Source organism: Lissotriton helveticus, chromosome 10 (genome assembly GCF_964261635.1).
Source record: "Lissotriton helveticus chromosome 10, aLisHel1.1, whole genome shotgun sequence".
In the NCBI taxonomy this organism is placed as follows: domain Eukaryota; kingdom Metazoa; phylum Chordata; class Amphibia; order Caudata; family Salamandridae; genus Lissotriton; species Lissotriton helveticus.
The window spans coordinates 198,499,231-198,767,516 of NC_136071.1; the positions used below are offsets into that span (position 1 = coordinate 198,499,231).

The window sequence follows — 268,286 nt, forward strand, 5'->3', positions numbered from 1 at the left end:
ATTCCCCTTTCAGAGAGGTAAATAGAGATTCAAGGAAGCCGTGCGTGACGGGGCCTTCAGCGTCACCCTTCTCGTGGTCTACTGAGTGTCTACTAAGGGCGGGTCTGCTTCGGGCCCACCAGCGCTGGTTTTAAGGAGGTGATCCTTTACTGAATGCTTCTTCTTCGCTTTGTTGACCGCCATGGCTAAGAGTCACTCCTCCTCCTCTTGTGTCCGAACTCTGGGCTTTGGTTTCAGGTCTCGTGATCAAGAGCAGCTGGGGAGCCCGAGGATCCTCTAAGTTCCTCAGAGCCGTCCCCACAGCACCATCCAACTCTGCCCTCCACCGAAACCAGGCCGCAAAAGTCTCAGGGCCTGCTAACAACCATAGTCACGATATTGCAATGTGTCAATAAATCACTATAATGATAAATTCTGATTACGTATCAAGTCACTTTTATCTATTATTTCAGAATATGAATGGTCATTACACAAACACAATAATAAACATCAACAGATTCTTCATTAGTACAATGTTACAGGTAATAATCGCAAATAAGAAATACAGTTTATAATGAATTCATCTAAAAAACAGTCATGAGTGGAGTGAAGTGACTCACTGCTGCTGCCTCGTGAGTAGCCACTTCATGAAAGATGTAAGGGGGTCTTTCTGCACTTTCCCGTACCCCTGGATGCATCACCCAATGCCGGATCTGTAAGCAGCGATAACGTTCCGTCTTCGGAAGGTCATGTTCCCTACGAAAGTCTGAAAAAGTCATAGGGCCTGTCATGTCGAAGAGATGTCCTATTGAGCGCTGGCCTTTCCTAGTCCAGTGTATAAACCCTGATGAGTCCAGCCCTGGTGCAAAGTCTGGATTTTTCACTATAGGTGTAATTGTGGGTGGAAAGGTCTTAAGACCCCGGGAGCCGGCCACCCTGTCCCAAGCTAGGAGCGTGGAGCGAGTCACCTTAGAAAGGTATAAGTTCCGGGGTCTGGCAGCTTTAGTAAGGAAGGGGACCCCCCACAGGGGCTGCATGGCTAAAGCCCTGTCCATAAATAGCCAGTGTTTCTCGGACTCCGGGCAAGACCACTCTACCTGTGGTCTCAGCTGAACCGCTCACCAATACGCTTTCAGGTTGTAGACTCCCAGTCCTCCCTCAGCAGGGTCTCTGTAACTTAACTTCCTACGCAATCTAGGCCGCTGGTCTCACCATATAAAGCGCTCTAATTCTCTCTGTAACGAGTGTAGTATGCCAGAAAGGGGAACTTGTGGGAGTGTCTGAAATAGGTATATTATCTTAGGGAGTATGGTCATTTTTATTGCCACAATACAGCCCAACCACGACAGCGAGTGGGGCCTCCACTTACGAAGGCAGTCTCTCACGTGCCGCAGCAGCGTTGTGTAATTCAGCAAATTTGTTTTCTGGACACTGCCCGTGAGCTGCAAACCCAGGTAGGGAATTGTGTCAGCGCTCAGTGAGTTTGGTGTGACCGGTGAAGCACTCCCAGGTTATCCGGGCCAAGAGATAAGTTGAGGGCTTGGGACTTATGCACGTTGAACTTGAAGCCTGATGCTTGGGCGAAGCATTCAAGCTCCACCAGTAGGGCTGGAAGAGATTCCCTAGGTTTCTCCAAGGTGGCCACCACATCATCGGCATAGAGGCTAATTTTATGCCCTTCGCCCCCTAATTACACCCCAGAAATTAAGGGGTCGTCCCGTACGCGCTGAGCCATGGGCTCCATGTACAAGGCGAACAAGAATGGTGACAATGGGCACCCCTATCTTGTACCTTGTTGGATAGGGAAGGTGTTTGAAATTAGACCATTCACCTGCACTGAGGCAGAGGGATTAGTGTAGCTGCCTAGCACCCATTTAATAAAACGCTCTGGCAGAACAAAATGAATTAGGGCTGCCTTGAGATATGGGCAGTGATGATTAGAGGGCCAGCTGCATGTGTCCAGAGCTTACACCATTAGTGATGAAAAAGGCCATTATTGCAGTTGCGAAGTGTGCCCATTAAGGGAAGAGAAGCGGAGTCATCAGTCCCAACAGGCAGTGGCTTCCAGAGGCGGGTGGTACATCTGCTCATGAGACGACACCATGGCTATCTCATGTTTTCATCTCATTCTTTGGGAGGAAAGCTAAAACGGTGGGCATATGCAGGACTGGGTAGAGCCTTCTCTTTTAGTAGGCTCCGTCTGGTGGCCGATGTACTCCTCATGGCTCGGGCGACGAGCCGCGTGCTGTAGGCCACTGGGATGGCCTCTCTTGCAGACACGATTGCATACCGGGTCGTCTGCTGTTTCTGGAGCTTTGCAGCTCTGCTCACAAGGGCCCAGGTGTGCTCGGCCAGGCCCGCCCGTCGCTCCTCGCTCCCTCCTCCGGGCCGGGATATTAGTACTGCAAAAAGGGGGGGCCTCAATCCACTCTCCCCCCCCCATCCCCACCGGCTCCACAGCCAACTCCGAGGGGAGCTCCCTCTCTCTGGGTATGCTTGCTTTTTTTTTTCTAAATGTATAGAGGTTTATATAGCGCGAACTAGACCCAAGACATCGGGTATCAGATCACTTTACATGAGCAGCAGTTCCGTTACAGATGGATACATTCATTTTTGTTAGGCACGGGGAGATTAAGTGATTTGCCCAGAATCACAGGACATTGAGCATTGTTGCCGAGGCTCGAACCCAGTTCCCCAGCTTCTTCGTCGGGTGCCGGGCAGCAAGCAGCAGGCCTCAGCCGCGCCGCGCCGTTCGTTACTCCTCTCGGCCTCTCAGGTCGGTGCGCTCCGGGGCCTAGAAACGCTCCCGGCGGGTCCCACACTTACCTCACGCCCTCCGGAGCCAGTACAGACCTCCACGCCCTCCAGAGCCAGTACAGACCTCCGGGGGGGCACGGGCAGGGTACTGGCAGGCTCAATGCTGAAATTAGGCGGAGGCTCAGAGCGCTCTAGAAGTGCGGCCTAGCCATCCGCCATCTTGGCCACGCCCCCTAAATACAATACTTTTGAGCCTGGCCTCCTGTAACTTTGCTCCAGGCTCTACCATCTGCCTCACCCAGTCCGAAGCTAATGCCTGCTCACACATACTAATCACAGTTTCTTTCCTGTGCCTTTTCAAAGTTTTCTTCCCTCAAACCCATGCTTTGGTCCTCTTCTTAAGGTGTCTTCTGCGTACACAGGTCCACCCTCTTTATGCGTCTGTGGGCTTACTTCCCCTTTCTCACAACCTTTCTGCGCCTTTGTCTTGATCCAGCGGAAGCAATGAAAAATGTTATATAACCATTATAATATCACTATTTTCAATGTACTGGATCTCTTTATAACCAGGTGTTCGGGCCCATGAGAACACAATAACCACTTACAATATAAGGTCCTCCAATTAACCTTTTTGTGGAGCTTATAGGGACTCAATAATGAAAAGACGGATAAGGACCTATAATGAAGGAAATACCCACTAATAACCATAGTCACGATATTGCAATGTGTCAATAAATCACTAATAGTGACAAACTCTGATTACGTATCAAATTACTTTTATCTATTATTTCAGAATATGAATGGCCATTACACAAACACAATAATAAACATCAATAGATTCTTCATTAGTACAATGTTACGGGTAATAAACACAAATAAGAATTACAGTTTATAATGAATTCATCTAAAAAACAGGCATGAGTGGAGTGAAGAAGAGACAAAAGAAATAGTTAATTGCAAAATTTCAATATGCAATACGATTTTCATACAAACCTAGAATCAATGAGAACTAATGCACTCCTTGCAATAGTTAGGAAGAGCTAACCCTATGGCCGAAAAAGGTATAGCTTAAGGCAACATTACCAGCAGATGAAGTGCACAGTAATCAGGACAGCCTCAGTCGGGTATGGCAAAGACAGCAGCCAGCCAGATTAGCACAGAGAAAACAGCAGCAGGGCTCTCCTCCCATAAAAGCAGCTACTCCCAAGTCCAACCCTTTCTAATGTAACTTTTTTACTAAACTCTCATGTCTTATTGGCTAAATATTATAGGGTGATAATCATTCTATTCAGTTCGTCAGAGTCTTTCCACAGCTCTTTGTTAAAACTATTGGCGTCATCGTTCTTCAGAAGTAGGAGTAAATTATTGCATTTCTTTCTGATGTCAGCACGTGCTTCCTCAACTACTTGCAACATTTGTCGACACGGTTCATCCACGAAAGTGAATACATTTCTCGTACGGAAAGGGTGTCCTGAAGATACGCTTTACACAACTAAACAAACAATTCAGCTTTTCTAGAATCATGAAGCACAGAATACATTTTTCTGGGCCTACGTTAGCAAAGAAAATAACTTCAGTTCAGTTCAGTTCAACTTTATTCGGATACGAAAGTACCCATAAAAGCACAAAAAAACACAAATTCATGACAATGATTAATACAAAAGATTAAAATTACGTACACATATAACCAAAGTGCCTTGTGCAAAAATAACCATCAGTTATTAAACAATTCACAGATTATGACATACAGAAATTAACTATTAGCAGCATTTGAGGCCTTTCTATAGAAACAGTAAAATCATCATTTCTCTTCTAAAGAAATAAAACACATTTCAGTTAAATGATCACAGAGAAGAAGCTAAAAAATCATTATTTTAGTTTTTCATCATTCTAATTAATCCTATGTGTAATTATTCCTAGATATTAACTACGATGATTAATGCTTTCTCATGGTTAAGCAGAGAAATCGACATCCACGCAAACATTTTCTAAGAATTTCTATTATTTTGCACTTAATTTTCTACTTGTGAAAATGTTAGTACACGTAAAAAGTCTCTTCTCTCATTTATACATAAAACCTCCTGTTTTCAATCTTTCTGCAAAGAAACCATGGAAGCTTTTAACTATTGAATGTGCTGTATCTCTCTTGCATATTTTCCACGTTATTCTTCCCAAGACCCCGTTTCATTAATCTTTCACACTATTAGTCATTTGTTTTGTTATTAATACACCTATGAGCAGATTTGATCAAGCGAGATTATTTTGCAAACATCATGCTTCATCAGTCTTGAGTTCATTCACCACTTCCTGCTCAAACTACCTATCCCTCTCTATCTTCCTTTCTATCTATTATGTGCAGCTCTACTCCGATCTATTCATCATGCCACATAATTCCACTACACCACACAGTTTCACTACTAACAATTCCAATACAACCCAAACCAATTTTGCACAACACTGCTCGAAAATTACACATGCCAAGGGCTCAATTCTGGACCTTGTGATTTCCAAATCAGACCAGATTACCACTGCTTCACCCATCCTTGTGGACTGGTCTGACCATTTCCTCATTCCCTTCTGTTTTCACCTCTCTCACATTTTAACTCTCGGCCAACCCAAAAGAGCCTCTACGTGGTTCCGCAACACAAAAAACATTGATCTAGACACTCTATGTGATTCTGCTATGCAGTCTCTTCCTAGTCTAGACCCCAATATGGATGTCAACGATCTCACTCCCCTTTGCCTCTCAATCCTCTCAGTCGAAATCGACAAGGTTGCTCCACTCCAAAGCAAAAGGAAAAGACCCACCCCATCAGCTCCTTGGTTCAACAAAGTTCTCTATGATGAAAGGAAAAACCTCAGAATCTTAGAGAAGCACTGGAGACATTCTCCATCCACCCCCAACCTCTCTCTTTTACGTTCAGCAAGATCCATATACCACAAACACATCTTCCAGGAAAAAACATCACATTTCAGATCCCTCATCGATTCAACTAAAAACAGACCCAAAAAACTTTTCGACCTCATCAAAAACCCAAAATGTTCTCCCCAAACCATCAAGCCTGAGGATGCATCAAAGAAAGCAACTGAGTTCGCTATATTCTTCGACCAAAAGGTAAAATCTCTGGTGGAACAGGTTACCCACCCCACCCCCATCGAGGAGCGAAAATCCTTAGTCACTTGGCAGAACTTTGCCGCCATCTCGGAGGTTGATCTCCTCAAATGCATCCGCAAAACCAAACCCTCCAACCATTCCTCTGACCCCATTCCCAGTGGCATCGCCATTGATTTCTATACTAACACTCTCTCCTACTGGACCAGGCTAGTCAATCTCTTCCTCAGTCAAGGATCCCTCCCAAGTTTCCTCAAAACAGGACAGGTTACCCCCCTTCTAAAAAAAACCTCTGCAGATGCAAATGACCTCAATAACGTCCGCCCCATTACCAATCTCCCTTTTCTTTCAAAGATCACAGAAAAATGTGTTGCAAAACAACTGTCCCAACACATTATGGACAATAATCTCCTCGACATGTTCCAGTCAGGCTTTATTCAACACTGCAGCACTGAAACAACCCTGCTGCAAGTGATCGATGATGCGCTGCATATTCTCGATTCAGGGGAATCGTGCCTTCTGATTCTTCTTGACCTCTCTGCAGCTTTTGACACTGTTAATCACACCACCCTCCTTAACATTCTTCAACAGAGAATGGGCGTGGAAGGCACAGTACTCAAATGGTTTGCCTCTTTCCTCACAGACAGATCCCAAAGGATCAAGATTGCAAATAGTCTCTCGTCTCCACTGGTGGGTGGTCAAGGCGTCCCTCAAGGTTCTATTCTTGCTCCCACTCTGTTCAATCTCTATCTGGAACCATTAGGGAACCTTCTAAGCAAACCTGGAATCCTCTACCATCTCTACGCGGATGACACCCAAATCTACCTCAAGGTGTCTTCCCCTTATGATCTCTCACTACTCAGCTCTACTCTCAACACTATTCACAACTGGATGCTAGTTCACCAACTCATTCTCAATCCCTCCAAAACGGAATTCCTCCTCATTTTTAAAAAATTTTTGTAAACGTTTTTTATTGCAGAACTAGATGCACAGTACATTCAACATTACGGGATCGTATCAGTGCACCTGTTCAGTATACACAGCCATTCAGCCCACATCCCGAAGGCCGGGCGGCGTCAATTATGTTCTCAGTGCATGTTACATTTTCTACCATATATAGTCCTCGTATGAGGCAATCTGCTGTCTGCTTTTCAATTTATTCTCCCCATCCCCCTCTATCACCAAGCAATATTCCTCCAGCTTCATCAGTTTTGTACCCCTGAACTTACCCTCCCCTCAGTGTCTTCGCCTTCGCCTAGCTCTGAGTAGCACGAACCTGTGGTGGTGGACAGAAGCATTTTACTGTTTACTGGGTGTGTGCGTCTGGTGAGGGTACCGGCACCGTGGCAATCCCAGTTGGGTCCTCAGGTTCCACCTCCCCTTCCTCCTCCACTGAACTATCTCGCAGTGCCTGCACCAACATTTCCCATGCCATCGCTGCCTCCTGGGCTCTCTCATCCGATCTACGACGGGCTAGTTGGTACTCGCCCGCCGCCCATTTTAGAAATTCGTTCAGCCATCTCCAGTGCGTCGGCCCCGTTTTGATTTCCATCCCTTGGTCAACACTCCCTTTTAGCTAAGATTAGGCCCATGTCAATGAATTTGCTCGATATTTTATTTTTGGGTGTGTGTGGGAACCAATGTAGTATGCTGACCGCTCCATCGTACTGCGGGTCCCTATCCGCCACCTCATTCAACGTGTTGCCAATGTCCCTCCAATAATCCTGCAGGTGAGGGCAGTCCCTCAGCATATGCACTAAATCCGCTCCTATCTTATTGCATCTGGGGCACGCCGCGTCCTCTGCTCCGAAGTATTTTGCAATTTTGCTCGGGGTGAGGTAGGCCCTATGAATAATATAGAAGTGTATTAGCTGGAAACGCGCATTTCTAGTGCTCTTTCTAGCCCTCCGTACTAGTTGGGACCACGTAGTGTCCGGGATTTCCATCTGCAGGTCAGTTTCCCATTTGGCCTTCAACGCCGCAAGCGGCTGCAAGGACTCACTCAGCATTCTTGAATAGAGGCACGTTACTGCTTTGAAGGTGCCCGCCGTCATCATTGTGTACTGGCAAGCCAGTGTCGTCGGTGGTTCGATCAGTCCTTCCCCCCAATGTGCCTGAACGGCCTTCACCACAGCCGCGTGTAGTAGGTAATCCCCCCTCGGGAGATCGTAGCGCTCCTGCAATGTCTGGTAAGGGGTTATCACGCCATCATCGTAGAGATCCCCCACCATCTGCAACCCTGCTTCCTCCCATAGCTGGAGCCTCAACCAATCTCCACCGTGTGGGAGTGCTATCACCATGCCCAGTGGTATTTCGGGCGCATATAGGTGCTTGACTCCCGCTCGTTTCTGCGAGCGGTTCCAACATAATCGGAACGTCCGTTCCTCTTGGGACAGGTCTCTGAGCACCAGCTTTTGCTGCAGGGCAATATAAGCCAACACTTGGCGGGGGGGCTGTCGTCCCTTTCCTGTTCCGGTCCGCGATAAGCTCTCGCAATTTCTTGCGTAAAGGTTTGCAGTTGGGCAGCCAAATAGTAGAGTTCGAGATCCGGGACTGCTAGGCCTCCTTCGTCTTTGGGGCGGGTCAGCGTTGCTAACGCAATTCTGCGTCTGCCCTTTCCCCATAAGAATGATATAATCGCCGATCTTAACTGCCAAAAAAACGCTCTAGGCACCCAAATGGGGAGAGTCCTGAAGTAGTACAGCAAGCGCGGCAAGGCTACCATTTTTAAAAGAGATACCCGACCGGCTACTGACAGAGGCAGGGTGGCCCAAAAGGACATGCTGTTCCGCAGAGCGCGGACACATCGTCCCACATTGCCGTCCAGCATGTCCGTCGGCTCGTGGTATATGTGTACTCCCAGGTAGGTCAGGCAGTCAGGTTCCCATCTAAGCAGTGGGCGGGCTGGGGGTTGCTCCTCCTCCTTCCGTAGGGGGAAGAGACAGGTTTTAGCCCAATTCACTTTTAGGCCTGACAAGGCGCCGAAGCGCGCCAGCAGTCTCTCTGCGCCCTCCACAGCTCCCTGGGCATCCTTCAAATAGAGGAGGATGTCGTCTGCATATAGTGAGATGAAGTGCTGTGCTCCTCTGAATTCCAACCCTTTATAATAGTCACCCCGCCTGGCCATCGCTGCAAGAGGTTCCACCGCTAGCGCAAATAGTAGGGGAGAAAGTGCACATCCCTGTCTGGTACCCCGATTCACCTCGTACTGGTGTGAGACCAGAGTGCCAACTCTAACTCTTGCTGCCGCGTATAATACTTTCGTCCAATTTATGTACCCCTCCCCGAGGCCGAAACTCTGCATCACTCTATATAGATACTCCCATTCTAGGCTGTCAAAGGCCTTCTCTATGTCAACAGCTAACACGAGGGGAGTCCCTGCTCCCGGGGGTGGGTCGTCCACTAATCTGAGCAGTCTTCGGATGTTGTGCGTCGTGTTACGGGTGGGTATAAATCTGGATTGGTCCTTATGGACTAGGTCTTGCATGTGGGTTAATAATCTGGAGGCCAGCACTGTGCTCAGGATCTTGTAATCTGTCGTTAACATGGACAGTGGCCTATAGGATGCTGGGTCCGTGCTCTCCCTGCGTGGCTTTAGCAGAGGAATCATTATGGCTTCACACATTGATTGGGGGAGCCGGCCTTTATCCTTGGCTTCATTGTATATTATTTGGAGCTTTGGGGCCAATTGTTCCAGATATCGTCTGTAGAACTCAACGGGCAGTCCGTCTATACCCGGAGTTTTGTTACGTGCCATCAGCTTCACTGCTCCCCTTATTTCTGTTAACTCTATTTGGCCCCCTAGGGCGTCTGCCTGTTCCTGTTCGAGCCGCGGTAACTGTAGCTCACTTAATAAAGCGTCTATCGCCTCTCCCTGGTCCCCTAGCGCACTCTTATATAATTCCTCATAATACGACCAAAAGCTGTCTAATATATCTGGTTGCGTGCTACAGATGCGGCCCCCTTCCCCTTCAAGGCTAAGATCGGGTGACTGCTCCTAGTGGGGTTCGCCAACCAGGCTAGGAGTGTTCCAGTTTTATCCCCTTCCGCGTGTGATTTTGTTAGATACGTTCTATAATCAAAACTGCGAAGGCGCTCCACCTCCACTGCCACCGCTTCCCTCGCTTGGCTAACCTTCCCCTGAAGCTCGGGCCGGTTGGGGCGCGTTCGTTTGACCTCCCTCAGCATGCGCTCAGCTTTTTCTAGGTCGTCCAGCAGGGTCCTGCGCACCCCCGCATACTTCCCTATGCAGTGGCCTCTTACTATAGTTTTGAAGGCGTCCCATTCCACTGCTCTGGTTGTAGCGGAACCCTCATTCTCTACAAAGTATTGTGAAATCCTCCCTTCCAGCTCCTCTCGGAAAGGTGGGTCATCTAGCGTGTCCGGCCGCAGCCGCCACGTCGGAATCCGCGATATCTCAGTCATCCAGTTCAGTGTCAGGAGTAGCGGGTTATGGTCGGATATTGTGCGCACCAGATACTCAGTCCTGGCTACTGCAGGAAGCACCGACTGGGAGCACAGGAAAGTGTCAATGCGGATATGGAGGTCATGCGGGCTGGAGTAAAACGAGTAGTCTCGCTCCGCTGGGTGTTGTGTGCGCCAAGCGTCTGTCAGTTCCCATTTTCCCTGCCAGTCTGACCTGCATCTCGCTAGCCTATGTACTGGGGATGAATGCAGTGGTGGGTGTGACCCACCTAGTACCGTGTCTTCTATGGAATTGAAGTCCCCCCCCATCAAAACAGGACTTGTGAGATAATTAGCAAGTTCCCCGGACAGCTTTGCAAAGTAGTTTGCCTGGTCTACATTGGGTGCGTAGACACTGCTGAGTACGATGTGTCGGCCTCTAAGTTTGCCCTCAACTACCACAAACCTCCCTTCAGGGTCCACTATGTGTCTGGTTACTTGAAAAGGAGTACCCGCCCGTATCCATATTAATACCCCCCTAGCAAAGGCAGAATACGTGGTGTTGAATAAGTGCCCTCTCCATCTACGCTGCAGCGCGATTCCCTCTTTCTTTGTCAGGTGGGTTTCCTGTAGAAACACTATGTGTACCCCTCTTCGAACCAGATAAGCATGAATCTTGTGCCTCCTTGCCATAGTATGCAGCCCCCTCACATTCCAAGACACACATTTTATCGATCCCGCATTAGCCATTGTCCCACAGTGTTCGGTTCAGTTCAATGATGTATCGCCTCCTGGCATCAGGCGTGACACTGTTCCCGCCCCCCCTCAGAACTTCCCCTTCCCCCCTCCCCTTCACTACGCCTTGAGTCACCCCAACTTCTCTAGGGCCCGCCCCCCCAAGAACAGGACCTAACCCCAAAAGAGCAGTCCCCATCCAAACTGTGTACGAATAAACGTGCTCACAAGTTCTTCTATTCCGCAGTCTGCACTACGGAGGCCTTACGGGCCCTAAGGAGCGTGAACTAGGCTCAAGCACTTTAATCACAGTTCCCACTCCCCCCGCCCCTCAATACGCAGTGGAACTCACGATGATCCAGTCTTACAGCTGCCTGCTCAGGTGTCCAAGGCGGTAGCCCCAATAGCCTCTATTCCAGTAAGAGCGCCACTGCTCTCTCTCAGCTCCCAATTATTTCCTCCGACGTCTGTGGCGGGACCGCTGGTCCCTTCATGCCGCCAATCTCCGATAGTTCCGTCTCTGAGCCCGTTCCCTGTTCATCCGAGCCCGAAACTCTCCCCGATTGGGCGAGCGCCGAGCCCGAGACGTCCATTACTGCCTGCAACACCGCTCTCCTCTCGTCCTCCGTCTGGGATTCCGTAGGCCCCCTGGATCTCCGTCTGCGCCCCCGGAGCCTCCACGATTTCCTCACCGGTTGCCTCTGCCATTCCTCCTCCGCTCTAAACCAGGCCCCGTCCGTGCCCGCTTTGTAGGTGTCCCACCAGGCCCATGCTTCCGCCGCCGTGGGGAAGAACAGCGATTTCTCGTCCACTACTATTCGGAGTCTGGCCGGGAAAAGGAGAGAATACTGTATGCCTTCATTTCGCAGTTCTTTCTTGATGGAAAGGAAGGAGGCCCGCAGCTTTTGAGTCTCGAATGTATAGTCTGGGAACAGCGTGACTTTACTATTGTCCACTTGGAAGGGGCCCGCTTCACGGGCTCTTTGCAGAAGCCAGTCCCTGTCCTTATAGTGTAGCAATTTGATGACCACTGGGCGAGGTGGTAGGCCCGGTTTCGGGGGTTTGGCCGGTACTCGGTGCGCACGCTCCAGTGTGAAAAAGGGCGAAAGGCCCTCCGGGGCTACTGCCGTCTTCAGCCATTCGCTCAGGTAACCAACCATGTCCGAGCCCTCTTTTTTCTCTGGAAGGCCCACTAGGCGCACATTGTTCCGCCGACTGCGGTTTTCGGCATCCTCCGCCCGTCTCTCCAGGGTTTGTATGCGTTCCAGAGCCTCTGTGAGTCGCCCCTCCATGATCTTGTGTGCTGGCACCATGTCCTTCAGAGTATCGTCCGCAGATTTGACCCTGTCCGCTAGCTTCCCGTGATCTTCCCGTAGGAGCCCCAGTCCCGTCGACACCTGCACAATGTCTTGATGTAGAGCGTCTTTCGTGGCTGCGATAGCCTCCAGGATGCGGTTCTGCATCTGTTGTAGTTCCATCGGGGTCTGCGGAATGTCTTCAGGTGTGTCCGTGGCTGGGTTTCCGTCTCCCTTCGCCCCCCTGGGCTTCCCCATCTTGTAGCGGGGTGGTTGTGCCGGAGCCCCAACGAGGTTCGCTGGTGTCAGGCACACCCCACAACGGGCAATCAGGAGGGCAACGGTCAGGCAGGCCTCCGTCCGAGCCTGACCTCGGGTCACTTCGGGTCTCACAGCCCCTTCATGCTCCTGCTCCCCCTCGGGGCGCGGTCAGGCTGGCGTGGTGTCGGCCCTAAGCGCAGGCCCTCCTTACCATAGCGGGCGATCTTCGTTTCCTCGCCTGTGGTCCGGTTCAGTTTTCCCCTGCTGGCGCAGCCCAGGCAGGCACTCAGGGTCCAGGGCCAGTGACGGGACTCAGGGACGGAGGCGTGCCGGGCACCCAGCGGACCCACCGCTCCCAAGGACCCACCGTAGTCATGAGGCACTCCCGGATCCACAGGGAGACAGCTAGCGCCAGCGCCGAGGGGGCCCAAGTGCCGCGCAGGCCGGGGGGACCACGTGGCAGTCCAGGCCCACAAGGCTCGACCAGCATAAATGTCCAGGCGGCGAGTGAGTGCCGCCGTGTGCAGTAGCCCCTCCGAGCACTAAGTTCACCTCAGGTCACCGCCACACCGCAGCCCCCGGCCTCCTCCAATCTGCTTGGGAGGGAGGCAGGTCCGCCGCTACCGCGGAGCGCCTCCAAGCTCCTTAATTGCCGGCAGTGATCAAGGCCAGTGGGGCAGAGAGCCGGGGTTCGAGGTAAGGCCCCAGATTGGGTTTAGGGCTCCAATGGCGGCTCTCCGGTCCCAGCAGGAGGCGTATCCGGGACCCCACAGACCTCCGGTAGCCGGCAGGGCCCGGGTCCGCCGTAGGCCCCAAGCCGGGGGGTCGCGTGGTTAGGCGTCCCGATGGTGGGGTACCCAGCCGGGTCAGGGCGTCACTCGCCAGTTGGTCCCCCGCGCAGCTCCCTCTCCAATGCTGCCCGCAGGGTGAGCTCCAGCAGCGACAGGGCGCAGCCCGCCGAGGTCCCGCTGGATACTCGGGGGGGCGGCCGTCTCCTAGGTTCAGGTTCTGCCAGGGCCCAGAAGCCGGGGAGTCCCGTAGGTCTTCCGGTCAGGTGAGGGGTCGCACAGAGACTCGCCCGGAGCAGGGAGCCGGATCCGTGGCTCCTGGGCCGGGATGTGCCTCCGCCGAATTGAGCCGCACCGGGCAGGGGTAGGCTCTACCGCAATACCGCCTCTGTGTCCTCAGGCTGCAGGCACCGTCGGTCGCGCAGTCAGGGCCTCGATGCAGTCGCCATTTTGCTCGCCTCCGGACGCTCTTCTTATCGCAGGTTTCCAGCCGTTTCTCAGCGGCCAACAGGGCGCCGTCGCCCCCAAAGCAGGCACTGGGGTCCGCTGTCGGATCTCCCCCCGGGTTTCAGGGGGTATGTCCACGTGTAGAGTGGATTGTATGCAGGATTAGCGGGCGGATGTCGGGAGCCGCTTTAGGCAGCAACCATCTCCGTCGGCTGCTCCGGAATTCCTCCTCATATCTAGCTCTCTCTCTCCACCTCCTGTTCAAGCCTGGATGGATCAATCAAATCTACTCAACAGTAAACCCATTATTGTGGACTGCGCTAAATTCTTAGGTGTCATACTTGACAAAAGACTCAACCTACTCTCACACATCAACTCCATGGCCAAGAGTGCACGTTATCAACTGCGACTCTTATGGGGGATTCGTCGGTTCTTCCTGGAGAATGATCTAAAAACCTTGGTCCAATCGCTAGTTCTCTCTAGACTTGACTATTGTAATTCTCTTCTGACTGGCCTTCCCAAATCTCACCTCTCCCCTGTTCAAATCCGTCCTCCATTCAGCAGCTCGCTTCATTTCAGGGTCCAAACGAAGTGACCACATCACTCCTATCCTGTCTTCTCTCGGAAGGCTTCCCATTGAGGCTAGAGCTATCTACAAAACAGCGTGCATCACCCACAAAGCTTTGCACTCTTCCTCCCCTCGCTATCTGGCGAATAAACTCAAAATGTCTGGAGGCTCAAGACCTTCTGGGAATGCGGAAAAGTTCCTTCTTGAACCCCCCTCCTTCAAAAGAGAAAAACTGTTGGCACAATCGTTCTCAGGTAATGCGGTGAGAACCTGGAACTCGCTTCCTCCTTCGCTCCGTGCCATCACCTCAATCCAGATCTTCAAAGCGGACCTCAAATCTCTTTTATTCCAAAGACACTTTCAGAACTAATTCCCTCCTTCTCAGACCCTGCCAGGAAGTTCTTTAGTCTTTGTAAATTTGTCACATATGTTTATATTTTTGCTGTACATCCTGTGTTTGCTGTGTTTGAAATTGTTTTCCTTTTGCCTGCGTTGTTTTGATTCTATGGCCTGCTATTGTTCGCCAGGAAGTTCTTTAGTTATTGTGAAATTTGTCATATTTATTCTTACTTTTGCTTGTACACTCTGTTCATGCTATTTTTGTTTGTTCTATTCCTGCAACAGTTCTCTCATGTAACGTAACTGGTTCTATTGTACAGTGCTCTGACACCTCCGGGTAAAGTCTGCGCTTTATAAAAATGCATTAAATAAATAAAATATAAAATAAATTTTCAAGACCAATACCTCTACTTGGACATAAGCATGAACCACCGATCAGGCAACCACATCTTGAACATCACATACATGGAACAATACTTGAGTGATCTGAAGAGAATGTCATCTAAACAGTTGTAAATATAAGATGGAATTCCTAATGGTAAAATATGATTTGCGAATTTGTCACGATTTCAGATTATTCAACGATGGTATGCGATTCCTAATATATTAATGTTTTAAAGAAGCGAAGGTTTCTCATTCCAAGATGGCCACTACGTTTTCGAAAACAAAATTATAGCGGTCCCATAGAGCTTTAAATACCAAATTGGAAACGCATCTGCCTATCGTCTATGAGCAAAAGAAAAATGTTACCGTTTCTCAGAGTTTCTCTGAGTACGTAAGCTGTGACTCTCGATCTTCCTCAAGGCATTAATTACCGGACAAAAGTTTCAACAAATAAGTAAAATCTATGCATTTTGTTTTAAATGCCTCCATTTTCTTTAAATTCATAAAGGTGTGTCATTTTGAATAATAATAAAGAATTAGAACGTCTGACAATTAGAAGGTTCAAATGTAGGAAAACCTGTAGAGCGCCCATAAGCCTTTGAAAGTGACCAATTCAAAATGGTCGCCGCGTCCGTCTAATCATAGGTTTAATGCTTATTGGTTTGGCAATTGGGAGTGGCAGCAAATCTTTAGTCTACTCTCTCTGTCGATTATGCCATTGTGCTGTTTGACGTAGGCGCGCGAACACGCACTCACGCACGCAGCGTCCTCTCGCCTGTGATGAAACTCCCCAGGCCCCTTCCCGCGGGCCATCCCTCAGCCCCTTCACTGCTTCCCACAGCTACTACAGGCTTGAAGTGGGCACCATGCTGTGGCACGAGGGGTTGTTGGCCTCATTCACCTCAATTTTCTTGCTGCTGTTGTTGCTCAGTCGTGACCTCTTCAATTCCTCCGTGATTACCGGCGTTCTCTACTTCCTACTGGTAACCTTTAGGTTCCCTCCTGTGCCCGAATCTCGGGCGCAGCTGGTGCTGAAGCCCCAGGGAATGGTGTCTGTGATCGCTCACCGCGGAGGAGCTCACGATGCGCCTGAGAACACTTTGGCGGCCATCAGACAGGTGTGCATATTACCCTAGAACGCTGCCCGTGAGTGACATAAATATCTGTGTCAAAGTTGAGGCCCTGTAAACAGCAAGTGCTTGTGTATTTACAGCGTGAACTTGGTTTATTGTGTTCACGCCGTAATTAAACAATTCTGCACGAGGCTTTATCCAGAGCTTTGCCTCCTGTGAGGTCATGTGGAATACTTGTTCTTTCGGGCCCTTCCAAAACGGTGGCCAGATCCAAACTTCTAGTTCATAGCTGTCAAATATCCCTTGTTAAAGTCAAGCTCATTTTTACAAGCCACATGTGTCAAATCGAACGCTATGAATAGATCAGTTGCGGGAAATATTTCCCCACTTCAGGTGAAACACATTTAATGACCGCTCAAAGATAGGCTTTCGAAATGCCGTTTGTTCCTTGAGGGTTAAGCTTTGCAGACAAATGAGACCTGTTTAACAGCAGTTGGCACTGAGATGCATTAAAAAGGAAAATCAGTTTTATTTAAGGGCATGTGTCAAAATTAGAGACGTATGTTCTGATTCTTGGATGTAGTCGGTCTGATTTAAAGACTTGTTGATTTAAGGATATCTTGGATTTGGTTAAAGGGACTTGTTTTGTCTTGATTCGGTGCATGGCCAGTCTTTTGAGGAACAAGTTGTAGTAAGGAATGGGAGCAGGGTGTCATTTGAAGGGGCGATAATCGTTGTCACTCCACCCCCTATGGTGCAGCCAGTCCCCAGTTTGGCTTTCTCAGTCCTGCAACAACTACACAACCGCGGGGTCGGCGGCACTGAACGTTTTGAAATGTTACATTTGACACGGACTCCGGCAGCGATGCTGAATCGATGTTAGTAAAACATACATTGCGGAGAAATCCTTGTAGCACTAAAACCAAAAAAAATCCACAATCCCCAACCTCCTTTCCCCATGACGAGAGGTGACCAGTATTGTCAATGTACTGATTGTGGACTTTAACATCAGACACACTTTCATTACCAACTGCCTCCAGTGACTACAACCCCTTTCTTTTGCCTGTGTTAGCGTAAATATTCAATAAAAAAAACGTTAAGTTATGGCTAACTTTGGTTAGAACACCTTAAAAATATGCGGGGGAAAAAACCTTAATCAACTGAAAAAAACACAGTTAAGCACAGTAATGATTGTGATATTTCAATTTTGAGTCACAAAGTCACCCAAAAATAAATGCACCACAAAGCCCCGAGTTCTGGGTAAGACCTCAATACTTGATTTACACAACACCAATACACACTACAAATGCAACACTCGGATGCTGCAAACCCAGCCTCGGGGCTCCTGAACTCCTCAGAATTTTTATTTTATAACCAGGGAGTTTGGGGCCCATCCACCTGAGCCAGGGGGTCAGAGGGTGCTATGCTAGGGCCCTTTTGGCAGCTTTATGTTTTACAGGGCACGGGACGGCGCCTGAGTCTTCTTGTCCTGTAATGGCAGCTGCAACATTTTTGAACAAGTTGCATGTACCCAATTGGAGTGCTTTGGATCTGTGGTCTGAGCCTCGGTACCATGGAACCAACATGAACAATAGAAGAAAAATATCTCTCCATTCAAATGTAAATGTAAATGTGTTGGACTTGTAAAGCGCACAGCTGCCCGTGAGCGTCCCGGCGTGAGCGTCCCGGCGCTTGCTTAGGGAACCCGTCCTGGTATTCCCCTGTGAGAAACCCCGGCAGGGTGTCCACAAGGTGAAAGCCAGGCATCCTGCCGCGAGGGGCCGTAGTGGAGATTAAGCAAGCTATTGCCCAGAGTCGCAGAGTGTGACCCCGTGAGTTGAGTAGGCACCAGAGCGAGAATTGTCGAGTCCGTGGAATTTTGAGCCTGAGACCCGCCGAGGCGGGGAATCGATTCAGATTTGTCTATTTTTGGATATGTAAGTTCAAAGGTGGTGCACAAACTATCAGTCCATATATCCAACTTTCTGAATTTGACTGACAAGTTTGCGGAGTTTTAGGCATACAAAAAACAGTTCTCGATCTGTGAATTGGTATGTGCGAATAAGAAGCATCCTCCAAGTCTATGGAAGTTCGAAAATCATTCTTTTCCTCCATAGATACTATCTGAATCCCGTTCATAAAGGGGTTCACTTCCTTAAGATTGATTATTATTAGCTGAAATGCTCTCTCAGGCTTGGAACTAGAAACAGATGGAAGTAAATTTCCGGCACCAATCCACTGGTACAGGAACGATTGCTTTCTTGCTTGAAAGGTCCAACAAATCTTTTTGGTAGAATTCCTTCTGCACAGGGTCAGAAGGATTGTCACAAGGGGGCAGATTTATGAAGGCCTTGCGCCGCCGGTGCGTCATTTTTAACATGGGAAAAAGTGACGCACCGGCGGCGCAAGGCCTTCATAAATCTGCCCCAAGGTCTTTAAGGTAGCCTTTGCAGACCAATTACCTCACCTAAGCTTTGGAAACCAAATTATCCCAACCCTGAGTGAAAGCAGGATGGAGAACCTGTATATAATTTGGCAATGGAAGGTATTTAAAGTCATGCTGGCTTTTGCTTGGATGTATCTGGAGACAGACATTAGGTGTCTGATAGGAACCTCCACCATGACTTCAGCCAGCTTTTGACCCAGAAATTTTTATTTCAAGTCAAAAAGGGAATTTAAGCAGCAAAGTTTTTTTTAGATGCTTCCCCTTTCCATAATTTCATTCGACATTGCTTACTTCCTGCTAGAACTGACCCTACGGTCATTTCTGCAGCTTTCAAAACATCCACAGCTACATCAGATGACAGCTGCTTTCTCCATCAATTCCAGAAGAAGGCCACAGTCCTTCCCTTCATAGCCACAATCAAGGATTGAAGGAGCAATCCGACAGTACACTCAGCAAACTATGAGCTCTTATTGAGAACTCATCAGAAGAATGAATCCTTGTTGCAGCAGACTCGTCTTTCTTAATAGGATCAAAGCAGAAAAAAATACAATTGCTACATCCATGCACCATGACTAATCAAATAAAGTCACTTTTTAAGGTATTTAGAAATTGTTCCATAAAACCTAGGAGAGGATACAACCATCTCGGGTTCCACACATTCTATGCAGAATAGTGGAATCAATGCTGCTTAAGAATAGGAGACCAGGACTATAGAGTGGCTTGTGCGACTGACAGCATTGTCTGCCTGTTGGACATAAGCCTCCAAAGCATAGGCTGCAGGAACCTCTAGAAGTGTCTTGAATGTGGACTATCACCTTTGCAAACACCTTTCTTCTCAGATATTTACACAAAGTCTCAAATTCCACATTGTCATCATCATCCTCCTCAATTTGAGCAGCAGGACCCCTACCCCTCTTGTGTCCTAAGGCAGAGAAGAATGTGGCAGAGAAGGGGCCATGATAGGCTATCGCATATCCAGAATTTCTTGCACAGTGGCCTCAATCAGAGTCTTAAGCTGCAAGCAAATCATTGGGTAATTGGCTGATCAAGGAGACCCAAAGGAGTCCCAGACTGAGAATGTTCCAGAGAATTGTCAAAACAATACCTTGGAGGGGACACTGAAAGAGAGAAACATGAAAGGCCTCCTCATGATCTCTGTCTCCCAGTCCAATAAAATGAGTAAGAGATACGAAATATCCACTTCAGAAATGGAAAGAGCCTATACCATAGGCAGCAACAGTTAAACCCAATTTATGCTCAGCAAATTTTCCAGACAAAGCAAGTGTCCAACAATATACAATGATGCCACTTCAGAGAGGCAGAGCAACAGCAAGAAGCCAACAGCAATAAAAAGTGGAACTAGACTCGCCTTTCCTCCCAATGGTCTGTCTTAAGAAGCAACCAGTGATTTCACCTCTTCAGTTAAGGAGAGTCGATGTCACTGAAAAATTATATGCTTCAACTGCTGTATATTTTCAAATATTTATCACAGCTGCTGTAAATACCGTAAAGCGACAGCCAACATCTTAATCAATAACAAATAAGCTAGTTCACAGTAAGAAGTTGTTGCCATCTTCTCCAAAAGCCGCCAGACTATGCAGCATACGACTGCTCACAATTGGGAGGGAGGTAGGTAAGGGGATTCTTTGGGCTGAGTAGTGCTGGAATCTGAAAGTCTGGTGCTCACAAAACTCAATACAGACAGTGGATGAAGGCAGCACTTGCGCTTCCACAACCAAAAACCAGAGGTGCAAGCTAATCTACTCCGCTCAAAACACAAGGCTGATCTATATCTTTGATCACAACACAATTGTATTTCTCAGCAGAGGAGAAGAACCAACATTAGTCATTAAACCTACCTGCCTGACAATAGCTTAAGTGCAAAGAGAATAAAAGCAGCTATTGTTGGGCATAAAGGTTCCTTTTAATGATCGGCTCCTGGTGTGGTGAAGGTAGATTTTTGGGTCGAGCCTTGCTCGACTTTTAGTAAGGGGCTTTTCAAAGTGCTACCCACAAGCTTTTCCTGGCCTAAAGCTTGCGTGCATGTGCGGGTGAACGTGCAGCCGCCATCTGCCTTTCTTATCTCATTAAGCCTTGTTCTAATGGCTCCTCTGCTCGCACCCCCCCTCCCTCCTTGTCAGCTTTATTCAGGCTCCCCTGCTTGCACTACCCCCACCCTTCTCCCCCCGCCCTTCTCGTCACCTCTGCTTGTTTTTAGGTCGAGCCTAGACGTGCATGCAATGCGAAGCATTGCTTGCTGTCTGCTCGACAACTATTGTTGTCCGTTTCTGGGAATGTAGACACGAGTCGGACGCGCGCTTCTCCAGTGTCAGTTTTGTCCGTGTGAGCGCGCCTCTGAGCCGCGCTTGCGCAGACGCACACACAGCCCCTGCTTTCGCTTGGCTCGCATGCACTAACGGCGCGCACACACACACACACAGGCGCGCGCACACATACACACGCTGCCGCCCCCCACCCCCTCTGCACACACACACACATACAGACACGCACACACACAGACACGCACGCATACACCCGCCGCTGCCCCCTACCCCCCCTGCACACACACAGACACACACCCCCTCCCCCCTTACAACTAAGCCCCACTCACCGCATCGCCGCCGCTCCTGACTTCTGCAGCCACCGCGGGGCTCTCCCTCGGGCATGGGAGCCCCGCGTCACCAATGCTGCTCTCTGACACTCCGTGGATGCGGGGTTCACGCAGAAGGCGGATGTCCCGCCCCACGACCGGCTTCACGCTGCCGAACTTCCGGTTGCTAGGCCAGGTTACAATCCATGTCTATTTTGGTATACAGAGGCTAGAAAAGGATCAACATGTCCAATGAGCCTCGAAGGACACGTAGCAGCAACTTCCAACCGAAGCAGTCAACAAAGCCGATTTGCTCGTAGGCGGCCACTAGCATGAAGCGAGTGCACCGGCCATCTTAGAATAACCAGTGTTCGTGGGTCGCCTATTGAAGGTCAGCGAACGATCTCTCGTTTTGGTCGTTTTTGTAAGTGTGTATTGTTATTACGTTCAAAACATTCTAGACTGCGTTGTAGAATTTTGAATACTGATTTGCTGGCAGACAATATTGTTTATGTTTTAATCAAGAAACTCATAAAAGAGATACGTAATATTCGTGTTTTGTTTCTATAAATAAAAAGGCGTGTTTTACGTTATATTGGTGGTAAACGTGTGTCCGCAAAGGCAAAATCTTTCGGTATTAAGGGGGCCGAGTTGTTCGCATAGCGAAATGTAGTCTCTTTTCTCTCTCTATCAGAGGCAGGGGTGTGTGTGCTGGTAGGTGGCACTGACGCTTCTTTCATGTTCCCGGTTCTGTGAGTCTCTGGAATTGAGCGGTATGGAGTCGCTTTACCGAATCCCGTTTGCGGTGCTAGAATGCACCAACATCAAGCTCAAAAAGCCGTCCTGGTTACATATGCCCTCTGCCATGACAGTATATGCTCCGGTGGTCGTGTCCTATTTCCTCATCACGGGGTGAGTGCTGCGCGAAAGACTGTTCTGTTTACACAAGACATAAAATACCTAGTCGCCTTGTCAGGCGAATGCTAAACAGGGAAATAATAGACTCTGCCTTTGCATGAATCTCTCTGGGCATATATGAACGAGCTGTAAGCCACAGCACAGATGGCTACATCTCTGTACATTAGGAAACTTTTTGCATGTTTTAAGTAGGGCAAACCGGCATATGTAGATTACACGATTTGTCCGGAAACTCAGGTGTTTGAGCCGAAGCTGGGACTCTGACTTAGTTCTAAAGTTTGCAGCTCTGGCAGGCTACGTGGACAGAACTGCCAAATCACACCGCGTGCATGGACCAGCCCCTACTTTCCTCTTTCACATCATTGTTATTAGGTAGATTTATCTCAATATTTGGATTCGAGCAAATTACTACAATTCTCATAACATACTATTTTTTAAATACAGGCCCAGGACTTGAAATGCGGGCACTACCAACAAAGGTTTATCTGGCAACAAGGGGTAATCTTTAACCCTATTCCTCAGGATGTGCCTCGGACTACTAGGGACCTTGTGTCCAATCTCTGAATTAAGTTTATTTTCACTGGAAAATCCACCTGTTTCACTGCGTCGCCGATCTGAATAATAGATTTTTTGTGCCTCAGATTCTCATTTGCTAATCTGTAACTCTTAAAGTGTTCACCAAAACAACCGAATCTTTAAATGCGATATATTGTGCAAATAAATGCTGCCCCCCAATGCACTCCTCACCTCATCCTCCTAGCAGAAACAAATTTAACTAGTATCTATCACCATCTTTATCCAACCGGCAAGCAAACCAGCAAACCACACTTCTTTTATACACTCCCAACCAAAAGAGTGCTTCAAAACTCTTTTTACTCTCACTACAAATATGGCAACACAGCTTACAATGAGCTGTCCATCAACTCATTGTACATTTTATCGAGAACAACAGTTCACACTGAAGCACTCATTCTACAGTCCTGCAATACACGTGTGTAAGTAGGCTTCTTATAGAATGCAAATGATGCAAAGGAGCAGTGAGCATTTAAGGTGTGCAGAGTAGGGATTCACAAGGCAGTGAAGAGAAGGGAACTCCATTAAGTAAGGAATAACAGAAATACGTTCAGGTGTACAGCGTGTGAAAGAAAAGCGAGCCACACGCGGGGCACAACTCTTCATTAGATGTGAGATAACAGAAGAAGTTACACAGGCATGGGGTGTTGCTTCAGTAGTTGTTCTTTATTTCTCTTCGGAAGTGGAGGTAGAACAGAGAGGTAGCCAGAACAAAATTGGAATGTAGTACCAGATTCTCAATTCACTGCCGAACAACTGTAATCTTTTCTTCTCCTTCTTGCACTTTCTTGTCTGCATCATGGCAATGCTACTGCCAGTGATATGAAGCTGGAGACCTTGATCTTTTCAGTTGCGGTGTAGTGCTTAATCTTACCTCCTGAAAATTGGTGCAATACACTCTGAAAGTGATGCTTGGTTTTAGAGGTGTGTGATGGTGGGTCGGTCGCAGGCCGGAAAAGCAGGCAAGGAGGCCGTATATAGTGGGCTATACTGTTCGTTTATTGCACCAAGACAGAAAACAAAGTCCCAAATAGATGTAAGGAGGTCCAGGGGAGGATGTCGCTGTTCTTTCCGGTTCTTGGGATCGGGTCCGGATCTTCGGGACGTCCGACGACGGCTCCGGTAGTGGGGAGGATCCACGGAGGGCGGCAAGAGGAGAAAAAACAAGGGACCGTTAGTCCTGTCTTGAGCCTTTGGGCATGAAGGTGCCAAAACTCCGTCACCCGGGCAGTGAGGGGGACAGAAAAGAACCAGTGAGGGAAGGAAGGGCTCGGGGTGGAGGAAAGACAGGACGGCAGATAGAAAAGGGTGTTACTCGGTCGGGCGTGGAAGGCTTTGTACACGGTGATAGTGCTTTACAATTATACTACAGTGCAAGGGATGTGAGACTACAGGGAAAGGAGATATTTACAGGGGCTATACAACGGGCTCCTAATGAGCTATGGAAAGAAGACTCTAGGGTACTCGCGCGGTCCGCCGTTACTCTCCAGTGAGTCACGGCCGCTCTTCAGCCACCTCCTGAGGGCTCCACCACTCTTCGGTCCACACCTCTTCCTCGCACGCCTCCTCTCCTTCTCCAGCTCCAGTCCGAGTCTCCTGCCACGATGCTCCGACGGCGTTCTGCTTCCTGGGCTCGGCTTTTCCCTGTTCTGGCGCTGCTGCGGGGGCGGGACTTCTGGGGTTGACGGGATGTGCTTCCTCCGGTATCAGGGCTCTGGTTGGTCCCTGCAATAGAGAGAAGGGCAGGGGTCCGTGGGTTATGGCTGCTGCTTCGAGTCCCGTCGCCGGAGCGGGACTGTGTCTTTGGGGTTGCCGTCGTGGCGAAAAGGAAGGAGGTACGTGTGGGGGAGGGCGACTTCCCTTCAGTGGGGCCCGGGGCACCGTCTCACAGGTGGAATACCGCTCTTTGACCAGAAGGTGATACTATTGAACCTCTATAGCCCTTTGATTAGGTGGGCCACATCATTAAGAATATCTTAGTTTATTCAGTTTGGACTGTGGGACTTGGGCGAGGAAGGGACTGCCTCAGTCGAGATGTAACTAGACCAATGCTTGGATCACTTTTCTGGAGTCAGATTTCAAGAGTAAAAGTGTCACTTTGCAGAGTATGAAGAGTTGATGACGTTTTCAGCATTCTTTGCAATGTTGCACCACTCCACTTTATACCAATTCACTCTACCCCACTCTGCTCTCCAACGCCGCAAGCTGCCACTGAATTCTCTGCCACTCTGCTATGCGCCACTCTACTGCACTCTACCCCAATGCACTGTATGTCACTACTCCCTACGCCACTCTGCCCTGCATCGCTCCACTATACGCCATTACACTTATTTAAGTATTAATTATTAAAAAAAATTAAAAGCCATTGTTATTTGTAATATCAATACATCTAAGTCACGTACATACAAAAATTTTGCATTACAAATGCTATAGGTGTCACATTTGCGAAAGTTATAACTATTGGCATTGTAAATGACAAAGCTATTAATTTAGCTATTTTCAAAACCAACACATAAATAAAAAAAATTGTCATTTACAAGACCAATAGCTCAAACTTTCATAATGCGAGACCTATTGCATTGCAAATGCTTGTTCTTTCTGCACGGGGTTGTATTTGCCACTCAAAGCAAAGACTCGTCTACTGAGAGTAGCAGGCAACAATGACTACCGATTACAAATGACAGACACCCATTGCCCGAGCTGTGAACTCCCGCTCTTTTAAACGTCCTGTTTTTTCCTTAAAGCGTACAAACTGTGCTGTAAATGCCCCCTCCCTTGTGCGAAGGAGGATTTCATCCCGATGGGTAGATTAAAACAACGGAACACCAGCTCTTTCAGTCTCCATTTTCTCAGGTGCAAATATCCTCTACCTGCTCTTTCACATATTTCCACAGTGATCTCCCTCATCACTTTGGTGCGCTTTCATTCAGTCCTATGCTCAGTGTCTTTTGTCTGCTCAGGTTCAGTGTACGTACTTTCTCGCTAAGCCATTCCAGATGCTGCTTCGGTATCATTACTAAGTGATATTTCATGGTCCCCCATCTACTCTTTATTTGAAGACGTTCGCTTTCATTTCATGTCACTCTTCTGCTTGCTCTCTTACTTTCACATGCAAAGTATTTCCTTCAGTGCCAGGGACTAGTATGGTAATGGGTGCTATGTGAAACAATACTTTTGCTTTCAGCCAATGTTATTAGGTCTCGCCTGTCGATGCGCATGCGCATCGAGCTTGCGAGCCTATTGCGGCCTAAACAAGCTTTAACTAAGAAGCAAGGAATCGTGGCGATTCCTTGCAGTGCCCGTGACTTTTAAGCTCAATGCGCATGTGCATTGAGCTTAAAAGCGCGTGCACAGCCGCCCGCATTCCTCCGACACCTTTGAAGTGAAGCTTAGCTTCACTTCAAAGGCCCGGCTTCTTCACACCCACATGCCGCTCTGCCCCGCTCCGCCCCCTCCCCTGAGTCATCCTGCCTGCCCAGACTTCTCCTCCCCCCTAATTACATCCCGCTTTCACTTGTTTTTTGTTCCGACTCGACGTGCACAGCTACCCTCCCCCCGCCCCCTCCCGCCACGCAATGCCGAGAGCTTGTTTGGAGCTGCAAACAATCTTGTCATCTGTTTTGTTTTTATGGGTCCCCGTCTAGGCTGGCGTTTCTAAAAGGCTGACTTGGTTTGTTTTCCTTCGGTTAATAAACAAAATAAAAGTAGAACTACCTCCATGCTGCTTATGCTGCCTCTTAAATAAGGTCTAGCTGCTAGGGCTTCTGCTTTCAGCCTCTACCCTCTTCTAAATAGTGCCTCTTAGAGCGTGTCATACGGGCTCGCTCCCTCTGACAGCATTCCTTGCATCTCTTAAAGGGGCAGAGACAGCTAGCGTCTTGCAACCCGATTCGTTCCGCGGACGGGACTCCAGCGGAGCTAAATAACTCCCTAGTGCCAGTTCAATTCACAGTTGCGTCACATCATTCATCACATCATTCATAGAAAGACTTGTCTTGGAAAACAAATGCGTCATATCATTCACAGAAAGACATGTTTGGGAGAAAAAAATGAACCATTTCTAAAAGTTTACCAACTGCTTTGCTTGTGGCATGCCCAGTTAAGTTTCAACGGAAAAGAGAGCGAGTGCGTGTGAACTGAGCTTCCGAACGCGCGCTAGTGATCGTATTCTCGAGTCATTTATTTATTTATTTTTGCGGCTTTATGAAGCGTGAGCATTGCCAAAAGGCGTTAACATGCTTTACAAAGAAGAGAAATAAATTATAATGAGTGATAATAGATGAGCGATAAGGAGGTGTCGAAAATGAATCTAAGGCAATAATCAGTTTTACATTTAAAAGTAGTTAAATATATGGGTGCAGATTTCATTGAAACTTAAATGAACTGTTGGTTCTAATCGCAATTCACATATCAACAAAACAATAAATGGTAGATGGCGATAACAAGATGACAATTTGAGGGAAGTTAAGCATTTTAATGTAATCTCTTCAATCAAGCCACTTCGTCTAATTCATGACATTGCTGATTTAGGTCAATGACGACTTAACGTCATTTTTTTTTTCTCCCCCAAAAGATATTTCACAAATCAGCAGCGAGTTGTTAGGGGTACAAAGGAAATCTTCACACTCTTTTTATACACTTCACTTTTGTGCTAGAAATGCCTGGATTTGACAGACACCTTCCATGGTTTCGTGTAGTGTTTGCTGTAGTGTTATATTATGTTGTTATATATTTATACAGCGGGATCACCAATTCCTTGGCGTCTTGGCGCTCTGTTCAAACCCCAGTCTGCAGCTGTGATTCATCCATCACAGTTTCTGCATTGCAGATTTTGTTGCACGGCCACATTGCTGTGGATAGGTGATTTGGCATAATAAAATCATGTTTTAAAAATATTATTTTATTCTGTGCCAATTGATTGTAGTTTGCACTCGCCACAGGCAGCACAGTCACACACCCAATGCCACTCACACATGCAACGCCACTCACACACGCAACGCCACTCACACACGCAACGCCACTCACACACGCAACGCCACTCACACACGCAACTCATCCACGCAACCCCACTCATCCACGCAACCCCACTCATCCACGCAACCCCACTCATCCACGCAACCCCACTCATCCACGCAACCCCACTCACACACGCAACGCCACTCACACACGCAACGCCACTCACACACGCAACGCCACTCACACACGCAACGCCACTCACACACGCAACGCCACTCACACACGCAACGCCACTCATCCACGCAACGCCACTCATCCACGCAACGCCACTCATCCACGCAACGCCACTCATCCACGCAACGCCACTCATCCACGCAACGCCACTCATCCACGCAACGCCACTCATCCACGCAACGCCACTCATCCACGCAACGCCACTCATCCACGCAACGCCACTCATCCACGCAACGCCACTCATCCACGCAACGCCACTCACACACGCAACGCCACTCACACACGCAACGCCACTCACACACGCAACGCCACTCATCGACGCAACGCCACTCACACATGCAACGCCACTCACCGACGCAACGCCACTCATCGACGCAACGCCACTCATCGACGCAACGCCACTCACACACGCAACGGCACTCACACACGCAACGCCACTCACACACGCAACGCCACTCACACACGCAACGCCACTCATCCACGCAACGCCACTCATCCACGCAACGCCACTCATCCACGCAACGCCACTCATCCACGCAACGCCACTCATCCACGCAACGCCACTCATCCACGCAACGCCACTCATCCACGCAACGCCACTCATCCACGTAACGCCACTCATCCACGCAACGCCACTCATCCATTTGCAAAACGAAAAAAGTTAAACTCTTCTATTGCGAGACCTATTGCATTTTCAATGCTTGTTTTTAAATTGTGGACGGCCTGCATCTCCCCCCCCATCCCCCACCCGCCCCCCCCGGCCAGTCCATCCAAAAATGTTCTATGAAAACCTTAATGGTTATAAAATTGGCACTAACAGTAAACAAGCATTGGCATCGCCAATAGGTAGCGCTTTCGGGACCTTATAAGTATTTAGTTATGCAGCATAATATCCTTGGTGCAACAACAGCAACTGTTGCATGGCTAAACACTTATAAGGTCCCAAAGGCGAGATCTATTGGCTATGCCAATGCTTGTTTACATGGTGACTGCTTGTTAGCAGGTTTGTTCATGGTGGTAAAACCTCTGTACTGAGCACTAGGATGAGAGAGAAAGGTCTTTTAAAGTTCATTGATTGTATAATTTGCACAGTACCATGATTGTGCTGAAAATGGTTATTACATACTTGTCAACTAAAACACAAATCTCTGCGTGAGGAGGGGCTGGGGCCTTCGAGGGGGGTTGTCCTCCTACCTATGAGGCACTTGAGTGGTGAATGGATGATTGGGTGCATGTGTATGGCTAATTGAATAAAGAGCATGGGTGATTGAATGAGTGCACAAGTGGTGCATGGATCATTGGATGAGTGCATGAGTTGTGAGTGGTGCATGCGTTATTGAATGAGTACATGTGTGCTGCATGGATGACTGTGTGCATGAGTGGTGTATGGATGATTGAGTGTATAAGTGGTGTATGGATGATTGAATGAGTGCATTAGTAATATTTGGATGATTGACAAGACTCTACGCACAGTTTTGTAAATGGTCCGTCTCTGGATCATGAAAGTCACTCCTGACGGAGAAAAAATCCTGTCGGTGATGTCTGGGGCTCCGACGTCCAATACTCGTCTACAGGATATCAGGCAAAGAAGCATGGCTAGCTTCGCCGCAAGCTCCTTTCTGGACAGGAACTTGTTTGGTTGCCAAGGCAGGAAGAGGTTTGCACATCCCAGAGGGCTGAATATCTGGGCTCCGGATACTGGGACACCCTGATCCCGCTCGGGAGACAAACATATGGGTGTTACCCTTCCGAGGAGCCATCCGCCATGGGGTGTCCTGCAGATCTAGCCGAGCAAAAGGTATTAATAGACCTGTATGCCAAACCTTCCTCTGCCAGAGAGGCCAGAAAATTCAAGATGTGGATCACATCTGCAGCCACTGGTTCAAGGTCCCGTCGCAGACACCAACGGCACCACCTTCTCCAGGTAGACCTATAGCGTTTGACTGTGCTGACAGCGCAGGCTTGGACATGAACTTCTCAGCCGCGCCCGAACGGCCTGGGACCGCTCATTGTCCCCTGTAATCCAGCCGGGCAGGAGGGCTAGCGACCCCTGCAGGCTGTTGTGCTGGACTGAGAAGCAGGGTTGGAAACAGAGGGAGAAAGATTGAAGAATCCCAGGAAAGTTCCAGAAGATCTGGAAACCAGACTTGCGATCTCCCAGTTGGTATGATGATCACCGCCATAGCTGACTGACTCTGAACCTGGGCTGAGACCTGGGTGATCATGGCGAACGGGGGAAGGCATATCCCTGCTCCCCCGTCCAGTCCTGGAGGAAGGCACCCGTGGTCGCCGCCAAGGGAACCAGTCACCAACTGAAGAACATGGGTAATTGGTGATCCAGGCGTGGGGCAAAAAAAACACAGAAAAAGGACCCCATTTTACCAGGAGGTCCGGGAATACCCTTGCCTGAAGTTTCCACAGGCTCGCATCCCAAAAGTGGCGGGACTGAAAATCCCCTGCCTGATTGTCCTGACCCGGCAGGTATTCCGCCGTATTTGAGATCTCTTGGGCCAGGTAGCGTGGCCAGAAGTTGGCCGCGAGGTCGGAGAGAGCCTTCGACCGAGTGTCCCCTAAGTGGGTGATATACCAGACTGCCGATATGTTGTCCATCTTTGAGAGAACACAAGATTAGACTAAGACTTTGGTCCAACAGCGGCATGCAAAGGAACCTGCCAGGAGCTCTAAACTGTTGATATGCAATCATTGTTCGAGTGGAGTTCACACTCCTCTTGTGGTGAAATCGCCACATCTGACGCCCCAGGTTGACCTGCTGGGGTCAAACTCAATGACTATATCTGACACAGAGCCAAATAATGCCCACCCATTCTATGCTTCCTTGTTTGTAAGCCACCAAGTGATTCCCTCATTGGCTTCTGTGAAAGAGTCACCTGCTGATTATAAGAGCATGACCTTCAAGCGTTGGAGGGCGCGGTAGTGAAGAGGCCCTGGCATGGTGGCCTGGATGGAGGAGGAGATTAGGCCTACAAGGCGTGCCACCTGCTTTAGTGAGATGCGAGGCTTTGTGGGTGCCCGCCGCAATTCGTGGCTGAGAGAAGACTCTACGGAGTCGATCTAGAAACCCAGAAAAATCAACTTCTGAGAGAGGGCTAGGAGAGATTTGGAATCGTTGATTACGAATCTCAAGCTCTGTAAGAGACTGACCGATGTACGGAGTTGCAGCTCCAGTTTGTGGGGCACTGTGCCATTATCAGGAGATCGTCGAGATAGACTATGAGTCACCTCCCCTCCGCCCTCAGGTGTTCCACTACTTGTCTGAGGACCTTTGTAAAGCACCAGAGTGCCGAAGAGAGACCGAAGGGCAGGGTGATGAACTTGTTCGTGTCTCCTCCCCAGAAAAACTGGAAGAACCTTCTGTGAGGGGGAAAAATGAGGATCGAGAGGTAGGGGTCCTTGAGGTCCAGACGTACCATCCAATCTCAAGGGCGGATGATGTCCCGAAGCAAATGTATCCCCTCCATTTTGAAGTGGCGATAGATCAGCCACTCGTTGAACTCACGCAGGTTGATGACCGGACGTTGACCTCCGTCCGCTTTGTCCACCAGGAAGAGGTTGCTGATGAATCCCATGGGATGAAGAGTCACCGGGGAGAAAGCTCCTTTGGTCAGAAGGGATCTCACCTCCTGGTCCTCCAGGGCCAAAAACCTGATGGGGCGCAGAAGTTCAGCTTGATTGGAAGTACCATAAAATCTATTTAGAACCCTTGAATGGTCCGGAGTACCCAGGTATTTCCTGTGATTGAAGTCCAGGCCTGGAAAAAATTTGCCAGTCGGCCCCCCACCTTTACAAGGGAAGAAGGGGGTACACTCACCGGGACTGTTGGTGGTCCCAGTCCCTCTGGCTCCTCTTCCTCTGCTTTTTCTCCCTCTGGTGGAGTAGAAGTTTGGAAAACTGGCCTGATCTTGATACTGGCCTTGTCATCTGGAGTTGTACTGGTGGTTTGGGCGGCTAGCCAAGCGCCCCCTGCCTCAACCGGCCCCGCGGAAAATCCGGGAGTGGAAAACCTTTTTAATAGAGGACTGTGCTGTGTCCAATGAGGTTAAGATATTTACAAACCTCCCCAATGCCTTGATAAAAAGTCCTCCTGCGCAATAAGACCCGCTTCAGATTCAGCAAGATCCCCAAGTTTGGGGTCCACCTTGATAAGCAGGGAACGGTGTCTCTCCGTCGACTACGCACTGTTCGCTTTGCCGAGGAAGACTGCGGCGCGCTGCCCCCAGGCCCAAGGGGTATTGGGTTAAATGAGTGAACCCGAGAAACCTGGCCTCCTCCGCAAAGTTGAGTATGTTAGTTAGCGGCCCCAGAGTGTCCAGCAACTTGTCCTGGCAAGCCCGCCAGGGCCTGTCTATCCCTTTTTAGCATCCTTCATAAACTTTTGTAGGAAGATGGCCATTCGTGGGTAAATATTGGGAGTTAACGTCAACCTGCCCTCTAGGGAGGGGCGGGTACACTCAGCGTTCAAACAGTTTTGGGATTCCATTTCCAGAGTTTTCCGAATGCGACCTGCCATGTACTCTGCGACCTTCTCTGACTGGGCCCATTTGGAAGACCTCGGGTGAAGAATCTCATCTGGGTCCAGCATGTCGGACCATAGCCCCTGGTCATCGGGAACAGGGGCGGGGGGGAGGGAGCCAGGGTCGGGATGGTCCTGCATCATCAGTGTCCCTATGATTGTCGTCAGTCGCAGCAGCGGGAGCCACTGGAGCCACAGTACTGGCCAAGAATGCCTGTTTAGGCCTAAAGAATACATCTAGGTCTACTCTTGTCACGAAAGGGGCAATTTGCTGGTGGCGGGTTCAAATATGTGGGCTGGGGAAGTGGATTTGCAGTCATGGGACCCAGGGCAGTCCCTACTATCTTTTCGCAGGCTTGCGCTATTTGGAGCGAAAATCTTTCCTCCAATGCCCCATGGCCTCTGAAACCGCCCTGTAGATTGATGCATCAACAGCATCATAAAAATCATTGTCAAAAGGGAGTCTGCTCAGTGGGACCTTCTTCCCCTGGGTGTCATCAAAGGAGTTAATACTTGCGGATGTCCACCAAGCTCTACTTTGTAAGTATACGGGCACTGTAATATATTATGGCAGAAGGCATATACGGGCACTGTAATATATTGGGGCAGAAGGCACTGAAGAGAGAGAGTGCTAATTATTGGTGCACAATATAATGGATTACCAGGTCTGGTACACTGTCCCCACAGGCTAGAACCTGCTCAATGATACATGCTCCCTCTCAGGGGAGTGTCTGGTCCTAAGGCGGTACAGACTCTGAAAAGGGTGTATCAGTAATTGCTGCGGATGGGCAGTACAGACCTGTTTTCTTTTGACTGGGTGTCACGCTCCAGACGGACAAGGTTCCAACCGTGGTGCACTGTTCCAAATCCTGAGGTATGCGCGGAGTGTGAAGAATGTGCCGCGGTTGAACGGTATCAAGCAGACGCCCTCTGGTGGGAGGACCACACAGCGGAGCCTCACCAGTTGACAGTGGCTGCGAAGGGGTGAAAAAAAAATGCTACAGCTTCGAAGCAATTCCCGCCCTGCAGCAGGTCGCAAACAATTAATCAAGCATTGGTGACAATACCGTGAGAATGCTGGTGGCAAAAAAGAACGAATGGGACAAGAAAGCAATCAACTACTTTAGCAAACTGCACCGCGAAGTAGCGGGTGACCACTAACAGGCAAATAGAAAGCAGTTCGTAAAAGTTATATAAGGAATAAAAGTTAAGTAATAACAGTAATAACAGGCATGAAAGAAAAAGACACCACTTATCTTTGGCTGCGAGCAGCGAAGAAAGAGGAGGAACGGCTATGAATGATGGACAATGACCTGGATTGCCAACACCTGATTGTCTGGGATTGAGAGACTGTTGCTCTGATGAACTCTATTGTGTGTTTCTATTCCCTAGGCCTCATGGGAATTGTAGTTGTTGAAGTTAAAGTTTTAAAATGGCTGCTGTTCAATAAAGTAGAGAATGTGAAGCATAATCCTCGCCTCCGGTCCTGACATAGAATTAGTAGGGAACCGTGATTTTGTTTCCCCACTTCTAGTTTTGTATACTTTAATCTTTGAGGTACAATGACATGTAAAAGCCAATAAAAATTACAGCATTCGAGAAACATTCTAGTGCCTGAGTTTTTTTTGTTGTTTAAATTCTTATTTATTGGGTACATAATATATAACCATATCACATTAATCAGAGTACTTCCATCTTACATATGCTCACATAACATTCGTAACATATATGCATATAGTTAGTACACAGTACTGTTGGCTCTGCATTAACATTGTTACAGCTTAGTCCTAACTACTGATACAGGTCCGTCAGATGGCACCTCACAGATATTCCCTCGAAAGGTATGAGTTTTTCTTTTTTACTTAATTTTTCTCTCGCAGGAGGTATGGGGTTTTCTGTTACATCTATGACCTGGTCGAGAAAAATACCTATAGGAGGATCACTGACTAATCTTGCTATAACAAGCCCACAAAAGTAACCATTAAAACTTGCTGACTCTGAGAAATAGGGCATGGTCAACAGACAAGTAAGTCACTTGAGGACAGGTGGATTTGGTAAAAGAAATGAAACGGGACCAGAAAGGAAGACATCAGAAGGGAAATACTGCTGGGGAACTTAGTCAGAAATAGGAAGTTATGCAATGAATATTCCTGGTGCACAGGGCTCAAGTACTAAAAAAAGAAGTGTCTGGACTCACAAAGTTAGGCAGAATGGGTGTAACATCACTGAGCGTGGCATCACAGAAAGTGACATCATGGCGTGTTACAAAGCATGTGGCATCACAACCCATGACCTCACAGGAAGTGATATCAGAACTTAAGACCTCACGTATGTTTAGCAGGTCTTCCATGAGTACTTTTGAGCGCATTACAATATTTAACAAAATAGATCTTGAATTGCAGTTGTGCCAAAATATTGACGCAACCCTGACATAAAAACTGGGCCTCAACTTATAGATTTATTTCTTAAACTTTTTCACAATGAAATTGGAGAAATGTGGTAGTAAATAAATCTGTACTGCTTAATTGGTTGCAATGTCTATCATTTAAAATATCTTGTGGGGTTAAGACACCTGCTGCAGAGATCTTTGTGTGCCAGATAAATCTCAGGGGATAATAATGGTAATGTGGTGGATTTATTTGCTGGAGAGATCTGTGTTTTGCTTAGTTCTAGTTTTGAATGAAAACTAGAGCAGGAGGTTAAGATGCCTCCTGCAAAGCACATTAAATGACACACAGATGACAGATTTTCTTTTTAGGTAAATCGGTAAGTGAGTTAATGCTTTTAGGATGGATATCCTTTTGTTATTTGTAGTTCATAAATTGTAATCTTTTTAACGTAGAACAGTGAGGAATGAAGGACATGTGGATCTTACACCTGATAACACTCACTGTCTTATGTAATACATCCTTTATATCAATGTACACACATGATTTATTGCCAATGTATAATCTGTATGTGTGATGTAAAGTGCTCTGACACCCTGCATTGGGATGAGTAGTGCTGAAACACTATAAAAGAAATCATACAAAATAGTGGTATTTAACATGTTATTTGTGTAATTACTGGGGTGACCAGCACATCTGACATTCTTACAGTGTATGCATATCTCTAATATACAGGGACTGAACAAAGCAAAAGCATTTAGCTATTAAGTATCTGTGAAGTGATAAGATGTGAGCCTTTGATTCCCCTCCATTGCGTTTAGGTGTGAGGCTCCCGATAGCTCCCAGCCACGATACCCCAAGAAAAAGAGTCCTAATGGTCCCTTAAATCCGGCTTTTGTTATAGGTGAAGATGGAATCTGATGAACCCCTTCACTACTTGCACTTTGATGCTTGGAACAAAAGCAGACAACATGTCAGAAAATGTCACCAGGACTAGTTCAGCATATTTCTGTGAATTCCGGGAGAAGTAGGAAAGAAACGTGGCTCACTGCTGAAAGCGAACAGCTTTGCAGCAATATAGAAAATAGTGGGTAGACGGGGTCTACACGCGTCTATCCTCTACTCGACCCCTGCTAGTGCACTTACCTGTGTTCCAGCTTCTTCCTCTGAGGAACTCCAGTTGGACCACCAGGACACCTGTAGAAAAAACAGAGAACAGTCAGGACCTTGAAACACCTAGGCAATCTGCATCACATACTAAATCCATTCCAAAACCTAAAAAATAAATCAGTAGAAGTGTAAAAGCATGAATTGTTGGGTCTTTCCAAGTTCCCATCCGATTGAACCCAAAACCCATACTCGGGCTCCAAGAACACTTCGAGGAAAGTTTAAATCTGCATTTAACTGATGAGTGCAAAACCTCTCGCATTGGTGTGCATAGATCAGGCGCATGCAGTTTTAGTCTGTATAATCTTGGGCAGTATGCATGAATCGGGTAGGTTATATATATGGGGTTATTGGGAATAGCATAAGTATTTGCCATTTTCTTAGGATGAAACATTTGAAGTTAAAAAAATACTTTCGGTGAGTATGTTTAGATAAGACTTATAATTTAATTTGTGTTTACATCTATACCAATGTTACATAGAGCACTTGTGTCTGTATCCTAAAACTTGGACAATTGTATTTTCTTTTTTCTCCTTGTTAAATATATTATATAAAAAAATACAACTAAGAAGGAATCACATTTGATACTGTCTGCAGTAATAAAGTATGGACAGTGAGATTCTTCATAACTAAAGCACTTGTATACTAATGTGAGGATGAGATGGCTATTGGAGGAGAAAGCATTTAGTTTTGAATTGTTATGACTGTTATACTGTCTTTGTGGCACTCGGTCAAGTGAGGTCCAAAGCGTAACTGTTAAATTGGAACATTTGGGGCCCTCTTTTTGGACTTACCTTGCCTTCAGAGATTCTGTTGTTTAAACTCATGTTTACATTGTTACTGCTCCCCATAGGCAGCCAAGAATGGTGCAACAGGTGTGGAGCTTGACCTTGAATTCAGTGCTGATGGAGTACCTATACTAATGCACGATAATACAGTGGACAGGACGACTGATGGAATTGGTAAATTGGAAGAATATAATTACAGCGAACTTAGGAAACTCGACCCGGCTGCAAAGCATAGATTAAGGTAAGTGGCTAAGGAACACAACCTTTTTCGTGCTATCTACGATCACATAATGTCCACTTACATGTCCCCTCCCAACACCTTCGTCAAATCAATTGACCAAGCACCAATTTGAAGTGTATAAATTGATTCCCTTTTTTAATTAAAGGACGGGTACTGACTTTCACAGCCTGTGCACTTCTTTTGTCTTATTCATAAGTTCTCCAGTCTGAAGTTCACACTTTCCATGGGATATATCCCTCAGTTATCTAACCTAAATTCTGTATTTATTCAACATTATTTAGTCGTTCTTCTTTTTTCTCCTGTGGCCCAAAGTAGGTCACGCATATGTATGAATCAGAGGAAAATTTAAATATCTACTAAGTTAACACATATTTATTGTTAAAGCTTTATCTCAACCTATTGACTAAAGGACATCCTTCGACAAATCACATTTAAATACCTCCATTCTTCCTCACCGCTCTTCCACCAGTGTTCAGACGCCAAACCGTCAGTGAACACATGGGGGCATATTTAAAAGAAGTTAACGCCACCAGAACGTCCCTTTTTCAGACATTCTGGTGGTGGTAAGTCCTTCACTTTATTTACGAGGCAGCGTTAAGCCACTTAACATGACTTAACTTGTAAATAATGCCCCTATTCAAGCAGCACTTAGCTTGAAAGGGGTGTGCAATGGGCGTTGCAGAGGGCCTTCCGCTGCAGCACCTGTTGCTTTCTGACGCTGCCCCATATTTACAAGGTAGGGGGCAGCACCAAAAATATTGCCCGGGAATACCTGGTCTTAAACAGGCAATTCGAGGAGAAATGGGTCATGTATTATGCTCTTTCCGTGTGTGCTGCTTTATGCAGCACAGATATAAACAGCAAATCGCCTGTAAAGATTGTTTATGTGCAGGAAGAAAAACCTTCCTGCACATAAACAATCACCCCTGCAGCGCCGGCACCCTTGCAATATGGCGCGAGGGTGCCCGTGCTGGCGCCAGGCAGATTGTTTAGCGCGCTTTACAAATGCTTTGATTGATTGATTGATTTAGCGCCAGCGCAAGGGGTAACTCAGGGGTGCACCGCATTCTTGTAAATATGGCACAACCCTGCGTTTTGAAATTGACGGAGTGTGGCATTACCAATTTTACCGTAACATCGCTCTCCGCTAGTTTCTAGTAAATATGCCCCATGGTTTCATCTGACTCTATTCTAGGTTCATATCCACCCCTTGTGGCATTTGTGTGTGTTTCTGTTCTTCGGCCCAACGCTGACAGCAGAAATTAAATGTATTGCATAAAGTGCTATAGTTAGGCAAAACAACTAGACCAATTAATCAGGGTTAGACTAAATATAAATGTTGGTTTAGGAGCCATCTATCACAATATGTTATTACACAGAAACCTAATGTAATATACATTTCATGTGCTGGATGGGATGTAGTTTTAAAATAAAGGAGGTATTGGCACTGAGAGGCATGTTTTGAAACAAGACATATGGAGGAGTTAGGCACTGTTCACTCAAAGGGATTTTATCAGAAATTTGATAGGGCATGTGTAGGAAAGTAGGATCTGCTTTCATGGTTACCCCCACTTTTTGCCTGGTGCTATGCTGTTTCTGATTTGCATGACTGGATCCTGCTAAACAGTACCCCAGTCTCTGTACTTTCTCCCCTAAATTGGTATGGTAAGTACTTAGGTACATCCAAGATTGGATACTGGTGTACCCTTATAAGTCCCTAGTATATGGTACTGAGGTACCGAGGGCATAGGTACACCAGGGATCCCCCCATGAGCTGAAGCATGTATTATGCCACCCATGGGGGACCACTCAAACTGTAACTAAAGGCCTACCATGGCTGCCTGTGTAAGCTGGTGCTAGCACCACTATGACAGCTGTAAGTTTCCCTATATCTAAGGTCACTGCACTTAAAACCTATAAGTCACCCCTAAAGCAGGCCTTTCAATCCTGAAGGCAGGGTGCTCGGTTCTAAGTGTGAGGGTGCCCCTGCATGAGCAGGTCAGCAGGACACCCCTACAACCTTCGGAGTCCATTCTCCCGGCTTGTAAGTGCCTCAGCCCTTACGATACATAAAGTGGTCATGCGTCCTTACACGATGACCATCTCTAAACTGGCAGTAACGAACCCTACCATGTTTAGTATCAAACATGTTGGAATAATACCTGCACACCGTAAATAGTGTGAGAGGTATGAATCCATGCACTGTAAAGCTCCTCCAGGAGGCCCTCCGAGCTCCCGGTACCAGTCTTCTAAACCCGGAAAGCACAACATGGCTGCTGCCAACTAGAGACATGATTCTGCCCTCCTGCTGCGGAGCCAAGCCTGGGCAGGGGAATGCAGAACAATAGGTATCCTGTCACAGGAAGGTCACAGGGAGGTGTGACGACTTCCCAGAAAGGGTTTAGTGAATTGGGGCCGGGTGGTAGCGCCTGCCAGCGCCACTCAGTCTGCTTGAGGGGCACATTTGGTGCCCTCCTTGCATAGTCCAGATCAAACTAGATCAGGCTCTCTGGCGCGAAACTGCACCAACCCCTCCCATGGGAGGGAACCCTGAATCGTCCCAACCCTTCCCTTAGGATACTTAAGGGCTTACCTGTAGGTGGGTTCGTAGAATAGTTGTCGGACAACATTAAATTCAAGACACCACTTCTTCGACCATCTGGGTACTCTGGGCATCAAGACTGCAACTAGGAAGACTACTGCTGCTCCTGGTTTCATCACCCTGCTCGTCTGCTGCAACGTATGTGCCTGTGCTCCATACAGGAACCATCCAAGGCCTGCGGACATCCAAGGCACCTGAAGGAATCTGCCTTGAAGTGAAGGAGTCACTACCCTACATCTGCAGGCAACGCAACAAAGCTGACCGGTCTGCTGATCCTGGGCTCCCACCGACTCCGAAAGGCTCAGTAGCACAGGTGGTGGTTCTTCACATCCCTCGAGATCTACCCTGTCCTCTCACCAAGATTGAGGCCAGTATCCCTCGTCGAAGCCGCAGGAACTGAACCCTTGTGCACCGCGTCAACTTGCCATTGCATAGGCTTGTTGGCTTCCTTCCTCTAAGATCTTCGGGCTCCAAGTAGCCCCAACCTCCAGCATCTCCTGTAAGCAAAATCTTCGTCCTCACTGCATCCCTTTCATCTTGGGCCTGCATCTTTGGTGAGCTGCTTAAGGTTCACTTGCGACTCCAGAGCCTCCGGCTGTGTGTCCTCTTGAGGGTCTTTTTTTATTTCTTTGGGCTCCCCTGATTGCTTGGGGTTTGCCCTGACTTCCCTGCTTGTGGTGAGTCACCTGGACCTTACTGGTCCGACACTGCACCTTGTTCGATTTCCACATTGTTTGCAGTTGCCAAGGCTTGTTGGTGTTCCCGATGGACACAGACCCCTCAACTCTCAAAATCCGACATGGGACAGCTTGTGAACTGCTCCTGGTCTTCCATAGCGTCGCCTGATTCTCACAGCTGCAGCTCCAAGGTCACGTCATCTCTCCTGCAACACCCGACATCGGTGGGCATTCATCTTCCGTTCCTCCTGGTCACTCCTGAGTGGCATCTGCTTGCAGGTATCGCTCATCTTGGATCCACCTTTGGGTTCCACCGGACACTTCCACATTCTCCAGCAGCTTCATCTTCCTGAAGTCTCCCATTGAGTTTGACGGCGGATTCCGACGCCACTATACACCTATGCACCCGGCTTCCCTGATGGAGGTATCCTGTGAATCCACGGGTGGGGTGGCTCTCCAACCTTCTTTCTTCTACGGGGTTTCTTCAGGGTCCACTGGGAAGGGTCCTTCTTCTTTAGAATTGCAACGCGGCTTACCAGTTGACTTGTATTGAGAACACGGTCAAGTTCCCACATTGCACACAACCTCCATGGGGTTCCTAGATGCTCACCTTGGATGGTACCTTGGGACCCCGGCACTTCGATGTCTTCTGGGTACAGTCTTGACTCGAATCGTGGTTTGCATACCACTATTTTAGTCTATGGTTTTGTCTCCCCCTAGGGACCAAGTGTCTAATAATAATAGATATTTTTATAAATACACTATCGTTCTTTTTCACGTAATCTATACCAATGAGATTATGTTCTAGTAATTCAAGCTGCTTTACACTCCTTCTGGACTAAGCCTGAAGGCTGCTCTCAACAGTTACCATTTAGAGAGCTTTCTAAGGTTGTTTATGACCAATAAAATCACAGTAACAGTTGTCTGGTTTAGTGCAGGGTGCGCACTTATACTAGTGTGCACCATATTCTAGGCCAGCTTCTCACATTGATGTGCAGCGGTTGTGATTTAAGCCTGCATTATTTTACCAGAAAATCTTGGTGTGTATTAATTGAAAAACCATTGCTAATATTAGGCACATATAATATAGCTTAGAATAAGTAAGTTCTACTGAACGCAGGGTTGGGTAGTTAAGGGTCTAGCATAACCCTTTCTCCAACCTAAGAGATGAGTTTCCACTAGGGCAGGTAGGTGCAACACCACACTACACCTAGAACCATGTCTTTAGTTTGGGATACTAGTGTACCCAGTCTGCTAAGTACAGTGGTCTAAAGTTCTAGGAACTAAGGACCCTGTGTAGCCTTAGAAAGATCAAGACAGGTGGCAACCCCACAATTAAGCTGCTCTTAGGGCTTATACATAACAATGATAGTCATCCTGTAGAGGCAAGAGAGCAGGAAAAAGTGGGTGGGCATACTCCTGAAGAGGGAGCATCAGGGGCTCTCCCTGATGATGTCAATTCTGAGTATGGACAGGAGCACTCAAATTATTCTAACCTGCCAAACACTGACCCCCCAGGAAATAGTGCAGATAGCACAGAGGAGATAAACTTTATTCCTCTTGGGAGGGTCCAGAGTAGACCAAGGAAGTCTAGATCCTCTTTTAGAGAATCCCGTACTTCAGACACTTCCATAGGGAACTCCATATCTAATAAGAGGCACTACTCTTTTGACATGGAATGCCAATTAGGCAAACTTGAGAAAGTCATACTTAGTCTCAGAAATGATCAGTTGGCCCTTTACCAAGACTCCCTGGAAGGACAGAAGACTAGGATGAGACTGGGACTACAGTCCCATGGTGGCAGCTACAGTGTCCCGAGAATCAGAGAAACTTCTTTTGACAATAGGAACCTGAGCAGGATAGTCACTCCTTGCCAGGAGGGGGATGACGTCCATAAATGAATCACAGCTTTGGAGAGGGCCTGCAAAGTTCAGAGACCCCTCAAGAGCAGTGGGCAGCTATCCTGTTGCTCTTCTTTGCAAACAAAGGTAGTGATCAGCCCCTCGCTGACAGAGAAGAGGATGCTGACAATTTCTCACTACTGAAGAGTGCTCCCATAGATCGGTTTGGCTTAACCACTGAACAGTATAGGGTTAAGTTATGAGACACCCAGAAGGCACACACCTAGGACTGGGTAGATTTTGTAGACTGTGCTATTAAGGCTCTGGAGGGCTGGCTTCATGGAAGCAAGGTACAGGACTATGAAGGCTTGTACAATTTGATTATGAGGGAGCCAATCCTTAATAAACTGTCAGAACCAACTTTTCCAACAGTCCACGTTGGACTCTGATTTGACCTCTCCCCAAAAATTGGGAAAGAATGCAGACAAATATGTCCACATCAGGGTTCAGCAGCAAAACCATGGTAATGAAGGTAACCAGAAGAAGCAAGATTCTTCTAAATCTCAGGATAAGGGCGGGGACAAAGCTAAAGATAAAAAAAGAGTCTTCACAAGGGCCCCAAAAACCTGCATCTGGGGGTGAGTCCCAAAATTCTAAGAAAGGAAAAAAGAAACCTTGGTGTTAGATTCGTACGGTAAAAATCCATTGGACAAGCGATGTTGATTGTCTAAAGGCAAGGAAACTCCGACTAGCACTACCCCTAAGGCACCTGCTCCCCCTAGCACAAGTACAAGTGGTAGAACAGCAACCAAGGGGTTAGTGGGGTTAACCGTGGGTTCTGAGATGGGTTCTGACTTAGTCAGAGCTCCAGCTCAGGTTGTTTTAGTCTGTGATGGAGTCATAGACCTTGCCACCTTACTGATAAGTTTCACTAACTCAGACAAGTACAGACAACAGCCTTTGATAAATGGAAATGCAGCAATGGCTTATAGAGACACGGGCCAGTGTCACTATGGTAACAGAAAACCTTGTGTCTCCTGATCAGATCATACTTGGACAAATGTACCAAGTACCAAACGCTAGCAATGTCAGGACTGACTATTCCTTGGCAGTTCAGTTGTGCACCTCAGCTGGGGAGGGGTAGCTGGACCTAAACAGTTTGTGGTATCTCCAGACCTACCTGTAGATTGTTTGTTGGGCAATGATCCAAAAACCTCAGCTTGGGCTGAAGTGGAGCTGAGTTCAGGACTCATGGAGAGATTATGGCCATCTCTGCCAGTTTGCTGTCACCATTGCTCAGGCCAAGCAGCTCAGCACTGACAAAGTAATGGATCCTGAAAAAATGGAGGAGAAGGAGCTAGAAGGGTAAAGCTTTATCCTCCTCACAAACTCTCAGTGAATATCAGCCTTCTGAGAGAGATGATCTCAGCCCCAGAGGAACATGGGCCGACCAGGCAGAGTTCTTGGGGGCAGGGGGCCCTTCTAGGTCAGACTTGAGTTTGGAGCATCATATCTGCCCTTTTCATGAACCCCTCAGACAGCAAGCTGCTGCTGAGGAAGCAGGGAATATCAGTGGGTCCCGTAGGATCTATTGCAGAGATGTGCTTCTGTACTCTGAAGGTAGAGACCCCAAGCCTAGTGTCGCCAAGAGGTTGGTAATACCCCAGAGGTTAAGAGGTTTCCTTCTCTCCCTTGCACATGATTTTCCTCTTGCCGGACACTTGGGGCAAACTAATACTTGGGACAGGCTTGTCCTTCACTTTCACTGGTCTCATTTGTCTGAAGCCCCAAATGAGTTTTGTTGCTCATGTGCCACTTGCCAAGCCAGTGGTAAGTCAGGTGGCACCACAAAGGCCCCCTTAATTCAACTTCCAGTGGTTGGGGTTCCCTTTAAAAGGGTGAGGATTTACATTGTTGGTCCCTTGAACCCTCCAACTGCGTCTGGGCACAGTTACATACTAGTGGTGATCCATGCACATAGATATCCAGAAGCCATACCCCTTAGAACCACTAAAGATCCTGTAGTGGCCAGGGTCCTCCTGGGAATCTTTTCCAGAGTGGGCGTCCTGTTGTGTTTCGATTTAGATACCCTAACATAGGTTTCCTGAATCATGTCCTTATATAGGCTCAACTCAGATTGCCCTTATTTAGGCATAGAATCCCAGTCCTTATTTAGGCATTAGCCATGCTATCCAAATACAGGCGTGGTCACCTACATCCGTCCATCGCACGTCACAACGAGTTCTTAGAAACCAGACCCATAAGCCTTTGGGACTTTCCCTGCTTGGATTATTGATTTCTCCAAGAACTCATTTATTATGCATGAACTACTATTCCTTAGGGGTTCATTCATGATGTCTTCCTCTGCCCGACTTTACGTCAATGCTAACATTCCTAGCCACCTACCAGGTATAAATATACCTTCCCTTACCAAGGCAAACCACAGCTTGATTCGGCTCACCTTGGCAAGTTCGGAAGAAACCACGTCTCCAGGAGAAGTCGTATCCTAGCCTGACGCACTGACCAGACAATGTCGTCCCTGCTCGCAGAGAAACCAGCTTCCAGTGTTCTGCCTCGCTTCGCGGGGTGTTAGAGTTGGAGTTCCGGAAAGAGATTCCACCTCTCTCATTCTAAGGTATGGAGCCGACTAGAACCTAGAGGGACTCTTGGCCCATAGCAAAACTATAGCTTACCATACTATAGAAAACATCACCTACTTCTTACTTCATACTACACTTAGGTTAGGTACACTGGGGTAGACCTATTTAGAAGCATCAGACGAGTATCCACATTTTAGCCTGTTATTTATGTATGTTTATATGAATATATGTCATAGCTAAAAGACAATGCTATTGCAGTATTATTTCTACCTACTGCCTACACTGTCCGTATATCTCGCATACTGTCTTGCGATTGTAACCGCTCATATCTCTTACACGAGAAATAAGACTGTTCAATAAATCCTTTTATTGAAAGACCTGCCTATCTATTTCTGTGTAACTCTGAAGAAACTAAGCATGCACAATTGACTCAGTGAAACTGTTACCTTTTGTTTCCACTATTCTGAGACTGTTCCGATTCTAAGGGAAACAAAGTTGTCATGTTTATGCAGTTGTCAGAAACTACTCCCTTCTTGTTTATTCAAGAAGTTTCTAGTGACTTCTGAGTTAGCTGGCACACAAAGTAATTAAGTTTAATATACCCGATAGCGGCATACTAACCTCAGTCCTATGCATAAATTATAGTGTATAATATTCCAAAGCGCAGAGCCAATAAGGGAAATAGGAACTACACTAACAGACAGAGGTACAACCTTCATGTCTATTTATATCACTGCCATGTGGAAAGAGTGCGGCTTTAACTATAAGTTTACCACACTCTACCATCTACAGTGCAATAGGCTTCCTTAAAGGGTATGATCATTTGACTCCCAGAAAAGCTTAGGCGAAAATGGGATGTCTTACTACCCTGCCTTCTCTTTGCCTGAAGAGAGGTTCCTCAGAAGGGGGTTGGCTACAGCCCATTCGAATTTCTGTTTTGACATACAGTTAGGGGTCCATTGGGTATGTCAAGGAAGGCTGGGAGCAACCTCTCAAGCCTCCTAACCAGGACGTTGTGGACTATGTCCTTGGCCTGCGTTCACGTATAGCTGAGTACATGAAGAAGGCCAGCAAAAACCTGGAGGCCAGCCAAGAACTTCAAAAGGTTTGGCATGACCAAAAGGTGTTTTGACTGTTTCCCAGCCACCCCAGAAAGTGTGGGTGTTGGAGCTTGTGGCCCCAGCAGCTCTCCAAGACATAGGAGTGCCCCCCACACTATCTTTGAACAAAAAGGTGATGTCATCTACTTGGTGGGCATAGGTACTCGAAGAAGTCCCCATAGGGTACTTCATGTAAACCTCCTGAAAACGTTTGTGGACAGGGCTGATATGAGCTTGCTTATGGCAACTGATGAGGGACAGAAGGAAAAGAGTGACCCTCTCCCTGATCTCCTCTCTCAAAACCCTGATGATGGGTCAGTGGATGGAGTAACCTTGGCAGGCAGCCTCACTGACCAATAGCAAGCTGATTGTAGGCAAGTCCTCAATCAGTACAGACATATGTTCTCGCTGACACCCAGTCAGACCACCTGGTGTACCCATGAAGTGGACACAGGTGACAGTCTGCCTGTGAATAGTAAAATCTACAAATAGCCTGATGTCGGGGATTGCATCAGGACAGAGGTCCAAAAGATGATGGAATTGGGGGTCATTGAGCCTTCAGATGGCTCATGGGCTAGTCCAGTAGTCATTGTGCCAAAACCTCACACCAAGGGTGGAAAAAGAGAGATGAGGTTTTGTGTGGACTACAGAGGCCTCAATGCAGTGACTAGGACTGATGCCCATCCTATGCTAAGAGCAGATGAACTTATAGATACTTTGGCCTCAGCCAAGTTTCTGAGTACATTTGACCTGACTGCTGACAAATCAGACTAGCTGAGGATGCAAAGCCAAAAATGGGGGGGGGGGGGGGGGGGGGGACGGGACGGCACCACGTGACTCCGTCCAGATGTCGTCCGCGTTCGTGACGTCAGTGAGGATACATAAGTCCCACCCCGGGGCGCCTACGTCAGTTTTTCTCTTTTCCGCGTGCAGCGCGGATCCGGATTGTGTCCTGGCCTGTTTTCAGGCCTTCCCTTCTTTTTCACAGTTTGGCGTTAGTGGAACAGTGTGCGAATGCCTTCGGGCTTCAAGACGTGTACCTCTTGTGCGCGTCCCATGTCGGCGACGGACCCTCACCCGATTTGCATGTGATGCCTGGGCGAGTACCACGACTCGATGGATTGCGACGCCTGTCAGCACCTTAAGCCTAAATCACGGTGGGAGCGCTGGATGAAATTGCTGTTGGCACGCTTGTCCAGGTCGGTGTCATCCCAGCGTCCTTCAGTGGTGGGCTCCGACTCCCCTCGGGACGTGCGCCCCCGCCTGTCGCCTCACCACCCGCCGTTTCCTGGCATTGGGGCATCTAGGGCCCAAATGACAGCCTACAGTGCAGCTCTGCATGCTTCTTTGGCCCCTCCTCCACTTCCTGAGACGTGCGCGGATCCCTTGCCTCGCGCGGGGACTTCTGCGGAGTCGCCGGTGGCTCCGATGCCGAAAGTTTCGGCTTCAGGTTGCAGGAGGGTAATGTAGTCGAGGTTTGGTCCTTCTAGGCTCCCCTCTTCGGCGCCTGGCGTGCCTGCCTCGCCGCAAATCCCTACCGGGCTCCCTGTGGTGTCGCAGGAGATCGCCGGGACTCTGGGCTTGCCCCCAAGTCCCCCTCGGTCCTCGGAGCAGGCGGCTGCCTCGTCAGAGGCCGGGCCGGCGCCGTGAGCCTTCCTCCCCGGCTCCAGTGGAGGCTGGGACCTGGGGTTCTTTCCCGGGTCCCTCTCGATCCTCGACGTGGGCAGCTGCCCCGTCTGAGGCCGAGCCGGCGCTGCTCCTTCACCGTACCAGGGCTGCCCCCCCCCCCCCCCCCCCATTCTCCTCGGGAGCACGTGGTGGCAGAGGTCGACCCGGCACTGCAAATGTCCACTCTGGCGCCGATCGACTTCGGTCAGGTGCCGGTGGCGGACTCCGCGGAGCCACGCCGGCGCCGGGTTCTGGATTCGTCTCCTGAGGTTCCATCCTCTCCAGAGGTCTGTCATCTGTTGGTGTCTTCCTCCCCGGAGACAGGGCGCTGTATTGTTGCCTTTTCGCCGGTATCTTCCAGGGAGGGATCCTCGCCGTCCCCACGGCCTAAATCCTCGAACCCTTCTTTCCGTGGCTCGTGGCTGGCTTTTCCACCGGCCTCTCCGCCTTCCCCTGGGGCCCCTCAGGTTCCCCATTCATTTGTGGATCCCCCACTATTCCGGGGCCGGCCACTTCCCCCTGGACTCGCCCAAGGAGAAATTACTTTCTCCTCTGCTGCGCCCTACTGGGCCAGTGTAGCCTTTGTTCGGGCTGTTTGCCCAGCCGATGGTATTCTGCGGATGGGTGAACGTGTCACTCTATTTCCTACGGACAACCTTTTGGAAGTTCTCCACCAGGGCTCTGGTGGACGGGAGCTGTTCCTTCCTTTTGAAGCGTCTCTCCATAATTCTCTTCTGGGGGTTTGGGGGCTCCCTGCTACGGGTGTTCCGGTGCCTCATACGCTCCTGCATCGCCACCATCCGGCTCCACATAACCCAATCTGCCTTTCCTTCCACCCTCCTACTCAAGGCTCTCTTCTAAGGACGGCTTTTCCGTCCTTGCCTGTGGTGTTGTTCCCTCCATCTCGGGAGGCCCGGTGGTTGGATTCATGGGGGCGTAATGTCTTCGCTTCTTCCAGTGCTGCCTTGCGGGCGCTTAACAATCTGTGTATGTTGACTAGGGCTACTTCCAGCCTGTGGGACTCTGTGGAGTCCCTTCTTTCTCATGTGTCCCTTGAGGGTGCCCGTGCTGATCTGCGGTGCCATATGTTGGATGGTAGGGAGTTGGCCGTGTTTATTCTTCATGCGGCCTTGGATGTCGCCGATGCCCTCGGCCGTGCTATGGCCACTTCTGTGGCTCTCCGTCGCCATGCTTGGCTACGTGATGCTGTTTTTCCTGAAAATATTATAGAGAGTCTGGTTGACCTGCCCTTTGACGGGGTCCCTCTGTTTAACACTCATGCGGACTCTACCATTCAGCGTCTACTTGAGGTGCTCCGTCCCCCTCCTCCATAGGTTGGTTGTTGATCCACCGGGTTTTGGTGGGAGGTGTTATCCCACTTGCTCCTGGAATTTGGTGTTGGAGGGATCGTTACACTTTCTGTGTGGTTTGCTGTGCCCTGGGGTCCTTTGGTTGGCCCACCTCTTCAGTTGGCTGCTGATTCAGCCCCTTTTTGGCAAGTGTACCTTTTGGCTGATTACTAAGCATTCTGTGGTTTCTGCCACATGTTTTATAGGTTTGTTCTCTGATGCGAGATTTTCTTCCCTAAGAGTGGTTCCCATAATTTCTTTGGGATGTGTCATACCTTAAGTGGGGTACTTGTAGCTATTGTATAGCTCTGTCTTTCGCTGTGAGGGTGTGGACTCCCCCTTTTTTAAACTCTTTATTCGTGACTGCATTCAGATATTACAGTGTACAATCATCCATCATTGTCCTTGTACAATCTTTTCTCGTTTTCTCCCACTAAACGTTAGGCAACTGACCTATTGTCTTTTATAGCTGTGTTCATGCAAAATTTCAGGACATCACGTTCAAATCAATGAAAAGGTAATAAGTACTCTCATGTGGGTCCTAGTCAGGAATATCATGCATCACATCAGCATTTGTGCAACATTGGTCCCATATAGCCAAGTCGTAACCAGCCCCCATCCCTCCCAACTCCCACCCCATCCCGTACGTCTCCTTGCTTCTCCACCCGTCGTGCACCGTGACCATCGGCCTAAATTCCTCGGAAAATAATCACGTCCAGATAAGTATACTCGTCTTCTTCTGGCTAACCTGTGCGTACCTTGGGCGAGGCCCACTCACTCAGCCCCACCCTCTTCCGTCTGACAATCTCAGTTATGAGGTATCCGCCTGTGAGGGCATCAGGTCTATTTCCTCTAACTCCAGCAGCATCCGCTCCCAATCTTGTGCAATTGGATGTTTCCGTAGCCCCTTCTCCTCTTCCCTACGCAGTAATACACCCTCAGCCCTGCCCCACTTTAATAGATCAGATCGCCATGTCTCTACAGCTGGGGGTCTTGCAGCCTTCCATCTCATGGTCAACGCTCAGATTGCCAGCAACAGTGCCAAGTCCAGGAGCTTCAGCTGAGCTTTATGCCCCTTGGGTCGTTTCCTGTGCCCTATCAGACTAGGCAGCGCTCCCTCCGGTATCTGCATGTTCGTGACAGTGTGGAGTGTATGTCGGACCTGTTCCCAATAATCGCTCAGGTGTAGGCAAGACCACATCATGTGGAGAAGGCCAGCCTCATCCATCTGACATCGGGGACAGCAATGGGGAGAGGCAGGGAACATCCTATGTAGCCTTTGGGGGGTAAGATATGCCCTATGCAGCACCATAGCCTGTATAAATTTGAACTTAACATTCCTGGACACCCTTCTGGGGTGCTCAAGAACAATTTTCCAGGCCCCATCCGTCATAGCCTCTCCTGTGTCCAGTGGTCTCTGAGTGCGTTAAGAGGCATAGCAGCATGTTCCCTAATCCCAGTGTATAACCACCGCACTAAGTGTCCCCCTGTCCCCATGTAGTGGAGGAGGTGCACTAGTTCATGCTGTGTGGGTCTACTACGCTGCGGAGCCCATGTATGTTGCACGTAGTGTACCACTGTGGCATGTAGAGGTATAGTCGTGGTGGAGCCCCTGTGGCTTGTACAAAGGAAGCGTGGTCTAACAATGTGTCGTCTCCAAACAGGTCACCTACTCTATCCACTCCCGGTGTGAACTCCCCTTTGCGGGTTCCTCGCCTTTCCTAGTGTTGCTGTATTCCGCTGGTGCGGCTTCTTGGTCTTGCCTGGCCGTGGCTTTGCCATCTACGGCATTGTGATGCGGTGTTTTTGCCCTTTTGCCTGCTGTTTGGTCCTCTGTCTGGTGTTCCAGAAGGGATGCTTGGTCCTTCCTGCTTGTTTTTCCACTTATTTTCCGGATGGTCGCACTTATGCGTGGATCGGTTCTGTCCGGAGCGGTCTCCTTCTAGGGGTCGCTTGGGATTTTTTCTGACCTTGCCTTTGTCTGAGTCCGGGGTAGTCCGGGTGTCAGTTGGTGGCGCTTGTCAGCAGCAGGCTGCATCTGCCTGCTCTTCTGGTCTATAGCCGGGGGCCTTGGTGTGGGCCCGGGCGCTCCTGCTTCTTGTTCTGCTGGAGCCTTGTGAGACTACGCTGTTCTTTCGCACCTGCCCCTATTGCCTGTGGCACCGTTCTGTCTTGACTGTCTACTTCAAGCTTTGATAGGTTCAGCTGCCCTTTTCACTGTATGTGTTTCCGGCGGTGGCTTTTGTCTTCGTTTCTCCTCTTCTCCTTGGAGTCTTGGGGTAGTTCTCTTCCCCGGTACTCCTCTGCGCTGCCTGTACCTCTGGGGCTTCTGACGGGGGTCTCTAGTACCTTGATTGGGACTGGGGTGCACTAACACCCCTTTTCGCCTTGTCCATGCCCCCTCCTGCGTGGTGGGGGCTGGGCGGCCTCTCTTGTCTTATTAACACAAGAGGGGGTGGGGTTGGTTTTCCTCCAAGATGGCGAGATCTCTTCTGTTTGGGGGGGACTGGGCTTTCTCCCTGTCCCTGTGACTCATCCCCTATTGGGGCCCTGTGGTGTTCAGGCTGGGGGGGGGGGTCCTCTCGCAGACCCTCCTTCCCCTTGGGTATGGCTAGGGTATCTATTCTACATTAAAGAATCTGCGGCTAGTAGTCTCTATCAGATGTACAAGCTACTTACCTTCGGTAGCGAAGTATCTGGTAGAGACGATTCTAGCCGCAGATTCCTTCACGACCCGCCCTTCCTCCCCGTTCTGCGAGGACCCTTCTTGGTCTTCTGCTCTCGCCTGCCTCCGGGTGGTTGTCATCTGCGAGTGCCTTTTCTTACTCTCTCCCTAGGGGGATGCTCGCCTTGTTGTTTGCTCCATTCCTTCCTTTCTGGTGCTTGGTTGATGAATTCATGGGTACTAGTGCGCCCCTGCATTCTGGTCACCAGTGTGGGGTTCGCTCGTGCTCTTCTTCCTTTTGTTGCTTGCACTTCTGACTCTTTTTCAGTCCTTTGGGTTGAGGTCCCTTGGCTGGGTCTCGACCCTTACTTCTTTTCAGGAGACTTTCTCCCTGCTGGTGTTGTCTGGGGATGAATGGTCATTGCTCTTCCGTTCTGGCCTTGGTGCCCTTCTCTGTTCCGGGCTGCAGACTTTTAGTGTGCTGTGCAATTTTTTCACATGCTTTCCGCCCCCGGGGAGGCTGTTGTATTGGTTTGCCAGGTTGCTTTCCAGTAGCTGTACTATGTTCTTTCATTCCATGACTTTTGGTGCCATAGTACCTGGCACTATTCGGGATGGTGCTGTTCCTCACCATTCGTTTCTTCCCTTTCTGTTTAGCTGTTTTTTTCGCACACTGTTCCAGTATTCTCACAGTTTTGTTTGTGATGGCTCCGCGTTGTGGCGCGGAAAAGTTCTCAGAAGAAAACTGACATAGGTGCGCCGGGGTGGGACTTATGTATCCTCGCTGACGCCACGAACGCGGACAACGTCAGGGCGGAGTCACGTGGTGCCGTCCCCGCGGCGCGCAGGAATGCTGTGGCAAAAAGTTTTCCGGATCCAGTCTCACGCCTGGGGATTATTCTACGTTAAGGAATATGTGGCTAGAATCGTCTCTACCAGATACATCGTTACCAAAGGTAAGTAACTCGTACTTTAACTCCACCTGAAGGGTCACCTGGCCAACCTCAGAAATGTTCTGGGGGCCCTGCAAAAGGCAGGCTTCACTATCAAGGCCACTAAGTGCCATATAGGGCAGAGTAATCCAAGGTTGTGTACCTGGGCCACCTGGTAGGTGGAGGCCAGGTTCAACCATTGGAGAGCAAAATCCAGACCATTGTGAACTTGATTGCACCTACTACCAAAACTCAGGTCAGAGCTTTCTTAGGCCTGACTGGGTACTACAGAAGATTTGTAAAGGAACCATATGTACTCCCCTGAATAATCTTACATCTAAGAAAATGCCTAAGAAAGTTCGGCGGACAGTAAGGTGTCAAAAGACATTTGATGACCTGAAGGCGGCCTTGTAACGCTCCCATTCTGCAAAGTCATAACTTCTCCAAAACCTTTATTGTCCAGATACATGCATCTTAGATAGGAGTAGGGGCTGTGTTATCACAACTAAATGCAGAGGGCCATGATCAACCAGTAGCTTTATTCAGCAGAAGATTGACCCTCAGGGAGAAACGTTGGTCAGCCATTGAGAGGGAAGCCTTTGCTGTGGTCTGAGCATTGAAGAAGCTGAGGCCATATCTGTTTGCACTCATTTCATTGTTAAGATAGACCACAAGCCCCTTTTATGGCTTAAACAGATGAAGGGTGAAACCCCCAAGCTTTTAAGGTTGTTTATTTCCCTACAGGGGATGGACTATACAGTGGAACATAAACCTGGGAGTTGCCATGTCAATGCAGATGGACTCTCCAGATATTTCCACAGAGAAAATTAAGTCTCAACTGGGGAAGGTTAATCTCACGTCCTTACGTTTTGGGGGTGTTTTTCACTATTCTGACTGTGATCTTGCTAATCAGGACCCCAGTCTCTGTTCCTTCTTCCCTAAATTGGAATGTAAGTACTTTGGTACATCCTAGATTGGATACTGGTGTAGCCTTGTAAGTCCCTAGTATATGATACTGAGTAACCCAGGGCATATGTACACCAGGTGTCCCACATGGGCTGAATCATGTATTATGCCGCAGATGGGAGACCACTCAAACTGTAACTTAAGGCCTGCCATTGCAGCCTGTGGAAGCTGATGCTAGCACCACTTGCGATAAAATGTGTTTTCCCTATATCTAAGGCCACTGCACTTTAAAATGTCACCCTTAAAGCATGCTTTTCAATCCTGAAGGCAGGTTGCTCGGTTCTAAGTGTGATGGTGCCCCTGCATGAGCACGACACCCCTACAGCCTTCGTAGTCCATTCTCCCGGGTTGTAAGTGCATCAGCCCTTACGATACATAGTGGCCATGCATCCTTACGCGATGACCATCTCTAAACTGGCTATAACGAACATTATCATGTTTGGAATCAAACATGTTGGAATCATACCCCACACCCTAGGCCCACTTACATAAGTATACAGTGTATAATACACCAGCTTCTCACAGCATGTATTGTATGAAAAATATTGACGATGCAAATAATTGACAACTGCCATAAATATAAAAAATAGACTTTGAGGGAGGTGAACGACTAGTGATAAAGAAAATCAAGTGTATAGTTGCAACCCATGTGCGCTCCAGAAATTTCATTAATTTAAAACCAAATTCCTCAGATTTTAGCTGTTCTACCTGGATGTGTTCTCCAACCAACACACCTTCTAGAAATCTGCTATCACTGTCCTCACTATGAGAACAGTCCCCAGTTGCACTGGCAAATAATGCTATCAGCAAACAAATTACCTGAAAATGCTCAAACTTAACTCCAAAAGTATACAAATTCTAAATGTCATTTAATGTTTTTAGGGTTTTGTTCACCTTGGAATTCTTCTTATCTGTTTTGTACTCATTTCATGATCATGCCGCCATAAGATTGATAATGACTGTTAAATTAAAAATGTTCCATTAATGTTTGAATTACCCAATGCATTTCGGTATTAGCTTCCAACAAGTATATACAGTTATTAATCTGTTTGAGAATTATAAGAACTTTTCAATTATGTAGCCTAATGCAGTTTTTTAACATGGACTCAGTTTAGCTGAGCTGAGTTGATTTATTCTTTTCTGTTTACACAGAACATTAATAGTCACACACATGTACAAGACTGTGGTAATTTTTTCTTGTGTTTTTACTGAAAACAAGTGATTAATAAATATACCACAAGACGAAAGTAATAGGAGTAATGAGACAAATTTTTGGTCTCCATCCAGCACCGTACTGTGTTTCTACCTCTTTCATTGTGGAACTCTTAAAGATTGCCCTAACTACAAACTATTTCATGTTTAACTGTACATCCTGCCAACTGTGCCCAGGCTCTTCAATTGGAGAAATGTTCGTTCACAACTTACCAAATCTCTGTGTAGGCCAAATAGAACTGGAATTTGTCATACATAAATTTTGGAAATGTTATATAGACAATATATTCATGATCTGGATGGCCACATGACACACTATGCTAGTTTACACATTATCTCAATACCTGCCACCTATACTTGAAATTTACACACAACCCTGACAGAGAAAGCATATAATTTTTGGATTTGAGAATTAGGAACCAAGACCACCATCTAATTATAGCCCTCACCAGAAAACCCTCAGAACGCAACACACTATTGCAATACAGCAGCTTTCACCCACGTTCTTTGAAAGATGGGTTTCTGTATGGTCAATTCCTCAGATTATTGTACCCAAAAGGATGATATCTTTAAGGGAGGTGCTATCCTTAGTTGCAAGTTGAGAGAGAGGGTATATCCAAAGCGACTAATAAAGACCGCCATGAAGAGAGCCTGAAGCGCCCAAGAAAACAAAACTAAAAACTACATGTGATAAGCAGTCACGGCTCACCTAACTTGCAAGTGGGTGGGACGCGAGGGGATTCAAGCCTTGGGGGGGTTAAAAAAACAACAACTTACCTTACCGGGTCCTGCGTCCGCGTTTTCCTGGAACAGGAAGCATGCATCCTCCCTCCTCTCCCATAAGTCAATCACAACGCTGCAATAGCAGCATTGGGATTGGCGAGGACAGCCCCCAGCCGGGTTCCTGTAGGGAGGCCATTTTCTCTTGTAGACTGCATGCATCCTACATTGAGAAAATGTAGGGTGCCCATGACTGGTTTGGTCGGCCTGACCAAACAGCCAGGGCCCACTTCCGTGGGCAAGACACTCCTCCCAGACCCGCCCGCCACTAACCAGGCATAGCCTCCCGCCCGCCCCCAACCAGGCATACCCTGCCTTCCTTCTGCTTTCTTGCAATGTGAGATGGCAGGTCAATGAGAAAGGCAATCTGCCACTGAGAGAAGCGGAAATGTACCTTCGATTTTACAGAGGCTAGAATGCATGTGGATCGATAGGTGCAATTCGCTCAGACAAGGCCTAAATACGTTGGAGGAATGGGGCACCTTCGTAACCTTGGCTAACTAACTCGCTATTCACCTTCCTCCCTACCATGCACACTTGTTCCCTTTCATGTAAATAAATTATGTTAAACAAAATACGAGAAACTGTGACTGGATTTATTGTAATATGCAATGCATACTTTTCCGGATACATTGTGAAAAAGCCATCCTAAAAATCCGTTCTGGTTTCTGTGTAATTATATGTACCTTATATGTTTACACTATATGTTTGGTTCATGTTACACATGCCTTCCCTTAAAATATAACTTATGTTTACCAGCAAAAATGCTATGTTCATTATGTTACCACAATATATATCCTTAGTCTATAAATGTTTTTCTGTCATGTGTTAGGACAGCAAACGTATCCACACAAGATAAAAATGAGAAATTACATTTGAAAGGAAGAAGTATTTCCTCGTAGAATTAATAATTCACTGTATAATTTAGGCTAAACGCTCATTCCGTTTTATTCAAACGTCAGCAGTCCTTGCTGATCTAGTGTTGCATCTCCTGTAGAATCACTTCTGGGAATATTCCGGTTGTGGCGTCACCTTACACTATACAATCCCTGAAAGTGGTCAGTTGCTGTAAACCTCTGACGAATCTCCGATCGGGAGTTCGCCACCCCTTCGTATCCATTGTTTTGCACAACTTGGGCGCAATAAGACAAATTCCGAGGTAGGGCTTGGCCTGACGCCGATGGAGCAGGGATCTTAAATCGGAGCTCCCGTAGGTGATCCCCTCCCTGGCATCATCCTGACTGCTACGGGGGAGCCCCGACAGAGGAGACCGGCCCGGAGGTGTCAGAAGCACTGGAGTGGCGGGGGCAGTTGCCGTGGGGGGTTGCTAGCCCCCCACGGATGATTCAGAGCAGAGGATCTGGCGAGGTTGCGGCCCGCGAAAGATGGCGGCGGTCGGCAGTGACGAGTCCTGGGGCATAGAGGAGTTACATGCCTGCTTGGGGGTCGTCCTGAGCTGCGTACTTGGAGGCTGGAACGGTGAACAGGCTGGCGGCGGACACCGGGATGGTCACTGGTGTGGAAGGGACACGCAAAGGAGCCCAGGTGGGCCCGTAGACTTGCGGTGGCGGGTTATACAAAATGGCGGCCGCGCGGTCCTAACGGCTCCTGGACCACAGAGGTGCTCGAGACCTGTCGAGTGAGTGCCCTGCGCTGTTGCCCTGAGAGCGGGCTGTGTACGATCGGCGGCAGCAGGAACCTGAGCTACCACCGTAAGGAGGAGGCGCAGGGAGGAGCTGCGGTGGACCCCTGGGACCAGGCGAGTGCACAGCCGCGGGAGCGCGGCTTGAGGGACAGTGGCGAAGACTCAGACCCCCTATACGACTGGTGCCGCCTGCAGAACGTGTCGTTGAGTGCCCTCGCATGGTGGAGGGAGCGGGGGAGAAGCGACCTGCTGTACTGTGGGAAAGGAGGCAGCGCGGCGGGGCAGAAGCTAAAGAGCGCGAGGAGCAAGGGCCAGGTGGCCCTGGTGCTGGGTGAGGACTGTGGTCGGACCGCGCCGAAGGCAACGGCTCCTGACTGCGGGAGGCATTGATGGGGCACAGAGACTGGCGGTGAGCTACCCTGCGAGGCCCCCCCTGCTAAACTGAACGCGGCGAGATCAAGGTGTAGGGGGCAGAGCTCCGGGAGATGGCTGAGCTGGCCATTGCGGGAGATCCAGACAGACTCACTGTGGGGCTTGATGGCGATGGCCAGGTGTCTCATGGGGATCCTGGACGCCTAGGGCCAGTGAAGCGACAGGCCGGTGTGGAGGGGCGCTTGCTGGGCTGTGCAGTGGAACACCAGCTACTGTGGAGGGGACAAGCGCCGGGCAGGAGAAGGGCCCAGAGAACAGCCTCGGCGGCTGAAACTGCAGTGAGCAGGTGGTGGAGCGGGGGCGCTGGCCACATGACTACATGGACTTGGTAAAGCGGAGCTTGAGTTGCAGATAATGCCCTGCGGCAACAGGCAGCAAGCTGAGCATGGGAGGCGGAAGGTGTGGCTGCCGGGACTGTTAACACTGGTCGGAGGAGCTGGGGCAGCATGAGTGTGCGGCCTGAACCGTGGGCCAACTATATGTGGATCTTCTGAGCTGTAGGCGCCCCAGTGGTGGTGGCGGGGCCTTCACGCCGGTCAGAGACAAGGGGAAGACAGGGTCAGAGGCGGAGGTCCCAAAGAGAAGGACCTGGGAGCGGCTGTGGCAAAAACATTGTTTATGTACTAGCACTACAATCTGCTGAGGTCGGGACTGAGGTGTGCATATCGCAGGACGGCGGGAACGTGCCTCAAAGTGGCCAGGCACCACTCACCCTGCAGGGACGGCAAGTGGAGCAGCAACCTCCTTCACCCTGTCATAGCCCTAGCCGGGAGTGAGATTTACTGACCTGAGAGCGACATGGGTCGAAACACTAAGAGGCGGGACACTGAACAGCAGGAGGGGGCGAGCGAGGACCGCAGAGACTCTAATTCACCGCTGGGGTCCAGGACAGAAGAGGGGATGCCCCAGAAAGAACCCTCCCTTCATGATATTCTGCAGGCCATAGAACGCTCCCGGCTAGCGGTGGAAGCCAAAATAGACGCCATCAGGGAGGACGTGGGCCTCCTCCGAGTGGACCATAGAAAACTGGTCGACCGTGTCACGGTCACAGAAGCGGAGATAGAGAGCTTCTGGCCACCAGTCACGGAGACAACATGCAAACTTGCGACCATAGAGAAAAGAGTGCAGATACTGGAGCAGCGGGCCGAGGATGCGGAAAATAGAGCCCGCCGGAATAACATTAGAATCACGGCTTCCCGAAAAGGTCGAAGGGAACAATATGGTGGCGTACCTTGAGCACTGGCTGCGCACGGAGATGGCAGAGGAGGGGTTGTCCACATTCTTTGCCCTAGAACAGGTGCATAGGGTTCCGGCTCAGGCCCCGCAGCCTGGCAGGCCGCCAAGACCAGTGGTGGCCGCCTCTTGTTCTACAAGGACAGAGATCATGTGTTGAGGCAGGCGCGCCTTAAGAGGCAGCTTAAAATAGACAACAGTGTGGTAAGGATCTTCCCAGACTTTTCACGGGAGGTGCATCAGCAAAGAGCATCCTTTATGGCGGTCAAGCGGAAACTGCGTCTGATGGGGGTGTCCTACTCTATGGTCTTCCCGGCTAAGCTCCGCATAGTGCATAATGGAGGGACTACCTTCTTTAACACCCCCCAGGACGTTTGGGGCTGGATTGAGGAGCAAGATTCCCGAGGACAACAGCGAGGAGGAAACGGCGCAGCGGACAAAGCCTTGCAGCTCTCCCCTGACAGAGGGACAGCGTCAAAGACCACCCAACGGCGGAGGAGGCGAACCGAGCTAGGGCCAGTACAATCGCCACAGTCGCCTTGTTGAGTGCGGCTGGCACCCGGGAATCACTTTCGTCACCCGGGGAAGAACAGAGGGACTCTGACTCAGAAACCAGTTTTGAGTTTGGATGGGGACGTCAGCCAGATCCTGCCACATGTGACTCCCAGATCAGCAGATGACCTGATGTGAGATGGGCCGCACGTGCAAATATACCTAGGACTATGTTCGGGGGAGATAGAGGGGAATGTCGGTACTATAGCCCTGAGCCTCACTTGGGGGGCTCCCTGATGCCTACCTGAGTTATGTAAGCCGTGGGGGGGATCCGGAGGGGCGGAGAGGACGGCAATCCTCCAGGTGGACTTTGGCCTAATCACTGCCTGTGAACTCTGTTTGTTTGAGCACGGAATTGTGCAGTTTGGATGGGGGAGATGTTCTCACTTGTGCTGGGGAGGGGGAGTTGTGATGGTTCTTTTAGTAGTAAGAAGGGGTTGGTATTATGGTTAACGTGGAGGGATGATGCTGCCAACGGGGGGAGAAGCCAAGACAGGCCATTCTGTTAGAGGTGCTTGCATGTCATGTATGGAGGTTCTGGGTCTTTGCTCATGCCAGGGGGTAAACATGAGTACTCATGCAGCAGACACAGACCACTTATAATATAATGTCTTGGAATGTTAGGGGCATGCACACCATAAGTGAACAGTATAAAATATTCTCACAACCAAATAGGAGAGGAGTGCAGATAGCGATGCTCCAGGAGACACACACATTGGACAAGGAGGGTGAGGCACTGCGCAGGCGCTGGAGAGGGCAGGTGTTCTGCACGTCATACTCATCATTTGCCCGGGGAGTCCTGATCTGGGTGCGGGCGGGAGTCCTCTTCCAATCTATTGAGCATAAAATAGACCCAGAAGGAAGGTACGTGATTGTAGCCGGGAGGCTAGACGGGCAGGATGCCATCCTGGTTAATATATATGGCCCGAATGTGGATCACATTAGGTTTCTGGAGCAGATGTCGGGGATACTGGCGCCATACATGACTGGGGCGGTCTTAATAGGGGGAGATTTCAATTGTGTAGCAGATCCTGAGATGGACCGGTCACACCCACCTCTTCGGGAATCTCCAGTACATGCGGTAGCTCGGGCTTTTAGGGACTGGCAGGCTCGCTGGGGGCTCGTGGATGCCTGGCGCAGAGCACATCCGACAGATAGGGACTACTCGCACTTATCCCACACACATGACTTACATGTCCGACTAGACACCTTCTTAAGCACACCGGGCCTCTACACTCAGCTGGGGGGGACAGAATATCTGACCAAAACGGTCTCGGATCATAACTCACTCATGATTCGATACAGGGGGGAGGAGTCTGCAACCCATCCCTACATGGCGCCTCAAACCGGAGGCACTTGAAGACCAGGTCTTTCAGCAGGAGACTAGAGAACACATCATACAATATTCTGCTGACAATGTGGGCACCACTGACTCCAGAATCATGGAATGGGAGGCCTTCAAGGCTGTGATTAGGGGGAGATGCATGGCTACATAAATTGGGGCGCGTAGGAAGCTCACAATAGAATTTGAGAGAGCAGATGAGACACTCAGGGACTTAGAGAAGAGGCGTCCGGAACACCCGGAACTGAGGCAGGAACTCCTGGCGGCTAAGGAGGAGGTGGCAGTGCAGGTAGAGCGTCTGCAATGCTTTGATTTCCAGAAATACATGGATAGGACACATGATGAGCGGGATAAAGCTGGGCGATTACTGGCATGGCTCGCTAACCCGTCCAGGCGGGAAAGTCCTATACTGACAATACAGGACCAGGGGGAGCGTCCGTTACATACGCAAGAGGAGATTAGCGGCAGGTTCAGGGAGTACTACGCTCGTTTGTACAGAAGCACAGGCAGTCGCGACATAGACAGAATCGTACACTACTTGGCACCTCTTCCGCTCCATACACTGGAGGCAGAGGAGGCGGAGTTACTAGGAGTAGCGATCAGGGGGGCAGTCAAAGCTATGGCAAGAGAGAAAACTCCGGGCACAGACGGACTGCCCCATGAGTTCTATGCCACATACTTGGTGGAGCTGGCGCCCAGGTTAGTGGAACTATACGCGGACACGTGGGAGAATGGGAGGTTACCACAAACAACGAGAGAGGCGGTAATGGTTCCCCTGCTCAAGCCTGACAAGAACCCCACAGAGTACTCTGCATATCGACCACTATCGATGCAAAATCTCGATTTTAAAATTCTCAGTAAGATAATGGCCACCAGGCTGCTGCCTCATATGACCTCCTTGGTACACGCTGACCAAGCAGGCTTCATCCCTAGCAGAAACACCACCCTGAACATTAGGCGGCTGTTCACGGTGCTACAGCAGGGTGCAGTGGAGGTGCAGGAGGGGGCGATTTTCGCCATAGATATCGAGAAAGCGTTTGATAGTCTTGAGTGGGACTTCTTATATGCAGTCCTTGTGAGGATGGGGTTGTGACAGGGATTTATCCAATTGGTCAAGTTACTCTATAAGGACCCAGTGGCGCGGGTACGTATGGGCCGCACCATTTCCATGTAGTACAGGGTGGAGAGGGGCACAAGACAGGGGTGTCCCCTCTCCCCCCTGCTCTTTGCACTGGCGATGGAGCCGTTTGCGTGTGTGGCAAGATCAGGGACACCATATGAGGGTATTAGGCTGGCTGAGCAGGCACACCATATCGCATTATATGCGGATGACTTACTGCTTTTCCTGAAGGACTCAGTCACCGCGTTATAGGGAGCCCGGCACATGCTGGACGAGTTCGGAACACTCTCAGGCCTCTGCGTCAACTGGCAGAAGTCATGACTCTTCCCGATCGCAAGGGAGGCTCTGCCACCTGAGCGCCTGGGAGACCTCCAATGGGAAGCACGTTGTTTTAGATACCTGGAGGTTCGGGTGTATCATGATCTCTCTGATGTCCAGGAGGGAAATATAGGGGAGACTCTCAGATCTTTAAAAGGCAGTATGGCGTTCTAGGGGACGTTGCCCCGGTCAGTGGCAGGGCGCATATCCTTGCTGAAAATGGTAGTGCTCCCCTGATTGTTATATTTTTTTACCACGCTCCCCGTGTGGATCCCCAGGACATGGTTCCAATCCCTAGACTCACTTCTGGCCACTTTTGTTTGGGGTCGCAGCAGGCACAGAGTGGCGTTGGCTACGTTGCGCAGATCGCAAGCATAGGGGGGCCTAGCAGTGCCAGATATGGAAAGTTATTATCTAGCGGGATAGCTCCAACGCTTCACGCAGTGGGTAACAGGAAGTATAGATCCGGACAGGAGGACACCCCCATTCACCCCGAATAGAACCGATGTCCTGAGGACTCTCATGGGCACCATTAAGCAGCGCACAATTAAATCCTCTGAACATAGAAATTGCTGGGTCAGGTGTCTTCAGAAAACCAAAACTAAACGTCCTTACTCCCCAGAGATGTCCGTGGCGCTATTGGAGGTGCTCCCACATGGGGGTCAATGGAGAGGGTTGGAGGACTGGGCGCAAGCGGGAGTCACTAAGGTAGGAGACTTATACGGTGACGGAGAGCTTCTCACATTCGCAGCCTTCCAAGCAAATTGGGATATTCCGCAGGGCCATTTTCTGTTATATGGGGCAGTCACTGGGGCTATGCGCAGGCACTGGGGCCAGGGGACGACGGAACCCCCTACACACTCTACATGCGAATACATCAGTCTGGCAGGGGGTGTCATCAAAGCGGTCCCATTTATCTATAGAGCCATTTCGGAGGGACTCCAAGGGACCACTGGAGAGCCTGAAGGATAAATGGGAGGCAGACATTGGGAGTCCTATAACAGATGAGGACTGGGAGAACACGCTGATCCGAGCCACAAAGGTGTCCCGCAACGCGAGATTTCAATTAATCAGTTTTTACACTCTGCATAGGGCATATATTACACCTGACAGAATTAACCGCTATTTCAAAAGGGTGGATGCGAGCTGCCCCCGCTGCCAGGAGGTAGGGGCTAGTTATATTCACATGATGTGGACTTGCCCACGGATAGAGGGATATTGGCAAGAAGTGGTTCGGGAGACAGCACGCGTCACTGAGAAGGAGATCCCATGCAACCTCAGTCATGTGCTGCTCAACCTATTTCCCCACTCCGCTGAAACCAAGGTCACGGCCAGGTTTCAAGATCTGGCGTATATACTGGCAAAGCGCGAACTCACTAGCAAGTGGAAGGCCTCAGCACGGCTGGGAGTAGGCAGCTGGAAGAGGGAGCTAGTGAAGTGGGCGAGTTGTGAACATAGAATACTGCTTCGGAATGCAAAGAGGGGAATAGGGCGACTGGAGAGGGCGCAGGCCTGGAGAGTGTTGGTGGACGGCCTGAAGAATGAGAATCGGGAGTCTGCGCCTAGCACGCCACAGGCAGGATCTCAACCGGCTAGCCCTAGGGGATTGAATCAAGGAGAGATTGAGGGGAGGCATCGCATCCTAACATCCACGTGCATGGTGGGATATATGCGCACGACACACATCACATACAACTCTGACTGTGTCCCGGAGCATCTATACAGTGAGAGACAACTTGGCGGGTTGGTCGGGAGCAGCAGGGGAGGGGGGTAGTTGGGGGGTCATGGAGGGGGGGGAATGTTAGGTTGTCAAAGTTGATGGCACTTACATACCGCTAGCACTGTATAGTGCTGTAGGCAGTCATAGAGAGGAAGGAGATAAGGAGGGGAGACATGATGCCCGGCTGGGCTGGACACTATGGAGGACCCTGCAGACATTCTATCATTGAATAATATTTTCTTTGTATACTGCTGATTTCAAAAATGGCAATAAAGTTTGTTTAAAAAAAATAAATTAGATAAATTCCGAGCAGCGACCAGAAATTCTGCAATCGCTCTGCTTAGGTTTTGGAAATGGCCCTTTTTGCAGGGTTAACCCCAATTTATTTTCTTCTCCCTCCTATTTCTTTCTTGCCCTGTTGTTGTTGGCTTTAGGACTCTGGGCACGTTACCACTGCTAATCAGTGCTGAAGTGCATATGCTCTCTGTGTAAGTTGTTATTATGATTGGTTATCCATGATTGGCATATTTGAGTTACTGATAAGCCTCTAGTAAAGTGCACTGAGTGTGTCAGGGCCTGTAAATCGAATGCTACTTGTGGGCCTGCAGCACTATTTGTGCCACTCACATGAGTAGCCCTGAAAAGATCTCTCAGGCCTGCCACTGTGTGCCTTTGTGCTGTTTAACTGCCATGTCTACCTGGCAAGTGCACCCACTTGCCAGGCCCTAACCTTCCCTTTTCTTACATGTTAGTCACCCCTAAGGTAGGCCCAAGGTACCCCTGTGGGTAGGGTGCAGTGCATGTGAAAGGTAGGACATGCCCTGATGTGTGTGGCATGTCCTGATAGTTAAAATACTGCCAGTTTTTCACTTTAGATAGGAAAATAAAGTTTAGTATGCCTGAACTCAGAATGTTAAAATGCATCTTTTAGTGAGGGTGGTTTTTACATTCTGTTTTTGAAAATACCACTTTTAGAAAGTAGATATTTTCTTGCTTAGCCATCCAGTGTGCCTCTGCTAGGATGAGTATTGACTGGCAGGCTTTGGAGTGACAGGGGCTGGGGATGTGCAGTGGCTCCAGAGAGTCTGGATGAGTCAGCTCTAGGCTGAATAGGCCTGGTCTGCATTTGGAGTAGTGGGAAGAGTAGCACCTGCACCTGAATAGCGCTCTGCCTGCCTTGCACAATGATGGCCTCGCCCCTCTGCGGTGTGTCTGGAGCCAGGACTCACGCTGACAATGGAGGTTGTTGTTCACTTGCAAAGGGCCCCCAGAACTGGTTTGGACTGGGCTCAGAGCCCTAGGCCAGGAGAGAACAAAGAGATTTACTGTATAAAAAGAAGGGCCCAGACCCCAGACTTTTAGATCATTCCTGGAATTCAAGAGGATCCTTTGCCAAGGAGAAGAGCTGGAGAGACTGAAGAGGAGTGCTGTCCTTTTGCTGTGTGGGCTTGGCCTGCAGTTGCTGTTTCTGCCAAGGAAAGGAGAAGGAATTTGCTGTGTGCTGTGTCCCCTGCTTGAAGGAGATCTCCAAGGGCCTGCGTGTGCTGGCCTCCTGTTCTGAAGTCTCAGGGACTCTTAAAACTTCACCCTCAGTTCCCCTGAACTTACTTGTTGGGAGTTCTGACTTGGTTAATTTGTACAGTTATTTTATAAGTGAGATCACAGGATACCTACCAAAGGGCATGTACGGATATGCAATGACGTGTGTATTTGCAAAGCGCACCTTCACCCAGAAGTGTATCTTGGCCCAGAATAACAGATGCCTATTGTTACTCAACTCAGTGGTAACTCATTTTATCGACCTCAGAAGGATGAAATGCTGAGTGAACCTGGGACAATGAGGCCAAACACAGCACCCTACAGTGGACACAATTTTTTACTAAGCCACCAGACCAGGCATATCCATATTTGTTCTTTACTCACCCATTACCTTCCATTTTTTCTCTGTATATTTGGTGTTTTTGAACGTCTGCCTGTGGCATCTTAAACAGGCATCAGCCATGTGCCAAATAGCCACAACTGTGTCAAACTGAGAAGATGACTGCGTGAGCACCTGCACAGTTGTACGAATACGTGGTGCTAGAACAAGTAAATATTTTCCGACCTGCATATAATTAATAACATGAGCTTCAATTATGTTTTGCAGCCTGTGCTTATTTCTAATGTGTAAGAAGCATTTAGTCTCTATAACAGTACATTTTGATAAAGTGTTATAAATACCAAATTCACAGTGTAATGGAATTCAGAGACATGCACCCTGTGCTTGGGAGGCGTTTTTATAAAAAATAACCCATCGTACCTTCCATGGTATCTTTTGGGGTTTCCCCTGTCCCTGATCTGTCCAGAGGGAGAGATAAAGTTGCTTACTTCTGGGTTATTGGGGGTAGTTTGCAGCTGGAGTATTGGATGGAAATCAGACCCTATGCCACGACCACACTTTCCTCAGGTGTTAAGTGGTCTAATGGGTTTTCACTTTCCTTGATGACTTAGGGGAGCAATGGGGTAAGGTGAAAGGGTGCCTTTTGATGGTCAATTCGAGCTTTTTCCTTTTCCAACTGTTTGTTAGGATAATCATTACATTTGCCTCAGATTGGTGGAAAGGCATATAACATATTGAGGTCTTGTAAGGGCATGGAGACGTGGTCCCACATTTTTACATACCATGTGTCAAAATAGTTGGATTTCTGGTCAGGAATCGCATCTCTTACGCTATCTCCATGCAAGAATCTATTCAGGAAAGGCACCGTTGAAATGGTGGGAGCCTGCATTCCAGCAGCGTCTCTCCTATCTTAAAGTTTTCCCTGTAAGCAGCGTTTTGTTGACCAAGTGTGCTGCTGCGCTGGTATGCTGTTGCTGAAGTACAGTAGCAAGTTTGTCCAACAAAATTGACAACAGTGGTCGGACGTGTGGTACACATAAGTCATCAATCTGCCAGTGAAGCGACCCATGTGGAAATGATTCCATTAATGGCTCCTTAGGGTGGGGACCAATGATGGTAGCAACCACTAAACCAGTCACCCCCACATGGGGAGGTGAAATAACAGGTAGGCCATCTATCCAGGGAGCAGCACTCCACCCGGGGGTGGTTAGGCCATCTATCCAGGGAGCTGCACCCCACCCATGGGTGGTTAGGCCATTTATTCAAGGATCCGCACCCCACCCGGGGGTGGTTAGGCCATCTATACAGGGAGCCGCACCCCACTCAGACGGTTGGCGCTACAAAATATTTTTTTCCTAAATTGGAATCATAGTAAAAATGAAACAGTTACGTGTTTTGAATATAAAGCAGTATTTTTATATGTGTTTTGAATATAAATCAAAAACATTTTCAGTAGAAAGAATGTATGTTTACTTGATGTTTGATTGATTTATGAGAACGTTTCAAGTAGACAAAGATTATTTTATTGAGCTCTGAAGTGGAAAGGGTCCCAGGAGAGTTTAGTCACCATTTCTCACAGGGTAGCTGCTAGCATGCTGTTGAGGGAGGATGATCCTGCAGTTGAAGTAGCAGAGTTGTTGTCTTAGTAAACAAGCATTGGCATAGCCAATAGGTCTCGCCTTTGGGACCTTATATGGGTTTAGTCATGCAGCACATTATTCTGGGTGCTGTGCCCTGTACGTTATCTCAGGACGAGTGCAGCCTGGGAGTGGGGTACAGATCTGTATCAATGGGAAAACAGCAGGGATGGTGTGGGGGCAGGCTACTTCAGTAGGAAAGCAATGATGGTTGGGAAACAAGCAGCAATGATGGGGAATCAACAAGCGAGGAGAGATAATGAGGAGCAGGGAGTATTGAGGTGTGTTGAAAAAAGAAGGGCAGAGAACCCAGGCAACACGCAACAACATGTAAATACTTGTAAATGAACTGTATTCGTTCAGCAGTTACGAAAAGCAAAATTAAAGCACAATTTTGAGAAATTCTGAAGTGTGCTGGAAACAAAACCAAATGAAGACACTCTTGTTTTTTTTTTGGTTTTTTTTCAAATCTGTTTATTGGCATTTTAGGGTATCATAATACAGTACGAACATCAACCATTTCAGCACAGCTATCTGGGCATGTCAATTAAGCATTCACATACAGAGTAACGTTATATTTTGGGGTCACGATGACACAGTTGTGGTATCTCAGAGACAGAGGATAATCGCCCGAAGCTGGCTATATCGTGGAGTGCCTAAGCAGGCAAAACTCCAGAATTGTCCTTGACTGTCCTCGCGCTGGGCCGTGTACAAGTAGCAAGGGTTTGGGTGGGCCCCCCAACTTGGACTTGCATACAGAAGTAATATTTATACAACAACAGTAAAGAAACTGAAACAACAGCGGCAAATCTACAGTCACATACTAACCCCCCCTACCCCTCCCCTTCCCCCTCGGCCCCCGCCCCCGGGGCGCGCGCGCACCCCCAGTTGCGCCTGCACTTTAAACCTGTGTGCCCCGGTGGAGCAATAGTTGTACCTAACAAACTATCAGGACAGGAGAACAGCCCACTGTACGCTCCAACCCCCAAGGGCGCCTGCCTAAACCTCTACATCGCTCGCACCGCCTTCCCCATCCGGCAACTGTAAGGTATTCAGCATGTGCTCCCAGCGCTCCGCTATGGGTTCTTTTCGGAGCCCCAGCGTTTCCTCTCTGCGTATGGCAGTCCACTCCGCCCGTGCCCATGCCTGAAGGTAGGAAGTCCACGCCTGTACACCAGGCGGGTCACGCGCCTTCCATCGCCTCGTGAGGAGGTGCTTTGCCACCACCATCCCCAGGTCTATGAAAAAAAGAATGACACCTTATTCTTGGGGGTTCTCCTGAAATGGTGTAAAATGTACTCAGGCCAATCAAAAGGTATAGTACTACCAGTGCATTTCCTGAGCAGCTCACTGATTGCACTCCAGTAAGTGCCTAGCCCAGGGCAGCTCCACAGAAGGTGGAGGAGGCCCGCACCCATCTCACCGCACCTGGGGCAGGACGCATCTGAGCGATGGAAATACTTGTTGATTAACTCAGGTGTGAGATAGGCTCTGTAAACAACGTAAAGTTGTATCTGGCGAAAGCGCATGTTTCTGGGAATGCGTACCGGACTTTTAAGGATTCTCTCCCACTCCTTGTCAGAAAGCAACCTTCCCAGGTCACGCTCCCATTTACCTCTGAGAGGGGCCAAACTGGGTGCCGTGTGCGTCCGTAGCGACGCAGCAAACCAGCGTACCAGGTGTTTTTCCCCTTCCCATGACGTGGAGGTACTGCACGGTTAAATGCTGTTCAGGTTCCGTCGCCACATCTCCCCACCTGGCTGTCAGCTACGCTACTAGGGAGTGATGTAGTAAGAACCCCCCGGGGGGGGGAGCCCGTCCTCAGAGACCAGCGTCTCATATGCCACTAGCGCTCCATCTCTGTAAAGATCACCAAGCGTCTGGACGTCAGCCTCCCTTCACTACTCTATCATGGGGCGCGTGAGGACCCCCTCGCCGCCTGGGGATCCCTCCAGAGGTATAGCAGGCACGTACGGAAGCACCCTACGTGTGAGGAACATGGCTCTACGGAAGCATTTATACGCCACTGCCAGTAGTAGCGGAGTGGGTCGCTCAGGTGCTGCCAGTGGGTGAAAGAGTTTGGTGACACTCTCTAGAGAATATGGCGGCAGGTCTGAGGCTGTATCGTCTCTGCCCCTATCCGCCAACCAGCGGGCGACCCATTGGAGCTGCGCGGCCAGATAATGTCGAAACAGGGTGCGGCCAGTTCCCCCTATCCGTTGGCAGGAATAATTTCACCAGTGCCAGTCGGTGCCGGGACGTACCCCAGATAAAGTCCCACAGGACCGCATTAAGCATAGAAAAGAAAGAGACCGGGATAAATAGAGGCAGATTAACAAAATAGTACAGGAGTTGGGGCAGCATGACCATTTTGGCAAGGGCCACTCTGCCTGTGATCGTCAGCGGGAGCGTGGACCAAAAGCATATCTGAGACCTGAGCGCTGCAATCGGCCTTCCAAGATTTCCGTCAAATAGGTCAGCCGGCTGACGGTAGATCTGGATCCCCAGGTACTTAAAGGTGGCAGCCTTCCAATGGACTCTTGTGCTTTCGAGGCAATACCCCGGATCTTCTACCCCTCTGCCAAACGCATAAAGGCAGGATTTACCTGCATTCACCTGGAGCCCCGAAACATCTGCGAATTTACACAGCAACTGGGCTAATCGTACCGGTGTGCATCCCACATCCCTCACAAACACCAACAGGTCATCCGCATAAAGCGATACCTGATGGCTTGCATCGCCCAAAGGGATTCCGTCGTCTAGAGTCTGCCGCATGGCTGCCGCCAGAGGTTCAATAGGCAGCGCGAACAGTAACAGGGACAGGGGGGATCCCTGCCGGGTGCCCTGGCCCACTGCCACCGCCTCTGAGATGTAGGGGCCCAGCCGCACTCGGACTACCGGGTTTTTGTAGAGGAGATTCACCATCTGCAGGAATTCTATGTCAAGCTCATAGCGCGTTAGTACCGCGGACAGGTAACCCCACTCCAGGCAATCAAAGACCTTCTCTAGGTCTAATATCAGGCACCCCGCCCTGGGCCACTCCAGCATTGCCTCAGCCGCCACCCTGAGGTACCTCCTGAGGTTCAAGGACGTGGATCTCGCTGGCACAAACCCATTTTGGTCGGAGTGTATTAAGTGGGGGACCACCGGCGCTTGCCGTTCCGCGAGTATTTTTGCGAAGACCTTATAGTCCACGTTAAGCATTGCCAATGGTCTATATGAACCCAAGGCTGTGGGGTCCCTGTACAGCTTGGGCAAGGAGACCAGCAAAGCAGTTCAGTTCAAATTAGCTTTATTCGAGATGTACTCATAAAAGCTTAAATAGACATTCCGCAGTATTACAAATATGTGCACAATGAAAGTTTAGCGATTATATACATATAAGTGATCCTCATAAAACAATTAAAAACTATTAAAAAAATAAAATTCATCTCAAAGGCTGTATGGAAAAAAGCTATTGTGGCAGATTTACTTATAACATAATCATGCTGAGTAATTTTTCTTAAAAACAAAACAGACACATGTTCGATAATCACTGCCTAAGATTTGTGTCTAAGCACCCACGCCCATCCCAAGTATTTAGCAGTTGATAATGAGATGACTGGTAAAGTACTAGTACATATAAGTCTTAGTGCTTCAGTACTACTGTTTGTACCCAGTAACTTGCACATCGGGGTTAACCAGACACGTCTTGGGATTGCATAAACGGGACAGACAAAGAGAAAATGAACAGTGGTTTCCTTGCCAGACCCACAGGAAGGACAGATGTTACTACTACTTGCCCGTGCCCACCTACCAGCTAGTGACTTGAGGGGCAAGGATCCTACTCTGAGCTGGAAGTAGAGCTTCCTTTCCCCAGGTTTAGTGATGGTATCGCAATATGGTTCAAACCTGGGGATAAGCTTTGCCTCAAGAAATCTCCCAGCCATAGTGGATGAACCAGAACCACTCCAAATGCGTAATGCAACCCGCTCCCAATAGATCTCCTTCAGGACACATTTGGATGGAAAAGATTCTGACGTAGGATTTTCCCACAGCATTTCCATTACCAGGTCCACCAGACAATTTCTAAGTTCACTTAGCCACCTGATCTTGTGGAAGAAATCTGATTTTACAACATCCATGAACCCTTCATCAAAATGGGAGAGCTCGGGTGTAGTCCAAAGCCGACGCCAGTATAGAATAGGTCGGAGCTTTGCTACATCCGCGATGGCCTTCCTACCAAGATCATATCTAAGTGGCTGTAACGGGGTGCTCTGTGGAAGGCCTGCGATGCTGCGAAAGAATTTGTTTTCAGAAAGTATTAGTGGCCTCAGTTCCTCAAACCCCCATAGCTCTGCACCATAAAGCGCATAACTGAGAGCTTTGGCTTCATAGACTTGGAGTACATACTTTATCGGCTTTGTTAATGATTTTTTGTGCTCCAAGTTTAGAGCCCCGGCGTATTGCCGGTGTCTATATCAATGTGTTGGTCCCATTTAGTGTCTTTTGCTATGTGGATCCCTAGGTAAGTAAAAGACTTAACCATTTCCAGTGATTGCCCATTCATAAAAAATTTCCCGCTAAAACTACAATGCGGATTAAAAGCCATGAGTTTGGTTTTTGCCAGGTTAACTTCCAAACCATGGTCAGAGCAGAACTCCTCAAAAATTGCTAAGGCCCGCTGTAGGCCACTTGGGGTTTTAGATAAAATCAGCATGTCATCAGCAAACATTAAAATAGGGATCTTTACGCCAGCTAAAGTGGGAGCATCTGTATTTACTGATGACATGCGGGAAACTACTCCGTTGATATACAATGTAAAAAGCGTGGGGGCCATTGAGCAGCCTTGGCGCACACCACACTCCACCGGGAAGTCAGGGGTTACTCTTCCCTGTCCGCCCCACTGTATCTTGGCGTAATTGGCCGCATGTAGCCTCATAACCAGAGTTAAAATATCATCAGATAGACCTAATTTTTTTTAAACTGCCCATAGTTGAGATCGGGGGACAAGGTCGAAAGCTGCATGTAAATTGACAAAGGCAGCATAAAGGCTGCCCTTGGAATGCTTCCCGCATGGAGGGAGGTAGCGAGCCCTCGTCTATTGCTGTGTTATATAGCTGAAGGAGTATGGGCGTAAGGGTGTCTCTGTTTGCCTTGTAGTATTCGGCGGGCAGGCCATCCGGCCCTGGAGTTTTTCCCGACGCCATAGCCTGAATCGCTTCTCCCGCTTTCTCCAGCGTGAGGGGGCCACTAAGCGCATCCCTTTGTTCCTCAGAGCCCACAGGCAAGGTAACAGGATCTAGGAACCCTTCCAGCATGTGCCTGGGGCCAGTACCTCGAGCTTTGTATAGCTGCATGTAGTGGCCGGTCAGAGCACGATGTATTTTGCCCTGCGTGTACACCATCCCCCCTTCTGATGCGCAAAGAGCTCCTATCGGGACTCCTCGCCCTTCTCTCTGTATCAACCAGGCTAACAGCCGGGCCGAGCTCTGTCCGCCCTGGTGTGTGTTATAGCCGTGTGCGCCGCATAATTATGGCACCTCAGTTGCTCCAGAAGAACCGCATGCTTAGCGCGGAGGTTGCTCAGTGTGCGTGAGTGCTCACCTGTCCCCTCACCCTCCTGCTCATACCGCAGAATTTCAGCCTCCAGGCGCGTCAGGGAAGCAGAAAGTGTTTTGCGTACATTCCATGTGGCCCCCATACAGTGCCCCCGGATGGCTACTTTGTGTGCGTCCCACTCTACCATGGCGTTACTCGCAGTCCCTTCTTTGACCTCGAAGTAGTCAAGGATGGCCGCGCCCAACGAGGAGCAGAACTCTGCATCCTTCAGTGCGGCAGGCTGTAGCCTCCACGTTGATACAGGTGGGCGGTCCGCCTCCCAACTAATCTGGAACCATAGGGGGTTATGATCAGAATGTGTTCTCCCCAGATACTCTGTTTTGGCAAGGAGTGGGAGCAGAGACTGGGTGCCGACCATCCTATCTAACCGGACATGCAAGTCGTGAACTGATGAGTTACGGATAGGGTATACTCCTATAAGTATACCCTATCCGTTGGATGCTGCGCATGACATAGGTCATGTATCTCCCAGTGTGAGAGCCAGTCCCGAAACGCTTGCGCATTGGACATCACCGCTGCAGCTCAGAGGGGAGGGAAAGAGCGATCCAGGCGCACGTCCAGCACCATATTGAAGTCCCCGCCAAGCAGCCAGGGGAGGTCAGTGTATGGATGAAGGACCTGATTCAAGCTCGCTAGAAAGGAGGGTTGGTCCGTGTTCGGGGCAGAAAGGGATCCTAAGAGGACTTCCTGACCATTCAATTGCCCTCGCACTAGGGAGTACCTCCCCTCCTGATCCACCTTTGCTTCTTCTAGCTGAGGTGAGGGGGGGGGGAGGGAGGGGTGCTCTTCCACTGTACTGTTGCTGAAATCTGGGCGACTTTGTACAGTTGCGCTGATGCTGCCAGTTGGCTGTGAGGAGCGCTTCTTTTCGAGGCCGTTTTTCATCCCCTCGACGTTCTCCTCGGGGATGGTGCCTGACCCAAAAATGGCGGCGAAACGAGGACTACTCAGAGCATCTCATCCTCTCCTGGGGGCTGTGCGAGGAGACCTGGGCACGCTGGATGAACGTTGCTGTACCTGTGCCCACTGTTTGGGAGATGCCTATCATTGTGGGGCCGCTTTTGTTCTCCAAGACGATCTCTATATAGCAAATGGCTCTAATTGTCTCTGCCGCAGCGTTTTCGACCGAATCTTAAGATGGCTGCCCTAACACTTCCCCTCTGGGACATAGAGATCCATGGGGACTGACTGTATCTGAACTTGCAATGTCACGTACCTCCTGCCTAAGTTCTAGATGGATGACTCAGTGAGACCCTCCGCGATGTTCCCCCCCCCCCGCCCCCCCTGGTCTTCATTCACTGATCCCTGTTGGGACCTCAACCAGCCTTCGCCCATCCCTGTCCCGCCAACCAACCAGGACCTTTACCCTGCTTACTTCCCTAGACAGCTGTGACCTAGTTACTTTTGTCTGATGCCCGGTGGAGCAACCTCGCTAGCTAAAGGAGATCTGGACTTTGGACTCCCTCCTTGACCATCACCTACCCAGCCGGACTTTGGGCAAACGCTCCTGCGTCTCTCCTGACCTTATCTCCCCCCCACCCTCTCCCTTCCCTCACCCCTCTCCGCTCCTTCTCTTTCCAACTTCTGTCCTTTGCCCTCACCTGCCCATGGCCTTTGTCCCCACCCTGTTTGTTTTTTTGTGAACTTCTTCCCTCGCCACTTGAAACCGAACTATTTTGTCTGATGCCCGATGGAGCTACCTGGTTTAGCTATAGGGGAGATGGGCTGTGGATTCCTTCCTTGGTCGTCACCTACCTAGTCGGTCTTTAGACAGACTTCCTTTCGTCTCTCCTTGTTGTCTCTTCCCTTATCCTCCCTTTCTCACCTCCCCTTCCCCCCTCCACTACTTTTCTCTCTTCTTTCTCTCCTCTTCTAATGTATTGCCTATTTTTTTTTATGTAATGATGTGTAATTGTTGATCTTTTTCTGTTACATTGTTGAATCTCATGTAAAGCGCTCTGATACCTCCAGGTCTAACCAGCGCTATATAAATAAATAAATAAATAAACCCGCCCTCACCCATACCAGTGTGCCGCGTGCATGCGCAGAAAAGGCTGTACCATAAATGTGACCCCTCGAGCGCCTGCGGAGTCTGCCTAGCTCTATCTGGGTCATGTGGGTCTCCTGGAGCAGGGCAATCCCCACCGCATGCCGCTGCAGATAGGAGAAGACAGAGTAACGGCGTGACGGGGTGTGCATACCGCGGATATTCCTGGTCGATATGTTAGTGTGTGTCATGTGTCTGGACGCGCCGCACCCGCACAGGACCGGGGGAGCACCTCGAAGAGGGGCTACGGGCACCATCAGGAAAGAGGTATCAGTGTACCGCAACTGAAACATGAGAACAATTACAAACAGTGTAACTAAAAGGGCCAGTCCCCAATGGGGCATATGTCCAAACCTCAAGAAGATCCTCCTCCTAGAAAGTGTTAGTTCAGAGCAGGAGCTGTCTGGGTGAGTGAGTGGGCTGTCAGCAACCAAGCTGCATTACTCCCCTGTCACAGATCTCCCGGGCGTTCAAGAGGTGCACGGGGAAGTACAGGCTGTTTGAACGTGTAGGGCCGGTGTGGGCCACTAGCGGGAGAGACCGCTAATGCAGTGACTGCGAAGCGCATTGTAACCGCGGATCAGCAGGCACGGCCGCATGTGTTTAACTGTATGTCATTGCATCACTGCGCAAACGCATTTGGCATAGAACACATTGCAGCAGCGCGCCCATCAACATTTCTAGAAGGATACAAAAAGTAGAATGTTCAGAGACAGAGGCCCTGCATGGCCGCCATAGTCCACTGTTCAGTCACATAAGCTTGTCTTCCGTCTTGGGTGTCACCACAGGCATGTTCATGTCTTCAGAAATCACCGTGGATGGGGACGAGGAGCCACTCGTTTCCAGGTCGCTGTGTGGCTGGGAGTCCAGGTGGGTCGCACTGTTCACTGCTCCCAAGGTCGCAACCGCCTCAAGTGCTTCCTGCCGTTCCAGTAGCATCTTCTCCGGACTGGGTGCAACTGGGCCAAGGCCCATGCCCCAGCGGGCCCCTCTCCTCCTGCGCTTCCTCAATTGCTGCTCCTGCCACCCACCCTCCTCCGGGCCTGCAGGTCTTGCTCCTTTCCATTGCCCCGTCTCCTTCAGCCAGTCCCAGATGTCCGATGGGGCATAAAAAAAGCGGGCACCCTCCTTCGAGACCACACGAAGGCGAGAGGGGAACAACAAGGAGTAGGGCAGCTCTAGTTCCCTCAGTTGCCGCTTCACAGCCATGTACGTGCTCCTCCTTCTTTGTACTGCTGCCGTGTAATCAGGGAAGAACATCACACAGCTGTTCCCCACTGTGAGATCACCCAGTTTCCTGGTTTCGCGGAGCACCATGTCCCGATCTCCATAATTGAGGAGTTTGAAGAGGAACGGACTAGGCCGAGCTCCCGGCCGAGGCTTCTGCGCTGGCACTCTGTGCGCCCTTTCTACCACAAAATGCGGGGACAACATCCCCCGGGGTAGGAGTTCCCGCAACCAGTTCTCAGCGTACTGCTCCGGGTCCTTCCCTTCTTCTCCCTCCGGAAGTCACCTCCAGAGTAGTGCCAATGCGCTCCACCGCCGCCAACACAGAGTCCATCTCAACCGCGAGGGCTGCCGCCGGCTCCATGCTACCACTCTGGTGCCCGTGTGAGGAGCCAAGACCGTCAGCTGCCTGCAGTTTAGTTTGCGACTTATCCCTGAGCCTGCCCAATACCGGCCGCTGCGCGGTATACATCCACCAACCCGGTCACGCACAGTCAATCGCGAACTCCTCGTTCCCAATCCTCCACTTAGGTGTTTGGGGCACACCGGTCCTTCGACAGCGTCAACAGGGTAAGGGCTGCACACACTCCAGGGCAAGTGCCTCCGTTGGCAGGGGTTACGGCCCCGGTCAATGGGACAGAGTCTGAAGGTGGCAAGTGTGACGGACTCGCTTCCCCCTGGTTCGCCGGGGAACTGCCGCCTCCCCTGTCCCCGGGTACCACCTCTCCGCGGCCCCTTCACTAGCAGGCGTCAGTCAGGACTCCAACGATGGTGTGCTCTTCTGCGCCGTAGGAAGTGGTTCAGCACACCCAGAACATCGCAGAACACTTGGTGCGCCACACGCCCCAGTCACCTCCGACCTCTCTGGGCCTCCTCTCCTCGCACTGTGTCCCCTTTGCCGTGGGTGCGCCACCGCTTTATTTGCACCTGGTAAGTCTCTGGCCCCAAAATGGCGCACGGGGCGCAAAATGGCGGGCCACCACCGCCTGAGCCTCACCAGTCGGGTTCTGCACAGCGCCTTCAGACGCCTTCAACCCACCAGGAGCGCTGTTTTCCTTACTCGCAGACTGCCCCTCAGCTGCCGCAGCCAACATAACGCCGTGTTCGCTGTCTCGCCAATGGGGCAGGTCTTCCAGAACCTGCAGGCCGGGTCCCCGTCGGACTACACTGCACCTTCCACCTGCTGTTGTGGACCCCCCAGACTTTACTGCGCTGCCAGCCACGGGGGGAATCGCAGGCCCTCCCCTCCTCGCCACAACGGGCCAAATCAGGAGCCATGCCCAGTCCTCCTCTTAGTTGGCCGGCACCCGGCTGCAGGTCGCTGTTACTGCCAGCACCCCCAGGCTCCTAGGGACATCTCCAAATGGCCGCCACAATTCTTAAACATCTTGCCAGGCGCCTTTGTCCCCCTCAGGATAGGCATCACCAAGTCCTCCCGGGTCCTCTATCCGCTCCCAGGGCCGCTCTCCTCACCTGGGGCGCTATGCCGAGTACCAGCCGGGCCGGCCCGCAGCCCACCGCAGGGGTCCGCCCCAATGGCGCAAGGCCTAGTTCACTGCTCCTTTCGCCTAGAATGCGGGAAGTCGCGGGGGGCCTCACCAGCCGGCCCTCTCACCAGCGGCAGCCGCCGCGATAGTTCCCTGCTCCGTCACTCTGCTCGGGCCCTCACAACAGGTCTCAGCAGTTCCAGGCCTGGGCACCTCGGCCGCAGTCTCGATGCCCTCACGCGCCCGCCAGCCGCACGGGGCTGCGCCTCCACCGCAACCCCGGGCTACAGGCACAGCCGGTCCCACCTGTCGCTCCACCAAGCGTTTATGCCGGGGGCGTCAGGCCCGGGATCCGCTCGGCAGCAGTCAAGCCTTGGGCGCCTCCGCAGTGCTCTCCAGGTGAGGGCCTCCTGGTCTCGCAGGCTCCCCTCTGTGTCCGCACACCGGTTCCCGCACTCGGGGAACACCAGAGCACCTCTAACGGGTAATTTGCAGGATAATTAGGGGGTCAGTGTCAGAGGGCTAGTGAAAGACGACCGCCATATTGGCTGGCTAGCCACGCCCCCTCCCAAATGAAGACACTCTTGTTGATAAACAAATGAAATATTCACAGGAACCAGATGTGCACTTTATACCTAATGGTAAAATTGTATGTCTGTGTAAAGTTAGTGACCAGTTCAATTGAAAATGCACTGCCTGTAAATAACATTGCAGTACCACATAATCTCCAGTTGCATTCAAAAATCGCCCCTCCTCGTGTTGATTAATGTTAGGTGGAGTGCAAAACTTTGTTGTTTGAAAACGCGAGTCATGGTTCTAAAAAGATGGCGAACCACTGATCTACCTACACCCCTTTGAGGAAGACTGGTAAACTGTAGATAATATTCGTACCATTTCCCCTTTCTTTGCAAGTTTTAGAATATTGGATTCCCAGTGGGCTAACATACAAAGCCACCATGGCTACACAACTAGTTTGTAGCTTTGGAGTAATTTGGATTCATGAAAACAATAGGCCACCTCGAGGACTCCTACCTCTGTCTGAATCTAAGATGAAGGTGTGCTCTTCGCGTGGTTTTTTGGAATCGGAGTTGGTTTCCCTTGCCTTCAAAAAGAAACATGGAGACAAGAACTGTCAACTAATGAGAAGCCCGCTAAGGAATGCACTTCAAGGAGATAAGCATATGATTTATGAGGTATTTGTCTTCATCATGCCATTTCATGATGTTTGCAATCCTTTGTTTGAAGCTTCAGATGTGTAGAGCTCCTCATGTATGTTTGCCCTGAAAGGGAGTTTTATGATCTTCACAGGCCTCTGCCAGAAGCCTCACAGATCTGAGCTACATATGGGTCCCTATTGAAAATGTGTTGTGCTTACATGTTTAATGTCTGTGAAAAAGGACTTGTTTTGCAGTCAGACATCTGCCATATTTGGTGAATTATTTAAGTGTTTCTTGCATCATGCACGTTACATACTTGGGAAATAACCCCCAGCTGGGCGGAACATTGTTAACGAGATCCCTAAAATCTCCTTTTAAGCAAAACCAGCTATTCTTCTTTTTATTTTTTGTGTGGCACCTTTTTAAGCATAGCGCATATTTGGACTAAGATTTCAGTGATGTTTGTTTGAAAACAAAAGAAAGACTGGGAAATCAGTAAATCCCCAGCGGCGCCGTAGTGTATGGGAAAAGCACTTTTTTATCGGTGTGTTTCAAATGCACTTCTAAAGCTCGTAATTTGGCTCCACTCGGGGGGAGGGGCGGGGGTAGGTGGCTGGTGTGTAGTAGGCCGTGCTTAGAGCTTGGAAGTTCTCAGGTATTAAATAAACAAGCACAGCAAACCTTTCATGAAGCCAGTAAAAACACGAGCAGAGGCAGGCAGACTAAAAAAAAAAGAGTGCTCACAGAGTATCATAAATAACAGAAAGAGTAAGGTCACATGTAACAGGGGAAGTCCTCCTCATGGGGGGGGGGGGGGGGGGGGGGGTAGTTTACAAAAGTAGGGACCATCAAGCATATTCACCAAACAAAAGCAGGCATATATGAAGGGTGGTAACAGGAATCAATGAAAAAGAAGGCAGGTGCTTCAATACCACATTGTAGAAGCATACGCTGCCTAGGCGAGACCTAAAAAGGACCCTTGGCACTGTTAACTGTTTTAACCTAAGCCTATAGTCTAAAAACTTCTAATACTTGTTTAATATCCACAAGTGCTTCCTACACCAGAGGGTTGGGGTGCAAGAACGCACAACTGTAGATGTGTCAGTCTAAATTGTGTGAAAGCCTCCACAGACACTTAACAAATACTTAAATGCAGCTGCGAAGATGTAGATAGCTCTGGCCTGCACTCTGGGCTGACACGTCTACATCTACGGTTGTGGGTCGTTGCACCCAAATCCTCTGGTATCGCCTGTCCTTACTTTTGTCCTGATGATGACCCTGCTCTAAGTAACTGTGCTAAAGGGTTGAAACATCGACAGCAACATATGTGGACTCATTGTAAATCCTAATTGAGGTTTCTGACACTCATAGTATGAGTGCCATCTATAACAACATATCATCCCAATCAGGCACATGCTTATTATTTGTATTTAGTACAAGCGCACTCGTCTTAGCACCTTAGTCCATCTCACTGCGTTGTCACTTTGTAGGAGCACCATCTCTTTTGATTCCTTCCACACTTGGCCGCATATCGGGAAAGGACGGATTGCTGTTGCCTGTTAGCGGGAGCCCTCTGAGCCAGCTGTCACCTTCACGCCTCGCCGGACCCGCTTCGCGGGTCCCGCTTCGAGGTTAGCAGCGGCAGGATTTACTGCACAAGGGGCAAATCTCGTTCCTGGCTTCAGGGTCGACCGGCAGGGCTGCGAGCGAGTGGCGTGGGGACTCCAAGGTCCAGGAGCCCACGCGCGCCCGCCTCCATCTGGGCTGCTCTCCCTGCCGGCCCCACCCCCACCTGAGCACTTTAAAGCTCCAACGCGTTCTTCAACTCGTTGGATTCCTTCCACACTTGGCCGCATATCGGGAAAGGACGGATTGCTGTTGCCTGTTAGCGGGAGCCCTCTGAGCCAGCTGTCACCTTCACGCCTCGCCGGACCCGCTTCGCGGGTCCCGCTTCGAGGTTAGCAGCGGCAGGATTTACTGCACAAGGGGCAAATCTCGTTCCTGGCTTCAGGGTCGACCGGCAGGGCTGCGAGCGAGTGGCGTGGGGACTCCAAGGTCCAGGAGCCCACGCGCGCCCGCCTCCATCTGGGCTGCTCTCCCTGCCGGCCCCACCCCCACCTGAGCACTTTAAAGCTCCAACGCGTTCTTCAACTCGTTGGATTCCTTCCACACTTGGCCGCATATCGGGAAAGGACGGATTGCTGTTGCCTGTTAGCGGGAGCCCTCTGAGCCAGCTGTCACCTTCACGCCTCGCCGGACCCGCTTCGCGGGTCCCGCTTCGAGGTTAGCAGCGGCAGGATTTACTGCACAAGGGGCAAATCTCGTTCCTGGCTTCAGGGTCGACCGGCAGGGCTGCGAGCGAGTGGCGTGGGGACTCCAAGGTCCAGGAGCCCACGCGCGCCCGCCTCCATCTGGGCTGCTCTCCCTGCCGGCCCCACCCCCACCTGAGCACTTTAAAGCTCCAACGCGTTCTTCAACTCGTTGGATTCCTTCCACACTTGGCCGCATATCGGGAAAGGACGGATTGCTGTTGCCTGTTAGCGGGAGCCCTCTGAGCCAGCTGTCACCTTCACGCCTCGCCGGACCCGCTTCGCGGGTCCCGCTTCGAGGTTAGCAGCGGCAGGATTTACTGCACAAGGGGCAAATCTCGTTCCTGGCTTCAGGGTCGACCGGCAGGGCTGCGAGCGAGTGGCGTGGGGACTCCAAGGTCCAGGAGCCCACGCGCGCCCGCCTCCATCTGGGCTGCTCTCCCTGCCGGCCCCACCCCCACCTGAGCACTTTAAAGCTCCAACGCGTTCTTCAACTCGTTGGATTCCTTCCACACTTGGCCGCATATCGGGAAAGGACGGATTGCTGTTGCCTGTTAGCGGGAGCCCTCTGAGCCAGCTGTCACCTTCACGCCTCGCCGGACCCGCTTCGCGGGTCCCGCTTCGAGGTTAGCAGCGGCAGGATTTACTGCACAAGGGGCAAATCTCGTTCCTGGCTTCAGGGTCGACCGGCAGGGCTGCGAGCGAGTGGCGTGGGGACTCCAAGGTCCAGGAGCCCACGCGCGCCCGCCTCCATCTGGGCTGCTCTCCCTGCCGGCCCCACCCCCACCTGAGCACTTTAAAGCTCCAACGCGTTCTTCAACTCGTTGGATTCCTTCCACACTTGGCCGCATATCGGGAAAGGACGGATTGCTGTTGCCTGTTAGCGGGAGCCCTCTGAGCCAGCTGTCACCTTCACGCCTCGCCGGACCCGCTTCGCGGGTCCCGCTTCGAGGTTAGCAGCGGCAGGATTTACTGCACAAGGGGCAAATCTCGTTCCTGGCTTCAGGGTCGACCGGCAGGGCTGCGAGCGAGTGGCGTGGGGACTCCAAGGTCCAGGAGCCCACGCGCGCCCGCCTCCATCTGGGCTGCTCTCCCTGCCGGCCCCACCCCCACCTGAGCACTTTAAAGCTCCAACGCGTTCTTCAACTCGTTGGATTCCTTCCACACTTGGCCGCATATCGGGAAAGGACGGATTGCTGTTGCCTGTTAGCGGGAGCCCTCTGAGCCAGCTGTCACCTTCACGCCTCGCCGGACCCGCTTCGCGGGTCCCGCTTCGAGGTTAGCAGCGGCAGGATTTACTGCACAAGGGGCAAATCTCGTTCCTGGCTTCAGGGTCGACCGGCAGGGCTGCGAGCGAGTGGCGTGGGGACTCCAAGGTCCAGGAGCCCACGCGCGCCCGCCTCCATCTGGGCTGCTCTCCCTGCCGGCCCCACCCCCACCTGAGCACTTTAAAGCTCCAACGCGTTCTTCAACTCGTTGGATTCCTTCCACACTTGGCCGCATATCGGGAAAGGACGGATTGCTGTTGCCTGTTAGCGGGAGCCCTCTGAGCCAGCTGTCACCTTCACGCCTCGCCGGACCCGCTTCGCGGGTCCCGCTTCGAGGTTAGCAGCGGCAGGATTTACTGCACAAGGGGCAAATCTCGTTCCTGGCTTCAGGGTCGACCGGCAGGGCTGCGAGCGAGTGGCGTGGGGACTCCAAGGTCCAGGAGCCCACGCGCGCCCGCCTCCATCTGGGCTGCTCTCCCTGCCGGCCCCACCCCCACCTGAGCACTTTAAAGCTCCAACGCGTTCTTCAACTCGTTGGATTCCTTCCACACTTGGCCGCATATCGGGAAAGGACGGATTGCTGTTGCCTGTTAGCGGGAGCCCTCTGAGCCAGCTGTCACCTTCACGCCTCGCCGGACCCGCTTCGCGGGTCCCGCTTCGAGGTTAGCAGCGGCAGGATTTACTGCACAAGGGGCAAATCTCGTTCCTGGCTTCAGGGTCGACCGGCAGGGCTGCGAGCGAGTGGCGTGGGGACTCCAAGGTCCAGGAGCCCACGCGCGCCCGCCTCCATCTGGGCTGCTCTCCCTGCCGGCCCCACCCCCTCGGCCTCCTCCAATCTAAGTAACTATAAAAGTCGGACAGCCTCCCCGCTGCGCGGGAGCGCGCGGGAGGGCGCCGGGAGAAGCCCGGGACAAGGGCGGGACCGTCTGTGGCCGTCCGTGGTCGGACAAGGTTGGGTTGGGCCAGGGGTCCTGGTTTGTCTTATATCCTGTATATCCCTTCCCCACCTAGTTTCACCTAGAGGTCCATTCATTAGTATTAACTTCATCCCTCTTTTAAACATGCCTTTAAGATCGGGGAAACAGCGCCTTGTGCACATACAAACTTCTAAGGGTGTTGTCTCAGGTCCCCTCGATGCATTTATTTCTAGAGCGACGGGAATTTTAGAAAAGGAAATTGAACAGGTAGAACACAGACTGTCCTTGGACTTAGTTACAGGGAAACGCTCCTCTATAGGCGCCCTGGCCCATGTAAAAAGTCCCATAACGAACGCAGCGTTCAACTGTATTACAACTTTAGAAACAGAAGCAATTGTACACGCAGACGGGGATGGTGTCAGAACACATACGGCCAAAGTAACTATGGACTCGAACACTGATTCTATCCTGTCTAGCTTTGAAGTTGATAGTAATGATTCTGAGGATGACGTGAGTAGCACGGGCGGTTCTCCTCCATCAAAGGCCCCTATTTCATTCAGTGTGCCAGCCCCGCAACCAGTCACTATTAAACAGACCTCTCGGAAAAGAAAACACGCCTCAAGCCCACAGAGTGACAAGGAACAAAAACATCTTAAAATAGATCATGCGAACAGCGCTAGTCACTCCCCCTTACAGATCACCCCCGAACCACCCGTAGTATACTGCCCCTCACTGGTTCACCCTGGGTCCTCTAATCCATGTCCTACATGTCTTAGCAGTGACGAGGTCCTGCTAGCCAAATTGGAAACAATGTTTCAATCTTTATTGCTCCCGGTCCTAGATTTAACAAGGATATTGTCCGCTAAAATTGATGTCCTGGAAGCGGCTGCTAACATTAATATGGACCTTTTGAATAAACTCACATCTTCTAGTTCTAGGATGGGGGGTCCCAATTCCGGAGGGAGGGCAATCCAAAAAGGTGGGACAGACACTATACCAACCGTAGGGTCATCAAATAATCATAACAACAAGAAGTCAAACTCGGGGGTAAAGCCCGCAGCTTCGACATCGCTTACTACAAGTAGAGCTAGCGGTCAAGCAATGTCGAAAGCCAACCACCCTCTGGTACCCAATAACGCGCCAGTAAAACAACATATAGCGAATGGTCAGTTACAACACACCAATAACATCACAGCGCCAACCCCTTTATTGGGTAAAGAGAAGAAAACCCCCCACCCTGACAGACATTATAGGCCAGTTAACAAGAAAACATTACTTCCTCCGAGAGCTAATTTACCCCCAGAAGCGGCACAATACACCATCGTCCTAACCGGGGTAACGCCGCTAAGAGAGGGCACTAAAGAGTCACATGAGGAACTACGGAACAAGGTCACCTTTTGGCTAAATAAACATCGCCCACTCCCCCCATCCTCTCCCACCGAAATCCTCTACGTAAGGAGAGTTGATTGGGTAGGAAAGGGGGATAAAGATCTAGAAGGGGACTGTATTCTGATCTCTTTTAGAGACCCATGGGTGGTGGAAAAAATCCAGAGGAAAGCTAGATTCGCCCGTGTAGGTGACATTCAGACCCTGCATTTAGATTATTTCTACCCTCACTCACGTCATAATTATCCAATGGATTCCAATCATTGGAACCTTCGTGGGGGGAGGCCACGAGAGCACCTAATCCCTCACCGCCCGTATTACCCCCCACTCTCTAACCATTTCGAGGCACTGTCAGACTTGGAATGGGTTGACTGACTACATATACCGCCATTGTCGCCAACCATAGCTAGAAGGAACGGGGAAGTAATGCCCATTACATCTAGCCCCACCCTGGACATCTTAAGGGAGCAGGAGTCTTCGCCCCATAACAGATTTAGAACACAGGGGGAACAAACGGGGGAGAAGATCCCCGCTTCTATCGAAGAAGAAACTAGGCTAGTAAGGGATATTCCATCGAGTCCCCTTCCCATCCCGACAGTTAGTGATATCCCAGAGGTCTGGGACATGCTAACTTCTCGCATGGTGTCCTGGAATGTAGCTGGAGTCAAGACACGTCTGGTATCCGAGGACTGGTTGGAGTTCATAGGCAACTATCAGGTCGTCCTCCTGCAAGAAACATGGGCTACTGCCCCGTTTTTTAAGGTTGGTTACGTAAACTTTTTTAAACCTGCTATCAAAGGTCCTAAAGGACGGGCGTCAGGGGGGTTATCAATATGGGTTAAACAGGCCTGGTCTTATTCCGTCTCTGAAATTTCAGTGGACAACCCAGATATACTGGCCATACGGTTGAGTAAAGCAGGGGGGCAGGACATGCTCATTATCAATATGTATTCTAGAGGCCTTCCAGGTGGCCGTCGTCCCAAGCTGATAGGGGCTTTAGACACTCTACTTTCGGGTTGGAACAAAGGGTCTTTTATAATGTTAGCAGGAGACATTAATTGTACCTTTGAGCCATTGTATCTGCCTGAGGATAACTGGGGGTCCGCAGAAGATGCGACCTGGAAAATTCCGGATCTTTCAAATAAAAATCTAGCCAAAGCAACGGAGGCCGCCCTGAATTGGTCCGCTTTTTGCCTCTCTTGGGGTTTAAGGGCGGTAAATGGTCGCACCAAATCGGATCAAGGAGCCAATTTCACCTTTGATAATGGCGTTAGAAAGAGTCGTATCGACTATATTTTCCTAAATATGGAACACTGGTGTCTAATCCTTGATTTGGAAATTGTTACGCGTCCTGAAAGTGACCACAACCCACTGTCCCTAACAATTAAAATGCAGGACTTATTAAGCCCAGCGGAACTTGTTCCAAGGGGCCAGGGGGTCGTAACCGTATCAAATGACCGGAGGAGACTGAAATGGACATCTATATCCAACGATGTATTATTACAGGCTAAATTAGAAAAGGTGGTGATGAACGCACTAAACAACCTGAGGTCCCTTGATGGTGACAGGGGTAATACTCATTTAGATATGACTATGGACATACACGATAAATGCTTCGTAGAGCTCAACAATCTCCTCTCCAAACCTTGTAAGCCAAACGCTGGGATTCAACCTGCTCCTAGAGCCAAGTGGTATAACAGAGAGTGTAGAGAGGCCCATGGCCATTTAATTAAGACAGTCAAATCTAGAGATCTGAGTGAAGTAAAGGCGGCCAGGCAAAGGTACAAAAGAGTCCAATGGGAAGCGAAGAGAGAATGGGAGGATGATTTCTGGGCGGACCTCTTGGCCGCCAGTAAATCAAACAACCAGACCAAATTCTGGGACATTATTAGATGTGGAAAGGATGGTGACTTCCGCATACCATCTAATCATGTACCCCCTGAAGATTGGATAAATCACTACTCCACTCAATTTTGCCAAGATGTGGCTGACCCAACGGATTCATTTAACCTGCAACAAACCATTTTCTCTAGCAATCTGATTATGACCTTTTCCGAAAGGGAAACTGAGATTGCACTAGGGTTAACGAAGCGGGGGAAGGCCCCAGGACTGGATGAAATTCCAGCAGACCTTTTTAAAGCAAATACAGGCCTTTGGGTACCTTATTTAACTCGCATTGCAAATGCTATAGCCAGAGGTGCACGCATCCCACAGACTTGGAAGGGGGCGGAGATTCTCCCAATACATAAAAAGGGTGATAAATCTAACCCAGGGAACTACCGCCCGATCAGCTTAATTGATTGTTTCCAGAAGGTATTTGCTCGCATTCTCTTGGCAAGGGTACATGGGTGGATGGAATCGGAGGGAATACTGTCTCCACTACAGGCGGGATTCAGATATGGTACAAGCACTATTGACCAGGTTTTACGGCTTTGCATGATTTTCTGGAAAGTAGTCTTACTTGGTGGGGGCACCATCTATGCCGCTTTCATAGATTTGAAATCGGCTTTTGATCTAGTGCCGAGGGGAAAACTATGGCAGGTATTGAGGGACCTTGGTATGCCGGGGGACTTGGTCGAAATGATCATCAGACTACACCAAGATAATTTTGCGAGGGTGAGATGGGGGGCCAAGGGGCAAACCACAGACGCATTTCCGGTTTCACGAGGAGTGCGCCAGGGGTGTGTTCTCGCCCCTACCCTTTTCCTACTCTATATAGACCAGGTAGTCAAATTTTTTAAGTTGATCAACACCGATGCACCATCCCTGGCGGGAACGAAATTCCCAATGTTGATTTTCGCCGATGATACCCTCCTCTTGTCTAAGACCAGGGGAGGGTTACAGCAGGCTTTAAATCATTTTGAGGAATTCTGTAATAAAAATGGTCTCCAAATCAATGTGGGGAAAACCAAGTTCATGGTTTTTTCCAGGAAAAAACCTATACGTAGTAGTGTTCAACTAAACGGGGCTAACCTGGAACAAGTCGACAAAATGACGTACTTGGGGGTCACCTTGGATTCTCGCCTGTCTTGGAATCCACAAATAGAGACCCAACAATTAAAACTCGCCCAAATGACTGGCTGCCTTTTGCGCGAGCAAAAGAAAACCATCACAAAAAGAGTAGCCCCTGCCCTTCAAATTTATGATGTCAAAATCAACTCAGCTACACTCTACGGGGCAGAGCTCTGGGGCTACAAGGACCTCACTAGTCTATATAGAATACAGTGTAGGTTCTTACGTAATCTGGTGGGGCTGCCCCAATCAACCCCACTGATCCCACTCTGTCACGACATGGGCTGTCCACCAATAACAGACACGGCCAGATTCAGAGTAGTGTCACTGTGGAGGCGCCTATGGACATCCGAGGATTTGGTGTTTTTCGCAAAGGAGCTAGCCGAGGTGAAAGCTATGGGGGGCTCGGAACGCATCCCTTGGCTTCGCTCAGTGAAAACTAGCCTGTGTGAAATGGGGCTTAGTCATCTATGGGTTTCCCCAGGCATCAGCAACTTTCCATCAAAAAAGGAATTTAAGTGTTTATTTTGGGCCTCAATCCGCCTGTCCCTGGTCCAAGCTTCCAGTTTGGTGAACCTGACGGGCCGCTTTCTAAGTTTTAAACAGGACTCTGCCCGTGAAACATACTGGGACCTTATCACCAGACCAATGGACAAAAAGCTTTATCATCAATTTCGGGTGGGGTCCCTACCCCTGAATTCCTTTACCTCATCCTGGGATAAATCCTTTTCCAACCTATGTACATTTTGTCCAGGTTGTAGGGAAACTGAGGGTCATTTTCTGTTTGCTTGTCCCCAATATCGTGTACCCCGTTCAAAATGGTTAAAACCCATCTTTAAACATCTGTCCTGTAGGAAAGCCCCGGAAGCTATATGGGCCCTAAAAACAAACACTTCCAATTTGATTGTGATATGTTTTGCCAAGTTTTTAGGGTGGGCTTGGGCAATAAGAGCTAGAAGGATCGTAACTGTCCCCCGTCTATAACATATTATGTGTAAATTGTTTTCCCAATGTATTAGTTGTTTCTACTTTGCTGATGAATTTTTAATGAATGTCTGGTTTTTCGAACACATAGTTTAATAATGTCTTAACCGAGGGATATCTTGCTCCATTTTAACATATTCTTTTTAATATATAGATACACCTCGTTCTTAATGATTTTGTAAAACTGTGGAGATTTTCTTGAACTGTTTTTGTTGTTGTGTTTAACCTGTCTTTTATGATTTTACTATCGAAATAAAGACATTAAAATCTGAAATCTGACCAATGTAAATAATGTGTCATAATGTCATGAACCTTTTCTGCATTATTTCAACCCAGTTGTCATAAATAAAAGCATTGATTGCATAATCTAAGAAAATTTGATAAAAAGTCATGAACTTTCTCTGCATTGTTTGAATTCAATTGCCACAAATGAAAACATTGATTGCATAAAGTAAGGAAACTTAATAAAACGTTTCTTTACTATAGTTTTGTCGTGGAATTCTAAGGCTACTCTCTCCCCTCCCCCCATTGAGACCATCTTTTTTATAATAATTGTCTGACCCAGGTCCCTGGGGTACTGGGTTGCCCCATATTTTGTAGAATATTTCACCGATAGTTAAGCAACACAAGCGCTCTGGTGGCAGCATACTGCGTACTGGTCAGTAGGAGTCAACAGGTCCTTTTTAACCTGTCACTAGATTGAGGCCTACAAGCTCTCATAGTTAAATTTCTGCTGCTGTGTGCTTAACTCAACCTTGGTCTACATCTTTTTGATGTGTAGTGCTGTGCAGCGCACAAGTGGTTTATCTGTGTGGGATGTACATGTGCCTTGGAATGGTACAATATAGAGATAATGCAGTGCTGTACAGTGTGTATATGTTAAATTCACGTGCTGGAAGTATGTGTGCCTATGGGGGGTACAGTACATGAAGGATGCATACTTTGCAGGGCATTCATGTTAAATATATGTGCTGGGTTTATGTGTGTCTATAAGTGATACAATGCAGGGAGGATACCGAGCTGTGCAATGTGTGTATGCTGTATACATGCACTGGTTGTATGTGTGCCTTCAAATGATGCAATGCTTGGAGGACCCTGGGTTCCATATTGGGGAACCCAGGTTTGCATGAAGAAACATGGAGAGAGGTACAGGAATCCCACCAGACAGATCTGTGTATTGCTACATTACTAAATGCTGGGTGGGACACACACTGGGAGGGAAGATCCAGGCTTCCCCTGTACACTTTAAAGGGTGCTCTTTGACTCAGTGAGAGGTCACAAGGAAGGGGCCTGGGCAATTCTCAGAAGGATAAGGTGTGAGAAGGTGGCTCCGTATATGTTGCTCACTTATGTAAGTGTAGCACCCTGCACTAATCCAGACAACACTTATGGTGATTTTAGTGGTGTTAGACAACCTTAGAAAGCTCTGTAAGTGGTAGCCGTAGAGAGCAGCTTTCATGCTTAGTCCAGAAGGAGTGTAACACAGCTTGTTTTACCAGAACGCAATCTTATTGGTATAGATTAAGTGAAAAAGAACCCCACAGTGTATTTATAAAAATAGGAATTTATTATAAGACGCTCACTAACACATACAAATATCTCCTTGTGAGATATACGAAATGCACAAAATACTTTGCAAGGAAAGTAGGTAAGAAGCACGTATTAAGCAGTGGTCACCAGGGTGATATCAAACCATATACTAAAATAGTGGGACCCAAGGAACCACTTGAGGTAAGTAACCAGGAACCCCACGAAGGCTGTGTGCAGAGTGGGAACATGACAGCGGGCTCAATTCAAGTCAATGGTTAAGTCGCTGTTACAATTATAAAGAAGAACCCTTCTCAGTGGACCATGAAGAAACACAGTGAAAGACGGAAGGTTGGAGAGCCACCCCACTCATGGATACCCTAGGAACTGGGATACCTACACCTGGGAAGCCGGGTGCATAGGTGCGAATTGGCATCGGAAACCCTCGTCAAATTTAATGGAGCACTTTAGGAAGATGCAACTGGCGAAGAAGTGGAAAGTGTCTGGTAGAATCAGAAGGTGGATTCAAGTTGAGAAGTACCTGCAAGCAGAGGGGACAGAGTCTATGCCACTCTGGAGTGACCGGGAGCATGGAAGTCGAATGCTCACCGATGTCTGGTGTTGCAGGAGAGTTGACGGTGACCTTGAAGCTGCAGCTCTGCAGACCAGGCGACACAGTGTAAGACCAGGAGCCGTTCACAAGCTGTCCCACGTCGTATGTCGAGAGTTGAGGGGTCGGTGTCCGTCGGGAGCACCAACAAGCCATGGCAACTGCAAACAAAGTGGAAAGCGAACAAGGTGCAGTGTTGGGACCAGCAAAGTCTATGTGACTCGCCACAAGCAGGGGAGTCCGTGCAGGCCCCGAGTAATCAGAGAAGCCAGTTGAAATCAAAGAACACCCTCAAATGGACCCACAGGCCGGAGGTACTGGAATCGCGAGAGGACCTTGAGCAGCTCACCAAAGATGCAGGCCCATGGTGCAGGAGAGGCTATTTAGTGCCCGAAGATCTCTCAGGAAGAAAGCCAAAAAGCCTTTGCAACAGCAAGTCGACGCAGTGCACAGGAGTTTGGTTCCTGCGGCTCCCGACGAGGGATACAGCCCTATAAACTACGTGAGAAGACAGGGCAGGCTTCAAGGGATGTGAAGAACCACCATCTGTGTTGCTGAGCCTTTCGGAGTCCGTGGGAGCTCAGGATCAGCAGACCAGTCAGCTTTGTTGCGGTGCCTGCCGATGCAGGAAAGTGACTCGTTCGCTTCAAGGGAGATTCCTTCAGGTGTCTTGGATGCCCAGAGGTCTTGGAAGGTTCCTGTATGGAGCACAGACACAGACGTTGGATCAGACGAGCAGGGCAACTAGACCAGGAGCATCAGGAGTCTTCCCAGTTGCAGTCTTGATACCGAGAGCGAAGTCCAGAGTGCCAAGACGGTTGACGAAGAAGTGGTGTCTTGATATGAATCTTGTACCACGACAAATCTAGGGACCCACCTACAGGTATGACCTTCAGTACGCTAAGCAAAGGGTTGGGCCGATTCACGGTTCTCTCCCAGGGAAGAGGTTTGGACAGTGGGGAGGATACTCCCATTTCCTTTGTCTAGTTTCTTGCCAAAGCGGGAGCCAACGGCTCTGTGAGCTAAATTTGAACTTGACTCTGCAAGGAGTGCACCAAATGTGCCCCTCAAGCAGACTGAGTGGCGCTGGAAAGCGCGCTCACCCTATCCCAATACACTAAAACCTATCTGGGAGGTGGTCACACCTCCCTGTGACAGCATACCTATTGTTCAGCCTTCCTCTGCTCAAGCTTGGCTCAGCAGCAGGAGGGCAGAATCATGTCTCTGGTCGGCAGCAGCCATGTTGTACTGTCTGGGTCTAGAAGACTGGTACCGGGAGCATTGAGGGCCTCCCAGAGGAGCTTTACAGTGCATGGAATCATACCTCCCACACAGATTACGGTGTGGGGGTATGATTCCAACATGTTTGATGCCAAACATGACAAGGTTAGTTACAGCCACTTTAGAGATGGTAATTGTGTAATGCCACATGGCCATGCTATGTATCATAATGGCTGATGCACTTACAACCTGGGAGAATGGACTCTTACAGTTTGTAGAGGTGTTCTGCTCATGCAGAGGCACCCTCACACTTACAACAGAGCACCCTGCCATCAGAATTGAAAGGACTACTTTAGGGGTGACTTATAGGCTTTAAGTGCGGTGACGCCAGATATAGGGAAACCTAGATCTGTCGTAAGTTGTGCTAGCACCAGCTTACACAGGCTGCAATAGCAGACCCATAGTCACAATTTGAGTGGTCTCTCATGAGTGGCATAATACATGCTGCAGCCCATGGGAGTCCCCTGGTGTACCTATGCCCTGGGTACCTCAGTACCATATACTAGGGACTTATAATGGTACACCACTAGCCAGCCTGGGATGTACCCAAGTACTCAACATGTCAATTTAAGAGAGAAAGCACAGAGACTGGGGTCCTGGTTAGTAGGATCCCAGTCAGACTAGTCTGAAACAGCATAGCACCAGGCAACAAGTGGGGTTAACTGTAGTAAAGTAGGATCTGCTTTTATGGTTACTCCCAATTTTTGCCTGGTGCTATGCTGTTTCTCACTAGTGTGACTGGGATCCTGCTAATCAGGACCCCAGTCTCTGTGCTTTCTCCCCTAAATTGGTTATGGTAAGTACTTACGTACACCCCAGTTTGGATACTGGTATAGCCTTGCAAGCCCTTAGTATATGGAACGGATGTATCCAGGGCATAGGTACACCAGGGCTCCCTCATGGGCTGAAGCATGCGTTATACCACCCATGGGAGATCACTCAAATTGTGACTACAGACCTGCCATTGCAGTCTGTATAAGCTGGTGCCAGCACCACTTGCGAAAGATAATAGGTTTCCCTATATCTGAGGTCACCACACTTAAAACCTATAAGTCTCCCCCAAGGCAGGCCTTTCAATTCTGAAGGCAGTGTGTTGGGTCCTAAGTACGAGGGTGCCACGGCATGAGCAGGACACCCCTACAATCTTCGGTGTCCATTCTCCTGGGTTGTAAGTGCATCGGCCATTACGATACATTGAGTGGACATGTCATTACGCGATGACCATCTCTAAACTGGTTGTAACGAACCCTGTCATGTTTTGTATCAAACATGTTGGAATGATACCGCCACACCATAAGCAGTGTGGGAGGTATGATTCCATGCACTGTAAAGCTCCTTCGGGAGGCCCTCAGTGCTCAGGGTACCAGTCTTCTAGACCTGGACAGCACAACATGGATGCTGCCGACCAGAGACATGATTCTGCCCTCCTGCTGCTGAGCCAAGCTTGAGCAGGGTAAGGCAGAACAATAGTTATCCTGTCACAAGGGGGTTGTCCACCTCCCAGACAGGGTTTAGTGTATTGGGGCTGGGTAGGAGCCAGCGCCACTCAGTCTGTTTGAGGGGCACATTTGGTGCCCTCCATGCATATCCCAGTTCAAACCAGCTCAGTGAGCCGTTGGCTCCTGCTCTTGCGCGAAACTGGACAAAGGACATGAGAGTATCCTCCCCACTGTCTGACCCCTCCCCGGGGGGGAACCCTGAATCGTCCCAACCCTTTACTTCGGGTCCTGATGGGCTTACCTGTAGGTGGGCCCATAGATTCTTCGTGGGGCAAGATTCTTATCAAGACACCACTGTTTCTTCGATCATCTGGGCACTCTGGACTTCGCTGGACCTCGCTCTGGGTATCAGGACTGCAACTGGGAAGACTCCTGCTGTTCCTGATCTCGTCGCCCGAGTCACATCCCTGCATCTGTAGGCACCGTAATGAAGCTGACCTGTCTGCTGATCCTGGGCTCCCACGGACTCCGAAAGGGCTCAGCAACACAGTTGGTGGTTCTTCGCATCCCTTGAAGTCTGCCCTGTCTTCTTACCAAGTTTGAGACCAGTTTCCCTCGTCGTAGCCACAGGCACCAAACCCCTGTACACTGCAACGCCTTGCCGTTGCAAAGGCTTGTTGGCTTCCTTCCTCCGAGATCTTCAGGCTCCAAGTAGCCCCAACCTCAAGCATCTCCTGTGACCAAGATCTTCGTCCTCACCACATCGCTTGAAGCCATGGGCCTGCATCTTTGGTAAGCTGCTCAAGAGCCTCTTGCGACTCAAGTGCCTCTGACCTGCGGTTCCTTCTGAGGCTCTTCTTTGATTTCTGCAGGCTCCCCTGATTGCTTGGGCCCATCCCTGACTTCCCTTCTTGTGGTGAGTCACCCGGACCTTGTTGGTCCCGACACTGCACCTAATTCGCCTTCCACATTGTTTGCAGTTGCCAAGACTGGTTGGTGCTCCCGACAGACACAGGCGCCTCAACTCCTGACATCAGTCGTTGTACAGCTCGTGAACGGCTCCTGCTCTTCCACAGCATCACCTGGTCTTCACAGCTGCAGCTCCAAGGTCACTGTCATCTCTCCTGCAACACCCGACATCGGTGGGCATTCGTCTTCTGTGCCTCCTTGTCACCCCTGAGTGGCATAAACCCTGTCCCCTCTGCTTGTAGGTACCTCTCATCTTGAATCCACATTTGGGTTCCACTCTACACATTATCTTTCTCCAGCAGCGGCATCTTCCTGAAGTCCTCCATTGAGTTGGATGGTGATTTCCGACGCCACTTTACACCCGTGCAACCAGCTTCCCTGGTGTAGGTATCCTGATTGCTAGAGTATCCACGGGTGGGCTGGCTCTCCAACCTTCTGTCTTCCACTGGGTTTCTTCAGGGTCCACTGAGAAGGATCGTTCTTCTTTAAAATTGCAACCCTGACTTACCCGTTGACGTGTATTGAGTACGTGGTCGTGTTCCCACACTGCACATGACCTCCGTGGTATTCCTAGATACTCACCTTGGGTGGTTCCTTGGGTCCCCGGCACTTCTACATCTTCTGGGTATAGTCCTGACTTGAGTCGTGGAATGCATACCACTATTTTAATATATTTTTTGGTCTCCCCCTGGCGACCGATGTGTATTCGTGGTACTTGAAAAAACAGGGTTTCTGTTCACATGCGTGAACGGGGAGTACTCCTGTACCCCTGGGTATATCAAATAGAAACAGAAAAAGTAGCAGGGCGGCAGACGGAAGTAGGTTAACGGCTTCATACCTCTCACCAAAACTAATACGTTTCATAGTGAGGATAACCTTTCCCTGCCCTATGATGTCTATCAATACCCCATTGAGAGTATTTTGATAATTTTTTTACGCTTACCCACTGTAGTATAAGCTGACACCACAGGCACACTTTTGCCCTTTTGTGGTCCCAGAGAGTAGGACCGGGTGCGTCTTTTAGGGGACGCAGACCATCCACTCCCTTGGTTTTTTTGGTCCTGAAGAAAACCTGGTTAAATTATACCTTTACGGTTGAAACATGGAGACCAGACACACATAGAGATACATGGGCTCATAATTACCCTCACCTTATCTCGCCATTGTTTTTAACATTGTCCAGTTGCTTGAAAATAAGGTTTTATTTTTCCCAAGTTAAACCAGGACAATTTTTAACACACTTATTTTTTCATGCACCTTCACTCACAACCTGCTCCACTGTAAACAGGTGTTGTAGCACACCCTGATGACGCTAGGTCATTAGGGTGGACCCCGATGATGAAGCATGTCACCACTAGGTGGTGAGTGAGGGGTTTTTTAACAAAAGGAGAATTTCTCACTTTTGTACAACCACACACCCCATTAGGAATCTGTGATTCCACGTTGGTGGTACTCCTTTTTCTGTTTCTATTATTCGTGCTACTTACCTGTTTTTATTGCAAAGTTCGATGTGCATTGTATATATCTCCGGGTAGGAGATATCTGTATGTGTTAGTGAGTGTCTTATAATAAATACATATTTTTATAAATAGTGTGTGGTTCTTTTTCACTTAATCTATACCAATAAGATTATGTTCTGGTAAAGCAAGCTGCTTTACACTCCTGGACTAAGCCCGAAGGCTGCTCTCCACACCTACCACTTAGAGAGCTTTCCAAGATTGCCCAAGACCACTAAACTCCCCATATGGGTTATCTGGGTTAGTGCAGGGTGCCCCCTTACATAAGTGTGCACCATATACTAAGCCAGCTTCTCACAGTAACTATAAAAGCAGGTCCTACTTTTCAACATAAGGGGCCAATAAAAGAATCATAGAGAGTAGGGAACAGTGTGGCTGACATCCTGGTGTGAACTCTAGTCACTCCCCTGACCTGAGTTGTGGGGCTATCAGCTTTGGAGTCGCTCCTGCTGTGACAGACTGTCTTCAAGAGGGCAGAGAAGTGGTCTCTTCAGAAGAAGCAGCCTCTGCCTGCCTACATGAACTTCAAAGACTTGGACCTTAAATCACATTTAATATCTGGCAATGGACAATAAGAAGGTGCGTTTCAGACCCCAAAAATTGTCATCTGCAAAGAAGCCAGACGGGCTATGTGAGGATGGGAAGCTGTGCAACGCTTCTGTCTGTGACCAGATTTGGAGGCCAAGGCCTGCTAGTCTCCCTGCTGGGTGAGGGGACATCACCCATGGAATCCAAGACCAGGAGCCCTGATGCCCCATCGCCTGCTTGCTTGCCAAGACCAGTGTGCCCTGTGAGGAAGAGGAGAGCATTGGAGGGAGCAAGGTCCTTTGGGGAAAGCCTGTCAAGTAGACTCCCGTTGTGAGATATGAGGGAACAGCTGCTGTACAAATCGGGATGTTACCTGTGTGCAGGACCAAGTCGGCGACCCCCGTATGCCAAGATGGACTGCCATGTGGACACCTGCTTTGCCGAGCCTGTTAGGACCCATGTACAGTAGGGCTGCGGTGACACCATGTACTGGAGGGGGTCACTGGAACTTTCCAGACGATTTCACTGATCCAGAGCATCGTAGAGGAGTGAGGCTGCAGGGGAAAACCAACATGCATCTACTCCTGGACGAGTGATCAGCCCTGGGAACATCTCATTATTCCCACCCCCAACCCCATTGTGGGAGAGACCAGAAGAAATGCATGCAATGAGGAGCCACTAGGAAACTAGGTTGCTGCAGGTGCGTGACCATGTGTGAGGAGATCGAGGATCAGTGAGTGCAACCCGCCTGGGTCATGTGCAGTGAACTCACCTAGACTAGCCGCCGCTCCGACATGTGCAGCGGTGGATGACGCCCCAGTATGCTCAAACTCTGGACACTCCAGCCTGCAGGTATGGGTAAGACTGAATTCGGGCCAGTGCGCTCCAGGGAAATGTGCTGGGTGTGATAGCACATCATCACTGGAACTCTTTTGACTTAGAGGAGAATCAGAGTGGACTCTTGAGACTCGGCATACTAGTGGGACATACCTAGATGTTACCATTAGTGACTGGGGAATAGCCAGTATCGCTAGCGCGATTAAGAAGCGGGAAAGGGAACTACCAAGAAAATACTAAAGCCGGACCTCAGGGATAATGTATAGTTTGTGAATGTAGTATTTTTCCCTGTAGTGTTAGGAGTGGAAATAAAATACTTCTCTTTTTTCATAAAAGTGAGCGTTTGGCTGGACAAGAATTTTGTGCTGCTGCTGCGCACATTTTGAGATGTGAGCCTGTGTTCACTGTCTTGTACCCAACCAACCCTTACTCTGACGGAACCTTGGAGCGATCGGACCACACTATTCCTGAGAGTCTAATGGCAGTAGTGGGGTATTGCTCATTTGCTCCAAACCCATAGTAGGATGGGTACCGGCACATCCGGGGTTAAAGGCCTCAACTCCTACAGTTTGGTCGAGCCGCTTGCCTTGTGGCATCTGGAGGGGTTCTGACAGGGAGATTACTACAACCCAGTGGCAATATTGCTGCATCGATATTGGAGAAATGTCAGATAAAAAACATAACAAGGTGCCTTTGGCCCCTATACTTTACAGTTGCTCAAATATCTTGTGGTTCAGCAACGTTCCTTGGCAAAGATAAATGTTAAATCACTTCATATATTTGGTAATAGTAAACCAGTGCATGTAGCTATAGATTAATACTATTTGCGACTTCAGTTGTAGGAGAAAAATAAGCAGCAAAAGAATGCGACTATGTGGACAATAGTGAATGCAATCGTCTCCTATGACAAGGACTGGGAGTGGTGTTGTCCCAATACTGACTATGGTTTTCCACGACTGGAGCCGTTAATTAATGATATTAAGCTCGGTAGCAGCTGCTGAAGCTTTCTTGTAAGAATGACAGACAAGGATGATCGTTTCATTGCTTTAGATAATTGATTAATAGGCAAGTTACACAGGTCATGACATAAGTAAATTTAGTAGCAAAGCATAAAGGTCATAAGTATAGAGAACTGATTACAGGTCTGAATACAATCAGGCATAGATTCATAATCTCGAGGTGGGAAATAGGGTGTGCAGTACTTAAAAATCTATATGTTCTTTTGTACATTTTACATGAGTACATGGTTCTCAGAATATAAACTAATTGGAAAATAGCCAGAAGAAACATTTTACTCCCAAATACATGCAAAGTTTATCTCATGATAGTAATACATTGGGTTCGCATGCGTTCTCACAGTTTATTCAGGCATTACATTTGATACACTGTATAAAGATAGCCTGGGAAAATGTCCTTGGTTAGGTACAGCGAGGAAAGCCTCTGGGAGTGTTCTCTGGTTATTCTTGTGATTCTCACAATTTCTTATTTAGAACAGGAAGACAGCAGCAGTCATCACATGATATATTGTGATGGTGCATTATGGACGACAGTGTAAACACAACCTAGGTTAGCGTAAGCTCAATTTGTAATGCGTTTGTTATGCACAAAGAAGGGCAACTCACACAGGCGAAGCAGAATTTGGTATGTTGTCGTAATTATCACATCATAAAAGGAAGGTCGAATGATTTTTGGACGATCAGCAATATGCATGTATCCTAATGAACCTCACCCACAACTGTTCCAGCCATCATCCACCTGAACGTTCCAACCCCAACATTCCATGACAGCAAATACAAGTAAAACAGGGGAGGGAGGGGGCTAAAAATAGGGAGGGAAACATGGGTAAGTATAAAGGTCAACTTGAAAGAAACATAATAAATGGCAACATATATTTTATCACTGTGGATAGGTACGCGAAACAACCAGGTTCAAGAAAATTAATTCTTCAATAATCAATATTTTGTGTGCCCCTGGGGTATAGTTAGGCTTTCCTGTTTTCAGTGCTTTTCAGTGGTTACTCATTTTCGCGCCATAAAAAACAACTGAAACAGTGTTTTACCGGTGTTTATGGAACTCTTTGCTTTTATTATTGCTTGCTTTCTTCATTGATGCATGGTATATAGACAGTCTATGTACAGTGTATATGAGGTCCAAATACGTTTTGACAAGTCGATGGTTAAGTCAGCACTTTCAGAAATTTGCCTGAAAAGGGAGGCTTTGTGCAAGGCACACCTCTTGAACTGCGGAGTACAGAGAGAACTTTTGGGAAATGAGAGATTTCTGGCGGTGTTGGGCGTTGTAGGCAACGCAGGCAGTTCTCATAGTTCATTTAGAATCAATGTGTTGTCATTTGAAGAAAGTGAGAGCTTGACATGTGTTTGGTTTTGGGCACTCCTCACAAATCATGTAGCATGATGGCACAGCTCTGAGTAAAGCTAGGCTGGATTTCACTGCTATTTTTTCCCCCTCAGATTTATATAGTGCTAACTTGACCTGAAGGTATTGAAGCGCTTCACATGAGCACCTGTTGCGTTACACAAGGGCACATTCATTTTTGTTAGGGATGGGTGGATTACGTGATTTGCCCAGAATCACAGGATGTTGAGCGTCATTGCCGAGACTCTAACCCTGTTTGCCAGATTTGAGATCCACGGCCCTAACCATTAGACTACATCCTCTCCTTCTGTTATTTTCAAGGTTTATGGAAGAGTCTATGCTTTAAGTGTTTGAGTTTGTGAAGTTGAAATCTTGCCATTGCAGCATCACACTGATTACAAAAACATGTTTTGTAAAAGAATGATAACTGGTTTGCTCAAACAAGTCACCATTACCGAATTTTAAACTAGATAGACCTGTGGTTTTGGAGCCGTGAGAGAATGCCTTCCTGAACTAACAACATACTTTGAATGGTTACAAGTGAATTAGCTCAAGTAGTAAATAAAGATGGAAACGTACCCCTGTACTTGTTATGTAGACACAAGGCTAAAAAAAAAGATGCTCTCAAAGAGAGAGTAGGCGGTCAGCTATTTGAAGGGCAGGGTGTCTTGACGAATTCTACCAAGTAACAAGACCTGGTTTACAGTTTTATCGAATCTAGATGTCCTGCGTCTGTCGATGCACCAGTTACAGACACCGAACTGGTCTTGGGCGGTCAAAATATTGTCTTTTTTGTTTGGTTTTAACAAAACAATAATTTTTCTTTTAGCAAAACAATCATTTTCATAATAAAGTTGGTGGTGAATATACTGTAGCTTTTGGATTTGACTGAGTGTGTTATTGACAGTTACGCGGACGTTTTTGTGTAGGGACTTTTAATTGACTAATATTGGCTCTGTGTTCTTTACATGGAGAGGCGCCTATGGGCAAAAGAAAATGACGGGAGAGGGAGAAAATATGTCGTCTTATATCTTAATTAAATGTCACAGTCATTTTAGTTTAGTATGTGTATCGCAGACAGTCTTGCCGTTTTAGAGAGGAATTATTTTCTTTTTATGGGCCTGTATATTAAATGCAACTCTTTTCAACTAGGTGAAGTTTTAAGGGTTTCATTTTTTTGTGTGCATTTTCCACCATTTACTCTTATTATCAAAAATAGTTGATTCTTCTTCCAAAAACGGACAGAGGGTGTGGGTAAAGTACAGACTCAACATATACATCACATTGTTATTCTTCCTATGGCTTTAACCCTCCCTCCCACCAGAAACAAAATAAAACTACCAGACCACATTCACAGAAATGACACCAGGGTATACTACAAAACAGAAGGTGGTGCCATCCCATCTGTATCCTAATATTTCACCTGCAGTTTATAGAGGACACTAGTAACCATCCATGTACATGCTTTGTGCTAAATCAAAACACTGTTAAGTTTTCAGTGTTCCTGGGCACAGGGAAACAAGTCATTTTCAAAGAGAAAGGGTGGTGGTGCACAGACTCACACATTTTGGGTTCTTAGGTCTAGCGCACTAGAGATCCCAAAAAGACTGTCAACTGCACTTCGAATGATTGAGGCATATGAACTTACCTTTGGGCATTTGAGAAACTGCTTCCAAATGCATGCATCAAGCATGGAGACTACTGCTGCATGGGGCGTCGCTGCCGGGGCTGCCCTCGGGGCCCGGTGCTCTCCGCCTGACTGCATTTCTTCTGCCCCTGGATCCCCTCGGTGCAGCAGCGTCTGCAATGTACCCAGTTAATGCCACTGCTCTCTACATTTCCGCAAGCCACCTGGTGCTCCATTATCAGCCCGGGGACCCGAGGCACTTTTCTGACATCAACAAACTACTGCCCTTCTTCCGACTGTCTCTAGCCTGCTGTTTATAGTAGTGCTGGAGATGATATCAAAACCGAAGAGCTTTTTGGCATGCAAAGTGTCTGTAATGCAGTCTCAGCCAGTGACTTTTGCACAGAGGATATGGACATTTGTGCTTTTGATGATGATTTAAAGTCTGGCGACTTTTTGTTGATTAGTGTGGAGGAAGTGCTCCGCAGTTTGGAAAACGTTTCAAGGGTTTCTTTTAACTTTCTAAAGAAACAAAGTTTGGTTCTCTTTGGGGTTCACCGGCAGCCAGGTCACGGGGTTTCTGTTGCCCTGCCACTTATTTTGACACACACGCTGAGTTTTCTGCCTCCAGCCACCTCTTGTGGAAAGTCACTGGAGGCAGGCAGCGCGTTCCCCGTATCAAAACGGTTATGAAAAAACAAATACATTAGGTAAGCACCCAGCCGTCCATTGCTAATCACCGAGCAGCTGTGTGGAATATTCAAGGAGGGGTGATGTGGATCCGGGCACAAGCTATTTAACCCCACCTGCCCGCCGTGTCTCATAATGGGAATACTGCACGCGCCTTGGAAGTATATTTATTTTAATGTCAAACCACGTGATTGAATACACAATGGCTGTATCAACATGAGAGCATGCATCTCTCCTGTGACATGATTGTGCGTGTTCGACATTTAAATAAAGTGGGGACGTTTTGCTAATTTTGCATCCAATCTAGTGGCACACATTGAAAAATAGATTCCCTACCATCTGGTTTTTGCTCGAGATTGTTGTTGCACACCCCTATCCTTTTTATTTTTTTAAATCGTTCAACAACACTGGTTAAATAAAAGTAACGCATCAGGAAAGCTAAACGGGTCAAGGGTTTCTTTCTGTCTGAAGATTTGCGCCGTGTTTTCAAAATGCAATCTTGCTCACTATTAATGTATTACAACACATATAACTACACACAAAATAAAGTGCTTAATCAAAAAGAAGGAATTCTAGTAAAAAGTGATTATTAGACATTGGCTTTGGCGTGCCTCCAGCCATCTCTTGTAGAAAGTCACTGGAGGCTGTGAACAAAGCCTCATTAACAAGTAAGTGGTCTTAATGAGCTGTGAAGTACTCGGGTGCGGCTGGCAGACCAAAAACGTGTCTTTGTGTGTGCCCTGGAGGCTGCTCAGCCCGGGCTGACAAACTACGGGGGGAGGAGGTGGGAGGGGGGACGGGACTGAAGCCGGTTTGAGCCCAATAGGTGTCTGCTTCCCAGCTCCCTGGTGCATGGCCGGCTACCAGACATGTGACATAACCGTAAGATGTTTATGCGCTCAGCCCCACCCCCAGGGACTCTGAGAAGGGGCGACAGAACAAAGCCTCATTAAATGAATGGTCTTTTTAAAGACGTGAGAAGTACTCTGGTGCGGCTGCAGTAAAACAGACGGCAGAGCACAACAGCTGATCTCCGCCCACGCCAGCTATGAAAATCAGTGACACTCGGTTTAAACCGGGTCACCTGATTTTCATCCGGAGGTGTACTGTCGGGGAGACTCGGTTTTAACCGAATTCCGGACAGGCTAGGTATAGTCTTCCATTCAAAACGTTGTGCAATTGAATCTGATTTCAGCACTACTCGTGTCCTAAAAGTAGGCTCCTCAAGTTATGAGTCAACAAAATGAAAGAAGGTTGAGTTCATATTTTATTGAGATCCTTGTGATTCTTCTCTATTTTTCACATGCTCAATTCAAATAGCGAAGCTTGCATTATAATGACTGGATCATGGTATGTATCCAATGCATTTCGGGTATTACCCTTCATCAGGGAACAATCCTGTAATAAACATATAATACTATGAGGGGACAAAAAATGTGTATGGTGTAATCATATACATGGTTATTTTTTAAAGATCCATCTCGGAATGTTTTAGTGAGAATACGAGGTGCATATGGTTCCATAAACTGAATAGAGTGCCATCAAGTGCATCCAAAAAAGAATAAGAGCGTGTCTAAACTGCCTCGCTGGGCTATTACAAGCTCATGTCAATCAAGTGGTGCGACGTGCTATACAATGTACACCTGTGTGAACGAAAACATGATGTTACTCCTCAAGTGGATAAGGTGCTGTTGCGATGCTCACTAGGCTGTAACAAGCTTATGTCAATCGGGTAGTGCGACCGTGCTGTACAATGTATACCTGTGTGAAAGAGAAACGTTATATTGCACCTCGAGTGAATAAGGTGCCGTCATGGTGCTGTCAAGATACTCGAGCGGTTACAAAGACACACAAACCTACTCAGAACACTCTGAGCGTCACAGGCACCGAGCACACTGCCTCTATAGACCCTCTATTGAGGGCGTAAACTCTCTAGGGGGTCGCGTAGCACCAGGCAACGGCGGGCGGAAAAAAGCAATTAATGGTTTTCCGACTCCGCACGCCGTTGCCAGCGAGACTCTGACAGGCTAGATGTGCGCGACAGCGCCCCCTGGCTGCCGGAGGTCAAAGCCGCGTTCCACGGCAGGGAAGAAAGGCGGACCCACATAGTCCCACAAGCAGACCCGCCAGCCGAACGCGTGGCCACTGATGAAAACAGAACCCTCACAGGTAAGCAAAAACAGAAGCGCACGGGCGCGAATAGCTGACCCGCTGCGCGTGCCTGAAAACACAAAGAGTTAGTGCATGGCAGAGGCTAAATAATACAATGCGTGTGCAAACAATAAATGCGCATTTGAGCACATCGATAGCAACAGCACATCACTTCGCGGTTGAGGGAGGCAGCCAATGCGGTTCCGCGACTGCGACACAAGTTTACAGCTTTAGTCTGACAGAAACATAAATGGGAAATAAAAGGCACTCATCTCATGGCTGCGTAGCAACAAAGAAAGAGGATGAGCAAGGGGTCGATGAAGGACTATACAGTGATTGCAGTGTTGTGATTGGTGCATTGTACTCAGGAATATGTTGTCCCTTCTTTGTTTCCTTTATGTAACCAATTTCCCGAGGGTGTTTGGGAAATGTGGTTTTGGCTATAAGTTTTAAAATGGCTGCTATCAAAATTAAAGCAAAGAAAGTAAAGAATAATCCGAAGCCTCCAGTCCTGACATAGAATACAATAGCAACTCCGTTATGCATGCTTTGTACATTTACAGCCTTGAAAAAGTCGCTGTTGTGACGAAACACTTGTCAGCCGCCTTAATAAAGTGCAAGTGGAAATTTGGATCTATTATGGACTAGAATCCAAGTTATATTACTTACCCCTTATACACTCTTTGTGGCTATTCTGTTTTTTTAAATTGATTTTTATGTTTGTATCTTAACATTTAGTAATTTTGTTCACTAATTTGAATATAGAGTGTAATTCATGCTGTATTCATTGATACCTTTACAGAGGTTGCAATTACAGAATTGCCAGCATCTTCTATTATCATTTTATTATATTCTTGTTTTGGTGCTCATGACTAGTAGTAGTCCTCCTGGACCCAAAACATTCTGTGTGCAACACATTATCAACCATGCCTTCAGCTGCTCTTACTGCCTTGGTCATTTTATCTGTTCTTTAACTTATTAGGCACCTCTTCCGCGGTGAAAGAATACCAACTCTCAGGGAAGCTGTCATGGAATGCATACACTATAACCTCACCATCTTTTTCGATGTCAAGGGTCACGCAACTGAGGTATGCTGCAAAATAACTATTTGAAATCAATGGACATATGCTGTGATAATTTTGTATGTCTGGAAAGAATGAAGAGGAGACTGTGACTGTTTTTAAGACATATTAATTTAAATCCTTTAAACAAAAACTGTAATCTACATTTATTTCACTTCCGTTGTTACGTGAAACCTTTGAATTAGAACCTTATTTGACACCAATGACTGGAGAAAACACTGAAGTAAAGTTTACTTTGGAAGTGCATTATTCTATTATTATTTCACATTAAATAAGTAAGACAAAAGTTCAAGGCAATTCAAGACAGTTACAAATTGCAATCTTGAATTTTTCCTAATCGTGATGAATGACTCAGTAAAACCTGCCTGAACCAAAAGCGCAAACTTTAAATTGAGCATTTCTTCACAACTAAATTCCTCCGGTGTTTTCACCCCCAACTGAACCCCATATCAGTGCCATCTCTTCCTTAACCTCGCCCTACTAATTACTATGTAAGACGTCGGTTGTCACATCCACACGTTGGGAACTGATTGCAAAATCCCTTCAGCTGCACTTCTGACCCAGCCTTCCTATGTTGTTTCTGATATCTAACATATGCCTAACATAACAAATGTTTAGAGATGCTATTGGATGCCGATAGCTTCTCGGATGGTGGGTTATTTTCTTAGATTTCCTATTCGATAGATTCTGACTTGCCATCTTTTGTCGTGCTGGGCTTAACCTGTGGGAATGCAGGGGCTTGTATATGATAGCAAAGACCATTGCTTTGGTCCTGCTGGGATCACATAGATTTGTTGTTGGGCACCTCCAGCCAGGCTTCATGGTGGGAGGGATTCCTAGCTTTATTACACTCTGCCAGTGGGTTGTCCACCCAGGAGGGCAATGTGCTAGTATGCGGAGCTTGGCCATCTTTAATTGGACGGGGCAAATCCAAGCACATCATCCTGTGCCATTTTAAATGGTCTAGAAAAAGAGAGTGTGTTCTGAGCACTCCTAGTTGATTAGTTGTTAATCTGTTTTTTTACTATTATCTATCGATCTGTGTGCAGCACCTAATTGAGTATACCCAATTTACTCAAATGAAATAATCTAGACAGGTGGCTAGCTAGCTGAACCGCTAGCTAAGACTTAGATGCGCACTACTTGTTAAATTATAAAAATGTTTTACCTAAATTAAACACGTTTATTTACTGTTAACATTTGCAATTTATTCTTATTCTTTCATTGTGATTGAAATTGTGTTCAACAAACTACATTACTTTCTTAAAGGTACATATACAAGTCAATATTGGAAATCATTCAATATACAAAAACTTTTCAGCTGAAGATGTAGATAGCCCAATGCATTTCGGGACATGTAGGCAGTCCCTTCGTCAGGGGCAACACTGAAAACAAAAGATAATATTCAGGACATCAATTACGGTCCATTAGCTTTAGCAAGCATAAGTATTTAGTCATGCTCAAGGTTTATAGATTTAAGAAAATGAAGAGCTCCTTCACCAATTTAAGCCCTTCAAGTGCTGAGTGGATAGACAACTCACTCCAGTGTTAGAGGGCCTGTCCCTTCTGATTTAAGTCCGTAACAGAACATATCTCGCCGTTCAGAACAACTCAAGTCAGCTATCTGAAAAATATATTCATGATATTCTGCATTAACAACATAGCATCTGGAGACATATAATCAAACGTGAGCACAACATATAGCATCTCCATACCTTATGCGCGATGAGAACGGTGCTTGTGATTTCGATGTGGATAATAGTCCTTATGCTTTGTGGTTTAAAAAAGAGCATACTGTCATGTATGCTCTAAGTGAATTCTAGAACCACGTTATTCTGATATAAAGACGTTGGCGCTTATCGGTAAAATCATGTCTCTGATATGCAAATGCAACTGGTATCCAACACACGTAACCGTCAATCACGTTACAGCCTGCATGTATTAAGAGCACACTGTCATGCATGTTCTAAATAAATTCTATACCACGTTATTCTGATATAAAACCATTGTCGCTTACCGGTAGAATCGTGTCTCAGATATACAAATACAACTGGTATCCCAACACCGTAACCGTCAACCACGTTACGTCCTATATGTATTAAAAGCGCAGTCAGTTTAAATTGCTAACGAAACACGCTAGATGAAAGATGATAGAAAACCGCATCCTATCTTACCGGAATCCTCGCGAACCGACACTGCTAAACTCGAAGCATTCAAGTCTTGGAGTGAGATGCGAGGCGTCCAATTTAACCAGCGTTGAGCGTCCGACTTTCTCGCATTACAATTGGTTGCAACAACTTCCTTGTTAACTTAGCCTATCAGTACGCATGTATTTGAACTCGTCAAAACGTAGACGACGTTCCTGTCGTCATGGTAACACCCAAGCACAGATCGATCTCTTAGTTCAGCTCCAACTTTATTAAACGCTCAATTCTCATATGTTTAGTGCTCACATTTTATCGCCGCAGAACCGTGAGAAGTGACCAAAGAAGTATATATAAAGAGCGATGAAAGGAGAGACAGTGAAAAACGATTAGTGTTTCAAACAAATATTCAAAGGTAGTCGACTGTATGTATCAGGGAAGATAGTTCCTACTGATAACAATTTTAGTACACAGTACTAAACATCGTTCAACAAAAAATACTTGAGACATGATATATTATTTACTTGTTTGCCCTGCTCATTAATGATATTCATATTTTACAGAAAACAACTAAGTTCAATTCGGTCATTGAGCCCACCAAGGGTCAGTGTATTTAACCTTTTTATACAAAAGGTTTCTCTCTGCAGTAATTTTTTATTTATATCAGTACCTTCTTGGGTCAGCACTACCTCTATTATTTGAAATCTGATTTGTGCTATAGTGTGTTGTGTGTCTAGCCAATGCATTGCCAGTGTTGAGGTCGTGGACTTATTCATGATTCTGCTCTTGTGTTCAGATATGCGTATTTTCATTTTACGTTCAGTCTTTCCAATATATAGTAGGCCACAAGGACATTTAATGGCATATATGACGTGATTGGTATTGCAGTCTTCTTCAAACTTCAATCGAATTGTTTGTCCAGTATGCGGATGAGAAATCAAGTTGCCGACAATCGCGTTGTTGCAATGCACACAGTTTGTGCATCTTCGCTTGCCCTTGAAATCTTTCAGTTTAAATTTGTCCTTATTTAGATTAAGTAGTTCTTTGATGTTCTTTGAACGAGTATAGGCAAACAAAGGTCTTTCAGAGAAGATATTGTGGAAGTCTATTTCCGATTGCAGAAGTTCCCATCTCTTATTAATGATATTTTTAATTTTTTGAGAATTAACTGAAAACTTAGATACAAACAAGTTTCGTCTTGCTTCTAATTTGTCTTTTTTGGTTAATAAGACACGTCGTTCTTGGTTGGTTGCTTTGAGTTGTGCTTCGTTCAGCAGTTTCCTCGGATATCCTCTTTTTTCATAGTTTTCCTTGAACTCAGAAATTTACTTGATGCTTCTCTCTTTATTTGTGACAATTCGCCGTAATCTTAGGAACTGTGAGTATGGTAAATTATTCAATACATTTTGGGGATGAGTGCTTTGGTAGTGCAACAAACTGTTTTTGTCCGTAGTTTTTCGGTGTAATGTAGTGACAATTTGTTGTCCTTGTATTTCCACATTTACATCCAAGAATGCTATTTTCGATTTACTCATTGCATAAGTGACTTGAATTCTCGGATATTTTGTGTTGAGAATCAATATGTTTTTTAACAGTTGTGTTTCAGTTCCTGACCATATAAGGAACATGTCGTCTATGAAACGGCAGAAAAAATTTAGATTGTGTGTCCACTCGTTGGTTCCAAAGATATGCTCTTCCTCGTACTTGGCCATATAGGTATTTGCATCTACCGGCGCCCCGGCAAAGTCCATTGAAGTGCCGTTCAATTGCATGTAGAATTTATCAGCCCATTTGAAGTAACTGTGATGCAAACAGAAATGAGTTAATTCCAATAGAAATACTGGGTTCAGCTCAACCTCATGGTGTCGTAACAGCATACATTCTTGTGCCTCCAGGCCCTCAGAGTGTGCAATTGAAGTATACAAAGATACCATGTCTATTGTACATAAAATGTAGCTGATTTCCGGTTGTAATTCAATCGTCGGACGCTCAACGCTGGTTAAATTGGACGCCTTGCATCTCACTTCGAGACTTGAATGCTTCGAGTTTAGCAGTGTTGTATTTTACACGTCGGCTCGCGAGGATTCTGGTAAGAGAGGACACGGTTTTCCATCATATTTCATCTAGCGCAGTGTTTCCCAAACTGTGGTCCGCGGACCCCCAGAGGTCCGTGACACATTCCCAGGGGGTCTGCAGGCAGCAGTTTTAAAAGCACATGAAAGTATCTTGTATAATTAGCAGTTTTTAAACAACAATAAAAGTGTCAAGATAACACCAGTGATTAATGTAACTGCTGGAGAGAGATGAGTTTTGTCCAGTGGCAGCTTTGAATTATCTAATGTAGTACCAAGTGTTAATATGCCTACTGCAAAGAACATGTGTAATGCATTAAAAAAAAGAGAGATTATTTTGGTACTGTGCAGTTCATAAGTGACAATTGTAATCTAGCACAGTGACCTATAAACTGTCATCAAAGAGCTGCTTGCAAACTTCAAGGTACAAGTTAGTGACATGTTTTTCTCAGTCTTTCATTATCCTGATACTGCTAAAAAGGTTTATTTGGGTGGAAATACATTTTTATTGTTAAAGTCAATGCTAACCATTGTGTTATGTTCTGAATCCTGAGTTTGTGCTTTTCCAGACCAAGCACTATTTAAAAATGCCTACCAGTATGAATGACGTGAATTGTACACCTTGTGGTCCCCTTTGCCTTATGTGACATTTTCTATACACTGATTTACATGTATGATTTACTGTCTCTATATAAGTGCTCTCTCTCATAAAATGGTATGAGAAATGCTATGAAAAATGTAATACATGTGACAGAGGGTCTATGGAGAGAGGAGCGGTACTTTTGGAGGGTGATAGTGGGGGAATCATTGAAGAACCCCAAAAAAGATTGTTGTATTCTGGTGCGTAGTAAGGACTTAATTTACTCTTCTTTAAAAGCGAATGCAATTCGATATGTAATGATAACTCTGTTGTAGACTGCACCATTGTTTCCTAAATGTTTTGGAGGGGGGCATCCCAAAGCCCCCTTTGTAGTGGTCAGGCTCACTCACTGCACTTGGTGTGCACCGTATGGTGACTGGTCTGAAAACATTTGTCAGGGCTGCTTTGGGTTTCCAGTCTGGCCCTGGCAGGAGCCTCGTACTGCTAAATAAACCCAACTATTTAAAAGTTAGTCAATGAGATGCAGCACCAACCTTCCCATTCATTTTCTTAATTTTTTCCAAATTCTTTCAATATAAAATACAACAGAAGTGGCAGAGAGAGTTGTTAGCCTCCTTGACTTAACGACACACTCCGCCACTTCAGAAACTTAGGGCTGCACCTATATTTACAAGAATATGATGCAGCCCTGTGTTTCCCTGCGCTTGCACTAAACTTAACTTTGTGGCACCAACGCAGGCACCCTTGCACCATAGTGCAAGGGTGTCTGCGTGCAGGGGAAGATTGTTTATGTACAGTAAGGTCCCCCTTCCTGCACATAAACAATTTTGAAATGCCGTTTTGTCACTTCTATATGTGCTGCTTAATGCAGCACACGTGAAAGTTACAAAATGTCATTTTTTAAAAAGGTTGTTTATGTGCAGGAAGGGTCACCTTCTTGAACATAAACAATCGAAGACGTTTCGCAAAAACAAGGAGAATTAAAGCATTTCTCCTTGTTTCGCCAAGTTAAGACCAGGTTTTTTCCCTGGTCTTAATTTTGGCGCTACCCAATTACGGTGGCCTTGTTAAAAGGGGGGGAGTGTCAAAATCAATGGGTGTTGCGGTGGAACACCCACTGCCCACCCCTTTCACACTAAGTATTGGGTGAAAGGGGGTGTTATTTACAAGCCTGCGTTAAGCCATGTTAAGCGGCTTAATGCTGCCTTGTAAATAAAGCGATGCCCCTATCGCCACGGGAACGTCACAAAAAGTGACGTTCTCTTGGTGATAGGGGCTTGTAAATATGCCCTTAAAATACTTACTAGTTTGTTTTGTGTGCACACGTGTGTTTATTATTTTCGACATTCTGTTTTAATGTTTGAATTTTAAATCCTACAAATTGCTTGGGGGTCCCCGGCTTCCAGTGGTGACTCAATGGAGGTCCGCAGGAGTCAAAAGTTTGGGAACCACTGATCTAGCGTGTTTCGTTAGCAATTTAAACTGACTCCGCTTTTAATACATATAGGTTGTAACGTGGTTGACGGTTACGGTGTTGGGATACCAGTTGTATTTGTATATCTGAGACACAATTCTACTGGTAAGCGATAATGGTTGTATATCAGAATAACGTGGTATAGAATTTATTTAGAACATGCATGACAGTGTGCTCTTAATACATGCAGGCTGTAATGTGATTGACGGTTACGGTGTTGGATACCAGTTGCATTTGCATATCAGAGACATGATTTTACCGGTAAGCGCCAACGTCTTTATATCAGAATAACGTGGTTCTAGAATTCACTTAGAACATACATGACAGTATGCTCTTTTTTAAACCACAGAGCATAAGGAGTATTATCCACATCGAAATCACAAGCACCGTTCTCATCGCGCATAAGGTATGGAGATGCTATATGTTGTGCTCACGTTTGATTATATGTCTCCAGATGCTATGTTGTTAAGGCAGAATATCATGAATATATTTTTCAGATAGCAGACTTGAGTTGTTCTGAACGGCAAGATACGTTCTGTTACGGACTTAAATCAGAAGGGACAGGCCCTCTAACACTGGAGTGAGTTGTCTATCCACTCAGCACTTGACATTTGAGGTGCTTAAATTGGTGAAGGTGCTCTTCATTTGGGGGGGGCGCTAGAGGGCGCACTGCGGAATGGCTGGCTAGCGTGTCAGCTCCGCCGGACGGGCGCAGTCATAGCGGCCTTTGACCCTCTAAAGACATCGCCAATGCACTGCAAATGTTCGATCTGGACGTCGGAATAAGCAGCCAATACATTTCCGACGCTATAATGCCGTAATAGTGAACGCTGTGGCTTTTAACGGCGAACACTACCACGGAGACGAGCGACGATCTAAGATGGCCGTGCCCGGCGCTCGAGGCTGCTGGTGATTTGGACAGCTACAGGTCCGGAACTGCATTATCCCTGGCCCACTGAGCAATTTCCTAAGGTAATGCCCAACTATCAACACAGCGCGAAGGCCGTGGTCAATTGCAGGCAAGGAGAACGCGACGCAACGGGATGCGTTCCAGCGGCCACAAAATGGCGGCGGCGCTGGAACGCAAGTAAACTATACCGACGGCTGCCTGTGACAAGACCGTTAAGGGTCGCAGCGAGCGTGGAGTGACTCTGCACGACAGACGGCTGGAGCGGAAGGCCAGTGGGGGAGATGGTGAGAGGAGAAGAAGTCTCGATCTGAAGGCATGAAGCAGATCGTAGCCCCCAGCACCTCACTGCTGCACGGACCGAGTAGCATCGAGGGAGGTGGGGCGCATTGCCAACGGTACCTGCTGTGTGGATGAGAAGATGGCATGCGTCGGAAGAAGTATGCCTACAATTAATGAATGCTGGCACTCCTGACTTGAGCGGGAAAGTGGTGCGATGGGAGCTGAATGAACGTCAAGAGAATACTAGCAGGTTAGCACTATACTGAAGCGCACAAGGGTGCTGAGCTGTTGGGGAGCGAAGTGCTCGGAGGCCTGGGAAGGAGCGGATGTGGGGGCACCCTGGCATCGAGACCATAGCAGAACGTCCCAAGAAAGCGCCGAAGGCATAACTGGAGGCAAGAGAGTGCGTACTGGAGTGCGGCAGGGGTGATTTGTTGCGCAGCCAGTGGCGTCCTCGCACGAGCATTGAGCAGCCACCAGGGGATATGTACACTCCTACGACATCTGATGAATAAAACTACCTCCCTGTGGGGGACTAGAACACCAACACGCCGAAACCTGCCGACTGCGAGAACGCCAGCAGAGGTGAGCCCGGGAGCGCCAAGACGGAGCCCACCAACGTGCAACGGCAATATGGGAAAGCCGGATAAACAACAGACCAAGCTTCCATTCGAGTCCAGGAAACAGGTTAAGAATAACGCGACTACCTCAGATGTGGAGGGGGAGCAGGAGGTGGCCGACGGGACTGGCATGGAGACAGTATTGCGGGCAATTCAGCAAAGCCTACAGGAGATGAACGGCAAACTCGATAATGTGATGCTACGAGTGGACAATATGGCGGCGAAAATAGAAAAGCTCGACGAGCGGATTGTGGAGGCAGAGCAGAGGCTCCAGAACCACATCGTAAGCGTACGGTGGCATAGAAAAGACTCTGGAGGGCCTCCGTGCCAAGGTGGAGGACCAGGAAGCGAGGTCGAGGCAAAATAATGTCCGCATATCTGGCCTGCCGGAGTCCACCAACACGGGCAAAATGGAGACTTACATCGAGACGTTAATGAAAGAGATCTTTGGCGCCGAAAAACTGTCATCGGTATTCCTGGTCGAACGAGCGCACCGCTCCTTGGCACCCACACCGAAACCGGGTGCTGCCCCGCGCATGATCATTGCCCACATGCTCAACTATAGAGACCGGGATACGATCCTCAGACTTGCCAGGGAAATGGGTAAAATTGCGTATCAAGGAAATACCCTGGAATTCTATCCAGACCACACCATGGCAGTACAGTTGGCGCGCAAGGAATTTGCTCCAGTGAAAAAGAAACTGCGTGATCTAGGAATGGAATATGCCATGTTATACCCAGCGAAACTTAAAATCACGAATGCGGGTAAGCCTGTTATTCTCCCAACGGTGCAACCAGCACAGGAATATCTCAAGAAAATGGGAAAATGGCGGAAGACGCAGGACCGAGACGAACCAACGAGTGATATCGACTAAGTCGACGTGGGAATAGAGTCCACATCGCCTTGCAGGACAAGACGGGACGAGAGACACCAGGGTGCCACCACTGATTAGCACCTGTGCTAGTGAACATTGCATTAACAGGGGGCCCAGAACGGATCAGTGTGAGAAAGCGGGAACACTAATGAGCCATGCACACGGTCCACACCGACAGCCTGAGTACGTGATGGTATATTGCACAGTGAGTACGCTGCTGACACATAGCGGACCGGGGTGGTGGGAGAGTCATTATGACCGCCAACGTGCACGCAGCGACATATTGGGAAAGGTACTCTGGACCCACTTGTACTGAGGGCAGACAATACATGGGCCAAGAGTGCACGGCCGAGGAACTGCACCAAACTGCACGGTCCTACTGGACAAAACAGCAGAGATGGACTCGCACACGAGGCCCTTATTGTACCATACTACTGCGATACGGCAGACACAAACGAATGAGGTTGTATTGAATAGTATTGTTGTTAGATTATGGCGGGGGGGCAGGGGGGTAAAAGGGAATTATTGCGACTTTTGAATAGAGCACTTGCGCCTGTCCACGTCCACTATGTGGATGGAAACGTCTGTACCTGGTGACACCCCAAAGTGGGTGCGCCCCAACAAAAGTTCTACTACTGGTATAATTGTTGTGAAGGGACGGCTTTGGCAAAGTTTGGGCGCTAAAGTGGGTGGGGGGCGGGAATGGGAACTGGGAGTTGTTCGACTTGAATCACTGGGTCTGAGAAGCATGGCGACCTCCTTCATTAAATGCATTGTAAAGGATGTTATACTCCATTTCAGGTTCACAATCTTTCGACGAGGGCTAGAGCAAACTGCAAGCATGACATACTCGAGGAGGACACCTAGCAAGACACGGCAGACACTACACCTAGGGCAGTGACACGACCCAGCACACTGAAATTTATCACGTGGAATGTCAGAGGCCTAGGTAACCCGAAAAAAATTTGGCAGATATTTGCATATTTTGATCGCTTGCACATTGACATAGCCTTCCTGCAGGAAACACACATAGCTGCCAACAGCACATCTACGTTGGGCGCTAGATGGGCGGAATCAGTCACCAGCTCGAATTACTCATCTTATTCTAGAGGGGTCAGCATTTTAGTACGGAAGGGGGTGCAATTTAAGATCTCAAGCATACACAGAGACTCTGAAGGTAGAAGTGTCATGGTGGTGGGTACGGTGCGACAGCGGCAGGTGGTATTGGTGAACACTTATGGCCCTAACATAGACGACCCAGGGTTCATCAGGAAAGTATGGCACACCATAGCAGATATCCAGGCCGACAGTATAATATGGGGTGGGGATTTTAACATAGCGTTGCGGGACGGGCTAGACAGGACACTACACACGCTGGAGCCACATGTTAAAGCGAGGGAAATGCTCCGAGATGCTATGGATGACTTACAGATGGCTGATATGTGGAGGGTTCAGCACCCAGGGGAGATAATAGCAACACACATAAATGCAGCACACAACAGCTGGTCCAGATTGGACTACTGGCTAGGCACACAAGATGTGATCTCATGGGTTACCCATATTAAACATCTCCCAAGAACGCTTTCGGACCATAGCCCTGTGCTCCTAGAAGTAAATATCCCGAACTACGAGCCTCCACCTTTCACTTGGCGTTTTAATGCGGCGGCATTGCGTGACCCACTATACGTAGAAACCATACATAAGGCAATCGTGGATTACTTTGAACTGAACTGCCCCACGACTGAAGACCCTTGTTTATTATGGGAAGCTTTTAAAGCCACAATACGGGGGTATGCATAAGTACATCCACGGGCATACTGAAGGACATAAGGCAACAGCTAAAAACACGTGTGAGTGCAATACATGCTTTGGAACAGAGATATACACAAACAGGGGACACTAAAGTATTGGGAGAAATACAAGCACTACTGGTGGAACACCGACAGTTTGCAGCTGACGAGCTTAAATATGTGTTCAAACGTAGAACTGCTAGAATGTACGGAGAAGGAGGCCGACCAGGCAGGGCCCTAGCTGCTCTGGACGTGCGCCCCAACACATCACCACTATACAAACACAGACAGGAAGTGTAACGAGGGACATTAAGGGTATAACGGGTGAAGTCATGGCTTCGTATGGCAAACTGTATGAGGCACGTCCGTCGATACCACTGGAGGACCTACTGTCCTACATGGTGGATGTGGAAATTGCGTGGCTAGCAGACGGTCACAGGGAATACCTGGCTCGCCCCATAACAGTGGAAGAAGTCACGGATACTATCAAACGGCTACCAAATAGCAAAGCACCGGGGCCAGACGGCTTCGTGACGGAATTCTATAAGAGGTTCGCGGACTTGCTTGCACCACACTTAGTGAGACTGTATGGAGCAGCGCATGAGGCCCAAACTCTACCGACGTCCATGAGAGAGGCTCTGCTTATTGCGTTATTGAAACCGGGTAAAGAAGAGGATAAATGCGACTCATATCGCCCCCTCTCACTTATAAACGTAGATACGAAAATAATAGCGAGCTTATTGGCAGACAGACTTAAACCACTAATGCCCTTGCTGATACGGCCTGACCAGTCTGGCTTTATACCAGACAGATCTACTACGCACAACACGCGCACATTATTTGCTTTAGCCCACTACATGGCGCCAGATATAAAAGCAGTGGCAGTATTATTAGATGCGGCTAAAGCGTTTGACACGATAGATTGGCCCTTTCTACACGCAGTTCTGGTACGCATGGGGTTTCCGCCTATATTCATGGGGTGGATTACGATGCTTTACACGAACTTAACAGCGCGTATTAGGATAAACAAATATGTATCAGAGCCAATTCCAATCTGTCGAGGCACTAGACAGGGATGTCCACTCTCACCGATGCTTTTTGCTTTAATACTAGAACCCCTGGCTTGCAAAATTCAACAACACCACCATTATTCGGCCATACAACTCCCGACACGCCCCATACACATCTCGCTATATGCAGATGATATGGTACTGTACGTTAAGAATCCGGAACAGCACCTTAACCCATTATTAAGAGAATACCTAAAATTCGGTCAGCATTCAGGTTTACAAATAAATTGGGCCAAGTCCCTTATTCTGGCGCTGACGGATGGTACAAGCCCGACAGCCTTGGACTATCCGCTAGAATGGCAAGATGAGCCGACAAGGTACTTGGGAGTGTGGTTCCATAGGGACCCAGAACTGGTCATCCGTACTAACTACGGTAGAGTGATAGCGTCATTAGAGGACAAGGTTAAACGCTGGAATAAACTGCCACTGTCCCTGGCAGACAGAACGGCAATAGTTAAAATGGTGCTATTGCCTAAGTTCCTCTATCTATTCAATAGTATCCCCATAAAGCCACCTGCGGAGGTATTCCGAAACATTAAAAAACTGGTGATTAGTCTGCTCTGGGCGGGAAAACAAGCCAGGCTGGAATTGCACACTATGACACTGCCATATGCTAAGGGGGGTTTCAAGGTCCCAGATTTATATCTTTATTACCTCTGCGCTCAGGCGCAATTTGCGCACTACTGGTACCACGAGATACCTTTCCTGACTCACGTGGCGGTGGAGACAGGAGATGCAGACCCGATCCCACTGCCAACATATTACCACATAAACGAACTAGATTGCATGTACACGACATTAACCCGGTTAACGCTACCACGGAAGCGTGGAGACTGATGGGAAAGGCGGCAGACAGCCTACCAATATACGCTCCCGCTGGCACATCACCCAGCGCTTTCGGTCACGCAGGAACAGGTTGGAATGAATTTACTAAAGTGTGCTGGGATAGACAAGCTAGGCGATCTATACAAAGATGGAGTCTTCCAGACACTAGACAAATTGGAGTATATTAGTAATCCGACACTACTATTCAGTTTTAATTACTACAGGCTGCAAAGAGCGGTAAAAGAGCACTTTCCTACTTACCCGGAGGAACCCAAGACCCTGACACCACTGCAGTTGGTAATCACAACACCCACGGCCTCCCATTTGGTATCGAAGTTATACACAAGCATACAACTAGACATCGGAGGGAACACTGAGGGGGTGAGAGACAAATGGAGCGTAGTGTTAGAGGAGCCACTCTCAGAAGACGAATGGGCAACTACTTGCCTGCTCACTAACATGCTGACACCGAATGGTAACTTGAGGATCATACACTATAAATATCTGCACCAAATGTACTATACACCCCAGAGACTACACAGATACGGGTTAAGAGATGACTCCAACTGTGTTAGATGTAGGCAGGAGAATGCAGACTTCATGCATTTAGCGTGGCACTGTCGCCGGGTGGCGGGTTTCTGGGAGCAGGTTATACAAGCTCTAAACAAAATGCTCGGGACATTGCTTGAATGTAATGCCAAGGTTTGTTTGTTGGGTCTTGTTCCACAACTGAGAGCGCACAGGCGCAAATTTTGTGTGGTGGCGCTGCTACTGGCTAAACGGAGGGTGTCTTTGCATTGGAATAGCAGACTGGGACCGAAGGTTAAAAACTGTCTGGAAGATTTAGCATATTGCCGAGACACACTGGCCACTTATGAGGAGGACTTGCCAATCAGTTCACGTCCAAGAGACTATTGGATGTATTTAAGTACCTATTTACTAGAACATGAAACGGAGCAAGACGTCGAAAATTAATAGCAAGGACTGCGACACGGTGCGTGAAATGGAGCAATGGATTCTTAGTTTGAAGTGGGGGGGAGGATGCTGTGACACAGTGATCTAATTCTAGGAGTTCTTTGTTTTTTGTTTTTTAGCTGTTTTGCTATCTTTCCGAAAAAATATACAAAAAGTAAGAAAACAAGCAAGATTGCATGCATGTATAGCACTGTTCTTCATTGCAAATGCTTCTTCCAGCAGCGCCGCCGGTCCTACAGATGTCGGCTGATGGGCCGTGTATAACGAGAACGTAATTTACGAAATGTACAACTGTGTGGCCGGCCTGTTACGGTTGTAGGCGCAAGCATGTATATTATTAATATGAAAAGTGCAATAAACTTCTTACACTAAAAAAAAAAAAAAAAAAAAAAGGTGCTCTTCATTTTCTTAAATCTATAAACCTTTAGCATGACTAAATACTTATGTTTGCTAAAGCTAATGGACCGTAATTGATGTGCCTGTATATTATCTTTTGTTTTCAGTGTTGCCCCTGACGAAGGGACTGCCTACATGTCCCAAAATGCATTGTGCTATCTACAGCTTCAGTTGAAAAGTTTTTGTATATTGAATGATTTCCAATATTGACTTGTTGTATATGTACCTTTAAGAAAGTAATGTAGTTTGTTGAACACAATTTCAATCACAGTGAAAGAATAAGAATAAATTGCAAATGTTAACAGTAAAAAAACGTGTTTAATTTAGGTAAAACATTGTTATAATTTAACAAATAGTGCACATCTAAGTCTCAGCTAGCGGTTCAGCTAGCTAGCCACCTGTCTAGATTCTAAATGGTCCAGGCATGCTTACTGGATTAAAAGTAGAATCCCTATTGGGGTGGCTTTATAAATTGGATGACAACAGAGAGAAATGTGATGGCCTCACAATTTGGATAAAATATCAAACATGTTGTATTAGCTGAGGCCCTCCAGTAGCTTCATAACGTTGTAAGTGGGATGTTAGATCCAGTCTAACCCCAAATGACTCAAACATCCAATTGAAATCTGTTCCACCACTTGTGATCAAGGAGACAACCTCTATTGAGAAACGTAATATACCTTAAAAAGATATTTTCCACTTAAGCAATCGTTCTAGAATATCAATTTGTCTTTTACAGGTTACAATGCTGACTACCTAGCAGCTGGCAAGTTATTGCCTCATAGATATACTTCGAATACATCCTCAGATGTAGCAACTGGCATAGATCCTGCTGCCACCAGTACCCTGTATGTTAAAGATCTTGTCTTGGAATATAACAGGACTTGTATTCAAGTTTAAAGACTCCAGTTGGTTGTCTTTTGTAAGTGGTTATAATATATGTATGTTTCAGTATACTTGGACCCCACTTGTAAATTACAGTATTGAATCTGAATAGTCTAAAAACAGACCACTGTTTTGTTGGTTTAACTGTGTTAATTAAAAGTGTGTTAAGTTGTGATATAAAAGTATTTCAAATTGATAGTGCAGATCTAGAGTGCCTGGTCATTGAATTTCCAACTAGGAATAAAACTACCATATTCATCGTTTATCATCGAGGTGCTTGTAAATTGAAGGAGTCAAAAATGCTTAATAAGCTTGACAGATTGCTGAGCTCCAGGGATTCCTTAATATGGCCCTGGTTGCTAGCGATTTTAATACCAAATATAATCCAATCCCTATGTTAATGACTATCCAGAAGGATGAGGACACAGTGTGGGTATACCTCATCCTGAGAAACCTAGGTTGAAACACACCAATGTTCTATCCTTACAGGTGACTACACTGACTATCACTTATTGCCTTCAGCCCCATAATGGCTGCGCCACTTCTGACCATCCTTTTTAGTCGACCCATAAAAAGGGCTCACTGACCTCATATGTTGATTATATGTCATTGCATTTGTCAGATGGGCATAGCAATACATTTAAAAACAGTGGTAAATATTGTTTGGCACTAGATCATATTTGGACAATTTAATCTGAAATATGTTTGACAAATTGATAATAGGAGTAAATGGGGCACTGTAGTGAAGGCTGAAGTGTTACCAGAAATGTACAAAGATATAAATCTTTTTTTCGCAGAACGGTTTTCACTAGCCATTTGCAACTATTCCTTACTTAATCTTCATCTTTCGATGTCTGAAAAATTGACAACTCATTTTACAAAATACATAAGTCCTAATTTGGGATCTAAGCCTTGTATATGCCTGAGGCTTTATTAAGCTTGTCAGAATGAGAAAAGTAAATCTTTGATTGCCGTTCAGTCAATGAATAAAGTTGCTATAAGCGAAGCACACAGACATAATAAAACCACTATCAAGTAAAACAAAAAGAGCAAAGGGGAATGAGCTAATGGTCTGACCACTGCTGTAAAAGCTAAAAGGTTTAAGGAAGTTTGCCATAGGATATCACACAGTTGCCTTTCTAAAACAAGCCATCCAAGATCATCTTGCCTTAAGTAGTTTACAAATTGGTTACGTCCCTGGCCTGGATTCCAGAGAATCTTTTATAAAGGTGAACCTGCATTTTGGGGACTAAAGTAGTGGGATAAGGAGCTCCAATCCGTGATTGTGGCTTAGTGCTGAAATTGTACAACTATTCAAAAAGGAATACTAAGCGAGTCGTTAAATTTAGGTCAATTTGTGTAACTAACATCTTACAATTTTTTTAATTAAATGGTACTGGCTAAGCTGCATCAGTGGCATGAGGAGTCAAAAGCAATTTCCTGTTTGCAGATAGTAATCAGATAAAATATTAGCAGCATTGATCAAGTGTCTAGATTAATTTTCCTTGTGTGGAAGTAGACATCCCTACAAAAGCTAGTGCTATATGTTGCACTTGTAGACCTAAAGTCTGCCTTTGATACAGTGCCTCAAAATGCACTATGGAAAGTTTTGTATGACTAGAGTATGACTGTCCCCTTTTACATTTTATAATGTGTTTAAACTCCAGAAATTATGCCAGAATAGGATTGGTTTGAAATGGTGAGCTTACTAGACAAATCTGGACAACCATTGTGCTCACCAGAGGTGTGCTGTGGCTCCAACGTTTATTCATTCTTTATATTAACCGTGTGATTAATGCCCTACAAAATCGCCTGAATGATGCTCCTACCGTAGCAGCTTCGAAAATATGCACCTTACTTTTTGCAAATGACTCTCTTCATTTCCATGTTATCGATGGGACTACAGAATATTTCAATAACTTCTTTACATTCTGTGGGATTTGGGGGTTGTCTGTTAAACCATCTAAGACAAGGTTTATGGTGTTTAACTCACCAAAATCATTCAAGCATTCATTATATTTAGAAAGCAAAAGAGCTTATGACTTTGATAGTTTACCTACTAGGATTGCAGCAAATGGCATTTAGGTGAAGCAAATGCAAAAGATTATGGTTGTGTTGAGCCACAGAGCGAATACAGCAATGGGTTTACAAAGAAATTGGGTCCGTGTAGTCTCCCTAATTATTATAAAATGTAAGGCAGGAGGGTGTACGCAATTTAGATAAATTGAAAGCCATTGAAAATATGTTCATTAAACTTCTATTGCTCTTATCTTCCAGAACACCTTCTGTCCCTTTAATCCTGGTATTAGAGTTTCTGGTATTGATCAACGAGCAAACCTGAGACTGGTTTTGTATTTGGTTTTTAGGCTAACTACCTTATGAAAAAGCTATCTGTGAAATTTTGCATAGCAGTGATGCACATAATCTTCAGTGGTTTACTTATATTCGATCAATGTGTGAAAAATTAGGTATTTTCCATATCTTGTATCAGCCACATCAAATTAATTAATCAATTAAAAATATAGTGAAACTAGCCTATTAGACCTTTGTTACATCGGAAATACAAAGGAGGCCTCCATCTGGTGGTAGAATTGAGGATTTCCTTTCTATTATAATTAGACTATCGTGGAGAGGACCACGGTTCTCTTGGCTCTTAAGGTGATCAAGTTGTATGTCACCTATAAAGCTGTGTTTGTACAGCTAAGTGTAACCTTTTAGCGGTTATTAGAATTCATTATCTGTGCTCTAGATGAGGTGTATGGACACTGTGCAAGCTTTCAGATCATCCCAGTTTTTCCAGTTTCAGTAGCTGTTCTGGGACATTTCCTGGAGATTTAGAAGTCCGAAACTGGATCTTATGCCTCTCTGGATAATGAACATTTATTTCCAGGATTTCTTTCTCCTGTATTCCATTGTTGAGGACCAGGGAAATGAATGCCTTTCTCTGTCCTTGCCTTTTACTTATGTATTACAACTTTATCTATTCTTTCTATGGTTATCTCCTACTATAAGTAAACTTGTTCGAACAGTAGTAGTTTGCTTGGGGAAATTTCTTCAGCATGAAACCATGGAACAAGAGTGAAGCTTTCCTCTCCGCTTCTAAACCCTATCACATGAGGTTTTCTGGAGAGCTCCCAATTAGTATGGAAGTTTAGACATTAGAACTGGAAGTCAGGCTCTCCTTCAGATGTTGACTGTAGCTGTTCAAGTTCTTTGTGAGGTAGTTCTATAGTAGTTGCCTACAGTCCTAATTGGGCTTCATTCTAGTCTCCTAAAAAAATAAGAAGTTCTACACAAGTACACTTGATTACCATTCCTGCTGGATTAGTTTGGTTTGGGCTTGATTTTTTTAACCCTGCAGGCTAAATGGTTGTCTCTTAAAACTTTCAGAGATCCTGGTGTGGGAAATCCTATGTCAAGGAATCCTTGAAGGCGCTGCCTCTAAATTCTTATTGAGTTTTTCACTGGAATGTTTAGTGGTAAGGCCATCTGCAACTTACCTGTAGTCTTAACTTCGCTTCACGGTGCTCTCTATCTGAGAGTCTTCCACTCATCATCTAACACTAAAAGCCTTTTTCTTAACTAATATTGTTCCAGCTAGACATTTACAGGAGTTAGGCTCCTGGTAACGTGATTGCCCATAGCTTAGTAGTTTTCATGACCAAGTTATTCTTCAGCTCGGGCCAGAGAAGGGTTCTGAGATGGTGTTTAGCTCAGTTATTTAAATTGAAATGGCCTGTGAATTCGGTTGATATAAGAAACCAAACAGGTGTCCAGAAACTACGCGTCATGAACTAAGAGCAAATAGGTTCTTAGTGCCAATAAGGAGAAACTGAATGCAAGCTGGGGAATCAGCAAACCCATCTTCCGGTTAGTTCTTGAAGAGAGGATTCCTCAAGGAACTTCAATAACCTATGCTCATGAGCCCTGCAGCCAAGTGAAGGGAGGAACCTACCTGGCATAGGGATGCTGACAGAACTAACTGGACTCCATGAAAAGACATACAGCACTGAAAACAGTACCTTATGGATTGGAACAACAGAATTAGAATACAAGCACACCGGATAGCCCTTCTGCTGTAATAGCATGAAAAGATTTACCCTGAGGAAGACCTGTATCAAAGATGGTGTCCCATGTTCATGAGGTCGAAACTGTGGAGCCTGACCGAAGTGTAGTAGCTGTGGTGTAGGAATCGATAATGGATGATGCGGAGCCTGCTATTCCCACCCCCCCCCCACAAAGAGAAAACTCTATCAAGCTAACATCAGAACGTGTGTCTAGCTTTGAAGCCTCCCCCACCCACAACAGCACCCCAAACGTGCCGGCATTTTGCTGCCCACCCATTTTCTCCCAATAGTTCAACCAGCTTCCCTGAGCCCGATAAGGCCAGCGCAGCAAAAGGAAAGACCAACATAAAGCAATCCAATGACTAAAAAGGTAAAGAGGATCTCCCATGGGAAGGGGGGTGGGGGGGGGGCGAAAGGGCACTAATCCCTTCCCATGTCCCAACTCTAACTACGATGCAGTCCTCTGGGTATCAACCCATTAAGGGGAGTAGAGTGATGCAGGGGGGAAGGGGTGCTCGGCGATGCATTAGTTAAATCTACCAATTCTATACTAAGGCGAATGTAAACATGCTTGGATAATAGAGTCAATGGTCAAAGCTGCTAGGGCATATTCCATCTGGGCTTTGCACAGTTTCTGCTTGACTGCAAGGAATTTCCGGCGTGCCTCCTGAACCACCAGAGTGAAATCTGTGTAAATGTGTTGCCTTCAAATTGTAGAAACTTCAGTTCACGGGCTTTCTGAAGTGCAGGGTCACGGTCCCGATAATTAAGAAGTCTGGCAATGATGGATCTTGGGGATTTGCCCGGCGGAGATCGTGGACCCAGGGCGGGGTGTGCACGATCAACCACTAGATGTGGCTAGAAAGATTCTGCACCGAGGGAGCTTCTCAGGAGACGCTCGACGTAGTCCTCCATGCGCCCTGTGTTTGTGCTCTCCGGAATGCCTATTAAACTGATGTTGTTGCGGCGGCTTCTGGCTTCAATGTCTTCATTTTTAGCCGCAATTACTTTCAGGAGCTTGTCCATTTGCGTTACCTGGGTTTGTAGCTAAGAGGTGGTGTCTTCATTCTTGGATATACGGTGTTCAGCCTCCTTCAGTTGCCCATCATGCTTGTCCACCTTTTGTACAAGGAAGTCCAAACGATTATTCATTGTGTCCATCTTCCCCGACAGGTCCGATGGACTATGCTGTACAGCCAAGAGCAGTGTCTTAACGTCATCCGCAGCAGTGTGTGGGGGGTGCTTGCGCTTGCTCCATAGTAGTGAGTTCAGTGTCCACAGACGATGAGTGTGTCGCGGCCTTTTTGCCATCAAAGGTCAGTCTGGGTTGGCGGCTGTCAGGCTTCCCCATTGCACAGCTCCGCAAGTCCAGACTATGCAGCAGAGCAGTTGGCAGTTATCCCTCAATCTCCCACACACGCGTTGTGGAGGCGCCACACGCTTAAGCAGGAGTGCAATAGGCCTAGGGGAGAGGGGATTTCTCCAGGGGTTCTGGGGCCGTATAACAACCCAACGGCGGGAAGGCACGAGAAGGAGGGGAAGGCTTCTCCACCAGGCGGTCAGCGGCTGCGTGCAGTGTCCTGCCCAATCCACGCGTTGAAGCTAGAGCCCCAGCGTGGGTTTCTGCTGATTATAAGGTGTGGATGCAGCTGCCTCAGGTGGTATTGTGGGACCAGGAGTTACGGGCATATGCCCAGAAGTAGGCCATGCAATATACACAGTAGGAGGCAGTCATGCTGTGGCGGACAGCGCCTGCCCGCCGATGTCTGGAGATAGGCAGGGGTTAATTTGGGCTCTGTGAGGGCAGCAGCGTCAGCAGTTCCCCGCAGCAGGAGGATAACTGGCCACAGCATCACTGGAGAAGTTTGAATGGGGTATGCTGCCAGGACGTGAACTTCAGATCTTGTTAGGGGTTGTGGGAGGCAAGGTATGCCAGACACTTGTACAGAAAGTCAGATTTTGGGACAAGTCCAGCTTTGAGGTCTCACTGGATGGTGCAGTGCGTGATATGCCCCTGATGCGCTATGCAGCGCTGACCTTGGGAGGGGGGGGAGGGGTGGGCCCAGCGCAGCCGTATGAGTTGGAGAAATAGCGTGCTCGGCACCAATAAGAAACTAACTCGGCCGCCGAGGGCCTCCTCTGTCAACGGCGGATGCAGGATTCAGGCGTCCATATTAAAATGCGTAAACAGTGTGGCAAAGCGCTCGGCGGTGTAAGTGGAGCCGGCGCGCAGCGGGAAATCTTCAGCTCAAGTCCAGTAAATGTCCGGCCTAGCCCCACGTGGGATCCTCGGGACTCGAGTGGAGGTAGCGGCCGACCAGGTCTCTAGCTGCGGCACCCGCCCCTGTGCCCACAGCGCGGAAAGTCCTACCGTCGAGAAAGTGTGGGAGCTGTGATTTTTTTGCCCAGCGTGGTCGGAAGGTCTGAGCAGCAGGTAGGCAGGTTTAATTTCCAAAAATTGCTGGTAGATGTGCGGAGAAATTGTAGAGTATACCGCCGAGCTTCCATCCTGAGCCTCACTGATGTGCGGCCATCTCGGATGTGCGCCACCTAGCGCCCCGTGTATCAGACAAAGTTGCTTTGGAATCTATGGCTGGAGGGGACATCCTTTTGCTTGTGTCATTATTTGAAGACATGATGCTGGCATACATATTGAGGTAGTCATGGTCACAAGACTTCCTCCAAAGGGACTACTGGGTGCCAGGCATGGAGCCTCAAAACTACTGGTGGAACTTTCTAATCCAAGCCATATGCTGGAATTGAAATTAAGTACAATCCTGTTATGTACAGACAAGCCTATACACCACAGTAACGACAGAAAGAATGACATACTGTTTTGTTACTCAATTGAAGGAATTGGGGAGAGGAGTTGGCCTAACGGCTAGGGCTGTCGCCCTCGAATCTGGGGAACTGGGTTCGAGTCTCAGCAAAGACAGCTGAACATCCTGTGATTCTGGGGAAATCACTTAATCTCCCTGTGCCTAACAAAAATTAATGTGTCCTCATGTAATGCAACTGGTTCTATGTAAAGCGCTCTGATATCCGGTCAAGTTCGCACTATATAAAACTCTGTAAAAAAAAAAGAAAAAAGGGGGAAATAAAATCAATCCAAGCTGACTGTCCCTCAGTTGGAGAAATTGATGCTGCCACCAAGTTTCAGACAGGTGTATCAGGACCAGGTCATCCTGACCTCAGAAAGACCAAACTATTGGATCGTCTCAGTAATCCAAAGGGGACGAAAGGTTCAATGACAAGGTCAGGCAAAATAGTAGTCATCTGGTCTCAAAATGGCCTTTCCTTAGCGACTCAACTAAATTGTCATCCCGGTGTTGGAGACATTGGAATGTGTTACAGATTTTACAGCTGTATTATAAATCGGTGGGTTTAAAGACTGTAGCTACTGACTGCTGAGGACATTTAGCTTTGCTTCTCTCGCCCTTTCTATTTGTGTCCCTTTCTCTCACGTGTATCCTCTCACTCAACAAACATAAAAGAGACCTTTTGAAAAACATTTGCAATAACCCTTCTAAGTTTACAGACCATTTGTGAAAATATAGAGGTCACAGTCAATACGGTAGTGAAATTAATGGACAGTTGTTTTGCCGTGGCATACGTAGACTGTGATTAATTATGTTTTAGATCTGCAAATCATTTTAGCGAGCTCAAAATCATGTTATTTTATAGCTCAAGCGTAATGTACAGACTACTGAGTAGATTGTAACACACCTGAAAGGAATATGGAGATTGCATCAACTTTAAATTTTTCTGTGATATGGTCGGTTTGACATACTTGCAGTGGCATCTTTACAGTTTGGTCCTCAATCAAGTTGACTACCGTAAATTTGAATGAATAAAACCCGAGACACAAAAAGTTCATCAGCCACTGTGCAAGATAAGAATCACAAAAGCAGGTTCTTTAACTTATGCAATTGATTAGCTTAGAGTCAATGAATATGATTTCCCAAGTGAGAGCACATCCTTTTTGATTTCCCAAGAATATTTCAGTTTTTACTTGTTCAGTACGAGGATCACTAACCAGCTCTTTTGGTTTCCAAAAGTAGGTGGAAATGCCACTATTGTGTTAAAAAAACAAAATTTGATGTGGGATATGGTAAAGAGATTTTCTGATGTTGAAATTTTCAGGAAAAACAAAGTAATGTTAATTTCATGCTACCTTTTTAACTCAGGATGTGGAAAAACTGTCAGTCACTTGTGAGTGGTTCGACCTACTTACTAGTGAACTTGAGCAGAAGCTGAGTCCCAGGGGGCTTAAATATGGTAATGAGACTGGTCTAGGCAAGTGGCTGGCACCCACAAGCCCCTAAAGTGTGAGCCTTATGACTTTTTTTCTTCTCAAAACCAGTAACAAGGGAAGCTTTTCCTTAAAAGAAAATAGGACTAGGACCTTCCATTGTCACTTGGCCTGCCCTAGAATGAGATATTGTTGTGATTTTTTTCCTAACATTGACTACAACTTTTGGAGCAGCATCTCATGTAATAGTGATGCTGCCTGTCTCTTGCATGCATCACTGTGTGGAAAAGTCAGCCCATAACGCACCTGATGCCCAGGCTGCTGGCGCAGGACGCCTCTTAGTTCCCATCTCGAACAATTACAAAACAAAAAGAGACGGGCGCTGGAAGCAGGAAAACAAGAATAGAGTTTTATTTCTATGAGGAGAGCCTGTCATTTCGGACGCCCGCATGGGGTCTACAGGGTGTGCTCTCTCCCCCCTACCCACCACACACACACCAGTTTCTCTGAGGCTTCGTCTTTTATACACATGTTTATGATGCACAAACATTCCTTATTACAATAGAGACGCTTAGAAGTAGGAAAAGGCATGCTTGGAATCCCAGCTTCAGGCCTATTCCCATACCAGTCGCTCAGATGTCATCCTCCCCTCCTGAATGTAACAAGAGATTGTGATCTCTCAGCTGGACATTCCTACAGGACACGAGGGCAGGAGGGGATGATCAGATCAAAGGTTAGGCAGGCGATAAGATCGGGCACTTCGGCTGGTGTATCACGGTTTTGTTATGCTGGGCAGGGAGAAGGGGGATGTACATCCACGAGGCTTGGTCTTAGGACTTGGGACCGGGTCGAAAGGTCAAGTGTAGCCGGGGGGGGGGGGGGTTGTCAGCTGAGGGGAAGGGTGTTCTTGGGAGGAAATGGGGGGTGTGGGTCAAGTAGGAGGGCTACTTTTAGAGCAGGGTCACGCAGAGGGAGAGGGTCTTGTGGCCGATGCATGAGCAGTGCGCGCGGGGAGGGGTGCCGGGAATTTAACAAACGGGCAGAGAGGCCATAGTGCCTAAAATGGCTGTCGCGTACGTGTGTGCATGGGTCTATGCTGGCGGGATAACACAGTCAGTGTTTAGCGATATCCATTCTGCTTACAACAAGGGGTACAGTGAACACAAATGAACGCCGCTTATGTACATATACATTGCCATTTTCAACAGTCGCCGCTTTTTACATAAGCTAGTTCAGTTCTAAACAGTCGATACGATTGGCGGAATGCGGTACATACGATTTTACATTTGTTGGGTTATTCATACAAGTCTAGATATCGGCATAATACTTAATTCCGAAACATTATAGAATCAAGTTCAGCCTTTCTCTCCGGTGACATCAACATACAGTAAAAGTACTCTGATACCTTCGGGTCTTATCAGTGCAATAAGAGACTTTTGGAAAACTAAATACATGAGTGACCGATGAAACATTTTTGAAAGCAATACAAAATGGTTGAGGGAGGAATTCAGTTTGATACAAGCAATTAGTCAAGGGGGTGAGTAGAAAGTTCAGGAAGGGGGGGGGGGGTCTTCGTCACAATGTCTTTTTTTTTAACAGAGTCCGTCTTCTTTTGTTGGCGCTGTTGAGCACCGGCGGTGGAGCTATAGGTCCAGCTCGGATTCATCCTTACACGTTGCAGGGTGCGATCAGTCCTCTGCTGTTAGATCACAGTCCTGTTTCCTAACTGATTTTCTTAGGGGTGCCCCATGCTGGGCACCTGCGTGTCTTTCTTCTTCCGTGGCAAAACCTTATTCTATAGTCAAAAGTTATGCGAAAAGGGTGATGTTGTTGAATAATCATGGGAAGAGAGGGAGGAGTGGGATCAGATCTCTGAGCACACCAAGGGACCAAAGGAGCAAAGGACGACGAGCAGGCAGGCCCATCAGTCGGGCTCAAAAGAGACGGGGACTTCAGGCACGAGTGGGTCAGCAAATCGAGGGCTTCAAGGCAGCCCTTTATTCCTTAATCTGCCGATTTTGAGAGTGGTGCCTCGTCCCGCGTCTCGTTGCTCTGTGGCTCCACCTTTGGCTGAGGTCACACGTGCTTCATGATCTGTGGCCAGGCTGTGCGTCACGTCCAGCTCCTCTCCTCCGGTGATTGTATCTTTGAATGGGTACAAAACAGGTTTTAGAAAAACTGGCAGGGGAAGACATTTATACATCTCAATTCCGTCCCCAATCCTAAGTAGGTGGGGGATAGGTTCATCGGTCACAGTCAGAAGTCATCACTTATGGATCATGTAGGAGGGCATTTCCACTGAATTCGGAAGCCTATTTGGCGTTCATTCGTGACGTACGTGGAGAGAAATCGGACTTTTATACACAGTGTATTATATCAAACTCGAAATCGAGTCCTTAGGTAGAGACTCGCCCTTTTTCTTTTAACCCAAGTACTGACAATCTTACATTTCCCTTCGGGGTCAGCTAACTCTTGCAAGCAGGGGTTATTATCATCATGAGAGGGGGGGGTTACACATGCTTTTCTTGGGGAGCGACCGTTAATCAAAGTTATCAATTACGCTTCGGGGGTAGCTGATAGGGAGCTGGTGTTAATCGGGAGAGGCGAGGACGCTTTGGACAGGGAGCTGGGGTCAATCGGGAGAAGCGAGGACGCTTTGGACAGGGGGCTGGGGTCAATCGGGGGAAGCGAGGACGCTTTGGACATCCGCACTTAAGTGCAGAGGGGTGAGGTAATCTGGGCATTGGGAATTGCATTTCTAACGAACTGGAAAACAGAAGGCCATTGACGTTATAGTCCCCCTATAAAAAGGCCAGATTAGGGGACATCAGTCGTCTTACCTTTCCTTTCCTTCATTACCAACTCGGGTTCTATCGTTTTGCAGAAAGGAGAGGTAGTAATATGGCAAGTTACAATCGTTTTAGTTCCTGTCAATTTATGCCGAACACCTTTGTGTTCGAAGAGACCCAATTAGGTATGTGCCGGGGGGGCACAACGTTACCATACAAGGAAGGAGGGAACAGGGGGACTTTAGAGAGAGAGAGAGAGGGAGAGAGAGAGAGAGAGAGAGAGAGAGAGAGACCGCACTCTAAATGGTCCATTCGGTACACGTATGACATGGAGAGAGAAAGAGAGAGACGTGTACAATAATGGGCCATTCAGTGCGCACACAACACAGAACAGCAGGGGTTAAGCAATACAGAAACACAGGCAAAGGGATGCCGTAGATCCATACATTACGTACACACAAACTCAGGCGGGGAAGACAGTACATGTATTATATACAAAAATCCAAGACAAGACATATAACCGTTATTGGCCATAATGATCTTTTCCTGTATGCTGCGCATCCTTAGCATCCTAAGCTCTTTTTACCCTTTTCTTTTCTTTTATTGTCGGCTGCCTTTACTGGTCTTTGTGGTTGTACACACTTACGCCTTTGGCAACCGGTCAAGAACTAACCTGGTCGGGCTAATGTGTTTCCAGGCTGAGGCAACAGTGGGTGTCAGTTGGGGGAACAATAGGGCAGCTTTGAGTTTCCGGTCCATGAGGGTGCGGAAAGGATGTAGTAATTTTTAAACACTGACAACATTCCTAGTCCTCCAAGCGGGGTGTACTAGGGTAAACCTCACCTCAGAATATTCTTTAAACTTTCCCTATTCAGTTATTTGTAGGATGCTTATTTATTTAGTGCACGTCATTTTTGGTTGTATTATTCGGGGTGCCAAGCGAAGTCATATTTTGTATTTTTCGCTTCAGGCTGTCCTCCCAAGCGCTAAGTTCAGGGAGAGAAATAGCCACTGTTCGCTTGTCGTGTGTATGTATCATAATCGAACCCCTTTTCCCCATTTTTGTCCGCTAGATCACCATTTTCTTTTTCGTACCTTAGTCGACGTTCCGAGGTGACCTGCAGAAAGAGGGAAAAAGAAGGGGGGCGGGGGCAGCATTTTAAAAACACATCAGCGCGCATAAACTCGAAAAGGCTTTTACTTACTACATACTCGGGCTATCTCCACTGGACGCGGTCCTTGCCAACTTGGCGTTTGAGCCCAGGTGGACCGTTTAGTGTGGGAGAGATGATTATCGGAAGCCTGTGGATAGCATAGGTCGCCCAAGTGTGGTACTACGGATCGTATGCAGGGAGGTCAGGTGGCACTCCTTCGGGGCGACTTAGGGGCAATTTTAGCACAATTTTCCTGATACAGGTAGCATATAAAGTATAGGCTAAATACCAGGGTCTTTTAGTGGTTGCTTTAGGCTGCACAAAAATATGCAAAGTACATACAACAAAAACCTGGACCATTCATATTTGCAATATTTCTGCGTGCTATACTTTTTAACCCTTAACTAATCGAGCTGAGCCATTTCACCTGTAATTCAGTTATATCGGAAAATAGTGGTCATTTATTCGAAACTTACCAATTTACGCGTGACAACTTCGTTTGCTTTTTTCCAAAAATCTTTAATAAGAATGTCGGTGCACAAATACGGGCCTACAACCCCGTGGGCCGGCCACGGAGCAGGTTGGAACTGTACATGTGGGGATACTTATTAGTGGAAAACCTAATGGAGTCGGTGGTCGTTGATTTCATAATAAAAGTGCGACAAGTGCAACAAAATCATATCGAAACTTCAGTGTGAGCGAGTATCATAAGTGTTGAAATTCGAACTTTCAATAATCATGATGCGCCAAACTTAACAACAATTCATTGTCCGAATGTTCAATCAGCACCTATCTCACTTCAATTCATTGTCCGAACGCATAATCAGTACCCATCCCATATCAATTCATTGTGTTTAAAAACTGCATACATATTTCATGACACCAAGGCTGAGCAATCGGGGTACAGCAAGGAGTTGAAAGTTTCATTTGTACCAGCGCCATTTTGGGTGCAGCCAGGCAGATCCAGGCATAGTCAAAATCTCCACCAACTCGTGGTTGGCCCAGAGCCTCTTTCGGCAGTCCAAAAGTTCCGTTAAAGGGCAACAGAAAGGATCGGCAGTATGAACCATCAGTCAAAAAAAAAGGGGGAGGGAGGCAACATTTTTTCCTACCGGGTCATACTGGGTTTTCACCGGAACTGATCCGAACTGTAGTCTGCAGGATTTTAGTCATTCAAATTGAGGCTGGCGTCAGCATGGGAGCGCCGACGTCCCGCGGCTACTTTTTCATCGTTCCGCGGGCAATCATGGCAGTCATTCCCCATCGGGGGTGTCTGCGGGGGTCGGGGACCCCCGCGGCTCCTATAGAATCTTCAAAGTCGAGGAGAATTTTTTTATGATGGTGGGACTCGTTTCTTAATCAACAAGCAACCGGGCCATCTCTTCACGTTGGGCCCGCTCCAGCAGGATCGTCCGCCATTTTACGAGTGGGCGAACCCATGTCGGGTGAGTGGAGCGTTGGGGGTGCCGCTGGGGGCCTCCACCTGGGGAGGTGGGAGAGGCTCGTTCGCGCCGCCTCTCCCTCCCAGCGCACCCCACGCCGTTTTCCTCGGCGCTAATATACATGATGGCCGGACCAGGCGATGAGAGAGGGGGGGGGGTCGGAGGCATAGGCAAGACATCCCCCCCCCGGTGGCCTGCAAGGCGCCGCTTCAGGGCCGACCGGGGAGCTTCTACCAAGCCGTGGCTGGACCAGCAGATGCGAGGGGGGGGTCGGTGGCACGAGCAAGACATCCCCCCCCCCCAGTGTTGTCGCAGCCATTATTGAAGAAGTGGGGACGGCCGGACCCCGTCGGCCTCGGCTCTTCTTCGGGCCCACCTTACTCGATGACCTCCGGCCGACGGCTGGCAGCAGGACCCGCCCTACACGTGCCGAAGATCTCGTCTTCCGGATGGGCGTAGCCGTGATCCTGCTGCATTTCGGGAGTTTCCAGAGTGGGGGTAGGTATCTGTTGACTTGTATCTGTCTCATGTTACCGTTATTGGGGCGTGGCAGGCGGTGGGGCAGACATGTTTGGAGCAGTGAGGGGTGACGAAGCCTTGTTGCCTCGTGGCTGCCGTGATGTCAAGCTTGGCTTCTCTCACCATTTTCATGTTTCTTATTACGGGCTTATTTCTAACGTTTCTTATTTCTAGCGAAATCATGTGTTTTATCGTGAGCTATTTCTTTTTTTTCTAACGTTTTCCTATTTGCAGCGAAATCAAAAAACTCATCAGTGGCCTACTGATTTTGCTTTCTTATTTCTTTCTTCCCTTTTTATTCCTATCGTGTTTCATGCTAAAGTTTCTGTTAACAGGATACGGTGATTACTTCATTATTATTGCATATGTCCTTTTTATTAGGGGTGCCCTCTGATCAAGCCAGATGATCTACCTCTAATAAATGGTCCGGGTGGAACTAGTTTACCAATCAGTGGGGAGTAGATAGGCCCGAGAGATTACAGCGGAGGACAAAGGTCCGCATTACCTACCCTTCACTACTTGCAAAGATTAGACAAAATATTTCCTTTCTATGTTATTTGCAAACAGACAATACCTCAAAAGAACTATTCCTTGAACAATGAATGTCCAGACAATCAATCAATCAATGGGGAGAAAAACAGGCATGACGGATTACAACGGGGACAAAAGTCTGCATTACCTATCCTTCACTATCTGAAAAGGGGGGCAGAATATTTCTATTCTTCCCTGTTTGCAGACAGAGAATATCTCAAAGAGCAATAATCGATAAAAATCGATAACAAACAATCAGTGGGGTGAAAAATAGGCATGACTGATTACAATGGGGGACAAACGTCTGCATTACCTATCCTTAACTATTTGCAAAGAGAGAGGAACGTTCCTATTCATCGCTGTTTGCAAATAGAAAATGTCTCAAAGAGAACCAATACTTCAAGTACAATCAATCAATCAATCAGATGGATAAAGCCATCCTACCAATCGGACGTAGAGACGTCCTACTTAATCTTACCCGGACCTGGACCGTGTGGGCAATTCTTCGCCTTCCTTTTTCCAGCGCCCAATCGTTCTCTTTCTCCATGTTTTTACCGCAGCATTCCTGTGGGATTCCAGTCAGGACAGTAGGTCACTTGAGAGAGGTCCGTTCAGAATTGGTGAAGTTCATTCAATCGGCAGCCGGACGAGGGCCCTCTCAAGGCAGGTATACTCCAATCGTTTAGATGTTCACCCCATCGTCTGGACCTCTCTTACCGGACCTTATGTCGCTGATGGACCCCGCGTTGGGGCGCCAATTGTGGAAAAGTCAGCCCATAACGCACCTGATGCCCAGGCTGCTGGCGCAGGACGCCTCTTAGTTCCCATCTCGAACAATTACAAAACAAAAAGACGGGCGCTGGAAGCAGGAAAACAAGAATAGAGTTTTATTTCTATGAGGAAAGCCTGTCATTTCGGACGCCCGCATGGGGTCTACAGGGTGTGCTCTCTCCCCCCTACCCACCACACACACACCAGTTTCTCTGAGGCTTCGTCTTTTATACACATGTTTATGATGCACAAACATTCCTTATTACAATAGAGACGCTTAGAAGTAGGAAAAGGCATGCTTGGAATCCCAGCTTCAGGCCTATTCCCATACCAGTCGCTCAGATGTCATCCTCCCCTCCTGAATGTAACAAGAGATTGTGATCTCTCAGCTGGACATTCCTACAGGACACGAGGGCAGGAGGGGATGATCAGATCAAGGGTTAGGCAGGCGATAAGATCGGGCACTTCGGCTGGTGTATCACGGTTTTGTTATGCTGGGCAGGGAGAAGGGGGGTGTACATCCACGAGGCTTGGTCTTAGGACTTGGGACCGGGTCGAAAGGTCAAGTGTAGGGGGGGGGGGGGGTTGTCAGCTGAGGGGAAGGGTGTTCTTGGGAGGAAATGGGGGGTGTGGGTCAAGTAGGAGGGCTACTTTTAGAGCAGGGTCACGCAGAGGGAGAGGGTCTTGTGGCCGATGCATGAGCAGTGCGCGCGGGGAGGGGTGCCGGGAATTTAACAAACGGGCAGAGAGGCCATGGTGCCTAAAATGGCTGTCGCGTACGTGTGTGCATGGGTCTATGCTGGCGGGATAACACAGTCAGTGTTTAGCGATATCCATTCTGCTTGCAACAAGGGGTACAGTGAACACAAATGAACGCCGCTTATGTACATATACATTGCCATTTTCAACAACTGTATTGCCCAGTTTACTGGGACTAAAATGTGTGCCAGCTTATAAGCCTCTGCCACCATTCAACAAGACCTGATCTGCAACTTTCTTCTAGCGTGTCAACTTCACCAGCATATGGGGAAGTAGTAGAGCAGGCTTCTCCAACGAGTAGCTCGTGATCTACTGGTAGCTCTCCTCTGTTTACCACAATTAATTACATTAGAAGCTTTTGCTTGGTTGAAGAAATATCTGTTTACCAAAATTGGAAAGCTTGCATTTGAAACAAAATTGTGTGCATTTTCAGAATTCATAAACTGATGTTTGGGGAAAGAAATGCAGATTTTCCCAAAAATGTCTAAAGATGATAAATATCAAACGATGTTGGAGAGACTATTACTACCATTATTAACTTGGTGCTAGGACTACTTCAGCTATGGCTGTTATGTTTTACCCATGTAGAGGCATTACACATTGACAAAGCATTTTTTACATTACGGCTGGCAACTGTACCTGAAGCACTGCTCGTAATCTTGCATATGGTGGCCACTAATATTATCTTGTCAAATATAGTTACTACTGCATCTCTAATAACATTAGTAGCTCGGGAGGATTTCCATTTCTTACTACAGAAAAGGCTGGAGAGCACTGCAGTAGGACATTGATTGCTGACCTGTCTCCAGCAATGTGGATGGATAAAAATTGATTTGTGGGGAACTGCTTGTCCCTGAATGAGTGACTGCCGCAAAGAAGAAAAATCAGCAGTGGCCTATGTACCTCTGTGGATTATAATGGAAATAAAATTGAAAAGAGAAGATGGATTACTCAGATCATACTTTTTACATTGCACACAAACTCTATTGCTATTGCTCTATTTTAGAAGCCTGATACAATGGAGTAATGTCGGTCACTGGCATCCACAACTGTACCTCCTGTTACTATTACCTTTGATAACACATGTTTCTGTTTCAGTTCCTTTTTAAAACCAAAACTAGAGATCAGTGTCTAAAACTAAGCCACCTCCTCAGTCTAATAGGATATTTGACTTGTAGCACACAGATGATTGTATGAGAGCTCCTGAATTTAAGTGGCTTGAAACCGAAGGGCCACTGGACAGTTCTAGCTCATCAATTGTAAAGTTTGTCACTTAACCTGGGAGCATTCCTCGTCTCCGACAGTCATTTTCTGAATCTGAATGTTAGGGGTTGTCCTAATGTTTTCCTAACATCGCATTCGCTCTAAAGTAATCTGCTGCTCTTGTGTTTTTTCAGGCTGCTGATGTACTGCGAAAGGTTTATATGGAATTTCCCCGGCTCTACAACATGAGTATTGTCTGCTCCTTTGAACCTCAAGTTATTTATATGGTAAGGCATCTATTTATGATTGTTTTTGCTTTACCAGTTAGTAATTTGAAAGTAATGTACAAAAATAATTTTGAATCATTTTTTTCTCACATGGATGTAGTGCCAAGGCATCTTTGAAGAATAATTTTTTACTTAAACATGGGCGTAAAACTAATGAAATTATCCGCTACTTCAGCTTCTTCCCCTTTGTAGTGAAGACAGGGCCCTGCCTGCATACATTGTTATATTAGCATAGGCTTATTAGAAGTTTAAACGCCATTTTGCCTCTTGCAGCTTTTGCACACGACACTACATGTAACTGTTGTTGTAAGTTAGACTGCTTGGTTTCCTCGAATGAGAATGGTCTGTTTTTACATCCCTAGACTTATATTGCAACCTTAGTCTGTACACTGCATGCAGAAGCTTTCATGGTCACCATAACAATGTATGCTGGTATTCAGGTTGATCGGCCCCACTCTAGACACAACAAGCACACAGCTGCAACCAACTGAAATTCTAGTGCCTTTAATATTGCATGCATGATTTGAGCACTTGGAAGAAAAGCTTTTCCAGACACAGAGAGCTTTGCTGATCCTGAGATGTGATTCACGTCTGCTGATCTTGGAGGTATGTGGTTCCCCATTCAAGCCTAAGAGACCTTCTATTATTATAAAACATAGTTCCTAGCAGAGGAGGGTGGTTCACAAGACGCTATATGACCTGTTTCCACTATCATTATAACACGATTTCTTCCATTGTGTTTTATGGAATTGGAACAATTCCGATCGTATTATTTCTAATCATATGCCTGCTTATGTTAGCCAAAATACTGCATCTTAGAGCACGTCATTAAAATAAACAATTAAACGTTTCCGTGTCTCTGATTACTCACGTTGTGGACGGGTATGAGAATAAAACAAAAGAGTGTTCTTGATTCCCACCATTCCTGAGAGTACCCTGTGAGAAGTTGTAACCCATCAATCAGAGCACTCTTCAGGATCAGGTAGTTTCTAGAATCCCCATCACTAACTGTGAGGAGTCTGTCTCGGCCTCTACCTTCAAAGGAGAGCCACAAGATTGCTGCCCACTGATCCTGAGGGACCTGCTGTACTTTGCAAGCTCTCTCAAGTGCAGTCATCCATTTGTGGATATCATCCCCAACTTTGTAGGGGGGCACAATCTTACTCAGGTTTCTATTGTCATAGGACCTGTCTTTATCCTTAGGGATAGTGCTGCCACCAGTGGATCCTAATCCACTCTCTCTAGGCTGCCTTGCTCTAGCAAGTTTCTCTTTGGCCAGGGCAACTTCTAATTCTTGCTTCTGGATCCTAAGTTCAGCCTCTCTCATTTTGGCCTCATGTTCCCTTCTCTGAGGGCTAGTCAGCTCCCTTCTGGAGTTGCCATGAGAACCTCTAGAAACATAGGAAGTATTGGATTCACCTGAGTGATTCCTCCTCCTCCTATGCTCCTGGTTAAGTCCATTTGGGGGTCTGAAGGGGTTGGACCCACCTTCAGTCCCAAATAAGCTTAAGTTAGCCTGGTTAAGCCTGCTGACTAACACCTGGCTATTTCTCTCATCATCAGACCCACTTTCTTCCTCCTCCTCCTCTTCTTCCTCCTCATCCTCTGGCTGAGTATCTCCAGTGACCAGGTCTTCCTCATCTATGTGGATAACAGGGGCAGGGGCATCAGTGTTTTCTTCTTCAGAAGGAGAACCTCCATCACCAGTCCCTGAGGGGCCTGGTTTAGAGTTCTTTAGAGCTTCAGACTGGTCTAAAAGCTCTCTGAGGTGTCCTGCTGTAGGAGTAGGACCTGTTTTGATTCCTCTCATGGAACACAGTTGCCTCAGTTCCTTAAAAGGAAAGATAGCAAATTTGGATGGTGCCCTTGGAGGGTCACTCTCAACAGAGATGGGTCCAGTGGATCCCTCTGCTCCAGACATTGCTCTAGTGTGGTGGATGTGTTGCAATCTACCTACACTGGTGTTTTCCTACAAAACCTATCTAGTAGTTGTAGTCAGGGTGTGCTACTCCCTATCCTCTACAACCACTAAGTTCAGTAAAACTTAAGTATACTAGTCTTGTTTTAGTGTACCTATCAGGTACCTGTATGATCTTTCAAATGATACTCTCAAAGATTGTAATGGTAAAACAACAGCAAGCTCAAATCCCACCGCTGCCACCAATGTGAGAAGTTGGCCTGGTATATGATGCTCACTAGTTCTAGTGATCACCTTGTACCATGCCAAGCAACCCCCTTTGGTGCAGGTTCTAAAGTCAACCTTATAGACAAGCTATCCTAGGGGTAGCATGGACTAAGCAGTCTTAGGCTAAACTCTGTAAAGGCATGTGAAGCAAGCTGTTTTACCATACACAAACCCCTTGAATACCAAATGAAAGGACACTACAAAGATATATATTGAAAATATATATAGATTTATTTCTACAAATAACCCTGATACTCTTTATGAGCACAGAAGCAAATGCGTTAAAACAAAACACAGTTTAAATATACAAAAGTTGCACAATTATGGATGAGCCCTAGGGGCCACCTAAACCATATACTAAAATAGTGGTATAAGAACCACTATGGGGAAAGTGAAGAGGCCTAGGGCCTGGGGAATCGCTGGAGCTGTTCGGGACTAGCAGTGAAGAAGTCTGGAAAGGCCCGCGGGACTCGGGTGCAGTGCGGAAAGTGCACGCATTACCGATGCAATGTCAATGGTGCGTAAAAGTTACAAAGTTAGTTATTAAGGAACCTTCCGAGTGACCTAGAAGGATGAAACTTTAGACACAGACACTAGAGGTGTATACCAGTGTTGGAACACCGGCGTTGCTGAGTTACCTCACCCACAGGAAGCGGGTGCACAGGGTCGAAGTAGTGTCGGGTTTCGTCATGCAGGTCGATGGTGCTTGGAGCTGAAGATGCTGCAGGCGGCTCGATGTGAAGAGTTCCGGTGGATCCAAGGGTGGATCTGAAGAGGTGAAGACCTGAAAGCAGAGGGGACAATGTTCAAAGTCACTAGCCAGTGACTACCGTGGAACCAGGAAGGAACCAGGCGATGTCGGGTGCAAACAGGTGATGTCGTGAAGATTGTCTCTGCAGCCACGTGGACACGAAGAGGTCAAGGACGTCCAGGCGTTGGTCACAAGCTGTCCCACGAAGGCTCTCGCTGATGGCGGTGTCGGCAACTTGATTGGAGCAAACAGGCCTTGGCTAAAGCAAGCCACGCAGGAAGTGATTCAAGCTTCTCACTCGGACCAGCAAGGTCAGAGCGGCTGCTCCTTTTCAGGGGAGCAAGGGCCAGTCTGGAGAAACCAGACCAGCGGTGTAGTTCGTCGTTTTCGTCGCCAAGATGGCCGCTAGCCACGTGGCAAGTGGCCGGGATGGCGCGTCGAGTGGCACGGTGCAAAATGGCCCCACGCCGATCGTGGAGATGCTGGGGGGCTGATCTTCGGTGCAAGGGCTGCTCGAGGTTGGGGCTTCTCAAACCCCAAAGCACAGTGTCGAGGGTGCCTCGGATACTGCGCAGTCAGCGTTTCGGGGGTCTTCCAAGAGGTCCGGTCCCACGTCTCTCGGTGCCTCCACGGGTCCCTTCTTTGCAGGGACTGTGGATCGGGCTGTGAGAAGTCTGGGAGTCTGGGTCTTGTCAGGCTCTGGGCTCGGGCTCCGACGGGAGGCGGCGGCAAAGCAGACGTCGAGTTACTGGATGGTTCCTGTGTTCACAGGGTGGCCACTCCTAGGCCACAAGGGAGATGCTCTTCAGTCTTCTGTGCAGCAGAATGTCGAAGTCCAGTCGTCTTCTTAGTTTCAAGTTGATTCAGGATGATCTGAAGTCTCAGGACACAGCTCCCACTCTTATTCGAATCTGGGGGGCCGGATCACCTACTAGGTCCCTCCTCTGGGTGGGACCAGGAAGGGGAGTGGTTACACCCCCTTTCCTTTGTCCAGTTTCGCGCCAGGACTGGGGCTGGAAGGCCCCAGCACCGGTTTGAACTGGCCTATGCACAGGGACACCTTGTGTGCCCCAGGCCTGTCTGATTCTATTCAGCCCTGTCCTACCCAATACACAAAATCCTGTCTGGGGTGGTGCTAGCACCTCCCAAGGCAGGAAACCCTTTGTCCAAGCTGCCCTCGCTGGAAGGACTCCCAGCAACAGGAGGTCAGACTTGTGTCTGTGGTGGCAGCATCCATTTTGTGATGCTAAGGCTCAGTTTAACTTTAACCGGGGTTCAGCTTAGGTACATGTCGTGTCCCTCTAGAAGGGTGGAATGCTACCCCCGTCGCCAGAACTGGCGAGGGGGTAGTATTCCAATTCGTATGACACCTTACTCGACATGTTTTGATAAAGCCAAACCAAAGATAGCATTTAACCGCGAGGTTCATAATGCACTTAAGAGTATATGGTATGGCAGTATCATGAAACAGCTAAAGGACATGGTTCCGAAAGCTGCAGACAGGCTCAGCTCATGCCAGAGCACTATCTCACATATTCCCAAGCACTCTGCCTCCAGGATTGATGAGGCCTTCCATAGGAGTGGCTGATAGGGACATATGTGTCCATTTTAGGTTAGGTATAGGCATACTACACCTAAGTAAGGGGTGGTTACACCGACTTACCCCAGCTGAGTGATCAGCCAGTTGTGTCAAATATGGAGGCCAGGCCAGGGGTGGCACAATACATGCTGCAGCCCCTGGTAGGCCTTGGAACCACCTATGCCCTGGGCACCTAGGGTACACTGTTACAGGGGCCAATAAGGTGAACCAGTTCCAATTGGTAATGTACCTAAGGTACATGGAGTCCATTTTAAGGAGAGAGCAATTAGCCTGGGGCCCTGAATAGCAGGATCCCAGGCCAACTAAGTCAAAAACCAGCTAAACACTAGGCAAAAAGTTTGGGGGTAACCATAGTCAGATATCCACCTTCCTACATACCCTAAGTCGCGTGTTCTGGGTTGTCTAATCATTGGTAGCTTCGCTGTAGGACGGAGAGCTAATGAGACACTGATGCGAGTCGGATAGGGGTTCTGGGTACTGAGGTGAGTTTCTGGTACACCACAAGTCACTGAGGTCCTGGTTTCCTGCGCACAGTTCTGTGCCTACACAGAATCCCCGCAATTAATATGAAATACCTACTGGCAGTGCTAATCTGTGGTCTGCAAATGTGTTCTTCAGATGAAGTATGCAACTACAGCATTGAAAAGTGGCAGTTGCAGTCTGTGAGCTGCGTCTAGTGTCTTTGTTGCACGTCTTGCCCATCATATGTAAGCCAGGGGGGCCCGCCGCAGGCCTCAATCTTTCATTTATCCATTTCTGATATTTTAAAAGTAAACTGATATTTTTTTAAGCATACTCAAGTGTCATGGTATGTTCCCTTTTTATCGGATGAGAGATTTACTTGTAATTTAGACAAGGAAATACCCCCCATACCCCCATACATATCCTATTTCATTGAGTTCCGGTGGGACACAGTCACTGTAATAATTCTTGTGTGGCCTATCCCTACTGTGGTAATTTTTCTTGATTTTGTGAGGCTAAAAAATGCTTAAGATAGGGAGCCTTGTTCTAAGAATGTGTATTTGTTTGTTTACTTTGACTGCATCTTGATCTGCACGCCTAATGAAGACATAATCATGCGCTAATTCTGCATTTGTACATTTTCGACTGGTGTAACCCTTGTGTGCTCTTTAGAAAGAACTAGCTCCTGACTATGAGGTCATTTGCCTCCTCATAGTCAGGAGCTAGTTCTTTACAGCTCTTTAACCATTTCACTGCAGTTATGATGTATGAAAATGTAATAATATACTTAGGAATGTATATAAATATGTGCGTCATTGAAAAGGTTAACCTACTCAGGGTCGCAATGTCGGCTTTTTTTCTTAATATTCCTTATTGAAATTTTTTTTAGATTGTGTACAATGAAGTCGTCTAGATGTAACATGATTTTATGTTTTAAGTTCTAGTGCTGTAAAATCTTCCAGTCAGAGAGAGTTTATCCAGAAGAATGCCTTGCCTTTTATTAGTCAATACCTTATAAACAACTGCTTCAGTCAATTCTGCCGAAACAGTAGCAGCAGGAGTGTATCATTTAATCATCTACATTTCTTATTAAATAGACTCAACCCCTTTGCTATAGTTCTTGTTTTTTATTATTCTATTTTACTTGCACTGAGAAGAAGCAAGACATATGGAAATCTTAGTAACAATAATCTCTCACCACCTCTGCCAATACATTATCAATCCACCATTTAAACTAACTCTTATTAAATCTTCTCTCAAAATTCAATATTTTTTATTGTACGTTTTCAATAGTTTCTCTTGTTATATATTTTTTATTGTGGTAAGTTTTTGCAATCAATTTCTTTTTGATCGATTAACAACTGTTCAGCAGTGCACGAGACCTTGAAGGAGAAAGTAGTGTCTTGTGGTATATTCTGTCTCAGGTGGACAGGACTAGAACCAACCATGCCCGACCTGGGCTACTTAGCCACTCACCGACGGCTACCATCACAGCACAGTCTCAGACACCAACATGAAGTATCCCTGCCACCATGGCGCATATTAAGAGAGAGAGTAACAAAGGTCCGTGCTTACAACCTCTTCCTGGCACATCTATGGACAGCATTAGCAGTCAGTGACTGAATAGCAGCAGTGATTGACTTGGTGCACCCTTAGTGACACCCTCACTGAGAGTTAGGGCAGGCCTGGTGTGGCTAGCTGTGCTGAGGCAGTAGTTGACAGACGGTGGGCACCCAAGGTCAAGCTGCTCTTCCAAATGGAGCTGACAGTTCATTCTGTGCCTAAGGCTTTTTGTCATCTGTAATTATGGGCCCAGAAGAAATGTTTTATTTTCTTCTATTTCTAACTAGAATTTCGTCTTAATTTGACCTGTGTTAATCCAGAGCAAATGGCCTCCTAGGCACTAGTATGTTTAGCTTCCCCTGCACCATTCAAAATGTATCCGTGTTTAAATTCAAGCTCTGAGTGGAGTCACAGTGTTAACATTCTTTTTCCAAAACCAATCCACTTTAAGACGGATATTGACTTAAGCTGTCTCAATGGCACAGTCCTTTACATTTGGTAGTTTGGAATGTTTTGTTCTGGGATAACTGAACAAGGAGTGGTTATGTCAAGTACTAATCCCAACATCCCTAGTGTTTTTTAGTGCTTAAAATTACCATCAGGAGAGCAGGGAACGCTTTTACATATCCTGTGGGAGTGCCCATTATTATCTCAATTCTGTAACGATGGGCTATCAGAGATAGATAACCACCTGGGTACCCAGCTGCCCCGATTCCCGGGAGGTTTGGCAGCCATTTATTTTAAAAAAAAATTATTTACGAAGTTTTGTATAGAGCTAGCCTGACCGGAGGGTATCGGGAGTTTCACAACAAATGCAGAGCAGAACAAACGAGAGAAGAACATATTGATTGATTGCTTTATTTCGATATGCATATATCATAAAAGCAGTACAAAAAGATAAAAACAGCATGTCGAAATAAGTAAGACTGTACAAGTAGTATGAAAATTAAAAACACGTTAGGTCAACATAAATTAGATAAAAAAGAATTAAATTGATGTGGACAGTCTTCTAAGTCTAATCAACCAAGCCCATTTTAAAAACTTAGCAACAGCACAAACAATAGAAGGGGCTGTATTAGTTAAAAGAATCCGAAGGGCAACGGAGTGCTGACGAGTCCCCAGTTCTCTGCAGATGGGACCAAGCCAACGTGATCTGGGGCGACCATAGTCCGGGCATTCGAAAAGGAAATGTGGCACCGTCTCTGGCTTGTCCTGGCAAAGAGCACAGAAGCGTGATGTGGGCTGGGCTTTATTCCACCTCGAACAGAGGTCGGCCAAGGGCAAGGTTCCTAGCCGAAATTTGATATACAAGGACCTATCCATAGCAACTGATATAATATCCATGTATGGCTCGTACAAGACAGCGTCTTTGAACAGCAGGAAAGCTGCGGTGGTTTTGCAGTGCTGCTGACTTCTAGAGCGCTTCACACAAACCCACTCCCAGAAAAGTTTTTTTAAAATCTTCTTTGGAGGAGCGGAGTGACTATGCCAGCAAGAGTCCAAACCTAGTTCCCCTAAGAGATGTTTTATGTCCTTCAGCCATTTGATGCTACTCCAACCATCAGCGTGCATCACTTCTGCCAAGCCATTGGCATAGGATTGTAGCTCCGGGACCCTCCACAAGCGTGCCCAGAGCAGAAGGGGACGAAGCCGAGCCTGGTCCCTTATGGCTTTACAGCCAGTGTCCATGAGCACTGGGATCGTCGGGCTGCTCGATGGAATGGCAAGGAGATCCTTGATAAATTTGTTTTCGGCCTTGCTTAATGGGTCAACTTTGCCCAAGCCCCACAGTTCCGATCCATAGAGTGACGCTGGGACCGCACGTGCTTTGTAGATCTCAAGTATAGGAGCAACACAGTGTTTTGTAGAGTTATTGTACTCCTTAAGAAGGGCGCCCCCCACCCTTTTGTGGGCCAAAGTCATTTTATCAATGTGGGCAGTCCAGCTCATCGCATCATTCAGTCGGATTCCCAGATAATCAAATTCTGCCACTCTTTCTAGGGGTATAGAGTTCAGAATTGGAGGGCGGCCAAGTTTACGAGGTGGATGCATGACTAGGTACTTAGTCTTGTCTATGTTGATGACGAGGCCCTTGGTGGTACAGAAGTCCTGGAAGCGGTTCAGCAGTGTCTGTAGACCTTGGGGGGTTTTAGAGATGAGGAGGGTGTCGTCGGCGAACAACAGAGTTGGAATTTTTACTCCTCCCAAAATGGGAGCGTCTGATGGTTCGCCCAGTAGATGATCTACCACCCTGTTAATATAGAGGGAGAATAAGGTAGGGGCCAAAACACAGCCCTGTCTTACTCCCCTCTCGACCCTGATCTTATCGGTCTTTTCCCCATTCAGCCCCCATCTAACCTGGGCATAGGTGTTGGTGTGCAGGTTAATAAGGAGGTTTAGTAAGTACGGGGGCATCCCTAAACCGTGAAGCACCCTCCAAAGTTCCTCCCTTGGTACCAGGTCAAAGGCAGTCTTAAGGTCAATAAAGGCCAAGTAAAGACTGCCCTTGCCCAGTACCACCACCTTCCAGTGTAATAACAAAAGCCTAAAGACCTGTTCAATAGTTCCTGTACCCGAACGGAACCCAGCCTGCATGTCGGACAGAATGTGGTTGTCGTCCACCCATTGAGTGATTCTCCCCAAGATGGTTTTCCCAGCCAATTTCTGGCTTGAGTCTATTAGGCTTATAGGCCTATAGTTCCCGGGTAAGTCCCGACTGCCCTTTTTGAAAATGGGGACCACCTCCGCACCTCTCCAGGAGTCAGGCACAGGGCCTCCCCCCATGATTGCATTGAGGAGTGCAGAGATTAGTACCCCCCATTCTTCCGGGTAAGCACGGAGGATATCCCCCGGTAGGCCATCCGGACCAGCTGCTTTCAAAGGGACCAAGGTTTTGATCTGCTTTGTTACATCCATGGGAGAAAACAGTTCCAGGTCACGAACTAGAGTAAAGGGAGGGAGTTTAAAGGAATCATTAAGTGGGCCTACGACAGCAGAATAAAGATTTTGGAAATGGGAGAACCAAGTCTGGGCATTGATGGTACACGTCCTCCGCGAGTCGTCAGGACGATTCCTTTTGCCCACCATGTCCCAAAAACCTTTGGCATCTTTCCCACGACTGGCAGCCAGGAGGTCCTGCCAGAAATTAACCTCCCACTCCATCCTTGCATTTTTCTGGCAGAGTGCATAGTATCTCCTGGCCTCCCTAGTCCTAGACGGTAATTTGGACTTGACTGCCTCGATGAGAAGTGACTTCGCCTCCCTACACTTCTGATTGTACCAGCCCTGACCCGATCGTAAGCTTGGTTTCCTTCCACTCGGGTGAGCTGGAACTACAAAGAGGTCGCCAATGGCCTGAATTATGACACAGAACCTGGGTGCCACCTCCATCAGCCCTTCCTCTTGGCAATCAAGATTGGCTAGGGCTGAAACCAGAAGCTGCCTAATCGCAGAAGTTTTCTCCTCCGAAAGAGCTAGCTTCGCCCACTTTAACCTTCGACCACAGTTTGTAACCACTGACGGGTCCGGGGCGGGGTTACAAGGAGATCTACTCACGGTGCTATTGAAACACCTGTGGGACAGGGTGAGGGACAGGAGATTGTGGTCACTCTCTACAGAAGGTACAATTACCATGTCCTCCACCAGGCTCCACAGGTGTATGTCAAGGAGAAAATAATCAATCCGTGACATGTGCCCTGGCCTATTGTAGGTGTGCGCCCCTACTTTGTCGGACCTAGTCCTGCCGTTGGCAGCTCTAAGACCAAACTCCATAGCTAGTGAGTTGATCTGGAGGGCCACTTCTGTCCACTTTTTAATAGGACTAAGCTCGAGGGGCGGAATCCCCCACCCATTATCAAGTTCCTCTTGGTCTGCTAGGATATCCAGGTCTAGGGGCTCGAAAGTGCAGTTCAGGTCACCTGCCAGCAAGGTACAGGACCTGTGGGGAGATGAGCGGAGTTGGGCTTCCAGACGAGCTATTACTGGGGATTCTCTTCCCCCCTTAGTGCCACGGGCGTAGATGTTAAAAATGTTTAGAATAACTCTGCCCTGGGAATTTCTCAACAAAATATTTAGGAGATCAGGGCAATTAGTGTCCCTCTCCTCCACCCTACAGTTGAGTTCAGTGGCTACCCAGATTAACAGGCCACCGGAAGGGCGGCCCCTGCCAGTTGCACTTTCTACTGCCGGCAAAAAGTGGGTGGAATAGCCCGCCTTGTGTAGGGGCACCCGACTCCAGGTTTCCTGGAACAGGCATATGGAGTATTGCTCCACACGCTCGTTCCAGTCCGGCAGCGCCAGCTTCCTCTCGAGTCCCGCCACATTCCAGCTGAAAACCCTAATCTGGGGGTCCGTTACAGCCGCAATGCTACAATCCTCGACAGGGGGTGATAAGACCACATGACCCACACCAGGGGGACTAGCCAGAAGATTATAGGATGCCCCAGTCTCCCCCTTCTCCTCTACAAGCTCGGCCGTAGCCTGAATTTGCGCTGAGGAGGGGGAGCCATTGGATTTGAGGTAAGGTGATGACTCAGCAACAAAACTTGGAGCCACAGCGACCTCCCCGGGAACATAACTGAGTCAACAGCTCCAGGGTCCCCAGTTTGGTATCACTGGAGCTAGGCATAGCTGCTGGGGAAAAACTCCCGGGGTCGAAAGGCCGTGGGCGGTATTCTCCACAGAGAATTGGCCCCCAGGACTGCTGAGATAGGTGGGTTGTCCAAGGTAGAAGGTGGGAGTGGTCATAATAGACCGTGGGTAGAAGAATGTCAAGTCGACTATGTCGATACCCGTTCCAACCGTGGGTTGGCCATGAGAGCATATTAGATGGGCGACCCTAGCATCTTGGAAGTTTACCACCACACAGTCCCCTTCAAGCGATTTTTTCCCGTTTCCGATCCATCCCACCCTGCGTACACCAAGAATAATACCGTCCACTCCCGCAGGCAAGGGCCTGTTGGCTTTCAGCCAGTGGATGACCTTATTCTTGAGTGCCTGATGGTTTTCCCGCTGGGTACTCCCAATAGGGGGGACTTTGGTAAGAATAACAACGTACGGGTGACACTCAGGGGGGAGGTTAACTGGGGGGCACTTTCGTCTACTATTCTGAGGAGGACCTAAAGGGGAACGGTTTATAGGTGGGACGGGGATAGATACAACCTTAGGAGTTGATGCTACACCGCCAGTTGTAGCAGATAAAACGGCCCCAGGTTGCGAAGTAGAGCCCGTCCCTCCCTTCTGATGTTGCCTTGGGCCCTGGGTAGACACCAGGGTTGTTACTACTGGGGGAGGGGTAGCATGCACTTGAGCAGCATGAGTGGAAGGATTCAGCTTTAACTGCCTAGGACCAACCTTAGGAGCAGCCAAGATAGAATTCCCAGGGGCTGGTTGCTTGGGCGGCTGCGTCAGCTGATCTCCCGAGGGGGGTCTCACTGGAACCTCTATCCTATTGGTCTTGTCTAACCTATCTGTCCTATCCTCACTGAGCTTTGGCTGAAGCTTGAGCAGGGTTTTCAGGGCAAAAAAATTGTCCCTGGTAACCTGTTCAAAGCAGTCAAGCCTGTCCCCCAACCTCTTGACCTGGTCTATAAGTGGCAACACAAGAGACTTGACCAGCTTCTCGATCGACTCCAAGGAGGGACCCACGTTGGCCTGGTCAGGCGTTGGTGGGGCCAGCAGGGAAGGTAGTACTGTATCAATAGCAGTTGGAGCGCAGATAGATGTCCCTAAAGATACAGGTCCTGCGGCACCCAGGGGGGAAGAACCCCTCTGGGGCGGGTACCTGGGATGGTTAGTACTCTTGGATGGGCAGCCCTTTCGAGTGTAAATTGCCCTTTTCCCCTTCCTTTTGTTAGGCTCCTGGTTAGGTCGAGTTTTAGGCGGAGGTTGTGGGACAAGAGCAGAAACCTCGGGGCAGTGTTGGGACTGAATGCCAGGGGAGCCTGCTAAAGAAAACTCAGTGCATGGATCTATAAGCACGGCACAGGAGCTAGTACCGTGGTTACCGGTCAGTGAGCTTTCTACCCCTTCTATACCACCCTCTAATGGTGCAATATAAGAATCCCCAGGTAGATCCCCAGGCAAGGGTGCAGGGGAAATAGAATTTTGAGGGGACAACACTATTGCTGGAGATGGGCTTTTAATAGGAGGAAAGTCAAAAGAAAGACGCCGTTCAGATATGGCAAGTTCATTGTCGATGACAGCCGCCACCCTAGTCAGGAATTTGTCCATAGAGCCGAACATAGTGCCCCCGGGGGCACTGTCCCCGCCACCCCTCAAGGCCTTACCGGAGCGAGTTGACATGCTGAGTTGCGGCACCACAGTGAGGCACCACAAGTTGAAGCCGGTACGGTGGATGAAAGTGAGGTGGCCCTGCCCTGCCTCCTCCTGCCCCGGACGGCCACAGACGGCCCGCCCTCTGCCCGGGCTCCGCCCGACGCCGTCCGCGCGCGTCCGCGACACGGAGGGAGCTCCGCGATTTTGAGCACCTCCTGGTGCGCGGGACAGGAAGTGGTGGTGGTGTCCGGCCGCTAGGGATGCTGGGAACCGTAGTTCCTCCCGCGGCAGCCGAGGTGGTAGATGGCGCCGGGGATCACTAACGGCGTCAGGAGCCCAGCCCCAGCAGCAGCAAGCAGCAAGCAACAGCAGTGCCCAAGGGTGAGTGCAAACAACTTCTGCAAAGGTCCCCCAAGAAGAACATATTACAATGAAGCGAGCAAAAAAGAGCAGAACAAATTGCAATACAGTGAGACAATCCGGATGAGTCGTAGTGAAGAAGATGTTAAGGAGTTCCGTTACAACGACTTGTTATCCCACAACCGAGAGAGGTTTAGTGTCATTTTCAGCACTCCAACTGATCCTATCTAATCGCTAGAGATCGATCGAGGAAAAGGATGTTGAGCTGACTTTTGAATTTAGCAAAGGACGGAATAGTTCTGATGTGGGGGTGATAGAGTTCCATATTTTGGGTGCATTGCTGGCGAAGGATCTGGCGGCAGTTTTTTGTTTACATGGTTTTAGCGGGATAAGAAGTAAGGTATTGGAGCTTCTAAGGTTCCTGTTCTGACCTGCTTTTTTGAGTTTGGACACCAGATATTGGGGTTTGCCTGTGTGGAGGGCTTTGTGGGTGAGGCAGGCCGTTCTGAAGTTCGCTCGCATTTCTATTGGTAGCCACTTGAGTTCTTTGAGTGCAGAAGAGATGTGGTCAAATTTCCTTATTCCAGTGACCATTCTGGCAGCCGTATTGAGGGTTGTTTTCAGCGGAGCAAGGTGTGATTTTGCTATTCCCGAGAGGACTGCGTTTCCATAGTCCAGTCTTGACAGCACCAATGCTTGAGTGGCTTGTTTGAGATCTTTGGGTGGAATGAAAGGTTTTATTTTGTTTAGTAGCTTCAGGTTAAGGAAGGCGCTCTTAGCCGAAATCTTATTGTGTTTGGTCATGTCCAGTTTTGAGTCTAGCGGGATGCCTAATGATTTAACAGAATCGGCCAGGGTGAGGTTCCCGTTGAGCGTATCGATCTCTTTTAGCCACTCGACCACTTGTGGGTTCTCTTCTTGGTTCGAGATGAGGAGTAGTTCAGTTTTGTCCGGGTTCAGTTTTAAGTGGTTGCGTGACAGCCAACGTTGCACTTCTCTTAGTGTTTCATTGAGTCTTTGGATGTCTTTGGCAGAGGAGATTTACAGGTAGATTTGGGTGTCATCAGCATATAGGTGAAAAGGGATGTTAGCTTTTCTGAGTAAGGTGGCGAGGGGTTCCATCTAAATGTTAAAGAGTAGAGGGGAGAGCACAGATCCTTGGGGGACTTCCCTCAAAACTCGTTGAAGGTCGGATTCGAAGCATCTGATTTTGATTCTCTGGGAGCGGTTGAGTAGGAATGAGGAGAACCATTTGAGGACCACCTTGTTTAAACCAGCCCTTTCTTCGAGAGCTTTGAGGAGAAGTTTGTGGTCAACTGTGTCGAATGCTGCCGATAGGTCTAGGAGAATAAGGAGGCAGCATTGGTCTTAGTCCAGTGATTTGTGAATATCATCAATTACGTTGAGGATTGCGGTTTCTGTGCTGCATCCTTTCCTGAATCCCGACTGATGGGAGTCAAGGAGGTTGGTATTGTCCAGGTGTTGTGTTAATTGTTGGAGTACACATCTTTCTAGGATTTTGGAAAGAAGAGGAAGGTTAGAGACGGATCTGAAGTTTTTTAGGTCATTTATGTCCAGGCCTGGTTTTTTCAGCAGTGGGGTGACTTGACCCACTTTCAGACAATCAGGAACGATTCCGGTTTTTAGGGAGCTGTTTATAGTCCTACACCAGAGTGGAGCAAGGGAGAGTTTCAATTTGTTGGTGATTTGAGCAGGGAGCGGGTCTAGGGTTGAGACGAAGGTTTAGAGGTGGAGATAAGTTTGACTATCTCTTCCTCTGGAATGGGCTGGAAGAGTGACCAGGATGTAGTGTTGGGAGTGGGAGCTCAACTAAGCACCTCAGCTGGGCTGCTAAGGGGAGGGTAGGAGCAGTTGATGTCCAGAGAGCGCTCTATCTTGGAGATCTTGTCATTGAAGAAGGTGGCGAAGTTGTCGCACCGTTCTTTGGAAGCCTGACCCAAGGATCTTGCTGCTGTCACAGGAATTCATTGAACTTACGTGCCCTAGATATCTCAGACTGTTACGCTTGACCAACTCATAATTATGTCCAGCGGCTAGAGTCCCATTAGAGGTTTACAATCATGGTCACATAGCAATATATAATTATACGAGCACCCGAGGGGGGTGGGGGGGGGGGCGGGTGTAGGGTTAAGGAGAATGGGGGGAGTTTTGTTTCTGTTTTCTGTTTTATATACTAAAATCGTTGCTAACAGCATTGGCGTTAGCTGAATGTTGATGCTACGCCAGAGATTATGTTGCTTCACCTCTGCTATAAAGTGCAACGAATAAACAAATTTAAACCTAAAATTACCATCAGTTGTAATTAATTTCTATCTTGGCCCTAATGTAAGTTAATTGATGTAACTGACAGAGATGGGGCGTCCCAGAATAAATAGGAAGGCGAATCACCTGAAGGGGTAGGGCAATGCATGGTTGTTGTTTTTTATAAGTGTGCGCGCGCATATGATTGCATATCCTCAAATTAAAGGAGTGTAGGCTCTTCTGACTCTAGGTTCCCAGAAACTCACAATATAATAGAACTAAACATACCTGAATGTTTTGATTTGTTTCTGTTTTTTATGTAGCTGCTGCCGACCAGAGACCCGATTCCTGGTGCTGAGCCAAGCTCGAGCAGGGGAAGACAGAGCAATAGGTATCCTGTCACAGGGTGGTATGACCACCTCCCAGACAGGGTTTACTTTATTGGGGCCAGGTGGGAGCGCTTGCCAGCACCACTTAGTCTGCCTGATGGGCACAATTGCCCTCCTTGCATAGTCCAGTTCAAACCAGCTCAGGGAGGCGTTGGCTCCCGCTCTGGCGCAAAACTGCTCAAAGGACATGGGAGTATACTCCCCTCTGTCAGACCCCTCCCCTCGGAGGGAACCCTGAATCGTCGCAACCCCTTCCTTAGGCTTTTTAAGGGCTTCCCTGAGAGTAGGTCCCTTGATTTATTGTTGGACAAGATTAATTTCAAGACACCACTTATTCTCCAACCGTCTGGGCACTCTAGACTTCGCTCTGATCATCAAGACTGCAACTGGGAAGACTCCTGCTGCTCCTGATCTTGTCGTCCTGCTCGTCTGCTGCAACAACCGTGCCTGTGCTCCATACAGGAATCTCCCAAGGCCTGTGGGCATCCAAGACACCTGAAGGAATCTCCTTTGAAGTGGCGTCACTTCCCTTCATCTGCAGGCACTGCAACTAAACTAACAGATCTGCTGATCATGAGCTCCCAGGCACTCTCAAAGGCTCAGCAACACAGGTGGTGATTCTTCACATCCCTCGAGGACTGCCCTGTCCTCTCACCAAGTTTGAGGGCAGAATCCCTTGTCTGAGCCGCAGGAGCCGAACCCTTGTGCACCCCGTCAACTTACTGTTGCAAAGGCTTGTTGGCTTCCTACCTCCAAGATCTTCGGGCTCTAAGTAGCCTCCACCTAAAGCATTTCCTGTAACCAAGATCTTCGTCCTCACCACATCACTTGCACCGTGGGCCTCCATCTTTGGTGAGCTGCTCGAGGTCCTCTTGCGACTCCCAGTGCCTCCGGCCTGTGGGACCCCTTGAGGGTCTTCTTTGACTTCTGTGGGCTCCCCTGATTGCTTGGGGCCTGCCCTGTCTCCCTTGCTTGTGGTGAGTCACTTGGTCCTTGCAGGTCCCGGCACTGCACCGTCTACGCTTTTCAGGTTGTTTGCAGTTGCCAAGGCTTGTTGGTGCTCCTGACGGACACCTACCTCTCAACTCTCGACATCCGACTTGAGATAGCTTGTGTATGGCTCCTGGTCTTCCATAGCTTCACCTGGTCCTCATGGCTGCAGGTACAAGGTCACGGCCGTCCCTCCTGCAACATCCGACATCGGTGGGCATTAGTCTTCCATGCCTCCTTGTCACTCCTGAGTGGCATAGACTCTGTCCCCTCTGCTTGCAGGTTCTTCACACGTCAACTCCACCCTTGGGTTCCACCGGACACTTCCAACTTCTCCAGCAGCGGCATCCTCCTGAAGTCTCCCATTGAGTTTGACTGCGGTTTCCAACGCCACTTCGCACCTATGCACCTGGCTTCCCTGGTGTAGGTATCCTGGTTCCTAGGGTATACACGGGTGGGGTGGCTCTCCAACCTTCTGTCTTCTTCAGGGTCCACTGGGAAGGGCCCTTCTTCTTTAAAATTGAAACCGCGACTTATCTGTTGACTTGTACTGAGAACTCAGTTGTGTTCCCACACTGCACGCAACCTCAATGGGGGCTCCTAGATACTCACCTTGGTTGTTTCCTTATGTCTCCAGCACTTCTACGTCTTCTGGGCATATTCTTGACTCGAGTCGTGGTTCGCATGCCACAAATTTAGTACATGGGTTGGTCGCCCCCTGGTGACCAGTGTTTATTTCGTGCTACTTACCTGTGTCTGTTGAAAAGTATTGTGTGTATTGTGTATATCTCCTGCTAGGAGATATCTGTACGTGTTAGTGAGTGTCTTGTAATACATAAATATTTTTATAACTACACTGTGTGGTTCTTTTTCACTTAATCTATACCTATAAGATTACATTCTGGTACAACAAGCTACTTTACACTCCTTCTGGACTTAGCCTGAAGCCTGCTCTCCCCTACTCCCTCTTAGTGAGCTTTCTAAGGTCGTTTAAGACCACTAAAGTCACCATAAGAGTTGTCTGGATTAGTCCAGGGTGCCCACTTACATAAATGTACACTGTATACTAAGGCAGCTTCTCACAGTGACGCAAAGTGAAAGTATGAATATATTGCTGTATGTATGCGCCCTTCAAAAGGACTTTCAAGGATGCCACAACTACCATGACCTTAGCTTCTCTGTCGAGTTTTCTCCATGTCCAACAGGGGTACATTTTCGCATTGTTGTCTCTTTTAAGTAGCAGCGGCAACCATGAAATTTAATCGGGGTAGGGAAACATTGGCTAACATATATGGAAATTAATGTTGAAATGGTGTGGATGATGATGCCAACAGTCACACAAGCAATCCTGATGTTACTATCTTTAGAGTGAGGATGCATTCAGATTAATTAGGGGCTGGGGTACTGTCCGGACTAATGTGCATATCAAAAATATGTTTACATGCATTTCTGCATAACTGAAACTTGTACATATATACTTCGTGACTGATTTGTATTAATTCTACTTTTCAGATGAGAAAATATGATATTAATGTAGTAACAGCACTGACTCATCGGCCTTGGTCAATAAGCCATTTTGGTGAAGGAAAGCCTCGTTTCAATTCTATCTCAAAACATTACTTCTGCATGCTTTTGGATATCCTTTTGGATTGGAGTTTGCACAATATCCTGTGGAACTTCTGTGGGGTTTCAGCTTTTCTTATGCAAAAGAGCTACATTTCAGAGTAAGTGATTGTGTAGAGAATGTTTTTAGTTTGCTAATTTGTTGTTGCTCTGGGTAATTGCAATTTTTTATGAGTTATGCGCCTGTTTATGAAACAGCAACTAAAGTCTACTTTTCGGCTGTTAATTGGGAGCCTCAGCTTGACTCTTTTCTCATGTGTTCATTTTCAGATTTTAGAGTTGAGATTTTGTCCTTTAATGTTTTCCCCCCGCATCCCCAAACAACAGAAAACTAAATAGTTTGAAGGGATGGGACCAGAAAACTGATAATCAGTAGAATGAAACAGAAGCAATTTACCTATCTTTCCTAATGTCCAACGGGTGGGGACATGCTAGGTGTCCAATGGTAGCTCAGTCGACAGTCTGGGCTTATGCATAGTGTGCTTAAAATCACCTCTGCTTTTCCCCAACAGATGCCTGTCCATCATGGTACCTGAGATACAAGACAAACCAGTCTGTTTTATCACTCCGTTTTATTTATACATATGGTGATGATTAACTTAAAATTATTGAGAATCAATACAAGTCATTCCACACAGTCTCTTGTTATGTAGGTCTACCCCTTACAGCTTACTCTTAGTCCTCTTCCTTCTTTCTGAACCAGCACCATCAGGAAAACAAGTACAAGACCACTAGCTTTTTAGCTTTACCTCCATGTGCCCATTACCATTCGGCACCTCCTTGTATCACATAAAACATATTCACCGTATTTTGACTCTTCACCTGTCGTCAACATGCTTTTATCAAAAACTCCAGAAAAGTCAGGGAGAGAAAAGATCACTCAGTCTCTTATTGCCCACTACAGTGAGGACATGCCAAGAAACAGCGCCCAATGCCTTAAAATATGATGGTCAGAACCCCCCACAGAGACTTTATCATTGGTAGAGAGATGGCTTACTCTTGGCCATCTCCAATCCAGAGACTATGGTTAATTGTTATTTTTGTTTTGGGCTTAGTTTACGGGTGCCTGTCAGTCAGCCAGAATATCTCTACATACCTATTTCACAATGAGTCATATGAGTGAGCGAGGTGGAGAACCCATAGACGTGAACATGAGTCTGCAACACAGAACCTCTGGGTTCTGGCCCTCAATTTAAAGGGTCTGAATAACGCGATCAAGAGGAAGGTGATACTTTCTTTCCTAGAGAACTCACATGCAGATGTGTGCCTCTTACAGGAAACACATTTGCTACCCAGAGACTGGCATAGGCTCAGGTCTCGAGCTTTCCCACAACAGTTATTCTCCCCTCTGACCTAAAAACCGGCAGGAGTAGCATTACTTTTCTCACGATCTTTCCAGGGAAAGGTGGGGATGAAGGTGGCAGAAATTAAGGGCTGTTTAATGGGGTACCAAATACACTTTGGCCTACACTCTATACTTCTGGGGTCTAGCTACACCCCCAATGAGAGACGGGAGCTGTTCATACAAGAAGCAATAGGAGAAATAATGGCAACACAAGACAGATGGGTGGTATTGTGTTATGTTATTTAATCTTATACCGCGCACAGATACTCCGATGAGTGTCATGGCGCGAACCCAAAGAGATAAGCCGTAGATACAGAAAAGGGAGGATAACATTAGTCAAACAGGTAGGTCTTCAGTTTTTTTTTTTTTTAAAGACCAAAATCCTGATTACTGCGGAGAGCCAGCGGAAGTGAGTTCCAGATCGTAGCTGCTCTAACAGCAGGTGAGCTGCCCCCCATTCTCGTGAGTCGAAAACGAGGAGTATGAGCCAGGAACTGAGATGATGGTCGAAGGTGCCTGGCGGGGGTGTAAAACAGGAACCTTCTCCGGAGGTAAGAAGGGCCAAGGGCATACAGAGTGCGATTTGCCAAAGTCAATGCTTTAAACTTGACTCCATTGGCCACCGGCAGCCAATGTAGTTGACGCAGATACTGCTGAACACTGCTTCTTATAAGGATTTTAAACACAAGCCTAGCCGCAGCATTCTGGACAGTCTGCAATTTCTGAAGAAGATAGCCCGGCAGCCGGTATAGAGAGCATTCGCATAGTCGAGTCGAGAGAGTATCAAGGCACGAACCACTGTTTCCCTAGCTGCTCTAGGAAGAAGCGGGAGAAATTTATTGAGAGTTTTAAGTAGATCAAAGCAGGACCCCATCAGCTTCTTTATCTGGATAGAGAAGGATAGAATTTCCTCAAATCAGACTCTCAGATTTTTTGCAGGTTGCCCGAGGAGGCAGGCATGGGAAACTCCGCGGGTCATAGAGATTCTCGAAACTGGGGGGAAAGGTCCCATACAGGAGAATTTCAACATCTCCTCATTGCATTTAAGCTGTGCTGAGGAGAGCCTTTGAAAAACTGCTGCCAAACTGTTTTTTGCCACGGTCGTAGAGCACTCAGATTGTCCCCACGTGAACAGCAACTTGGTATCATCTGCATATGCTATGATTTTGGCCCCCAGTTCTTCAGCCAAATAGATCAAAGTGGTAACATAAAGATTAAAAAGAAGGGGACTCAAAGAGGACCCCTGCAGCGCCCCAGTGGTCACCTTCTGCAAACGGGGGAAGCCAAACCTGTTGTGTATGTCCCTCCCAAAAGATTTTAACCAGCTCAAAGCAGCACCTGAGATTCCCACTCTCGCAAGGCGAAGCAGCAAAAGGGAGAGGGAAACAGTAATGAATGCTGCCGAGAGGTCCAGGAAAACAAGAGCAGCCCTCCCGCAAGCATCCAGACACTCCCGAATAGCTTCCGAGACTTCCACCAAGGCCGACTCAGTGCTATTGGAGGCTCTGAATCTGGATTGAGCTGGATGAAGTAGGACTGCACTCTCCACAAAATACGTAACTTGTTTATTCACCACCTTTTCCCAGGCCTTAGCCATGATAGGTAGAAGTGAAATAGGGCGGTAATTAGCTGGAATCAGCGGATCCAGTGTGGGTTTCTTTAAGAGGGGCCTGCTTCCATAATGAAGAAACATAAGCCTCCTGAAGGGAGAGATTAATACCTTTGTTGACTTCCGGGTTCACCGTCTCAGCGACCGCGGCAAGAAGCTTGGCAGCACAGGTATCAGACGGGGAGCCTGACTTCAGGGCCTTGAGGGTCTTCAGTGACTCGGGGAGATCAATTAGGGAGAAATCCGACAGAGAAGGTGACTCAGCATGCAACGACACCACCGGCGGGGGCCTCGCCATAGGAAGATCACCTAGCGTAAAAGAAGCCTGGATTGAGCGAACTTTATCAATCAAAAAGTTTGACAGTTCCTCACACCAGACATTGGACGGAGGACGAATAACAGATTCCGCTCTAGGGGCCATAAAGCTCTGGACAATAGAGAAGATCTCCCTAAAATTATTCTTAGCTAGATCAATCCGATCCGCGTAATATGGACTTTTGGCCAAATCTATAGAGGAATAACAGAGCTTCTGAACCTTCCTGAGGTTCAGTTTAGCCAAAGGACAATAGCCCAGCCGCCATAGACGTTCTAAATGTTTACAGTGTTGTTTCTGCCGTCTTAGCGTGTCCGAGAACCACGGCTGACATGGAGAATCTCTCTACAGCTTGTGGCGGGCTGTAGGATGGAACCGGGCCACCGTCCTCTTAATCCAACCCGAGAAGCTATCCAGGGCATCCTCCAGATTAGCAGAAGAGCCTGGTCGAGAATCAGCTAGAGGTACACTAAAGGACATCGGATCAATTTTGGCAAAAGTCGGAGCTTGGCCTGCCCTGCTTGGGGAAATAATACCATCCGGCACCCATGAAAAATATGTTAAAAAGTGATCAGACCATGACACCGGTAGTAGATCCTCCACCCTTATGCCGAAATTAGAACAAATGGGATCAAGGATGTGACCCTCTGATGGGTCAGTACCTTGACCCATTGAGTTAACTGGGCCAGGTTAAGACAATCAAGGAATTCCCTAGTATCTCCAGTTTCATCTTTGTCTAAGTCAAAAATCAAGAGCAACATAAGGCCCATTTGTCCCTAATAATAACCGCAACACCACCACCTCTCCCGACTTTACGGTCAACTTGGAAGATCTTAAATCCAGTGGGTATTGCTAGCTCAATGACCGCATTTGAGAACTCATTGAGCCAGGACTCCGTAGTAAATAGAGAATCAACCTGATTCTCGGACAGGAGGTCAAAGATATCCTGGTGATGTCTGCCTAACGAGTGTGTGTTAATTAGGCCTGCTTTAAACATGGGCCCATTGCCATTACCACGAGAAAGACCCAGGGTGCTGACCAGCGTCCCAGCCAGGTTGAAGAGCAAAGTTGCAGCTATTGCACACAGGCGAGGAGAGATCCAACATATTGCACCTGCTAGACTGACAATGCGACAGAGGTCGAAGTTGAAGAAGTTTGCGACGGCTATATGGCCGACCGACAGTGTAATTCAATGGAAAATGGGCAGCGTGGCTGGCACTGGCCGCTTCTGGGATGCTGACGGGCGCAGATGGGCTTGCTTTAGGCCCGCCTTCTGCATGTCCGCTCAGCGTGTATGTTTATGGGCCGGCCAACAAAACAACTAGAGCACGGACTGACCAAAATGGCACCTCTAGCTGTCTGCCTCGTGTAGCAGCAAGAAGAGAAATGGACGTCGAGTCCCCCAAAAGTGAAGAGTGCCGGTAAGAGCAAGCAGCAGTAGTGCAGATTTAAATTCAACAAACAGTTTCCAATCAAAATTAGGGCAATTTCCACATTAAAACAACAAGAGTAAAAGCGCTGGGATAGCAAGGAGCGAAGTATAGCACTTTGTATTCCTCACTCCCCCAAAGGCATTGGCGTCCGCGCAGCGCGCATGTGTATGGGCCGGCCAACAAAATAACTAGAGCCACTAGAGTATTAAGGGGTGACTTACATTTAGTGTTCCATAATGACTTAGATTGCTCGACCCAACGGCGGGGCGTAACAGGGGCGATTAGCACCGGGGGTGCTCACTGGCTACGAGAGCTGGCCCTGAGGGACTTGAGAGACTATACGTTTTACTCCCATGCACACAGATATTTGCGGCTATACTATTTTCTGGGCTCCAGGCAAGTAGTAGAGGCAGTGCACTCTGGGGAAATTGAACCCAGAGCCCTGTCAGACCACTCAGCAGTACAATTGGACCTTGCCCTCCCACCCAAAACTGGGAAGCCTGTAAGTGAAGACTACGAGAGTGGGCAAAAGAACGATGGATTTAACCCAGATCTTTTGACTGGGGGAGAATGTTAGCATTCCGGCCATCATTTGTTTGCTCCATCACAGTCATAGCAAAACCAGGTAAAGATAAGAACCTATGTGGGTCCTATCGACCCATATCGCTCTTAAACGTGGGTGCAAAATTATTCATAGGGATCTTAGCGCCGTGTCTACCCTCGCACATGCCTGGGCTGGTCGCTCCCGACCAATTTGGATTCACCCCTAACAGACAATGTTCAGACAACATCGAACAACTCCTCCATCTAATAGACATGGCATCGCGCTCCCAGCGAGAGATGATGCTCTTCTCTATAGACACAGAGAATGCTTTTGACAGAGTGCATTGGCTGTACCTGGCGGAAGTACTCAGACAATTTGGACTGGGGGACAGGTTCTGCTCGTGGGTGTTGAGCGGGTATGAGAAACCGCGTGCCTCGATTAGGGTAAATGGTAGAAACTCAGAGCTTTCCAATCCGATGTGGCACGCGTCAGGGGTGTCCCCTCTATATTTGCGCTCTGTATGGAGCCATTCGGGCAGAAAGTACGGGACGATCCAGAAGTGAGAGAAACACCTTATTACACTCTATGCTGACGACATCATTGTTTCTCTAGATGACCTGCAGTTGTCACCTCAGAGTTTTTTGGGAGAGTTCAAGAGATTCGGAGCAGGCTCGAGCTTCTGAATTAATATCACCAAATTGCAGGTTCTGAACTTGACTGTACCACACGCCACATGAGAGCTCCTTACTCGGGTGCACTCGATTAGTTGGCGAACCATCATTTCATACTTGGGGATTCAACTCGCCTCAACAATCCAAGAGATTGTAATTCTTAATTACATAGAGTTAATTGACAGAGTCAAGGCGGATTTAGCCCGCTGGTAACCATACGCGCTGTTGTGGCTAGGACAAGTCACAGCACTAAAAATGAAGGCCCTCCCCAGGATTTTGTATCTATTCTTGACTCTGCCTCCTTGTCCCCCTCGAAGAACGCTCCAAACTACAGAGAGCCTTCCAGTCTTTTGTTTGGGCGAACAGGCGTCCCCGCATGAGACTGGACCAGAGTTGGCGAAATCCTAGAGAGGGAGGCGTAGGCTTTCCCTCAATCTTGTGCTATTTCCAAGCAGCACAGCTCTGGTACATGGTGAAATGGTCCCGCTCAGAATCAGAGAAGTCTTGGCTGTTTATGGAATGAACGCTGGCAGGTACATCCATGTGGAAGATCTCCTTCTCGAAAAAAGCTAGTCACCCACCTAGCCTTTACCTCTCAGCGATCACTGCGCCCACGCTCAAGGAGTGGGACGCAGTGAGAGCGAAGAGGGATCTCACATTGTTTCCTTCCCCACTGACTCCATTAGTGGAGAACCCAGATTTTACTCCGGGACTGAATCGTACCAAGTTTGGTTGCTGGCAGACGCCAGAGTGCAGATCAGTAGGCCACTTGTTTGAGGATGGTCCCATCCCATTTCATATACTGAGAGTTGATTATGCACTCCCCAAAGACGAGAGATTCCACTACACACAAATTAGATACTGGGTGACGAGTTTGGAGATCAAGGCAGCCGCATAGCGACATTTGACCACCTTCGAGAGGTGGCTCCTTGGTAGGGATTCGGGCAGACGTTTAGTCTCTGATTTATACTATGTCCTGATGGGCACTGAGCCAGAGACAAAATCCACTGTCCAGCTGTTGTGGGATCGAGAACTGGAGCGGCAACTGACACAGAAGGAATGGAGGGCCATCCACTACAGGGCATTATACTCAGTTCCCAACACATCTAGCACGGAGATAGCAGCGAAGATAATTTCTTATTGGTATTTGACTCCAACTCGCCTACACAAAATCAATCCAGACTTCTCATTTTACCTCCGCAAACATTAGGATGAAATATAACCTTCCAGATTCACTAACGAAACACATCACACAAAAATACACATCACACAAAAATTTGCAGCCAACCTCACAGAGGGGTCTCCTTTACGTGAAATAGATTGATGGTTACGGAGACCTCTCCATCAGTTACACCAGGTTCAAGTATTTGAGTCAAATGGAGAGGCCCCCGGCCGCCAACCAACCTCACGTACAAGAAGTACACTCGAACATATTACGCCTCGCATGAACATAGGCAGTAAGGATAGCAACCCTCGAGAACCAAATGGGTTCATAGAGCCACATGCCCCCGGAGTCAGCCCAGATCGCATATCTTTCATGGAACATTACGGGCCTGGGATTGAACATAGACTTCTTGGACTGGTCTGGTCTAGGAGACGCCCAGGACATTTGTCTATTCTAAGAAACCTGGTCCTTAGACTCCATCTATCGTTTAGGCTATCTTAATTTTTATAAACCAGCAACTCAAGGACAGAGGTGGAGACCATCGGGTGGTTTGACAATCTGAATTAAGCAGGACATAGGATTTAGCTGGAAAGAGTAGAAAGTGATCATAACCATTTGGTACTAACAATGAAATCACTAAGACCCTGTATGGCCCCAATGCAGCCAATGCAGAGCCTGACAAAAATGTCTTACTCTGTAATGATATGAGACAGGTTAAATCGGATCAGATCATCAAAAACCAACAAATAGTCTTATCAATTAGGGCAGATGTTAACAACACCCTGAAAGCTGCAAACTGCCTATACCCAGGTACAATTGAACAGAATAATAACTAGGGCACATGATAACCTTTTTGATCAAATAAAGACAGATTTCCTAAAGCCTCTTAGACAACCTTGCAAATCTACAGTAAACCATGATAACTGGTACAACAAGGACTGCAGACAAGTATACAAGTCCCTAGCGGCAGCATTTAAAACAAAAGATTTGGCCACTATCAAACAACCAATAAAGTTTCACAAAGCCACTCAGCCGAGAGCAAAAAAAGACTAGGACAAACAGAGATGGCAAGATCTCCATCAGGTCAGTACAGGCCAGGAAAAATCTCCAAACTTTCTGGCAGCTGGTAAAATGGTACCAAGGTGGCCAAAACCATCGACACAAAATCATGAAGCCCCAGAACCATGGGTAACACACTTTTCAAAAAGAATTGCAGCAGAAGATGATGGGGAAGCAGAATAGCCTTTCCAAATCCCACCACACAAGTCTGTCTTGCATTTCGATATATCTTATGTTGAAGCAGCACTGGGGACAGGTGGCAGAGCCTCGGGCATAGATAGTATCCCGGTAGACTTATTTTTGTATGACCGGGATATCTGGCAAAGATTTATACAGTTGCTAGCAAATACAATATTTAGTGGAGCTCTTATTCCCGAATCCTGGTGAGGTGCTGAGATGTTACCAATTTATAAAAAAGGTGACCAATCTAGTCCAAGTAAGTATATGCCAATAAGCCTAATCGATTGGATGCAAAAGGTGGTGGCAAGATTAGTGCTGGCAAGGATCCAGGCCTGGATCTCAGATAACGACATACTAACACCTTTGCAGGCAGGTTTTCGTGCCCACGTTAGCACCATCGACCAGGTATTTCTTTTTATATTAATATATTGGCACACAGTAGGGATTGCGGAAGGCACAATTTATGCTGCCTTTGAGGATTTGAAATCCGCATTTGATTTGGTCTCCCAAAAAAAACCTCTGGTTGGTCCTAATTGACCTAGGGATGCCATTAGATCTATTATCTATATCTGTAAGACTACACAAAGGCAACTTTGCATAGGTGTGATGAGGCACACAGGGTAACATCACAAACCGATTTTTCTGTATCTAATGGGGTTCACCAAGGGTGTGTAATGGCACTGACATTATTTTCATTATTTCTGAATGGGCTTGTTGGTGCATCTGTTGGGTGACAGGAGAAGAAACTAACACTTGCAGGCACCAAAATACCCATACTTATGTTCACAGATGACACGCTAGTCCTCTCAAACACAAAGGGGTTTACAGCAAGCACTCACACGCTTCGACGATTTTTGCAATTTTTTGTGATAAATGCGAGCAAAACTACATTTATGGTCCTACACAAGCAACGGGCAATCAAGGGCAGCTTATTTCTAAACAATGAGTCCCTTGAACAGACTGACGTTTTTAATTATTCCGGGGTCACCCTAGCAAAACAGCTAAAGTGGAAACCTGAGATTGATACCATGGCCTTAAAACATCGCCAACTGGCAGGAGCATTGGCGAGAGAACATAAAACATCACTAACCAAGCCATAAGCCCCGCCCTGAGATCTATAATACCAAAGTTATGGCCTCAATACTCTGTGGCTCAGAATTATGGGGCTTTGAAAACTTGACACCATTAGTTTGTGCCCATAATCGATTTTTAAGAGGCATCACTGGTCTCCTGCAAAATACCCCTTTAAGGTTCCTATACCATGATTTAGGATGTAGCCCATTGGATGAGGTTGCAAGGTTCCGCCCTATAGCATACTGACGCAGATTATGGACCACCCCCGATCTAACACATTATGCTGCAGCACTCAAGGATGTCTGGGAAGCTGACACCAATGTGTAAGATCAGTTGGTTACAAAAAGCTAATAGCCCATTCGTCAATGGGCTTGAGACACCTATGGGAAGACCCTATGGGCCAACAGTTCCCCTCTAAAACGGAAATGAAGGAGCTTTACTGGTCCATGACTGTAACCAACACCACAAGAACCACTGAGCTCTGATCACTAACAGGCAGATTCCTAGAGTTCAAGCCTTGCCCCCTGTACGAACCATATTGGGAATTTATCTCCAAGCCTATAAACAGAAGACTATACTTTCAATTTCAGGTGGGCACTCTATTACTAAAATTCTTTAATCATAAATGGTACAATACAGATGACAGTAGATGCCACCTATGTGTAGAACAAGTGGAGATCTACTCACACATCCTTTTTGTCTGTCCTGCCTACGAGGCCCCTCAGAAAAAATGGCTAAAACCTCTATGTAAAAATGTGGGCACCAGGAGCAGCACTACTGCTTTGAGAATACTGCATTCAAACACAAGCGAGTTGTGTGTAATATCAAATGCAAAACATTTGAGCTGGATGTGGATAATACATAGCAAAATGCAAATTATGCCCTTGGCTACATAAACTAGTATACAACTAAACGACCCGGGTGGTGCTCAACCAGCTGGGCTATTATTGCATGCTTAGTAATGATTAACACCTCTCCAGATTTCTTTAACAATTACGTCTGGAAGTAATGGATGTCCATAGATAATCTGCACAGTAACGCGCATCTGTGCTATTTGGTAGCCCACGATTAGTGAGAATTACACTATATAGCCCATTCTGCGCCTTATTGGACAAATCACAATCCATTACTAGTCAATTCACCGGACCTTAGCCACAGAAAGTGGTTGCTCACGCACAACTAGAACACTAGTATGTGTATCCCCAGTGCACCCATGGTTTCTGCCATCAGCCAGCAAGCGAGAACCGCCAAAGTACCATTCTTTCTGATAGATACATCTGCCTTGTGGATTCCTCACCTTGTGAATATCCCCCTTGCGTCAGCAACGTTCGGAATTTTTTCTTTGTAGCACGCCGGCGTGGACGACGTCATAGGAACGCGGCATCGCGCGTGACTCCGTCTGACGTCACCGACCCCTTATTAGGCCTACGTCTGCGTGATTACATCAGTACCCTTTTTTCCGCGTCGTCGACGCTAACGGTTACAGGGATCTTCTGTAGTTACAGATAGAGACTTTGTTACTTTTTGTCTGTTACTGTTTCTGTTCTCCGTCGAGGATGTCATAAAGGAAAACGGGATTCAAACAGTGTGGATCGTGTGCCCGGATGATGTCAATTACCGATCCACACGAAGATTGCTTATGCTGTTTAGGGTCGGATCATGACGTCAAAGGCTGTCGATCCTGTTCTAAAATGAATCCGAAGGCTCTACGTGAACGAGAGGCTAAACTTTTATTAGCCAAAATTAAAAATAAAGAAGCCGGTAGATCTTCAAGATCAAGACACTCCAGATCGAGACCGAAGTCAAGATCGAAGTCACGATCGAGGTCGCGATCGAAGTCACAATCGAGGGCGCGATCGAGGTCGAGGGTCAGATCGGAGTCGCCGTCGAAGTCAGCTTCGAGTTCCTCGAAGAGAAAGCATAAGAGGAAGAAGCATAGTTCTCACCATCATTCGGGGTCTTCGGACTCTAAGAAGAAGTCTTCTCGGAAACATCACAAAGACTTTGTTTCTCCGTCTCCTGCTGGTGGTACCACTCCGGTATGATCTCGAGAGCATACACCGGAGCCGGAACTGAATCCGAATCTGGCTTCCGGTCAGTCTTCGGAACAGGAGGAGGTCGTGGAGGTTCCTCAATCTCCGTCTCCGGAGGATGAACCGGAAAGTCAAAAGGATCAGGAGGAACCGAATCCAGTACAGCCTCCTACGAATCCACCAATGGGTTCTTACCCTTCCTTTCCTGGTCCTGGTCAGGATCCATCGCATTTCCTAAATGCTATGTATGGAGTATATGCGAGGGACCCCACTGGAGCACCTGCGGGTCCTATGGGTCCTTTGTCTTTTGACTTGGGTGTCCCCCAAGCTTATGCACCGGCGCCTTTTCTACCTTTCATGCCGACTCCATATCCTTCTTGGATCGGTTCAGCGCCGCCGAGGTCATCGACTCCGCACACGGCTTCGCTGACTCCGGAGCGACCTCGAAATTTGGATCGAGGCTCGACGCCGGTTCCTGTTTCTCTACCTCCTGTTGTTCCAGCTGCTCGGTCGACGCCGGCTCCGACTCCATCAGAGTCGTCACCGGATCCGTCGACTTCGATCCGTATGGAGTGGTCGAGACGGAGAGCCCAGCGTCTATTGGAGCAGAAAGAGTATATGGAACCTGAAGTGGAGGAAGGCGAACTTCAGGAACATGAGGATTGTTTTGAAGATCTTCATTCTGCAAGCAGTCTTGAACTTTCTCCAGAATGGGGATTACCTGTAGTTTCAGATGCACCCTCCAGGGATGTGGTACCATACCATATGGTAATTAGAAAAGCTGCTGAATTGCTAAACTTAACTTTACCAACAGTTGAGTTCAAATCTAATATCCTTACAGAAGTTTTACATTCGCCTTCTTCTGTCATTGAGCCAACTCTACCTTTCACTGAAGCTCTGACTGAGCCAATTCTGGAAGTTTGGAAAAAGCCTTTGTCTGCACCTGCAGTATCTAGATCGGTGGCGAGACGTTATAGGGTGGCTCCTGGAGATCCTGAGTTCTTGTCATCTCACCCTTCACCGGAGAGTCTGGTGGTTCAGGCTGCTTGTGCGAATAGATCAGCAGGCTCTTTTCCCCAAGTTCCTGGAGATAAAGACTCCAGAAAATTAGATCAAGCCGCTAAGAAGGTCTTCTCCTCAGGTAGCATGGCTTTAAAATCAACAAATGCTACTTGTTTGCTTGGTAGATATGTGCATGTCCTAATGGACTCGGTCAAACAATTGTCTGCTAAACTTCCGGAGGAGGACAGAAAAAACTTTAATGAAGTTGTTTTGGAAACTCAGGCAGCAGCCCGCCAAGTTATTCAGAGTGGCATGGACACTGCAGACTCTGTGGCTAGGGTAATGGGTTCTTCAGTGGCTACCAGAAGAGCTGCTTGGTTAAAGTTCTCAGAGTTTCCGCTGATGTACAGGCTACTCTTTTGGATTTACCTTTTGACGGGGTTGGTCTCTTTGGGAAGAAAGCGGATACGGCTTTGGAAAGGTTCAAAGATAGCCGAGCGACAGCTAGATCTTTGGGCTTGCAGACGAAAGGTACAGCCACCAGGAAGTTCAGGGGTTTTGGCAGATCTTCCTTTCGTCCCTTCAGACAAGGCCAGCAACAGCAGCAACAACAGAACCCTCTGTACAAGTCTTATAGAGGTAGACAGAAGGGTCGTGGACGTCAAGCCTCTTCCTCCTCTACTTCCTCCTCTAATACCCACCCCCCCACCTGCAACAGCAAAGCAGCCCTTGATCCGCCATTCCGGATCAAGTGGGTCCGGTAGGGGGTCGGCTTACTCATTTTCTACGGGATTGGGAATCGGTTACATCAGATCTTTGGGTTCTCAATCTTGTGGAAAATGGGTATGCTCTTCCTTTCCAGGAGTTCCCTCCCAATTACCCTCCTTGCCAAGGTTATTGTTCGGAGGACCACCTGCTTCTCCTGCAGGAAGAAGTCCTGCCACTGTTCAGAAAGGGTGCAATAGAGGTGGTTCCGGAGCAGGAGAGGGGTCAGGGATGCTACTCCTGGTATTTTCTGATCCCCAAGAAGGATGGCAGGCTTCGGCCAATCCTGGATCTCAGGATCTTAAACTTGTATCTGAAACAAGGAAAGTTCAAGATGCTCACTCTTGCGCAGGTTCTTCAAGCGCTGTTGGAAGAAGACTGGATGGTGTCGATCGACTTGCAGGATGCGTATTTTCACATCCCCATTCTGAAGTCGCACAGAAAGTATCTACGGTTTACGGTGGATTCGCAGCACTACCAATTTGCGGTCCTCCCGTTTGGACTTACTACTGCGCCTCGAGTTTTCACCAAGGTGATGGCAGTGGTAGCGGCACATCTCAGAAGGTCGGGAATTCCTGTATTTCCGTATCTGGACGACTTGCTCATCAAAGCAGAGTCGCCAGAGAAGGTGCTCCTTTATTTGCAAGAGACAACTCAGTTGTTACACAGGTTGGGTTTTTCGATAATTGTGCCCAAATCTCACCTGGTGCCCTCCCAGCGCAACCTGTTCATAGGTGCGGTACTGGACACTACTGTGTGTTGTGCATTCCCTCCTCCTCAAAGGATTCGCGACATACAGGAAATGATTCCTTTATTTTTCAATGGAGCGGTTGTTCCAGTCTTGAAGGTCCTTCGTCTGCTTGGTCTGGTGGCTTCTTGCATTCTGTTGGTCAACCATGCACGCTGACACATGAGGGCACTCCAGTGGTGCCTCAGCAGGCAGTGGTATCAGCACAACGGAGATCTCAGGGAGTCAGTGAGGATCTCCAGAGAAACTGCGGTGGATCTGTCTTGGTGGAGTGTGGAAATCAATCTTTCTCAAGGAAAGCCTTTCCAGCTGCCTCCATCGGTGGCCACAGTGATAACGGATGCATCCACTCTAGGGTGGGGTGCTCATCTGGGGGATATGGAGGTCAAAGGTCTTTGGTCTCCAGAGGAAAGGTTGCTTCATATCAACCTTCTAGAGTTACGGGCGAAACGTTTGGCGCTCAAGGCCTTCCTCCCTTCCCTGTCAGTCGATTCACGTCCTGACGGACAACCTGACCGCGATGTGGTATATCAAGAAGCAGGGAGGAGTGGGATCGCAGTGTCTCTGCAGAGAGGCTCTGCGTCTCTGGTCCTGGGTTCAGGACCATCAGATTTGTCTGATGGCAAATCATCTGGCTGGAGTTCTGAACGTTCGTGTAGACGTTCTCAGTCGGCAGTTCTCTGCCGACCACGAGTGGAGGCTCCATCCAGAGGTTGTTCGTTACATCTTTCAGATGTGGGAAACTCCTCGGGTGGACCTGTTCGCCACTCACGAGAATGCTCACTATGTCAGGATCTGCCTGGCCGCGCCTGCCTAGACTGTAGAGACTACAACTTCCATGAGCCTTTGCTGCAGGAAGTATATGGTGGGAAGAGACAGGGGGGAAGTTGCGCGTAATTTTGAGTCCTTCGTTGATGTCTATTGGAGAAGTGCAGGCTGTTGTCAGTGTCGCGCTGCTGAATGCGAGAGAGATTCCACGGCTGCACAAATACCTGCTCAACCTCGAGGTATTGTTTATCTTAGGAGAACCGCTGGGAGCCGTCGCTCGCGGATCCGTTCCTTTGCCTTGGCTTTGTTTTCTATGATGAGAAAAGGAAATTAAACGGCAAGTATTTGACTGTTTTGGGGGCCGTGAGATTGTCCCGCGGAACTAAGCGGCTGGCTGCTGCTAGTTGCCGTAAATGATTTATAGATACTGAAGGTACTCTTGGGGAGAAGAGCAGCGGAGCGTTGTAGGGCTCTACACGTTACCGTGTGCATATTTGAGAATACTTACCGGAACAGTGTGGTGGTCACAACTACCTGCTACCGGACACGTGGTTTGGTTGTATTGTAGGAGAAGCGGAGCGTAGTGGTGGTCGCAACCACACGCTGCCGTTTACTCTCATCTTATTTTTCTCACTAAAGGATTAGGGGTGACTACATACTTTGTTAACATCTGAGGTTGTGTATTAATTCAGGACGTCCTGCGAGTGGAACAAAACATACCTAATCTGAGTGACTATAGAGAGGAGTGTCTCTAACTCTTTTAAAGGTTATGCATATATCGGGGAATGAACAGTAAATGTCCAAGTGAAGCAACTTACAGGACAACATAAGGGTCATAACAAAGTCCAATTCCTCATCATAGGGTCTGTATAAATATATAGGTGGAGACAGAAAAGGTGTTGTGGGTAATGCAGTGGTTAATCAGTGTGTTTCTGCTTACAGGTAACTGGACTATCTCTATCTTATTTTGGTTGGAGGAATAAGTACAGCCTTATAAGGTATTACAGTTCTAGCGAGAATCATTGAGAGTAGCCTTGTTTATATTCCAATGTGTATAACGTTTTACGCTTTGTCATTCCAGATCCCTTGTCCCTGCTGACCCTTTCCCTTCCCCGGTCTTTCTAATTTATCCCTCGCCTGATGGTTCGAACCCCCTGTGTGTACATCCAGGGTGTTGGTAACATCGGGAGGTGGACCCCTTTGTTCATCATTTGAATCCTGTGAGGCGGGCCCTGACAAAATTACGCGCCCAAGTTAAAAGCCTCGCCCGGTTTAAATTGTTGAACAAACATGGCTACCCTTGAGGATGTGTTGCAGGCTCTTGTGCTAGTACAACAGGAATTGATAGCTTCTAGAGCAGAAACAACTGCATTAAGAGATAGGGTAGACAAGTTGGCTGGTAACCCTTTTGATGCAGCTACAGTAAATCCTCGCATACAGGTCACTGTACCTCCACCCATACCTCTGGCAAGTCCTGAAAGATATTCCGGGGATCCTTCAAAGACACAGGTATTTCTTACTCAAATCATGATGCACTTTTCGTGCAAACCTGCGTCTTTCCCCAATCATCATTCTAGAGTGGCGTTCGCCATCTCGTACATGATAGGAGATGCGGCGAATTGGGCGGTTCCGTTGGTGAGGAAGGACGATGCTATACTATCGGATTGGGGGGCATTTAGAGCTGAGTTTGAGAGAGTATTCGATAGACGTGCTACCACGTTTAGGGCAGATAAGGAACTGCTTGAATTGAGACAGGGGCGGAATGAGCTGGTTACTTATTTAACGACCTTCAATAGGTTAGTGGCAGAGTCCTCATGGCCTGAGGAAAAGCAAATGTCCATATATTATCAAGGTCTGAGAGAAGGACTTAAGGATATAATCGCCCAAATAGATCCCCCAACCCACTACCTGTGCAGGAATGGTCAGCCTTTCTTTAAGGTTGGATGGCCGGATGTCAGAGCGAAGTGGAGACAGGAGGAAGTGGGATAGAGGTTTATCTAGGCCAGAGTACTCGATAAGAAAAGGGCCACAGGGGGTTACCGAATCTCATGAACCTATGGAAATTGGAGCAGTGAGGGGTCCATTAACCAGAGAAGAAAGGGAAACCCGCAGAACACACGGCTTGTGTATGTACTGCGGGAAGAAAGGGCATTATGTAAGGGAATGCCCTATGAAGCCCAAAACCACAGGAAGTTGGGTTAAGAAAAGGTTGGCAGTCTCCAACACTGAGACCAACAGTGTACAGTTGGGTGAAGGAAATACACATGCCCCTTTGAAACTACCCTCCTTGGTTTGTGAGATATTACAGGATTCAGTCTCACATATTGTTTTGTCCATGTGTTTGGAGAGCCAACAAGTGACGCATCAGGTGTTGGTAATGATCGATTCCGGTGCCACAGGCAATTTCATTGATAGTGGTCTGGTGTCCTTGTTGTCGTTAAAACGCATCCCTAGAACACACCCCGAGGAAGTGTGGGCGGTGGATGGGAAACCGTTAAAGTCAGGGTTGATCACTGAACAGACAGAAGAAGTGTTGTTAACGGTTGAGGTGCCAGAAGGGGAGCATCAAGACAGTCTAATTTTGAACATAATAGAGGCTCCTCAGTATGAGGTCATCTTGGGCATGCCCTGGCTTTATCATAACCCTGAGGTAGATTGGAAAGAGAAGACGTTACGTTTCCAGTCGGAAGCTTGTAAAACACACATGATACTGCGTGAGGTTACTCAAGCGGCTGGGTTGTCTACTCCATATCTGGTGGCTACTGCGGCAGAAAAAGAGGTGGTATTGCCCTCTGAGTACCATTCCTTTGAGGACGTATTTTGTGAACAACTAGCCGATGTAATACCCCCTCATAGATCCTATGATTGCTGTATAGATCTGGTGGAAGGAGCATTCCTACCCACGTTTCGGGTGTATGCTCTATCAATCCCCGAAACAAACCACTTGAAAGAATACTTGGACCATTATCAGGCAATAGGTTTCATCAGGCCTTCTAAGTCACCCGATGCCTCTCCTTTATTTTTCATTTCTAAAGGAAATGGGGATTTACGGGCGTGTGTGGATTACAGAATGTTAAATAAAAACACTATCCGTAACAGATATCCTCTCCCCCTCATTTCGGTACTATTAGACCAAGTCAGAAGTGCTAGAGTGTACACCAAGCTTGACCTCCGAGGAGCTTACCACCTGGTGAGGATGAGAGAGGGGGATGAGTGGAAGACTGCGTTTAAAACACGTTACGATCTGTATGAATATACAGTCATGCCCTTTGGGTTATGCAACGCCCCGGCAGCGTTCCAATATTTTCTAAATGATGTATTGCGAGACTTTGTGGATACAAGTGTGGTAGTCTACATTGACGATATACTCATTTATTCCGAAAATGTTGTTATCCACCAAGAACATGTTAAACAGGTCTTACAGAGATTGAGAGTGAACAAATTGTTTTGTAAGATCAGTAAATGTGAGTTTGGTGTAGAAAACGTAGAGTTTCTAGGGGTTATGCTTTGTCCTGAGGGATTACAGATGGCTGAAAGAAAAGTGCAGGCTGTGCAAGACTGGCCTGTACCAAAGACAGTGAAAGAAGTCCAATGTTTTCTGGGCTTTGCGAACTACTATAGGAGATTCATTGATGGGTTTTCACGGATTGCTGCTCCTCTTTCTCGCCTTCTCAGAAAAGGGGTGGGGTTTTGTTGGTCGCATGAAGCTGATGTCGCTTTTGGTTGTCTGAAAAAGGCGTTTGTGTCAGCTCCCATATTGGCACATCCACAACCAAACTTACCATACATCGTGGAAGCTGATGCCTCAGATGAAGCAGTGGGGGCTATTTTGTCCCAAAGAGATTCACAGACAGGGCAACTGCATCCAGTGGCGTACCTGTCAAAAAAGTTGAGCAATGCCGAAAAGAATTATTCTATAGCAGAAAAAGAGCTACTTGCTATAAAGAAGGCTTTCCAAGAATGGAGACAACACTTGTGGGGGGCCTCTCATCCTGTGACTGTGTATTCAGACCACCGCAATTTGCAATATATGAGAACAGCCAGACATCTGTCACAGAGACAAATGAGGTGGATGCTGTTTTTTTGCTGAATATGACTTTATTATCACCTTCCGTCCTGGCATTGAGAACAGGAAAGCGGACACTTTGTCTCGATTGGGGGACACGGTGACGGAGAAGATAGACCTTCCAATGGATGCCATTGTAGAACCAAGTAAGGTGGTTTGTGCGCTTAATGCGAATTCATTCCTTGAATCAATCCAAGGCCATAAGACCGAAGCAGGATGGAAGATCTGGTGTGACAGTGACGCCAGTCATTCTCTTAAACAGGGTCTGCCTTTCGTACAAAATAAACTGTTTCTGCCGTCTGCCGAAATCAGGAAAAAGGTTTTCGAATGGTGTCATTCTTCTCCTTTGTCTGGTCATCAAGGAATTAGAAAAACAGTGTGTCTTGTGCAGAGACAGTTCTGGTGGAACTCCTTGTCTAGTGACGTGTCTTTGTGGGTGAGGAAGTGTGAGGTGTGTGCCCGGGCAAAACACTTACAGTGCCAGAGTAAGGGTAAATTAATGCCCATGCCCACACCAAAGAAGCCATGGCGAAACATCAGCTTGGACTTCATTACAGGATTGCCTTTAGATCAAGGACACACGGCTGTGCTTGTAGTGGTAGACAGCCTCACCAAAATGGGGCACTTTATCCCATGTAGGACTCTTCCCACGGCGGGTCAGACAGCCCAGTTGCTCTTGTCTAATGTCTTCCGTTACCATGGGATTCCAGAAGTTATTGTATCTGACAGGGGCCCTCAGTTTATTGCCAGTTTTTGGAAAGCATGGTGCTTGGCGTTGCACATCAAGGTTTCTTTGTCAACCAGTTTCCATCCCCAAACTGATGGTCAAACGGAACGACTCAATCAGACCTTGAAGAAATACCTGCGATGTTACGCAGCAGAGGCTCATGACTCTTGGGTATCAATGTTATGGCTGGCGGAATTGGCATATAACAATGCTTGGCACAGCTCTCTAGGGGTGTCCCCCTTTTTTGCCAATTACGGGTATGATGCCCGGGTTTTGCCCATCACCATCCCTGGGGAAGTGGGTAGTCTGCCCACTGTGCTGAATCAGGTTCGCCATTTACATTCGATCCAGAGAAAAGTGTCCAAGCAGTTGGTCCGAGCGAAAGCGACATACAAGATGTGGGCGGATAAGCATCGGGGTGTCGATCCATCGTTCCAGGTGGGGGACAGGGTGTGGCTGTCCACAAAGAACATCCACTTTAAGCTCCGTTCGGTGTTTCCATCCCAGATTCATTGGTCCGTATGTCATCATGAAACGGATAAACCCTGTGGCATATAAACTGAAGCTTCCGGCTTCGCTTCGCATCCATCCTGTGTTTCACGTTAGCCTGTTGAAGCCTGCTCTTTCTGCCAGACAGAGAACACCTCCTCCGGTGTTGTGTGATGGGGGTCTGGAGTATGTGGTTCGCTGCATTAAAGACTCTAAGCGTAGCAGGGGTGCGCTGTGGTATCTGGTGGCTTGGAAGGGGTATACAGCCGAAGATGATTCCTGGGAACCTTCCGGCAATGTCCATGCTCCTGCTGCTGTCCGGTCTTTCCATCAGCGTTTCCCTGCTATGCCTGGGCCTAGGAGGCGCTAGGGGGGAGGGCATACTGTCAGGATCTGCCTTGCCGCGCCTGCCTAGACTGTAGAGACTACAACTTCCATGAGCCTTTGCTGCAGGAAGTATATGGTGGGAAGAGACAGGGGGAAGTTGCGCGTAATTTTGAGTCCTTCGTTGATGTCTATTGGAGAAGTGCAGGCTGTTGTCCGTGTCGCGCTGCTGAATGCGAGAGAGATTCCATGGCTGCAGAAATACCTGCTCAACCTCGAGGTATTGTTTATCTTAGGAGAACCGCTGGGAGCCGTCGCTCGCGGATCCGTTCCTTTGCCTTGGCTTTGTTTTCTATGATGAGAAAAGGAAATGAAACAGCAAGTGTTTGACTGTTTTGGGGGCCGTGAGATTGTCCCGCGGAACTAAGCGGCTGGCTGCTGCTAGTTGCCGTAAATGATTTATAGATACTGAAGGTACTCTTGGGGAGAAGAGCAGCGGAGCGTTGTAGGGCTCTACACGTTACCGTGTGCATATTTGAGAATACTTACCGGAACAGTGTGGTGGTCACAACTACCTGCTACCGGACACGTGGTTTGGTTGTATTGTAGGAGAAGCGGAGCGTAGTGGTGGTCGCAACCACACGCTGCCGTTTACTCTCATCTAATTTTTCTCACTAAAGGATTAGGGGTGACTACATACTTTGTTAACATCTGAGGTTGTGTATTAATTCAGGACGTCCTGCGAGTGGAACAAAACATACCTAATCTGAGTGACTATAGAGAGGAGTGTCTCTAACTCTTTTAAAGGTTATGCATATATCGGGGAATGAACAGTAAATGTCCAAGTGAAGCAACTTACAGGACAACATAAGGGTCATAACAAAGTCCAATTCCTCATCATAGGGTGTGTATAAATATATAGGTGGAGACAGAAAAGGTGTTGTGGGTAATGCAGTGGTTAATCAGTGTGTTTCTGCTTACAGGAAACTGGACTATCTCTATCTTATTTTGGTTGGAGGAATAAGTACAGCCTTATAAGGTATTACAGTTCTAGCGAGAATCATTGAGAGTAGCCTTGTTTATATTCCAATGTGTATAACGTTTTACGCTTTGTCATTCCGGATCCCTTGTCCCTGCTGACCCTTTCCCTTCCCCGGTCTTTCTAATTTATCCCTCGCCTGATGGTTCGAACCCCCTGTGTGTACATCCAGGGTGTTGGTAACATCGGGAGGTGGACCCCTTTGTTCATCATTTGAATCCTGCGAGGCGGGCCCTGACACACTACCTGTCATTCTGCAGTCTCCGGTATCCGATGCAAGGAGCTTTGGGGGACGCGTTTCAGTTGAGTTGGGGAAATCAACTCTTTTACGCGTTTCCCCCCATACCCTTGATTCCTCGGGTTCTGAGGAAGATTCGCCAGGACCGGGCCCAAGTCATATTTGTCGCCCCGGATTGGCCAAGGAGGGTGTGGTACTCAGACCTTCTCCATCTCTCCTCTCACCCGCCGCTCCGTCTCCCTCTCAGGGCAGACCTCCTCTCTCAAATGGAGGAGCAGGTTCTACACCCCCACCTCCAGACATTACACCTTCATGCCTGGAGATTGAACGTGGCAACCTGAACTCTTTTTCTCTCCCTCACGATGTGGTGGATGTCATTCTTTCTGCCAGGCGTGACTCCACCAAGTCCATCTATTCTTATAGGTGGTCCAAATTTGTCTCTTGGTGTAGGGAGAAGGCTGTTGATCCTTTGAGGGCTCATTTGTCTGATATTTTACAGTTTGCTCTCTCTTTGGCGCAGCGAGGATTTGCTGTTGCTACAATCAAAGGTTACCTTTCGGCGTTATCGGCATTTCTTTGTTTGCCGGATCAGCCGTCTCTTTTTAAATCTCCAGTGGTTTTGAGGTTTCTGAAGGGGCTTACTAATAAGTTCCCTCCTTCTCCATTTATCGTGCCTCAGTGGGATTTAAATCTTGTCTTGACTTTCTTGATGGGTTCTCCCTTTGAACCCTTACACAAGTGTCCCTTGAGGCTTTTGTCTTTCAAGACGGTCTTCTTAGTAGCAATCACCTTGGCAAGGAGGGTGAGTGAGCTTCAAGCTCTTAGTTCTGAGCCCCCGTTTCTGACCATTCATGCTGAACGAATGGTTCTTAGGACCAGGGCTGCTTTTCTGTATAAGGTGGTAACTCCCTTCCATCTAGGACAGTCCATTACCCTTCCTACCTTCTTTCCTCCCCCTCACCCTTCTAAGGAGGAAGAGAGACTGCACCGTCTGGACCCTAAGAGGGCGGTGTCTTTTTATCTGGATAGAACTAAAGACTTCCGGGTTGACGACCAGCTGTTTGTTGGTTTTGCTGGCTGTCGGAAGGGCAGATCGGTGCACAAGCGCACACTTTCCAGGTGGATAATCCTGTGCATCAAGATTTGCTACTCTCTGACGGGTAAGGACCCTCCCGAGGGTATAAGAGCTCATTCTACCAGGGCAAGGTCTGCTACTTCTGCATTGTCTAGAGGTGTACCTGTTGAGGATATTTGCAGAGCCGCGACTTGGGCCTCCCTCCACACTTTCGCGAAGCACTACTGCTTGGATACCGAGGTGAGGAGGGACGGCCACTTCGCGTGTTCTGTCCTCCAAGATTTCCTGGTGTAGCAGAGTGGACTCCCTCCTCCGGGAGTGGGGACTGCTGTGGGACTCTATTCACAAGGTGAGGAATCCACAAGGCAGATGTATCTATCAGAAGAACAAGTTACTTACCTTCGGTAACACTTTTTCTGGTAGATACAGTATCTGCCTGTGGATTCCTCACTGACCCGTCCGCCTCCCCGTCGTCCACTCTGCTATACCTGGTTTTATTTGTATATTTATTTGTATATATTTTAGGTTTTGATACCTTTGCTATGCACTGTGTGCTATTTTGGTTTGTATGTACCGTGTACATTGTATATATGTAAATTTCCTGTCATTGGTCCGTCCGTGTGCCTCGAAGGCACGGAAAAAAGGGCGGAACTGATGTCATCACGCCGACGTAGGCCTAATAAGGGGTCGGTGACGTCAGACGGAGTCGCGCGCGATGCCGCGTTCCTATGACGTCGTCCACGCCGGCGTGCTACAAAGAAAAAATTCCGAACGTTGCTGACGCAAGGGGGATATTCACAAGGTGAGGAATCCACAGGCAGATAGTGTATCTACCAAAAAAAGCGTTACCGAAGGTAAGTAACTTGTTCGTTTAGCAAATGGATCCTTTTACATGTTGTTTTTCATTCCTTGATTTACCCAACCTCTAATTTCAAATATAATGTTAGGGTGGGTTAATATGGGGGAATGGGAGCATATAGACCTAGCTGCAAATCAATACCCAGCCCCCTAACAATCCATTTCATATTCATGGTGATGGGGATAGTAGACATTTAAAACATACATTTTGCTGGAAGTTCCTACTAGTACAGATTACGATGTTTTGAATGCAATGATTATCCATGCTGAAAAAATAAAAGACTTCATGAGGAATTTTTTTAACACTAATCCTTACACTAATTCTTACATTACATACATTGATAGTTGAGCATGACCACCATTAGTTTGAGCCCATAATCGATTTTTAAGAGGCATCACTGGTCTCCTGCAAAATACCCCTTTAAGGTTCCTATACCATGATTTAGGATGTAGCCCATTGGATGAGGTTGCAAGGTTCCGCCCTATAGCATACTGACGCAGATTATGGACCACCCCCGATCTAACACATTATGCTGCAGCACTCAAGGATGTCTGGGAAGCTGACACCAATGTGTAAGATCAGTTGGTTACAAAAAGCTAATTGAGACACCTATGGGAAGACCCTATGGGCCAACAGTTCCCCTCTAAAACGGAAATGAAGGAGCTTTACTGGTCCATGACTGTAACCAACACCACAAGAACCACTGAGCTCTGATCACTAACAGGCAGATTCCTAGAGTTCAAGCCTTGCCCCCTGTACGAACCATATTGGGATTTTATCTACAAGCCTATAAACAGAAGACTATACTTTCAATTTCAGGTGGGCACTCTATTACTAAAATTCTTCAATCATAAATGGTACAATACAGATGACAGTAGATGCCACCTATGTGTAGAACAAGTGGAGATCTACTCACACATCCTTTTTGTCTGTCCTGCCTACGAGGCCCCTCGGAAAAAATGGCTAAAACCTCTATGTAAAAATGTGGGCACCAGGAGCAGCACTACTGCTTTGAGAATACTGCATTCAAACACAAGCGAGTTGTGTGTAATATCAAATGCAAAACATCTGAGCTGGATGTGGCTAATACATAGCAAAATGCAAATTATGCCCTTGGCTACATAAACTAGTATACAACAAAACGACCCGGGTGGTGCTCAACCAGCTGGGCTATTATTGCCTGCTTAGTAATGATTAACACCTCTCCAGATTTCTTTAACAATTACGTCTGGAAGTAATGGATGTCCATAGATAATCTGCACAGTAACGCGCATCCGTGCTATTTGGTAGCCCACGATTAGTGAGAATTACACTATGTAGCCCATTCTGCGCCTTATTGGACAAATCACAATCCATTACTAGTCAATTCACCGGACCTTAGCCACAGAAAGTGGTTGCTCACGCACAACTAGAACACTAGTATGTGTATCCCCAGTGCACCCATGGTTTCTGCCATCAGCCAGCAAGCGAGAACCGCCAAAGTACCATTCTTTCTGATAAATACATCTGCCTTGTGGATTCCTCACCTTGTGAATATCCCCCTTGCGTCAGCAACGTTCGGAATTTTTTCTTTGTAGCACGCCGGCGTGGACGACGTCATAGGAACGCGGCATCGCGCGCGACTCCGTCTGACGTCACCGACCCCTTATTAGGCCTACGTCTGCGTGATGACATCAGTACCCTTTTTTCCGCGTCGTCGACGCTAACGGTTTCAGGGATCTTCTGTAGTTACAGATAGAGACTTTGTTAGTTTTTGTCTGTTACTGTTTCTGTTCTCCGTCGAGGATGTCATCGAAGAAAACGGGATTCAAACAGTGTGGATCGTGTGCCCGGATGATGTCAATTACCGATCCACACGAAGATTGCTTATGGTGTTTAGGGTCGGATCATGACGTCAAAGGCTGTCGATCCTGTTCTAAAATGAATCCGAAGGCTCTACGTGAACGAGAGGCTAAACTTTTATTAGCCAAAATTAAAAATAAAGAAGCCGGTAGATCTTCGAGATCAAGATCAAGACACTCCAGATCGAGACCGAAGTCAAGATCGAAGTCACGATCGAGGTCGCGATCGAAGTCACAATCGAGGTCGCGATCGAGGTCGAGGGTCAGATCGGAGTCGCCGTCGAAGTCAGCTTCTGGGCATGCTTCGAGTTCCTCGAAGAGAAAGCATAAGAGGAAGAAGCATAGTTCTCACCATCATTCGGGGTCTTCGGACTCTAAGAAGAAGTCTTCTCGGAAACATCACAAAGACTTTGTTTCTCCGTCTCCTGCTGGTGGTACCACTCCGGTACGATCTCGAGAGCATACACCGGAGCCGGAACTGAATCCGAATCTGGCTTCCGGTCAGTCTTCGAAACATGAGGAGGTCGTGGAGGTTCCTCAATCTCCGTCTCCAAAGGATGAACCGGAAAGTCAAAAGGATCAGGAGGAACTGAATCCAGTACAGCCTCCTACGAATCCACCAATGGGTTCTTACCCTTCCTTTCCTGGTCCTGGTCAGGATCCATCGCATTTCCTAAATGCTATGTATGGAGTATATACGAGGGCAATGTACCCCACTGGAGCACCTACGGGTCCTATGGGTCCTTTGTCTTTTAACTTGGGTGTCCCCCAAGCTTATGCACCGGCGCCTTTTCTACCTTTCATGCCGACTCCATATCCTTCTTGGATCGGTTCAGCGCCGCCGAGGTCATCGACTCCGCGCACGGCTTCGCCGACTCCGGAGCGACCTCGAAATTTTGATCGAGGCTCGACGCCGGTTCCTGTTTCTCTACCTCCTGTTGTTCCAGCTCCTCGGTCGACGCCGGCTCCGACTCCATCGGAGTCTTTACCGGATCCGTCGACTTCGATCCGTATGGAGGGCAGGTTCTACACCCCCACCTCCAGACATTACACCTTCATGCCTGGAGATTGAACGGGGCAACCTGAACTCTTTTTCTCTCCCTCACGATGTGGGGGGATGTCATTCTTTCTGCCAGGCGTGACTCCACCAAGTCCATCTATTCTTATAGGTGGTCCAAATTTGTCTCTTGGTGTAGGGAGAAGGCTGTTGATCCTTTGAGGGCTCATTTGTCTGATATTTTACAGTTTGCTCTCTCTTTGGCGCAGCGAGGATTTGCTGTTGCTACAATCAAAGGTTACCTTTCGGCGTTATCGGCATTTCTTTGTTTGCCGGATCAGCCGTCTCTTTTTAAATCTCCAGTGGTTTTGAGGTTTCTGAAGGGGCTTACTAATAAGTTCCCTCCTTCTCCATTTATCGTGCCTCAGTGGGATTTGAATCTTGTCTTGACTTTCTTGATGGGTTCTCCCTTTGAACCCTTACACAAGTGTCCCTTGAGGCTTTTGTCTTTCAAGACGGCCTTCTTAGTAGCAATCACCTCGGCAAGGAGGGTGAGTGAGCTTCAAGCTCTTAGTTCTAAGCCCCCGTTTCTGACCATTCATGCTGAACGAATGGTTCTTAGGACCAGGGCTGCTTTTCTGCCTAAGGTGGTAACTCCCTTCCATCTAGGACAGTCCATTACCCTTCCTACCTTCTTTCCTCCCCCTCACCCTTCTAAGGAGGAAGAGAGACTGCACCGTCTGGACCCTAAGAGGGCGGTGTCTTTTTATCTGGATAGAACTAAAGACTTCCGGGTTGATGACCAGCTGTTTGTTGGTTTTGCTGGCTGTCGGAAGGGCAAAGCGGTGCACAAGCGCACACTTTCCAGGTGATAATCCTGTGCATCAAGATTTGCTACTCCCTGGCGGGTAAGTACCCTCCTGAGGGTATAAGAGCTCATTCTACCAGGGCAAGGTCTGCTACTTCTGCATTGTCTAGAGGTGTACCTGTTGAGGATATTTGCAGAGCCGCGACTTGGGCCTCCCTCCACACTTTCGCGAAGCACTACTGCTTGGATACCGAGGTGAGGAGGGACGGCCACTTCGCGCGTTCTGTCCTCAAAGATTTCGGGAGTGGGGACTGCTGTGGGACTCTATTCACAAGGTGAGGAATCCACAAGGCAGATGTATCTATCAGAAGAACAAGTTACTTACCTTCGGTAACGCTTTTTCTGGTAGATACAGTATCTGCCTGTGGATTCCTCACTGACCCGCCCGCCTCCCCGTCGTCCACTCTGCTATACCTGGTTTTATTTGTATATTTATTTGTATATATTTTAGGTTTTGATACCTTTGCTATGCACTGTGTGTTTTTTTGGTTTGTATGTACTGTGTACATTGTATATATGTATATTTCCTGTCATTGGTCCGTCCGTGTGCCTCGAAGGCACGGAAAAAAGGGCGGAACTGATGTCATCACGCTGACGTAGGCCTAATAAGGGGTCGGTGACGTCAGACTGAGTCGCGCGCGATGCTGCGTTCCTATGACGTCGTCCACGCCGGCGTGCTACAAAGAAAAAATTCCGAACGTTGCTGACGCAAGGGGGATATTCACAAGGTGAGGAATCCACAGGCAGATACTGTATCTACCAAAAAAAGCGTTACCGAAGGTAAGTAACTTGTTCGTTTAGCAAATGGATCCTTTTACATGTTGTTTTTCATTCCTTGATTTACCCAACCTCTAATTTCAAATATAATGTTAGGGTGGGTTAATATGGGGGAATGGAAGCATATAGACATAGCTACAAATCAATACCCAGCCCCCTAACAATCCATTTCATATTCATGGTGATGGGGATAGTAGACATTTAAAACATACATTTTGCTGGAAGTTCCTACTAGTACAGATTACGATGTTTTGAAAGCAATGATTATCCATGCTGAAAAAATAAAAGACTTCATGAGGAATTTTTTTAACACTAATCCTTACACTAATTCTTACATTACATACATTGATAGTTGAGCATGACCACATGGTCAATGTCTCGTATCCTTTCCACTGCCTCCTATTTAATCTAGTGAATTAAATTTCCTTCATGTCTTCAGCTTTTATTGCTCTTTATAAGCCTCTTCCTATGATTTTTTTACTGTCTCCTCTGTTATATAAAGCCATACAACATTTTTAGACATAGCATTTGTGTTTAGCCTTCACTGGTCTACTAAAGGTTTCAATTAAACTGATGCACAGGGGTCTTAACTTTGACCCACTTTGCACTGCCTTCAGGCACCAAAGCAATTGTTGGCTCTAACTAAATGTATTTGTTCCAATATTGAATAGAAACCATTATTGGAGAGAATGAAACAGGAGGGGATTGAAAGGCACCCTGCCCTTGCAAAAGGTTGAGCAGTCCTATCCCCTCAATGTCCACTCCCATGTTTCAAGCTACCCTACCTGTTCAGAATCATCCTGCTTGCAAACTCCCTTATAGCTGTGTTTTGACTTCCAGTCTTCTTACCCCACACCTTTACCCTTTTTCATTGCCCTATCAATGTGCATCTCTTGCAGTAAAAACATGCTCTGTGTGGTTACGGGAATTCGTGAGACAGTTAATGAACCATTACATGATCAAATGCTGCTAGTGTTCCTCTGTCTTTTAATGAATCATTAGCAATTTGACAACTGGTGGTCTTCGGTCAGGGGAACCAAGGTTTCCCAGAATTTGCCTAGATTGTGATGAAGAGGAGATTGCAGTGTTAAATTAGTCAGGCCTTTACTTAGGTTCTCTAGATCTAGAAAAGCAAGTGGCCAGAAAATTTCGTCCTTAGTCCAGGATGATGAGCGGAATAGTCAAAGCAGGTAAAATGGTGCTTATCGTGATAGGGATGTTTTTTATGGTTAAAGAATACAGTATTTACCTTTCCTTCCTATGTCTACTTTGCCCAGAATCGTCTTCAAGCAGAGATGCTGTCCTTACGCTCCATATTCATGTATCCCCAGTTTGGGTGAATGACATCTAGTTCTGGACCTAGCCCAACTCGGGGAGGAGAGCACATTTCTTCTTCCCTATATGATATCCTGCTTGTCCAAGCAAGAACATCCGGTGTCCCTTGTCTTGCAGAATCTCTAACAAGTTTGTGTGAATCCAGTGTGTCTCTCTTTGTGAATATCACGAGACTGGCGTATCCAGATTATAAAAGAATATATATATATATAGTTACCTGAAGTCATTGGCTTATGTCTGCACGGTCTGGAGTCTACCTTTTGCCCATTTTATGTGGTCTCCTGCCCCTCTGCAGGATATGAAGTAGTGTCACATGAAACCGCTTTTTCAGTGTTTGGGGTGTAACAACCCATTGTGCAAAACATGCCACGCTAATTCACATCTCAGACACTCGCCTCCACTCATTCCTTCCGCATTCAATGAGCAGTGCAGTTCTTAGAAGAAATTGCAATGGTAAAAAGCCCAATAGACTATAGACAGACCAGGTTAATGGAGATGGCTGTTGCTTTTCATAGCTGGACCTTAATCTAGAAAGCCCAGGCTCTGGAACAAGGTTGATTCCAAATGTCTCCAGCAAGCAACGTCCTATGAAATTTGAAGACCGTAACCGGCAGAGAAATATTTAAGGTTGGAAAGTGGGTTATTGGTAGGGCAGCACCTCTGTCCAATAAGATGCTGGGTGCCACCCAAACCATGACCACTTTTTCCTAGTGTGTGGCAACTTGTCCGACAAAGCACTTGTTGCAGAGCCATCCCATGTGCTCTGAGCACCCTCATTGTTTGCAGTCTGGTACTGGTGGTAACTGATTGTCCCTTGGCTTTCTCTAACCAGGCCCAGGGCTAGTGCTTTAGTGAAAATACACACATGCATAAGGGTACACTTACAATAGGCATGACTTACCCTATAAGTCCCTAGTAGATAATAGGGCAGGAGGATAAAAACTACCTATAAGTCTCTGGTATATAATAGGGTATGCCAGTGTAGAGACCAGCAGCCCTTTCTGCATTTGCACGTGTGCATTGCTGAGGGCCTGAGGTCATTTTAAAAGCAGCTATGCATTGCAGCTCTTTTTTACAAGTAAATTAAGTGAAAACTTGACTTTGGTGGTAGGGGCATTCAAAAAGAGATAATCTACAACATTATTACATATTATGTACCCCCTGCGTCTCCTCAAGGTGTCCCAGGGGTGGGAAGCCATGTAGTTATAAGCAGGGCCCTAAAAATCTGTTAATATATGCAATGGGGCTAGATAAATTGCAAGTTTCACTTCCCCCATTGTAGTAAAGTGCCTCCCATAATCAGCTTTGGTGCTATGAGTGAGGATCTACACTATTTTAGCATATTCCTGACCCTCAAGTTCTCCCTTTGGTGTCCCAGTGGTCGAGCCCTTATAAAAGATGTTTTATATGCCCTGATGATGGAGAAATTGCACATTTCAGTTTCCCCATTGTAGATCCCATAGGATAACATTGCAATAGTTTATGAATGCATAAATATTGCTAGGAATTGAATACAAAATATCATTCAAAGACTTAAAATGGTATTGATAAATCCAACAATATGCTAATGTTGAATTTATCCTAAATTTTATAGATAAGAAGTTATAAGACTTAAATACCTGAAAGCGAAAATTCAGCCTTCCTGCAGTCTTTCCTGATTGGTCAGAGTTAACATTATTAGCCAGGCTGCTTTGATGAAAGTGGTAAGTGGCTCATCAGGGGAGAGGCTGTCTGCTAGATAGAGCTCCGCTACATAGGAATGACAGAGTGGGGGGAGAGGTCATAAAGCAGGAGCCTTCAAAGGTGGAACAGGACAGGCAGGGAATCCTGTGTGTTATAATAGGGAATGCCAGGTCTCCCTACCCCCCATCCCCTCTGCCCCAGCCATATGGGAGGATTAAAGAAGGAATCTGCAGATGTTTGGGGGTGGAGAGCTATGAAAATGAGCCATAGTGAGAGTTGGTTTAGTTAGCTCTTTATGCTCTGCTGAGATTCAGCCATGATGAATTTTGGTGGAATGGTGCTTTCCTGGAGAAGATTATGCCTCACTTTAGAGAAAGTTGTCATGCTCCGTGGTGTTGCCTTGTACCGCATTGGACTGCAGTGCTCTCCTGCTTGACCCCATTGAACACTGAATAAATATGTGCGAGGTGCAGAGCCTCCCAGATGTCTTCTTGAAACTAAGAGAAGAAGAAATGCCATGCTGGAAACTTGATTTGCACCACCAGGTCCTGCATTCTGATTGACTACACAATTCGGAACCACATTACTGTGGAGGTGCCTTGCTTTAAAAGGGTTATAGTGGACTCCCAGCAAGCTACAGGTTAACCGAGCTCACCTGCATCATCACCACCAAGAGTCCCCTGCTTAGAGTGTGTCCCGTGGACCTTTAAGGGTTTTGTCCAGATGGATTGTGGGAATTGTGGTCCCAACCTTTCATGGACCATGTAGGAGCTTCCAGACCCTTGGATTTTGTTTTGGACCCTCAAGAGGAACTTCAGGGAGAAGTTCCAGAAGTTTGGAGCAATTTTGGAAAAAAGCACCATAAGGTGACTGTCTCAACTGCGAGGACCAAGCTGGGCACCTTAATCCGCGACCTGGCCTGGATTCCAGGTTTGTCCAGCTGAAGAGCTCTGGAGGGCCGACTTCCAGAGATTGTCTGGGAGCTCCCCAAAATTCAAGCCGTCGAACCCTCACCAAATCCATTTTTGTAAAGAGCAGTAAGGGCCCTCAGGAAAAAATAGTCCCAGAAAACTTTCTAAGTGCAAAGTTAAACTTTTGCCCGGGGCCTCCTGCTTAGTGCATCCGAGCAAAGCTCCATTGGGGTCGGCCACAAACTTTGACTTAGTCCGGGTCAAGCATGACCATATGTCCCAGTCTCGTGCTATAGATTTCTTAGTTCTAGAAAATGTTTAATCTGTAAAAAGTTATATTTTAAGCTACTAGTGTGGCTCATTTACCTGAACCCTCCTCCTCCAGAACCCTGCAAATTCCATCCTTGGGCCTTCCATCTGGCAGGACGAGTGGGTGGGCTGGCAGGCATTCCTTACTGTTCTGCTGTCTTTGAAGCTCAAGTTTTATCCCTCATCCCCCTACATGGCCTGGTCTTTGCAACTGCAGTAATCCCACCTTCAGATAACCTCTGCTCTGACCACACCCCTTATCACCTAATTAAAGCAGCCTGGCTAAGCCTGTTAAGGCTGACCAATCAGCAGAGACTATTAGAAGGCTGGATTTTGGCTTACAGAAGAGAGCCTTCTATAACTTCTTTTCTGTACAAGTTATGATCAGTTCAACAGTGGCAAATTGTTGGATTTATCATTGCCCATCTGTTAAGTCTTTGAATCACATATTCAGCCCCTCCCTAGCAATAAAGCGATACAAAAGGGGATGATGGACGGAACGTTTGAACAAATCAAACACTTCACCCCCAGTCAACTGATCTGGGTTGAATCCATCACCATTCTGTAGTTCACTCAGCCACCCCAGTTCAGACATGGCTATATGCAAATCAGTCTGACCCTGTGCCTCATGGGAACAGTCCAACCCGAACTGCCAAGCCATGTCTTCCCTGGACCGGAAACAAGCATCCTGGGACCGGTTTCGGATTCATAATCCTCATCAGCCAGGCTATCTTGAATCCAGTGGCCAAGTGAACAAGGGACTCACGTCTGAGCATACCCTGCCACACTTAGGGCGAACAAAGCGATAAAAAAGGGATGATGGACGGAGCGTTTGAACAAATCAAACACTCACCCCCAGTCAACTGATCTGGGTTTAATCCATCACCATTCTTTAGTTCACTCAGCCACCCCAGTTCAGACATGGCTATATGCAAATCAGTCTGACCCTGTGCCTCATGGGAACAGTCCAACCCGAACTGCCAAGCCATGTCTTCCCTGGACCGGAAACAAGCATCCTGGGACCGGTTTCAGATTCATAATCCTCATCAGCCAGGCTATCTTGAATCCAGTGGCCAAGTGAACAAGGGACTCATGTCTGAGCATACCCTGCCACACTTAGGGCGAACAAAGCGATACAAAAGGGGATGATGGACATGGCTTGGCAGTTCGGGCTGGACTGTTCCCATGAGGCACAGGGTCAGACTGATTTGCATATAGCCATGTCTGAACTGGGGTGGCTGAGTGAACTAAAGAATGGTGATGGATTAAACCCAGATCAGTTGACTGGGGGTGAGTGTTTGATTTGTTCAAACGCTCCGTCCATCATCCCCTTTTGTATCGCTTTGTTCGCCCTAAGTGTGGCAGGGTATGCTCAGACGTGAGTCCCTTGTTCACTTGGCCACTGGATTCAAGATAGCCTGGCTGATGAGGATTATGAATCCGAAACCGGTCCCAGGATGCTTGTTTCCGGTCCAGGAAAGACATGGCTTGGCAGTTCGGGCTGGACTGTTCCCATGAGGCACAGGGTCAGACTGATTTGCATATAGCCATGTCTGAACTGGGGTGGCTGAGTAAACTAAAGAATGGTGATGGATTAAACCCAGATCAGTTGACTGGGGGTGAGTGTTTGATTTGTTCAAACGCTCCGTCCATCATCCCCTTTTGTATCGCTTTGTTCGCCCTAAGTGTGGCAGGGTATGCTCAGACGTGAGTCCCTTGTTCACTTGGCCACTGGATTCAAGATAGCCTGGCTGATGAGGATTATGAATCCGAAACCGGTCCCAGGATGCTTGTTTCCGGTCCAGGAAAGACATGGCTTGGCAGTTCGGGCTGGACTGTTCCCATGAGGCACAGGGTCAGACTGATTTGCATATAGCCATGTCTGAACTGGGGTGGCTGAGTGAACTAAAGAATGGTGATAGATTAAACCCAGATCAGTTGACTGGGGGTGAGTGTTTGATTTGTTCAAACGCTCCGTCCATCATCCCCTTTTGTATCACTTCCCTAGCAATAGTCATAATTTAATAACATATCCTCATGTTAGCCTACGGAGCTATTAATCTACAATAGGGAAAAACGTAATTGGCAGTTTTTCCATCACCAAGGCTTATAAAACATATTTCATAAGGTCCCTGTTTATCGTTATATAGCACCCCAAGGCTGGGACACCTAGGGGAGACCCTGTGGACTCCTAATATGCAAGAATAAGGTAGATTATCACCCTTAAAGTGCACATACCATCAAAGTCGAATTTGCATATCATTTACTTTAAAAGATAGTCTGCAAAGCAAGGGTGCTTTGTTGACTTAAAGGCGACCTTCGACCGAGTGCCACGCGGTCACCTGTGGCAAAAATTGGTCTGCTGGGGTATACCTCCAGCCCCCTTACAAGCCATCATCCAACTCCACACATAGACCTGGATAAGGATAAAGTTAGGTGACGGGTCCCATGTTTAAAAAAAGATCAAACAGGAAGCGACGTCAAACAAGGGTGCGTCTTGGCGCTCCTTCTCTTTAACCTGTTTATTTCTCACCTATACTCCATACTTGACAAGGTCAACTCGCATCCGGCCCAACTGGACGGGACCCGCATCAGTAACCTGTTATACGCCGACGACCTTGTGTTATTCAGCCACACAAAGGTTGGTTTACAGAGGCTTCTTGACGAACTTCTAACTTATACATCTGAAAACCCCCTGGAATTAACCCTGTCAAAAACAAAAAGAATTTTTTTTAGCAAACAGAAACAGCAAAAAAGAAGGTGGTTTTTTAACAACAAAACATCGATACAGTGCCACACTACAAATATTTAGGGATTTTTCTCGATTCCAGAGCTTCTTTCACCAAACAAAAAGACGCCATCAAGGCTAAGGCACTGTCGCTGGAGGTCGCGTCGGCAAAACTTTCAAAACATCTACTAGGTCCAAGCCTTACCCTCCTGCTCAAGGTGATGAAGGCCAAGATCACAAATTCTCTATCATATGGCCATGAGATTATGATGGGCTCAACAAACATCGTACTCAAAAAATAAATCACCAGAATATTCAAGCGAGCATGGCGTTTGCCGAGGTCTTCATCTCCGGCACAAGTCAGACTAGAACTTGGTCTGCTAGACCACAATGGTGTCGAAGCTGGTGCTTTTATTAAGTTTTGCAACAGACTGCGTAATTCCCTAGAAAACAGTCTTTAGATCAAACTCTGGAACTAAATATCGACCAGTACATCAAGCCAAAAACATCGGCTCCACTTGGATCAATCCCTACAGCTCCTAGGAATTTCAGAATACTGGGGGACAAACCCTTCACAAAAGGCACTGAAGAGCGTAATCAAGCGAAGCATCCGGCTCTGGTCCTTCCATTCCAACAGAGCAAAATTATCCAGAAGGAAGCACGCTTGGGCCGTTGTCCCAGATTACAAACCGGGAGTCGAGTCATCCTACCTATCAAGTACTTATTCAATCTTCTGGATGGTCAAATTTATGGCCCTAAGGCTAGGCGAATGGCCTTTTTTAAAGCATTTACCGCAACGGTGGCGCCCTAATCAGAAAATTGAATGCAGGGAATGCGGCTACCACTCTGAAAGTCTGGAGCACATATCCTGCGCATGCCCAGCTCTGCTAAAAGACAGAAGGACCTTACTGAGAGCGGAGTGGATTAAATTAGGCGTTCGTACATGTCGTCAGGCAATAATGGCAGCTATGAATCAAGCGTGAGTCATACGGTTTTAACATTTTGTTATGATTTTAAGTAATCAAACAATAAAATTTGAACTTGAACCTGGGTGCCTTTAAAATGACAGCAGGCACTCAGCAGTGCACACATAAAATCTGCTGGGTAGGTAGTTTGAACCCCCTAGCCCTTATATACTAGGGACTTATAGGGTCCGGCAATACCCATTATGGTGATTTACTTTTAAAAACAGGCTGCAAGGCAGGACTGCCTTTAAAAGGGCAACAAGCACACATCAGTGCACACATGCAAGTGCAAACAATCTGCTGGACCTCTAAACCTCCATGCCCTATGTTATATTAGAGACAATTAGATAGAGTGCACCCCCTTGCCCTATTATCTACTAGGGACTTATAGGGTCTGTCATTGCCAATTGTAAGTGTACCCTATTACATGTACCTTTTTAAACATAGCACTGGCCCTGGGCCTGATTAGCACAGCCCAGGGTTTCGTCCGAGGCAGTTACCACCAGTATCATTCTGCAAGAAATTAGGGTGAATAGGGCAAAAGGATGACTTTCTAACACTTATTTAAGAACATTTCAAACTTAACGTCAAGAGTTTATTTATCTGTCATCAAACGTTTCTTTGAGGACGCCGATTGTATGAAAACATGAGTAGCCTTAACAACACAGAACACTCAGTCTTATTTTATCTTATTATGGCATATTCACACCTTTATAAAAATACTCTTGGATTGTATTTTCTCCTTGATTTTTCCTAGCATAGATTCCTCGTCAAAAATCATTCTAATACTGCTGACATCGAGGGGGTATCATACCGTAAGTCTGTAAAGGCACAACGCGTGCCAGTGACACCACTGTTCTTTCCCGAACACCACATCCTAGTTCATCTGGAACCCCCACACATTCATTGGTAGTTTTTCTTAGTCATTTAATTTGTGTCCTTCTTTTCACCATCAGAATTGCTTTCATTCCTAAGACGAGTTATAAGTGGTTACCAAGTTGAAAGAGGCAGTTTATCCATTAGGTTGACTGTGTTTTGTGCGACAGCCACACCTTTGTGCACTCCCAAACCTACCAGGGAAATGGAGACAAAGTTATTTCTAGCTCCTTATTGTCATCGACGGAAACTGATTCACATGTGGCTTTTATTAAAGAGTAGGCAGGAGGCTACTAAAAAGCATGCCTATTCCAAGGACTGACAACTCTCCCACCAAAAGACGAATAAACACGAAAGCACTGCTATTCTCAAATGTAGAATACATCACGCTTTTACACAGAGCACCACCACCAGAGCACTCAAGGATTCAGAGCCAGTTCTTTTTAGAAAGTGAGGCAGAGCATCACCTTTCATTCTTCATCATACACTGGGAAATTAACAACCTCCAGAGCAGTATTGAGTAAAGACATGATTTAATTAAACTCTGCTATGGTTTAGAGGATTATTTCACACAAGAAAGGGGAGAGGGTCAATAGTGAATCTCCCACCCCGAACCCCTTAGATAATAGTTATACACACATAGAGGGGTGGAGAGAAGTGAACACCAACAACCCCAACATGTCCCACAAAACAAAAAATTAATTGTTTTGAAAAAACTGCCCTCACTCACACACCGAAGTGTGTGACATGCTTCATCATCGGGTCTGCTTACAATACGTCCAGGTGTAGCCACACTCTGGACGGAGCATAGGGGGGGGTTTAAACAAAAAAGACCACAGAACAACAATACACGACCAAACAACATATATGTAACAAAAACACAAAAAACACAAATAGTGATCAGTGAATGTCACCAAGTGACTTGAGTGGGTGCGCAACACGTGCAGTTAAAGGGAATAGTGTTTAAAACTGGTTTGGGGATACCGGACAACAAATTTATTAATAGGTTCCACAACCAGGATTAGAAAGAAAGAAAGGATGGAAGCTGTTTCCAAGAGATAAGTTAAAGTTCTCAAAACAGCCCTCCTAATACCGCTTTTGCCAACATGTTTCGACCGACTTACTGTGCCAAGAAGGTCACCCTGCTCTTCTTCAGGGCATGTGTCGCCACTCGTCCCGCTATCGGTCACACCGTAATTCGGTTAAAGCACCGATATGCTGATTACATATGATTCCAATTGAACCGATATGTTTGGAGGGGCTCCCAACAATCCGGGAAACATACTGGAAAGACAAGGGACCCCTGTCAATGTGTTGTAAGGAACCACGCGGTGGGATAACAGAAATCATACAATCCTATCCCCTATGATTCCTTCAAGGTATTATCTTATTGTCTGTGGTTAATGGGAATATCAAATCCTATTCCCCATCAGTATTCAATTAAAAACAATGCCGTATACTCTCTTCAACCTGCATTCCTTGAAAGCACTTTGGCCTCTGTCTCTGATGGCGCTTCCACTCATAGCCAGTTTTACCCCCTACATTATTACTCGCAGTTAGGTGGTTAATTTATCAAATGCACGACTCACCGAGTTTATTGCGTGTGTAAACTCGACATGGCGTCTCGCAGGTCGGTGTCCCAAGAACACTACCTGTGATAGTAAGGAAAGAGACACAAGCACAAACAAACCTTGGAGCTACATTGTATCTCATATGTAATAACACCGAGCTCATTTTAGCGCTTGCATCAGTATCATAGATAGCGTGTTAAAGTCCAAGCACTACGGGCGTTCGTAAGTTAACCCAAATCAGCCCAGATCAGAACTTCTGCTCGCCGATATGTAAACGTCGCCTCAGTCCCGACCCCCTCGCTTTATGCCTCCTTACTGTTCCGAGGAACCCTCCTCGTGTGTTAGCCTGCTATTCAGATCGCCGCGTGGATGATGGCGAACCGTTCAGGAGCATAGAAATAGTGAAATTGCTCCACCTGCAGCTGTTGCGCTTCTCGGGACGCACAGAAAGACGTCATACGCCATACCGTAGCGTGTGCGTGCCCCGGAACACATGGGAAATTGAGTCCCGATGTGTATGTTTGCCGACATCTCAGCCTCAATAACTCTAATGCGGTCACCCCTGTAATTAGTGTCCGATATTGAACACAAGAGCATGATTGATCCGGGACGGGCCTTAGGGGCAACACTTGCTAGGATCTCTGGCAGTCCGAATCAGGACGCGCAGCATTAAGTTAGTCCCAATCACTGCCCTTCCCCTGTGGTGTCTATTACAGGGCACCCTCTAGGTATGATGATCTCTCCCAGGGCCTCCCATAAAGTAATGTATACACTTTGGGTAATTGTGATTGGATAAGGATTCCTGAACTGACTCCTAGGGTCCTGACGTTTCTATTTATATGTCATGGTGGAGGGAATCTCCCACTGACAATATTAAACTTCTAGTAACCAAGGTTAGGGACTACTGTCTCCCCAGTGCTTGCCAAGGTATTTCATCGTTCAGGCCATTGATGTGACTTCTCAGGCGGTAAACCCATTTTTGCTCACGAAGTAGCAGAATCTGATGTTCATCTGTCATATGTCTCCCAAGATTTGGTTTTTCAATTACAGTCCATTTCAGCTCATCAGCAGAATGTCCCATTTCCAGGAAGTGTGCTGTCATTCTCGTATTTGATCTGCCGCAGCGTATTGTGCTCCGATGTTCCGTAATCCTCGTGCGTATCTTCCTGCTCGTCATCCCCACATAAAATTTCTTGCAGAGGCACGTGATTAAATAGATCACTCCCTGAGAATTACAGTTGGTATGGGATCTCTGTTCCCAGGGAGTGCGCAGGCCCAAGTCCAGCTGTTTTGTGTTTGATGTCAAAGCACACATACTGCAGGAGCCACATCTTGTGTGGCCCATCAGTCTAGGGAGACCAGTCACTTGTCTGGAATCCGTGGTCGTATTTGTAATCCTTGGTCTCGTATGGACCAACCGGTCCTTAAGATTTTGGCTACGCCTGAAAGAAAAGAGAGGCTTCTCAAAATGGAGTCCCCCTGTATTCAAGATCTTCCAATTCCGCAGTACCAGACGTCTGACCTGCTGGGATGCTGTATTAAATGTTGAGACAAAGACAGGTTTGTTAGTCTCAGGTCTGATGGTCGTTGTGAGGATGGCGTCGCGATTGGCATTCAGTACCCGTTTCTTCTCTCTTTTAATGGTTTGGACTGGGTATCCCCTCTGTCGTAATTTAGTGGTGAGGACATTCGCCTCAGTAACAAATTCTGCCCGGTCAGAGCAATTGCGGTGAATCCGGAAGAATTGGCCCACGGGTAAATTCTCCCGTAGGGATTTCGGATGGAAGCTTTGATAAGCCAACAACGCGTTTTTATCAGTTGGTGTATGAAAAACCCTAGTTTTCAAGATGCCCTCGCTGGGTTCCAGTAGTAGGTCCAAAAAGGGGAGGCTGGTCTTGGTCACCGTCGCGGTAAAATGGAGAAGGGGGTTTCTCTCATTCAACCACACAAGAAAGTTGTTCACAGAGGTCTCATCCCCTCTCCAAATGACCAGGACGTCATCTATATATCAACGCCATAGCCTCAAGTGTGAGGACCACGGTCCGGTGGTGTCTAGGACAGTAAGTTGTTCAAATGCCCCCACGTATAGTCCAGCCAGGCTGGGGGCAAAAACACTGCCCATGGACGTGCCATGGGTTTGTAAATACATTTTGCCCTCAAACTCGAAAAAGTTCTTGGTCAAAGCCAATTCTGCCAGATGTAAAATGAAGGCTCTGGGTGTGTGATATGGCCATCCCTCTTCAAACAAGATGGTTTCCAGCATTTGGAGGGTTTCTCTTTGTGGAATGTTGGTGTATAGTGCCTCTATATCGAGGCCTATGAGGAATTCCGTGGTAGGATCAAAGGAGATGTCTTTCAAAAGATTCAAAATATCCAGGGTGTCTCGCAGATATGCCGGTAGTTTCTGAACAAGGGGTTTAAAATAAAAATCACAAAACTGTGACAAAGGTTCTAGTGAGGACCCCATCCCTGAGACAATTGGTCTCCCGGGAGGGGGTCTCACCCCCTTATTAATTTTCGGCAGGACGTAAAAGTAAGGAATCTTGGGATGTTTGTTCATAAGGAAATCAGCCTCATGGTTTGTAATCCAATCATTAGTTCGAGCTTCCTCGACTGTCATCGTGATTTCCCTAGTGATGGTATCAGTGGGATCCTCCTCCAATCTTAAATAAGTCCTGGAGTCAGAGAGTAAACAGGAACACTCGTTGCGATAAGTCACCTGATCTAGAATCATCGTGGCCCCACCCTTGTCCGCTGGCTTCAGGATAATCTCCCTGTTATCAGATAGTTCCCTCAAAGCCTGTCTCTCTACGTTGGATAAGTTTGAAAAACCATGGTGATGTTGTTCCAACCCCGAGGTCTCCAAGTCATGGATAACAGCCTGTTCAAATGCCGCCATTTGGGGTGGCAATAAAGACAGTTGGGGAGTAAACTGAGATTTAGGTCGAAAGGTGGTGTCACCTCTTTCCTGCTCCCTAGGCTCCTGATCCTGAAAAAAGACACTGAGCCTCAGGCTGCGAAAGAAGGCTGCCAAATCTTGGCGGAGTCTAAAAAGATCCGGGGGATTAGTCGGTACAAAACCCAGCCCTTTATTCAGTACCTGTTCCTGTAGTTTTGATAAAGGATAGGAGAATAAGTTAACCACTAAGGAGGGGCTCCGCTGGTACTCGGCAGGCTGTTCTGTGCCATGCTCCGGGTGATTCGTTGCGTGATTTCCTGGTTCGGGTCCTCCCAAGTCACTTGTTGTTGACCCTTCTGCTTGCCCCGTCCCTTCCCCCGGCCTCTCAATAAAAAAGGCTCTTGGTAATTCTGGAACTGTTGATTTTGGTATTGAGGGTTTTGAAAGCGGGGATTCTCAAATTGAGGATTTTGAAAATGGGGATTAGGAAATGATCCCGGAGGAGCATAGCCCATTCCAGGCCAATGGAATGTTTGGTTAGGATATTGCTGGAATGATTGGTGGTACATGGGTGGTCTTGGTCCTCGCCATTGCCCCCGACCTCTCCCCCTCCTTCTCTGTGGAATATCCCCCTCACTGCCCTCGCTTGAGGTGCTGGTGGTATACTGGCGAGGTCGGCCCTGCTGGTTGTGTTTGTTGTTTTCAGCCAATTTTTGTTTGGCATATTCATCGTTGGTATAGGGATAGGCTTTTTCCCTGGAAAAGTTTTTTAAATCCTTCTGTAATTTGGAGACCTTGGAGTGTATTAGATGGTCCCTATATTCGGCCAACTCTGTGTTGATCGAGTCTAATTTGTGTTCAAAGGTGGTCATTACGATCTTGGTTTGTAACCCTGCCTCAGTAGTTTGAATTTGGATCAGAAGTGCATCTGCCAGACGTTTGGCCGTATTTATTATCAAGACGAGCCAGTCCCGGGTGCACTTCCATGCCACCAGGGCCCAGTCACGTCTAAAGGTCTCATCCTCTAGGAATATTAGGGGCTCATTAGTTACCAGAAGACCTCTGGGTGCGGCATTCACCCGCAGGTACTCTGTAAGGATTGCTCCATGTAAAATCGTTTTGACTTGGGTTTTTTTCAATTCCAGTAATGTATCCCAGCCTTCACCTTGGGCCAATACATCAGAGACCGCCGCGTCACCCAGTAGTGACGGTCCTGCCAGGATATCTGAGACAATGTCCTCACCAAAGGACAAACCGGGAATTAAGGCCATATTAATAAAACTGGACTAGAAGACAATTAGACACAAGATCAAGACGGAGGGGAAGAAATGTAGGAGATCCTTACAGCATTGCAAAGCGTGTCCGGTGCAATAGTACTATCACCGGATCACCAGGTAGAGACAACCCCTGCGGCTAAGCTGCCGCTCTAAGCATTATTTCACACAAGAATGGGGAGAGGGTCAATAGTGAATCTCCCACCCGAACCCCCTAGATAATAGTTATACACACGTAGAGGGGTGGAAAGAAGTGAACACCAACAACCCCAACACGTCCCACAAAACAAAAAATCTATTGTTTTGAAAAAACTGCCCTTGTGACATGCTTCATCATCGGGTCTGCTTACAATACGTCCAGGTGTAGCCACACTCTGGACGGAGCATGGGGGGGGGGGGGGTTAAACAAAAAAGACCACAGAACAACAATACACGACCAAAAAAGATATATGTAACAAAAACAGAAAAAACACAAATAGTGATCAGTGAATGTCACCAAGTGACTTGAGTGGGTGCGCAACACGTGCAGTTAAAGGGAATAGTGTTTAAAACTGGTTTGGAGATACCAGACAACAAATTTATTAATAGGTTCCACAACCAGGATTTAAAAGAAAGAAAGGATGGAAGCTGTTTCCAAGAGATAAGTAAAAGGTCAGTTTAGAGGATGCCATTATCACTCCTTCAAAAGTATTCAGCATTCTAGTGACTCCAGAGTATGGTCTTATACAGTAGGTGCTGCTACTTTCAGTTCTACCCAGCCAACGACTTCGAGTTAGTGGCATGCAGGGCTTCAGCCAAGCCAAAACGATTAACACAATCCTGAACTGGAACACAAGCAACCCAAGACCAAGTTTGCCCTGAATTTGGCTTGTCAATCAGGTGTAGCTTGGTTCCAGTGACACATTGACCTCGCATGGCCAAGGGTATGTCCAGACATCAGTCCCTTGCTCACTGTGTCATTGGAGTCAAGCTACACCAACTGACCGGCATAAATCAGAACTAAACCGCTCTTCGGTTGCTTATGTTCCAATTCATGGAGGACCTGGCGTGGCAGTTCGGACTGTTTCTGTTGGAGCAGGGTCAGGGCTGATTTGCGTATGGCCAAGTTCAAACTGAAATGTCATAGCGGGCAAAAGAATGATGGGTTATTTATTTATTTATTTATTTATAATTACACTTGATTAAGCGCACAGCTACCCGGAGGTTTCCCGGCGCTAGAGTAGACACAAGGTATAGAAGGTGAAGGGAGCGATAGGTCAGCATCTTACATATCAAATAGCCAGGTCTTGATGCCCTTGCGGAAGGTCAAAAAACACCTTTCTGATCGTAAAGATAGCGGTAAGGAGTTCCACAGCGATGGGGCTAGCAAGGAAAATGACCGACCTCCCATTTTTGCTCTTTTGATTCGTGGTACTTTCACTTTATTTTGGGTGGAGGACCTAAGTGCGCGAGATGGAACATAACGCTGCACTAAAACAGAAAGATAGTGGGGGGCTGTTCCAATCAAAATTTTGTGCATAAGACACAAGGCCTTGAATTTAGTCCTATTCTCAATACGCAGCCAATGCAGGTTACGCATGTGAGACGAGGTCGGAGTTCTAGCAGGAAGGTTACAAATAAGGCGAACCGCCATATTTTGTACCACCTGGTATTTCCTAATTACCTCCTTACTGGCACCCAAGAGTAAGATGTTCCCGTAGTCCAGGCGTGAGATGACAAGAGCCTGGACTACCGTCCTCAGGGTGTCAGCAGGCAGCATCCACGTGATTTTCCTCAGCCACCTGATGATGGTGGTACAGGTGGCGGAGACTTTCACGACGTGCTGCTTAAAGGACAGTTGGTTGTCGAGGAGGACCCCAAGATTACGAGCATTCGTAGTTGGGGTAGGAAGAGGACCCATCTCCGGAGGCCAATGCTGTGGGCCCCATAACGAGATATCTTGGCCAAACAGAAGCAGTTCCGTTTTGTCCCCGTTTAATTTTAATTTGTGGTCATGCATCCACGCAGATATTTGTCGGAGTCCATTTTGAAGAGAAGAGGAAGAGGAATTTTTGTTGGTGGAAAGTGAGTAGATGACTTGCGTGTCATCGGCGTAAGAGTAAATCGTGAGACCTGCCTGCTCAGCCAGAAAGGCCAGGGGTCTTACATATAAATAAAAAAAAAGGGGGCTAAGGATAGACCCTTGCGGGACACCGTGTTTAGAAGGGAGGATAGATGAAACAGAAGTGGGAGAAAACACTTGAAATGTGCGATCAGAAAGAAAATTAGCAATCCAGGCCAGGGCGGAGCCACCGACCCCCACAGATTTCAAGGTGGACAACAAGATGGAATGGGAGACGGTGTCAAATGCGGCACTCAAATCAAGTAATATGAGTGCCACTGACTCCCCATTGTCCACCTTTAGTCTAATGGATTTCGACACTCCAAGAAGCGTGGTTTCAGTCGAAAAGCCAGTCCTGAACCCGGATTGGGAACCGTGAAGGAGATTAAAGGTTTCAACATAAGAGGAAAGTAAAGAGTTAACGTGTTTCTCCAAAATTTTGGAAAAGCATGAGAGCAAGGAAATGGGGCGAAAGTTTGATGGAACATTGGGATCAGCATTGGCCTTTTTTAATAATGGAACCACCATAGCATGCTTCCATTCATTGGGTACGATAGCTTCAGTTAACGACGCATTCAGAATTTTTAAAATAATCTGAAGCAGAGCCGGATCTAGGGATCCCAAGACTTGTGGGGGCATTGGATCCAGGGGGGAGCCGGATTTAATATCTTGAAGATACTTTTTTAAAAGTGTAGAAGAAATAGGGTCCCAGGCATACAGAGGAGGACGTGCAGAGGAGAAGCCAAAGTGAGTATCAAATGCGGGGGTGCAAAGAGATGGATCAGAATTAATAGGCCCAGCCAAATTAGAGTTAAAAGTATCATAGATTTTATCAATTTTCTCAACGAAAAAATTGGCCAAAACCTCACATTGAGCAGTATTTAAACAAGGGTCTTTGGGTGCCGTAGATGCACCTGAGAGCTCCTTAACGATTTTAAACAGCGCCTTAGGTCTATTTTGTGCCGTAAGAATAGAAGTGCTGGCAAAGTTGGCTCTGGCGGTGTCACAAGACAGATGATAAGCTTTAAGGGCTACCTTATATTTTATTTTATGATCAGGATTGTACTCGGAACGCCAAATGCGTTCCAGTTTTTTACAATTTGATTTTTCTTGACGAAGTGCGTCAGTAAACCATGGTGCTGGTGGGTGATGTATATGGGGTTTGTTTTTTTGCGTTGGAAGACAAATATCCAAAGCCGTTGTCAACCATCGTTTAATGGTGGGCAGCTCCTTGGTGGATATACTAGGAAGCGCGGGTTTATCCTTGATGAGAAGGACGTTAAGATTGTCAATATCTAAATGCTTCCAGTTCCTACTAGCTTTGTGAGGAAGAGCGGGATTCAAAGGTTTAGCCATCTCTATTTTAATTGAGAAATTTACAATAAAATGATCTGACCAAATGACTGGTTTAGAGGATTGATAGGCGATGCCAGCAAGATTCGAGATAATAGGATCTAAGAGGTTGCCGGCTTTATGAGTGGGATCAAAATTATGCAAATGAAGATCTAGAGCTGCCAAGTCCTGTAAGAGGCGTGCAGCAGTAGCACACGATTTAGAATTAAAATGAATGTTTAAGTCGCCGATGATAATGAAGTTAGTTGATTGCGCCACGAATGGGGAGATGAATTCTGGGAAGGATGAAGCCCAATTACTGGCGGAACCCGGCGGACGGTAGATAAGCGTACCCGTTAAAGTGAATTGAGGGGAGAGTAAGAGCTTAAACAAACCCGCCTCACAATTTGGGAGATCGAGATCTTCCCATTTACAAGAGAATTCTCTCTTGAAAATGATAGCGATTCCCCCACCGTCTTTGGAAACACGGTTACACCCAATGTAGGTGTATCCATTGGGAAGAGCCATGGCGATGTCCGGGCCAGAGCTGTCCGTAAACCAAGTTTCAGTGACGAACATGGCAGCTGGGCTGTCAGTCTCCAGTAAGTCAAAGATGTCTCTCTTATGTTTCACAAAAGATCGACAGTTAATACTGATGAACTTCCAGGTAGGGCAGGGTTTATGCAAGGTAAGGGAGGAGTTGTGATTTAAAGATGACATTTTCCAAAAAGTGGAAGACATAGAGTCTAAACTTGAAGCGGAGGAGTCTAGTGAGAGGCAACAGATAGGGCACGAGGTGGGTGCATTATGACAGTTAAATATAGCCTTAGAGGAGCAAGGTGGCCCCCGCAGCTGCAATAGGGCATCCCGGGAATAGGTGACATAGCTAGGGGCAGAGAGACTAGGCCCTAGGCCCGTGCAGGCGCGGACGGGCGCAGACGGGCAGGACTCTGGCACGACTCCGGCGCGCCACCGTCGCGCCCGCTGCGCTCGTCCGCTGCGCTGCCGCATGAGGGCCGTCTATATAGGCGGTGACGCCAGTGAGGGGAGGAGTCAGGAGGGCGGGATAGGGGGGGAGTGAATAAAATAGTCCCGTTACCGCTCGCCGCTCGTATTCAGCGGGGCGGTCCAAGCACGCAGCTGCTCCCAGTCAGCAGCAGAGATCTCCAGGTATTACAGTTTTAAAATTAAAAGTTACAAGTTAGCGCTCAGCGCGCTGTCACCTCTGCCCTCTGCCACAGAGCTTTGGTCTACAGCGCGAGGCAAGATGGGCGGAGCCTATATAGGCGGTGACGCCAGTGAGGGGAGGAGTCAGGAGGGCGGGATAGGGGGGGAGTGAATAAAATAGTCCCGTTACCGCTCGCCGCTCGTATTCAGCGGGGCGGTCCAAGCACGCAGCTGCTCCCAGTCAGCAGCAGAGATCTCCAGGTATTACAGTTTTAAAATTAAAAGTTACAAGTTAGCGCTCAGCGCGCTGTCACCTCTGCCCTCTGCCACAGAGCTTTGGTCTACAGCGCGAGGCAAGATGGGCGGAGCCTATATAGGCGGTGACGCCAGTGAGGGGAGGAGTCAGGAGGGCGGGATAGGGGGGGAGTGAATAAAATAGTCCTGTTACCGCTCGCCGCTCGTATTCAGCGGGGCGGTCCAAGCACGCAGCTGCTCCCAGTCAGCAGCAGAGATCTCCAGGTATTACAGTTTTAAAATTAAAAGTTACAAGTTAGCGCTCAGCGCGCTGTCACCTCTGCCCTCTGCCACAGAGCTTTGGTCTGTTAACTCAAGTGATTGCCTGTGGTTAGATCTATCTCAAGAATTGCTCCAATCACCTTTTGTGTGCTTTAATTTAAAATTCAAACAACTTTCTTGTTTATACTTGAAGTCTACATCTAGGTTAATCAAGTGATACTTGATATTGACTGGATTGTCTTGATGGTCACCAAGATCAATAAATATAGAAAGATTTCTCACATTTTGAATTGTTATCAAATCTATTGTTGTATGGTGTTCTTTAATTTTTTTATTTTGAAAAATATATATTTTTGCAACATCCACTTTATCATACATTTGTATGAATCAATTTTAAGTTGTGTGACAGGTTTATGATTGCTTGTGGAAAATCTAATCATTAGTTCAATACGTCATTTCTTCAGCAGTTAGTTTCTCAATGGATAGATTAGTGATAAAACTCCTGCCTTTATTTTTTATATTTTGACCTAGCCAGTATTGCAGCTCTTTATCTAACTTAAGTTTTGATACACATGCTACTTTTCCAAGCTAAATGTGACCATCTGGCATAAGTACAGGCTCTATACCAATTTACCAACAAGAGATAAGAAAGTTATTTTTCCTACACAAACGTTATATAGTGTGGTCATCTGGTGGGGACACTTCCCAGATTGGATTATTCTTTTGAAATATCAAATTCCCAAAAATACAGAATAAATGTGCATTCTTATGAATACATGAGAAAAGTTTGTATCAAGGAACTACACATGAGATGCATCAGTGACTATTTTAGATTATACATTTATAATCTATCCCTGCACTCATTTGGTATGTCTGTCTGAACAGGTCAGCAAGTCTAACCTATTGCAACATTTTGTAAAAAGCTCCAAATTGCATTTCCATGGAGCAAAACAGACTAATTTCTTCTCACTACTTGTCAGCGATATTTACAAAATCAGAGTAGGTATTATTCCAGTAAACATAATGGTGTCAGCGCTTTTTTTCACTTCAAAAGAATTGATTGAAGGATTGAGGCTATGTTTGAGTTTTTCCTAACGAGCGCTCTTCATAACATAGCATTTCCCAGAGGACAAAAAAGAGCCACTCAGGAAATCCACACGAGACAGGATCAAAGTACAAACCATAAAGGTTTATTAAAAATTAAGAATCAGTACAGAAGGCAAAAGGCATTAGTTAGTCAAATCATATCAAAATGTAAAATTCAGTGGTTGCGGAATCCAAACCCTAATCTAATTAACAGTCCGCACCATATACTGTTGAACACAAGGCAGATGTAAAATAAAGATTATTTCTCTTAAAGACTGCTCAGAAGGGCAGTAGAGAACGCGACAATTATTCTAAGTGCAGAGTAATCAGTATACTAGCATGGAGGTTGTTCTCTAAGAGGGCCAGAGAAAGATCTGGCTTGTTTCCCAAATGAAGGGTTTTTGTAGCGTTTTAGTCAGAAGTTGTGTAGTCTCTGTGGTCTGACAGAGAACGTATCCTTGAAATATCCAATAATTAAACAGAAAACCCATTACATATGGTACATGACCTAATGAATCTGATGTGTGATGGCTTACACAGCAAGCAATAAAACATTCAGAATGTAAGCAGCACCTCAGTTGAGCCAAGGAAGTAGCCTTCATTAGTATATAGTTGTAAACTCTGCACTGTCCAGGAACACAAAATATTCAGTTTTTATAATTGTTATAGTGCGAACAAGACCATAGAACTAATTGAAACTTGGATTATCAAATAATCAGTGAAGGTCTCATCTAAGCTCTGCAGTGCACAGGTAGGGAGGGGTAAGATGAGTTAGTGTCAGACTCTAACAAGCACTGGCAAAGCCAATACATCTCACCTATGCGAGGTCCATTGCTGCTGTGAAACATGGCTAAAAAGCTTTGACGAAGCCAATAGATCTCGTATAGGCAAGTCCTGTTTGCTTTGCCAGTGCTTGTTTCTTAGTGGCTCGGTAACATCTCGATGACCGTTTACAGTGCCGAAGCCCCCACTAGGGGTCTCGTTGAAGAGCCAATGGCATTTCTTGATTGATTGAGGAGACCGCAGCATCTGGCAACTTAGTTATATAGACAAACCTCCACTTTTTGATTAACTTCAGATAACACGGCTGTAGGAAATTGCACTTTACTTTTCTGATCACAGGTGGAAATAAATGTATATGTCCAGCAATAAATACGCTCACTCTCAGGCTGCACAGTTTTAATACGTACCGCACACTCAGAATGTACCCTCGTATTTACAACAAGCAGTGAGAGCCTCAGCTCTACATCATGTAATTGGATGTATGACGTTACAACGCATGCTATTACAACGCATGCCTTTACGAAGCAAGTTTTACAACGCAAGTCGTTACAACGACTTGCGTTGGGGGGCGCTGGATAGTGAATAGTTTAATTTACTATTCCAACTCCAGTCCCCGTGGATAGTAGGGAAGGTGTTGGAAACTATTCCCTATCCTAGAGCGCCCCCCAGCGCAAGACTTGTAAAAGTTGCGTTGTAATGGTTGCGTCGTAAAGGTACTTCGTTGTAAAAGTTGCATTGTAAAGGATGTTCCCCCATGTAATTCTGTGCAAATCACTTCTTTTCCCCATGCCCCAAAAAATTGATTGTGAACTTGTGTAATGTAAGTGGTGCTCATGTAAAGCGCTTAAAGGAAGTGATACCTCATGTGCTGCTGAATTAGAAAGCAGCAAAGAAGAGTGATAATAATGTCAAAGAATGGTAAGTAAAGGGCAGGCTTTAAGCCCTTTTTAAAGAGTTTTCAACATTTATTTTTAGATACAGTAGGTTGCCAATCAACAGTGCAAGCGCACTACCTGCAGGCTCGACCTGAAAAAAACATTAATGAAATATGTGCAAACTGAAAACATGAGTAGGCCTAAAGTTTCACTCATGTCTAGATAAACATTCTCGTTTTATTTAAGTCAGTAGAAACATTGCATGTGCAACTCTTTAGTTCTAACTAGAGATGCAGAATTATTAAATGTGAAATCTGCTTTCGCTACAGCATACAGAAATGGAAATTCGTTTTACAATGGCCAAAACAAGTGAGTCAGATTCGAACATGAATGGCCATTGGAAGTGAACTGCAAAGTTTCTTTTTAAATGTGTGCATTTTTATATGTCTGTGCTTGTGATGCCCAACGAATACCAAAATTCCTGAAATGTCAAACGAGTGGGCCAATATCTGCAATAGTTTGTTCATGCTGGAACAGTGCCATTTATCAGAAATATTCGGGAAGAATTGGCCATTTTGAAATGGGGTGTTAATATAATATAGTTGGAATCCTCCACAAATGGGCAAAATCTTTACATAGTCAAGGTAAAAAAGGTTTATGTCATGCTTCAAGATTTTGGGGATTGGAATTCAAGAAATAATTTCTTTGATTACAGCTATTCCAAAAGAGCAATCACAATGGTGTAAAGTTGACCAGCATATTCTGAATTTCATTTCTTAGCCTGTACTGCTGTCTAGATTTGTCACTTGACGTCTGATGAGTCTATTCCACCAACTGAGATCGTGTTGGCTGGTTGTAAGCCCCCATGGTTGTCTTGAAATCCATACGAAAGACATGTTTGTAGATTGGAGCAGTTTGCAAAAGAGTGTGGATTGCAACAATTGATGTCTAAATTTGAGAACATTGGTAATAGTGACATTGGGCCTAAACAGAAATAGAGGCATGGTGTACTGTTTTATTAATAAAGGCTTTATTTTATCCCTTAGGTAAGCAGAGGAGAGGAGTTGGCCTAACGGCTAGGGCGCTCGACCTCGGACCTGGGGTTGTGGGTTCGAGTCTCGGTAACGACGCCAAAACCTCCTGTGATTCTGGGCAAATCACTTAATCTCCCCGTGCCTAAAATGAAAGTGTGTCCTCATGTAACGTAACTGGAAAATATGTAAAGCGCTCTGATACCTGATTCGGTTCGGGTCTAGTTCGCGCTATATAAAACTCTAAAAACAAACATTTGGTCAAATTCAGCTCAAACTTCAAAGCTAGCAACAAACAGTTGCAGCCGGTGCAAGTATGCGTTGCGGGAAGGCGGGTAAAGTCGACAGACAGCAGAATAGGATTTATTGATTTAATTTTACCTATTCTGTCGACTCCGCCCTCGAGTTATTTTGCTGGTGTAGTGTTTCATCTCGCACTTTGCCCTTGTTTTTGTTGAACTATGCGGTGAGGATTCTCACCGTAAATATGAAGCATTTTTCGCTACCTGGAGTCCCTTCCCTCTGATTCCTGCTTGTGACATGTTTGGTCCTCAGTTGGTCTGGCTCTACACCTGGATTTCTCCAAAGTCCTGTTGCTTTTTAAGTAAAGGGTTGGAGTGTGCGCTATCATCCAATGCAATGATGTCGCATGTGTGTTTTAATGTGCATCACAGCCATGCAGTGCTTCGTATGTTTGGGGTTGCACAAGACAAGGAAGTAAATGTAACGCAGCACATACATTTGTTGGGCTGCCCTGCACATATGTTCCTAAATCACGAGCAATGTGTGTCATTTATCTGGTAGTATTTATTTTGCTTCTCAGCAGAAAATGTGTTTCGAGGGGGCCGTGAGGGGACATGCATGCTATCCTAAAAAATAAAGACAACTCTATATTGTATATTTGAAGAAGTTGAAGCCATCTCATTGTTGGTGTAAATGCTGCTATTTGCTAAAAGCCATGCTGTTTCGTTTTAGCATTCATTCTCTTTGCTCTTGTTGCAGAGCCTATGTCGAAGAGTGGAGGTCCAGAGGGGTCGAAGTTGTTGGATGGACAGTTAATAACTTTGCTGTGAAAGCTTACTACGAGACCGTGCTTCAGACTTCCTACATCACAGACAGCCTGCTGGAAAATAGCCCCCCTCACCTTTGAAGCAACACCCTATTCACGCCACGTTTACATTACAAGTGATGAAGACCTTGTCTTGTCTGAACTCAACATGGTGTCTTCTCAGTTTTAGGCAGTAAAGGTGATGGCTTCAAAGCTGGGAAATGTGTTCATTTTGCAAAAGAGGCGAGCCGCTTGAAAACACTGAACCATCGTCGAAGGCATAGTGTTTGAAGAATGGTTCCGGGCATTTATTGTCTAAAATATTTGCCTTGAACCGAATCTGTTTTTTTTTTATTACTCTGACCCTAAAACATTTTTTAATATGATTGCTGCCTATTTTCCTAGTTAGTGTGTTTTGCTCTTGATGCAGTTCCCAGTGAAATGCTTGCCTTCACTCAAAATGATTTTTTTTTGTTAAATGGTGCTTTGAATCTTTTCAGTAGCACAGTTAGAACTTCCAGTAGGGATGCATGAGGGGACTGAGCATTTAGGGTTAACTTTGGCATATTATTTAGCTGCTAGTTCATGTGCCACTTCTCCCTTGTGCATACTGTTTGATCGTGGTTCTTCATTTAAAATACACTCCTATAGAAGAGGTTTTAATAAGCCAGTGGCAAGTACAACAAGCCGTGGCAAGGCCAAAATTCGAGGCTTGCATCTGAGCTCTTGACTAAATATTTCCAAAAGAGCTTTGCAGTGAAAAAACAAAACAAAAACCTACTCTTTGTATACAGCGCATTTACGAAATTAACAAAATTCATGTTTCAGAATATTTCTGAGATGGTAAAGCAGCCCTACATGTGTTGCAACATAAGCACTCCAATTGAGGCAGAATGATGCACCAAACGGCCAATAGCATGAGGTGAGAGAAAAATCTGTATATATTTTAAAGAATTTGTAACAAAAGAGATTGAAGGCAATCACACTGACAAGCCAGACATATACATTTGCTAGATAAACCATCAAAGCTTACGGAGTTGAATGTGTTACTAATATTGTCATTTTGGAAGTTGGCCTACAATTGGGAGGAAGTGAATCCTGTGTAAATATATAAATGATTTTTCACATTTGTTTTTGTCATGTCCATTCAAATTATTGTTTGTGTTCTGTGCATTGTTGTGTATTGGTGCTTCCACTTAGTCGCATCTCGACCCCAGACAGCTCTCAGCATGAATGGTAGAAATACAGAATATATCCTTATCAAATAGATGACATATCTTCCTTTCACAGTTCCCAATTGTATCTATTAGGTCAGTAAACGAAAACGCAGTAGAACCTTCTGATTGTATTTGTGATTTTATCATTTGTATCGTCTATATCAGTGAAGTGCTCGTTACACAATTGTTTTGAATGGAGATCCTTGAATTCAACTGCTTAATCAGTTAGTGTAGGGTGGTAATGATACATCTTATTCTTTGATGTACCTAGACAAGAGAGCAGACCACATCAGCTCTTTGAGGTTTCAGTTGATGAATTAATACATACTGGACTCTGTGAAAGCAACCATTTTCAGTTATTTGATTAGAGTGTCACTCACTTTGCTACTATTCATATTGTAATTACTGTTCCCATCTGATTAACTCTTTTGGTAAATGTGATATGCATTAAAAAAATGTTTATTTGCATTGTATCAAAAAAATCCCAAAGGGACTCCCCCGCGTGTTGTCTTAGGGTCTTCATCTGGTCTAATCCGACTTGAATGTTTGCTTTTTTTTCTCTTTTTATACTGTTTTCATCTCTTTTTTATGGTCTTGCTAAAAAGGCTTTAGCTATCTCGCAGAGCTCATGTCGGTAGAAACAAATAATACACAAGGAGGGGCTTTGACTCTGCTCCCTACAGCCGTTGCTTGCCTGGGTTGTTATGTTTTGGATCAGACCACAATACTCCATTGTTTATTTGTAGTAACCGTCTTCTTGAATGATGCCATTTTACCTTTGAAATCTTCTGTGAATCTGAATTTTACTAGAAATACACTCTGTTTTCTTTTTGTACTATCCATATATTGAATTGAAACAGTGACCATATGTTTACGTATAAGCAGATGTCATAAGTACCTGTTCACACTGGTGCACTTTTTATTTTCCCCTAGTAATGTACATATTGATCGTAACCATTAGCAAAAGTTTGCACATAAGTATTCTAAACACATAAGGTTCTTTGCGCTTTAAGGTTAGCAAAGGTGGGGCTACTAATGAGCACAACTGGTAGATGTCCTTTGTTCAGCCACGAATCAAGCTGTACCTATTTGAGGAAGAAGGATACCAGACTGTATTGATTCTAGTATTATCTAACTCAATTTTGTTCCTCAAATTATTTTTATCTATAAGAAAATGTACATATTCAACTTCTTCTTCCAGTGTTCAGCACAATATCATGTTTTAACTGTTCTCAAAAAATTGTGACACCAAGTGATATTCCTTTATCCCTTCATCACGTGCCATGAAAGTATTAAAACCCTCTTTATCCCTTCACCATTTGTCATAAACGTATTAAAACCCTAAGTTTGTTAAAACATCATCCTTACATATGCATTAATTTTATACTTCATTAAATTCTTTACCTATTGTACAACAGTTTTCAACTCTACTGAAGGTGAAGTGTCCCCTCTTCCTTTAGATTACGGTACAAACACAGTCGTCTGTATATCCAGTGGTACGTTTGCCTGTCTCAGTCCTTAATACACCATTCGGTTTAAATCTTAACCTGTTTCAAACTCTGTGTAGGTGCTGAACTTCAGCTGAGGTCTTCTTCAGGAATACGTTCCTGTACTGTTGTGCAGCATTAAGTCCCTGTGGTGCCCTCTTTTCCCCAAAACATATAGCGTGGTTCATGGTTAAGCAAAGGAAATTAACAAGTTGCACATGTAAATAGACATAAGCAGTATATGTAACATTTACACAAAATGTGCACTGAGTGAATGGTGTTTTTTTAAGAAGAATGGCTTGATGGAAAGAATTATGTAACTAATGGCAGCCTCAAAACCCACAGTTTCAAAGTTGTTTTGTAAATGAGAAGGTTAACTTTGCTGCAACTACAAAGATGAATCTATTTTGCATGATTCCAGAGTGAATTGTTTCCAGAACAATGCCTACAAAGTGTATGTTTTGATTGCCTTCTTTATATTAGCAAGCTCAACTGTTTTAAATGAATGTGCTTATAAATTTGAGATCCTGTAATTTGATTCCAGACGCAACAATAACTTTTCTGTATGCAGGCAACGTTTAAACTGTGATGATGTCCTAATTCAAATCTGTAAAATGATTGTAAGATGATGACTTTATAGCAAATAAACCTTTCTCTTTTTCAACAATCTCTTATAAATAGAAGTAAGTCGTGTTGGTTCATACTTCGGCTAAATAGTTACCTAAGTTAAGGATATTTGCATACAACCTCTTTAGTGATCAGGATGACCTGTTGATGTCCACTGCTCTACCTGTTTTCAGTCCTGCCAAGTGTAACACAATTTGTTAGGTTCCCGCATCAACACATGATGGATAATTGTCAAGCAAACAAGATAAAGAGACAGCTCAGTGGGATATATTTTTCTTGCTGCCTTGTTGTGGATATCTCTCCTCTTTTAATTAGCTGTTACAGTGACACCTACTTGCAGCGAAGTCCGTTTATCAAAACAGCTGTAATAGTGCTGCTGACACACAGGCAAGCTTGCATAAGCACCTGAGAAGAGGCACTTTTACCTAAACAGGCCTGAGAGTGTTCCAGAACTATGTTGTGGCTACTGGTAATACTATTAGGGCCGAGTACACGGGGTGGTTTAACACATGCTGACTGTAGTGCATGGGTGGCAAAATAAATCAAGTATATTGATGTTTGCAGGTCCAATGTAAGTAAATGAATGAAATGTGCATATCTGAAATTCCTACAGGTGGGAAATGCCATTGAATGAGGAGCACTATTTATATTTTGGAGTGTTTGTAGTTGAAGCAGTGGTTCGAAGTGGCCTTCTCTTGTGATTTACGCTTTCTACCAGTCGGATTTTGCTGATAATTAACCGTATCAAGCTTAAGCCCCTTCAGATGGCTACATTAAATGCTGGTTTAGAACATCCTCACTGCATTAGATCACAAGTCTTATTATTGTGAATGAATATAAACATGGTTTAAAATAGCACTGTGAATTGCATTTATGTGCAGGAGCTGGTACATCCCACTCTAGTCAATACATTTTGTCCCATTATAGGAATCACAACTTAGCTGCGCTTATGTTCGTTTTGCATGCTCTGTCCGCTACAGACTAGAACAGCACCCTCCTCAGCCGAGTCTTAACTGCTGCCCTCACCCTACTGGACCACTCAGCCACCTTCGACACCGTCTTCCAACACACCCTTTGCTCCAGACTCCATGACGGCGATACAAAAAGGGATGATGGACGGAGCGTTTGAGCAAATCAAACACTCACCCCCGGTCAACTGATCTGGGTTTAATCCATCACCATTCTTTAGCCCACTCAGCCACCCCAGTTCAGACATGGCCATATGCAAATCAGTCTGACCCTGTGCCTCATGGGAACAGTCCAGCCCGAACTGCCAAGCCATGTCTTCCCTGGACCGGAAACAAGCATCCTGAGACCGGTTTCGGATTCATAATCCTCATCAGCCAGGCTATCTTGAATCCAGTGGCCAAGTGAGAAAGGGACTCACGTCTGAGCATACCCTGCCACACTTAGGGCGAACAAAGCGATACAAAAGGGGATGATGGACGGAGCGTTTGAGCAAATCAAACACTCACCCCCAGTCAACTGATCATGACGGCAGCATCTGTGACAAAGCCCTAGAACAGATCCGCTCCTTTATTACCCGCCAAAGACAGTCAGACTTCCTCCATTCAACTGAGAACCCACAGAGATCAGCTGCAGAGTGCCTCAGGGATCCTCTCTCAGCCCCCATTCTTATATACCTGTAGGAAAGCAGGATCTGCCTCTTATGGTTACCCCCACTTTTTGCTTGATGTTGCACTGTTATTAACTAGTCTGACTGGGATCCTGCTAATCAGGACCCCAGTCTATCTGCTTTCTCCCTTAATTCGTCATGCACGTACTTGGGTACACTCCAGATTGGATACTGGGGTACCCTTATCAGTCCCTAGTATATGGTACCCATGTACCCAGGGCATAGGTACCCTAGAGGCCTCCCATGGGCTGAAACATGTATTATGCCACCCATGAGAGGCCATGCAAAATGGAACTCAAGGTCTGCTACTGCAACCTGTGTAAGCTGGTGCTTGCACCACTTTAGATATAGTTTCACTACATCTATAGATCACTACATTTAAAACGTATGTCACCCCTATAGCAGGCCTTACCAATCCTGAAGGCAGGGTGCTAGGGTTTTAGTGAGAGGGTGTCCCGGCATGAGCAGAGCCCCTCTGCAGCCTTCGGAGACAATTCTCCCAGGTTTTCTGTGACTCAGCCGGACATATAGGTAGAGGTGCATTATAACCTCACGGTAAATGCTATCTCGAAAACTGCTGTATAGAAAGATCGTGTTTGGTATCAAACACCTTGGAATCATACCTCCACACCGGTAACCAGTGTGGGAGGTATAATTCCACCCTTCAGAAGCGAGCTTTGTGGGGTCACTGGTCTATCCGGTGCCAGCCTTCTCGACCCCCGCAGCACAAAATGGATGCTGCCGACCAGAGACACATTTCTGCCCTCCTACTGCTGAGCCAAGCTCGAGCAGAGGAAGGCAGCACAATAGGCATCCAGTCACAGGGAGGTGTGATCACCTCCCATACAGGATTTAGTGTACTGGGGCTGGGTAGGTGCACTCTGATAGTGCCAGAAAGTCTGCACTGGGGGCACATTTGGTGTCCCTGTGCATAGTGAAATGAATGATGATGATGAAATGATTACGCACTTGTATAGCGCACGACTACCCGTAGGCATCTCGGTGCTTGTACGAATACCGCCGAGGAACCCTTCCTGGCCTTTCCCTGTGAGGAGCCCACTCCTGGGCACCCCCAAGGTGATGTCAGGCATCCTCAGCGTTGTTGGGGCCATTGTAGAGATTAAGCAAGCTATTGCCCAGAGGTGCAGAGTGGGACTCATGATTAGAATAGGCACCGAGGCGAGAATTATCAGGTCAGAGGAAATTGAGCCCGAGACCCGCCGAGGCGGGAATTGAACCCTGGTCCCGGCCAGACTACTGCATCAGGGTCTGCCTCTCTAACCATTGAGCCACACTTCTCTACTAGTCCAGCTCTAACCAATTCTGGGAGCCATTGGCTCCTGCTCTGGCACGAAACTGCACAAAGGACATGGGTGTAACCACCTCTCTGTCCTGTCCCTGAAACTGTCCATCCCCCTCCAGTGGGTACAAAAGGGCTTACCTGGCTGTAAGACATTAGATTTTATGTGGACAAGATTCTACAAGAAGAAACCACTGACCTTTGACCGTCTGGACACTCTGGACTTCGCTGGACCCCGACCGGGCTTGACTTAGTTCTTCTTTCCATCCAAAGCTTTTTCTGTTCTCTGGCTCCGTACAGGACCTGTGGTGCACTAAGGACAACTGAAGAATCTCCCTTGGAGTGAAGTAGTCCCTCCCTAGCAACTGCAGGCACATTAACTCAACGGTCTGCTGCTCTTGCGAACTCTGAAGATTTCAGCAACACAGGAGGTTGGGTTTTGAAGGTCCCTGATGTCAATCTGCCCTCTCAGCAAGTCTGAGGCCAGTATCCTTCGTGGGGAGTGCATGACCCGAACCCCCCTGTGCACCTCCTCCATTTGCAGTTGCATATGCTTGTTGGCAATTCCAGAGCTTGTGCATTGGACTCTGTGTAGTCCTGACCCTGAGCAGTATTTGCACCAAAGAACACCTGCCTCCTCGGACCGAGTGCTCCGTTGGCTGGTACTTTGCAATCTTGCTTGAGGTCCTCTCGCGACTCCTGGTCCTTTGGCCTGTGGGTCCTCTTGAGGGTCATCTTGATCTCTGTTGGACTTTCCTGGTGTCTCCAGACGTGCCCTGACTTTTCCTGCATGGGTTGCTTTTGCCTAGGCTTGTTGGTGCTCCAGCCGGACACCGACCCCTCAGCACTCGACATCCTTCATGGGACAGCTCACCTCTGGCTCCTAGTCGTCCTCGATGTCTCCTGGTCCTCATGGCTGCAGAGTCAAGCATCCCTTCCTCGTACCTGAAGCACCCGATAACGGTGGGTATTGGTCTACCGAGCCCCTGGTCACTCTGAAGTGACCCAGACTCTGTACCCTCTGCTTTCAGGTCCCTTCCTTCCAGAATCCAGGCCTGGATTCCATCGGACCCTTTTCACCTTCCTGGCAGCAGTACTTCTTCACAGCCCTCCATTGAGAACGACAACGGTTTCCAGCATCAGCATGTGGCTCCTCTGGAATAGGTAACTCGGGAACTACAGTATCCATGGGTGGGAAGTTCCAAAGGGTTTCTTCGAAGTCCTCCTAGAAGGGTCCTTAAACTTTAAAACTGTAACAGCAACTTCCCCATAGAATTGTACGGAGCCCGCGGTCTTGTTAACACACTGTACCCGTCCTCCATGGAGTCCCTCTTTACTCATCTTGGGTGGTTCCTTGGGGTCCCAGCGATTCAGCGTACTCTAGACCTTGTCTTGACTCAAGTCGTGATTGGTATACCACTATTTTAGTATATGATTTGGTCTCCCCCTGGAGCCCGCTGTGTATTGTGCTACCTACAACTGTTCTATTGATCTCGTATTGTGTGCTTGGTGTTCTATCTTCGTGTAGAGGGTACTAGAGAGTGTTCTATTAATATATACATTTTTTTTATAACTACTGTGTGGTTACCCTTTCATTTAGTCGATATAGGAGGTGATGTTCTGGTAAAACAAGCTGCTTTACATTCCTTCAAGATTAAGCCTGAAGGCTGCTCTCCACAGCTACCACTAGGATAGCTTTCTAAAGGTTATCTTTGACCTCATACATCATAAGGGTTGTTAAGACTGGTACAAGGTGCCCACTTTAATTAGTGGACAGCATATACCAGACCAACTTCTCACAATACCCCATCGTCAGAAACCATGGACTCAACATCGTCTCCTATGCCGATGACACCCAGCTGATTCTCTCCCTCACAGACGAACCCACAGCTACCACAAGCAACTTCCACGATGGGTTGATGCTGTCGCCACCTGGATGAAAGACCGCTGCCTCAAGCTTAACCCGACAAGACCGAATTCCTCATCCAGAGCTTCACCCCGTCCACCTGGGATGACTCACGGTGGCCTCACCGAACCCCCCCACTCCCACTCCCACACCCACTGACCACACATGAAACCTCAGCATCATCCTGGACTCTTTGCTCTCAATAAACTGCCAAATCAGTGCAGTTTCGTCTGCCTGCTACCACATGGTCTACCTTCTTCGTAAGACCATTAAGAGGATCCCCACCAAGTCCAGGAAAATGGTCTCCCATGCGCTCATCAGCAGCAGACTCTACTACCGCAACACACTGTATGCCGGCACCACCCAGAAACTGTAGCACATCCCGAATGCCTCCACCAGACTCATCCTGAACATCCCGCTCAGCAGCCACATTACCTGCCTCCTGAGAGACCTTTACTGGCTATCTATCAATAAGAAAATTACGTTCAATCTCCTCACACATGCCTTCAAAGCACTTCACAACGCTAGACCTGCATACCTCCACCACCCCCTCTCCTTCTACACTCGCAGCAGACGTCTCCGCTTCACCCAACTGGCCCTGGCCACCATCCCACAGATCTACAACACCACGGCCGGAGGAAGATCCTTCTCCTACCTTGCGGCGAAGCCCTGGAACTTCCTGCCTCTGCACCTCAAGCAATCACCAATACTGCTTCAAGTCAGGAAGGACCTCAAGACCTGCCTCTTCGACTGAACCCCAGACCCCCCCTCTCAGCGCCTTGAAACCCTCAAGGGTGAGTAGGCACGCTTTATAAGAAACCTGATTGATTGTGTGTACATGGTGGTGCTAGGGGCATGCACTTGTCAAATGGACCAAATTGCTTGACTACACTCACCCTAAAATATCACTCAATGTCTCACACGTATGGCAATAAAATGTTACACATAAACAATAAACAGCATTCTTTTTTAATAACCTGAAGATTCTATGTTACATTTTGTGTTGTGGGCGCAACACCTGCCCAAACAAGTGTATTTTTATCTAGAGAATGGTGGGAAGGCAGAATAGTAAAACATTTGTTTGTTCTAAATTGAATTTCTCTCTGTTATTGGCTTCTATACGGAAACCAGTGTGCAAGAACGATCAGGTTTTTAAAATTGTCTTCTGTGGGGAATCCTCAGCCATATTAAAAGGGTGATAGGTAGGTTACCCCATTCCTGAAACCCTGACACTGACTCTTCTAGGTCTTAAACCCACAAATCTCTCAGCTATGACTTATGGAGACTGGTGTTGTATGGCGATTTAGATTCCGAATTAATTTCCCGATTCATGCCTTAATATTGGTACAAATCACATTGCCCTTTTATAGGCATAGAAAAACAGTCCTTATTTAGGCATAGCCCATGCTACCCAAATACAGGCATGGCTACTTCCATCTGTTCATCTACATCACAACGATTTCTTGGAAACCTTACTCTTAAGCTGAAAGGACTTCACCTAGCCTGGTTATTGATTTCTCCAAGAAACTCATTATTATGCATGAACAACTATTCCTTAGGGGTTCATCCATGACGTTCATATGCCCGACTTTACGTCAAAGCTGGCATTCCTAAACACCTTCAAGGTATAAATATATCTACACTTGCTATAGCAAAGCACGGTGTGGTTCGGTGCAGTTCAACTACCTACTCGGACAACGCAGCTCGCTACAGCAAGTGCCGAAGGAAGCCAACCCTCCAGCTGACGCACTGACCAGAAGCTGTCACCCTCTGCCGAGAGTCCAGCTCCAGTGTTTCTGACCCCCCTTGCGGGGTGTTGGGAAATAGAGTCTGTGAAAGAGATACCAACCTCTCTCATTCCAAGGTATGGAGCTGATTAGAACCTAGAGAAACCTTGGGCAATTCTTCTCAGAACTAAACCTATACTATAGACAAACACCTACTTCCTCCCTGGTACTAGACCTAGGTTAGGTACATTGGGGTAGGCATATTTTAGAAGCACCAGTTGAGTATTTTAGCCTGTTATTTATGTATGTATTTTTACATGTCATAGCAACAAACAATGCTATTACAGTATTATTTCATATTACTGTTTACGCTGTACGCATTATACTTTACATTCTGTCTAACGATTGTAGCAGTTCACCTCTCTTGCATGAGAAAGAAGACTGTTCAATAAACTCTTTTATTGAAACTCCCGTCTCTCTATTTCTGTGCAACTCTGTAGAAACGAAGCATGCACGATTGACTGAGTGAACTAGTTATCTATTGTTTCCATGACTGTGAAGATATGTTTTGATTCTTGGGGAAACAAAGTTGTCATGTATACGTGGTTGTCAGAAACGAATCCCTTCTTGTGTATTCAAGAACGTTTATAGTGACCTCTGAGCTAGCTGGCACTCACAATTAAGTTTAGTATGCTCGATAGAGACATACTGACCTCAGTCCTATGTCAAATCTATAGTGCATATTATTCCAATGCGCAGAGCCTATTGGGAATATAGGAACTACACTACATGGCGCCCAACGTTTGGTAAGGCACTAATTTAACGCTAAATACTAAAGTAACTCAGTTGCGCTTTTCTCAGAGACTCCTTTTTCCATAATACTACAATAAACGTCTGGAGTGGGTAAAGTAATAAAATCCGCCATAGCTGAGTAGGGCGAAAAATCCTATGTATTCGTATTTGGTTTGTTCAACGTTGAAGGATACAGTGTTCCAAAATATTGTGCACCTTATCTTTGTTTCATTGAAACTTGCTCTGCAATTTTCATTTCAGTGACCAAAAACGAGGATAGCAACTCGACTGGAGCTGCAGGCGAAAACACCGTACCAGATTTTAACCTAACAGGTTTCCAAGAAACCGATGAGGATGCTATAGCCATTCCTCTAAATTTAAGGAAAGCCATGTCTATAAAACATGGCCTAACATCAAGAGGTGGTAGGGCAGTTTTTCTGATAGAGGCACATGAATATCACCAGACAGAGGCATTCTATTCATGGATAGTCTTCCCAGAAGCAAATCCAATAACACATTTGTTTCACTTTTACAAAGAAGATGAACCACCGGATGAGTATATTCCTTTCGAGGATATAGAAATTCCACTCACATACCAGGAGCATGAGCTCTGGTGTAAAGGCGCCCTAAAACATTTAGATCACATTACCAGGCTCGGTCCACTAGGTAGACCAGGAGCAACATGGCCGGCCCTAGCCGGCTGCACACCTGACCCTGACATTGAATCAATGTCGGTCGAGGACTTACTTAGTAACATACAAAATGTAATAAAATTATACAGTTAAAGGTCTTTACTAAAAACACTCCTACTCTTAAAAAGAAGTGGGAAAACACTAAACAAACTTCTAAAGAGAAGCGTTCATTCCAGAGGTAGGTCTCCTCAAAAGGAGCCCTCTGGAAGGAGGTATAACCTCAGGAACAGGGATAATTTGAGAAAACCTGATAGATATCAAGATACTGATACACGTTTCTCTCGTACTTTTCAGACTTCGTCACAGAAATCTGAAAGAAGAGGACCATTCATAAAACAAGGAAGAACGCATGAAGTCCAAAGACGATCAACACTTTCAGAAAAACAAACCTCAATTCACCAAAAAGAAGGTAGCAGGTCTAAAAATCAGACATGCTGAGGATCTTGAGGACACAGCTCAAGAACGGAGAATGGGCTCAGACAATGTTGGACAGTGCAGCAGAAGTCACAATTGCTCGCCAGAACCTGAAGGGTCTTCTGGAGACAGTGGACTTGAATGAATTCATTCAAGTTGAAACTGCAGATACCAGGGTTAGTTCTCCACATAAGGTATATGAAATAACACTCCGGATGGAGGGAGACATCCCAAGAAAGATAAGAGCACTCTTTTGGGAGCGACTTTCTAAGGGTTAAGACATTCTTATAGCTGAACAAGACTGGCCACCAGAATTTGTCAGGGAGTGCCCACATGGCGAGGACATCATTATGCCAGCCTTCTCCAACCATATTCCAATGTATTTAAAATATACCTATGCCAGGAAATGGGCAGTAGCACAAGCTCCTGCATTATACAAAAACCATGTAGGATGGGATGAGGATTCCCCTCACCATATAATCCAGTTATAAAATCAACCCACTGCACAAAGGCCGTATCCAGTTAAGCAAGAAGCTAAAAAAAAGGTCAGGGAGATCTTAGATCAACTTGTATACCAGGGGGTGATTGAAACATGCACCTCGTCATTGAACAATCCTTTATTTCCTGTCTCCAAACCAGACAATACATATCGTCTAGTATTGGATTACAGACATCTAAACTCTTGTTGCCAAACATTTGCAGCGCAGAACGCACACAGTACAGCATTAATGAATAACATTGTGCGTAAAAAATATAAAACCACAATAGATATTTCTAACGGTTTCTTCTGTTAAAATATTGCACCAGAAAGCAGGTATTTGACCGCTTTCTCAATTATGGGGACACAGTGTCACTTCTGTCATCTCCCTCAAGGATTCAAAAATAGTCCTGGGTTATTCTCAGCAAGGGTAACGGAGTTACTACAAACTTATGAAGATGAACCATTATCATATGTCGACATCTATCTGACAGATGATGACTTGGATAGGCCCTTGAACAGGGTGAATTGAATTTATAACCCTCTGAGAGTTATAAATTCAATTAAAAAAATCTAGAATTGCCCATCTCAACGTCCTTTTTCTAGGATATGAACTTTCAAGTGAAGGCAAAAGCCTGGCAGCAAACTTTCTAGAGAAATGTGCGCTGCTCCAACTTCCAAAAACGCTGAAAAATGTAGTCGATTCTAGGTTTCCTAAATTTCTGAAGAACTAGCATTCTAAACTCTGCAGAAAGGGTTAAACTACGAACTACGAATTAATCAAACCTGATTTTAAATCTGTAAATTGAACACAAAAACACAGACATTTTGTGTTCATTGCAAACAGACCTGTTAGCAACTAAACATTGACAAACACGCGTAAACATGCCCAACTTAGTGATTCAAATCATTCTAGGACAATGTGGATTCACCTACTTAACTTTTAACGAAGGTGAAAAAGTACCAATAGCTTATAAATCACACTTGTACACACAAGCAGAAATGAAATTCACTTCTACAGAAAAAATTCTGACAGCTGTTCAAACTGCTGTAGCAAAAGAAAGAGCCCTCGCACAGGGTAAGCACATTATGGTTGTCAAACCTGTACCTACCTTAGAGGCAGTGACAAAAGCAAGCATTACTAATGCTAACGTTTTACATCCGAGATGGATACAATGGGTTAATTCTCTTACTGCAACAGATGTTGAATACGTTGAAATATGCCAGAAGATGAAAGTCTCTACTGTGAAATGTCCTGCGCAGACGCCCCTGTTAATTTCAGATAAACCATTAGCTTGCGTTTATCTGGATCACTGCGGTCCCTTACAAAGGGATGGTAACTATAAATATATCATGGTTGCGGTGGATTTGTGCTCAAGGTTCATTTGGATGTAGCCTCAGCTCTCGGCTGACGCTCAAACTGTTATAAAAGATTTGCGAGTCTTTATCTGAACATACGCAGTCGGCACGCTACATTCTGACCAGGGTCCTGCGTTTAGCTCTCGAGCTTACAAAGAGGCCATGGCCAATTTGGGCGTTGCATTGCGGTACTCTAGTCCATTCCATCCTGAGGAAAATTCGGTTGTGGAGAGAAAAGAACGGGACATAAAGCAATCTATAACAGCTAGCGTATTAGGTTCGGGTGATGGGGGGGTCAAATATCTAATAAGTGTCCAACGTAGTCTTAACAACTTGCCAAGAAGTTCTCTAGGGGTTATCACTCCATGGGCCCGATGTAGGTAATTTCGATTTACCTACTCTTAAATACCGAATCATACCGATTCGGTATTTAAGAGTAGGTAAATATGAAGTAGGCAGATGTAGGTAAATTTTCTTTTTAAATTACCGAATCTGTATGATTCGGTATTTACCGATTCGGTAAATACCGAATCAGTATTTGCCATTGATTCCTATGGGCCTTGAAGCCCATAGGAATCAATGGCAAATACCGATTCAGTAATTACCGAATCGGTAAATACCGAATCCTGCCAGGGGGAACGGGGTGCCACTTTGACACCCTGTAGCACCCCAATGTCAGGCTTGTGTGCCATGTGGCACACAGACATGCCCTAAGGGCATGTCTGTGTGCCACATGGCATAGGTGTACATGCACAGATGTGCATGTACACCTGAATTCGTTATTTACCATGCAATAGTATTACATGGTAAATAACGAATTCTGAGGGGCCTGTGGCACTGTTTAAAGCACCACCTACATCTGCATTTACAGATTCGGTATTTTTACCGAGTCTGTATTTACCAATTCGGTAATTTTACCGATTCGGTAAATACAGATTCGGTAAAAATACCGAATCTGTAAATACATGCCCCCTACATTGGAAAAGGCATTTACCGGTCGGTAACGGCCGAATTCGGCCGTTACCGACCGGTAAATGCCTACCTACATCGGGCCCCATATGAGGTCCTTTTTGGTACCAGGATGCTGGTTGCGGACCTTGATTGTCAGACATCAGTGGTGGACCAAAAAGATTTTGATATCAAAGATTGTTTGGCTATTTTACAGGACTTAAAAGAAATCAGAATGAAACAAAGCACGTGATCCTGAAGCCAACTACCACTGGAGAAAAACCGACCGTCCCAGCAAGGCCTGTCTGGATCCCTAAGTTTGGGGATCTAGTCAGCGAAAAGATCACGGACAAGAAGGAATTTGGGCCTTCTTACAGACAACCAGTACCTGTCCTAGCAATCCACGGATCAAAAACAGTATTACTGCCTATTACTGCCGCCCCTGCTGGTAAAAAGGAGAACAGGTTCGTGTTCATCCACCTGGTCAAACCACATCATGTGGCGGATAATAAGCAGTAGGCCAAGTGGACTCCGCCAATGTAGCAGACGCACTAATCTGGCTACAATCCAAGAGGTTCAAACTGAGAGACTCATCACCTTTGAGGAATCTGCAGTGTGAAAAGAAGTACTAAGCAACAAAGCTATGAAACTTGTACCTCTTGAAACCCAAATAACAGTTCGTCAAGAAACACCTGTCTACAATGAAGTAACAAGTGATCAAGTGGTTCCAGCGATTTCAACTAATCCTGAGGCAATCCCAACAATTGACAGAACTGCCTCTGGCTATTTCATTAACTTTGATACGTTTTCTGAGGATCCCAGCGAACCTGAAACGATGCCAGCAAAAAGACCTTTCAAAGAACAAGCAAATTACTTTTTTCATAACCTTGAAAAGACTTATCTGGTTTCACCATGGATTGAATTTTGGATTGTGTTGGGTGTACTATTTCTCTACTCTGGTTAGCTCTGGTGATAACTTTGGGAATGCTGATAAATGGAAGACATGTGTCAGGACTCTAAATCTGGACTATGTGTTCATGTATTACTTTGCCTTAGACCAAGTAATTTTCCTTCAGATTCTATAGTAAAATGCCGTAGGCCATGTCTAGCATCATTCACAAAGCCAGGTATTATATGTGTTTAATGTATGTCAGGTTCAGTTTATGCATAGTCATTGTTTCTTGGTAAAAGCTATGTGTTCTCATAAATGATCAAGTGCGCTTATAAATGACAAACCAGTGTTTTACCATAATCTAAGGAAAGTTATCAGGTTGTTTTTATGCCTAAATGCTGTTCACTAACATTGTTTTGCCCCGTAGCTTGTTATTATAGAACGCGGTAAAATGCACATGCAGGCATTGTGTGCTACCGCGGCTCCTGTAGTGCATCTCCGGAGCCTTTAAAAGCAACGCACCCATCCGCTCTGTGCGGATTATTCTGGATTCACGCTGTCGGTGAGTGCAGCATTTTCGGCCCAGACAGAGCCACGCATCCTGGAGGTGCAGGTGAGAGACTTGCATCTTTTAAAGAATACAAGCAGACAGTTAAGTCTTCAAGGGCCCGCATTCTTCGCCTCTTGAAACTGAGGTTCGAACTTTCAGGCACAAGATTAGTGTCATTTCCAGAGACCTCATGTGGATGTTTACTACGTTTTTTACTGACTGTGATTCTTGAAACTGCTAAACAGCTTGTCTGGACGCTTAACTCTTTATTGAAGGAAACTTCTGGATTCCGTTTATTTTCTCAGTCAAGATTTCAGTGCTTTCTTAGTTTGGATAATTAATTACCTTTAAGAGAGACTTCAAAACCAGGAATATTGGATATACATCTGTTTACTCATTTTTCCCTGATTGACACGAAATACATTAATCTTTGCTGATATAAGCATCCGGTTTTGTGGAACTCTAAGTACAGTATTTTCAAGTTGGATAAGAGGAGAATTATTACCAAAAGAGAATGTTCCAGAACGATAATATAGGGCAATCAATGAAGTAATCAGAGACAATTATTCACAGTAATAAGTTATTTTATTTCCACAGGTAATTTCAGAATTTGGTGATATCATAAGTTATCTGTATTTTCCTATGTCAAATTAGGATTGTGTATTTACTTCATCTTGGTGTGTCATTACAGATCTCCCTCCCCGCAGTACTCTCCCTTTCCCTCCCCTCATCTGGCCATCCTGAACCTCTGGGATTATAAAACACAGAGTTGGGGCTGCCAGAAGGTGGGCCTTTTGAGGGTACTGCTCCTGAGGAACTTGAAGTCTTGACAACATGTCAAAATGGACACAGCAAGTAAGAACGTCAATTTACTCCTCAAGCCACACAAATCATCCCATTGTGAACAAAGATACTTGTCTTCAGTAAACATCACAGCCGTTCCTATACCTGGTGGTATAGCATTGGGCAAAACAGAATATGACATTTTTGGCCCGTCGGAGCTGTTGAAGATTCTACACCAGTTCAAGATTTAATTAAGTGACTTTGTTTCATCTAGTACCTTTTCTGATGATTGGGAGTTCAAGACTGTTAATAATATGATGCCAGGCCTAGAAATGTCTGCAGTATTCACAGATCATGAATATTTAGAAGGTTCTTCAGACTATGAACAAATGTATTGATATCATTATGGTCATCATTTCTTGCACAAATCTGCAAATCCTAGAAATGTATTAATGTATAATCAATAGGAACATTGTCCTACGCCTCCAAAGGGTAGCTCAAAAACTTTCTCCACTACGGTTCCATACTTTTCAGGATTCAATGTATCAAATCCAGAATCATTTTACTTTAAAAATGTAAACACAACAGGAATGAAAAGTATGTTGACCAATACAAAACAGATTTATTCTGCAGCCTTTTATGCACCATTGTCTACATTAGGTTTCGACTTTTGGAAAGACAACATTGAGACAAAAACTGACTGGGGTACAAAAGATTGGCAGGTACAGGGGGTAAAGGCTTTATTGAGAGCCTGCATCATCCCTGAGCTACTTATGTTTTTGAATGACACTGTCCAACAGACATCTTGCCTTGGTTTAGCTAAGATTAAAGACATAAACAATCCGTCAATACCTACACCTGATAATGATAACACTTCTGAGGGGGAGGTCGACGTACATACTATTTTACTTCACAACAGAACAGATTGGAATAAATGGTTGATCTGGCCCACAGACACAAACAACTGTCAAGATAGATTCCTGAACAAAACACAGGGTTTCACATTCAATGGGCCAGACCCAACATATGTTAAGAGACAGCATCCTGGAATAGTAACAACATACAGTGTTGGGAAACTGTGCCTTGATTGGCTACACAGATCTACACTTAAGGATGTAAAACAACACTTATCTTTACTTAAAGATGGTGCTGATCTTAGGGAATTCTTGCTAGGACCAAGAAAACCGCGTTATAAACGTTTTATGTAGGCCAGTATCTATGCTGCTTATAATGAAACATGGAAGATTACGCAAGCAGAGACTGCAGAAAGAATACGAGAAATTATCGTATTAATTTAGAGAAAACTCTCTGGTTGACAATGGGTTAATGACTGTCATCCTGGATATATTCTTTGGACTGCATAGTGTCTTCTGCCATAGACATCATGGAACAGGACTTGGTCATGTTGCAACATGGTCAGTCGCAATTACGTTCTATCATGCTATTAGGCTGGACATTGCAAAACCTTCGTTCAGGCTATTTGCCTTAGCATCTAATCAATACTACGTCACTGTTTTCAAAATTCAATCTCACTGGTAAACAGATCAAATTGGCACAGAGGGGAGCAGAGTATACGGTGCTGAGCATTGAAAGACTGGAAAGATTGCCATTTACGGTAGCAGAAAAGCCAGCTACTGAATGGATAATACATGGAACAATCACTCTGCCTGTTACAATTTTCCATTTTCAGTATTGCGTAAAACACATACCAGCAGGCACATATGAAAGGTTGGGTAAAGAATACATCAAGACATCCTGGGAATTACCATACACATAGATGTTGGAGTGGGGGACGTGAAGTGTTTCGTAGCGGAAAAAACTGAAAACGCACTAAGCGGCTCTCTCCTTTGTCAGGGTATAAAGGAACCTACGATGGTTCTCCTAAAAATGTCTCCTGCTCCTGCAAGATTCACCAGCTGCAGTGATTGATCTAATTTTTGGACAGCTCTCGAATGCGGGTTACCGCATGTTGAATGATCATGGCTGCTGTGGCATGTTGCCAGGCATACCATATCTAGTAACTGTGTCAGCCAGGGTCACCTGCTGTATGTAAGTATTGTTTCCTAAAACTAAGACAGACAGGGAGTCGCCTTTATGGCCTTCACTAACATCTCCTCTATACGAATTGATACTTTAAGCAGAATGAAAGCCATTCTTTTGCTAAAAACTGTGCCACTGACCTTGGCCAAAGAGACCTATGATCTACAAGTCGCAAGGACTTCTGCCGAGATACATGCCCTCTTAACTACAAACTGCCCTATACATTTCTCTGAAATGTCGTATCTTAAACATGTCTGATACGAGTGGTATTGTACATCTATTTAAGAATGTATGTTCTGGACTGTTAGCACCTTTTCAAGCCGTCCTAGGAATATTTCCAAACTTCGTGCACTCTGTGTTTTGCAGACTGCCTCCCCTTTTTGGACTCGTTGCAGGGATACTATTTTTGCTCCTTTTGCTACGATTTGGCAAGCCAAATCACCAGCGCCACTCCAAGCACCATAGACAGAGCTCTATTGGAGATGAAGTGTTGTGATTGGGATTGACTCGTTTACGAGAACTAAATACCACATGGTTTCTGTCATTCAGACCAATCTGGCAAGATTGCATCTTACCTGTTCTACACTGCCTGCTATGCGGAGAAGAATGGGTGCTAGACATCTGTCTAACACTCCCATCAGTCATGCCAACGGATGTTGATACTTTGCTTGAACCGGTAACGGCCCATGCACAGTGTTGTCCCCAGCGGCTACCAATTCTGATGACGGCATCCATTGAGATCTCACAGACGCAAAATGCTGATGCTGAGGTACGAGAAGAAACTTCAGGCACACAGGTACCATCTGATGTGAATATTGCTGATGCGACCAATGCTGAAGGCGATGCTTCACATCTATGTGCGATTAATCTTCTAAACAAGGTAATCCAACTTTCACCTACAATGGTAGACAACTTTTTTACAGACTTAGAAGACTTCATGTTTTCTCCGAGCTCAAACACTGACTTTTGAATTTGGCACACAGTGTTCTGAGAGACTTTGAATTTGACCTTCATTTTTGAAAAAGAAAGAACTTTTTCCTAGGAATAATTTTTTTTCTCCAAATTTGTATTTATCCTTTTTATGGCACAAAGTAATCTGCTTAAAGTAGAACTATTCATAGAGAACAAGAATTCTTTGAATACTTCCAGAGACAATATTTGACCTTGTCCACATACAAACAGTTTTATGTAATCTGACATGAAATGGTTTCGGCCTTTTTTCTTCTGTATTTACGAGCCATTTCATAAATGTATATTTTCGTGCTTCATTCATTTAGCATTCAAAATGTAAATATATGCTTAGAATGAAACATTGCTTTAATGCGTACAGCACCAATTCATGTGTAGATATGCCTTAGATATGTTTAAACATGTTTAGAATTTAGTAATGTCGTACATAAGAAATTGGAGTGGGTGTTGTATGGCGATTTAGATTGTGAATGATTTTCCCGATTCATACCCTTATATAGGTACAAATCACATTGCCCTTATACAGTCCTTATTTAGGCGTAGCCCATGCAACCCAAATACAGGCATGGCTACTTCCATCCGTTCATCTACGTCCCAACGATTTCTTGGAAAACCAGACTCTTAAGCTGAAGGGACTTCCCCTAGCCTGGATATTGATTTCTCCAAGAAACTCATTATTATGCATGAACAACTATTCCTTAGGGGTTCATCCATGACGTTCATATGCCCGACTTTACATCAAAGCTGGCATTCCTAAACACCTTCGAGGTATAAATATGCATTCACTTGCTGTAGCAAAGCACGGTGTGGTTCGGTGCAGTTCGACTACCTACTTGCACAACGCAGCTCGCTACGCAAGTGCCGAAGGAAGCCAACTCTCCAGCTGACGCACTGACCAGAAGCTGTCACCCTCTGCCGAGAATCCAGCTCCAGTGTTTCTGACTTCCCTTACGGGGTGTTGGGAAATCAAGTCCGTGAAAGAGATACCAACCTCTCTCATTCTAAGGTATGGAGCTGATTAGAACCTAGAGAAACCTTTGGCAATTCTTGGCAGAACTAAACCTGTGCTATAGACAAACACCTACTTCTTTCTTGGTACTAGACCTAGGTTAGGTACATTGGGGTAGGCGTATTTTAGAAGCACCAGTTGAGTATTTTAGCCTGTTATTTATGTATGCATTTTTACATGTCATAGCAACAAACAATGCTATTACAGTATTATTTCATATTACTGTTTACGCTGTACGCATTATACTTTACATTCCATCTAATGATTGTTGCAGTTCACCTCTCTTGCATGAGAAATTCTGTTCTATAAACCCTTAATTGAAACGCCCGTCTCTCTGTGCAACTCTGTAGAAACGAAGCATGCACGATTGACTGAGTGAACTAGTTATCTATTGTTTCCACGGCTCTGAAGATATGTTTTGATTCTTGGGGAAACAAAGTTGTCATGTTTATGCGGTTATCAGAAACTAATCCATTCTTATGTATTCGAGAAAGTTTATAGTGACCTCTGAGTTAGCTGGCATTCACAATTAAGTTTAGTATACTCAATAGAGACATACTTACTGACCTCTGTCAAATCTATAGTGTATATTATTCCAATGCGCAGAGCCTATTGGGACTATAGGGACTACACTACACTGGAGTCTCATTTCACACATGCTAGGGTCGGCTAAACAAACAATAACTGTCTATTGGTAGAAGGCAGAAACGCCCCCGTAACCCTTTGGTTCACTCGTCTGTGGCATACCATGGTGATGGAACTTCTCACGGCAAGGCTTACTTTTTGTAAGACACAGTTTGCAAGCACATGGCAGCCACTTGTGGACTACTTCTGCCTACTAGAACATGCTCGCTTGAAGCAACCTAAACTTCGGGCCCTATGCCTTTTTGAGGATTCTATACTTTCTCCATGTGCGAACAACCTTGAGATTCCGGACGGAGAAAGTGTGTAAGTGAATTGACTGCACTTTGGAACCCCATGTCATTGTGGGACTTTACTTCGCACTCCCATTGCGCCTTCCTCTATTCTTCATTTTCTCCATTCTGAGGGGCTTCTCTGTCCTTTGAAGCAACGTGTTGCGTTTCCCTTTTTCTCTCCCTTCTCTACGACTCTTCATTATTGATATGTCTATTTGTCTGGTTCACGTTTTCAGGACCCTCCATGGCATCCTCTTTTTCTTTAACTATTTGGATTCTGACATTGAATGAGAGCTGGGGGTCTCACTGTAACCGTTGTTTTTGTATTTTAATGCTACAATCAGAGAATGTTTCTCCTCTCCTGTCCCCCTTATAATACCCTCTTCCTCCTTCATCCCTCATTTATCCCCCTTTCCCACCTCCCCTACCCTTCTTCTTATCCTCTCCTCTTTTCCTTTCTCCTCTCTCTTGGCTTGTCCCCTCTTTCCTCCCCCCTTATTTATTATTATTGTATTCTTTTTTAGTTTATAGAGTTTCACGCAAATTTCAATAAAACAGATTTGAAAGAGAGAAATTGTCTTCTGACCCACATGAAAGAAGGGTGGTCCCAGATTGAGAGGTGCACAAATACCCACTATTCTTAAACTTGGTATTTTTTGCCTATTTCAAAAATACATAGGTTTCCTTCACTACCCATTTTTCCATTCATTACATTTTACCATACAAATTGCTGCATGGTCGGTACAGAATGAAATGTCATTAGAAGCTGCAGCTCAGTTGTTGGTTTGGAGTATCGCATGCTTTTGGGCAACCAACAAACACTATATTTCCCTGTGACCAGAAGGGGCTGACTGACTTACTGGTATGTTAGTTTTCCAAATTGGCTATTGGGGCAAACAAATGCAGATGAGAACATTGTCACCAATTGGTATTTTTTCTTACTTATTTTCAATATGTTTTTGAGCAGTTAGTTCCTTGGAAAAAGGTATGTAATCTACACAAATTGCCCCTTGCTGAATATAGAAGTCTGTCTCGATTTCAGAGTTGTACACCTTACTGGGTTCACCTACTGGTTTAACACCTGTTTCCACCACAAACTGTAAGTAGGTTGAAACTTTAAAAAAATTAAGGGTGCACTTTTTTCAAAACGGAAACCGGGGTAGAAAAGTGGTTTCCCTATACAACTCTGTTCCCTAAACCTAGCAAAGCGTTTTATTGATACCATTGTTAGGGAAAAATAAACCTACTGTAAAGAATTTCTCTACTATTTTATTTTTCCTACTAAAACCAAAATATTGCTCTGTTTTGATTATTTTTGAGGTTCCTTCTAGGAGAAGCCACAAACCATGGATACCTTTAGAATCCCCAGCATGTGGGGAAAAAAATAACATTTGTCCTGGATCCCTTTTGTGGATAAAGTTATGAAGTGCCAAGGACCCCAAACATAAAGTGCTGAGTACTCTGGGTGAAAAAGCCCTGAGAAGCTAAAGGGTTAATGACTGCATTAAAATGATTATGTAATCAAGTGGTATGAGTATGGCTCTGCCGCCTCTGTCCATAATCTCCTTTATGACCTCAGAAACTTCCGACAGTGTCGTCTCAGTGCTAAAATTAGCCCTGAAACCGGACTGGCTCGGGTGTTATAATGAGTTAGTCTTGACAAAATCGGTACTGGCGATATTCACCTCTTTTTCGAGAACTTTAGAGAAAAAGGGGAGCAGAGATATTGGCCTGTAATTGGAGGCTAACTCTGGGTCGAGTGTAGGTTTTTCAATAGGGGTAAAATTTGAGCTCTTTTCCACTTATCCGGGACCTGCTCGACTCTAAAAAAAAAGATTTAGGACCCGACTGACCACTGGATTAATGATCTCCGCAGTCAAGGCCAGAATGGGGGGCAGGGCAAGGATTGGAGGGAGAACCGGATTTGAGGCCTTTCAAAATATCTTAAAACCTTTCCATGGAGATCCTCGCAAACTGTTCGAAAGAGGGGGATTTGGTTTGTATAAGTGAAGAGACAGGGATAGCGCTGTCTCTACACATCGCCGTTATTGTCAAAAAGGACTCCTGGATGTCTTTGATTTTGTCATAGGAATAGGCAGCCATACGGGCTGTCCATTCCTCCGTAGGGATAAAAGGCTTAACGGCAGCTGCAGGGGAAGAGAAGTCACTGACTATTTAAAAAATGTCCTTGCTTTTATTCGGTGCCAGCTCTATTCTAGCTGATAGAAAAGTTTATTTTGCCTCTATGATTTGTTTGTAGTAAGCTTTCAGTGCCTGTTTATAAATCATTTTGTCCTTAGGGTCAAAAAGTTTACGCCAGGTCCCTTCTAAGTGTTTACAAGTCCTCTTGCTTTCTCTGAGGGCATTAGTAAACCCGAGGGCCTTCCGTTCTTCCCAGAACAAGAGACAGGAGGTGTGAGATCCTCAGCTCGGACCCGGATCCAAGTATACAGGGCCTCGGCGTCAGCCTCTAAATACCCACTAAAAGTAATCGGGTGCTGATTGATGGCGTTACTTAATGCCTCGGATGTGATTAAATGAAAGGATCTAGAATTACTACTCCTGGGCTTCCCCGTGACCTTAAAGGGATGTGTTTCTTTATTAATAGCAAAGTCCAGGAGAAAATGGTCAGACCATATTAGAGGCAGAGGTCGGTGCATGTCTAGCTTAGTCGTAGAGAAGATCTGATCTAAGGTATGACCCTTCTAATGGGTAGGGGAGTGGACATAGGGAGTCAATTCTAGCACTTATAGCGCCTCCACTAGTCTGATCGAGTCTATATCTTCCGGAATATCCATATGGATGTTAAAATCACCTAATACTACACAATGTTTGTGTTTCATGACAAAAGGTGAGACGGCATCGCCAATTGAAGCTAAAAACTTTGCGGCAGGACCCGGAGGTCTATCTATTAGAATGCCCGCCAAAGATTGATGGGAACACACCACCAAATGGAACCCAAGACATTTCGCTCCCTCTACATCGACCAATGGAACAATTGTACATGAGAAATAGTTCTTAAAGATAATGGCAATTATTCCCCTGATACCTGCCTGACGATCTTTCCTAATAATCTGAAAGCCCGGCGGGAATGCAGAGGCTATAGTGGGGTTTGATGTCTCGCTCAACCAAGTCCCAGTTAAAAATAAAAAGTCAGGAGATTTATCCAGTATTGGGGTATCTTTCATAGATTCACATGCCTGAATCATTCCCCGTCGTCGAGGCGGGAGTCCCACGGTAAAAAATATATACAATAGCAGTGCCTAAAAACCATTAGTAGTAGGCTGGAAAGGGACATAGGCCCAACTAGGCCCAAAACTTAGCAGCCTATCTACCTCATTATGTGAAAAGAACTGAAACTGTAGCCTCAGCCAATCAGCTGACCTCACCCTCTAGAACCTTCCCAGCTCAGGCAGTTCTCCTCAGATTTTCACCGCACTTCGAGTGTAAGGGAGTCTCCCTGAGTGCCTACTCAGTTTTTCTTCAAATTTCTTCAAGATGTCTGAAAAGAAGGCTCTTTTCAAGGCTTGTGGATCCTGCTTCAAGAAGAGGGTACATGTGGACGACCAGCACTCTGATTGCATTTATTGTTTGCATCCTTCACATGTTGTGAAGGACTGCAGGATTTGTCGAACCTTTCCTCCTAAGACCATCAGGGATAGAGAGGCAAGAGTTCTTTTGTGGTTGAAATCGTCTTCCACAGATGACGAGGACAGAGCCTCTACCTCAAGTAAGAGAGCCAGTTCCAAAGAGAGGTGTTCTCCTGAGAGAAAGAAGAAACTTAAACTCTCTCACATAACCTCTGACTCCACAAAGAGTGCTGCGTCAACAGGGTCACCAACTGTGAGTACAGCCCGAACTAAAACTGTCTCTTTGGTGTCCTCTCATACTGTCACCACCTCTTCTACATCCTCTACATCTTCAAGCACAGTTTCATCCTCAGCAATTACTTCACCTGTGATGTCTGTAAGGATTTCTTCAGTACCTGTCACTTCACCTTCTTCTTCTGATAAAAAGGCATCGTCTACGAAAAGCCCATCGTCGACGGGTGTTCCGTCGACGATCAAATCACCGTCTACGAAGCATTCGTCATCCGTTCCGTCGACGACCTCGTCGACGGCTGCTCCGTCGACGAAGACCCCGTCGACGAAGACCCCGTCGACGAAGAGTGCCACTCCGTCGACGAAGATTACCACTCCGTCGACGACGAGCCCGTCGACGGCCCCGTCGACGAAGACTTCAGCTCCATTGACGACAGGCTCGTCGACGAAGAGTCCGTCGACGGATTCGTCTACGAGGATGTCGTCGAAGAAGGCCTCGTCGATGGCAACAACAGCCATGACGGTCCCGTCGACGACAGTTCCGTCGACGACCGCATCTGTTTCTATTCCACCGTCGACAGGAGCACTGGTCCCTTTGAATGTGCCATCTACGCATCTATTGCCCACATCTCCGGCAAGAGTGCAATATACCCATTTCCAGATGAAGTCATTTCAGAGGCAAGGTTATTCTCATATATCTCCTCTTTTGCCTTCACATATTCTGGAAACTTACGTGGAGGAAGACTCTGACGATGAAGGGGATGATGAAGAGCCCTTTGGAGTGGCCCATCACCCTTCCCAGTTGCATATAAAATATCAAGAGGATGACGATGAGGATGATCATTATTATCAGGAGGATTTAGCAACTCCTTATCACCCTGAGCCGCAACGCACAGAGGACACAGCCCATCTTCCGTCTTCTTTGATTCAAGATTTACAAGCCATGCTGGCTGACTATCTCAAGAGGTTTCCACCAACTCTGCCTAATACTAATGAGCAGCCTGTGCCAGTGGAGATGCCGAGGCATCCTCCGTCACAACCTTCACAGTCTCCAAGGCAGGAGGTTAACCCTGAGACTGGGGGTGATGATGTTGACGTCTCCTCTCCAGATGAGGATGAAAGAGAGGATGGTGAAATCCCGGATTCCACGCCTCCGGAACCATGGAATGATTACGTCATTCCGATGCCCTCTCCGAATTTACCACGTCCTTCGGATTCTCCGCCAGAAGACATCGGCGGTTTCCATAACATCATGCAGCGGGCAGCCGCTAGATTCCAGATTACAGTTTCGGTTGAGCAGACTGACTGTTTTCTTCATGATTTTAAAGAGGGGTATAGAAGGGTGTCCAGATCTATACCTATCATTGACTACATTTGGAAGGAAGGGGTTAACATAATGAAGACGCCAGCTTCCATCCCGGCGGTTCTTCCAAGAGTGGAAAAGAAGTATCGAGCACCACCGGATACTCCATCGTGTTTGATTGGTCACCCACGCCCTGATTCAGTAATTTTACAGGCGGCTCAACAGAAATCCAAGAATCCAGCAACTCCAATATCAACGCCTCCTGACAAGGAGGGTAGAAGATTGGATGCGATTGGGAAGAAATTCTCAGCTAATGCCGCTGCTTCTGTTAAAGCTGCTAACTCTTTAGCAATTTTAGCACGTTATGACAGACAAATGTGGTCAGATCTGTCAGAATTCATCAACCTTATTCCTGAGGACCGTATTCAAGAAGTCCGGAAGGTTGTCATGGAAGGGGAGCGGGCGGCTTCAGAGATTATTGATTGCGCCCTAGATATTTCTAATACTGCCTTCAGGCAATTGGCTGGGTCGGCAGTTCTCAGACGACAAGGGTGGCTCAGGGCAACTTCTTTCAGACCTGAAGTCCAGACCAAAATTCTTGACATGGCCTATGATGGAGAGTTGTTGTTTGGCAAGCACATAGATGAAGCTTTGCTTGCGATCAAGACGGACACTGATACGGCCAAATCGCTTGGTACCCTACAGTATAAGCGAGGATTTTTCAGAGGAGCAAGGGGCCGTGGTTTTTCTTCCAGAGGAAATTACCAAAACCAGCAAAACCGCCAGTATCAAACTCAGAATAAGCCGTGTTCTAACTAGCTGATCTTCCCCATCGGTTTGATCTCCCCCTACGTCAGAGGGGAGATTAAAAATACAGCACAGAGCTAACTAGCTGATCTTCCCCGTTGGTTTGGTCTTCCCTTGCTATAACGTGCTTTGCTGTATTTGCGCTTCCCCTACGGGGCTTATAAATTCCGCTAAAACCTGTTTATTTGTTGCCAGGCTTTTGTCTATGCCTCCCCTAAAGCGCTGCTGCTATTTGTACGTCTGCCTGAGCGAAAACTCTTATGGCCTGTGTAAACTTTGCAAATATTTACAGTTTTAATCATTAATTGTTAATCTGTTTTTGTATGTACCATATGGATACAGTAAAAGGAAAAAAATGTCAACAAGTTTTTTGTTTCTAAATCATTTTTTATTTTTACAAAATAAGTATTTTTTTGTTGTAATAATCCCACAATATTTTATATAAACAATTAATATATTTATACCTACAAAAATATTTCTAAATATTGATCCATATTACAATATTATAACAATGAGAAAAATGAATTCAGCAAATTACAATCAATATGTTTTTTTTTGTTTATTTTTTTTAAATGTTTTATTAAACAGCATTGCGATCCACTCTTACATATACAAGAATCAATAAAATGTGTGTTGGCAAATGTCCGAAGTATTGTACATAGGGTAAACAATCATTCAGAGGGATCAACAGCAACATACGTGATGTATTTCGATTTTATGGTTTAAGATGAATCAAAATCATTAAAATGCAATGCAAATAATTAAAGAATAAAAAAGGGAAGAGAAAGTAAAACAATAAAAATTAAAAAGAGAGAAAATAAAGTATACGCGTATGGTTGCGAGAGAGAGGGAGCAGTTCAATCATCACAACAAACAACCATTGAATAGCAGATTGTTGGTAAAGGACAAACAGTATTACATTTTGAATCAGGACAGTCCACAATGGACACAAGTGTGAGAATAAATACCTGCTCATAGGAATATAACAGCAATTAGGAACCAGCATTTGAACTCTGTGACAATCGTGGTGTCTGCAATCTCCAAGCTCCACCATTCAGTGTAAAGGTGCACGTGGCACAGGCTGTAGCAAAGGCGCTCACAGTGAATCTATGCACAAGCGCCTATCCCCCTCCGTCCGGAACTATGGAATTCATGGATTGGGACTGCGATTCCTGGGTAATTTTTGCAATATATGTGCAATACGGCCCCCATATGTCGATTGGACGTGAAGCAACTGGGACCTGTGTGGAGAATTCTTCACTATTGACATTGTAGTAGGCCATGCTACGAAGCCAAGCCTGAGAGCTGGGTGCGCGTCTAGAGCCCCAAAGCAGTGCAATCGCTCTCTTAGCTAATAAAAAGCCAATGGCTGCCAATCTACGGGTAGCGCGCAAAAAAATTACAACATATCCCAGTAGTGCTATCTCAGGGATGGGTGTAAGCTGCAAGTCCAGTATGTCTCCCAAAATACGATGAACCTGAACCCAATAGTCATGAAGCAGAGGGCATGTCCAGGAAAGGTGGGAAAAATCAGCATATGGGGCTTTGCATTTAGGGCAACAGTGTGGTTTATTAGGGTCAATCTTGTGGGCTAGGGCAGGGGTATGATACATCCGTCTCAAAAACTTAAAATGTATTATCTTGTGTCTGCTATTAATGGATACCTCCCTGGTGGCCACACAGCACACCGCCCATTGATCGTCAGTGATTGAGTTCCCAAGGCCTTTTTCCCACGCGGCACGCGCTTCCGTGTGTGAGGAGGGAAGCAAGGCCAGACATAGTTTGTATATCTTAAAGACTACATGTGCACCCGTCTGACTCTGTATTATGAACGTGAGAGTCGCCGTGTCCTCGGGGGGAAGTGGAAACGTGGTGAAAGCAGCTCGAAGCACAGACCGGAGCCTAGTCAGTATGAAAGAGTCCATAAATGATTGATCAGCAAAGCACTTATCCTCCGTCACGGAGAACACATGTCCGTCCGGGAACAGGTCCCCGACCGTGCGTAATTGATATTTGGATAATGTACGCTGAACCACAGACTCACCAGTGATTGGGAGCCAGTGAGCATTAGGTAACGAAGGGCAGAGGAATATAATACCTCAATCTGTAGTAACCTCCGCAGTTTTTATCACGCCCAGCATGTGGTGGAAACTGTTTGTATGTCCTGTGGGTCCCGACGAATCCCCTTGGGGAGTATGGCATGAAGCGGAACAGGCAACACCAGGTCCGCCTTGGGCCTCAGATACAAAATTCTAGCGTCTGGATGGAACCATGAGTAGGCATACGAGCAGTGCGCGACCAGATAATAAAGATAAAAGTCGGGTACACCAAAGCCACCCCTCTCATAAGGAAGCGTTAAGGTACGCCAGGAAACCCGCAGGTTTCTATCACCCCACACCAAATGCAACAATAAGGAACGGAGTTGCAAGAAAAAACTCTTGGTGAGAGGAATAGGAATGTTGGTGCCGCTCGCCGAGGAGTTTTGAAGTCTGTGAAGTCTGTGCCTCGTCTTGCCTGCCAGGAGCCCCGTAGGGCATTGAAGCCGCGTGGGAGAGTGTTGGCGCTGGAGGACGGGACTGCGAGGCCCATCAGGCTGTGCGTGTTCCAGCGAGCACACCTGTTGCCTCTTCCCGTGTCTCCGCCCCCCTGCTTGTGCCCTTATACTCCTCGCGGCCCCCGCTCCGCGGGAGCCGCTCGCCGAGGAGTTTTGAAGTCTGTGAAGTCTGTGCCTCGTCTTGCCTGCCAGGAGCCCCGTAGGGCATTGAAGCCGCGTGGGAGAGTGTTGGCGCTGGAGGACGGGACTGCGAGGCCCATCAGGCTGTGCGTGTTCCAGCGAGCACACCTGTTGCCTCTTCCCGTGTCTCCGCCCCCCTGCTTGTGCCCTTATACTCCTCGCGGCCCCCGCTCCGCGGGTGCCGCTCGCCGAGGAGTTTTGAAGTCTGTGAAGTCTGTGCCTCGTCTTGCCTGCCAGGAGCCCCGTAGGGCATTGAAGCCGCGTGGGAGAGTGTTGGCGCTGGAGGACGGGACTGCGAGGCCCATCAGGCTGTGCGTGTTCCAGCGAGCACACCTGTTGCCTCTTCCCGTGTCTCCGCCCCCCTGCTTGTGCCCTTATACTCCTCGCGGCCCCCGCTCCGCGGGAGCCGCTCGCCGAGGAGTTTTGAAGTCTGTGAAGTCTGTGCCTCGTCTTGCCTGCCAGGAGCCCCGTAGGGCATTGAAGCCGCGTGGGAGAGTGTTGGCGCTGGAGGACGGGACTGCGAGGCCCATCAGGCTGTGCGTGTTCCAGCGAGCACACCTGTTGCCTCTTCCCATGTCTCCGCCCCCTAAACCAGGTTCCGCATTTAACTTGGGTAGACCACGCGTTAGCGGGACGCGTGTGCGGGACCTATCCCGGGACAAAGCCCGGACTAAGGGCGGACCCTCTGAGACCCTCCGAGAACCGAGGAGCCCGGCCCGGGCACACCCCCTTGCCCAACAGGTACTTGTTGTTCTTCATTGCCTACTACTGTCCTGACCTCTTGCATTGCCATCCGTTTGTAAATGTCTACCGTGAATATAGACCAGCCCATGTCTGACAAACAGGGTGTGCTGCTGAACGGTACTTTGGATAAGTATTTCTCCAAGTCTTCCCCTGATATTGCAAGGGAAAACATCTTGGCGGAGAAGCGAGCGGACCGACGCCGCTCTGTGGAAAGTATGAAGAATGGGTCAATTCTCTTGCCATTATCTCCCGCTACAGGGTTGATCGACATTGCTACCGAAATGACACCTAGCGAGTCGATTAATTTACTAGATAATCATCCCTTGGAAACAAATGTGGTTGTGCTTACACCTAACATGTCAACAAAGATAGATGTGAATAGGCCATCCTCTACTCCCCAAGCAAATAGTTCATGTATGCCAAAGGGAGATGCTTTGCCACTGGTAATAATACCCCGTAACAGGGTTACAAAACAAATACCCTCTGAGAAAAACTATGGTCCACCACCTATCAAGAAACAGCGGAAAAGGAGGGACCCGCTACAACCCAAGTTGAGTTGCCGAGACTTTGGTAAAAAGGCGATCAATGCTACGAAGGTACCTCACACTTTACAAGTAGAATCCGAGGGGATCCCTACATCGCCTTCATCTTCACCCCAGCTAAATCCACTGACAGATAATGAGGACAGTGTGGACACCAGTGGGGTTGTAAATGTATTAATTGAGACCAAGGGCTCCGTGACACTATTAGATATAGAGAGTTTAATTAAATCGTACTCTGCAAGTATCTTGGAGAGGCTGATGGAAGTGGAATGTAGGCTGTGTAAGATCGAGCATGCATTAGGCAGCAAGGACGCTGTAACTGACCCTGGTCGAAATAATGAAGGTAAAAAAAATCAGAATACTACATTAAAAAACATACCGACCCCTGTTCAAGTGCCTAAACATATCCCAAATCATATTACAATTCCTCCCACAACTGTATCGACTGCAAAATCTATGGGGAATACGGTGACAGCGATGGTCCAACACCATCCTCCTCCTAAGCCACCACAACTAAAAATTGTTGACCAACCAACCATAAATGCCACAAATAAAACTAATTATAACAATTCTAATACACTTCTGAGGAGACCAATGAGGGAGGTGGGAGAAAACAGACACACCTGGGGGAAGCCCAGAAGGACTCCCTTGCCCGAACTTCCACCAGAGGCTGTACCCTATGTGGTAATTTTAACAGGGGTGCCTGTGCTTGGTCACAACAAGCGGGAGGGTTTTGCCCAATTAAAAAACAAAATTATGCATTGGCTGAGTATTTACAGGCCAATTGCAAATCACATTAATGGTGAAATTACCCATGTTCGTCGTCTCCAATGGTTAGGGGGCAAACCTAAAGACATTGAAGGTGACATAGTGGTTGTGAATTTTCGAGATCCCAATGCTGTCCAATTCATTTTGAACTGGCAGATAGGAAGCTCCAATAATTCAATAATCCCTAAACCACTAACTTATTTCTACCCTAGGTCACTGGTGTTTCCATCTCAGCATCACCCGCCCCAGTATTGCCCTCCACAACGCACACATCAACCACAGCCAAGTAATCACTTTAGTGTTCAGAACGCTGGGAGTAACCAACATGTTTCGTACCCCTCTTCATTTCAGAATGTAAATAACACGTATAAAGCACCGTACCCTGTGGAAGCCCCAGACCCTATGGTATGGAATTATGCAATGCCCAAAATATACAATCCCCAGAATGGAAGGATGGATCACCTAAAACCCTTCACCCCTTTAGAAACCTTTAATAGGTTTGACATCTTTAGCGGTCTAGATGATTGTGATTGATGCCATTCGACCCGGGGGATGAGGGAACAGATACAATGCTTTTGGGTGATGCGGGCATTGCAGATAAGCTTGATGTTCCTGACAATACTGTGCCTCCCTGTTTGGGCAAAACTGTACTTCATGATATGAATGTATTTGAAGATGCAAATGCTATGGAAGAGCAGGTATTAGCCATGACTATCTTGGGTAGCACCCTAACCGTAGAAGTATTGCCCCTGGTACCCCAACCTGTGTTTTCCATCAATCTCGAAGAGATGTCCGGGGCTGTTGTTGAGAGGCCACCAAATCTTATTAAGTCGATAAAAATGGTTTGTTGGAATATAGCTGGAGTTGTAAAAAATCTGAGGGATCCTGAGTGGACAAACTTTATAGAGTCCTTCGATTTTTGCTTCTTCCAGGAAACCTGGGCAGTGGAGGCGCCTCATAGGGTGGGCTATAAGACATATGGAATTGGCGCGACACCCTCTAGAAGTGGAAGGGCATCAGGGGGACTTTTGATATGGGTGAAAATAAATTTAAAGGTAAAGATTGAGGTGATACCCACTAACTCTGTAGATATATTGGCGTTAAAAGCTACAGTATGTAACGGGATGAATCTATTTCTTGTAAATGTTTACAATAGGCCCTTACCCTCCTCTGGAGAATCGCCAACTATTGCAAAATTAGATTGCTTCTTGAGTAGACTGGATCCCAGGCATGATCTTGTTATCTTGGCTGGAGATTTAAATTGTAATTTCGAGCCAGTTCTGGGTCTTAGCGAAATTTTTGATGAGGAAGACCAGGCAAACAAAATCCCTATTCTGGAGAATGTTAAACCAGTTAAATGCTCAACCTTGGGTCTCCAGTTGATGAGTTTATGTACAGAACACTCTCTCAGGGCTTGTAATGGAAGGTTACCATCTGATAGCTCTAAGAAACCAACATTCACCAGAAATAACTATAAAAGTAATTTAGATTTTGTTATCGCTTCTATTCCTCTCTGGCCAAATCTCCTGGACTTTGAAGTAATGGAACGGTTTGAAAGTGATCACTTTCCCCTAACTTTGACATTAGATGTCTCACTTTTTAATAATATGGTCGAACAAAGTATAATTGAGGAAAGGGGCACTACTAATCCTGAGATTCATATTAGCAATAACAGAAGATCTCTGAAATGGCCACTCATACTGGACCATAGTGACATCCTTAGTGAAATATTTTCACTTCTGGCTGGGACTTTTGGACCTTATTTAGCGACAATGGGCGAAGATGTAACAAAAACTGCATTTCTGCCAATACATCAACATTTTTTTGATGAATTACAACTATTAGTCACCAAAATGCCCAAAAAATCCCAACAGAAGACTCAGAATCTGTCCCATAGTAAACCTTGGTACGACAGATCCTGTAGAGAGTCAAAGAGGGAACTATTAATTGCAATCAAGGCCAAATCTCCATCAGATGTAAAACAAGCAAGGAACAAATATAAATCTGTTCAAAGGGCCTCAAAGATGGCATGGGAGGAAGATAAATGGGGCGATTTGCTGCTAGCCGCCAGAGCGCGTGATAATGTCGCTTTCTGGAGGCTGGTGGCAAATGGGAACAATGTAGGCAGGGTGGTCAAGGATGTTTTTTTAGACGAACAAACTTGGGTCACCCATTTTACGAACCTATATAAAAAATATGATGACCCAAATCTGGATATGTACGCAACAAACTGTGAATCCTCGGTAGACCAGCTGTCTTTTACTTTAGGCGAAACAGAGCTGGCAATAACCCAGATTAAATCAGGAAAAGCTCCAGGCTTGGACAAAATTCCGGGGGACCTATACAAGCATGATCTAGCAGTATGGGCACCCTATATTAATTTTTTGTGCAACGTATTTTCCTGCACCCTAGAATTCCCTGAGAGCTGGAAGGGAGCGGAAATTGTTTTAATCTTTAAAAAGGGAGATAGGATGGACCCTTGCAATTATCGGCCAATAAGTTTAATGGACATTTTACAAAAAATTTACTCACGGCATATTTTATTACGCGTGAGCAATTGGCTAGATGAAAACGCAATCCTGACCAAATTCCAAGCAGGATTCAGATCTAAAATCAGCACAATAGATCAGATTTTTAGATTCTGCTGCCTCTATTGGAAGTACGTGGTGATTAAAAGATGCCATTTATATGTTGCCTTTGTCGATCTAAGGGCAGCATTCGACTTGGTGCCTCGCAATCTCCTATGGAAAACCTTGAGTGCAGCAGGTATGCCAAATAATCTTGTCACTCAGATTAAGGTGCTACATGCAGGGAATTTTGCGAGAATTAGATGGGGTCCAAATGGCGAACTAACTCAGAAGATACCCATTGAGCGTGGAGTCCGCCAGGGCTGCGTCCTGGCCCCCACGCTATTCTCTCTCTTTGTAAATGATATTCCCCTATTTTTGGAGAGATGCAAAAACGACTCTCCTAAATTGAACGGTGAGAAGGTGACATCGCTACTATTTGCTGACGATACCATTTTGATTTCCCAAACGAAAAATGGCTTGCAGACAATAATAGATACCTTTAATGAATACTGTAGCCAAAAGGGGTTGGAAATCAACGTGAAGAAGACTAAATACATGGCCCTAAATCCCATAAAACCAGACAGAGGCTGTCTAACATTAAACGGTGAAAAGCTGGAATCCGTCCCTCATTTTTCATACCTGGGGGTGACTTTGGATTCAAACTTTACCTGGAAAGCCCAAATGGATAAAAGCAAATTAATCTTTGCTCAGAATGCCAAACCAATTCTTAGGGAGCAAAGTTTGAGTACAAGTAAAGCAGCTTCCCCTGTGATGGAATTATTTAAGGCCAAGGTCCAATCAGCAGTCCTTTACGGGGCAGAAATATGGGGTCCCGGCTCAAAGGAAACTTTTAGTCTCCTAGACAACAACTTCATGCGAAGCTTGGCAAGGGTTCCGAGAGGTACTCCACTAGTGCCCCTAGAACTGGACTTAAACTTCAAAAGAACCGACCACCAAGTTTTGATTCGACCCTTGATGCTGTGGGTCAGACTATGGCATGTCCCTGAACTCCAAGATTATAGAGACGGGCTAAAAGAAGTTATGATACTGGATAGTCAGGCTGACATCCCATGGCTAAGACATATCAAGACCTGGTTGAGTAATATAGGGCTGAAATACTTCTGGGAGAACCCTGAGCAATTACCCGTCAACCCCAAATTAATTCTAAAAAGGGCCTTTTGGAGCTTTATATTAAACAGGACCGTAAGTAACAGAAGTAGTGGGACCTTGGTTTCAAGGTTCCTAAATTTCAAGGATGAACCTTTGTATGAGACTTTCATGGACGAAATAGAGCCCCCGCTTGCCAAAACTTTATTTTTAAAGTTTCGATATGGAAACTTACAGATAAAAACTACTTTGGCTCGTTGGGTTAGGAACCGCGATGTAGGAACCTCGACAATGGATGTAAATTGCTCTATGTGTAACCATAACCAGATTGAAAACGAGCAACATATCCTCCTTTTTTGCCCTTGCTATACTCAGGCAAGAAAGAGATGGATTAAACCCATTTGCCTTCTTCTAGTCTTGAGGTCAAGTTCACAGGCTCTGAGAATCCTAACAACTAACACATCTCAACAAATAATATTTAGTGTTAGTAGATTCTTACTTTCTATATTCTACTTAAGGAAAAAATTGGGGCATCGATTGTAATAGAATTGATCTGCTTGGAATTGATAAGATGGTCCTCACTTTGACCTATGAATGTAATGTTTCCGCTTCAATTAGCTCCCAAGTTGTTTGTATTTTTGCTTTTCTTTTTTAAACTAACGTTTTTATCTACTGTAATGTTTTAACATAATGAAATGTAATGTAATATATGCATTGCTCTTTTATGGCATTTGTGCCGAAATAAAGATTTAATGAATGAATGAATGTTGTTGAAGAGGTATAAAAACCGAGAAGTATGATAATTTTAATAATGGCGATTCGGCCTGCCATGGATAAGGGGCGGTGGATCCACCTCTCCAGGTGATCTTCTACAAAATCAAGGGCATGCCCGTATTTCAAGCGAATCATGGACACCGTGTCAAGGTGGACATGAATTCCCAAATATTTTACTGAATCTGTGGTCCACTCAAGAGGAAAAGCACACTCCCATTGCGAGGTGGAGGGGGTAAGCGGAAAGACGACAGGTTTGTGCCAGTTAATGCGAAGGCCAGACTACTCTCCAACATGGGTTACTTCCAACAACGGGAAACCAATGTGCGTGGCTGGAGGAGAGAGTATGTGCCCTTTCGTGTGTCTCTCAGGTGGGGCCACAGCAATCAGTCGGATGCGCCCCCCGGAGACCCCACCGCCACTGCCCACAACCCCCGCAGCCACCAAGCAAGCTGTCCCGCCCGGCGTCCGCCGCAAGCCCGCAAATCGAGGCCCCGGTCCCAGCGCGCGCCCAGGCCCGAAGGCCCCGACCTCGCACCAGAACCCGGCACCCCCACCCAGGAGCCCGCAGAAGACTGGCGACCGGCACAAGAGCACGCCGGTAGCTCGCAAAGGGGCAGAAGACCCGGCAGGGGGGCCCGGCGCAGCACTCACCGGCTAATCACGCGCAGATAGAGAAGATGTCTCTGAGGCCCGGGAGGCCTCTTATCCCCTCCGCCGTTCACACCTCAAATGTCGTCCCTCAGGCCACCGGGACCGCCCAGCTGGAAAGGTTGCTGTCGCATTACGGATCAGCTTACGATGTGGGCATAGGAGCGGCCTGATCATTTCCTAAACACCGCCGTTGTGTGCCCTCATGGCGGAGCTTCACGCGGAGGCAGCCTCCGTGGCCACGCCCCCCAATATTATGGTTTTTGTTCTTTAATCAAGTACTTCTAGGTTTGTGCCGACTGACTTAAACCTATGGGCTCCAACAACTAAGGAGGCGCTTTCAAAATGTGCAACTGGATGTCTTAATCATGGTAGCATCTTCTGTTTTTTTACTTTAACGCTCCCTTACATTTTCTCCAGAAGCCATTATATTTAAAAAGGGGCTTCAGTCCATCTTGTGAGGCATATCGTCTCTGTTTTAATTTTTTATTTTTTTAATTCCCCATGTATTCAAGTGATTGCTTGTTCTGTTAAATATGTGAGATTCCTTGACAGTCTGCTTTTAACCTCTCTTGTCCGCACCCTATCAGCCCACCACCCGAATGAACTCATCACCGACTTTATTTGCACTTTTCCATAGCGTCTCTGTACTAAATTATTTTATTTTGGGTTTGTTTACCAGTCGCAAGATTACAAAATTAACTACAATACTGCCTTGTTACTAATATGTTTATGAATTAAAATATTGTTTTTTTTCTCTGTATATGCTTTTTAACAGTGTAACAGCGCTATGATTGCATGTTATTGCATTAGTTTTAATTAACTGTGCTAATGTAATAAACTAGAGTGCCATTAATTTGATTAATTGATTTTTTTTAAAGCACTTTATAAGTCTATTGGGAAGCACTATGTAAATATTGTAGCAGTTGTATTTTAATCCTTTTTTCCGCTAGGGCTATCCCCCCATCATTTCCACCCCCTTTTCTCATCCTTATTTTGTTTATTTCTCATAGTTTGTATTTTGGCCATTGTAAGTTTTTGTCCACCTATTTTTTAATGTAAAATTTCTGCCCTTATTCACAACACACGGATGATTTTAAAGGTACCCAGTGGTTGTGTTTCCCCTTCAAAATACCCATAAATGTTTAAAAATACTTTTATAAAAAACCAGTTGCATTGTCTGACCTAACTGATTTTTAAGGCCCCAGTAAGTGCACACAAAATTCTATCTAAATACATACGCATACAAGTTAATCCGCTCACACCGTTTTTATTACAATAAAGCTGAACCAAAATTATTTGGTAACAATTAATGTACACAATTATTAAATTCTTTAAATTGCCGTGCCCTGGGAGGGGGGGGAGTGTACTGTGAGTGTAGTGGGTATAGGGTGGGATAAGTGACATACACACAAGGACCAAAAGGGCCACACAATACTATATACACAAATATATCGATTTTAGAGATATATGACCGTGGGTTCAGTTATGAACTAAAAAAGACCAGACTTCATGAGTGTACTCAATAACATAATGTTGAAATGAAGTTGGAAAACAGAAAAATAGTCGACGTGGCCAATCACAAAACGTACCAACATGGGATGTGGGCCGAGGCCAATCTACCAAACAGGTCCAATTCCAACCCGAGCAGCATGGCGAACGGACAACACGTCGCAAGACCTACCGTTGGTAAGGGTAACACCCACATCCACCCCTGTGGTCAACCTATCCTCGTATGTCCTGACCAATGATGAGCAGAAAGTACTCAATAAAGGGCTATCGTATGTTCCTACTTACATACCTGACAACTTCTCTGTAAAAACTGAATTGTGTAAATTTTTCCGTAAGATCAGATCAAAATATTTTTTCAGAAATGTTCCTTCCATCCACAAACAGTCGCACACTGGGCTCAAGTTACCATCCTCCTTTGTTCCACCGGCACATGCCATGTCTCATAAAATGTTGGCATACGAGGAAGTAGTATGGAGAGATGTTTGTCAAACACTAGACCAAAAAACGTATGTAAAATTCAACATCACTCGTTCTGAGAAAATGGCCCTTCAGTCACTCGCCTCCAGTAATAAGGTGGTCATCAAGCCCGCCGATAAGGGCGGGGCGATTGTGGTTCAGGATGTGGCGATGTATGAGAGGGAGATCCTTCGCCAATTAGAGGACGGAGTTAGTTACCATCGACTCCGATCAGACCCATCCTCTCCTTTGGCCCTTGAAATATTGGAGGTAACTAAGGAAGGTTTAGAACTTGGTTTTCTCACAAAGCAAGAGTTTAAATATCTTAACCAACCTAATCCTAGACTCCCCACTATATATACGCTCCCTAAAATTCACAAGAGCATGTCTGACCCCCCCTGGCAGACCCATTGTCTCCGGCTGTAGTTCCATGTTGGAACCTTTGGGTAGATACGTCAATCACTTTCTCAAACCCATTGCTGAAAGTACCAGCACATATCTGAGGGACACAATGCACACAATCGGCATTGTAGAAGATCTTCCTTTTGATACTAACAACCAAATATTGGTCACGTGTGATGTGGTTTCACTTTACACCTGTATTCCACAGGACGAAGCACTTGGCGTGATGACCAGAGCTTTGAACCAACGCCCTGCCCCAATGGAAGTCCCTACTGAATTTATTATAGCTGTACTCAGACTTGCCATGACGAAAACATTTTTTGTCTTTAAAAATCAATTTTTTCTCCAGACTAAGGGGGTCGCCATGGGGGCTCCCTTTGCACCGGATGTGGCCATTATTTATATGGCTACCTTCGAGGAGAATGTTGTTTTAAACCATCATAATCCATTCAGAGACCACATCGGTCTCTGGATGCGATATATCGACGACATTCTCTTCGTCTGGAATGGTCCTCCCAGCCTACTAACAACTTTTCACAACTGGCTGAATGATCAGTCCCCTCATCTTCAATTTACCACACATTCTGATACCAAAAGAATAGATTTTTTGGACATTACTATTTTTGAAGATTCAGGTTTTTTTAAAACAACCCTGTACCGCAAACCGGCGGAACGAAATTCATTGCTACAGTACAATAGTCACCATCCCCGGGCACTCCGTGATAATTTGCCTTTTGGGCAATTTCTTCGCATCCGAAGAAATTGTTCATTCAAGGAACATTATATGGAACAATCCGAAGATCTATCCAATCATCTCCTTGAACGTGGATATCCCAAGAGACTTATCCGACGTGCTAGGAAGCGTGCTTGGTTCAATCCAAGGGAAGATTTACTCATCCCAAAGAGAAAGAGCGACAGCCTGAATGATCGCATAGTTTGTGTGACTACTTTCTCTACAAAGAGCTATGCTATTAAGCGCACAATTAATCATCATTGGGCACTTGTTGCAGATGATATAGACCATAAAGAACTTCCTCTCCATGCTTTCAGAAAGGCCAAGAGTGTGCGTGACTCTGTGGTTCGATCCTTTCTACAGAGCCCAGTAGATCCCTCACTTGCAAGCATGTGGAATCTGGCACCTATTGTCGGTCATTACCGATGCGGGACATGCAAAGCCTGTGACAGTACTATACAGACAAAAGTATTTGAGCATCGAAACATTAAAACACTTATGAAGTCTCATACCAATTGTAATTCGACGAATATTATTTATGCCATTGTGTGCCCTTGTGGCCAGATATACATTGGCCAGACCCAGCAGAAAGCCAAGGTCTGAATTTTGCAACATATGAGTAAGATCCGTTGTGAAGTTCAATTGGCGCCCTTGGTTCAACACTTCAAAGCTGCCCTTCATTCTCCTGAGAGCCTTAAGTGGGTCATTCTTGAACAGGTGTCTTTGGGCCCCAGGGGTGGCAGTATAGCTAACATTCTGAATATAAGGGAACTCAAATGGATGTTCCGCTTCAACTCCATCAATGAGGGACTCAATGAGTTTGATAGTTCGTTCTCTCAGCTGGCTTTGCTCCATTAGATTATTCCCTGCTTATATGAGTCTGTATTTCATTATGTACCAATATTCATACTGTGGATGTGATTTCCATGTATTGATGGACTGATATGTGCTTTGCTTGAATTTTACCAATATATTCTGTTCTATCTGTGTGGATACCATCAATGTGTTGGCCTTTACCGTCTTGTGACAGGTACGCCGACATTATGACGTCCAGTTTTTAAATATCAGTGTTAAAGTGCATGTATCATTAACCACATTGGTTTATTGGTGAATTGGTCTATACCGTCTTGCGACAGGTACACCATACTTTGTATTGTATGTATGTTATCCCACATGACTTGATGCGTTTTATAACGATTATTATGATGGACTGCCTTTACAACCACCGGTATCTTTTCATTTTTTGCACTTTTTGATGCAGGCTCCACTTATATTAAGTCCCCTGTATTTCGAACTGTTACTCATACAGTAACGAATGGGTCTGTAGCGCTGCCTTCTAAAGTGTCCCAATTTTTAAATCTTCGATTATGTGATTAGTTGGTACATCGCAGTTTTGTTTGCAATGCCCACTATGACCCATCGATCACCATTATAACAACGTGCTTCCCTTACATTCATTGAATGGTTAATCGTTCAAAGATGTCCGCCACTGTGCATTGTATTTTCCACAGTCCTTGCCCTCCTCGATTTCTATGCAGGTCTAGACCACGTGATCGCTTTCATAGGCAGTAGCGTGTGGCTTTCCCGTTCAAGCGTTTGCAGATTGTTTCCCTGATACAGAATCACGCATTAGGTAGGTTACCGCAATGGTATACCTGGTGACTTGGATGTTCTTGTGGAACAGCCTTTATTAAATTGTGGTTTTCATCGATATTGATAGGATTCCTTTAATATCCCATGTAGATGCTGGTCTGATTAATACGTGGGATCGTGTATGCAATTCACATTTCGGCTTCTGATTACTTCTGTTACCGGTAGGCTCCCATCTTTTCTTTTTGGCTGCCTGAATTGTTTGTGAGGCTTTTCCGATTGGTGATGAGTTCATTGGTTTTATATCTACAGATACATTATGTAGTTGAGTGAACCAGCAAAATATCCACTGATTCATGAGTTGACTCTGCTATTGACATGCGGCTATCGCCTCTGATTACATTTGGGATTGAACCTGCACATTAATTGTAAGTTTTCCGATTGGAACTTCCAATTATCTTTTGAAAGACTGTTGTTTGGGTATTACCTTAGGTAATTTTCTCTTCATTTCTATCCAGTATGACGCGTTGCTTCATTATCAACTTATGCATTATCATCATCCTGCGCATAGAGGTTGATTTAACTGTCCAGACTCTACATCCTAAGAGGGGTAGTTCTCTCTCCACCCCCTGAAAACAGCATCTTGGTATGTTTTGTCTTCTTTTATGTGTTTGAATGTGCTTAGTAGTATTGAGTAATCAATTCTATGGAGTTATCCCTAATTTGTGAATTCTTCTACTAAAACAGGTCTGTGTCCCTGTCTTCTGTCCTGATGAAGACCCCACTGCAAGGGATCTATTCAAGCCTGCTTCTTTAATGGGGTCGAAACGTCGACTATTTTTCTGTTTTCCAACTTCATTTCAACATTATGTTATTGAGTACACTCATGAAGTCTGGTCTTTTTTAGTTCATAACTGAACCCACGGTCATATATCTCTAAAATCGATATATTTGTGTATATAGTATTGTGTGGCCCTTTTGGCCCTTGTGTTTATGTCACTTATCCCACCCTATACCCACTACACTCACTGTACACTCCCCCCCCCTCCCAGGGCACGGCAATTTAAAGAATTTAATAATTGTGTACATTAATTGTTACCAAATAATTTTGGTTCAGCTTCCTTGTAATAAAAACGGTGTGAGCGGATTAACTTGTATGTGTATGTATTTAGATGGAATTTTGTGTGCACTTACTGGGGCCTCTCTTTCTCAGTGCATTAACTACCCAGGTCCCAGTGACGTTTATGGGTCTAACCCCCCTTTGCAACCTAACTGATTTTTAAGACATGTCAGTTTCTCATTAAATTTCCTCTCATGGTTTACTTTCCGTGTGTCCAGAGTACCTGTACACAGGAAACTGATACTGCATTCTCATACCAAATTGCATCTCAGTTAGTAGCACAACTGATGCTTGTCATCAGTGGCCTTGTACTGTGTTGTCCTTATAAGTTAGGTCTCCTGTTGGGGTTGCATGAGATACAAGTAAAGGTACAGCAACACACAGACTTTCTTAGATATATGCTACTACAGTACAATTCAGGCAGTCATGACATATTGTTTTTCAGAATAAATTTGATACATTAAATTGTGCTATTCATAAATATTGTGTATGCAATCTTTTCACTAAAATGTAAGGGGTGCAAGATTATCCTAATCAATAATATTTGTTTGAAGGAAAATAATAGAGTTGTTAGTATTTATGAATTTATTATTATATTTCAATGATATATCCAACACAATAATATTCAAATTTATTTTTTTCCTTCTTATCAAATTTGCTATCCTATTTTATATGTTATATAATGTTTGGTTAATTTAGATCTCTGTTATTCCTTTTTTATAATGGTAAATATTTACTTAATTAAAATGTATAAAACAAAATCAATACCCAATTAATTTTTCATTCGGTAAAGCATTTATGGTTTTATTGAAATAAATGCAATTTCGGAATTAAGCAATTAAAATATAATATATTAAAAATATAACTGATAATTGTTGCTTCTATAATTCACTGTCTTTTCGGATTTCAGCTTATGGAGCAGCATATAGTTTGTTGGTGCATAGACATTGACGGAAATTAATGAATTATAATTAATTTTAAAATTTCGCTTTTTATTCTTTATTTGAGAAATAAGTCAGTAAATTATATAATATAATTTTGTCACTAATGGCCTCATTAGGTTTGCCTTCTCATAATAACCTCGATTGGCATGGTAGCAGGACAAGACCACCTTGAAGAGCCACGGCATAACTGTTGTTTTAATTATTTTTATTCCGCATTCCAAATCCGACCGCGGCGGTACGTTCATAGCCATTAACATTGCGGCGGATGTTTCTGCAAGCAGCAACGTTGCAATGTCAAAATGACCATGTCCTGTGTTTCCCTGCACTGTGTTGCAGGCACTGTACAGTCCCTGCCACCTGTTACACACACCTCTCCAACAAATCACTGCCAGAATTTCTTCGTACTAAATGTCGACCTACAGAAAAATCGCCGCAGGAATATCTAAGTTAACAAGATTGAATATCTACAACGAATCTATGACAAAATATCGACTACAAAAATATCGAGGTACCAAAATATCGCAACAAAAATATCGTGGACAATAATATCGGGATCCTATCTCTAACAAGGTAAGTACAAAAATATCGAAAAAATATATTGATGTCTAAAATATCGTTTTTTTAAAAATATCGTTTTTTAAAATTTAAATAAAATGTAATATTAGCAAAATAATACTTATAAATATAATAAACATAGTTAAAAATATATTATAATATTTAAAATTAATAAATAATCTAATAAAAACTAATAATAATGCAAATATAATACATAGTATATACTTAATTAATATTAACTCTAAAATAATTATTTTAATAACTTATAAATAAATGAAAATATAATAAATTACAAATAAATTTATATACATAAAATAATAATATAAATTACAATTAATAACAATGTAAAACTAATTAAAATAATTAATTACATTTTGGATAGCGTACGGGCAAAAATTACTATTCCCACTCCAGAGAGTGCAACAGTAGGAAAAGTGTTGGATAGCGTAGGGGTAATAATTACTATTCCAACTCCAGAGAGCGCAACAGTAGGGAAAGTGTTGGATAGCGTAGAGGTAAAAATTACTATTCCCACTCTAGAGAGTGCAACAGTAGGGAAAGGGTTGGATAGCGTAGGGGTAAAAATTACTATTCCCACTCCAGAGAGCGCAACGGTAGGGAAAGTGTTGGATAGCGTAGGGGTAACAATTACTATTCCCACACCAGAGAGCGCAACAGTAGGGAAAGTGTTGGAGGGCGTAGGGGTAAAAATTACTATTCAAACTCCAAAGAGTGCAACAGTAGGGAAAATGTTGGATAGCGTAGAAGTAAAAATTACTATTCCCACTCCAGAGAGCGCAACAGTAGGTAAAGTGTTGGATAGAGTAGGGGTAAAAATTACTATTCCCACTCCAGAGAGTGCAACAGTAGGGAAAGTGTTGGATAACGTAGGGTTAAAAATGACTATTCCCACTCCAGAGAGTGCAACAGTAGGGAAAGTGTTGGATAGCGTAGGGGTAATAATTACTATTCCAACTCCAGAGAGCGCAACAGTAGGGAAAGTGTTGGATAGCGTAGAGGTAAAAATTACTATTCCCACTCCAGAGAGCGCAACAGTAGGGAAAGTGTTGGATAGCGTAGAGGTAACAATTACTATTCCCACTCCAGAGAGCGCAACAGTAGGGAAAGTGTTGGATAGCGTAGGGATAAAAATTACTATTCCAACTCCAAAGAGCGCAACAGTAGGGAAAGTGTTGGATAGCGTAGGGGTAAAAATTAATATTCCCACTCCAGAGAGTGCAACAGTAGGGAAAGGTTTGGATAGCGTAGGGGTAAAAATTACTATTCCCACTTCAGAGAGCGCAACAGTAGGGAAAATAGTGGATAGCGTAGGGGTAAAAATAACATACTTGTTTTATTTAAAATAATAAAAATATTAACTATTAAATAGATATAAACCATGTACAAATACCAATACATAATTATTAAAAACATGTGAACAAAATATATGTAATTTAAAAAATTTATGAAAATACCATTTAATATTATTTAATTAACAATTAATAATTAATTAGCAATTAAATAATTAACCAAACAATTAATTAAAGAACATTATTACTTAATTACTATTCCCACTTCAGAGAGCGCAACAGTAGGGAAAATAGTGGATAGCGTAGGGGTAAAAATAAAATACTTGTTTTATTTAAAATAATAAAAATATTAACTATTAAATAGATATAAACCATGTACAAATACCAATACATAATTATTAAAAACATGTGAACAAAATATATGTAATTTAAAAAATTTATGAAAATACCATTTAATATTATTTAATTAACAATTAATAATTAATTAGCAATTAAATAATTAACCAAACAATTAATTAAAGAACATTATTACTTAATTACATTTAAATTACTTCACACCCTATTCCCCTATAAACCCACAACCCCTACAGAACATATTTATCAATTAATCAATTAATAAAAAAGTATTACCAATTAAATAAAAATAATTACCAATTAATAAATATTAATTTGTAATTCCTACTAATTAATAATTAATTTAACATAATTAAATGACTTCCCACCATATTCCCTATAAACCCACAACCCGCTACAGAACATATTTATCAATTAATCAATTAATTAAAATTAATTACCAATGAATTAAAAATAATTACCAATTAATAAATATTAATTTACAATTCCTACTAATTAATAATTAATTTAACATAATTAAATTACTTCCCACCCTATTCCCCTATAAACCCACAACCCGCTACAGTACTAAAATACAAAATTTAATTAAATTACATAAAAATAAATTAAAAACATAATAAATACATAATAATATACACAAAATAATTTAAAAATCGATATTAGTAACATCGAAATTATTAACATCGATATTACTGACATCGATATTTAAAACTTCGATATTACTAATATCGATATTAAATTTATCGATATTACTTACCTTCTATATTTTGTCCCATCAATATTTAAACTTCGATATAATTGTATATCGATATTTAAATATCGATATTTTGTCTGCATACCATCTACAACATGTTAAGTACAGAAATATTGAAAAAAACATAACCATTTAAAAAATATATATTTCTTTTTTTAATTAAAAAAAATGTTAAATACATCGATTGCTTTAATATTATTAGATGCTGAGAAAGCATTCGATCAGGTCTCCTGGTTATTCTGGTGGGAGATTCTAAAAAGGTCAGGCTTTGGCCCAATTATGATACAGGCAATTCAGGCATTATTCCAAAAACCCAGGACCCAAATCATGTTATGTTATGTTAATTTCGATTTATATAGCGCTAAATCACCGACAGGTCTCTTAGCGCTTGCTTTGGGAACCCGTCCTGGCTTTCCCTGCAAGATAACCCCTACTGGGCATCCCCAAGGTGAAGATCAGGCATCCCATCGGGGTGAGGCTGTAGTGGAGATTAAGCAAGCTATTGCCCAGAGTTGCAGAGTGTGAATCCATGATTCGAGTAGGCACCGAGGCGAGAATTATCGAGTCCGTGGACATTTTGAGCTCAAGACCCTGCCGCGTCAGGAATTGAACCCTGGTCCCGGGTCTGACCTCTGCATCAGGGTCTGCCTCCTCTAACCAGTGAGCCACACTTCGCCCAAATCATGATAAATGGAAATGTGACCAATCCAATTACCATCACTCGGGGTACCCGGCAGGGATGCCCTTGTTCCCCTCTGCTGTTTGCATTATAATAAACCCACTTATTACAAAAATTTTAGCAAATCCAGAGATTAGGCCGGACGTCAGGCAAGGAGTAGAGACAAAAATCCTGGCATACGCTGACGACCTGGCGATAATTACACCCGATCCCGATAAGTCCATTAGAGCCCTGGAATATGAGACACAGAATTTTGGAGAGATATCAGGCTATTTGCTAAATAGAACAAAAACCCAGGTAATTATAAATGAAAACATAAGCTGGTCCAGCCCCCTAGTAGTTACAAAAGCCAAGTACTTGGGGGTAAGCATCACTGCAAATCTGGACGCAATAGTGGGTAACAACTTGAACCCACTTGCCAAGGATACTAAAAAAGCATTAAAAATGATTGATAATTTACACCTAACAATAGTCGGCCAGAGCAACGTAATAAAGATGACTTACTTTCCAAAATTGCTATACTTTCTTAGAACTATCCCTCTGGAATTCAGTGATGCTATCCTCTATCTATTTGAGCAAATTTTTAGCCAGTTCATATGGTCTTACTCTAATATACGAAGGTCTTACAAATGGCTATCTTTACCAAAAGAAAGAGGGGGGTGGGCGTTACCGAATCTTAAATTGTATTATTGGGCGGTCGCTTTGCAGTATAGCCCTTTGCTACTGCACGATGTCGATACACAGCGCGCTTCAGATCTTCCGTCTCCTTACATATCTTTGGTTGGAATGAATGCTCGAGGATTACTATGGAGACAACTCGAATTTGGTTATTTTAAGCGGGTGCGGTTTAAGTCTTTAATAAATATTTACCGAGTTTTTACGAAAGTACGAAAACTGGTAGGACTAGGCAGACTAAATTACTACACTCCAATCAAAGATAATGCAACACTTCCTGCAATTTTTAAAGGTTCATATCTTTGTAAATGGTACAACGCTGGGGTTATCAAATTGGGTGATCTGATTAATCAGGAAGGGGTTCGGACCTTTCAAGATATTAAAATATTATTTCAGATAGATGAGAGCCAACTATTTCAATATTATGCGATTAAAAACTTTTTGGAACACAAGACCGGTGGACCAGCCGGATTTAACAAAAATGTCATTATGGATAGACTGCGCTCAAGTAATCCGCCAAGGATAGGAACCATCTACTCCAGTTTTAATGATAAAATGCCGGATGATTTAGAAAGGATTGGGCTGAAGTGGCAAACAAAATTGAATATCGAGCCAATTATTTTCACTAGGGCTCACGATCTGTCTAAAATTTTTTTTACTTTCCACTAAACTGCAGGCACAGTTTTATAAAACGACTTTTTTCTTATACATTACACCGGGCAGGATAGCTAATTGGGGGAATGGGGCGGGGACTGTATGCCCTCGATGTCAAGAATATGCAGCAGATCAGATGCATATGTTTGCCACCTGTATAAAACTAAATCCACTCATTCAGCAAATTCAATTATTTGTAGGGGCGGTTTTAGAGCAAAGGATAGAATTCACCCCTGCTGAATTGCTGTTAGGGTGTGATGGCAACACTAGACCAGGGAGACCATTTATCTTTGTAGCTATGACTATTTACAGAATCTGTATTGCAACATACTGGAAAGACCCTAACCCGCCCTCATTCACACAGTGGCAGGCCAGACTACTGGCGACTTATAAACTGGAAAAGGCAATCTATGCAAAAACAGGGAAAAAGGCCAGGAAGAAGGGCCTCGTGCTCTGGGAACAGCTAGAGAATTGGGCTGAGGGCATACAAAGCTGAATTAAGTCGTAAGCTAGGAAAAATTGTTCTTTTATTGTATTTGCTTTGGAATGTTGCGTAGTAGTTTGGCATTAGGAACTGTTTGTTTCTCTCCTTGCTTTTTCTCTTTTTCTCTTTTTTTCTTTTGTACCGAATACCTTTGAACTTACTCCTGCTCATTGTTTGAAAATACAAGAGTGAACGATTGTAAAATGTTGTGAGCTGGTGCCGGGGGGGGGGGGGGGTCTTGCTAGAAGTGGAGCAAAAGTATAACCTGTATATTGTTTATCTTTGGAAATAAAATATAATAATAATAAAAAAAATAATAATAATATTTATAAACCATAATAGCATACTTAAAAATATTTGATAATATTTTAAATTAACAATTAATACATATACCATAATGTAGCATTAATTAAACATATACATAACATATTTAATATTTACTTATTTGATAATAACTTTTACAACTTATTTTAATAACCCTTACATTAGTTAAAAATGTTACAAATTACATATACATCTAAACATAAAACGATAACATAAATAAAAAGTACTTAATTCGATTTAATACATGTAAATAATTAAATTTACTTTCAATAATTTCTACTTTAGTATTATACTAAATTATCAAAAATATTAATACAAATTTGAAATAGCTAAATAATTTGAAAAACTATTCAATTTCCCCCCAAAAATACTCTAATTATAACATTTGGTGCTACAGTAGGTAAAGTGTAGGATAGCGTAGGGGTACTAATTACTACTCCAACTCCAGAGGTGGCAACATTAGATAAAGTGTTGGAATTTGTTGTGGGTAAAACTTAATATTCCAAATCCAGAGGGTGGAACAGTAGGGAAAGCGTTGGTTAACGTAGGGGTAAAAATTACTATTCTAACTCCAAAGGTTTGAACAGTAGGGAAAGCGTTGGATAGCGTAGGCTTTACAACCTATTATTCCAACTCCATATTGTATAACAGTAGGGAACGCTTCGGAGAGCGTAGGGGTAAAGATTACTATTCAAACTCCAGATGGGTCAGCGGTATTGAAAGCGTTTTATAGCGTAGGGGTAAAAATTACTGTTCCAACTCCAGAGGGTGGAACAGTAGGGAAAAAGAAGGATAGCGTAGTGGTAAAAAATGTTATTCCTAATCCAGAGGGTGCAACAGTAGGTAAATCATTGGTTAACGTAGGAGTAAAAACTACTATTTTAACTCCAAAGAGTTCTACTTTAGGGCAAGCGTTGGACAGCATAGAGGTACAAATTATTATTCCAACTCCAGACGGTGCAACTGTAGGTAAAACTTTGAATATCGTAAGGTTTAAAATTACTATGCCAACTCCAGGTTCTGAAACTGTAAGGGAACGTTGGATAGTGTAGAATTTAAAGATAACATACTTATGAATAAATGTTATATTTAAAATAAAGAATTATTACATTTTTAAGTACTTCAACATCTTTTACAAAAAGCCATTACAATTGAAAAATTCATTGACTATAAATTAACAATAAATACAAATGAATATTAATTAACACATATTTTTCAACAAATCTTAAATCTTAAACATTAAAATATTTTTCATTACAAATAAAATATTATTTAAAATTAAAACACACTTAAAAAAATTTAAATAACATTTATTATCATACCCAAAAATACTTTTTATGACACTTTAATTACCAAATAATAAAAAATAATTTCCAAATCATAACAATGAATTACCAATTAAAATATTAATTCCCTATCATCTATATTATCTACCAATTAAAAAAATTAATTACCAAAATAAAAATTGTAAATTACCAATTGAAAACATGAATTACCAATTAAATTTTTTTATTAACATTTAAAAACCTTATTTACCGATTACAAAAAATGAATTATTAATTGAAATAATGAATTGCCAATTAATATTTAATTATACATTACATCTTTATCCATACTAATAAATACATTTAAATCATTAATTAATTACAATTAAATTACTTCCCACCCAATTCCCCGATAAACCCACAACCCGCTATAGAAATAACAACAAACATTATTTACAATTAATTTATAATTTCTAAACATTAATAATTCATTTAGTACATTTAAATATTTCCCACCCTATTACCCTATACACCCACAACCCGCTCCGGTACTAAAACATACAATTTATTTCTAAATCACATTATTAAAGAATATAGAAATATTGTACTTATAAATAAACACATTTAAAAAAATTTACCAAAACTTAATACACATACATAACAAAATACATTACAATAATACAAATATCTATATTATTAACTTTAATATTACTTACATGGATATTAAAAATTTCGATATTACTTACCTTAGGGTCAATATTTTGTCCAATGATATGTTTGTCCTCAATATTCGATTTCTTTTTATATTTCCAACTCAATAGTTTTTGTAGGTGGATATATAAAATTCGATATTTACACTTTGCACCCCTCCAACATATTGGTGGCCCGCAATGTGCCCTCTGGACCAGTCTCTGCAAGCCTTTCAATAGGGGTTCCAATGAAGATGAAATGCTCGCATACTGTGGTATCATATTTTTTGTTGTCAGCCGCTGATCCATTACCATCTCTTTTTTTTTGTTGTCCAGCACTGCCACTTGTTAAGTCTGAGGACTTTTACTGGTGGAAAATTTGTGTTTGTGATTTACCACTGGTGCGGTTATCACAGCAATGACAATGTGACTGGCAGGTTTCCGTTGCTCATTTGCAGACTGATGTCAGTCGCAGGTCCGGTGTATCCCACCAACAGCCGGTGGCGGACATCCTTCCGACCCCCACGTTAATGCTGACTGGTTACTGTTGTGCAGCTGTATGTCATGTGGATTAAAATATTTTTTATTAAATAAATATTATTTGTTGTTTATTAATATTAATTGCAGAATTACGTGTATTTTGTATTACTAAATGTTATTTCTGCTGTCTTAGCGATTTCTATTTTAAAAGTCTGTCAATTGCTGTCATTTTAAAACTTAAATAGAATGTTAATCTATAATACATAATGAAAAATTAAACATTAAAGATTTATATGTACTTCAGATAATGTTTGTTTGATATCATTAGCGTGACTTTTGTTATATATATAAGAACACATGAAAGTAAGATAATTTTCCAAATTGTAAGTTATATACTTTATTAATTTTACATATTTTTCAACTAACATATTTTAAAATATCACATATCATTATTTTAATCATATATATTAATATTTGGTATAATTTATTACTCTATTACTTTTTTATATGTATTTCAATAATTACAAATAGAATGTTAAATTATTAATTTGTATTCACTTTTTATTTATATTCATTTATAAAACATGTACTAATTACTTATTTTAATACTTTAGTAAAGGTATTTGTACTCGAATATCTGTTACTAAAGCGTATACATTTTCTGATGTAATAATACATTCATCAATAGTCTTTTTAAGTTTTCCAATTTTCATATGTTATGGTAAAGATTTTTTTCCTTTTGTTTTGTTTTTTGAATGTAACTAACATTAGCATGGATAACATTATTTACTATAATGATTGCATTTGGAAGACAGTTTTAACGCCATTGCTGCAAGAATGTGATCGACTCACAATTAGTCAGTACTCCCTCCCACCTATTTTGTGAACCGACTGCCTTTGAATCATGTGCAAACCTGTCTATTTTATAAACACGTGTGTTTTAGCCTGGAAAAGGTTCGCATCACAAGCTTTCATCCGAATAGGTGTGTTTTAAAACATCCCTACAGCCCATGCTACTCACAGCATGCAAGTATGTCCATGTGGTACACCAATTCAGGATTCCACCATTGAGTATGTATATGGTTGTTAGAAACTCTGATCGTGACCCGAACAAACAAAATTACTACCAGCTTTATAAATCTAGAAAAAGCTGTATGAAATGCATGGCTGAACGTTGCATCGTAATCCTTTGTGGTTGAATGCAAAACGATCGACAACCGTGGTCCTTACGGATATTGAAATCTGTTGCTCGTTTGATGCTTTTTCCTATCCCATCTCACCAAATGCAGCCTGATGTGGATCTGTCTGACTGCTTCAACACATCTCTGTACTAAATACACCAACGGTACTATAGATATTTCCATTGGCCCAATTGTATTCAAAGTTAAAAAACATGATGTCAATGATGGTTTTAAAATTTTATTATTTTTGATTTTATCACTTTACATTTTTTTTCTTCACATTATATTTTAATTACTTAGTCTCAATGTATGTATTTATAAACACATTTTTAGTGATATTTAGAATTTTTTTAAGTGTTTTATTTTCTTTAAATCATAATCCAATGTTTGTAATAATCCACTTAATGTAATATTAAGCAAGAAACGTTAACCTTATGCAAAACGATTATTTTACTGTTCTTGCACTTATTACTGTTGCAACACTACAATTTACCTCTACATCAAATAACACTTTTCATAATGTTTACTCTGCTTGGAATTGCAAAACTTAATTTCACCCATCCACAATCCTACTTTCCCACTAACGTACTATTGTCTGTATGGTTTATCCTACAATTTACATTTTTCAGTTTTCAAATTTTGCTCTCAATAATATTGTTTTTATCCCGATTAAATATGGAAGTTTTTAAATATAATTCTTCCGAAAAAAAAAATTCATAGCATGTTTTGTAGGATTTATTAAAAAATTTATTAACAAAACACATCTTTCATTTTTATAATTTTTAGAATATTGGATATGTATGTGGGACAGTCGGACAATGTCAATGGATAACATTTTCCCTATTGTATTTACCTTAATAAATATATTTCTGCTTTGCTTTCTCTAACTAAATAACAAAATATATGTATATAAATATATATATATATAGACATACATGTATATCTATATATATATATATATATATATATATGTATATATATATATATATATATATATACATATATATATATATATTTTCATATACATATATAGGTACAGTTATATATTTTACTAGATATTTAGAAGGATTTGTGTGTGTATTTTAATTTTTAGAAGAAATGATAATTTTTTTAAATCTATGTGTTATCATTTGACTTATTTAAATTTTACTGTTGATAATTTTCATTTTACAAAAATTTGTAATAATTAGTTTTGGTAAAAACATAAAATTTTACTTCAAACATTCCTAAATGAATATCACTAGTATATCATTATTAAGTGTAACATATTCTTTGTTTCTTAATATTGCAAGATGACGATATTTTGCTGTTTAACATTTTTTATGTAAACTCTACCTTACCAAGCTGTCTGACTGACACTAAAAAGTAGTCAATGTGGAAATGTGTGCCATGGATCCATAAGGTCAAAGTGTACTCTTGGGTCCCCATTAGGATGCCGGGCGGGCTTTGCCCGCCCAACACCCTTGCGGAAGATGGGACCGCCCGCCTTAAGGGTGGGTGTCCCGAAGTCAGCATTAGGATGCGCCCGCCACTGTGGTGGGCGCATCCCCCATTTTTAACATTGTGGTGGGCGGTGCTCACTTCACCGCCCGCCACAATGTTAAAAATGAGTGCACGCATTTGCATAAACAAAGTGGCATGCACCGCGCGGTGCCTGTTGCTTTGTTTAGTCAAATGCTGGGTGGAACCACAGGTACCGCCGTATGCACACCCCACCCCTCCCTCACTCTGGGGGCCTGCAGTGGGCCCCCAGAGTGAACACCACATGCCTTTCCGTGCTGGCAACGCCTCCACGGAAAGGCATCAATTTTTGCACATTGTAATATGGCAAGGCGACCGGGGCGGAAAAGCGGCGGACGGTTTTTCTGTTCGCCGCGGTCCCCCCGCCATACTAATATGGCAGGGGGAATTCGGGAATGGATGTCGGGCGGATTGCTTACGCCAGCCTGGCGGTGGCTACCGCCAGCCTGGCGGAGGCAATACGCCCGACATCGTAATGGGCCCCCAAGTTTTTCGTATGCAATCCATACAGATCTGCAGATAAATTTTACTACTCATCCATTCAGATTTTGTATTCTGACATCCTTACTTACTTGGTATGTCCACCAGTTAAAAAAAAATGTTGACACTTCATGGGCTCTGTTAAGTCCACTCTACATGTTGTCATTCTGTCAAAAGTAAGATTTTCCCACTATAGGCATTTGTGTTGTTGTTGTTGCAAACACAGGCTCCCATCATACTGAATGGCATTCCTCCTGAACAGTTTTTGGAAGCATAGTATTCAGTCAGAATCAACTGTTGAACTCTAGTTTGTAAAATACCAATTAAAAAATGTTTTGGGCCGCAATATTGCTGACTGACATTTTAATGATCTCATTGTTGTTTTGGCTAATAGGTCTTTCGAAAAATATTTTTAAAATACATTTTTATTTAAAGATGTCAAAATACTTAGGGCCTCATTAGGATGACGGGCGGACTTTGTCCGCCTGCCACCCTATCGGTATGCTGGACCACCCGTCATAAGGGCGGGGGTCCCGTTGGTGGAATTAGGATATGCCCGCCACAGTGGCGGCCGCTTTGTACATGCAAATAAAGGGTGGTACCCCAGGTACCATAGGTACCCCTGTGCACCCCCACCGCAAGGCGACGGGGGCGGAAAAGTGGCGGGTGGTGTTTGCCTCCGCTGCGGTCCCCCCCACCACCGTAATGTGGCGGGGGGAAAAGGGTGGCGGGCGGGCATTTATGTCGGGCGGATCACCACCACCACCATGGTGTTGGCGATCCGCCCGACAACGTAATAGACCCCTTAGTGTTAATTATTTAAAATTTCTTTCATTTTTTATGGAACATAGATATAATGAATACATTTTTGATATTCTAATTTAGACATTGCAAACAACTTAAATTGAACAATTAGTTTTTTTTTCAAATGTTTAATGATTTATTTAGTCAACAGATTTTTGGCTTTTAACCCCACTAAGTATAGATAACAAAATTACATTTTTTTGAACATACGGAATAGGATAAATATATGTATTATTTCAATTAATTACAAAAATTTGAAGAAACAAAAATTGCCGGAATGTTGGGTTACAACTGGATTTGCATGGGGAGTAATTACAAAAAATATTAAAATGTAATGAACAATATTTTCATTATTACTGTATGCAACATTCCTGATCAGCAAAATTAAAATGAATTAACTCATTTTCAAAAATCTATTTAATTGAAAAAAATATAAGATTAATCATTTAAAAATAGAGCAGAAAACTTTGAGAATCAATTTATAATTGTATACTTGCTAATTAATTTTTTTAATAATCATGTTTGGTTTATATAGTTCTAAACATATTCCTACATAACAATATGATTATTTTTAAAGCAAAAACATAAAATCTGAAGGAAGTGGCAAGGTGCCCGAGACGGGCTCCATGGGTCCCGGGCAGTCCTCCCCTGGGCGTCTGTGCCCGAGAGCTCCGGTGGTCCTCCCCGTGCCTGAGCCCAGCCGGGGTCCCCGAGCCCCCGGGAAGTGGAGCCCACGAGGCCTGACCTGCGAAAGGCAGGCGGGAGCACCTGGGAGTCGTTTCGGTCCCGGTTCCTAGAAGTCCCTATGAGATGCTATTTGCCTCCCCGATCCCAGGGAGGGCTCCAGGAGATCGGGCACGTTCGCGCCTAGGGTCCCCTGCGTCACTCTGTGCGTGCGGGTTCCCAGAAAGACGGGTAGCCTTCCTCCAGATTACAAGGGACGAGGTACTCTGGGACCCCTCTCGGCCTAGCAGTCCTCAGCCGGCAGCTGGACAGGCCAGGATGCTTCACCCCGGACGGGGTCCGGAGGGCCCGGGAGGCTTCCCCTGCGCCTCTGGGTCTGGGAGCCGCGGCTGGGTCCAGGGGCCCCAGTCCCCCAGCCTTCTGCTCTGCCCAAGGCCTGAGACAGGGCTCCGTTGTGCCCGGAGAGCCTCCCCTTGCTCGGCTGGGTTCAGGAGCTCCGGACGGGGCCCCTGAGGGACCGGGAAGGGCGGCCTCCTCACCCTAGGCACCGTCCTTGGTCCTGTTGCATGGCAGGGTGCCCGGGACGGGGTCAGGGGGAGGCGTCACAGGCACCTCTGGACCTGGGAGCACCGGCTGGGTCCAGGGGCCCGGCCTGGCCCCGGGTTGGGTGCCATGGCCCTGCGCCCCATCCCCCAGCCTGCCCCTCTTCCAGAGGCCCAGGACGGGGGTCCGTTGTGCCCGGGGAGCTTCTCCTCGCTCGGCTGGGTTCAGGAGCTCCAGCCGGGGCCCCTGATGGCCCGGGGAGGGTGGCCTCCCCATCCCGGGCTCTGTCCTCGGTCCTGCTGCGTGGCAGGGTGCCTGGGATGGGGTCCGGAGGGCCCGGAGAGGCGTCCCATGCGCCTCCGGGCTTGGGAGCCCCGGTCGGGTGCAGGGGCCGGTCCGGGCCCCGGGTCGGGTGCTCCGGCCCTGGGCCCTGTCTCCCAGCCTGCTGCGCTGCCAAGGGCCCAGGAAGGGGTTCCGATATGCCCGGGAGCCTCCCCTTGTTTGGCTGGGTTCAGGAGCTCTGGCTGGGGCCCCTGAGGGCCCAGGGAGGGCGGCCTCCCCACCCCGGGCTCTGTCCTTGGTCCTGCTGCATGGCAGGATGTCCGGGACGTGGTCTGGAGGGACCGGGGAGGCGTCCCATGTGCCTCCGGGCTTGGGAGCCCCGGCTTTGTCCGGTGGGCCCGGCCGGGCCCCGGGTCGGGTGCCACGGCCCTGGGCCCCGTCCCCCAGCCTGCCGCACTGCCAAAGGCACAGGATGGGGTTCTTTTGTGCCTGGGGAGCCTCCCCTTGCCTGGCTGAGCTCAGGAGCTCTGGGCGGGGCCCCTGAGGGCCCGGGGAGGGCGGCCTCCCCATCCCGGGCTCTGTCCTTGGTCCTGCTGCATGTCAGGGTGCCCTAGGACGGGGGACCGGAGGTCCCGGGGAGGGGTCCAATGCACCTCAGGGCTTACAAGAAAGGGTGTTAATTTGCCTCCAGATTACTAGGGAGAGGGTCAGTCAGACCTCCATGAGGTCCGGCGATTCTGAAACAGGGGAAGGCAGGACCCGGGGCCGCCCGCCGGGGCCCCCAGGGGCCCGGGTACGCACCTGCCTCTCAGCCCCCTTGCCGATGGTCCTTTTTCTCTGAGTTTTCTCAGGCAGACCTCCGTGGGGTCCGGCGATGCTGAGACAGGGGAAGGCAGTGCCCGGGCCCGCCCTCCGGGGCCCCCAGGGGCCTGGGTAACCACCTGCCTCTCAGCCCCCTTGCCAATGGTCCTTCTTCTCTGAGTTTTCTCAGGCAGACCCCTGTGGGGTCCGGCCATGCTGAGACGGGGGAAGGCAGTGCCCGGGGCCCCAGGGGCCCGGGTACGCACCTGCCTCTCATCCCCCTTGCCGATGGTCCTTTTTCTCCGAGTTTTCTCAGGCAGACCTCCGTGGGGGTCCGGCGATGCTGAGACAGGGGAAGGCAGTTCCCGGGCCTGCCTGCCGGGGCCCCCAGGGGCCCGGGTACACTCCTGCCTCTCGGGCCCCCCTTTCACAGATGGTCCTTTTTCTCCAAGTCTTCTTGCCCCGGCAACAGGCAGGAGATGCTAAGCAGCCAGCATACCCCCCCCCGCGCAGGGTGGCCTGCCAGG

The 268,286-nt window shown here is 46.2% G+C and overlaps 1 protein-coding gene across 1 annotated transcript; it reads left to right on the forward strand.

Annotated features, from left to right (window-relative positions):
• The first annotated feature begins 15,786 nt into the window (after positions 1-15,786).
• On the forward strand, positions 15,787-212,293 carry GDE1 (glycerophosphodiester phosphodiesterase 1). The gene is made up of 6 exons (XM_078665115.1): positions 15,787-16,187; positions 36,798-36,973; positions 105,173-105,278; positions 137,870-137,962; positions 156,313-156,524; positions 208,877-212,293. The coding sequence occupies exons 1-6, from the start codon at positions 15,936-15,938 to the stop codon at positions 209,022-209,024; spliced, it is 987 nt and encodes a 328-aa protein (XP_078521241.1). The 5' UTR covers positions 15,787-15,935; the 3' UTR covers positions 209,025-212,293.
• The last annotated feature ends 55,993 nt before the right edge of the window (positions 212,294-268,286 follow it).

What these genes read in the sequence shown, in the direction of transcription:
- GDE1 (XM_078665115.1), top strand. Translation starts at nt 15,936, where the DNA reads ATGCTGTGGCACGAGGGGTTGTTGGCCTCATTCACCTCAATTTTCTTG. An exon ending in GCTGCAAAGCATAGATTAAG is followed by an intron (nt 36,974 to 105,172) that starts GTAAGTGGCTAA and finishes TTAACTTATTAG; the next exon opens with GCACCTCTTCCGCGGTGAAA. An exon ending in CAAAAGAGCTACATTTCAGA is followed by an intron (nt 156,525 to 208,876) that starts GTAAGTGATTGT and finishes CTCTTGTTGCAG; the next exon opens with AGCCTATGTCGAAGAGTGGA.